Source organism: Chiloscyllium plagiosum, unplaced genomic scaffold (assembly GCF_037043375.1).
Source record: "Chiloscyllium plagiosum isolate Xiang-an unplaced genomic scaffold, Cpla_swu_hap1 HiC_scaffold_4, whole genome shotgun sequence".
Lineage (NCBI taxonomy): Eukaryota > Metazoa > Chordata > Chondrichthyes > Orectolobiformes > Hemiscylliidae > Chiloscyllium > Chiloscyllium plagiosum.
The window spans coordinates 56,207,021-56,495,378 of NW_028270142.1; the positions used below are offsets into that span (position 1 = coordinate 56,207,021).

General features: G+C 43.2%; 1 protein-coding gene and 2 long non-coding RNA genes across 9 annotated transcripts; 2 read left to right on the plus strand and 1 right to left on the minus strand.

The window, feature by feature from the left end:
* The first annotated feature begins 1,054 nt into the window (after positions 1-1,054).
* Positions 1,055-4,566, plus strand: LOC122549176 (myc proto-oncogene protein-like). Of its 2 annotated transcripts, XM_043688543.2 has the most exons (3): positions 1,055-1,386; positions 1,925-2,704; positions 3,437-4,566. In XM_043688543.2, the coding sequence occupies exons 2-3, from the start codon at positions 1,948-1,950 to the stop codon at positions 4,036-4,038; spliced, it is 1,359 nt and encodes a 452-aa protein (XP_043544478.2). In that variant the 5' UTR covers positions 1,055-1,386; positions 1,925-1,947; the 3' UTR covers positions 4,039-4,566. The 2 variants fall into 2 exon arrangements, with proteins under 2 accessions (XP_043544478.2, XP_087842390.1); XM_087986264.1 differs by having other exon boundaries at positions 1,055-2,704.
* Positions 4,567-6,588: 2,022 nt separating this feature from the next.
* On the plus strand, positions 6,589-239,054 carry LOC122549174 (uncharacterized). 6 transcript variants are annotated; one of them, XR_015756971.1, is made up of 8 exons: positions 6,591-6,712; positions 88,646-88,728; positions 127,956-128,100; positions 172,310-172,448; positions 172,950-173,022; positions 192,635-192,699; positions 219,432-219,858; positions 236,980-239,054. It is a non-coding gene; the product is annotated as an uncharacterized LOC122549174 (long non-coding RNA). The 6 variants fall into 6 exon arrangements; XR_015756967.1 differs by lacking the exons at positions 219,432-219,858; positions 236,980-239,054 and adding an exon at positions 21,710-22,201 and having other exon boundaries at positions 6,589-6,712; positions 192,635-194,866; XR_015756970.1 differs by lacking the exons at positions 219,432-219,858; positions 236,980-239,054 and adding an exon at positions 179,279-179,423 and having other exon boundaries at positions 192,635-194,866.
* LOC148150152 (uncharacterized) lies at positions 147,507-155,444 on the minus strand. The gene is made up of 3 exons (XR_015756838.1): positions 155,393-155,444; positions 153,210-153,751; positions 147,507-147,986 (listed from the first exon to the last, which is right to left on the minus strand). It is a non-coding gene; the product is annotated as an uncharacterized LOC148150152 (long non-coding RNA).
* Positions 239,055-288,358: the final 49,304 nt, after the last annotated feature.

Sequence of the window (288,358 nt, forward strand, 5' to 3'; positions counted from 1 at the left end):
TGGCTCTTACTTCTATTATTACATAACAGTTATTTAACAAAACAATTATCGTGTTAGAACCAAAGTCCTGCACTTCGAAATGTTAACTCTGTTCTCTCTCCACAGACGCTGCCAGACCTGTTGAATTTTTTCCAGTACTTTCAGATTTTATTTCAGATTTTCAGCGTCTGCAGTATTTTAGCTTTATTTTATAATTAACCGTTCCACCCCCCCAAAAAAGAAAAAAAGTCACCTGTGAAGAGAGTCATCAATTCGGGCTTTATTTTTTGAAATAGTTTGTATTCATTACATCACTTAATAGTTACATCATATTTAATAAATGTATCACCGTGCACTGGATTAGCAGTGGGATATCTGTGTCCTGACACTACAGCAATATTAACAACCGCATGGGTTAGAATAAACACTATCTAGGATGTTTGGACAACCTCGTTAAAAATAAACCCTCAAACTTTTTAAAAATTTAAAGGAAAAGACAATGGACAATGGACAGAAAGACATCGATGAAGTCCCAATGTGATTCCTTGAGTGAATAAATTAGTCCAGCCTTTAAGTAATTATCTTGCCTTAAGCAATTCAAAAAAAATGCGATTAGTAAGAAAAAAGTCAAGAAAACAGCCAAATTGGATAGGTGAAAAAATAAAAGGAACGTTCAATATTGATCGAATTAATTGTTAATTTGGCAACGAAAAAGTCAATCACTTGACTACAGCAGCGCCCTCCCTATTTCTTACTCAAAAGATTAAAATCCCACAGAGAAAATAGTCAATGCTCTCTACAGTATATTTATATCCAGACCGAAAAAAATCCTACACTGTTCTCCTCCCATTCCCTGAATAAAGAGTTTGGGAGTGCGGGTAATGTGGAAGGGTTGGTGGTGGGGGAGAGGGGAAAGAAAGGGAGTTGCTGTTTCGCATGTTGTGAAATGTATGTTGGATAAGAAATTGTTACAAGGGATGCGTAATTTTTTTGGCGCCAAAAGTAGGTGTATGGCGCGGTGGGGGTGGGGAAAGGGGGGGGGCGGGACTCTATCAAAGCATTAAACCGGTTACACGCACTCTAGATAGGTTAAAGCACTTTAGTGTAAGCAGGGCAGTGAGGCTCTGATAATACAGAGGAGACAGAGAAAGACAACCAGTGCAGACAGAAACCAGCAAACTCACTTAAGGCCATCATTGTGTCTTGTCTCCTACAGACTGCAACACTAGGAGCCTCACTAGAAGAAGAAAAAGGCTGCTGCGTTGGGTGTTATTGTTGAAGGGGGAAGGGGATTTTACTCCGTTGCTGCTTGCGGGTGTTTTGAGTTGGTGTCGGAGAGGAGAGGAGAGGGGAGGGGGCTGTGCCAGTTCCTGGAGTCCGTGTCCCAAACGCTGCTATATTTCTCCGGTAAGTGTTGCTGTTCTCGCTTCTCCTGATAAATAAATATACAGAGGGGAAAAAAAAACTGAACAAAGCGCCCAGCCCCACGAAAGCCAGCGTTTCAGCTGCCGGAGACCGGCCGGCGTTGATCCTTTCTGCAACCAGTGTTGCAGTTTTAATTTGTATAATTCCAGAGAGCTATCTTAGATAACGCAGACAAAAAGGCTGTTGTAACACAGTGCTCTTTTTAAAAAAAAAAGACATGAAATGTGTACTTTCACCACACAGAACGAGTGGGGGTGTTTTCCCTTTGGTTCATTAGAACTTATTCAGACTTTGCAGTGAGCGGTGTCTCAGGATTTTTTTTACAGAGCTGCGTCAACGCTAGATATTTAAAGCCCAGCGTTTGAGCTGGCAATTATAAAGGGGCTTGTATGTGTGTGTCAGAGAATTAAAACCCAATGCACAATTTTTCATTTATTGCATTTGTTCGAAGGGTTGTGTCTTTTCGATTTAACCTCTTTCGAGCGGGGCAAGTGACAAGTCTTTTCTGTTTCTTATCCAGACCCCCCCACCCCAGATACCAAGATGCCCCTAACGGCTTCTGCCACTTTTTTGGGCAAGAGCTATAACTACGATTACGACTACGACTCCTTCCAGCCGGTTTTCTACGATGAAGAGGAGAATTTCTACCAGCAGCAGCTGCCGGCTCCGAGCGAGGACATCTGGAAGAAATTCGAGTTGCTGCCGACCCCGCCGCTGTCGCCGAGCCGCAGACCCAGCTTCAGCCTCTTCCCTTCCAATGCCGACCAGTTGGAGATGGTCACCGAGTTCCTGGGCGACGACCTGGTCAACCAGAGCTTCATCTGCGACGCGGACAGCGAGACGGTGCTCAAGTCCATCGTCCTCCAGGACTGTATGTGGAGCGGCTTCTCGGCGGCGGCCAAACTGGAGAAGGTGGTGAGCGAGCGGCTCGCCTCGCTGCAAGCGGCCAGGAAGGAACCGGGAGCCCTCTGCATCTCCTCCAGCCTTTCCTCCTCTTCTTCCCCGACTCCCCTGCGGAGCCCGTCTTGCAACGCCCCCGCATCGGCCGGGGCTGCCGCCTTGACCTCTCCCGCTGCCCCCAGCTCTTCCGCCGCCTCGGCTGCTGGAGCAGCCCCCGGGCACCTCGGCATGGGGCTGGGCGCTGCTTCCAGCACCTACCTGCACGACCTCAACACTTCGGCCACCGACTGCATCGACCCCTCCGTGGTGTTCCCTTACCCGTTCGCCGAGCACAAAGTGTCCCTGCCCCTCCCTCCGGGAGCCGGCAGCCCCCCCGCCACAGATACGCCGAGTGACTCCGGTAAGTAAGGAAAATCGCCTCTTAGCCCATCTACAGGGGCGCTGCTTGTGTTAAATACTTCGAACCTTTACTTTGGGGGGAGGAGAGGGAAGATTGGGGTGCATTGCAACTCCCACCAATTTTATTTTAACACTTCGGCTTGCATTCCTCAATGCTATTAAAGCAAATATTTCATTTTCTAAAAAAATGCAACTTCTTCTGGTGCCTTTTAAGGGTTTGCGGTGACTTTTTATTAAAGTGTGTGTTGAATTTAACATTTTTTAGAGGTTGCGTCGGCCACAATGCACAGAGAGAAGGGATTTTGCGCAGATTTTTTTCTCTCTCTCGATCGGTCATTCCGGGACAAACTGGGTGAAAGTGTAATTAGGGGGCTGGGCATTCCGGGCCGACGAGTTTGAAGTGAGGGCGTCAGCCTTTATGAAAGAGGCTTTTCACCACCCCCTCCAACCAAACAGGGCGGGATTTCATCAACTCCCTGAGGCACTCCAGCAAGAGGCTGGCTTGGCAGGGAGAGGAAAGGGCCAGGGAGGGAACTGGATGAGGATATATAAGACGTCCTTACGCAATATCCTTGACTGAAGAGGCTTAGGTTGAATTTAGTAATGCAAATATCAGCTGACTGGGGCCCCATTACATAGAAAATGCTTGGTTCAGGCTGCTTTTAAGCTTGTCATGACCTCGTTCTTGAGTTGTATGTCATTTCTCATCTCTTTTTTTCATCACCTTTTATAGAAGAAGAGCAGGAGGATGAGGAGGACGAGGATGATTATGAGGAGGAAGAAGAGGATGAAGAAGAAATTGACGTGGTCACTGTGGAGAAGAGGCAGCCCTCTACCAGGAAAGCTGAGTTAAACACAAACACCGTCCGGGTCTCCCGGCCTCAGCACAGCCCCCTGGTTCTCAAGAGGTGCCATGTCTCCACTCATCAGCACAATTATGCTGCTCCCTCCCCCCAGCCTCCCACCAAGCGTCTCAAGGTGGAGAGCAGTCGAGTGCTCAAGCAGATCAGCACCAACAGCAAGGGGAAATGCCCAAGCCCGAGGACGTCGGACTCTGAGGAGAACGACAAGAGGAGGACGCACAACGTCCTGGAGCGCCAGCGGAGGAATGAGCTGAAACTGAGCTTTTTTGCATTAAGGGATCAAATCCCAGAGGTGGCAATGAATGACAAAGCAGCCAAAGTCGTCATCCTCAAAAAGGCAACGGAACACATATTGTCAATCCAGTCAAATGAACAGAGACTGATATTGGAGAAAGAACAGTTGAGGAGGAAGCAGGAACAACTGAAACACAGGCTTGAGCAGCTGAGGAACTCTAGCAGACAGAAATATTAATCATTGGGCATTTTTCTTGTTTTTCTGAACTGCCTGAAGGCATTTCTGCTTTCTAATTCTGTACAAGAAAATTCCAGGACATATTCATGCAAATTTGCCGAACTTTCTTCCTGCATGCTAATGCATCATAGACTGAAACTACACAACCATGGCCAGGCTATTCTTTGTGGTGACACTTTGATTTTGGCCAGAAATATGTGATACTGCCTCATTATACGTTAAGACTCTTTACCACATTTTTTCTGGCGGGGTGGATTTACCATGTATTAGTCTCGCCAAGTTTTAATTTACAGATATATTTGTATTTAATGCATTTATTTTTCTTAAAAAAAAAGAAAATCTTATTGACCATTTTCAAGTCTTTGTTTTATTAATTGTCATTTTGTAAAATATTTGTATAGTTATTAAAATTCTTGTAGAAAATTAGCAGTTTATGTAAAGTCACTTGCTAAGCAGTTTTGTGATGAGCTGATATTTTGTTGCAAAGTTTCTCAGCATGTGAATTGTGCCATAAAAAATTTCATTTAATCCTTGGCTGTAATTTCTTTTACTGCATCTGTTTCGTTCAACATACTGCAATTGATGTGATATACTATCCTTTCACTTCATGTAAGTGTGTGAGTTGAAGGGGAGAATTGACAGACTAATATTATTTGCACCAAGAAATGTTGGGCAGAAGATGGGGGGGTGGGGTGGGGTGGGGAGTAGAGGGAGGGGTGTTATGTTCTCTAATGGAAAGTATATATTTGATCTCAATTGTTGTTGATTTCAGGAAAATGATTAAAAGATGCAAAATGCTCCTCAATTGTACCAATGTGGGAAATGTGCCAATTAATTAGGCAAGTCTGATTACTTTCTTTGAATATTAAGTTCTCCCATTTTATGAAATTAACTTCTTCATTCTTCAAACCAACGAAGTGCTGGTCCACACAAAGCCTACAGAAAGGGGGTGTGGGTGAGGTTGATAAGAAGTCTCAGCCAACCAATGGACTGAAGTCTTCAAGACGGTTTCAATGATAAGTGCACCTTTGTCAGTTAACCCATTATAATTCTGAACATTAGCATCTCTTTTTCAAGGAAAACAGTTTAATTAGATAGTTGGTCCATTTGTGGATATAGAAATCATTGGGTGTGACTACATACTTACACCCTCATGATTGGAGTACTTGCCTCAGTGGACCTTAACACCAGCGATTATTATAAATTGCACATTTGCCTCATCTCAGTCCCATTTATTGTTGGAAAAAGCAATGTCACTTCATTTTTCTGTGATTCATTATATAGCCACTCTCATGTATAGACAATTGGAGCCAGAAATGACCTCTACATTTAAATGACACAAATCAATGAATTTCTGAATGATATAGCAATTGAATAGGTTATAATTAAAACACTTGTATAAAAATGAAATGATCATAATGAATGTGCAGATATTACAGCTTTAGTTATTTGTATTGGTTCTTCAGTCATAAATTACTAACATTCTCAACTAAAATTCTCAAACTCCTAGTGCCATTCGCATTTCATATACATTGCTCTACATTTCGTAAAGTGCTTTAACACTATGGTTATTTTCATTTCAATGTAGCTGTATTCATTTGGAATATGTTGGCAGATTCTGTGCAGAAGTTGACTTCAGATTGACTACATGTCTGTGGGTTCGTGTCCCATCTGGGGTGTGTTCATTTGAGATTTCTGGGCAGCACAGTGGCCAGGGTCCCGGTTCAATTCCAGCTGCAGGCGACTGTCTGTGTGGAGTTTGCATGTTCTTCCTGTGTCTCTGTGGGTTTCCTCTGGGTGCTCTGGTTTCCTCCCACAGTCCAAACATGTGCAGGTCAGGTGAATTGGCCATGCTAAATTGCCCACAGTGTTAAGATGCATTAGTCAGAGGAAAATGGGACTGGTGTGGGTTATTCTTCGGAGGGTCGGTGTGGACTTGTTGGGCCAAAGGGCCTGTTTCCACACTGTAGAGAATCTAATGTCTATTAGAGACAAACATGTCTACATTTATGCACTTAAGGAGCTCATTGCCACTTCAGGGACTATAAGGAGTGGGCAATAAATGCTGCTGAGACAGCAATGCTGACATCCCATGAAAGGATATTGAAGAAGCATAAAGTGCGCAAAAATGTTCTACGGTTGCACTGTATTCACTCATTTACAAAGTGGGGGCAGGGGTGTCAGCACGAACAAGTATAAATTCTTGGCCACAGTAGATTGGACAAACGTTAAAAAATAGTGGGGATCCATAAGTATAGCTTTATGCTCTGGGCAAATTGTATGAATCTTTTGGGAGCGGAGGGGGCAGAAAGTGCACTATGCACTACATGCAGAGAGGTAAGAGAATCTGCACGTCCCTGCCTTCACTTCATATACCTTGACCACTCATCCACAGTATGTTATAAGACTTAATGCTAAGGACCAGACACTATCTTCCAGGTCTTCGGGCGGGATTCCGTCGCGAGGGTGGGTGTTCCCCGTCGGGTGCCATGACGTCAGTCGCTGGCGGCGCCGGGCAACGTTCCATTGACGTCGCGAAAGCGTGCGAGCACATGGAATAGTGATGGAGGAGCAGCAGCAAGAACCAAAGCAACCTGCACTTAAATGGATTACTTTACACCAGCACCGTGCAATGGAAAGAACTCGCAGAGCAGCAGAAAACTTCTCAATACCTGTAAGCTATCTCTTTGTTCTTTCTGCTTTGTGTCCATTTGCGTTGGAAAGGGGAGGTATGAGATTGTTCGTAGAGAGGATCCTATTCGCAAACATCTCTGTTTGCATATTGCTTTTATGTATGTGTGTATGTATATAAATTGCAACACGGCCATGCACTGTATGCACCGGAAAATGTGGATCTTGGATGGGGTGTTGTGAATGTTTATCAATTTATTGCCTTGGATGGGAATCGCATGGGTGCTGCGTCCTTTTGTTTCAACAAAAAAATTGCAGTGATTTACAGTAATTTGCTTAAGAGACGGGAAAGCTGCGTTAAATTCATAGGAAGGTGACTATGGGTCATGTTTAAAACGTTCCACCTCTTGTCGATGATAGCTTAGGATTGATTTTATTTAGCTTTTATCTAGGAATCTTTGTAAATCGTAACTCCCAGCACCATCCAAGTTACAGTTTCCATCACTCAGGGCTCTGTACAGATTTCAAATTTTAAGTTGAATGCGATTTGTACTTTAATGGATTGTTGTTTTCAAACGCACATGCTGAACTTTTGAGGGCCAGATTTGTTTTTAACCACGGGAAATTTCTTTCGAACCAAATGCAAAGCAGAAAATGAACGTTTTATCTTCACCCATTAAATGGTGAAAGTTAGCAAGCTTGGAATACTTTATGCATCGCCTGGGAGCTATTTATTGAAGTAGCGGGCTCCAATCAAAGTCTGCACAACGAAGTAAGATTTCACCGTGCTACCGCCGTTTGAAGATGGAAGTTATATTGCAGGATTTAACCATCAAGTTGAATTGTCTAATGCAAAAAAAAAACCAATTCTGCGCAAGGCACTGTGCAATTGATGATCTTGGAGTTTATTTTTCTTCCCCCCTGCTCGGGGCAGAGAAAAGCACAGGAGATGATCTATGCAGGAGGCGGTGATTCGGAATCGGTATTTCCTGCATTACCTAATCCGTTATCCTGTCCCTGTCTGAGATTGGCAGCGCAGTCTGAGAGAACCTCCCACTGTTGTACTTTGCAGGAGAAAGATTTGACTTGCGATGCGGTTGCACCAAACCCCCGGGAAAGAATACGACCCTTCAAAATATGTTGCATTTTCTACAGCAAGTGACATTAAAGCAGCGTTTCAGATTTGTGAAATAGACTTCGATGAAATTCTGTTTGTAGTCGAACAAAACCAAAACCCATTGTCCTTAGCACGGAGGCAGATGCTTATACAGCCCTGGCGTTTACCTGTTTGAAAAGGTAACCGGGGAAACGGGGTTATTATTCACTTGCTTGAAGATGCTCTCAGCTGTTCACTTCGTTTTAATATAATTTATGTCACAGTTGTACATTGTGCAACCAAGAGTGTTTTGGCTATTTGTTTGGTTTTTGGTTTTTTTTGGAAGAGGGTTTGAATTTATGTTGAAGGTCCCTGATCTCTTGCAACCCTGCACTCTTCTGTAATTATTTAATTGCTTTTATTGCTGAGACACAAAATACTAGAACAAAGCAGTTATTCTGGAACTGGTTAAGCCACAACTGGTGTACTACATGTAGTTCTGGGTACCATACTATAGGAAGGATGTGATTATAATGGAGAGGAGATTTACCAGGATGCTGCCTGAGCTGGAGGGTATGCGCCATCAGGAAAGTTTGAATATGTTGGAGCTGTTTTTCCATGTACCAGCGAAGATTGAGGTCCACAACTTTTGAGAGCCATAGATAAGATGGATAGGAAGACACTGTTCCATTACTAGTGGGATCAATACCAGTGAGTTTAGATTTAAAATAAGATGAGAAGACCAAGGGGAGAGTTGAGAATAGACTTACTACAAGCCAAGGGGATCTGAAACTCACTGCCTGAGAGAATTGTTAAGTCAGAAGCACGCATAACATTTTAAGCAGCATTTAGATTTTCACTTGCATTGCCATAGCCTCCAGGACTATAGGCCAAAAGCTGGAAAATGGGATTGGTGTAGTCAGATCTGTTCTGACGTTGTGGGCAGAAGGCCTCTTTCTGTGCTGTAAATATGCATGAGTTTAATTCTGGCCTCATGTGTGCATTTTTCCTTCCTACCGCCCCGTTGGCCCTGCCTTCAGCTGTCTAGGCCTGAGTCTCTTTAACCGTCTGTCCTTCCCTACTCCCTACTTCAAGCTGATCCTTGAAACGTATCACTTTGTCCAAGCTTTGGTCACTTTCAAATATTTCCTTTCAAATATTTCCATGTGGGGGAGAAAACACATCTGTAAAACATCCTTGGGTTTTATTTTGTTGCTGCATTTCACAGCAGTTAAATGTGAGAAGTAATCTCTGTGTCTTTTGATAAAACTGAAAATTAAGACACAAGGAAACCTTTAAGTTTCAGCATCACACAGCTGCAGGAAGAAGCTTGAAGGAAGTAGAGAATTGTGAAGCTGGGTCCAGACTGGGATTTTGATTTGTCCTCGCATTTTATTCGACAAAATTGGCTTCTCTTCTCATCCTTAGGCATATTTAAATGAATATGCTAAGAACTCTCATGTTTAAATGTGTTTTTCTGGAATAATAATCACAGAATTTTACAAAGGGGGACAGAAGGCACACTGTTTGCAGCTTCTTGGTGTAATGTTCATTTTCTGAATCCCATGAGATTCATTGCTTCCACCAGTGAAAATTTGCATTCCATCAATGTAAAATAGTAGTTTTTAAAGGTAGAATAAACATAGGTTTGTGTCACCCCTTCATGATCGTTCTAAGTCTTGAAACACTTTATGGTGCATAAAGGATTGTGAAAGAGAAGTCACTGTTGTACAGTAAGGAAAGCAACAGCAAATGTTGGAAACATATGAAATAAGAGCACAAGTATACCATTAAGCCAGCTCAAGACTCCTCTGCCATTCAGTAAAATCATAGTTAAGTTCCGAATTCCACATTCCCCAGTCTTCTGAGAGCCCTTGATTCCGCTGTCTAACAAGAATCTGTCCACCTTTTGTCAAACCTATTCAGTGCCCCAGCCTCCTAAAGTATAGAGTTCCAACGCCCAATTTGCAGACAGCAAATTCCAAAATAACAATGTGAAAATGAATACAGAGGAACTTAAATTATTCGGCGTTCGATTATCCAAACAAGATCGCAAGGTCCCAATGCTTGGCTAAAATCTGTTTTCCTGTGTTCGATTATCCAAACATTTGATTATCTGAACGAACAAACAAACTCCCTACCCATGTCATTCGGATAATCGAGGTTCCTCTGTAGACATCTGTCATGTTTTTGTGTGATGCTGCAATGAATGCTGGCTGTTACACCAGTGACAACCCACCTACTTTTCAAAGGCCGAGCTGGGGGTCTGTCACTTTGTCTGTGAAGATAGATTTGGTTTGGGACTAATCTCTGTCTGATAACCAACTTCTCAAACAGTTCAACGCTCTTGTACTGCTGTGCTGGAGTTCCAGTCTAGATCGTCACACTTTGGCTTGCAGTATTGCTTGAACCAAGCGTCTTTGCTTTGGAGGCGAATGCTGCCAACTGTGTCACAGTTGCTTTTGAGAATACAGAAATTGTCTGTCTTGAAGTCCAATTTTCACCTCCACCTCCACCTGCCTTTTGTTAATGAAGGTGGTGGTTGATTCAGTGTAATTCATAAGACTTAAATCAGTCTGCAAGATGACTTGTGTACATTTTTGACTACAAGTTATCTGGCTGAGGCCATCACAGTGAAGACATTGAGTTATACAGCACTGAAACAGACCCTTCAGTCTAACTCCTCCACGCTGACCAGACATCCCAAGTTAATCCAGTCCCATTTGCCAACATTTGGCCATTTCCCTCTTAAACCCTTCCTATTTATGTACCCGTCCAGATGGCTGTTAAATGTTGTAATTGTACCAGCATCTACCACTTCCTCTGGCAGTTTATTCCATACACATACCACTGTCTGTGTGAAAGAGTTGCCCCTTTATTCCCTTTTAAATCTTTCTCCTCTCATCTTAAACATATGCACAAAGACCTTATCTATTTACCCTATCCATGCCCCTCGTGATTTTATAAACCCTTTCAGGTCACAACTCAGCCTCTGCTCCAGGTAAAACGGCCCCAGTCTATTCAGCCTCTCCCTAGAGTTCAAACTCTGCAAACCTGGCAACATCCTTGTATATCTTTTCTGAACCCTTTTCAAGTTTCAAAACATCATTCCTAAATCAGGGAGACCAGAATTGCATGCAGTATTCCAATAGTAGCCTAACCAATATCCTACACGGCTGCAACCTGATCTCCCAACTCCTATACTCAATGTTCACATTGAATGAACTTGCCATTCTGTGTGTACTTGTTGGAAGGAATTGCTCTGTTCTATTCAAGAGCAACATCTGAAGTTATACATTCCTGCCAGACTAGGGTCCTATGATGTATCACACTCCACCTGACTGCAGCTAATTCCAAAGAGGTCAGACAATGAACCTGGGTCTGTACTTACCAGTTGGGACAAGTAATCTCTGAACCCAACAGGCTTGGAGATTGACCACTTATTAAAAATGGAAGTTGCTCATTTTACACTGCCAATAAACATAACCACACAAATCTAGCTCCCTTGCTCTAATCGCTGAAATCTATTATAAATATGGTATATATTTATGATCCTTGCATGTAAAATGTATATTTATGACCATTGCATGTAAAATGTACCCTTTGCACCTGCTCCCTGTGGCAGTTACAAATGTTAATTTTGATTTTATATATCCAGTCAGCGGCAATGTTTCATATGGAAAGTGTTGCGCTACAATCATGTTCTCCAAAAGGAATTACTTTTAAGGCAGATATTAGGACTCTTTTATGCACAAAAATCTCTGAAATTATGAGGTAAATCTAGGTTTACTTTGAGGGACAGGGCAGTTAGAATCCCCCTAAATAGACAGATGGGGTGGGACACAAAAGCCTGTTCAGGTCTCCTTAAAAGGCAAACTTTTTATTTATGCTGTGGCTAGGTGGTTTGAAAATGGGCAGAGTGATCTGGACAGGGAATTCCAGAGATTTCTTTACCCAGGAAGGTATAACATTTTGTTCTTCGATTTTAATCGATCAATGCTGTGCTTCATTGCCTTGGGATGGTAATGATAATTTTGCTTCTGTAAATGAGGGAGAGTTAATGCTGAGACATTACTACTTATACATTCCAATGTCTTTAAAATCAACTAATTGTAATTCTAAAGCTCCCTTCATGGAAACAGATATACAAGGGTACTTAACAGGAGCTAAACGGTACGCCTATTGAAATGGCTTATGTCAAGCTTGGTTAATGTTTAGGAGGATATTAAAGCACGAAGGGGTGAGTGAGGTCAAGGGAACCAATGTTCAGCTTTAGGGTTTTCTTGGATTGTTTGGGTAGTGGGATTGGGGAATGCATGAGAGGCCAGAATTAAAGAGGAGTGGAGTTCTCAGTGGAAATTTGTTGCGGAGATGGAGGGATAAAGGAAAAGTGATGGTGCGTACCAGGGCGTTTGGTCACTGGGATTTGCTGCTGCCAGCAGGGCTGTGGGTCAGTTAGTACAAGTTGAAAGTTGGAATTTCTGGTTAGGAGAGGTTGCAGACATTTGAGTTTGGATGCAATATCAGCATGAGTGAAGGTTTCAGCAGCAGACAAGCTGAGACGAGCAAAGTATTACAGAAATAGAAATTGATGATCTTTTCAGATGGAGGGTAGGGAATCTAATGCTTAAGGATGAAATTCAGCACTGCACAATCTGGTTCAACCTCCGTCTTCTCAATGTTTAATTGATGGAAATTGGTTCATTCAGAACTGAAAGTTGAACACCATCAGTTTGACAATGTAGAGGCAATGGAGAGGCCAAGAAGCAATGGTGAGCTGGAGCCAGCTGTGATTAGTGTACGTGTGGTGGGAGGGCATTATGGTACGTGTCGACTCACTTAGGGTTCCTGTGTCTTACGTTTCATGAGGGGCCTGACTTTTATAATTAGCGCTGTTCATACCAGCCGTGCCACTTGAATCAGCTGTTGTGTACTGGAGTCCACATAGCTGGGAATGCGACCTGCACCCTTGGAGATCTGGAAGGAAGGACATTTTGTTTTTTGATTTGATGCAGGTTTAAAGCGATCCACTTGGAACGATGATCATAGAGGAGATTGATGTAGACTGTTACTTCAACTGGATAACTGTCTAGTACCCTTGTCCTTGTTACTGTGAGAAGCTGCAGTGTTACATAGTGTTCTCCCTGCCTCTGCAGATCTTGGCAGATGACCAGGACTGACTCACCATGTTTCCTTTTTCTGAGATGGATCACACACTGTGGATTCCTAGAACTGCTTGAGTTGCACCCTTACTTTCTCCCCTCTTTTGCTCATCGTTGTCTCTGTAAATTAGTAGTTAGAAGCTTTTGTGAGTCAATTTTCCTTCTTCCACTTGAGTACTTGAAGTGTTAGGTGTGCACATTGCTTTTCACCAATTCAAATACTTTGTGTGTGACTGGGTTAAGCCAACTCACTTTTCTATTGCCATTAAGGGAAATGTTGATAATTTTGTGGTAGCCTGCAGTCATATATGGGTGGTGAAATATCTCAGCAGCCTCAGGAATTTCAAATGCTGTGTGCGGGCTCATTATTTACAAAGAGTGTGGTGAGAAAGTGCGCTCTTGTGACTTATACTTTGTACTGCTGGTTCCTATCTATGGATTTCAAAATCTCACATGATCATTTGAAGGAAGGGTCCATATTTAACTGTTGCACTGAAGAAATTGCACTTGTTTTGTTGTCTTTGAAATATGTTAAAAGGTCAGTGGTTTGTTATATTAATGAAAACAATTTGCTGTCTTCTTGGACCCATTCCAGACGTCCTTGGTGCACTCTGTAGAATTACTTTAATGTGTTATTTTGATTATTCCATCCTTTTTTTTAAATGTCCCTATTCGTCTCTTTGCTGTTTTTCTTTATTTACAACAAAGAATAAAATAAAGTGGAAGGATTTTCTTCAGATCAGTTCTGCTATGATTAAATTTAGAGAATTGCTTAATTGAATGTTTAAGATGGTAGGCTGCTGTATCCCCTGACATGAGTGTTTCTCAATTAGTAAACACAGGATCCAACAAAAACAGAATGCATTTAGCTCTTTATTGCATTGTCCTTCAGCAAGGAATGGAGAGCCACTGAGCCTGCTCTATCGTAATAGATTCTGGATGAACATTTTAAGCAATTCCACTTTCTCACTGTATCCAGTCATCACTGTCAGGATTCTGTGTATTGATTGTAAGTTGATGGACAGGCAGCACATCCATCAAGGAGGCAGTATCCTCAAATGGTGAATGTTTACTAATGGGTAAAGAGTCGGTGAGAAGCAAGTTCTGCCAGATGTCCTGTGTGCGAGATGGCAGTGAGTTAGAGTGTAGGCTGTGGTTTTCAGTCAAGGGGATTGTTGCCAGGCTGCTGTTTGCCATGGCACTGCAGCCTGGCCTACTAGCGATGTTGCCGTCTTCCTCCACATTCCAAATATGAAAATGGATGTTCAAAACTATCATCTCCCATCACCTCAGAGTGGAATTTTGAGTGTTCTACTAGTCATCTGGTCCTGGCTTCCTTGTTATACAAGAATTCCTCAGTTGCGTGTCCATTTTCCAACCTGCACATGAGCTTGTGCCAGTGAAGTCAATTCTGCTTGACAAGTGTTGAGTAAATGTGAGAGAGTTGCCTTTGACAGAGCTGTCACTTCTCTGAATTTGTCCAACTATAACACGCCCAGAATGAACTGTGGACAGTGAAGATGGAAATTGTTGAGTTTCCTTTCTTGACCGCTTTAATTCAACAAATATTCACAAACACCATGACCTGGTGCTGAGAACACCAGGCTTCAAAAGTTTGAGTCAACCTGTTGTTACTCAGTCCACATTTCACAAAACAAAATCAGAAATTGCTGGAAAAGCTCAGCAGGTCTGGCAGCCTTGTGGAGTGGAAACAGAGCTAACGGTTTGGGTCCAGTGACCCTCCTTCAGACGATTTTGTGACTTCGTGGTCACCTGAATTGGTAGCTGGGTTTCCTGTGTGTGTATTGCACTAAATCAAGCAATCTATGGTCTGTCAACATGGGCCAAGGTATCCGAAGGCTAACCACTTCCACATGGAAATTAGTGTGATCAAACAAAATGTGACACTTTGTTCCAGAATTACGGCTTTTTCCAATCGTAAACTCCGTTAGTTGTGGAGACGTATAGCATGGAAGCAGACTGTTCAGTCCAACCTTTCCATGCTGACCAGATATCCTAAATTTATGTAGTCCCATTTGCCAGCATTTGGCCCATATCCCTCTAAAACCTTCTTATTCACATACCCATCCAGGTGCCTTTTAAATGCTAATTGTACCAGCCTCCACCGCTTCCTCTGGCAGCTCATTTCCATATACACACACATACCACCCGCTGTGTGAAAAGGTTGCTCTTCAGGTCGTTTTTTTAATCCTTCCCCTCTTACCTTGAACCTATGGCCTCTAGTTTTGGACTCCCCTTTTGGTTTGCCTTTTGGAGTTGCCTTTTGGTTTATGTTCACTTAAGGTTGTGTGTTGTTTGCTTGTAGTAGTGTGCAAACCAGTACGACCATCTGTCAGCAACTGGCATTGAACTGATGGCCTTTCGTACAAATGCAACCTGCTCGAACACACGAGCATCACAAAATAGTGGGGTTGTTTCAGCAATGTCTTGGTATTGACGTGGTACTTACCGATCATCTCTATGTCTGGTCTTGCCATCATCTCTGTCTTTGACATCCATTGTCCCTTCAGTTTCTTGAATTTATTACCTTGTTTGTATTTCTAGATCTTGTATCTTTCAGTTCATTTTGTATCAGAATTTTTGTCAGGAGAAAGATGTAACAGACTGACAAATGAAGACTGAGCAATACTTAGTCCTTTTTTAGCTAATGCCAAGTGTTTCTTTGATCATTTGTGCCAAAGGTACAATGTCACTGTTGTAGAGATTGACCTCGTCATCTTATAGGGCTTTATTAACTGGTGTTTATGACTTGTGAAATAATTTCAAAATATATTTTCACTTTGGTAGTGCAAAGGCCATCCCACGCCTTCCCAATACTTTTCAACACTACATGTCTAAATTAATTATCTAAGAGGACTACCTTATTCATACATTGTATACCATACGTACTGTGTCTGTTTGTGCTGGACCAGCCATACTTCAATATACGTGACGTTAGATTTAATACACAGTTGGCTGTCCGAATGGAGAGAAATAGAACCTATTTGCTAGCTGTTCCGGTGAAGGTTTTTAAATGGATTTGCATGTTTTCTATTTTGGGAAAGGTTGCCTTTTGCTCGTGCTACTGTTTCCAAAGAGAATTCCACTATCAGTGGAATTTCATAAAGATTGTGAAAGGCGTTTAACAGAATCTGGGTCTGTAGAATTTTAGCTATCCCTGTGTGTACTTTTGAGTCCAGTTGCAGATGCTGTCTTTTCTAAGTATCTTACTCTTCCAGTAAGATAGTCTTTTGAGTTCTTTTAACAAATAGGAATAGAATGACAGAGACTAATTCATAATTTTAGAGCATGTTGGGCTTATTATTCCCTTATAACATCTAACAACAAATCTAGCAGATAACTGATTATAGGTTAGAGGGTTGTCAAAAGACCTCAAAGTGAAATCATTGTCTCTGCCTTATTCTAAGGTATCCTATAGAGACTGAATTGGATTACTGTTGTCCTATAGTATGCAAGGGATACAGTGCTTTAAAATATCTCTGTCTATTTTCAACTGCAGGCTAGTGAAGTATAATGTAAGCCACATTGGTTGTACATCTTGCAGAAGATCTCCACTCTTGCTTTGAGGTCAGACGACCGTGGACTAATTGGAAGGCACAATGCACATGACTGGGTGTTTAATAGAGTACAGCACTTATGTGAATTTAACACATTGCTAGTTATGTCATGCTCCTTACACAAAGACCTTTAAATCTGGAAGTAAAACATTAGGTGGACAGGTCAAGTCAAAGAATAGGAAAAAGAGTTTGCATTTAACACTTCTATTATAAAAGTGAATAAAAGTCTTCCTGCCCAGAGGTAAGTTGTGCTTTCATAGCCACCTTGAATGCTTGATGTTTAAGTTGTACCACAGAAAGTTAAAAGCGCTTCAGGAATATTGTAAATGATTACTGGGTTTGTGGAGTGCACAGGGTCCTTGTTTCGGGTAGTTGTGTATGGCGATGGTCATATGGCGTGTTTTACCATATTAGAAGGTCCCTGTTTCATTTGGCAAAGCTGGCAGTATCTCTCAAAAATAAATGCTCATTCTGTTATGGGTGTTCAGTGGTTGATTTCCAATCAAGTACAGGTGTCCCCCACTATCCGAAAGTGGAGCGTTCCTATGAAACCATTCGTAAGCCAAAATGGCGTAAAGCGAAGAAGCAATTACCATTAATTTATATGGAAGAAAATTTTGAGCGTTCCCAGACCCAAAAAATAATCGACCAAATAACACACAAAACCTAAACGAACTAACAAATAGTTAAGGCCGTCAGACATTGGGATGGTGAGAGGTACAGGAGACTGGGGTGTAGAAGAGAGAGATACCTTAAGACACATCGTGCTAATGGGTGCACAAAATAAATCGAGATAAAGCACATGCTCACAGGCGCAGTTCAAAGTTATGGCGGCTTAATGCTGAGTGTAGTTCCCTGGGAAGGCGTTTGGCGGCGCCACTTTCGCTGCGTGCACTTTTTCGTAAAAGCAAAAGTCCTCTTTCGGTTAGCGAAAACAGATACTAACGTTGGTGTTTCGTAAAAGCAAATTGGTGTAACATGAAGGTTTGAAAAGCGGGGGTATCTGTATTGAATGTTAGCATCGAGTGCTCCTTGGTCAACTTAGGTCCGGCAAGCTTAGTGATTTCGGTCTTTGGGCTTAACAACATTAGATTAACACCTAGAAATGGGCAGGTGTCTTATGAAAAAGTGGGCTTTAGACCACTGGAGTTTGGAAGAGCAAGTGGTGGGGTGATTGAAGCATACAACATCCTGAAGGGTCATGACACAATGCATGTGAAAAGGTTGTTTCTTCTTGCGGGTTAAACCAGAAGGACGGATCACTGTTCGAACATAAAGGGTTGCCAATTCATAACAGAAACTAGGAGAATTTTATTTCCTCTTGGATTGTTGAGGGTCTTAGGAATGGTTTTGAAGCAGAAACCTTGAATATTTTAAGATAAAGGTAGATAAGTACTTGAAAGGTTATTGAGGGTAGGTGCAGCTGTAGAGTAATTTGATCAACCATTATCTTACTGAATGGCAGAACAGACTCAACGGGCTGAATGGCCTACTCCTATTTCGTGTGTTTGTATGTAACCTTCGGTGTTCCCTGATCACACTCTCCTGCTCTGTTAGTATGATGGTATCCCATTTCCCATAAGAGCCTTTCTGACATTGAATTGTTCAAAAGTGGCCATTTCAAAAGTGGCAAACATCTGATCCACTGCCCAGCAAAAAATTTGAGGAAATGACCATAATGTGTTTCAACACTAACTTGACTAGAGTGGATTGAAAGTAAGCCATAACTCATTGAACAGCTCATTTGAGTTATTGTTGACCATGTCTTTTAGTGCAGCTGTGCATATTGTTCAAGTCTTGGTTTAGTAGTCATAGCCACCACTTCATAATGGTCAGATGTGATTGAAATGTGTAATGTATTTTATCCACAGGCTGCTTGAAATAGTTTTGAGTGAAGTAGGGTGGGAGGAGTGATGAAAGCACTAGCAAGCTCCTTGAGTGCGGTGTCAAGCCGGCGTAAGTGCTGAAGGCAATTGTTTTCTTTTCCATTGGATTAGTTGCATTTTCCCTGTTGCTGGCCCATTGCTAAATGCCATATCTGACTCAACAGCAGCACCGCTGTCACTGACAACAACAACTTCTTTTGCTACTTTAAAGACATTACATAAATATAAGAGGTGCTCTACAAGTGCATTACAAAACAATGTTATCACACCAAGCTACTTAACAATCCCCTGAGCTCCTCATTGTCCAAGTTTCTGTCTTTTTCTGCGTGCCACTTTAGCCTGTATCGAGCCTGTATAGTCGAGTGAATGTCAGTGCACCATTATCAGTTTTACAGCAATGCCCAGATGAATCACTGTGTGGCTGTCTTGGTAAGAAACCTGAGGGGACAACTAGTGCCAGAGCACACTCTTCACCTTGTCCTGCAAGGTCTTGTACACCTCCAAGGCCGTCTCTGGATCTGCCTGCTCCAGTTGGCAAGGGCACATCAAATTGCAAAATGGCTGTCATTTGCCTTGACCTCCAGAGGAATGAGAGAGTTATGAATAAAGCTGGTAGGGAATTTAGGGGAAGCATATTCACCCAGACCAGTTAAAATGTGGAACTTGGTGCAACATGAATTGTTGGGGAGATTAGCCAAGATGCATTTAAGGGGAAGAGAGGTAAGCACGTGAGGGAGAAAGGAATCAAAACATAGGTTTAGATGAAGCTAGATAAGAGACTAGTGTGAGCATAAACTGTGCTGACCTGTTGGGATGACTGTAATACAGTATAAAGAAAGCACAATGTTTTTAAAACACAAACCTGAAATGCTCTTGCCATGAATGCTGCCTTTGAAATGCAGTAGTCTTATTTTGACCTGGCTAGTAGCTGGATGTTGCGCACGCTACAGAACTGGGTGGCCAAAATCTCTGCATAACAGCAAATGAAAAGCCATGTGTTGTTCCTCACTGACCCTCTGCCAGTCAGTTATTTCTCCCCCCTTAGTTTTGAAGTTCATTAAACATGACATTGTTTATAACAGGTCATTCGAACCAGACCGTTTTTTTTTAAATTCAAATGTACTCTGCAGTGAGACATATTATGGTTCAAGTAGGGGTCTGAATCTTCCGCGACATTTATGAGTTTAAAATGTTAGGCTTTGAATGTAAAAGTGTCATGTGTTATGGCTCAGGCTTTGACATTGAGACTTTGAAGCTAGTAACTTAAAAGGTAAGCAGTTCCACAGTTAAAGATGATTCTTCTGACATAGCTAGAAAGACATTGCACTGCAGAGGTAGATGACTTGTACCAAATGTTTTGTGTAGTTCGCCACCCTCTGTTGCCAATAGCCCTTTGGCACATTTGTTCCCCACTCTCCCACTTTTGTCGCAGTTTGTTCATCCACCTCCTATTGACCTCTTTTCCCTGTGGTTCTGAGGATGAATACAGTGGAGATGGCTTGGCTGAATGTCCCCTCGCTGTAGATCTTTTGTAAATTTTATGATTTGGCCAGCCCCGACAGAGCACCTAATAAAGCCCTTCATTGACAGTTTTGGGCGAGGCATCCTCAAAAGTGGCTGGCGTGCAGCAGGGAAACCATCTAGAAATATGAGTATTTGAGGGAAAGAAGCCTTTCTCCACAACAGACCTTCTGTACATGGCCAGGGCTTGATTCAAATCCAAGTTTGGCATCAGAGAAGAAAAATGCAGTCTTGCCTATCTCCATGACAGGCATAAATAGTGATTTTTTGGACTGGATCTAAATAATCAGTGAGGTTTCGCAGGGGTCAGGACTGGGCCACTTTTCCTAATGCATGAATTAATGCCCCAGACCTGGGTGTACAAGATTTCAATATCTGAATGTAAACTTTAGTATTGTGAACTGAGAAAGGGGGAATGATAGTTTCAAGAGGCTATTTAGTTGGATGGTGATGTTGCATACAGAATTTCATGCAGATAAGTGTGAAGTGATTCATTTTGATAGGATGAACAAGGAGAGATAAATTAAAGGATAGAAAGCTAAAACAGTTGCGAAGACAAAGAGCAGAAAAGCAAGGAGACTATTATCAGCTTTTATACAACTTTTGAATTGGTCTTAACAGACATGCTTAATTCTGAGCCCCACACTTTGGGATGGTGGTGAATATATTAGAGAACACAGAAAATATTTACGAGAATGATTTCAGAATGAGAGAGTTTGGTTGCATGGGTAGGTTGGAGAGGCTGGGACTGTTCTGTTTTGAGCACAGCAGAGAAGGTTGAGAGATTTGCTAGAGGTGTCAGTACTGATATCGGCATCATTGGGTTCTGGATAATTGGGGGAAATTGTTCCCTTTGAAAGGAAAATCAAGACCAAGAGGGCACAGATTTAGATTGATTGATTGGAAAAAGAAGCAAAGGCAACTTGAAAAATGTTTCACGCAGTGAGTGGATTGCACTGCCTGAGTATGTGGTGTAGGTAAACTCATCCGTGGCTTTCCGAAAGGAATTTGATGTGCACGCGAAGAGAACAAATCTGCAAGACTGGCAAAACAAAGTCGCTGGGAAATGAGCTCAATTAGGTTGCTGTTTCAGAGAATGGATATGAACTTGTTTGCACTCCTGTGGCTGGCTGTTCCTTTAATTTGAGCATGGTGTCTCCTTAAAGTGATGAGGCCCTCACAAGGTACTGCATGGGATTTGGAGCACAGCTTCTTAAGATTTTAGATTCTATTGTCACGAGTACTCAGTAAAGGAATACAGGAATGTGGTGAAAAGTGTGCAAAATTGCCATTCTCTGCCTTGGTTACACTGCCTCATAATTAAGATGTTGTGGCTCAAAGCGTGATGTACATTGAGATGTGAGAGTTGTCTCCATTTTGAATGAATGGAACCAAGTTCCTCCTCATGACATTAATGTCACTCCTGCTGCATTTCAAGGACAGCTTTAATGTGGCATTTGAAATGCACTCTGGTATATTGCTCATTGCATTGGAGATCAGTTGTTACCTGACAACAACAAGGTTGTCAGTCAGTATAAGCATAGGTTGAATAATTAATAGTTATAGAGTCATACAGCACGGATACAGACCCTTCAGTCCAACTTGTCCATGCCAACCAAGTTTCCCAAACTGAACCAGCCACATTTTTTTAAGTTCCCTACATCCTTTGATGCAATTTGTACTTTTTCAGAAGGGCAGTCGACTTTATGGTGAAGCTTCATGGATAACAACTTAAACTCCCAATGACAGTCAGAAATGTAAACTTAAATCAGCAACATATTTTTCTTATTTACTTAGTGCTGTGAGCCATGAGGTTACGATTGGCCTATCCTGTCTAGAAGTTCAGAAGTCCAACACCCAAGAAGTTTGCCAGCATCGAGGACAACGCAGCCTGCATGCTTGCAGATCTGGTGCCAAGTTGTTTAATCTCTCCATGCTCAGTAGCAGCAGGATGTGCTATATACTAGATGCACCACCACCCTCTCAAACCACAAACGGTACCATCTCTAAGGATAAGGGCAACAGAGACGGGGGGACACCACCAGCTGCAAGTTTCCCACCATACCACCATCACCATCCTGACTTGGAAATATATTGTCATTCCTTCAGTGCCGCTGGGTCAGAATCCTGGAACTCCCGAATGGCATTGTGAAGCACATATAATGAGGTGGTTCAAGAAGGCACCTCATCACCAATTTCTTGAGGGAAACTAGGGGTGCGCAATAAATACTGGCCCAGTCATCAATGCCCACATCCCAGGAATGGATTTTTTAGAAGGCTACGAGAAAGGTAAGCTAATATTTTTTTTCATGAATGGAAAGCTCTTGCTTTTGGCTCAAATGTAATGTTTTGGGCTTTTACCTGGTACATGATGTGACAACCCCAATGAGGTCAGCTTGTAAATTTCTCCCCCAGCCTGGTACCTGGGACAGAGTGAAGTAGATCAAAGTTTCCATCTTGTTTTCAGCTTCCATTGGAGTCCACCTTCTGTTCACAAGATATATTTATACAGCACGATAGCTGCACAATATATTGCTTTTGTGATCTTTAATCTTGTCATCTGAAATCTAAAATCCCCATCCTGTAAATGATTTAATGTGAGTAATTCATACCATTTTGGTGGTGAGTGAAAATTAGAATTAGATTACTTAGGCTGAAGTGATAAGTTGGTGTGACCGTCCAATGAGCAGTTTGTGAATTATAGAGAAGGCTGCATCTTTTAGTCAGGGCTCTTATTATGGTAACCATCTTAATCCAGCTCTTAGCTGCTACATTCAGTGTGTTTTTTGTTTGATTGTGGGATGTGAACCTCATTTGGCAGGTCTTTGCTTTCCATTCTTTATTGTTTTTATTGTGTTGATGGAATCACAATAGTCCGTGTGGTGTGAGTGCGCACACAGGGCTGTTGAGGACGGAGCTCCAGGATGTTGACCCAGCCAAAGTGAAGGGACAGTAATGTAGTTACAAATTGGGATGGTGTAGTGGCTTGGAGGAGAACCAGCAGCTGGTGGTGCTCCCTTGATTGAAGTGGTGGAGGTTGTATGTTTACAAGGTACATTGCAAGGAGCTTGTCAAGTTGCTGCAGTCAATCTGGTCGAAGGTATACACTGTGAGCAGTGGTGGTGGACGGAATGACAGAGCAGAAACAGTTTTTGAGTCATGATGAGAAGAATGCTTGTTTTTAACAACAACATGTGGTGTATTGCATATGTACAAGTTACATTGACTAATTAGTCTTTGTAAATTAGCATATTAGGAGCCTGAGGTACCACGTTGTCTCCGTTGGGACCTTGTGTTAGGTTATTTGTTCTCCATCCAGGATTGTGTGATATTCTTAGATTGAGTAGAATCTAATGCAGTTTCACACTAAGTCTTAACCTCCCTCTTTTGTTGTATTGAGGTATCGAGGAGTATATTAAAGGAGGAGGTATATGGTGAAGGTATTTAGGGAGAGAATTCCAGAGCCTTGGCAACTGAGGGTGAAACTACCAATGGAAGTGCAATTAGAATCAGAGATGCAGGCTGTAATATTGGAAATCCTGACTTAAAAAGGAATGCTGTATGTAACTACGTGTCTGGACTAACCAAGGCTCCTTAATTTAGAGCATAAGATAATAAGAGCAGAATTAGGCCATTTGGCCCATCAAGTCTGCTCTGCCATTTGATCATGGCTGATCTTTCTCGACCCTGTTCTCTTACTTTCTCTCTGTATCCCTTGATCCCCTTGCCTATCTATCTCTGTCTGAATGATACTCAATGGCTTGGTCTCCACAGACACTCCAACGTTTTGCTGAAGAAATTCCTCCTCTGTCAGTTCTAAAGGGTCATCCCTTCAACTCTGAGACTGTGCCCTTGGGTCCTAGTCTTTCCGACTAGCAGAAACATCATCTCCACACTCAATCTATCCAGGCCTCTCTGTATTCTACAAGTTTCAATAAGGTGTTCCTCATCCTTCTAAACTCTACCCTCCTTATATGGCGAGCCCTTTATCCCCAGGATCATTTTTGTGAACCTCTTTTGGATCCCCTCCACCGCTAATGCATCCATATTTAGAAACGAGGCTCTAAACTGCTCCCAATATTCCAAATGCAGTCTGTCCAGAGCCTGTAGAACCTCTGCTCTTCCAATCTAGCCCTTTCGAAATGAACATGAAAATGAAAGTAACCTCTATCCCTTGCTTATATAGCTGTTCTCCCATGCCGTTTCTCTGTGTGGTCTGAGGGAGAGTGACTTGAATTTGACTAGAATGGTAGCTCTGACAACCAAGTGCTAAAGTGAATCTTTTAATTTAACCTCTGATATCACTGTTCCTGCAGCAGGCGGCTCAACATGCGAGGAGGAAATGGATGGTTATGATGGAGCTGTGTGCCTACTGTTTAGTCTTGGTGTTGTTTCACCTCTTATGGTGCACTTTCTGTTGGGAGCAATTTGTTTGAACATAAAGATGTTGCACAACATGAAAGCAAGGCTTAAGTATGATTAATGCTGTAGTAGTTTAGTACCAAAACAATAGATGTGAATAAGTCATTTGATAGCATTGTAATTATCTCGCATCTCAATGAAGTGATATGATTTCATCATATAGGACTGTCAGTATGGTTATTGTTACAGTATCCATCGGACTCTGACAAACCCATAATTATACTATTTCTCCAAGCAACAGCAACTAACACAGCAGCCCATTAATCAGTAATGGGATGTGGTAATGTTAACTTCAGAAGCTTTTCTGTTCACTCTGCAATGTCAGTCCAAGGTGCACGATATAATTTTATTAGTTTTGACAAAGAATTTTGAGCTGATGGAATTCATGAAAAGCTAACAAGAGTTACAGATCCATCCATAACACAAGATAGAACATAGAACATAGAACATAGAACAATACAGCACAGAACAGGCCCTTCGGCCCACGATGTTGTGCCGAACTTCTAACCTAGATTAAGTACCCATCCATGTACCTATCCAAATGCCGCTTAAAGGTCGCCAATGATTCCGACTCTACCACTCCCACGGGCAGCGCATTCCATGCCCCCACCACTCTCTGGGTAAAGAACCCACCCCTGACATCTCCCCTATACCTTCCACCCTTCACCTTAAATTTATGTCCCCTTGTAACACTCTGTTGTACCCGGGGAAAAAGTTTCTGACTGTCTACTCTATCTATTCCTCTGATCATCTTATAAACCTCTATCAAGTCACCCCTCATCCTTCGCCGTTCCAACGAGAAAAGGCCGAGAACTCTCAACCTATCCTCGTACGACTTCCTCTCCATTCCAGGCAACATCCTGGTAAATCTTCTCTGCACCCTCTCCAAAGCTTCCACATCTTTCCTAAAGTGAGGCGACCAGAACTGCACACAGTAATGGCTTTATGTTCAGATGTTCATTATGGCTTTCTTACTGGCACTCTCACCTGTGTGACGGACATTTCTAGTTTGAAATCCCAGTCCAGGCCCTGAATATGGAATCTACTGAGACGATCCAGTGCCATCGTTCAAAGCTGGTGTTAAAATTGAGGCCTAATCTGCATCCTCAGAAAGATCCCATGACTCAGTTTGAGGAAGAGCAGGAGGAAGGTGTCATGAGCAATATCTATCCCTTCACCAGCATCATGAAAGACAGATTGTAACCCATTACCTTAGTGCTGTTTGTGGGAATTTGCTGTGAGGGTGTTGACTGCCATGTATCTGACATTGTAACAACGACTAGGCTAAAAAAGCAATTCCTCTGCTGGGAAGTGTACTAGAGCGCTGCTTGTCCCTTTAGAATGTCTCCTTTCTCCAATATGCACCAGCTGCTATTCCGGTCAACCCCTTGCCCATGTGGCCAGCTCCATATGGAGGACGTGGTCTTTGTTGTACTGCTAGTGCAGAGCTCTTATTCTTTGGGAGTGTGTAGTTACAGAATTGCTCTACAGCGTGAAAGGACCTATTTGGGGCTTTGCTGTCATTAAGTAGGGTGCTGTGCACAGAATGCCATTGCTATATTTACCACTGTGTGTAAGTCTAGCCGAGTGCTTTGAAGACTGGTTTGATCATGCCACTTGTCAGTGGTTTTTAATGCATTCGTGGGTTGAGGTTGGTGCTGGCGCAGCCCCAACTCTTATCCATTGCTGGTCACACACTGCTGCTGTTGAAAGTAACCAAAGTTAATGGAATGCTGCCGTTTATCTCTAGGATTGGAGCACGAGAATGCAGAGTTTATGCTCAAACTGAACAAAACTCTGGTTAGACCTGACTTAGAGTACTTAACGAACAAACCTAGGCACCACCCCTTAGGAAGAAAATACTGGCCTTGGAGGAGTACAATGTAGGGTTACAAGAATGATACTTGGACTTCAGGGCTTAAGTATGAGGAGAGATTATACAAACTAGGCAGCAGGGAGTGAAGAAACAAACAAGAATAGAGAAAAAGCCTGCTTTACATCATCCTCATCAATCGATCTGTCGCAGATGTATCTGTCCATAACAGGAGCAGTGAGAGTGACCACCGCTCAGTTCTGTGGAGACCAAGTCACATCTTCAAATTGAATTCCTAGTGTTTAGAGGGTTAAGAGGTGATCTGCTTGAAGTCTTCAAGACATTAGCAAGAAATGACAGCGTAAATAAATCCAGACGATTTCCACTGCTTGGGCATTCAGGAACTAGGGGGCATAGCCTGAGAATTGGGGCCAGACCGTTCAAGGGAGATTTTAGGAAGCATTTCTACACACACACACACATACGTACAATGACAGTGGATACAGTTGTTAATTTTAAATCTGAGATAGATAAACATTTTGTTAAATAAAGATATTAAGGGATATTGGCCACAGACCGGTGTATGGAGTTTGGCCACAGATGAGCCATGATCTCATTGAATGACAGAACAGCCTGAGGGGTTAGAGGGCCTACTCCTATTGTTATGAGTTGAATTGATTGAAGACTGATACCTGTGTTGCTGGACCACAGGAAGAGGTAGAGTTTGGTTATCCACTTGGCACTTCTAGTTGCTGATGGATGCAAATGCATCAGCCTTTCCTGTTTTGCACAGCTCCTTTACCACTGAGAGTCGGGATATATGGAGAGCTACTTTCTGTAGTGAGTTGTTTAATTGCCCATCACCTTTCACAACAGATGTGACAGGGTTACAGCACTTAAATCTGATCCATTGTTTGTGGAATTTCTTAACTCCATCCTATCACTTGCTGCTTCCACTGTTTGGCATGCTAGTGTTGTAGCTTCACCACATTGACATTTTTTTAATATATGACTGGTGTTGCTCCTCGTACACCCTCCTGCACTCTTCACTGAACCAGGGTTGATCCCTTGGCTTGATTGTAATGATGGAGTGGGGGCCATGAGATTGCAGTTTGAGTTTGAGTCAATTCTGCTGCTGTTGGTGGCCCATAATACCTCATGGATCCTTAGTCTTGAGTTGCTAGCTTTGTTCAAAATCTATCTAATTTAGCACCATGCTAGTGCTGCACAGTGTGGTGGTGGTGGGGGGGGGGGTGTCTTCAATTTGAAGATGTGACTTCGTCTCCACATAACTGAGCGGTGGTCACTCTCACTGCTCCTGTTATGGACAGAACGATTGATGAGGATGATGTAAAGCAGGCCTTTTCTCTATTCTTGTTTGTTCCCTCACTCCCTGCTGCAGGTCCAGTTTAGCAGCTTCATCCTGTGGCACCCTCAGTATTGGTTCTGCCAAGCCCTTCTAGCTAACAGATGTTGAAGTCCCCCAACCAGAGTACACACTGTGCTCTGAATGCTTCCTCCAACATGGACAAAAGTATAACCCCGTTACCTGAGGATGCCACCAACACTGCTTTTGTGAACGACACACAGAATGTCACTTCCACTCCTGCTGATGCCACTGAATGCTGCTTCTGCCTCCCAGACTGCTGCGGTTTATGTCACTTCTTCTGGTGATGTCACCCATGATGTAATGGATGATACCATGACCACACCCACTCCAGAGACAGTTTCCGCCCCCTATCCCAACTCTAACTCTACACCAGGTCCGAGCCCGCAACCTGTCGAGTTTTTACCATCCTCCACCCCCCAGACCTTCCCCTCACTGAGGATAAACCATCAGTCCTCAGTAAACGTCTCACCTTCATCCCGTTATGCTCCTGGGTCAATGAATTACACATGCGTTGCGACACCAAGCTTTTCTTCTTCCGTCTCTGTGCTTGCTTTTTCCACTGGGACTCTCACCCACCCTCCGAGGACCCTTTCTTCCCCCCTCCATACTCCATCCACTTGGACACCCCATCCTGGTCTGTTACCTGTCCTTGACATCTTTATCTGCAACTGCTGCCAAGACATTTACTGCCTCAACCTGTCCACTCCTCTCATCCACTCAAACCACTTACTCTCACAAAGCTCAGACCTCCACTCCCTCTGCTCCAACCCTAACCTCACCGTTAAACCAGTGGTAGTTTGGTGCAGGATCTCTTCACTGCTGAAGCCCGGTGCCAACTCACAGACACTTCCTCCCACTGTCACTTGACCAAGACCATACCTCCCATCACCAAACCATCATCTCCCAAACCAAGCACAACCTCATCATCTTCGAGGATCTACAGGCTCCAACCTCATAGTCCCGGAACCCAGCACCACTTGGTTCTACCTCTTAACCAAAATTCACAAACCCTGACTGCCCTGGTCAACCTATTGTCTCCGCCTGTTCCTGTTGCATAGAACCTATCTCCTCATATTTCAACACTGTCCTGTCCCCCTTGGTCCAGGAACTCCCCACATATGTTCGGGACACCACCCACACCCTCAAACACCTCCATGACCTTTTTTTCCCCAGCCCCCAATGCCTCATCTTTACCATAGACATCCAGTCCCTATATATGTCCATCCACCATGGTGAAGGCCTCCAAGCCCTTCCTCTCCCACCAACCCAAGCACTATCCTTCCACCGACACACACATTCAATTGGTGGAACTGATCCTCACTCTCCACAATTTCTCCTTTGAATCCTCCCACTTCTTTCAGACCAAAGGGGTAGCCATGAGAACCAGTGTGGACCCTAGCTATGCCTGACTTTTAGGTGGGATACGTGGAACAGGCCATCTGTCACAGCTACACTGGCCCCATTCCCCACCTTTTCCTCTGCTACATTTGATGACTGTATCGGTGCCACCTCGTGGTCCCACGAGGAGGTTGAACATCATCAGTTTTACTAACACCTTCCAACCTGACCTCAAGTTCACCTGGACCATAATGGATACCTCCCTCCCCTTCCAGGACTTCTCCGTCTCAATCTCAGACAACCGACTCAACACTGACATCTACTTCAAACTCATGAATTCTCACAGCCATCTGGACTACACCACCTCCTACTCCCCTTTCTGTAAAAATGCTATCCCTTACTCCTAATTCCTCCATCCCTACCATATCCAGGAGGAGCAGTTTCATTCCAGGATATCTCAGATGGCCTCCTATTTCAAGGACCGCAATTTCCCCTCCCACGTGCTCACTAATGCCCTCCAGCATGTCTGCTCCACATCCTGCACCTCTGCCCATGAACACACCCCTCCAACTGCAACAAGGATAGAACCCCACAATGATCCTCACTTTCCACCCCATTAATCTCCGGATACTGTGCATTGTCCTACGTTATTTCTGCCACTGCCACAGACGCCACCACCAGAGACATTTCCCTTCCCACCCCATCAGCATTCCGCAGAGACCATTCCCTCTGCGACACCCTCGTTCAGTCCATGCCCCTCAGCAACCCACCCTCCACACCCGGCCCCTTCCCTTGCTGCCGCAAAAGGTGTAAACCTGCGCCCACACCTCCCCCATCACCTCAGTCCAAGGCCCCAAAGGAGATTTCCACATTTGGCAGAGATTTTCCTGCACATCTAAACAACTCTTCTACTGTGTCTGTTGCTCTCCATGTGGTTTCCTCTACATTGGTGAGACAGGACGCCAGTTTGTGGAATGTTTCAGGGAACATCTCTGGGACACAGACATTAAACAACCCCACCACCCTGTGGTTGACCACTTTAATTCACCTTCCCACTCCCCAAAGACAGGCAAGTCCAGGGCCGCCTCCACCAGCAAATCCAAGCCACCCCATACCTGAAGGAAGGCCAATTCAGCTTCTGCATTGGGACCCTCCACCCACAGGCATCAACACTGACTTCACCCAGTTTCCTTCTGGCCTCCCCTCCCCACCCTGACCTTATCTCAGATCCAACCCTCCAACTCGGCTCTGCCCTCTTGAACTGTCTTCCCTGTCCATCTTCCCACCTATCTGCCCCACTCTCCGCTCAATCCAACTTATCACTCACTATCATCCTCCACCTGCATCTACCTATCACCTTCCCAGCTACTTTCTCCCACCTCCAACCTCCTGTTTATCTCTCTGGGGCAGCACCATGACTCAGTGGTTAGCACTGCTGCCTTACCGAGTCAGGGCCTCAGTCTGTGTGGAGTTTGCACTTTCCCCGTGCCTGCATGGGTTTCTATCAGGTGTGCCTGTTTTCTCCCACAGTTCAAAGATGTGCAGGTTAGGTGAATTGGCCATGCTAAATTGCCCATAGTGTTCAAGGATGTACAGGTTAGGTGCATTAGTTAGGGATAAATGTAGAGTACTAGGGTAGGGCTATGGGTTTGGGTAGTTTACTCTTTGTTGGTTGAATGGCCTGTTTCCACACTGTCAGGATTCGATGAACCCCTACCCTATCAATTCACCTGCTCCTTGGATGCTGCCTGACCTGTGCTTTTCCAGCGCCACATTTTTTGTCTTTGATCTCCAGCATCTGCAGTCCTCACTTTCTCCTTGACCCCATTGACTGAGGAGGGGTGGTTACATGGCACTCATCAGGATGTTTCCATGCCCCATGTTTGACCTGCTGCCCTGAAGTTTCTGGAGTCAGTGTTGAGGATTTCCAGGAAAACACCCTTCCCTGTCTACCGGACTGCTGGGTCTGTCTTGCCCAAGGATGAGGGCATACCCCCCCGGGCTGGTGAGGCTAGTGCCTGGCACTTTGTACAGCGTGCTTCCATAAATGTGATTATGTGAAGCTGTTGCTCAGCTAGATTGTGGGGCTTCTCTCCCAATTTTGGCATGTGTTCCCAGATGTTAGTCAGGAGAGCTTTGCAGGGGTGAGGGGGACAGTTCCAGTTTTATTGTTTTTGTCCATTTCTGGAGACCGCACCCAAAGCCTTGTCCTTTTCCTGCCAGCCCCAGGCTATTTTGAGAGTCCACATCAGAGATATTGCACAAATGGTACCAAACAAGTGAAAGCAGGATTCTGACCACACCACTCAAGCACAGTCAGCAGGAGTGTGTCATGATTATATCCTATTATTAACTCCTCAAGGGCAAGACAAAGCTTTCTCCACTTCACAATTGCAAGCAGAAATGTAAACAGTAAAAAACTCTATTCTGAATGTTTCACAAAGGCAGTAATCTCACTTACACTGCTCCCAGTAAAATAAAATCGCATAATTAAAACAATTTTGTTTTTTATTGTAGATTTGAAAGATTTTGTTGGGTGTTTAACTTTTTGAATCCATGCATGTTGGAAACCTGAAATAAAAACAAAAAATACTGGGAAAAAACTCTCAAAAGAAAGAGAGAGTCGCAATTGAGACTTCAACTTGAATGATACTTCTTTGGTATTGATATGTTCTTTTGGTGGTCTGAAAGTGCAGCAAGTCAGACAACATCCAGGGAGCAGGAATTTCGGGCTGAAAAACTTTGTTTCTTTTTTATTTTTATTTTTTTAACTGAGTGGCCAGTGATAAGCAGTGCCCTTCACAAAAGGCAATGCTGTGTGAAATTTCCAGTTTATTTTTTTTCCTCTCACACGACCACCTAACTGCGGTAGTGCTTATTTTTTCCCCAGCACCCATGGTGTGTGTGTGTGCAGGTGTGAGACACAGTGAGAGACACAAAGTGCACGAATCTTTATTCAATTTCCACCACCAGGAAAATAGGAAAACACCCGAGTGGCCAGTGACAAGCACTACCCTTCACATCAAAGGGCAATGCTGTGTGATCAAACAGTGAAGGGGAGGGTAGGGATTAAATCAAAATAGAGTTGGAGGGGGAAATAATGCACTCCACTCCCTGCGGCGCCCACCTCTCCCTGAACAACTCCAGGGTGTTGATGGACACCGCGTGCTCCTTCTCCAAGGACACCCGGGCTCTAACGTAACCGCGGAAGAGGGGCAGGCAGTCGGCCCTAATGACCCCCTCCACGGCCCGCTGCCTCAACCTGTTGATGGCCAGTTTGGCCAGGCCCAGGAGCAGACCCACAAGGAGGTCTTCATACCTGTCCTCCCTCCTCTATACTGGGTGCCCGAAGATCAGGAGCGTGGGACTGAAGTGCAACCAAAAGCAGAGGAGGAGGTTTTTCAGAAAATCAAAAAGGGAGTGCAAATGCTCACACCCAATATACACATGGTCCACGGACTTCACAGCGCCACAGAACAAGCAGTTGGGCTGGGAGTCCGTGAACCACCGCAATCTGCGGTTGCAGGGGACCGCTGCATACAGCACCCTCCAACCCAGATCCCCGAGAGAAAGGGGGAGGACTCTCGCTATGAAATCCTTTGTAAGGACTGGCAGGGGGTGGGGCATGGGGATGGTGTTAGGTCGGTGCAGGGAGGGGATAATAGTGATTGGTCAGTGGGAATAGGAGGTGAATAGGAAGATAGACGAGTTAGGTCAGGAGGGTGGGGCTCGGGGATAAGGCTGGGGGAGGTGTGATTTTGAAGCTGAAGAAGTCAATGTGAGGCCATTGGGCTGTAAGCTTCCCAAGTGAAATATCAGGTGTTGATCCTTCAGTTTTCAACTGGCCTCATTCTGACAGTGGAGGAGGCCATGGATGGACATGTCACTGGGGGAGTGGGAGGGGGAATTAAAATGGATGGCCACCAGAAGGTCAGGTTAGTCGATGCATACAGAACGCAGGTACTCCACAAACCAGTCTCCGAGTCTGTATTTGAACTGCCTGATACAGAGGAGACAACATTGGGAGCAACGGATGCAATAGATGAGGTTGGGAGAATCTCTCAGATCTGGAAGGGTTGTTGAGCACCTTGGATAGAGGTGAGAGGGGAGCTGTGGGGGCTAGTGTTGCACCTCTTGCGGTTGTAGGGAAAAATATCTGGAGCAAGTGGTGGGTTGTGTAGAGTTAACAAGGGAGTCATGATACAGTGCAAACTTACATCTTCTTGACACAGACAAAACCATCACAATGATTTGCATAAGAAGCATCACTTTTAAAAAAAGTTTAATGTTCCTGGCATCTCCCAGATGGAAGATTTTTTTAATTGAAAAAAAATAAAACCGAGCAATTGTATATTCAAATAATATCTGTTACCTTGGGATATTGCATCGTTGTACCCAACTCTGGGACTTCAGGCATCTGGCTTGGTTTGAATGCCCAGCTCATTCAGCTGTACAATGAAATTTCAGCGTTTCTCCATTTCAGTCTTTTGATAGCTGCTGCATCTTTTTTTTGAATCCTGACTTTGACAAGTAAGAGTGGAGCAAACATTTTCCAAATATGATTACTGATGCAAAATGACTCTTGATCTATTTTGCCTGGTATCCAATTCAGTAAATTTCAATGCTGTACAATTATTATTTTCCAATCTTTGCCAAAGCCTTGCCCAGTCCTTTCCATTCTTTAAACTTCTTTCTTTTAGATAATAAACTATATTTGTCAGACTGAAACTAGTTTCTCTTGGTCTTGCCTTAATTATCTTGAATCAGCTTATTCAGGCATGTTATGATACATACTTCAGTAAGGCGTTCGACAAGGTTCCCCATGGGAGACTGGTTAGCAAGATTAGATCTCACGGAATACAGAGAGAACTAGCCATTTGGATACAGAACTGGCTCAAAGGTAGAAGACAGAGGGTGGTGGTGGAGGGTTATTTTTCAGACTGGAGTGCCACAAGGGTCGGTGCTTGGTCCACTATTTTTCATTTTTTTTATATAAATGATTTGGATCTGAACATAGGAGGTATAGTCAGTAAGTTTGCAGATGACACCAAAATTGGAGGTGTCGTGGACAGTGAAGAAGGTTATCTCAGATTGCAACAGGATCTTGATCAGATGGGCCAATGGGCTGAGGGGTGGCAGATGTAGTTTAATTCAGATAAATGTGAGGTGTTGCATTTTGGGAAAGCAAATCTTAGCAGGACTTATACACTTAATGGTAAGGTCCAAGGGAGTGTTGCTGAACAAAGAGACCTTGGAGTGCAGGTTCATAGCTCCTTGAAAGTGGAGTCACAGGTAGATAGGATAGTGAAGAAGGTGTTTGGTATGCTTTCTTTTATTGGTCAGAGTATTGAGTACAGGAGTTGGGAGGTCATGTTGCGGCTGTACAGGACATTGGTTAGGCCACTGTCGGAATATTGCGTGCAATTCTGGTCTCTTTCCTATTGGAAGGATGTTGTGAAACTTGAAAGGGTTCAGAAAAGATTTACAAGGATAATGCCAGATTTGGAGGATTGAGCTATAGAGAGAGGTTGGAAGAGCTGTTTTCCCTGGAGCTTCGGAGACTGAGGGGTGACAGTATAGAGGTTTATACAATCATGAAGGGCATGGATAGGATAAATAGATAAAATCTTTTCCCTGGGTCGAAGAGTCCAGAACTAGAGGGTATAGGTTTAGGGTGAGAGGGGAAAGATATAAAAGAGACCTAAGGGGCAACTTTTCACACAGAGGGCGGTGCTTGTATGGAATGAGCTGTCAGAGGAAGTGCTGGAGGCTGATACAATTGCAACAATTAAAAGTTGTCTGGATGGGGATATGAATAGGAAGGGTTTGGAGGGATAGGGGCCGGGTGCTGGCAGGTGGGACTAGATTGGTTTAGGATATCTGGTAGGCATGGACAAGTTGGACCGAAGGTCTGTTTCCGTGCTGTACATCACTGTGACTCTGACTCGGTGTTAATTAGGTCCCTGTGTTGGCAGTTACTTCCAGACTTGTGGAGTTTTTCCCATTGCTTCCTGTTCACCTCTTGGATTTTAAACATGAGGCAAGCTGGTGTGGGCACAGAGAATTGAATTGAATTGAATAGAATTTGTTGTCTTGCAAGCAATACAGGCAGATCACAGAGTTAAGTAGCATAGATAGTAAATAATAGGTAAATAGTGGCAAAAACAAAAACACAGATACAGGTGAATGTTAATTTGTGAGTCCATTCAGTATTCTAACAGTAGGGTAGAAACTGTTGCGAAACCGGCTGTGCATGTGTTCAGGTTTTTGTACCTTCTCCCCATTTGTAGAGGTTATAGAAAAACATTGCCAGGGTGGGAAAGATCTTTAAGAATGCTGGCGGCCTTTCCTTGACAGTGGGCCTGGTAGATGGATTCTGCAGATTGGAGGTTGGCCTTTGTGATTGTCCAGGCAGAGTTCACCACTCCCTGTAACCATCTCCAATCTTGAATGGTACAGTTGCCATACCATACATCGAGACAGAATGCTCTTGGTGGTGCACCTATAAAAGTTGGCAACGGTATTCACCATCATGCCAAATTTCCTCAGTTGCCTCAGGAAGAAGAGACATTGTTGGGCCTTTGTAACCAGTGTGCCCACGTGAGGAGTCCAAGAAAGCTTGTTGTTGATGACCACTCCTAGGAGCTTGACACTTTCCACTCATTCCACCTCTGTCCTTGATTTTGCTGGCATTAAGAGCTAGGTTGTTCTCAGTGCACCATTTTTCTAGGCCTCTCACCTCCCATCTGTAGTCTGTTTCATCGCCATCTGAGATTCAAACAACTATGGTGGTGTCATCAGCGAACTTATAAATGGCATTAGTCTGGTATTTGGCGAGGCATTCATGAGCATACAGTGAGTACAGTAGGGGGCTGAGTATGCACCACTTGGGGGGCTTCAGTGTTAGTGAGGATGAAATATTGTCCCCAATCTTCATTGATTGTGGCCTGTGGGTCAGAAAACTGAGGATCCAGTAGCAGAGAGTGGGGCTTAGTCCAGGATCATTAAGTTTAGTAATCAGTCTTGAGGGGGGTGGGGGATAACAATGTTGGAGTGTTGCTGAATGTAATTTTTTTTTGAATTTGGTTTCCTGCTATGGAAGTTGTGAAGTAGCCCTATTCACAGTAGCAGTGGTGAGTCTGAATGAAACTACACCCCTTTTAAGAGAAAGGTTTTGCTTGCTTCCCGAAGAGTTTTTCTGGCTCCCTTTATCTCAGGAAAGATTTACTGGAATTGGAGGCAATCCAGATAAGACTTACTAGATGATGCTGAGTAGGGAGGGATTGTCTAATGAGGAGAGGTTGAATAGATTGGGCCAGTAACTCATTGGAATTTTGAAAAATGAGCGGCGCCATGTTGAGACATAGGGGTCTTGACTGGGTAGGTGTGAAAAGATTGTTTTACTTTGTGGGAGACTCTAGAACCAGAGAACATAATCTCACAATATGGTGGGGGGGGGGGGGGGGGGGGGTTGTGGCTTCTCATTTAAGACAGAGAAGCAGAGATTGCTTCACTGTTGGTAGTGAATCCATAGTATTATTTACTGCAGAGAGCTGTTGAGTCTGGGTCGTTAAGTGTGTTCAAAGCTGAGAGATTTTTAACCCAGTAAGGGTTATGAGGAAACGACACGGAAGTGGATTTGAGGATTACCAGATCAGCAGCGATCCCATTGAATGGTGGAGCAGACTCAATGGGCTGAATAGTCTAATTCCACTCCTGTATCTAACGGTGTTATGACCTGGTGGTCAGCAGGGCCAGTTTCACCCTTCCACGTGTCCACTCACTAAACAGAGGAAAGTGAAAATTGCGGCTTGACAGAAAGTGGGGGAGAACCTGAGCTTGAATTGGTTTGCCTTTCCGCTCAAGGACTGGAGGAGTGGATTCATAGGCAATGTTAAACTTAATAAACAACTATACATTTTATTTACACCGTTCTCAGGTAGTTGGAGGCCTCCATTAACTTTCCTAAAACTTTTGCTTTTCAGGTGATTGCTCAACTCTTGGTTCGTCTGCCATTCGTGGAACTTTTTGATTATTCTCAGTTCACGTTAAGGTAGCCTGATAGGGCTGTGTAGTTTCAGCAGGTCTACCTCCTGTGCAAGTGGTGAGTGAGAGAACCCTCTTAAAATAGTTTATGTCGATGAAACTAGCCAAGGTGGTTTCCCCTGTACAACCTGGCACTGATAATAATGTGGAGAAAGTGAGGTCTGCAGATGCTGGAGATCAGAGCTGGAAATGTGTTGCTGGAAAAGGGCTTATAGAAGAAGGGCTTATGCCCGAAACGTCGATTCTCCTGTTCCCTGGATGCTGCCTGACCACACTGACAATAATGTGTCACATGTGTGATGTTATTATTTAGTTCAGCAGCTGAGTGTGTCCTTTGCACCTGAGCTTCAATGTTGAATTATTGAGCTGATGACCTATTCGACCATGGCTTCACTGTATACCTTTTGGACTGGGTTGTGACAACTCGCTGGATAGCAGGTTGGCACGTGAGGAGGGTCTTGTGAATTGCTGGAATACCTGCAATGAGTGGTCCCATGGGAAAGCTGTGATGAGGGAATTCCTGAAATCATCCGGCCACTGGTGTCTCTTCCTAGGACCAGCTCAGCCGCTGTTCTGCGGACTGGAGACATGTAGCGATTCACTCCATTTTTCTGGGTTGCTGGCATTTTCCTGGTGCCTTCTATCTTGTGAGGGTGTACCAACTGCATGGAGGTGGCTACTTGGTTGGCTGGTGGAGGAAGTGGTATGTCTTTGAGAGGCTCCATGGCCAATGGAGATGCTCTATACACTCACCTGGATTTTTTTGGGCATGGTCTTCATCAAAATGATTGGTTTTTGGCAAAGAAATAGGTTTAATATTTCACTGCATGTTTCAGAGGGCACATTTTTTTTCATCATCTTCAGCCACTGCCATTATATTGTAGTTCTTTCTCCTGCCATGCTATTTACTGATCAACGACCTCCAGTCATGAGCAGCCATTTTGGAAACATGCTCCACCCATCACTGATGAAGTGGTGGCACCGTATTCTTGTCTTCTGGCACTTCTGCAGCCACCTCTGACAATCCAGAGGTAGCAGTATGATTTAACGAACAACACTATGAAATGGTCGTTGTCAAAGAAGGCATGTTATTTTAACCACAAACAAGAACAGGAATTGTTGGGAAAACTCAGCAGGTCTGGCAGCATCTCTGGAGAGACAGCAGAGTTAATGTTTCAGGTCCAGTGACCCTTTTTCAGAACTGAAGTGTTAACACTGCTTTATTTCCACAGGTGCTGCTAGACCTGCAGAGTTTTTCTAGCAATTTGTGTTTTAATTCTGACTTCAGCATTTACAGTTTTTTACAATATATTTTAACCAGGAAAGTATCTGTCTGCTATGTTGAGTGTAGGTAACTCATGGGTTTTGCAGATTGTTGTTTACATCAGAGTCCTTGGTGAGGCCAAGTTGTTTTCCGTGTTGCTACTCTTGACAACACAGAGCAGTTTGGCTTTGGTTGGTTACCTAGTGTTGATCCATGCAAGTCCTCCCTTCAAAGCATTTACACGGTTGACTTCTGCAGGAAGAAGCAAACAAACAGACTGTCCAAGTTTTAACATGTGAAAAATTATCTTACCTTCTAGTGAAAATCAAAAGTCATTAATAAAAATAGGAGGAGAATGGGGATCATTTGACAGGCTAACTTTGCCCTGACATAGTACATTTGTTGGGCAGTAATCGGATTGCAAATTGCTTTTCTGATGAAGAAATGGTAACAGTGCTTGCTCTCCTTCCATGTACAGAAAGCTGTTCTCAGGATCAGGTTCATCAGCTACACAAGGATCCACAGGCCGGTAACCAGTGACATGGAATTTTCTAGTCAGATAGTCATACCCTCCTCACTCATTGTGAGTGATTGCTGACCGTACTTAGGAAAATTATTATTCCAGCGATTATGGCAATTATAAACTAGAAAGTCATAATTTGTGCCTATATATTAGCACTTATTGGATTTTCAAATCGACTGTTTCTCTATAATTGCAGGTTTTAAAGGATCTTAAGCCTTTGACTGCTTTTTACTGATCAAAGTGACCGTTTATTTTTAAATGTTAAAGTATACGTATTCACCTTAATACTTAACAAAAGCTCTATGGTTAAATCTAAGGTGAGTGCTCAAAAAGCACTGCTTAAGTAAATGTCATTCTCTCTACGTTCGAGGTGCTCCATAGCTGTATTCATTTGATCTTCTTGTGTAGCTTTGTTTTCAAAGCTAAGGCTGGAGTCAAAATGAGCTGCCTTGCTGCTTTTACAGACATCTATACTGCTAGGGGGTTTTAAACTGCTGCTTCATACTGCTTAATCTTGGAGAACAGCATTCCAGAAGCTAAGTTCTCATGGTAAATCCTCTTCAAGACACTTACAGTGGCACAGGTGAGATCAGAATCCTTCAGCTTGCAATCAGCTCTTGGGTTTCCACAATCTGTCTCAGAAGCAGGCCAGTAGAAGAGTCACTGCAAGTCCCCAACTGTGTTATAACCGGAAGGTAAATGCTGCAGATTCTTGTACTCAACCCAGAGTGGGGACTGAGGCTAGAGTCCTGTGGGTTCCCTATGGCTTATTAAGCTACCCTCACTTAAACAACCATTTTACTTTTAGAATATACAAACAAAGGCATTTATTTATGTAGCATTTTTTCACAAACTCTAGATGTCTTGAAGCGTTTTACTATCAATGACTGGTCAATTTTGAGGTGTAGTTGCTGAAAGGTCAGCCATCATTTTTGGGCTGAAGTCCCAGCACAGGATTTGAACTTGTCTTTTGATTCAGAGGCAAGAATATTATCAAGTGAGCCACAGTGGATGCCAGAAATAAGTGGTGAAGCTTTAGAATTTAATAATTAGGGAAAGGTTTAAAGGAAAAAAATGGTAGCTCTGTATATTGTCTTCCTTTTCACACCAGGTAGTGTATGAGGAAAGAACATGCTAATAATAACTGGGGTTTTCCTGGAACTCTTTAATAGCTTGAGGTGTACATCAAGCATGACTGACCAGGAGACTGTCCTGTTCTTATCACCTCCCATCAAAGTTTTACAAAGGTTTATGTGTCCTTGCCCATAAAGTCCTAGAGTGGGGCTTGAACCCACTTGTAGCTCACTGTCAAGAATGCTACTTACTCCATTACAAGCCCTCCTTGAAATTTGTGACTTAGTTGGGTTTTTATTGTGAACTAAATTATTTGAACAGAGTATGTTTGCCTTTTTTCTGGGGATGCATTTTGTTTGTTGCAGTAATATTTTGACCTCATCTGACACATGTCCACATTGTGAAATCCCAGAAGCAGGATTCTTTACCGAAATTATTAGTGTTTTGAAAGTCATGAGTAAGTGAAATATTTTACATTTTGACCTTGTTATCGTGGCAATTTGGCACAAAGCAGTTTGGTGCTGCGCAACGTTAGAATGCCCAGCGCATCACGTAATACACACCCTAAGCAACCAAGTGCATTATGAGAGGGTGAGAATGCAGTGACAGGATTATTTGTGGTGCCATCTCTGCAGAAGCTGGGATTGTGGTTCTACAGGCAGTGTCAGAGGTCTGCTCAGTGCTGAGTGGCCCTTCCACACGTCCATCAGGCGAATTGGTTAAAGAGTTCAGAATAAGGCTAGCTTTTTCCATCTTGCTGATATCTACTCAATATGGATTAATGTGTGAGTCACCCTTTGCTGAATTTGCTGCAATTGTTCCATTGGAAGGATTTGTAATTTACAAACAAGCCTTTTCTTTCCTTTAGGTGTGGTTCCCAACATTAGTCTCTTAAATTAATGTTTCCTGGGGGGTTGGAATGATGAGTCAATGAGTCAAGCTATCCATGTTTGCGATTAACTATGAATGCTCCCTGGGGAGCTAAATGAGCACATTTCAAATGCCTTGCACAACAAGGAAATGAGCAGTAAATTTATACTTACAGAGCTGTATTTGTTTGAGGGATTTAGTCTCCACTGTTTACTATTGCAGAGTACAATGAGAATAGGTGAGGATAATCTGGGTGTAAGGAATAGAAAATCCCAAGGAAAGTCTGAAATAAATTGTGGCTATTTTCATTAGAATGTCCAAACTGTGGGCAGAGTATGGTGGAATTGTTTAAAGTTTGTGAGATGGTGTAGTTAGAACAGACAGTTCCCATCAGTTGGGAAGTCAATAATGAGGGGACCATGGATACAAGATTAAATGTAAGAGATTTAGGACAAAGAGCAAGGTAAATCTCTTCACTCAGGCAGTTGTGAAGCTGCAGAATTGATTTCCAAGATTAGTAACTGAAGTAGCAGCCATGTCAATTTTTGAGATTAACCTGGATAAATGGATGATGGGATAAGGGATGTTAAATTCGATAGATAGGCGCAACTGGGACTGTTTGCTCTTGTGTGTGGGGGGCCTGCGAATTAGCTCGGCTGAATGGCCAGATTGTGTTTTTGTAATTTCTGTGCACTGTTCTGATGTGCTGAGAGAGTATATGTTGATACCTCTGAAGCTGTAAAATATGACCAAAGTTGATTAGCTGTAAGAACTTTTCTCCTGTGAAATGATGTGAGTAGTTTGTCAAGCATTAACTTGACTGAACATGCAAATTAATAATCCAGAGATAGGAGATCAAATCCCACCACAGCCGGAGGAAGTGGTGGAGGCTACTACAATTGCAACATTTAAAAGGCATCTGGATGGGTATATGAATAGGAAGGGTTTGGAGGGATATGGGCCAGGTGTTGGCAGGTGGGACTAGATTGGGTTGGGATATCTGGTCGGCATGGGCGATCTGCCAATTTATATGGAGATTCAGAGATGGACCGGGTCCGAAGGGACTCGATGTATAAAGATCTGGGCATCGTGGGAAAAAACACCCTCACCCTGATGGCCACCTTTGTGTGTGGCTGCATCAAGCCGTGCCTTGGCGGCAGCTGCCCCAAGCTTCAGCACGTCCCTCAACACGTAGTCCTGGACCTTGGAATGTGCCAATCTGCAACACTCAGTTGGGATCAACTCCTTCAGCTGGAAGATCAACAGATTTCGGACCGCCAAGAGAGCGTCCATCACCGGGTTGATGATCCTCCAGGCACAGTTGATGTTCGTCTCGATATGCAAACATCAAGTGTCACTACGTACTGAGGTTCTACCTGTCCCCGGTGTTGTGAAGGATGGGCCTGGCCTCGCTGCCGCGGAACGCTCCGAGTGGTTGGACCGTTCCGTATCACCTGTCCTTCGTGGAAAAATTTATGAAGAAAAACACCTTTGACCACATGTCCATCAGGGTGTGGTTAGCACGTAGTGTCCTTGAGACCCTTCGGGAAAAGGAGAGGGCGGATCCTATTGAGTGGTTCCCTGAGCAGACTGTCAAAGCCATTTGGCAGAATGCCTCATTGCCAGAACTTTCCAACAAGCACCAAGACATGGCTTGGCTGGTGGTGAGAAGGGCTCTGCCTCTGAGGGGGGGGGATGAGACTGTCACACACCTCCTTCTGGAATGTGCCTATGCAGAAGAAGTCTGAAGAGGAATGCAGTGGTGTTTGTCGAGGTTCGTCCTGAGCAGCGCCGTAACGCGGGACTCCATGCTCTACAGCCTGTTCCCCGGGACGCACACTGAGACGAACATCAACTATGCCTGGAGGATCATCAACTCGGTGAAAGATGCTCTCTGGGCGGTCCGAAACCTGTTGATCTTCCAGCTGAAGGAGTTGACCCCGACTGAGTGTTGCAGACTGGCACATTCCAAGGTCCAGGACTACGTGTTGAGGGATGCGCTGAAGCTTGGGGCAGCTGCCGCCAAGGCGCGGTGGGGAAAGACCACCGTGTAACATCTGCCTGCCTAAGAAGAACAGGGGGCCCATACAGTCATTTGGCCTCAGCTAAATATATGGACATAGGATTGATAAACGTACAGACCTGTATATACAAATGATAAATTCTGATCTCGGCATGCAAATGTTTACTTATGTATGGCATGACCAACTGTACAGACCATCAAATTATTTTATGAATAAAGTATATTTTGGAAATAAAAAAATCTGGTCGGCATGGATGAATTAGACTGACTGTTTCTGTGCTGTGCATCTCTATGACTCTATGATTTACATAGGAAATTAACATGGTCACTCTAACAGATGAGAGACTTAACAAACAATCAAGGTATTTTTCAAAGTATAATTTCAGTTACATCACATTGTAAACTTTTGCTATAAATTCAGTCTTACAATTGTGTACTCCACAACCACCTGATGAAGGAGCAGTGCTCTGAAAGCTAATGTTTCCAATTAAACCTGCTGGATTATAACCTGGTGTTTTGTGATTTTTAACTTTGTTCTACTTTGACACAATGTCATGAGATCCTTTTATGTCCCCAGAGGCTGAACGAGGCCTTGATTTAAAGAGAACATCTCCACTTCCTCTATTGCTCTAAAGCTACGATTTATATGGTCACATCTTTGGAGTGGGATTTCTTAGCCGTATCCATCTGACCCTGAGGGGCACAGGCATGCCTATTGAGTCTAACTTGCACACACAGACACATGCACAACTCATTGGGAAAGAATGTGCAGCTGCTGCAAAGTGAAGTCCAATGTGCTATTCCTGACTGTCGGACTTTCCCTAGTGGCTGGGATGGTTTGTATAAGCTGGCGATCAGGCTGTTACTGCAGCACTCCCTACTGTGGTTATGCCATGAGTATCCATGGCAGCTGCTGCTGGAGTTGCAGGAGAAAGATGGACATGATGGTCTTTCTACTTCTACCTCATATCCAGGCACAACTGGCACCAGTGTTTACTCTCGCTCTTGTGTTCGAGGGCTTCGCAGAGCTCACAGGGTATCTTTTCCTTGAACCAGGCCTGTAGTTGGATGAAGGCCATCTGTTTTATTGTCTGGATAGACTTATAGCCCACGAGGCAGCACTGAGTAATACACAATATTGTGCCTGTGCTGGTACAAACGGGTTTGTTTGTAGATTTCAAGCTTCTGTCTGTGCACTTCTGTGAAATCAGGAGGATGCGTAGTGTTACAGTCTGCCTTGATGGCATGTCTGGGTGGACTCAAAACTGTGAAAAACAATCTGGCAGCTTTCTGATGTTTACATTGGTCTCTGGAAGTCCACCTTGTGTTGTGACTTGCTGCCTCTAAGTGTTTACAGACAGTGCTGCCTTTATAGACTTGGCATCAATGCAGCTTAAAACTCTTGGCTCAGTGGGTTAGATGACTGCAATGTAGTGGGAAATGGTGCCAACAGCATACACACTCAATCCTTGTACTGCGTTGTGTTAGTTCATAGAGGCCTCCCTCCTTACCTTGCACCTTCCATGATGCTGAGTTCGATGGCTTTCTCCAATAGATGCCTATAGTCCTTTTAGGATTAAATTGCCAGACAGAATATTGTTCTGTTGCCTTCTCCCTCATGTCTAGCATTTTGTTAAATGCACCCATGAAGGCAGGTTCCATTCTTGCATGATTGCTGTTGGTACTACATATACCCTGCAGGTTAATAACTGTCAGTGATCACAGTATCCTGTTGTCGAGAGGATGAAAATCTGCCATGGCTGGAAAATTAGAGAGAGAGCTAAATGAACCCAATGCCCTGTTTCCTGTGTCTTAATTCTGGGGAAGCTATCTGTGTGGTACGAAACAATGTGAACTACATTCTGATATGAATAAATATTTAAACAACAGAATGTGCATTGGAGTTGATATATTACAGTTGGTGGTGTTAATATCTGTTGCTCTGAAGTTAAATATGCACTGCTGAAAAAACAGTTCAGAATTCAAATGTTGCTGAGGGAATTTCAGCTATTTAAGTGTCATTTGCAAAAGGCACTGATGAGTGACGTTAATAACATTAAGGATTAATAGGATACTTGAGAGGGTGTGAAAGCAACATTGCAGTTGAACAGTGTGGCAAATGAGTGTTAATGGTGAAATAATTAGCACACAATGTCATTGGAGAGGGGATTAATCCTGAAATAAGGAGCTAATGGGAGACATTGAGCATTGTTTAATTGTTCCATGCCAGTGATTTCAGAAAGCTTGTTTTAATATGAATGAGGAATTGATAGAAAATTTAAAGGGCTTGACATCTTTTTACCACAGTTCTTCACTTGTTGAAATTTTGCTGCTTTTGGGAAAATGTGACTCATGTTGCAAGTGTAGTTAAACCCAGCACAGTCATTGTTGAGGAATACAATATAACTCTTGAGTTGGATCTGCAATATTGTTAATGCAAAAGGGGAAAACTCCATTTGATAAATACAGAAGATATCTGGAAAACTCAGCAGCTCTGGCAGCATCTGTGAAGAGTCATAGAGATTAGATTACTTACAGTGTGGAAACAGGCTCTTTGGCCCAACAAGTCCACACCGACCCGCAACCCACCCATTCCCGTACATTTACCCCTTTACCTAACACTACGGGCAATTTAGCATGGCCAATTCACCTGACTTGCACATCTTTGGACTGTGGGAAGAAACCAGAGCACCCGGAAGAAACCCACACAGACACGGGGAGAATGTGCAAACTCCACACAGTCAGTCGTCTGAGTTGGGAATTGAACCCGGGTCTCTGGCGCTGTGAGGCAGCAGTGCTAACCACTGTGCCACCGTGCTGCCCACTAACAGCATGGAAATAGTTTCAAGTCCAGTGCTCCTTACTGGAGCAGTTTTCTAGCACTTTGCATTTATTTCACATTTCCAGTATCTGTAGAATTTGCTTTTATTGAAACTTTTTTATAAACAAATTACAGGTACAGTTCTGTGAAAGGGTCTCCATCTCCTGTATGACTGGCTGGGTAAATGTATCCCCAGCTTTTGGTTATACACTCAAGAGTTTCAATATTTAAAATATTTTTGCACTTTAGTCATTGTGATTTGGGTTTTAAATAGACCCCTCATCTAAAGTCAGCCCTAGACTTCGGCCCACATTGTTACAAGTTGCATCTTTGGGGATTAAACTGTACTTCAGTGTTGCATTGTAGTGTCTGTGTGGGTGTGTTGCAAACACTCAATGAATATACTTAGTTTTATTTATTCTTTCTTGCAAATATGCCTCGTTTGTTATTCTTCATCAGCCACCCTTTGTTTTTGAAAACGGGGGATGCCTGGTGATCCTGATGTCCAATCCATTCTTCTCACAGGTCGATATGGTGAGCATTTGTTATCTATTCAGTAATGACTTGGTGAGCAGGCGTGTTGGGAACCTGGCTCAGACTATGTAGCTCTTCTTCCTCTCCCTAACTGTTGCTGTGATTGTGAATTCACTTATTGCTGAAGTGAGGTGTGCTTTTGTATTGCTGTTTTTGGGGGTGCTCTTACAATATCATTGTGTTCACATACACTGGCTGTGGTGGTTGGATTACATCACTGGTTTTAATGCTACTGGGTCTTTCTAATACAGGCACAAGAGATGGGAAATTCCTCCTTTAGTCTGTCCTGCTTTTGACTGTACCACTGTGCTTCAGCAATACTGTCAGCTGGTTACCAGTTAAAAAGACATGTCCAACAGTGGGATTAGCTGGAGTCTCTTCACCCTACGTTTTCCATATTTCTGTTCTGAAGATGTTCGAAATGTGCTTTGACAGTGAATTTGCTGAAAGAAGCCGGACAAAAGAGGATGAACTTCGTGTTACGTCCTGGTTTAGGTGCCTGGTTTATTCTAACCTTGTCTGAATACAATACCTGGCTCACTCCCTTCGTCCTGCTCGCTTCGACTACCCACAGAAAGTTAAAACTTTCCCTCTCGCCACAGCCCTAGTGTGTCTGTTATTTCTTTGGCATCTTGGTCAATTTTCCCAATGCCATGTTTTGGGGTAACATTGTACAAGCATACAGTGAGCAAACGTGAGTGGCGGGTTCACTGTCAGTGCTTTGGAGTCTTTTCACACCACTGACTGAACTGACAGCAGGAGATTTACTGGGTGTTGACAATGCAACTTGCTGGAGAGACCCATCATTCTTTGCCAAAGTCTAAACTGGTACATGGGAGGGATTGAGGTTTGTTTCTTCTTTGCTTTCTACTTGTTTACTCTTTTGGGCACATGAATTCCCAAACGTAACCCTAACACTGCCGCATGAGGATCAGCATTAGTATTTGTATGGTATGAGTTTGGAGAGGGACTGTCCCAACCTTCTGGCCTTGGTTTCTGTTAGAAACAGCTCAGTTTAAAAGCTTTTGATTGACCTGAGTTGTGTCCTGTCTTTCAGACAGTCAGTGGTATCTATAAGAGACTCGCTCAGGATATCATCACTGTGTCATAGCATGTGACCGGAGGGATAAAGATCTCGTACTCCATGTTACCTTGGATCACTTGGCATTCTTACTGGGCTTCTGTGCCTGAGAAATGTCATGTTTGGACATAATTGCTTGTAATCTGTGTCTGTTGGATTCTTCAATACAGTGACATCTAGTTAATTTCGTGTACTACAGGAGATTACAAAAGCATTACCGGGAGAGGTGAACCACCAAGTTTGACACAAACTTGTGCACAACAAACTTGTAGTTGAGAGTGTGATGCTGGAAAAGCACAGCCAGTCAGGCAGCACCCGGGGAGCAGGAGAATCGATGTTTCGGGCATAAACCCTTCATCAGGAAGGGCTTGTGCCTGAAATGTCATTCTCCTGTCCTCGGAAGCTGCCTGACCTGCTGTGCTTTCCCAGCACCACAGTCTCGAGTCTGATCTCCAGCATTTCAGTCCCTACTTTCTCCACAACAAGTTTGTAGTCAGTGCAACAAGGTTGAAGACCCCTACTGTAGGGACAATCTGGTCCAGTGTTTGTCAGTGTCTTTGCTTGAAGGATTAATTATTAAATGGTTTTGTGTACCCTCACATGCACACCCCCCCTCCAAATTTTACAACACTTTGATAATTTAAAAGAGTTGCAAGCCAAAACTGTTTTAATAATGATTTGAAGATAAATGAGATTTCTGCACAGAGATCAGTGGGGTGAGTATGCATCACACTGCAGTTTCTGTCCTGAACAAGAAGCCAAGGAGAAGAGAACATAGAGAGAGCTGAGCACAGAGTGAATGGGAGTTAGAGGTGAGCAGTCGGGAGAGAACACTGTACTAATGGAGCCTAAGTGCACATATGTGAAGGACTTTGATTAGACTTGTGATTTGGAGATGCCGGTGTTGGTGTACAAAATTAAAGATCACCCAACACCAGGTTATAGGTAAAAACAATGACTGCAGATGCTGGAAACCAGATTCTGGAGCAGAGTGGTGCTGGAAAAGCACAGCAGTTCAGGCAGCATTCGAAGAGCAGGAAAATTGACGTTTCGGTTAAAAGTCCTTCATCAGGAATACAGGCAGAGCGCCTGAAGGGTGGAGAGATAAATGAGAGGAGGGTGGGGGTGGGGAGAAAGTAGCATAGAGTACAATAGGTGAGTGGGGGTGGGGATGGAGGTGATAGGTCAGGGAGGAGGGTGGGGGAAGGTAGCAAAGAGTACAGTGGGTTGATGGGGTGGGATGAAGGTGATAGTCAGAGAGGTGGGAGGGTGGAGTGGATAGGTGGAAAAGAAGATAGGTAGGTAGGACAGGTCATGGGGACAGTGCTGAGCTGGAAGTTTGGAACTGGGATGAGGTGGGGGCAGGGGAAATGAAGAAACTGTTGAAGTCCACATTGATGCCCTGAGGTTGAAGTGTTCCGAGGTGCAAGATGAGGCGTTCTTCCTCCAGGCATTGGGTGGTGAGGGAGTGGCGGTGAAGGAGGCCCAGGACCTCCATGTCCACGGCAGAGTGGGAAGGGTAGGAGAAATGTTGGGCCACAGGGCAGTAGGGCTGATTGGTGTGGGTGTCCCAGAGATGTTTCCTAAAGCGCTCTGCTAGGAGGCGTCCAGTCTCCCCAATGTAGAGGAGACCGCATCGGGAGCAATGGATACAATAAATGATATTGGTGGATGTGCAGGTAAAACTTTGGATGTGGAAGGCTTCTTTGGGGCCTTGTATGGAGGTGAGGGAGGAGGTGTGGGCACAAGTTTTGCAATTGCTGCGGTGGCAGGGGAGTGTGCCAGGAAGGGAGGGTGAGTTGTTGGGGGGCATGGACCTGACCAGGTAGTCACAGAGGGAACTGTCTTTGCAGAAAGCGGAAAGGGGTGGGGAGGGAAATATATCTCTAGTAGTGGGGTCCGTTTGAAGGTGGCAGAAATGTTGGCGGATGATTTGGTTTATTTTGATTATTAGTTTTGACAGAACCCCCCTGGTGCTACCCTGACCATAAATTTACCTTGTCCATCTCTGACACCTCCCTCCCCTTCCTGGACCTCTCCATCTCCATTAATGACGACTGACTTGACACCGACATTTTTTACAAACCCACCGACTCCCACAGCTACCTGGATTGCACCTCTTCTCACCCTACCTCCTGCAAAAATGCCATCCCATATTCCCAATTCCTCCACCTCTGCCGTATCTGCTCCCAGGAGGACCAGTTCCACCACAGAACACACCAGATGGTCTCCTTCTTTAGAGACCGCAATTTCCCTTCCCACGTGGTTAAAGATGCCCTCCAACGCATCTCATCCACATCCCGCACCTCCGCCATCACACCCCACCCTCCAACCCTAACAAGGACAGAACGCCCCTGGTGCTCACCTTCCACCCTGCCAACTTCGCATAAACCAAATCATCTGCCGACATTTCCGCCACCTCCAAACGGACCCCACCACCAGGGATATATTTCCCTCCCCACTCCTTTCCGCCTTCCACAAAGACTGTTCCCTCCATGACTACCTGGTCAGGTCCATGCCCCCCAACAACCCACCCTCCCTTCCTGGCACCTTCCCCTGCCACCACAGAAATTGCAAAACCTGCGCCCACACCTCCTCCCTCACCTCCATCCAAGGTCCCAAAGGAGCCTTCCACATCCGTCAGAGTTTTACCTGCACATCCACCAATATCATTTATTGTATCCGTTGCTCCCGATGCGGTCTCCTCTACATTGGGGAGACTGGAACCCACCGAGCAGAGCACTTTAGGGAACATCTCTGGGACACCCGCACCAATCAACCACACCGCCCTGTGGCCCAACATTTCTCCTACCTTTCCCACTCTGCCGAGGACATGGAGGACCTGGGCCTCCTTCACCGCCACTCCCTCACCACTTGGCGCCTGGAGGAAGAACGCCTCATCTTCCGCCTCGGAACACTTCAACCCCAGGGCATCAATGTGGACTTCAACAGTTTCCTCATTTCCCCTTCCCCCGCTTCACCCCAGTTCCAAACTTCCAGCTCAGCAGTGTCCACCTTGACTTGTCCTACCTGCCTATCTTCTTTTCCACCTGTCCACTCCTCCCACCTCTCTGACCTATCACCTTCATCCCACCCCATCCACCCTTTGTACTCTTTGTTACCTTTCCCCACCTTCCTCCCTGACCTATCACCTTCATCCCCACCCCCACTCACCTATTGTACTCTATGATACTTTCTCCCCACCCCCACCTTCCTCTCATTTATCTTTCCACCCTTCAGGCACTCTGCCTGTATTCCTGATGAAAGGCTTTTGCCCGAAACATCGATTTTCCTGCTTCTTGGATGCTGCCTGAACTGCTGTGATTTTCCAGCATCACTAATCCAGAACACCAGGTTATAGTCCAACAGGTTTAATTGGAAGCACTAGCTTTCAGAGCTCTGCTCCTTCATCAGGTGGTATGTTGACAGTCACCTGATGAAGGAGCAGCGCTCCGAAAGCTAGTGCTTCCACTTAAACCTATTGGACTATAACCTGGTGTTGTGTGATTTTTAACTTTGATTAGATTATTGCTTGAGCATGTATAAAGAGAGAATAGTTGACATTTAAAGTCCAATATGATTCCTCTTCAGACTCTTCAGCAATTGTAAAATAGAGTCATGACAAGCGCAAACATTAATTCTTTTCTCACTTCACAGATGCTGATAGACCTGCTAAGTTTTGTTTTGCTTTTATTTCCGATTTCCAGCATCCGTATCATTTTGATTTTATACATAAAAGAGACGCATAGATATATGTTGATTGGAGCCAGGAGGCACAAACATAATGCAAGGTCTCACTCTGCAATCAAATCTACTTCAAAACTAGTCTGGCTCCGTTTTCCTTTCTTTCTCAAACTGACTATAAAGAGCGCAGCAGGCTTCAGGAGCAGGATAACAAAATGAGCCGAGCTACTTGCACCAGAGCTCACTCACGTATTCTCAATTGCCGTTCTCTGGGCTGACTGCTTGCTGAGCTGCAGAGCACCTAAAAGAGTTACTGTTTGATTTTCATTCTTTACTGGGCCATAGGCATCTTTGGTTGGGCCAGCATTTGTCAACCGTACCTAGTTATCCTTGAGAAGGTAATAGTGAGTGCCAGTTTGAGAGGCACTGCAGGGATTATAATAGACTGCTTTGGGGGGCAAGCTTCACATACAGGTTTTCATGGAAGTATGCCCATGTACTTAGTTTGAAGATATGTAGCCACATGTTCAATTATTTCCTTGGAAGCATGAGATGGCTGCACCAGGAATAATTTTGTCCAGATTATCAAAGTACGGATTCTTTATAGTAAATGCAGTATTTCATATTGCTAGAGGTGTGGAATTGTACAGTGAAGAAATGGGTCATGTAGCCTGTCAGGTCTTGCCTGTTAATTTTGATTATACAGACTCTTTAATCTAATTCCACTTTGCTGATTGCTTCCAAAAGCTTTTTGTTATTTTATTTTTAGTCAAATAACCATAAACTTTTTATTAAGGAATTTGTAATGTTTTCTTTAATGCCCTCTGTGTGAGGAATTTAAAGCCTCTTTTTCTTTAAAGTCCTTTTGTGATTAGTTTTACATTTAATCACAAGTGGAAACAACATTCTTTACACTCAAGTTGCAACTATTCTTATCCATTATGTTGAAAATCATAGTAATTCGCAAGTGCTTTAGAAATAATGTGTTTAACCGAGGCTGAACACCCCTTCATTCCTTTGCATCTCTTTTGTTTAATAGGTTGCTCAAGGCAATGTTCCAACTGCAGCCTAACAAAGATCTTGTAGAAATTCATTATTACTTGGCTTTTGCATTCTCTAGGTTCAAGCCCAAGGATGTTACTGACTTGTGCAAATGCTTTAGACATCTGCGCACCAAATTCCCCCAATCCTTGTACTGGCATTTAAAATACTTGAGGTCTACCTGGTCCCCACTGAATTGTATTGATTCTGTGCTGCCTGCCCTGTGTCAGAATCAATGCTTTCTGCCTGATGTCAGGTATCAGAAACAAGTCAGCTATTCTGCTGCCTGAAGGTTTTGGGTCTCACCTTGTCCAACTCAGTGTTAAATAATTGTTAACATTTTGTTTGGTTGTTGAGGAGAAATTTGATCTTCAAAGGAAGCGATGCCTTATAGCCCACAGATGTTTCTCAGTTCCCTATTTGTCTTGCTATAATGTGTGTCAGTAGGCACTCCATGAGGAATTTACCACCAGTCATTGCATTTTCAGGATCTTGTTGCAAAGAACTGCAAAAACAAAGTCAAGTTCCTCAAAATGAATGATTCGCATTATATATTTTTATTACCATACTTTTTTTTAACTTCAGCAAATTAATCTAACCCAGTGGTCCTCACCATTTTAGGCTCGAGTCTGGCAGGGTTATTTTCGTGTTTGGCATTGGGAGGAGAATATGGCAAATGTCTTGCCATAACGGGATTTTAGTCAGTAAACTTGGCTAATCTGCAAATGGCATGGATTTATGAGAGGCTTCTGGAACTGAGTGCACTTAGAATTGTGTGAATAGTTCCTGAAGCCAATCTGCAACACTTTAACGGGCAGGTGGAACATTGACTTGGGAATTGTGTTGCACTTCAGTTTGCTACTGGAGCTGAAAACGCTGGTGGGTGGAGAAGGTGTTGAACATCCAGTGTAGCCGGGAACATTTGAAGGACAGAATGGAAAATGCTGGAGCAACTCAGCAGGTTTGGCAGAAGCTTCGGAAAGGGAAACAGTTAACATTTTGAGTGCAATGACTCTCTCTCCTTGGGAGTTTTGCTTATTATCCAAGAACTAGTTACATGCTTTGGAAAGCCCTCTTTTTGTTCTCAATTAGAAATATACCTCATTCATCCCTTCCATCTGCACCAGTCCGAGCACAAGTGAAGAGTCTCCTGTGAAGAGGAGATGAGCGAAAATGAAAGGGAGACAGCATGAATATTTTGTTTCACAGCTCGTGTGTTGTATATCTTTAAGCGATATGTGCATGATGTCATCATTATTAAAACATGTGACCCGAGGGCATAAAAGTCTCAAACTCTAGCCTGAAGCATTACACACGGATTTGATTTATTATTGTCACCTACGTTGATAGGCTAGGTTTTGCATGCATTATGGTAGATCATACCTTAGGGAGTGCATTAGGGTATCAGAACAGAGAGAAGCATGCAAGGTTACAGTTGCAGAGATGGTGCACAGAGTGAGATCACCACTAAATTTAAAATTTGGGAGATCCATCTCGAAGTCTAATTCCGGCAGGAAAGAAGCTGTTCTTGAATCTATTTGTATGTACAAAGAAACTTTTATATCTTCTGCCCAGTGGAAGAGAATGAAAGAGAGTATAAGTGGAATGAGAGGGATGTTTGATTACTTTAGTTGCTTTCCTGAGGCAGTGGAAAGTATAGATGGAGTTAATGGATGGAACGCTGGTTCGCATGATGGACCTGGCCGTGTTCACAACTGTCTGCAGTCACTGATGGAATCATGCTGCTGTTTGGAGCCAAGCAGTTTAATATTCGTCCAGACACTGAAGTGCCTGTGATCATTTTAAATGTTTATGTCAGCATCTATAACAAAGGTCTGTTGAATCTTTCAATACCATGTTACCTGTGCCTGGTTCTTATTGTCATTGGAGCTAACTTGAGCATTGCAACATCAAGTACACATACCCAGCTGGAAGCAAAGCCCACAGTATAGCAGATCAAAGACTGATAAATATATAGCTCTTGTCATGACCGCTGACATCTCAGAAGTGCTATTATTTTGAGGTGTAGTTGCTGATATAATGTTGGCAACATGACAATCGACAAGCACTCTGCAAATCCATCAAATAGCAATAAAATACTGACCAGGAGAATCTGTTTTTGTGATATTGACTGAGGGATAAGTATCGGCCAAAAACAGGAGCTCGCTCGCTTGCGCTTATTCAATAAAGTGTCATGTTGTTCACTAACATCTGCCCGAGCGTCCAGGTGAAGCCTTAGTTTAAGGTCTCATCCAAATTAATGCACCTGTGACAGCTCAGCACTTCCTCTGTAGTGAAGTGGAGGGTCAGCCTTGAAATGTGTGACCAATCCCTCGGTGGGGACTTGTTTCTGAGCCCCACAAGGGTCAAGGTTCAAGTGTGCTGCCAACTGAGCCAAGGCTGATTCCGTTAAATTATGAGAAGGAAGGTCAAAATATAACTGTGGGCAGACACAATATGCCTGGCTTTATAGTTTCATCTTGGTTCAGATCGACACAACTTTAATTTTTGCAGCAAGTGTTGGCTGGGAACCAAGAGAAAAGCACCTCTGAAGTGTGCAGAGCACTCCTGCTGGTAGAATGAAGAGAACACCAATTATAGGTAGGTCCATAATCTGGGAATGTTGTGAATGCCAGTGAGGAGTGAGTGCACGTTGTGAAACCTACATGACAACCTCTCAAAAGCTTTCTCCACCTTTAAGATGTGCCAGTACTACTTACAGACTTTTCTCAGTGTCAAAATCCAATTTAATCATTAAACATAATCCACATAGGGAAACGGGGCTCTTGTGATGCAGTGATAGTGTCCATACCTCTGAGCCAGGAGACCTGGACTCAAGTTCCACATGCTCCACAGATGTATAATGTCACCTCTGAACAGGTTGGTTAGAAAATATCTATATGTGGAGAAACTGGTGCTGGACTGGGGTGGACAAAGTTAGAAATCTCACAACACCTGTTGGACTGTAACCTGATGTGTGATTTCTAATTAAGAAAATATCTCGCTCAAATAGGACCATGTCCTTAGTGCGGTTAAAACTGAAAACCAGACCAAGGAGGAAATCAGTATAATTGTAAAATGGTTTGAAGTTGTTCGGGATTTGCAGGCTGAAATGAGTCATGGGTTATAGAGGAAAGTTGTGTTTAGGCTACAGTTGGAATCAGCCACATTGTATCAAATCATAGTGCAGTCTCAAGGGCCTGAATGGCCTGCTGTTTCTAATTTGTATGATTGCCTCAGTGCCAGGGCACATGCCAACTTTTGTTTGGGATTATCTTTAGGTTTAGCGTTACCGTTCCTCGAGAGCTGTGGAAGTCTTTCCTGTGACCGAGCGACGGTCTATTTATAGACGAGTGCTGCTTAGCTAATCAAGTAAACCCCACTGATCAATAACAGCCCGAGTCAAAGGCCCGATGGTAATAATTACCCTCAAGGGCATAAGTTTGGTGCAAACTGGTCATGACCAGCTGAATGATGCACCTGGGGAGAGGACAATATAGAGCCAATATAGGTTGAAAGGCCAACCTGTTAAAAGCTTTACATACAATATTAATTCCAGTGAAGATCATCATTGGTACATTTCTGGCTGGTACATTTCAAATTTCTTTTCAGTATATATTTAAAAAGGCATAACTTAAAATAATAGATCACATAGTTATAGTCCCATGGAATATAACTTAATGTCCTTCATTGCAGCAGAGAGTTGGAGTGCATAACTAACATTTAAAGGGAGAAAGTTGAAAGTTCAGGTCTCACTCATGTGCAGAGTGCAAAGTCCAGTCCAATCTGGAGTTTCCAATCAAACATTTAAAGTCAGGCATGAAGGCTTTGTCTACCCTCTTAAAGTTGACTTTCGAGACCCCATAGGCGGAAGTGGGTACTGCAGATGCTGGAGATTAGAGTCAAGATTAGAGTGGTGCTGGAAAAGCACAGCAGGTCAGGCAGCATCTGATGTTTCAGGCAAAAGCCCTTCATCAGGAATGAGGCTGGAAGCCTACGGGATGGAGAGATAAAATATCAACCTGGGCATTACCAAATGACAGGACAGTACTTACCCAATACTGAAATAAAAACATAAAATGGTTAATACTCAGCAGGTCAAGAAATGTCTGTGAATGGAATAGAATAAAATCTCTCCACCCCTTGGGCTCCCAGCCTCATTCCTGATAATGGGCTTTTGCCCGAAACGTTGATTTTCTTGCACCTCGGATGCTGCCTGACCTGCTGTGCTTTTCCAGCACCACTCTAATCTTGACTTTAAAGACCTCATTGGTTCAGAGATAAATACTGGCCATATTACTAAAGCTAACTGGTCATGACCTAGTTTCTGTTTGTGAGAGCTTGCTGTCCATAAATTGACTGCTGTACTTGCAGTGTAACGGTACCTCAGCAGCACTTTGTGTTTTGAGTGCTGAGGTGCAAAAGGCATTGCATTTTGTATGAAGGTGTTTGTTTTTGGAGAGTAGTGTGGAGGAGGATTTATATGTCTTACTGGTTAAGCAGTTCATCAGACGACATTAGTGCTCCAAGGCTACAGCCAGTTTTTGATATCAACCTGGGCATTATCAAATGACAGGAGGATTTAATACCAAGGTTAAGGACTGTACTTACTCAATACTGAAATTAAAGCATAAAATGCTTAATACTCAGCAGGTCAAAAAATGTCTGTGAATGGAATAGAGTAGAATAAAATAGAATCACTACAGTGTGGAAGCAGGCCATTCAGCCCATGAAGTCCACAACAACCCTCACCGCACCACCATCACCTCCCTGTAAACCTGTATTTTCCATGGCTAATCCACCTCGACTGCACATCTTTGGACGCTACGGGCTATTTAGCACAGCCAATTCACCTAATCAAAGAAGGAAATCAAGTTACGGTTTCTGATTGCTAATCTTTAGAACTTCTCTCTTACATTAAAGTTGCTGCCTGACCTGTGTATGGAGACATTTTCTCTTCAAAACTTCCCTCCAGTTTTTCTCTCGTTCTCTTTCCTGCTTTTTTGAAGACACTGACTAACTCCTGCTGACACATAGCCCGTCTGTTGCCTTCCCCAGATTTGCGTACAGTAAAGTACCCAGTTCAGCCTGAGTCCACTCTTACGGCTATTCTCTCTCTCTTTCTTTTTTTACACCTGGATGAAGTAGATATTGACCAGGAACCTGATCCTGTTTCAGATTTCAGTGCATTAGGGCACCTACTTGTGTAGTTTTCAACAGAATGGCCTCTCTGTTGGGACAGGCTTTTTATTCATTTAAATGTTGGGAAAATGAATAGTAGCCCTTCCCCATTTTGAGGAACTGCTGTCTGGACATGCCATTTTGTTTAAACTTAAAATGCTTAGTTTAACAAAGTCTTGGGCCTTCCCTTGTAGGAATGAGGGACCCTAACCTTGAATGGTGGGATCCTGGGGCCTTTCCTCACCACAAAGGGAACCTTAGGTTTGAATTTATACATTTTGAAAATTCAGGATTGTCAGTTTTGCACTAGCTCATACAGCATAGCACTTTAAGCTGTTCTGCACTGTCATACTCGTGTTGTTCTATGTTAACATAGTTTGAACTGATTTTATAATATATTTTATTATTTGAACACTTTCAAATTGAAAAGAAAAGGCAGAGCATGTGCAGCTGACAAACTTGTCTATTACCTAATAAATTTATTTGATACTATACCGTATCAGTTGGTAGATGATTGATAAATAAGATCTAAGAACACTTGTCTGTGTTTTAGTTACTCTGAGAACAATAAAGCAATTGTGTAAGCATTTCATTTGCCTTTATATCCTCCCTTATCTTTGAATTAGGTATATATTTTAATATGATCAGTAAATAGTGAACTTGTACAAGGGAACCCTGATTTGCAAACATCTCACTACGAACATTTACACTTAGAAGCACAATCCCTTGAAGTATAGTTTTAAAGATCTGACATATGAATATTTCCTGTGCTTATTATTTTATATTGTTCTGCGTTGTGTTCTGACTTCTGCATAAAGTGACTTGCAAATGGATTCAAGAACTGAACCTGTTCGTAACCTGGGAACCACCTGTGGAGTGCACATTTCAATCTACATCATTGTGTGGTTTTCTGAGATGGAAGTTTAGTGACTGTACTAGTGCAGCCCATATTGAATTTTACTTGACTGTCTGGCTAACTGAGGCTCCAAAATAGTCATAGAGTCATAGAGATGTACAGCATGGAAGACCCTTCGGTCCAACCCGTCCATGCCGACCAGATATCCCAACCCAATCTAGTCCCACCTGCCAGCACCCGGCCCATATCCCTCCAAACCCTTCCCATCCAAATGCCTCTTAAGTGTTGCAATTGAACCAGCCTCCACCACATCCTCTGGCAGCTCATTCCATACATGTACCACCACCTGCGTGAAAAAGTTGCCCCTTCGGTCTCTTCTATATCATTCCCCTCTCACCCCAAACCTATGCCCTCTAGTTCTGGACTCCCCGACCCCAGGGAAAAGACTTTGTCTATTTATCCTATCCATGCCCCTTATAATTCTGCAAACCTCAACAAGGTCACCCCTCAGCCTAGTAGATCTGATCGGTATGGACTTCAGTAAGGCGTTCGACAAGGTTCCTCATGGGAGACTGATTAGCAAGGTTAGATCTCATGGAATATAGGGAGAACTAGCCATTTGGATTCAGAACTGGCTCAAAGGTAGAAGACAGAGGGTGGTGGTGGAGGGTTGTTTTTCATACTGGAGGCCTGTAACCAGTGGAGTGCCACAAGGATCAGTGCTGGGTCCTCTACTTTTTGTCATTTACATAAGAGGTACAGTTAGTAAGTTTGCGGATGACACCAAAATTGGAGGTGTAGTTGTCAGCGAAGAGGGTTACCTCAGATTACAACAGGATCTGGACCAGATGGGCCAATGGGCTGAGAAGTGGCAGATGGAGTTTAATTCAGATAAATGCGAGGTGCTGCATTTTGGGAAAGCAAATCTTAGCAAGACTTATACACTTAATGGTAAGGTCCTAGGGAGCGTTGCTGAACAGAGACCTTGGAGTGCAGGTTCATAGCTCCTTGAAAGTGGAGTCACAGGTAGATAGGATAGTGAAGGCAGCATTTGGTATGCTTTCCTTTATTAGTCAGAGTATTGAGTACAGGGGTTGGGAAGTCATGTTGCGGCTGTACAGGACATTGGTTAGGCTACTGCTAGAATATTGCGTGCAATTCTGTTCTTCCTATCGGAAAGACGTTGTGAAATTTGAAAGGGTTCAGAAAAGATTTACAAGGATGTTGCCAGGGTTGGAGGATTTGGGCTGCAGGGAGAGGCTGAACAGGCTGGGGCTGTTTTCCCTGGATAGTTTGCTTAAGGTTATTTTTCTTTTCATCTGTTGTAGAAAGAACTTGCATTTAAGTAGCACATTTTCTCATCGTCTGAGCCATTACTAAATATTTCTTAGCAAACAGAAATGGCCATTGTGTGTGTTGTAGTTCAGATAACCGACCATTTAATCTATAATAACTTCACTCTAATGAGGAAACGCAAAAATAAATTCAATAATTTCATGCGCCCGATGAGATTTAGCTCTTTGAGATCGCAGGTTCTTGTGTGGCATGTGGACATTGCTGGCAAGACCTATATTTGCCTATCCCTAACTATATGCCCATCACATCTGCACCAACCCGCCGAAGAGCATCCTATCCAGACCCACTCTATCCCCTTGAGCTGTATGTTTGCTCGACAAACTAGGGCACCGAAGAGTCAACCACATTGAGGTGGGTCTGAAGTCACATTTGGAGGAGAGATGACCGATTTCCCTCCCTAATGGGTAGAACCAGTCAGTTTTGTGTACAGCCATCTACAGTTGACAAGTTGAAAGTTTTAATTTAGAGTTTATTTTAAATTGAATTCAAATGTCACCACCTCTGAAGGTAGGATTTGAACCTTTGTCCCCAGGACAGTAGCTTAAGGTTTTTGATTACTAGTTCATTGATATTACCACATCCCTCTGTAGGTTGGAGATGGGGTTGGAAAAAACTAAAGCTTTGATTGACAAGCCTACATTGTCTTTTGACCCAGATTGTTAGAATGATGCCTCAGAATGTAATATCGGGAAAAACTGGATCTTGTTGGTTCGTTCAAATGAAGACTTTTATAGGTTTAAGATTAGGAAACTGCCCCATGTTCAGTTGGAATCTGAGATCAGAACTATTCCAGTTTGCAACTGAACTTCCCAAGCTATGACCTCACTGCACCCCATTGATATTTGTTCCTTGGCAAAGTCTCTTGCATTGAATGTGTAAACCTTGAGATTAAAACTATATCCATGCTCTGAGATGAAATTGTTTTCAGACTGTCTGTGTTTCTAGTTGCCTGGAATTGAGAGCAAAAATGAAGTATTTTAATAGTTATTAAACTGAAAAGGTTGCAAGAAAGATTGAAAAGGATGATACCAAGGGTTTGAGTTATAAGGAGAGGCTGGATCGGCTAGTTATTTCTTTCCTCTGAAGAGTCAGAGGCTGAGGGGTGATCTTATAGAGGTTTATGCAATCATGAGAGGCATAGATAAGGTGAATAGCCAAGATTTTTCTTCAGGGTAGGTTTAAGGTGAGAGGGGAAAGATTTAAAAGAGACCTAAAGGACAACTTTTTCACACACACGGTGGTGCATGTGTGGAATGAGTTGCTAGAGGAAGTGGTAGAGTTGGGACAATTACAATATCTAAAAGCCATTTTGATAGGTAACTGACAGGAAACGGCCAAACACAGGCAAATGGGACTAGCTCAATTTGGGAAACCTGGTCGGCATGGACTTGTGGGCCCGGGAGGCCTGTTTCTGTACTATATGACTCTAAGAGCAGCTTGCAGAGTGGCGGGACAACCCATTGGTGAGCACTGCTCTCTCTCGCAGTGCCGGGGGCCCTTGAGCGACTGTATGTGTGGGTTTTCTCTGGGTGCCCTGATGTCCTCCCACAGTTCAAAGGTTAGATGTGCAGGTTAGATGCGTTGGCCATGCTAAATTATCTAGAGATATGTCGGCGAGGTGGGTTAGCCATGGGAGGTTGCGGGGATAGAGTGGGTCTGGATAGGATGCTCTTCGGACAGTTGGTGCAGATGTGATGGGCCTAAATGACCCCCTATGTGCATTGTAAGGATTCTATGATTCATTCGGAGAGCAAGAAACATGCATTCAGGTTCAGTCTCTGTTGCAAATTTCCCTTGCAGTACTTGGAGTCACTGATGTTGATGGTGAATGTGCTGCTTCATATGTTAGGCTCTGCCGTGTTAGCTGTGTGCATGAGTGACGAGGAAATTACAAACAACCTCCAATTACATTACATTGGGGAACTGCACGGGGAGGAGAGTGAGCAGAAATTGGGCGTTGCTCTCCAGCTTATGGAAGAGTTGGGCCAGGAATACACTGCTTTATACTAAGTCAGTTGTGAGAGATAGTGAACCTCTGTAGAAACTGGCACCTCACTGAAATGTCTTTTAAATGTTTGTCTGTTGTTTGACCTTTCATTGAAGGAAGTAGGCTGGAGTATTTACCCCCAACTGGAAATGTGCAATATACAAATGCAGTGTGATTTATTTTCCACCTGTTGTTATTCTCCTCCTCATTGTTTTCTATGAAGCGAGTAAGTGTAACAGTTTTCATTATTGTTTCTGTCTCGTCCCTCCTGAGATAGAGAGATGTTGAGGGGGTAATCCCATCACAATTGCAGCATAAATTAAATGGCTTTGTATGTTGCTTGTTGGTACTCTTCCACCTGCGTGCTGCAAATCCATTAGAGATAGGGACGATCCATTTGGAAGTTTTGCTGATAGCCATAACTGCTGACCATGAAGGGGTCATCAAGTGTTATTATGATGCCTGTTGTCAAACTACTAATTGTCATGTTGACACGCCACTGGTCCCTAGGAGAAGTGAACTTAAGAGCAGCAGTAGGACATTCAGCCCTTCAACATGCCAGAAGACCATGTGTAATCTGAATGTGGCCTTAAATCCACAGTCCTGTTTCGCCTCCTAACCCTTTAACCCCCAGTCAAGCAAAACTCTTATCTAACTTAGCCTTGAATCTATTCAATGACCCAGCTTTCACTGCTCTCTGAGGGTGAGAATTCCATGGACTTATAGTAAAAAGAGTTCTCTTTGTCTCCATTTAAGACCATTTTATTATTTACCTCCATTGTAGGCTTGTGTCTCTTTGATGTGAAAATCAATATTTAGGGTCATGATGCTGCACATGTAAGCATCATTGAAACTGACTTTGGGTATTCAATTGGCCTTGCTTATGCCTGATCATGCAGAAATTCCTTGGGTACGTATAACTCTGAAGCTATTCTGTTCTGTGAATGTGTTTGTGGAGTCACCTCTGTTTGACAAGTGCCAGTATCCTTAGGTGATTTGCTTTTGAGAGAGCTGCCCCATATCTGATTTTTGTCCTTCCAAGAGACTCCCAGAATGAACAGCAAATAGTGAGAGCAAAAGTTGCTGTTCTTCCTTTCCTCAGAAGTTCATTCATATTTCACAACCACACAACAAGGTGCTGGGTGTGTAGGGAAGCAACTTAGTCCTAAGAGGCCCAGGGTCGTGCATTGATCCAGCAGAAGCCGCATCAAACTCCAAACAGAGAAACAGAGCTGCAGAGGTTTACACTCAGTGCTGAAGAGAACTAAGAAAAGGATTTGCTCATCCCTTCCAGCTATTTAGTGTGATCACAGGCGGATGGCAAGACCTGTTTCACAACCCAAGTTTTCTTTGTGCTTCTGCTAAAGAACAGCAAAGTACAAGTATGGAAGAGACAGTCCTATGTTTCTGTGAACGATATACTGAACTTCAACAGTGCCAACAAATTCTTTAATCCAGATGTGCTGTATTTTTGTTTGTCTTCACTTTTAGCCTGCACAGATTGCTATTGGACCCTGTAGCCAGGTAAGCTCTTCTGTGCATATTGTATTTGCATGTTCAAAGTATAATATAGATTAGTTGGTTGGAATACCTAATGCTTGCTGGCCTCTCTCCCTGTCTCTGTTAATATTCTAGTAAGTGCCAACGTCATGTGTAACATGTCAACAGCCCCCAGTATTAAAGCTAGGATGGTTCATTTTTTTTTTAGAGAATAACATTCTGATGGGCATTTAGTGTATTGTGGTTAAACAGAGATCTGTGAAACACAGCTGCAGAAACAAAGGAAGCAAGTCGTGTTCAGTTTGGTCTTTTGTATGTTTGTCGTGAGCAGTGTCAAGGTGATCCAGTTGGGGATTGCTGCAGTGTTGTCGTTACTGTGTTTTTTTGTTGCTGTTTACTTGAAGACAAATGGGATTTCGAGCTGGTGACTACTGCTGTTATAATGTCTTCAGGGAAGTTTGTTCATACCAAATAAAGGCCAGTGCACAGAACACAAATAACACAAAAACAAAGACTAGGTGCAAATATGCCCAACTATTTCCAAAGATGTTTGTGAAAAGGATGTGCTGTATTTATGCACACCTTTAGGATATTTGGATCTATCCATTAATTAACTCAACCTAAAGCTGAACATTTCAAACACTCCAATTGGAGTAGATTGCTAAAACCTACTGTTCACACTTCAGTTCCTTACTGTTCACATGTCTGCTATTTTGTTAAGCCTTTTTTTGTTCTCTTTGGCATATGGTATAAATCTTTGTAGCTCTGTTTTCACCTTGGAGTTTGAATTTTCAATTCCCTTCCCAATCTTCCTGTGGGGCTTCTGAGATTGTTCTTATGCTGATGGACCTACTGCCAACTGTGTAATGTTTTGTAGTACCCTTGTCATCAAAGCATCAGTGGAGAGAATCCCTGTTGGTCCAGTGATCAGGGACTGACCTTTCCCAAGTGCAACCAGCTAGCAGACTGGTTGTCATATGAGCCTAATGGAGAGGAAAGGGAGAGTGATGTTTGTAGATTGAGAGTTTCCGCTCAAGTGTTGTTCTTCCTACATCCTAGCCTCAATATAATGACTTTTGGACTGCTGCCTTAGTGTCAATCATTTTTGCATCATGAATAACAATGCTGTAGCCTCTCATCTGGTTCCCACAGTATAGAGAGGTGCAGATTTTCATTACAGACTAGGTTCGAAGCCAAAAATCGGTGTCTTAACCCAAACCAGAACGTATGCTTCATGTGCCCCTGGAAACTAGTTCATAACATCGGGTGTCTTGACGAAGGTTATCCCATCTAAGATTTCATGGTCAGAAGAAAGTGACTGTTCTAGCATGTGGCTGAGAGACATATGCATTGTCAGGGTCAAAGTGGCAATTGGGCGCAGAGCCAGGCTTTGTTAGCTGGCAAATGCCATGTCTCGTTATAGGCCAGCTAAAGGCAAATGGCCCCCACTGTCATCTGAAGCTTCTTGTTTCGATTGTCTTCATTCGTTTTTCTAGCCAGTGGCAAGTCCCAAAGACCAATGACTTGCCCTTTTTACACTGCTGTAGAAATGGCCAGTCTTTGTTCCCGTGCTATTTCAACTCTTTAAAATGGTGGAATGTGGTCCTTCTGACGGCTGTGTGATAAATCAGTCATCAGCCTCAGTTTACAGCCCTGTGTCAGTTTTTAAATGTTTTTACCAGCGTAATTTGATCTATTCGAGGAAGAATCTTGAGAATTCATCCCATAAACCTTGTTTGTTGGTGGGTGGCTGTCATCAATCCTTTGTTTGGAATTGCCTCAATAATAGTATATGTTGTACTGACATTCCAAAGGATTTCCAAAAGCACATTGAAGTTAATGCACTGAACCTGCTAACTATTTACACTTAGAAGTGATATTTGTGGCTCTTTTAAGTTGCTTTTTTAAAAAAAAGTTATCTTTATGCTACCTGATCTCCGATTTATCTAAGTCATTGAAGATCTTTTTTTGTTTAGTTCACTTTCCTCTTCACTCCCCAGTGTATTTTGCTTTCTTATGCAAACCTTGTACTTTGGTTGTAAATTGAAAAGGAATTATATAGAACTACAGCTTAGAAATGGACCATTCTGTTCAATACTATGCACATATCTGCTGTTCCCCCATGCTTCACCTACTCCTTTTGGCATTTCCTGCTGTCCCTTTCTCCCTTGTCTAGCTATATCTAGTCATTTATCTAGCTTCCCCTTAGAACCACCCATGATACTTGCCTCAACTACTGAGAAGTAATGAGATCCATAAAGTGGAAATTTTAATGTGTCTCCTTGTAATATATCATTGCTCAGTTGTCCAAGCTTTAAGAGATATGGGGGTAGTGTGAGAAAGTGTAACTGAGGTAACAGATCAGTTATGATTTTATTGAATGATAAAACAGGTTTGAGGGGCCAATGGCCTTTTCCATCTCCATTCTTTATAAGGTCTCTTGAACCGTGATGGTCAATGAAAGATCCTGTGCCAAACAGGTGGCCAGCTATGGCCAGGAGCAAAGGCCTTCCAGTGACATCCCCTAGAGGAATCTTTAGAATGTGAGAAACCTAACCTCGCCTACAAGGATGGGTCAGGATGTAAATAAGTGAAATTCCTCCGTCTGGAAGGTGCTGGTCTTGTTCTGAGCTTTGCTGCTGCAGGAAACGATTCCTACGCTGTGCCACTTGTAACAGACCGCTCCCAACATCAGTTCCATAAATGACTTGTTATGGTTTTGCTGTGAATTAGCGCGGCACTTTTTAGCACGATGTGAGCCACTTGGATGCTCCAGTCAGAGTAGATATCACAGCCTTGACACTTTGTGGCAAAACTTCATTTTAATCTCTCTGAGATGGATGTCCTGTGGATCAGTAATCGTAATCTGGATTCGACACAGTAATGAAAATTTCATTGCATTGTCTGAGAGCCTGCCTCTTGTCCTACCACGTGTGTCCTTAACGTTCTGCACTCTTGTATTGGTGTAAGTGTGGGTTGGCTCCAAATATGAGAGAGAATTAGAATTTCCACATCTAGAGCAACCTGACTGTGGCAGTGGTACAGCTGTGCTCACCGAGTGATGCTGGATCAATTGTTAATTTGAGAATCATGATTGTTAACCGAACGTATTAAGGGATATGGAGTACAGGCAAGTATTTGGAGTTAGGGTCACAGATAAGCTATGATCTCAAAAAATGGCAGAACAGACCCTATGGTCTATCCCTGTTTCTGTGCGTGTTAGATTTTTTCTCAGGGCTTTGATTCTGATGTGCTTGTACTTGGCAAGGTAAAAGATGTCTATTTCCAAATGACACCCATCTGTCTGCATCCTCTTCTATTTGATGCTTAACAGTGTAGTTTGCCCCTGCGGGGAACCTCTGCATCATATTCTTTTCACTTGCACTAAATGATACATCCGTTTTAATACTTGTGATCTTGTCACTTAGCAGCTATTCAGAAACCGCCGCTGCCCGTTCCTAAACCACTTGCAGTTTCAGGCATTCTTTGTGCTATGACTGTTTTGAAAATTGGCTGGTGAGACCTGGTTTTTTTTTCCCCTTTGTGTCTCTTTTAATGGCAGTATTGCACGTTCTGTGGTTTTTGTGATGATTTTTTTTTCATCCATTAATAGCCACTGCTGAACTATGTTGTACATGCAACCTCCTGAAACTGCAGCGGTGTGTCCTCAGGATGACCTTTTTCGATTCTGTAAGGATGTGCCATGAAAAACAAAGGGAGATATTGGTTGTACAGAAACTGTCAGAGTACCATTAGTTCACTGTTGGCTCCAGAAAGTTTTTTTTGCCATTTCCAAAACAGTCCTTTAATGCTTCGAGCTGTGGCCTAGGGCGACTTGGATTTGATGATTTTGGCTTGTGATCTAGATGCAACTTTTCCAATTTAAACTTGAATAGTCAATGTTCAGGTCCATATTTTTGGACATATATTTGTCATGATTCAGTGCTGTCAAAGACTCTGAAGTTTTGGTGTGAAATCCTGCATTTTTCCATGCCACACTTGAAGCGAACAAGCCTAAGGAATAGTAACTGCTTCACATGATTTTTGTCAGCAATCCAGTAACATAATCTCACAGTTGCGATTAACTGATGATAAAAATGTTGACAAATTTCTCCAGGCATGCTGATTTCAAATTGCTAATAAACGTTTGTCCCAGCCGCCAAACAATTAGCCACCGGAACAAGTAGCCCATTGAGTAGCAAGCTTTCCTGTCCTCAGTGACCTCCTGTAAGCAGATTTGGTGTGTTTGCAATATCATGTAAAATACTCAAAAAGTATTCCCTGGTGTCTGCGGAAGCTAACATAAACTTTCCGGGCTGTTTCTCTCCATAAATGCAATCAAGAATTTTGGCCGGGGGTGAGGCATTGGATGGCCTCCAGTTGGTACAATGGAAGCTGTGACCACAGCGCGATAATGAGACATTGAGGCACGTTTCAGCAATGCTGCAGCAACAATGAGCAAAGACCCCTCCGATCAGTGTGTGACAGGCTTCCTTTCATTTTGTTTTAATTTACATTTCCTTTCCTTCCGAAACCAATAGCTGACGCCAAATTACACTCTTGCTGAAAGATAAATCCTTTCTTTAGTGCCACAGATACAGCCACTGCACAAAAAACCAATTGTAACCATTTGCGAGATCAGTATTCTAACCATCGGTCATTGCAGTGAGTTAACCACCTGGACCGTTATAAATCCTAGTGATGTGCGCAGACACGTGCATGAGTAAGATTGTTTTGAGAAAGACGCTGTAAACGTCCGCTTTGTAAAAAAGGAATAAACTTGAATTGAACAGGAAATGCTTGCCTTTTTATACCTCGCTGTACCATACGCTATTCAATAGCAGAATGAGCATTTAGTTTAGGGCAGAACATGCCTATGTCTGAGGCAGCAACTGGCCTGATTGTGGAAACTGTGAATGTGGCTCTGAATCCTGGATACTTTCTCCTTTCCATCCAACTAGCTCCCCCACACCACAAAACCCCCCTCCACCGCCTACCTCCTGACTACGCCCTCCCCCTCTCCCCTATATGTCTATCCACCTTAATGGCCATGGAAGATGAGTTCATATCACCACTGGTTGGCCTGTAAATCCATCCACTTTGTCACACTCTGAAAAAAGAGAATTTAGATTTATGTCACACCTTTCACGACTTCCCAAAGTGTTTGCAGCACTTCTTTAAGTATGTGCACTATCAAAACTAGGAAAAAGGACAGCTACTCTCACACAGTTAGACATTAGTGAAGGACAGAAAGGAGGACTTGCATTTGTATGGTATTTTTCATGACCATTGGTGGGCTCAAGGTGCTTCAAGCCTTTTGAAGTATAGTCAGTGTGTTATTTTGGAGAAAACTGGGATGTTGATTTGAACTCAACTCCCATAAGACCCATTCAGCCACCCTATAACTCTACATTTAACCTTGATTAATGCACCCAGCCTACACATCCCTGAACACTATGGGCAATTTAGCATGGCCCATTCAGCTAAATGCACATCATTGAATTGTGGGAGGAAACCCATGCAGACATAGGGAGAATGTGCAACCTCCACACGAGGCTGGAATCGAACTCTGGTCCCTGGCACTGAGGTAGCACTGCTAATCACTGAGCCACCATGCCGCCCAATAGAGGGATAAGACAGCTGCATTAACTTGTGGGTACCATACCTCAGGCAAGGGGAGAAATTCTGAAGGGATGCCCTTCTTTCATGGTAATTTCAGCCAGTGCAGAATTGAACCCATGTTGTTGGCATCACTCTAAATCACCCTCAATTGACGCTCCTCTGAAGCAGTTCAGAGTGCTACATGAATATAAGCTATTGTTTCATTACTTCCTGGAGCTTCAGTGCTGTTTTCACCCACCACATACACCGCAGCTCCTTAGACAGTACCATCCAAACCACCGATCACTTCCATCCAGAAGGACAGTGGCAGCAGGTACATGAAAGCATCACCACCTGCGAGTTCCCCTCCAAGCCATTCACCCTGCTGACTTGGAAATACATCACCATTCCTGGTCACTGGGGCAAAATCCTGGGAATTGCCTCTCTGAGGGCATTGTGTGTCTACTTGCAGCATATAGACTGAAGTGTTCAAGAAGGGAGCTCACTACCACCTTCTCAAGGGCAACTAGGGACAGGCCTAAGCATTGACTCCCACATTCCATGTATGTCAAAAATCCCGATATTGGAAGGCAGTCAGAATGGGCTGCTTGGCTGGTTTCTGAAGAGCTCAAGGTCCAGAGGATCATCCATGTTGACAGAATCTGGTACAAATAAAGAGAAATGGTTCAGCCCTTTCTGAAAATAAGCACGTATTAGAAACAGAGCGAGAAACAAACACAAGGAGAGGAAATTTGTGGCCAGCAAATTGCCCAAAACCCAATTCTCTGTGGCGTTCTTCCTCATTTGCAGCCCTCTGGGGTTCAGATCAGTCTCCGTAGTCTCTCACACGTAGCTACCAGAACCCTGTCAAACACTGCAAATGATGAACATAGTCTCTTAGGGTAAATAAGAACTTACCGGCTAAACAGCTGAGTGAGGCTAGTTGGATTTATCATCTGCTTACACTTTCTCCGCCCACCTCCAGGCGCTTGTCGAGATGAGGAATGGGGTTTGCTGGTGAGCTGCAGTGACTAACATTGACCCCCCAGCAGGGAATTGGGTTGCCTTTTGCCTCAGAACAGTCATGTGTTAGTGTGTGCCATCTGCTGCAAATGATACTGCTGCTGATTCCCAGCAAGCAGGCCCGATTGTCTCGATGCCCCAGCACAGCGTAATTGTGTACACTCTGCTTTTAAAGGGACGCTGTGCATATTGTTCCTTTTTTAAAAAAAAAAGCAAAAATGGGAAGAAAATTATGGAACACGTCTTTCACAAACCTTTTTGGAGTTCTCTCTTTTACTTTATTTCTCTCTGTCTCTCTGTCACACTCACGCACTGCCTTTCTTTTTCTCTCTTGTCTCTCTTACTCTCGTGTTTTCTCTCTCTTTGTCTGCCTGTCTGTATAGAGTTCATCTGTAGCCTTTTAGTATGACCAATTGGAGTGTCACTGGTCTGAACTATTGCATTCATGCGGCTGTCTCACTTTGAAGGAGTCTGTACACAGTTCCTGTTGCAATGCAAATCTGAGAACTATAGCGCTGAACGTGGGTGGAATGGTGCTGTTATTCAGCTCTCCAACCGGGAGGAGGTTTATTGGTTGTAGGCTGCTGTGACTTCGCCTCCACACAGACTTGTGAATGCTATAACTGTGCTTGTTAGAATGCAGACAAGTTCAAAATCAGAGCTGCTCAGTGGTCTCAAGTGGCAGCCTCGTCATTTCCTGTTAGTCAGAGCCGCACAGCAGATGGCCATTGTGTTTGGTGATGATTGCGCTTACAGCAAAGTATGTGTTTCCAACAGCTGATCAATCCCTGGAATACGTCAAAAACATTCCTAACAAGGTCCGACTCTTTTCCCAAATGTCAAATGCGATTACAACTCAGATGTCCAGGAAGTCAGTAGCTGTGTGTTTTTAGTCTGTTTACTTGATTTGTTTGTGAGTGATTCTGTTAATGTGCAGCCATTGGCAGCTGTTACTGGAGTGTTACTAGAATTATAAAGTAGCTCTGGTTCCTGATTGGCCCGGTATTGGGGTTTGAACCACTTCCGTGCGTGGGGGTGGGACTCAGGCTTGGTCCCCGACTGTTTGTGAAATTTAGCAAGGGAAAGGCTCGAAATGGCCTTCAGGTACCTGAGCTATCGATAAGTATGTAAAAGATGAGCGGACTTCACTGTTCTGTCCAGGAAACCATGCAGGAAGTTATAAACTGTGGATGAGGGCAAACGTGATTAACCCCGATTCACAAAAGCGAGCATGCAAATAGAAAAATAATGTATTCGTACAGTACGTTTCACGTCCCTAAGATGTGTCAAAGTGTCTTCTAACCAATAAGTTGCTATTAAACCTGTAATGTGAGGAACTGTGGCAGCCAGTTTAACCTCCTCCTGGCAGAGGCTGTTGTGGGCAGAATGTAGTCCAACTCACCAGGGTAATATGTTCCTCTTCACATAATGCAGTATAAACACTCATCCAGGCAAACAGGGCTCCACTGTCATCTGAGAGAGGCACCGTCAATGCTTGCAGCTCTGCCCCTGCATTCTGCGAGATTTTGTACCCGCAATCTGAAGCAGGTTTGAACCAAAAGCCTTCAGATTTGGGAGGTGCTCTCATTAGCAAAGGTTGACCAATCAAAATGTCTGCTTTTCTTCGGAATTTGGCCTTTTCATCCATCTCCGCTTCGATGATTGCAGTAGCTTCAGCAGAAACTTGGGGCCAGGGACCCGGGTTCAATACCCACCTTGGGCAACTGTCTGTGTGGAATTTGCACATTCTCCTCGTGTCTGCGTGGGTTTCCTCCAACAGTCCAAAGATGTGCAGGTCAGGTGAGTTGGCCATGCTAAATTGCCCATGGTGTTAGGTGCATTAGTCATGGATAAATGTAGGGGAATGGGTCTGGGTGGGTTGTTCTTTGGACGGTCGGTGTGGAGCTGTTGGGCCGAAGGGCCTGTTTCCACACTGTAGGGAATCTGGGGAATCTTGCTCCTGTCAGTGAGGACCACAGAGCTATATGTTCCACACAACAGGGGCTTACTCGAACTGCTTCAGTGGGTTGCTGTAGCTCATATCACATCTTTTATTTTCGCCTCAACCTCTGGTGCTGTTTCCTCCCCTTTTTGACAGTCCTGTCTCTTTCCTCACTCGGTCTTTTTTTGGTGGTGTTGTCTACAGCCGTGGTCAGTATCCTGCTTTGAGTTTCTTCTCAATAGCCTCCACGCTGCTTCTGCACGAAACAAATGCTCCCTTCCTGCTCTCTAACAAAGTGATCCTGTCATTAAGAAGTTGAATCATCAGTATTACAGACAGCCTTTAACTCCTACTGACTTACACCCCAGAAAAGTCAAGAAGAGGAAATGAGAAATCTATAAGAACTGCTGTGGGTGGGGATAGGAAGTAAAACTTTGCTTTGTTGTTATATGCAGCAAAATTGTAAACACATATTGAATGCCCTTAAAGTGTTAGTACACACAAGTATTTGAATATTTATTAATTGTGTTTAATTGTAAGGTTTGGATTAGATTAGATTCCCTGCAGTATGGAAACATGTCCTTCGGCCCAACAAGTCCACACCAACCCTCCGAAGAGTAATCCACCAGACCCATTCCCCTACCCTATACTTACTAACGCACCTAACACTATGGGCAATTTAGCATAGCCAATTCATCAGGGTGTAAAGGCAGTATTTTCTATTCTGTATTTTTATTGCGGACTGAAACGAGAAATGGGCAGTTTTAAAACAGCAGGGATTATGAAAAAAGTTGCTGCACCTTTTAAAAGCAGCTTCCTGACACTCATTGGAGACGATGTTTACACTGCTGTTTGTTCAAGCAGTGAAGAAGGTCTAGTTACAGACTAGAACCAAGGATGTGTGTACGAATGGAAATTTGGCCAGCAATAAGTAGCTGATTGGTTCATGGAATGGTGATGTGTTGTTGGTGACAAAGGCTTCTACCTGCCAACAGCAATGTGATTGGCTCCCAGGTAATAGCTTGTCAGTGTGAATGTTTGGATCAGAAATCTTTGAACATCAGGAAAGGAAAGAGTTGTCCTTCTCTCTGCAGTTTTAAAAAAACAATCCTGAAGCCTGAAGAAAACTGGTTTATTTTTTCTCATCAGTAATAGTAAACTGCAACTCCGACCCAAATATGTCAGATACTTTGTCGGTGTGAGCCAGTTGTTGTGAGGTTCAGCAATCAATTGAGAATACCTGGAGAAAGATGATTAAGGAGTAGCAAGTCCCAACAGGCCAAAAGAAAAAAGGATCACCTCAGCAATCCCTGTCCATAGAGGCTACTGGACTGCCCTCCCGTACTGTGTGTAGGTGTGCGCGTGCGAGTGTGTGTGATTCTTGTTAAGTACAGAAACCTCATCCGTGCTTTCTGTCAACTTGGGTCTAAAAGAATAGGTAACTTTTGCCTTTGTAGCATGTTTAACTTCAGTGATGGCTTCAGGAATAGCGGGACATGATTTGTAGTGCACTACCGAGTGAGGAGTTATGGTGGAAAAAGTTCACTTGTGTATGTGAGGTTGAAGTGGAGTTCAATACAACATTATTGGTTAAAAATAGAGCCAGACCAGCTCTTAGGAATATACTTTGGTTCACTTGGAAGGTTGAACATAAATCCCCAGTGCTAAGTGAATTGCTAAGTTTATCTCGGACTCTGTGCCTTCTCGAAAATGGCAGAAATAATTGGGCTGCAGTGATGGGAAACTTACTTTCCAGTCACTGTTAAACGCAACAAATAAAATGTTTGCCAAAGATTGTCACAGAGTCATAGAGATGTTCAGCACAGAAATAGAGCCTTCAGTCCAACTCGTCAATGCGGACCAGATATCCTAACCTAATCTAGTCCCATTTGCCAGAACTGGGCCCATATCCCTCTAAGCCCTCCCTATTCATATACATATCCAGAATCGTTTTAAATGCTGCAACTGTACCAGCCTCCTCCACTTCCTCTGGCAGCTCGTTCCATACACACACCACTCTCTGCATGAAAACATTGCCTCTTAGGTCCCTTTTATATCTTTCCACTCTCACCCTAAACCTATGCCCTCTAGTTCTGGACTCCCCCCATCCCCGGGGAAAGACTTTATCTATTTATCCCATCCATGCCCCTCATGATTTTATGAACCTCTATAAGGTCACCCCTCAGCCTCAGCCACTCCAGGGAAAAAGCCCTAGCCTACTCAGCCTCTCCCTATAGCTCAGATCCTACAACCCTGGCAACATCCTTGTAAATCTTTTCTGAACCCATTCAAGTTTCACACCATCTTTCCGATAGGGAGGAGACCAGAATTGCACGCAATATTCCAAAAGTGGCCGTACCAATGTCCCTCACTGTTGGAGATAAAAAGAATGTTAAACTGTGGAATGATTGAAGCGATGAAAGCTGATTGTAAAAATAGGTTCTCCTCAAGTGTTTTGTAAGCAGTCAGGTACTTCTGAGTTGTAGAAAATGTGGCGGCCAGTCATGCACAGCAAACTCTCTCAAACTGCAATGGAAATAACCAGGTACTGTGTTTTAGTGATGCTGGTTGAAAGATAGATATTCACTATAGCGCTGGGGAACTTCCCAGTTCTTTGAATAATAACACAAAATTGTTCACATCTACCTGAGAGGACAGATGGAAACTCGGTTTAATGTTTTGTCTTTAAAAATGCACTTAGTAGTGCTCTAATGTGCAAAATTAGATTATATTTGCTCTAGGCCCAATACAGGCCTGGAGTGGATCCATGCTACGTAAATGAAGCTGACCCAGCCAGCTGAAGCACAGTCAGTTTATTAACTCTCGTATGGATTCTGTTAAGGCATTCGCCAGTCTAGCTCAGGATTTGAAAGTGTTTTTCAAAAAATTGATCTATAAAATGCACATTAGAGTTAAAATTGGGCAGTGCATAAGGTACACAGCAGATTGGTGTTATTCAATAAACTCTGGTATTCTGAGGTACCTTGCTACATTTGCAGTTACAGGTTATATTTGCAATATTCATTTTGTGTTAAAACATTCAACATGAAGGGTTTTAGTTTGGTTCCTGCCCCTCTGTATTATGGAATTTAAAGTACAGCTTCATCCTCATTGAGTGTTTGCAGCAGCTACCCGAAATCTTGATTTTTTTTTTGTATTCATTCATGGGATGAGGTCTTCGCTGGCTAGGCCAGCATTATATCCCTAATTTGCCCAGATGCAACTGGTCTGGAATCACCATTTAGGCCAGGCCAGGTAAGGATGGCAGTTTCCTGATGGGGTTTTTTGCAATGATCGACAATGGGTTCCAGATTTATTTATTTCATTGCATTCAAATTCCACCATCTCCTGTGGTGGGATTCGAAATCAGGATCCCAGAACATTACTTGGGTCTCTGGATTAACAGTCCAGCGATTGATACCTGTAGACCATCCCCATCTCTTGGTGTCTTCTCCTGAGCTTTGTCTGCAACAAGAACTCCTGCAATGGAATACCAGCAAGTTTTTTCATCCTGATCCTATCGGAAGAACACCTGTATTAACTGTGATGTGGAGGTGCTGGTGTTGGACTGGGGTGGACGAAGTTAAAAATCACACAACAGGTTATAGTCCAACCTGGTGTGTGTTTTTTTTAACCGAATTAACAACTTTTCTTAGAGAATGCATCTCTACCCCAATCTGGTTTATTGACACTGCAGAAATGATTCATTTTCCGGGGCTGTTTATTGTGCTGTTTGACTTGGTACGGCTCTTGTCAGTATATGTCCCTATCACTCTAGAGAATCTGTGTTTGCAAATGTCCCTCCTTCCTGATTACAGGCTGCGAGAAAACAAACAATGCCCTTTTTAAATCTCAAAATGTAGTTTAGACTAATCTAATTAAAAGAAATGTGTTTATTTCCTCTCTCTCTCTCTCTCTCTCTCTCTTTCTCTTTCTCTGTCTTTCTGTGTTCCTTAATACAGCCGAGGTTGAAATTTAAAAGTCATTACTCAGAGGATGTGAGGTTAGGGCTATAAACACATGACACATCTCAGTTCCTGCTGACTGAGATCCTTCGAGATCATTTCTTTGACTGTTCCTTTGTTGCTTGTGCCAGTCTCCGCTTCTGATTAGATTACAGTGCCAGGCTATTGTGAGTCTGTGTGTGAATCAGTCCACTTTGTGTTATCATCAGTCTACCTTGGCGTAGTGCCCAGTCTAAATTTGTTTGTGTGTGTGTGTGTGTATAATGCAAACAAATGATTGAGAATTACTGGGACGACTAGACAAATTGCCTTATCAGTCTTGAGTGTGAAATTCTGTTGAACAACAAGGCTGATCTTTCCTTGCAGAATTTTTGAGTTGACAGCTTGCTGTCTAGACAGAGAAACTCCAGGTTTAAAGATAGGAGTCAGGTCGTGATGTTTCGCCTCGTCTTTTCAGGTTGCATCCAACCCAAGCACAGGAAGTAGCTTAAGAAATGAAATTTATTCTCATGGATAACTGGATGATCAGATTTAACTTGCTTGTGAAGGATGAAATTTGGATGAAATATTAGTTATTGTAAATCAATTTGGGTTTATCACTGTTTTATTTGCAGTGCAAGTATTTATTGAGTCGATATATCAATTTTAATAAAAGTGTTTAAGCACGAATAGTCAGACAGCTTGGCTGTTGGGTTCTAATTCACAGGGATTTGACTTGCATTGGAAAATAGACTCAAGTCTGGGTGCTTGGTTTTCCTTGGTAAATGTGGGCTGTCCCTTGGTCACTGTAGATTCCTGTGAAATCCATTGACATCCCAAGGCCGATTGAGAAAAGAACATCAATTGCTTCCTTGTATTCCATGTGGGACTCCTGTTAAAGATGCCTTTAGCCATTTTCAGCAAATGCAAGTTAACAATGGGAGGATATTGTGAAGATAATGCTATAGTCCCACAAAAGGCCGCATTGTGTAATATCTTGGAACTGCGGTCTCTCAATCTAATCAAAACACTGTATTTTATTCCTGCACATTAACAAATCAGGCTCAGTTATTCCGGTTGGGTAAACCTTTTTGATTACTTTTTGTTCATCTGTTTATCCTGCAGCTCAAGGTGTCACACATTTGCTGCTTCCTATGAGACTTGGATTTTCAGCTTTTACTGTCTGGCTCCTGCTTCTCTTCCCTATATTCCAGCACTACCCATCCTCCTCACAAAATAAACTCTCTCAGCTTATCTCATCGTCCATGAGGCCCACCTCCTTCTCCCTGAAGACAATTCCCACAACATTCCCAGCAGCTGGACTTGTTCCTGGCTCCCACACTAGCTGCCATTTGTAAATGCTACTCTCTTCCCAGTTAGTGTCCTCTTTTTCATCACACTCCACTCAAACCCATCCAACTTCATTCTGTCTCCCATCGGTCTTCAGTCTGGCTCGCTAACCCCACCCCCCATGACCCACCCTTGCCCTTTCCTCCTCTCATGCTCTCTCTCTCTCACTCTCTCACACACACAAACACACATACATGCACCTCTCTCACACACACACCTCTCTCTCTCTCACCTCTCCTTTCTCTTTCTACCCCCTTCTCCCGACCCCTCACTCCCACATTCCCTCCCTGCTCTCCTGTTGCCCCTCTTCCCCCTTCTCTTCCCCATTCCCTCCCTCTCTCTTTCTCCCCCCCCCCACTCTCTTCTTCCTCTCCTTTCTCTCTTTTCTTCCTCGCTCTCTCTTCTGCTTTCTCTCTCATCTCTTGCACTCCTTCCTCGTGCACCCTCCCCCACCAAACACCTCCCCCCTTGCAACCCCCATCGCACACCCCCATCATCCCCCATGTCTCGTCTTTCCCCCCGCCTCACCTCTTCTTCCCCACCACTCCTTCTCTCTCTCTCTCTCTCTCTCCTCTCTGTTCCCAATTCCCCCCATAACCATTATGATTATGGGAGATTATGACCCTTAAGTACCTGTACTTCAATTTCCTACCTAGTGCTTGATAATCCCCACGCAAATCCTCCTTCCTAGCCTTGCCTATGTTGTTAGTCCCAACGTGGACCACAACAACTGGATTCTCCCCCTTCCGCTCCAATATCCTTTCAAGCTGGTTGGAGATGTCCTTCACCCTGGCATCAGGCAGGCAACACATCATGCGGGACACCCAGTCCGGCTTGCAAACTATACTATCTGTCCCCCTAGTTATAGAATTGCCTATAACAACTACTTGTCTTTTTGCTCCCTCTCTTGAATGGCCTACTGCATCATGGTGCTGTGGTCAGCTGGCTCATCCTGTCTACAGCCCTTTCCCTCATCTGTACAGGGAGCAAGAATCTCATATCTGTTGGACAAGGCCAAGGGCTAAGGCTCCTCCCCACCTGAACTCAAAATCCCCCTACCTGCCTCACTTACAGTCACACCCTGTTTCCCTGATCACTAACTGAATTTGAATTACCTAATCTACCAGGTGTGACTGCCTCCTGAAACAAAGTGTCCAGGTAACTCTTCCCCCCCCCCCTCTCCAGGATGTGTCACAGAGTTTGAAGCTCAGAACGCACCTACTTAAATAGCAATCACTTGCCTCCTTGCTCTGACCTCACTTCTGCCCAGCTCCCATGCTGCCTCTGGACGCCATTGATAGGAGTTAACCTCCCTGTGCATGATGCCTTGCTGCATCCCTGCACCACCTGGTTGGATCTCTGCCTCCTGCCCCCGCTGATATACAATCTTGGATGTGCCAGAACTTCCTCCAGCTAAAATACACGGAAAACCAGAGTCATCTTCTTTGGCCCCGTGACAAGTATCTGTCTTCCGTTTACAATTTCTGCACAGCTCTTCAGTTGAACCAGGCTGTTCTTCACCTCAGTGTCCCTGAATGATGCTCCCGATCCCAATTTCCTTCCACTTCAAAGCCTGTTTACTTGCACCTATGTAACATCAGATGATCATTTCCTCTACTGCTCACCATTTGGCCTTAAAGATCTATTTCTATCAAAAAAAAACTACATTCGCTCCAACCTTCCCCACATTCAGCTTGCTTATAACCCTGTTAGTGCTGACCTGCATTAGCCGCCATTTTTTCCAAGGCCCTCATTGCAGTTTTCATCCCTCCGAAGTTTCATGTGCCCCACTGTTATAATTTCCTTCAGCTCTCCTCTCCCAAATGTTCCCCTTCTGCAGACTCTTAACACCCTAAGACATAAAGGTAATTGTTTGACTGACCCACACACACCGTCACCACCCTCTGGAATTTCCCTGTTTGTTCTCATATGACCCTGTGAAATACTTTGGGTGTTCTAAAACTGAAAATTATTGGGGGTCGCATAACCATAAGTAGTGAGCAGGCCAAGTACTTATTTAAGTGACCTCTCCAGGTGGGTTTTAACAACAAGTAATAAGTCTGTTTTACCTTGGAGTATCGCAGTTGAAGTCTGAAATGACAAAGTCCGCTTCCACTTTGCAACTTCTAAGAGATTTTGATTGGAACATTTTCTGTTTTTCTTAAGAAAGGAGAACATTATACAATCTCTGCATCCTAACATTCGATCCCATCCCTCTCGGACTTGCATGCCGGTGTGTGTGTTAAATTGCATGAGTGAACTTGGAGTGCAGTACAGTAATCTAACAGTATTCCTGAAAAAAATGAATGTAGTTTCAGCTCATAGAATTGTGGATATGATCACTGGAATACATTTTTCAGGAACGTGGCCTCTCCTACATTGTACTGTTCATTTTTGTGTTAAAAATTTGGCTCCGTTTAGATTTGGTAAATAAGTACCTTGTATAAAACCGGTGCTCGCTTTTAAAGGCTGTGTCTTCCTGTTAGGAGAACTGTAATCGAAATCTGTTCGCAAAGTATTTTGGATAACAGCAGCTTGCAGTTATATAGCATTTCTGAATTAGTCTAGTATCCCAAAGAGTGTTGGTGAAGCATCGTCACTCTTTGGGATACTAGACATCGAGAGAAAATTTGACAGCAGGCCTTATTAGGAGCTGTGAGGATCATAGAATCCTGGAATCCCTACAGTGTGGGAGCAGGCCATTTGGTCTATCAAGTCAACACTGGCCCTCCAAAGAGTAGCCCACCCAGGGTTTACAGGGTCTGTTTGGTCCAGTGTGTTAGAGGACAACTACTTGGTAGTTTGATGAAAAGAGAAATGCCTTGAACAGGATATATACTGCTGCTTTCCTTCACTCATGACGAATTACATCAATGTGATAATGATGATGCAGAAACTGCATGAGAGATAAGTAATTCTCCTCCAAGATCATGAGCAGTGTCCACCCGTCCCTGTACTCCCACTGAGAAGACTGAATCATGATGGGTCATACCTGAGGCACTCCTTGCCATTGACCTTTTCAGACCCATGCACAACATTTCAAGGCAGCTAAGAGAAATTTGTTTCTTTTGGGGTTTGGAAAGTGAATGGCTGGCCTGTTTTCTGTTGTTGAGACAGAAACCCCAGTCAGTTTTCAATGTAAGTCAATTGGCTTGCAGTTCGCTGTTAAATGAGCTGACTAAATCGCTAACCCCTGAACTTGTCACCTGTCTGAATCTATGGCCTGTGACTAATGGAGTGCCACAAGGATCGGTGCTTGGTCCACTACTTTTCATCATTTATATAAATGTTCTGGATGTGAACATAGGTATAGTTAGTAAGTTTGCAGATGATACAAAATTGGAGGTGTAGTGGACAGTGTAGAAGGGATACCTCAGATTACACCAGGATCATGATCAGATGGTTCAATGGGCTGAAGAGTGGCAGATGGAGTTTAATTTAGCTAAATGTGAGGTGTTGCATTTTGGGAAAGCAAATCTTTGCAGGACTTGTAACCTTATTGGTAAGGTCCTAGGGAGTATTGCTGAACAAAGTGTCCTTGGAGTTCCTTGAAAGTAGAGTCGCAGGTAGATAGGATAGTGAAGAAGGCGTTTGGTATGCTTTCTTTTATTGGTCAGAGCATTGAGTTCAGGAGTTGGGAAGTCATGTTGCAGCTGTACAGGATGTTGGTTAGGCCACTTTTGGAATATTGCGTGCAGTTGTGGTCTTCCTATTGGAATGATGTTGTGAAACTTGAAAAGGTTCAGAAAAGATTAACAAGGATGTTGTCGGGGTTGGAGGATTTGAGCTATAGGGAAAGGTTGAATAGGCTAGGGTTGTTTTCCCTGGAGTGTTAAAGGCTGAGGGGTGACCTCATAGAGGTTTATAAAACCATGGGGGCATGGATAGGATAAATAGACAAAGTCTTTTCCCTGGGGTGGGGGGAGTCCAGAACTAGAGGACATAAGTTGAGGGTGAGAGAGGAAAGATATAAAAGAGCCGTAAGGGGTGACGTTTTCACACAGAGGGTAGTACGTGTATGGAATGAGCTGCCAGAGGAAGTGCTGGAGGTTGGTACAATTGCAACATTTAAAAGGCATCTGGATGGGTATGTGAATAGAACGGGTTTAGAGGGATATGGGCCGGGTGCTGGCAGGTGGGACTAGATTGGGTTGGGATATCTGGTCGGCATGGACAAGTTGGACCAAAGGATCTGTTTCCGTGCTGTACATCTCTATGACTCTGTCTTGCAGCACAGTAGGGCCTATGGTAGGACTGTGCAGCTAGTAACTCATGAGCAAACTGTACAGGTTGCGTGTATCGTCATTACCTCTCACTGGCAGAATGGCTGCCATCTTTAGAAATTGACCATCCATTGGTGATAAATGGATCCTTAGCCAATGGCACAACCTTTCTGCCAGTGAGGAGGCTGCTCCTGGGAGCCCTGCACACTTAGGTGTGGGGTTTGGCAGGTAACGGAGGGCAGGGTACTGAGGCTGTAATTCCAACGTTGGAGGGTCAACAATCCTGTGCAGAGAAGGGGGCACTGACCAGGCCAAAAGGAGGAAACTGAGCATCTCGACAGTCTCTGAGATTGGACTGAGTTTAGTAATGGTGTGGGAAGAGGCTGGGAAGTGGGCTGTTTGGAGTGGAGTGGGTAGTGGAGCTCTATGAGCTGGCTTTCCTTCCCATTACCATGTCACTGGTCGTGAAGACATCCAGCTCTAATAGTCATTCAACCTGGCAGTGAGAGGATGCCTTACCTGCCCTGGCAGGTGGATTTCCAGACTGGGATTACCTTATCTCCAGCAAGATCAGCTGGGCATGTGAATGCTTGGCCCACGGACCCCAGCTTTAACTAGTTTGAGACCCCTTGTGTTCCCATCTCCAGTCTCCCCTCGTGTCCACCCAGTTTAAGCTCATGTGAAATGGTGGCTAGTTTGGAAAGGTGAAGCTCTCGAGGGAGTGATATGAACAGATACGATGTGGGAAATTTGAAGTTTCCATGGTAATAACATGACACAGTGATGAGAGACAGTGCACGTCTGAGTTGCTAATTTTTTTCCATTGCAACAGAACACTCCTACAGGATGGACAGAATTATTCTGAATTAACTGCAGCTAATTCAATGACGTGGTGTCGAATTGTGTAAACTGTTTAAATACACCAGGAGCTGAAGTCCCTTTGCCTCCCTGTGTAAATAGTGCAGATGCTTGAAAATCTGAAACGGAGCGTGCTCGGTACAAAGCAGGCTTCGGGGGTATCTCTGCAGCAAACAGGCATGTTAACCTTTGGAATAAACTGAGGCACACTGACTGCATCTGTCATAAGACCAGGCCTTTGGATCAGTGCCCACTCTCTTTGTTATTTATACATTACAACAGTTACCTGATGCAATTTGCAGCAATCAACAGAGCTGCTGCTATGACATAGCATAACTCCATGCATGGTTAACAATAAAAAGAAACAGATGAAATGTTTTATTCTTTCTGTACTATTGTTTTATGGTTGATTTTGATTTATGTTCAAATGAAATAATCCAGAATATAAAAAGGGTAATTTTCCATACCAAAACATTGACCCTTCTTGATTTAATAAGCGCTGCTCCATTTTCAAAACATGCTAGTCCCTGTGCAGTTAAGACCTGTGAGTTCAGTGAAAGCTGGGGGAAAAGATGCCATTCAACATATCTTCCTGGTGAAAGCTCTCAGTCATGCCTTTGACTGTCTGTCAATGCTTAAAATCATCCATGGTGCACCTGACTTCTCGTCCCAAGAATGCAAACCAGCACCTGCACCATTTGATCTGTCTTTGGACTCTTGCATCCAGAAGGATATTTGTACCCAGTGCGATAACACTTGTGTTAGCTCCTGTAACCGAAGAGCTTGGCATGGCTAACACAGTGCTGAAAGACTCAGCAGACTTGTTTTAAACCTCCTGGTATGTACATACACGACAGTCACAAGCATTTCAGTATCGGACTGATATTATTCGGCTACAAATAATGGCACAATTTCATCAGTGTGTTATGCTCCAAGTGGCCCCAGTTAGGATGGAGCCTGAGACCTTGTATACCATTGACGCACATTCAGTGATGCAGTGATGACATCATGAGCATGTCTCTGAAAGGTTTTTTTTTAGATTACTTACAGTGTGGAAACAGGCCCCTCGGCCCAGCAAGTCCACGCCGACCCGCCGAAGCGCAACCCACCCAGACCCATTCCCCTACATTTACCCCTTCAGCTAACACTACAGGCAATTTAGCATGGCCAATTCACCTAACCTGCACATTTTTGGATTGTGGGAGGAAACCGGAGCACCTGGAGGAAACCCACGCAGACACGGGGAGAATGTGCAAACTCCACACATACAGTCGCCTGAGGCGGGAATTGAACCCGGGTCTCTGGCGCCATGAGGCAGCAGTACTAACCACTGTGCCGCCAATTTTTTAAAAAAAAAATAACCCTCCATCACCACCCTCTGTCTTCTACCTTTGAGCCAGTTCTATATCCAAATGACTAGTTTTTTTTTGCAGCATCTGAACTGAGAGACATAATGCAATAGCCTTCAGAAGAGAATGGGAGAAAATTTGATTAAAAGCAGAGATAAATATTCTTAATGCAAGTTGTTCCTTTACTTTGCATGGTAAGGTACCAACAAAGCCGTCATGGCAATGACGTGCTTCAGCACTTCACTTTAAAGTTATTCATTTTTTACAGTGTTATGTCAGAGTCTGATATACATGTCTGTGTTTCCAGTTATCATGACCGCAAGAGATTTGCAGCTATAAATCCTGTTAGGATTTGTCACCGCATATAATAAATGCACCTGAACAAGGTGTCAGACTCTAACTCATAACCTTCAATAAACTACTTTTTGAAGTGAAATTGCTGATGTAAGTTTGACGGTGCAGCAACTAATTTACGCACAAGTTAAATCCTACAAGCTACAGTGAGCATAATGTGATCTGAAAGATCAGACCTAGCAAAGGGTAAGTTTCTACAAGTTGCATTAGCTAGTCTCATCAATTTTCTTTGGTGCCCTGGAATAAAGCAGCACTCCAATCTGAGGTTGTTTCATTGGCTGCAAGATGGGCATTCATTCTCAACAATGGATTAATTGTAACTGCTTCACTGTGTCCGGTTCATGCCCGATGAGAATCTGAGTGGACCTCCACAGAGTATCTGTAGGCACATCTGTAAATGGTACTTCATTCCAGGAGTTGGGAATGTGAACCAGACTGGCACTGCAGTACTGAGGAGGAATAGCATTGTCACTGATGCCCTTCTTTGAATGAGATTTTAAACCCAACACAATGTCGTTTGGCTGATTATTGATGAACTCAAAGAAAAGCAAGGCAGTTACTAAAGTCCTAACTGATCTATTTGTTATTTTGAGAGCTTTTGTATTCAAATTGCTGAATTTATCTGTATATTTACTAACCAATTTGAAATGAATATACTGCATGTGATGCACTTAGTACTTAATTACTCTTTTAAAAATTATTGCTGTATAAATCTAGTTCATTCTCATTTGATCTGTACTTTACATTTGCACTCTGATTTAGTAGAAACCCCAACTCATTATCTTCCTGCAACCTACTAGGCTAATTGTACCACCTCAGTTACTGCACCATCTTTAAGGTTGATTAATCTCCTTGTTAACTTTCATGTCAAGATGGACAGTAGTTAGCTCTTTCAGAAACCTTTACCCACCTGGTATTAACTGCAAAGTTGGAATTTTTCTTCAGGTACAGAGAGAGTCTGTTATAGAGAATACAATAGCAATGCATCAGATGGGATCCAACTGCTCATTAAGCACTGATGTAAGAACAACATCCGCTTGTGGAGTAACTCTTTGATCCTTTTGAGATGTGACTTTGGAATGTTATCCTTGGAACAGTCTACAGGATAGAGTTTCTCCTAACACCTCAGTCAGGAATTAAGTAAACAGTGTCTGAAACTCCATGGGCATATTTCTCATAATAATATGGATTAAACTGCCTACTTAAGTGGCTTGACTCAGGTACTGGAGCCTTTCTACAGCAGCTAATGACACAAACCAAGGCTGGGTGGGTGAGTATGAATGCTAAAGAGTGGTACTTTTTAAGAAAAACGCTTTTTAATATTATTGATATTTTTGTTTTATTTGGTGCCGGGTCGTGTTGCTGACTGGACCAGTATTTGTTGCTATCCCTAGTTCTCCTGAGAAGGTGATTCCTCGATCAAAATTGTTAAAACAGATTACCTGATCCAGCATTGTATTGCTGTCCTTGAGAGGTACCTGTGCACAGATTGTCATATCGTAGAAATCATAGCAGACACAAGTGACGTGACCTCAGAAGTGCTTTATTGCCTGCAAAGTGCTTTGGGATGGGGATCAAGGAAGGTGCCATATTAAATACACTTCTTCCTGTGGTGGCTTCAAGGCAGTAGGTTTGACTATTTGGAGGTTATGTTCAGATGAGTATTTAATCCATTTCTTAACATGGAAATCAACTCCAGTATTGAAGATATGACATTCCTAAATTGAGTACCAATGATGAGAGTTTTATGAAAAGGTTTGTAGCTCGAGTTGCGGATGAAGTTGTAAGGTTTGTTCGCCGGGCTGATGGTCTGTCCGGTCTGGTATCGATGTGTCTCTGTTTCCTGGTATTTCTGGTTCTGATCTGAGTGGGTCCAGTTCAGTGTGTCTATTGATTGAGTTCCGGTTGGAGTGCCAGACTTCAAGGAATTCTCTGGGGTGTCTCTGTTTTGCCCGTGCTAGGATTAACAGTTGATGAAGGGCTCCGGCCTGAAGCATCGATTTTCCTGCTCCTCGGATGCTGCCTGACCTGCTGTGTTTTTCCAGCAATACACTCTCAACTCCGATTTCCAGCATCTGTAGACCTCACTGTCTCCTAGGTTCTGGAAGAAAGCCTATTTGCACTACATCTGCTGGTTCTGCAGTTGTTGTCTTTGTTCAAAAGGCAAGAATTTGATCTTTGTGGCCAGTGTTCACCATCAAACTTATTTCACATTGCTGTTATTTCAGGCTGCACTTGCTGAGACTGAGGAGCATGCGTGTCAGCAGCAATTATTATAAATATAGTTGTTAAGACCATTAAGTGGCACTATTTTAATGAACCAATATATTGAGTCACAAACTACTAAACAAAGTATAACCTCTCTTTTTAATTTCTAATCATTGATTTAACATTGTATGCATGCGCAGTCAGCCTAATCAGCAGCGTGTGTTTGTTTGTCTCTGTGTAAGCAAGTACATCCCTTTTTTTTGTTATTGTATCTGAACATAGGAACATTAGTTTTGGCCATTTAGTCTGTCAAGCATGTTTTATCACTTGGTGAAGTTGCATGTTATTTGTGATTAATTCGATAGACTTGACTTTGCCTGCCATTTAGAAAATCTTATTCAATACTGATGTTTCTGAGCATGGTCAAGTCTTTAATAGGTCTGTAATGATGTTCTGTAGAACGATGGTGATTATATCATCTCAAATTTGGAGACCAATATTCAACTCAGTGCAAAAAGCAAAATGCAGCAGATACTCAAAATTTAAAATAGAAGCAGAAAACAGTAGAAAAAAAATGCAGGTCTATCTGACCTGCTGAGTATTTCCAGCATTTTCTCTCTGTATTTTAGCATAGACCATTCATATCTGGGTACATCCAATCACTGATGTGGCTGAATCTAGTGGATAGCGAACATCGTACAAGAATCAAAAGCAGATTGGTGAAAAGATGACAAGAGTTTTTTTCTGATTATTCTGAGACATTTGTGTAATGCTGTTTTTCACATAGAAGAGAGCAAATGAGATTATGTGCTAATGTTCCAGACAAACGGAAATCAGGAGTCGAATGCTTGCCAGCAATTCGATGTGTATGACCTTTTTAGTATCATTTGTTGCAGACAGTTTTCTAGTGCAGGTCTGCTGGCTGCATGAACTTGTGTGAATCCTTTAAACAGTACTTGGTGTTTGGTTTGCTGCCAGCGAAGTTAGGTCTGGAGACGTATCTTGAGATTTCTGTGAACACAACTACTACTTCCATTTGGTGAGACAAGGAATATTTTCTATGGCAGGATACCTCCTCCAGCCTCCTGTCGTATTCAGGCATGATTTTACTGAATTGAATCCTTGTGCTCAGTTTATTTTGTTCCTGTCCATCTATATATCAACACGATGTAGAGGATTATTTCCATTCTTTGGATGACTAACCACTATAACGTATAGTTGATTTTTTTGCGGCAATTTTCTACTTGCTATATTTGAAATTTATACTTTTATAAAGAACTTTTCAAAAATGAATCCATAATTTCAAAATGGCTACAGAATTATTTAAAAAAGTATTTATAACAATTAGTAACATTTATATTCATAGCGTCATAGAGTTATACAGCATGGAAACAGACTCTTCGGTCGAACTCATCCATGCCGATCAGACATCCTAAATTAATCTAGTCCCATTTGCCAGCATTTGGCTCAAATCCCTCTAAACCCATCCTATTCACATGCCTATCCAGATGCTTTTTAAATGTTATATTTGTACCACCATCAACCATTTCCTCTGGTAGATTATTCCACACGTGCTACTCTCTGCATGAAATGGTTGCCCCTCAGGTCCATTTTTATATCTTTCCCCTCTTCACCCTAAATCTATGCTATCTAATTTTGGACTCCCCCACCCTGGGAAAAAGACCTTGTTTATTTACCCTATCCATCCCCCTCATAATTTTATAAACCTCTATAAGGTCACCTCTCAGCCTCTGATGCTCCAGGGGAAAAAGGCCCCAGCCTGTTCAGCCTCTCCCCGTAGCTCAAACCCTCCAATCCTGGTAAAATCATTATAAATCTTTTCTGAACCCTTCCAAGTCTCCCTTAATTACTTAGAGAAAGTGAGGACTGCAGATGCTGGAGATCAGAGCTGAAAAATGTGTTGCTGGAAAAGTGCAGCAGATTAGGCAGCATCCAAGGAGCAGGAGAATCGACGTTTTGGGCATAAGCCCTTCTTCAGGAACGTTGATTCTCTTAATTACTTAGAGTCATACAGCACAGAAACAGACTCTTTTTGGTCCAACCAGTCCATGCCAAACATAATCCCAAGCTAAATTAGTCCTACCTGCCTTCTCCTGGCCTATATCTCTCCAAACCTTTCCTATTCATGTATCCATCCAAATGTCTTTTAAGTGTTGTAATTGTACCCACATCCACCACTTCCTCAAAGTTCATTCCACATGCAAACCATCCTCTGTGTAAAAACATTTGCCTTTTATGTCTTTTTAAAATCTCTCTCCTCTTAAAACTGTGCCATCTAGTCTTGAAATCCTCCACCCTAGAGAAAAGACACTTGCCATTTACTTTATCCATACCTGCCATGATTTTATAAACCCGTAAAGTCACTCTCAACCTCCCACCCTCCAGTGAAAAATGTCCCAGCCTATCTAGCCTCTCAAGCCCTCCATTCCTGGCAACATTCTGGCAAATCACTTCTGAACCCATTCCAGCTTAATAAAATCCTTTCTCTAACAGGGAAAGCAGAACTGGAAACAGTACTCCCGAATAGGCCTCACCAGCATCCTGCACAACCTCAACCACAAACTTGAAAGAATTATATACCTGAATCCCTTGGTCTCTCTGTTTGACTGGAATGTTCCCTAGTTGGCAGTACATAATTGTAGATTTTGTTGGATGTTGAGTATTTCTGACAGAAAGCTGCCACAAATGACATATCCAAGGCATAACAATTGACAAAGGTGGCTTTAATTCTTCAAATTCTTTAAATTCTCAATTGTCTTTTTACCCTTTTTGTTTTTGCAAACCTGTATTGACCGATAGGATGGCCCTGGTAGCCTGCCTCCAGCATTGTGCATGGTCGACCTACACATAATAGTTCAGTCAGCTTTTCTTTTTCTGTTCTTGCACCAGCCTAAGATGAGTCTTGTAGAGAATGGAACCAAAGATGGAGTGTCTAATACTGTGCCTCTGTGTGTTAATTAAAGCACTGCTGCTGTGCAGCAAGGTCAGGCATTTAATCTATCACGTCTTCTTTCTTTCGATCACTAATTGTTCTCCTTTTTTTGTTTCTTATGAAGGCATTGATTCCCAGTATTTCCATGGGCACCAGAATCACACTGATGTCTCAACAATGGCCATTCTTAGTGTATGAAACTTGACGGTGAGTATCAGCAAGCGACTTAACTGTGTTAGTGTGTGTATGTATATAGACATGTATATTGAGAAAGTTAATGGTTGATTTATAGAGGTATTTAATACTGTACATAGAAAAGAAGAATTTGTTTCCAGTGACAATAGGGGACCCAGACTTAAGTCATTGGCAAAAAACAAAAAGAGTTAAAATGGGGGGAGGGGGGTGCCACTGTGAAAGGCGCTTGAAGCAGATTCAATGCTGACATTCAAAGCGAACAGAGTAAATATTTAAAGGAAAGTTTTGCCAAGCTATGAGGAAAGGCTGCAGGAATCAGATAATTTGGATAGCCCTTTCACAGAGCCTGTATAGGCATGGTGCTTCGAATTACTTTAGTGACTGTGTATGCCATTATTGGTATGAGGAGCAGCGAGGGAAAACTGAGTTCTCACTCATAATGGAACATGTTAAGAGGAAAATTGGTCAGGATTTTCAGAATTAACGAGAGATTTTGATGTATAAAGGAAACACCCATTTCCACTGGCCAGTGAATTGGTGACTGGAGATTATAGCTTTGAAATGATCTAAAAAAAATCAAAGGGCAAGCTCAGGGACATTTTTTAAAATATTGAGCAGTCCATTACAGGCCCATGTTTTAAATAGTGTCTGTGTCACCTGGAGAGCTGGCTGAGTTATTTTCTCCTTCCCAGCCTTTTCATCAGCTGTGGTGGCCTAATAGTCTCTGGCCTTACACTATTTGAATAGGAAGGGATATGGGATAAAGTCCTGAATAGGAGGGATAAGAGCCAAATGTTGGCAAATGGGACTAGATTTATATAGAATATCTGGTTGGCATGGACGAGTTGGACTGAAGGGTCTGTTTCCTGTCTAACTCTACAACTTTGCACAGACCGAGGGTGGAAATTGTATTATAACCAATTGCTTTTGACTGGCACATCACACACTTAGAGGTGTTAATGCAGTTCTCAGATTTAAAAGCTGTTTTAAATTAAATCTTCGTTCAAAAGGATTTCTGTTCCAAAAATGCTATTATAAGCATTTCTGAAGGAAGTTGTTGGAGCAAGTGTACAAGCAATAATTAGATTTCGACTAAAATGGAGCTTTACTGTAAATCCCACAGCAACTGGAAGCTGACATGAAAGAAAAAGGCTTGTGTCTAAACAGTATCTTCATGACTTCAGGGTGCCCTAAGTATTTGACAGCTGGCAGAAGTATGTTTGAATTGTAGCTACTGGAAACATGCAACCAGTTTACACCCAGCAAGCTCCTCATACACTAACCCGGGGTGGGGAACCTGCGGCCTTCTACGCCATTGTTGTCACCTTTTGAATGAATCCAAATTTTGCAGAACAAATCTTCTATTTTTTATTAATATGTTGTTTTCGTCCTTTATTATTTTTATTTTAATCTTAAAATGAATATATTTAAAACACCAGAGAGTAAAAGAAAATTCAACAAAATAATCCTCACAGACTGAAGAATATATAATTGGAGTTTCTTTGATGCGGTCTTATTAAACTAGAACTAACATCATGCAGCCATCCAACATGAAAAGGTTCCCCACCTCTGCACTAACCTGTAAACGTCAGGAATTAATTTCTGGTGGAGAGTTAAATGTTGTTCGAAGCCCAAGAAACTCCCCTGCTGTCATTTTGAAATTGTGTCTGGGAGTAGTTTACATGCACCAAAGGGTGCAGTCAGGACCTTGGTTTCTCATCTTGGTCATCTTGAAATCCGAGGAGAGTTGCGCTGGAGCTTCCCCAACACAGTTGCAGGAGAGGGACTGAAAAAGACCAGAGATTCGATCTCTTCGACAGTTAAAACTGGTTAATGTGCTCATGTCACTTGAACAAATTGTTCAGAGTCTGTTAACGTGGTTTGTGCAGCAATTTAACATAAGTTGTGTTGGCTAATATGCTAATCTAGACCGTTCTGCAATGAGACTTGAATCCTCAGTTTCCGGGCCCAGTGGTAAAATTTCTCTCTGGTCATGGCTGATAGTGGCTAACTAAAGTTAGGTGTTCTGTTATCCAATGGCAAATCTTGCACAGAAGTTTTCCATGTTTTATATAAAGGAATTGAGTTTATTTCCCAGGCCAAAACTCCTATTCATTCTAGTGACCATATTTCTACTCCATCCTTGTTAACCATTAGTCAGGCAGTTGTAGTAGCCTGAATTCATTCCTATTAACCAGTCACCGATTTAATGACCCATTGATGCTAGCGTTTGAAGATCAGACCCCCAAAAGAAACAATCATTCATCAGGTGCCATTCAGGTTACACATTAAATCCGGGCTAGTTTTAACCAAACTCACTTATCAGAAAAGAACGTTTCGTGCCTGTGACCAAAATGTATTAATCTGATGGATGCAAGATGAAGGCTCAATGATCTTTCACTGAGTTAGCCTTTCAAACCCCAGAGACAATGGCAATAACAACTTACATTTATATAATACCTTTAATATAATAATGTGTCCTGGTTTTTTACAGAAGTATTACAAATCAAAAGAGAACACCAAGCCACATAGGGAGAGATTCTGTCAAATAACCAACCTGTCAAAGAGTATCTGAGTTGGGGGGGGGGGAAGTGGAGTGAGGTAGAGATGGAGAGCTGTCTGGAAGAAATTCTCGAGCTTTGGGCCAAGGCAGCTGAAGTCCAGGCTGCATGAGGTTTAATTCCATAAGATGTGGGAATGAGAGGAGTACAGTTTGTTTGGAGGGTTTTGGGGCTGGAGGAGATTAGAGGTCGGGCATGATGGAGGAATTTGAGAAGTGCAAAGACAAGATGTTGCTTGACCAGGAGCCAATGTAGGCATGACAGAGGAATGGGACTGGCTGTGAGTTACAGCATGGGCAACAGGGTGTTAGAAGAGCTCAAGTTTCCAAAGGACAGAATGTGGGAGACCAGCCAGGAATATGCTGGGATAGTCTTGCCGTGAGATAACAAAGGCATAAAACAGGGTTTCCAACAGCAGGTGAGTGGATGAAATTGGACATTGTTGCAATGATGGCAATATGTATCTTAATAATGGCATGACTACAAGTTTAGCTGCTTATTTCAGAATCACCGATGACACCAAGTTTGTGAATAGTGCAGCTTAATCTCTAGCTGGTTGCTAGGGAGCAGAGTTTGGAATAGAAACCAAAGGCATTGACTTCAGCCTTCGCAGTATTTAATTGGAGGAAATGTCTGCTTGTTCCAATGAGCAGTCTGATTTAGCAACAATCACTGAGAGAGAGAGAGAGAGAGAGAGGTGGTGCTGCTGTTTACAGTAAGAGTCATTTCCCTTGAACGAGATCTGGGGCTTGTGACCATTGATGTTAAATACTCAGCCTCTGCCTTTGAATGATGGAGATGAGATATAGGAGGGAGGGGAAGACAGGATAGATTCTTGGAATAAGTAGGTTGACTGATGAGCCCAGTGTGTGTGTGTGTGTGTTTTGCCTGTCTTGCTGTGCGTTTTCAGGTTTTATTACAAGGTTATGAATTCTACATTGGTGAGTTATTTAATCTCTGGCAGCTTTACAGCCGCATTTCCCAATATCCAGGCATGAAAAGCTTTCAGCACTGCAGGTCGGTGGCTAGTAGAGTCTTACAACACGTAAACAGACCCTTCAGTCCAACAGTCCACGCAGACCATAATCCCAAACTAAACTAGATCCACCTGCCTGTGTTTGACCCATATCCCCTCAAAGGAGATAGTGAGGATGGCAGATGCTGGAGATCAGAATTGAGAGGCTACACACTCTCAAACCATATCCCCTCAAACACTACTTATTCATGTACTGATCTAAATATCTTTTAGACGTTGTAACTGTAGTCCAGTTTAATGCTCTGTTACCAGAGCCTGTTTCAATTGGGCAGCTCACTATCAAAAATTGATAAGTGAAAAATGCTGGCCATTTTCTGCAGACCATATTTCTTATGTGGAAAGAGAAGCAGAGATAACCTTTTAGCTTAGTGATCTTTAGATGGAGCTGGTAGATGTTTGAGTCGGGACAGGTTTTGAACAGGTACTGGACCAAGGAAAGATGGGGGTAGGGAAAGGATAAAAGACAGTGATCTGTGATGAAGTGCATTAAACAACATAGGGACGATGATATAAAGCAAAGGAGATGGTAATCAGCTGAATGAAGAAACAAAAGTACGCACTGGAGGCTATGTGAATGGTTTCAGCAGAATAGCAGCGCTGGTCGGAAGGTTAAATGAGGAGGAGAAGGGATACAGGCAGCCCAGGCAGAAGTACTTTTAGATTCTGTCTATTTCAAGTACTATATGTCATTAAAACACAAAATCCTTCTGCAAAATGAGACCGTGCACTCTGAACTCTCACTAAATACATTTTGTGGGATGCATAGCTTGTGTTTGCGTCATGAAGAAAAATGTCGTATCTCACTATTGACATTTTCAAACAAGCTTAATTGCAGTTGATTGGGCAGGTACTCAGTGGTTGATGTCTTTGATTGGAATAACTGTATCGAAGGACATCATTTAGTCACTGTTATCTTGTTTGCAAATGAATTAACATGGATACTCATATACTCATTGACACAAATCTGGATAATTGTTTCTCATTGACTCCATTGTAAGTCGAGACTGCTGTTATATGCTGTTTGATAATGGAAAGCTTCTGGAGTTGAAGCTGCTCCATTTAGTGATTTGTAGTCAGAAATTATTTCAGTAATTATATCTTGTTGCAGTCAGGAGCACAGATATGAGGCTGATTAGTTAAGGGTGCACTCATCTTAAATAACAAGTGACAAGAAGCTAGATTTTTATACCTGTCAGTCACTCCTGGCACCTTGGTAATTTCCTGACCTTGGCCAAGTGACAGTGTTAGCTCTCTGCAGGATGGTCTGTACCTCAGGCAAATTGTAGGATGTAGGATGTGCCATCATGTAGGATGAGCTTAGTTCCAAAGTGGTAGCGGTCACCTTTTTAGTCGCCAACTTGGTAGGAAGGTTGTGTTTCTCGTCTGTCAGAACAATATTAACCATCAGGGAGACGGTAACCCCTGTGAAGCAGGCAATGTTTTATAACTTTTCAAAGAGCTGTGTAAATTTATCTTAGCTGTACCTGTTAATATTTTATAAATGTACTGTAATGAAGCCAGTTGTTCCTGTCTACTACCTCCCTGCCTAGCTTCTTTGCCATCAGATTGTTTCTCTGACGCCCGAACTGAGACAATTTGCATCTACCTCTAGCTTACCATGAGGAAGGCCAAAGCCAATTGTTAACTTCAGCTCCTGCGACACCCTCACCTAGGATTCCTTGTCCCTCGCTAGCCGCCATCTCGGGTGGGAGCATGTTGGCGAAGGGCTGAATGCTTTTTTCATTTTGGTCTACCTCCTCACAGCCACATGTCCAACTGCATCATATGGCCTGCCCTTGACCAACCCAGCTGTTTGCCACTGGAATCTTTTGTCATCTCTGCAATTACTTTGGCTGCTTTCGTTGTGGCTCTTCCTCAAAAGCACCAAGTGATGCAATCTTGAAATGATGAAGGGATGTACTGGAGAAACTCAGCAGGTCTGGCAGCATCTGTAGAAAAGGAAACTAAGTTAAATTTGCAGGTCCAGTGTGACTATTCTTCCTAACTTGGAGTCAACTCCAACTCTGTTTTTCTCTCTCCACAATTGCTGCCAGACCTGCTGAGTTTCTCCAGCACTTCCTTCTGTCTGCATTTCAGATGTCCAGTATCTGTAGTGGTTTGTTTTTATTTGAAAGCAGCTCCTAAATTCTACACTCTTATTAGCCATCCTCCCAAACGCCACGAACCTTCACTAAACTGCTTCCAAGACAAAGCTATCCCTTCTTAACTAATGTGATCAAAATTGCACACACTGTTCTAGATATTGTCTCACCAATGCCAATGGCCTGGATCCTGCTTTCTGGATTTCCCTCTAATGACTTAGTGACCTCTTTGGCCTTTCAATTGAAACTTCAAACCAATCTCTTTGCTTAAGCTTCTAGTCATTCCTCACCTATCTCCTTTATTTTTCCTGTGAAGTACCTCAAAGCATTTATTATATTAAGGATGCTTTCTAAATTTGCTGCCTGTTTTCATATGGTACCTCCTTAACAACACTTATTATTTCGTCATAACTTCCCTTTATGTTTGGAAATGGTCTTGTGGCTTTTATCAGCATTCTGTCCAACGTTTGTATTTATTCCTTTTATGGCACAATGAGTGGTCAGGCTTGCATAATTTGCTCCAAGCATGGTCAGACTGTGGCATTAAAAATCCTTGGTATAACCTCTGGAGCCTCCTAGATTACTGTTCTGACTATATATATCCTAGGATTCAATTTAGCTTCCATGTTTCCTTCACCATATTGTCCGGGCATTGAATATGATGAGTTTTATCATCACTTCCTGGTCTGTCTTCCAGCTGTTCCCCATCTTCAGAATTATCCTTTTACTGGCAAATTAGATTCACTGGATAAAGGATTGTACAGAACGGGCTCATTGGTGTATACACTCTTTTGTTAGTCCAATTGAGTGACATGCAACAAGCCTTTTGGTAGCTGTGATGAACCAAAGCAAGGTTAACGCTCCCAGGCACACCAGGCTCTCAAACATCTTTTAGCAGATGGGCTCTAGAATGGTCTGGTCTGGCCTCCTTACACTGGCCAACCAATAGAAAGTCAAAATGCAATGTGCATGACCCTACCTGGTTTACATTCATTAACTGCTTCCACTGACCCAAAAATGTCTTGAAGAGACTTTGTCATTGACCTGTGAGATGTCACTGGCGAGGCCAGCATTCCTTGCTTATCCCGAATTGCCTTGGACTTGGTTGTGGTGAGCTGCCGTCTTCAACCAATGCTGTCCATCTCTTATAAGGACACCCACATTGCTGGTAAGGAAGGAGTTCCAGGATTTTGATGGTGTGAGGCTAGGGCAGAACTTACAGGTGATGTTCCCATACAGCTATTTCCTTCCCTCGCTTGTTGATAGAGGTCACAAGCCTGAGCGGTGCTGTTGATAGATAGTATAAACTACTGATGTGGATACCAATGCAGGAGGGAGGTGGCCATTGCTCTCCACCAGTGTGCCGTAGACGTTAATTGCTGCCTACCAACACAACCAAGCCTCTATTGTTCGGATCTTGCTGAATCGGACACACATCGCTTCAATGTTTGAGGAGTTGCAAGCAGTACTCGCTACTTGAGCAATCATCAGCAAATGTCCTCACTTTATTCCTTACATGAGGGAAGGCCCTTGATGAAGCAGCAAAGGTGGTTGGGCTGAGGGCATGACCCTGAGGATCTCCAGAGATGTCCAGGAACTGAGAGGATTGGACACCAACGAGAACAATATTGTGCTAAGTAAGATTTTAACTGGTGGAGAGTTTTCCACATGTTGCCCAGTTTTGTGAGAGCTCCTCAATAAAAGTAGGCCATTCGGCCCATCGAGTCCACAGTGCCATTCAACAATGGCTAATCTAATAATCCTGATCTCCACTTTCCTGCCGTTTCCTCATGAGTCTTGATTACTTTTACTGGCATTAAAATTCAATCTCAGCCTTGGGTAGACAATGATCCAGGCGTATAGTAAAGAATTCCACAGATTTACAATCTTCTGAGAGAAGACATTCCTCCTCATCTCTGGCTTAAATGTTTGGGCCCTTTGAGATGACACCCTCCGGTCCTAGACTCTCTTACAAGGGGCAATGATCTTTCTGCATCCTCCTTGTCAAGTTCCCTAAGAATTTTGATATGTTTCAAATAAAATTGCCTCTCGCTCTTCTAGATTCCAATTAATACAGGCCCAACCTTCTCAACCTTTCCTCATGAGACAGTCTCTCCACACCCGCGATCAACCGAGTGAACCTTCTCTGGACTGCATCCAATGGCAGTCAGGCTTTCCGTGGATAAGGGACTCAAAGTCATTCACAGTATTCCAGCTCTGGTCTGACTAATGCCTTGTATAGTTTTAGCAAAACCTCCCTACTTTTACACTCCCTTCCCTTTGAAATAAATGCCAACATTCCATTTGCTTTCCTTATTACCCACTGAACTTGGCTGCTAGCTTTTTGTGATTCATGAATGAGGACTCCCAAATCCATCTGTGCTTTAACTTTCTCCAATCATTCTCCTTTTAAAGAATAATTAGCTCCTCTATCATTTCTGCCAAAGTCCATAACTTCACATTTTCCCACATTATATTCAATCAGCTGAGTTTTTGCCCACTTGCTTAACCTGTCTGTATCCCTTTGCAGACTCTGTCATTCACTCCAGTTGTCTTCCCACATGTTTTTGTCATCCACAGATTGGCAATAGTAGGTTCACTTTCCTCATTTAAGTTATTGCTGTATATATTGTAAATAATGGGGGTCCCAACACTGATTCCTATGGCACTCCACTCATAGAGAGATACAGCACAGAAATAGACCCTTCGGTCCAACTTGTCCATGTTGACCAGATATCCTAAATTAATCTAGTCCCATTTGCCAGCATTTGGCCCATATTGCATTAAACCCTTCCTATTCATATGTCCATCCAGATTCCCTGTAAATGTTGTAGTTGTACCAGCCTCCACCACTTCCCCGGCAACCCATTCCATACATGCACCATCCTTTGCATGAAATAAATTGCCCCACCAGTCCCTTTTAAATCTTTCCACTGTCACTTAAACCTATGCCCTGTAGTTTTGCGCACTTTCACCCCAGGGAAAAGACCATGTCTATTTATCCTATTCATGCCCTTCATGATTTTATAAACCTCTACGGTAATCTCTCACCCTCCAACGCTCCAGGGAAAATAACCCCAGTCTGTTCAGCCTCTCGATCTAGCTCAAACCCTCCAACCCTGACAGCATCCTTGTAAATCTTTTTTGAACCCTTTCAAGTTTACCATATCCTTCCTATAGCAGGGAGACCAGAATTGCACGTGGTATTCCAATAGTGGCCTAATCAATGTCCTGTACAGCTGCAAGAGAAACTCCACTCATTACAGATGGCCATTCCCAGTCAAATGTTGCCTGACGTGAGGGTAGTGTCCCTCCCCTCACCTCAAGAGTTCAGCTCTTTTGTCCATGCTTGGATAAAGGCTTTAATGAGGTCAGGAGTGGAGCACTTTCTTATTTTTTGGAGTACCACCACAGGTTCAAAAGTATTAGATCTCTTCACTCGGCCATTTTGAGTCCTTTCACTCCACTGGCCAGTCAACTCCATGATGGCATTTGTGATCCATGTGCATACTCAGGCAGGCATTGAAACCAGGAGCACACTGGGGCTGAGAAACCAGAAACCAACGCCAACTTCAGAGGGTGCAGCAGAAGGTGAATGATCAATGCCAGGATTTTTGGTTGTGGAGGATGAGGTTTTTATCATCTAGCCTGCAGCACACTACCAGAGGACTTCATCCCCGTATGAGCACTGTTGATGCTTTTAAATTAAACGTTATAGCATTGGCGTAATGTCCAATTTACTGCTATGGTTGCCTTGCAAGTGGTAATCTGTGGCTTGAGGGGCTCTTGGATATTTGTGTTTCAATTATAAATGTTCCCATGCAAAACAGTTACCAGTAATGGGTGATTAGCACTGCTCTGGCTTCTTATGCCTTCTGGAGTGATTGACTTGTGTATGTAAGGACAGATGCTGGCCTGAATTGCAGAAAATCACAAAGTGGAAATCTATCAGCCATTGTGTCACTTCACCTTTATAATGCTTCTCTTTAAAGGTTTGAATGCACAGGGCCTTTTAGTTAGGGGAAACGATGAATTTCTGAAGATTGCTGTGTAGCATTTGGATTGACCGCAGTGCAGGAGTGATTATTTTTAGCTCAGAACTTCCCGATCCTTACTCATGGGTCTCTCTGCCAGTGCTGGTTCATAGTTGGCTGCTGGAAGCCACATAAAAGTGGCTGAATCTGCTGCCTCCTTGTTTTGTTTCAAAACTTCTTTCAAAGCTTATTATTGGGAGGCCTGTTGGCCAGACAGTCTGACTAGGCATAGAAAATTACCACCAGGAGGAATTGCATGCTCACACATACACATATACCCGTCCTGCCTCTTACTGAGTGTGGAGGGGCAGGAAGTGTCACAGACACTACCCTTAGTGTTGCTACCTGTTCAGAGGGGATCGCAAACTCAAACACTGAGGGCTGCAGTTGAAGTACATCCTTCCTATTCATTCCGAATCACAGCTTATTATCTCTTTGCTCTAACGGAGGCCATTACGTTATGCAGCTAGTTGCTGGGCCCTCTCAGATTGATGTGGCAAGGTGCATTTGGAGTTGTGAAGTCATTGTGTAAGACCAAATCACAGACACCTTCTCTCAGGAGGTCAGGAAAGGTCTATAGATGCCAGTATTAATGGGGGTGCTTGACTGCCTGGCATTTAGACATGGCTCAAGAACCAACTGTATCCAGAACAGCAGACATCCTGCCAGACATTGCTTGGAGGAGCTGTGCATCATGATTGCCCTCCAAGCTTCATTATCAGAGAAGAAATTTGAGAAGAGCTGAGTTGTTGAATGGTGAAGGGTGTCTAAGTGCTTTATACAACAGGAGTTCCCCTGATGACTATCAGGAGGAGACCTGGTGAGAGAAACATAAGGGATTTCTGTCGCATAGAACAATAGTTGGGCGGGGAATAAGCTGGTGTGACCCTTTTCCTGTTATAGTTTGTCACTTGACCCCGACTTTGGTTGAGTAGAATTTCTTTCATAGCCGTAATAATTTGATTCTGCTTTTTGACACTCGGAGTGTCTTCAGGAAATTCCATTTCTGTTGGGAGAGTCAAGCAACTTATGATAATCCAGAAAAATATTCATTCCGAGTGTTGAAAAGGAGACACATATGCTTACAAGCTGAGGGAATGCGCAAAGCAAAATAATTGGTCACATATGTGAGGCGGAAATGGTCTTTGTTGGTGATTGCGATCCAAACGTGGCTGGGGCTACCTTCAAAGGTAAGCAACTCGAATGCAACCAAATGTTTTCTGTGTCTGCAGGGAAGAGCTGTGGGAGAGGTGAAACCAGGTAAATTGCTGCAAATTCAAGCAGCGAATATTATTGAAACCAAATGGGCAGACTTCGTTTGCAGAGTTTTGAATCTCCCATTGTAGCACTTTTCCACTTCCAATTTAAAGCAGCATACTTCCACTTTTCATTTTGTCCTCAGTAATATCCGTTGTAACTGCAGCATTTCAGGAGTATTTCTCTGAAGGATATCAGAAATCAAAGGGAGGTAAATACTGGCATTTCTATGAGCTCAATAAAAAGACTATCTCCCTTTCTCTTGCTCCTTCGGAGGGAGAGTATACCCTAATGCCTTTCTGTGTGTCCTAAATATCAAAATGTCTTTGTTTTGTCACATGGGTTCCCCACATGCTCTTATTTGTAAAGCATATTGTGATCTCATTGGTCTATATTGCTCAATTGTAAATCAGAGACAACTAAATTACAGTTGAATACTACTGTGGTGCTAACCAATTATTTCCTATGTAAGGACTTTACAATGTTTTGATATTTCAGTTACTGCATTTTTTGTATTGTTGATGAACCCTCCATCCCACCCTAACATAGGCTCAATGCTTCACCAATGTTTTGTGACTTTCTGTCTCTCGCTGTCTTTTCCAGTGGCTTCGAGCACCCTGTGGCTACACTGTTTTTCTGTGTCTTTATAGAGTCATAGAGATGTACAGCATGGAAACAGACCCTTCGGTCCAACCCGTCCATGCCGACCAGCTATCCCAACCCAATCTAGTCCCACCTGCCAGCACCCGGCCCATATCCGTTCAAACACTTTCTTGAAGGTAAACGCTACATCTGATGCAGGAGCATTGTGTTGAGCAAGTTAGAGGATATGACAGCACGTCACACTGAGATGCATACCACAACTCCCGCATGTATCTCAGTGTGTGTTGTTTTTATCCAGACTGGTGAATATTACTAGCTGCTCTCCTGGAGTATTGCATATGGTGTGTCAGACACCATGGGCACACTCCTGTTTCTGACATCTTTGTGTTACTGCTGCACTTTGCCTGTCTTCTGCTTGTGTGCTGCTTTAATCCTTTCCTGCTACTCTCCCTTGAACTTGCTTAAGGCATGGATAGGTACCTGGGACTACGATGTTGTGGCCATCACGGAAATGTGGATAGAAGAGGGACAGGAATGGTTGTTGGAGATTCCTGGTTACAGATGTTTCAGTAGGATTCGGGAGGGTGGTAAAAAAGGAGGGGGGGGTGGCGTTGCTAATTAGAAATGGTATAACAGCTGCAGAAAGGCAGTTCGAGGGGGATCTGCCTTTAGAGGTAGTATGGGCTGAAGTCAGAAATAGGAAAGGTGCAGTCACCTTGTTCGGTGTTTACTATAGGCCCCCCAATAGCAGCAGAGATGTGGAGAAACAGATTGGGAAACAGATTTTGGAAAGGTGCAGAAGCCACAGGGTAGTAGTCATGGGCGATTTCAACTTCCCAAATATTGATTGGAAGCTCTTTAGATCAAGTAGATTGGATGGGGCGGTGTTTGTGCAGTGTGTCCAGGAAGCTTTTCTAACACAGTATGTAGATTGTCCGACCAGAGGGGAGGCCATTTTGGATTTGGTACTCGGTAATGAACCGGGACAAGTGATGGGCTTGTTAGTGGGTGAACATTTTGGTGATGGTGACCACAATTCTGTGACTTTCACCTTGGTTATGGAGAGATATAGGTGCGTGCAACAGGGTAGGTTTTACAATTGGGGGAAGGGTAATTACGATGCTGTAAGACAGGATCTGAGGAGCATAAGTTGGGAGCATAGGCTGTCGGGGAAGGATGTCGTGGAAATGTGGAACTTTTTCAAGGAACAGATACGACGTGTCCTTGATATGTATGTACCGGTCAGGCAGGAAAGAAATGGTCGTGTGAGGGAACCTTGGTTGACGAGGGAGGTTGAATGTCTTGTAAAGAGGAAGAAGGAGGCTTACATAAGGTTGAGGAAACAGGGTTCAGACAGAGCAGTGGAGGGATACAGGATAGCCAGAAGGGACCTGAAGAAAGGGATTAGGAAAGCCAAGAGAGGGCATGAAAAATCTCTGGCGGATAGGATCAAGGATAACCCAAAGGCATTTTATGCGGGTGTGAGAAACATGAGAATGACGAGAACGAGGCTAGGTCCAATCAAGGACAGTAGTGGGAGACTGTGTATTGAGTCAGAAGAGATAGGAGAGGTCTTGAATGAGTACTTTTCTTCAGTATTTACGAATGACAGGAACCGTATTGTTGAAGAGGAGAGTGTGAGACGGACTGGTAAGCTAGAGGAGATACTTGTTAGGAAGGAAGATGTGTTGGACATTTAGAACAACTTGATGATAGACAAGTTCCCCGGGCCTGATGGGATATATCCTAGGATTATGTGGGAAGCAAGAGAGGAAATTGCAGGACCGTTGGCAATGATCTTTTCATCTTCACTGTCAACGGGGGTGGTACCAGGGGACTGGAGAGTGGCGAATGTTGTGCCCCTGTTCAAAAAGGGAATAGGGATGACCCCGGGAATTACAGGCCAGTTAGTCTTACTTCGGTGGTAGGTAAAGTAATGGAAAGGATACTGAGGGATAGGATTTATGAGTATCTCGAAAGGCACTGCTTGATTAGGGACAGCCAGCACGGATTTGTGAAGGGTAGGTCTTGCCTTACAAGTCTTATTGAATTCTTTGAGGACGTGACCAAGCATGTGGATGAGGGTAGAGCAGTGGATGTAGTATACATGGATTTTAGTAAGGCGTTTGATAAGGTTCCCCATGGTAGGCTTATGCGGAAAGTCAGGAGGCATGGAATAGAGGGAAATTTGGCCAATTGGATAGAAAACTGGCTAACCGGTCGAAGTCAGAGAGTGGTGGTAGATGGTAAATATTCAGCCTGGAGCCCAGTTACAAGTGGAGTTCCACAGGGATCAGTTCTGGGTCCTCTGCTGTTCGTAATTTGTATTAATGAGTTGGATGAGGGAGTCGAAGGGTGGGTCAGTAAATTTGCAGATGATACGAAGATTAGTGGAGTTGTGGATAGTGAGGAGGGCTCTTGTCGGCTGCAAAGGGACTTGGATATGATGCAAAGCTGGGCTGAGGAGTGACAGATGGAGTTCAACCCTGTCCATTTTGGAAAGACAAATAAGAATGCGGAATACAGGGTTAACGGTAGGGTTCTTAGTGAGGTGGAGGAACAAAGGGATCTTGGGGTCTATGTTCATAGGTCTTTGAAAGTTGCCACTCAGGTGGATAGAGCTTGTAAGAAGGCCTATGGTGTATTAGCATTCATTAGCAGGGGGATTGAATTCAAGAGTCGTGAAGTGATGTTGCAACTATACAGGACTTTGGTTAGGCCACATTTGGAGTACTGTGTGCAGTTCTGGTCGCCTCACTTTAGGAAAGATGTGGAAGCTTTGGTGAGGGTGCAGAGAAGATTTACCAGGATGTTGCCTGGAATGGAGAATAGGTCGTACGAGGATAGGTTGAGAGTGCTAGGCCTTTTCTCATTGGAACGGCGAAGGATGAGGGGTGACTTGATAGAGGTTTATAAGATGATCAGAGGAATAGATAGAGTAGACAGTCAGAAACTTTTTCCCCGGGTACAACAGAGTGCTACAAGGGGACATAAATTTAAGGTGAAGGGTGGAAGGTATAGGGGAGATGTCAGGGGTGGGTTCTTTACCCAGAGAGTGGTGGGGGCATGGAATGCGCTGCCTGTGGGAGTGGTAGAGTCAGAATCTTTGGTGACCTTTAAGCGGCAATTGGATAGGTACATGGATGGGTGCTTAAGCTAGGACAAATGTTCGGCACAACATCGTGAGCCGAAGGGCCTGTTCTGTGCTGTATTGTTCTATGTTCTATGTTCTCCCCCTTTTATACTGAAAGGGACCACTAAAAGATATACTTAGGGATTGTGAGGAATACCAGGCCTTCCCTGGTTTTCTCCCTGTTATGTCCTTTTAAATATGTACGCTTCCCTCAATCCTCTCACATCTATCACTCTCCCCACCCTTTTCCCTTCTCAGAAACGCTTCCCCTTTCTGCCACCTCCACAACTGACTGACATGAACAAACCTGATGATGTGTGATTTTTAACTTTGTCTACCCCAGTCCAAACCAGCATCTCCACATCATGACATTAACGTGCAGTCTGTCTGTCTGCCTGTCTTTCCTTTTTTTCCTCCTGATTTCTTCCTTTCCTAATTATCAGGTTAGTGCGCTTTTCTGATGTTCGTAGATAACGCACAGAGTATGTATAATCAAAAGAATTCCCCTCATTTCTCCAAAAAACAGTCTCACGCTTTTGTATTTGATGCACCTTGAGAGATTAGGCAGCGGGCTGTACAATCCCAGTTCAACTCTCAATCATAGTTCTTGGCAATTGGTTTGTGGCCAAACTCAGTCTATATTCAAATGAAGACAACAAAAAACTTGAAAGATAAGCTTAACGATGTTGTGTATGCTTGAATGAGTTTACTTAAAGATCTTATTTTGATGATTAGAAATTGAGTTTACTAGGACAATAAAAATTATACAAGTGGGGCTTTGGAGGGGTGCAGTGAGATAGAATCAAAGCCTTTTGAAGTGATTAAGAGGTCAAATGATGCAATCATGTACCCAGTATAAAACAGTGCCATCTGCAGGAAGAACAGGTACTGCAGGTTCAGATGATCACAAGTCAAAAGACTTAACACTGCATACTGAAACTTTAATATATGACCATAAGGCTATAAGAAATAGGAGTAGGAGTAGGCCTCTCAAGCCTGTTACACCATTCAATAGGATCATGGTCAATCAGACATTCCTCACGTCTCCTTTCCTGCATTTTCCCATGACCCTTGATTCCATTACTGACCAGGAATCTATCTCAGCCCTAAATGTACACAAGGACTCTGTATTCAAACCAATCTGTGGCAAGGAGTTCCAAAGGCACTCAACCCTCCAAGAGAAGAAATTCCTTCTCATCTCAGCCTTAAATCAATACCACTTTATTCTGCAACTCTCTCATGAGGGAAAACAATCTCTCAAGCCCCTTAAGAATCCTATATGCTTCAATGAGATCACCCCTCTAAAGTGAAATCCTTCTAAACATGGTCAGAAAAGTTTTGCCTTTGCTCCTTTTCCTTTTTAGTCATTGCCCATAAGACAATCCCTCCACACTAGGCATTATCCGAGTGAACCTTCTCTAAACTGCGTCCTCTTAAATAAGGGGACCAAAACCACTCTCAGCACTCCAAATGTGGTCTCCCCAGCACCTTGCATAGTTGCAGTAAGGCTTCACTACTGTTATACTCCAACCCTCTGGAAATAAGGGTCAACATTTTAGCCTTCCTGATTACCTGCTGCTCCTGTGTGATAGCTCTCTGTGTTTCATGCCCAAATGTCTGCAGTTCTTTTCCATTTAAATAATACTGTGTGTTTTTGTTCTCCCTTCCAAAATGAACAGCTGCACATTTTTCCACATTATACTCTATTGCCAACTTCTTGCCCACTTACTTAACCTATCAATATCTCTCTGTTTGTTTCCCTCTCATTGCCTGACTATTTTTTGTCACCTGTAGATTTGGCTACAGTACATTAGTTTCTTTCCTTCTAAATCAATAAGATATATTGTAACCAGTTACGGTCCCAGTACTGATCTCTGTGAAACCTACTGGTCATGGGTCACCAACCTGAAAAAGAAACCCTTATCTCCACTTGCTATTTCCTGCCCACTAGCCAGTTCACTATCGATGCCAATATACTACTTCCAACATTGTGTACTCTTATGACTTATCCTTTTATGAGGTACCTTGTTGAATGTCTTCTGGAAGATAAAATACAACACATCTACTTGTTCCCTTCTATCCACTCTGGGTGAGACTTCCTTGAAAATCTCTAATAAATAAGTCAGTAATTAATAAATTACTTGTCTCTACCTTCCTTGGTTAGTTGTGGTCAGTTTATCCCTTTCTTAGAACCTTTCCTCCTTACTGGGTGTATTTTCATTCAGAGTCATGAATTACCTTCTTAAATGTCTGTCACTGCTTGCTTACTGTCATTCGTGTCAATCTATCTGCCCAGTTCTCTATCCTCATTTAATTGTAATTCCCTTTACTTAAGTTAAACACAGTTGTTTTAACCCAAGATTCTCACTTTCTAACTGAATCATAGATTCCATCAGGTTCGATTCTAGCCTCGGGCAACTGTCTGTATGGAGTTTGCACATTCTCCCTGTGTCAGCGTGGGTTTCCTCCTAGTGCTCCGGTTTCCTCCCACAGTCCAAAGATGTGCAGGTCAGATGAATTAGCCATGCTAAATTGCCCATAGCTTTAGGTGCATCAGTCAGAGGGAAATGGGTCTGGGGGAGGTTGCTCTTCAGAGGGTTGGTGTGGACTGGTTGGGCCAAAGGGCCTGTTTTCACACTGTAGGGAATCTAATCTAATCTAATCATTTTATGATCACTAGTTCCTACGGCATCTTTTACTCTGCTGTTACTTGTTAAATTTGTCTCATTACCAGATCCAAGGTATTCCAAGATAGCTTGTTTCTTGATTGACTCCATGACACATTGCTCCAGGGGATGATCCCTAATGCATTCATATAAATTTGTTGTCACAGCAACCCCTTCCAATTTGATTAACCTAATCAACGTGAAGATTAAAGTTACCCATAGATATTGCTCCATTCTTTTTAGGTTTGTTGATTTACAGCTTTTCCCACAGAGTGGCTACTGTTTGGGAGTCTGTGCATCACTCCGACCAATGTCATCTTTCTCTTGCTGTTTCTTTTACACCTTCCAAATGGACTCTATGTTATCAGAGCCTAGATCATTTCTGTCAACTGTCCTAGTTTCATTTCTTATTAGCGGTGCTACCCCATCACCGTTTCCATCTCCTCATAACCATCTTTCTGCAATGGTTTTGAGATCATATTTACATCGATTGCACCATCGGTCCGAGATACCTTCTTTCAAATGCCTTGTGTATTAAGATACAAAGCCTGGAAGTGTGTTCTTTCATGGAATTTCCCTGCACTTCTGTGATTCCTTGGTACGATATGGAATTGACATATGACAGCTTTTTTTCTCATATCTGGGGAGGGAGACCTGAGCACCATGTTTGGGTTAGATAGGATTAGAGGATAGATCAGATCAACTAGTAGGGTTGGGGAATGTAGAAAGGGATAACCGAGGAGAAGAACTTAAGGAGGAAGATTGACGTGGGGGGTGGGTAGTGGTGGTGGGGGTGGTGTGTAAGAGGAGTGCAAGAAAAGCTGTCAGGCCTTCTTGCTGTTTGATGGAGGGAGATCTTCCTCTTTCTTTCACCAAGACTAGACACCATTTTAGCAAAAGGGTGAGGTTGAACGTTTTGTGATGTTGTGGTACTTGATCAAACCCTCTGCACTCTCCGTACATTCTCACTGCTGAGGAGAGCATTCTCTTTCATTGTCCCAACCGGGGTTTTCTTCAGCATGTAGGCAGAAAAGTAATGTTTCCTTATTTACTCCTTCAGGGGATATGGGCATCACTTGTAGGCCAGGCATTTCTGTCATCCCTAATTTCCCTTGAACTGACTGCTGTATTGGAACAGCTAAGTGTTGTCCACGTTGCTGTGAAGTCTGAAGTCACATGCAGGCCAGGCCAAGTAAAGGAATCCCGAAAGAACGATGGCGAACCATTTAGTGATTGATTTTTTTTAACGACAATTGATCATGGATTTACAGACTGGCTTTTAATTCTAGATTTTTATTGGTCAAATCTAAGTTCTAGCAGTTATGGGATTTGAAGCTGCGGGGCCTGGATGACAAGTCCGGTGATAATACCACTACAACTCACTGAAGTTTGGGTATGTAATAGGATACTCTGAGTGGCTTCATCCAACTGAAAGTGAGCATCTGTAAAATAAAACCCTCAGATGCTGAGAAATGATTTTTGTACCAATGTGAATAGACCTTGAGTTCCAGGTAGGAGAAAGTAATACAAACTGTTTAACAATGCTATGAGATTTTGTTTGAAAGCTTGTTCTGTGAAATAATGGGGGAGGGATCATAGAGATCTTAGAATCAAGGAATCCTTACAGTGTGGAAACAGGCCCTTCGGCCCAACAAGTCCACACCAACCCTCCGAAGAGCAACCCATCCAGACCCACTCCCCTACCCTTTTACTCTACATTTGCCGCTGACTTCTGCACCTAACCTACACATCCCTGAACGCTACGGGCAATTTAGCATGGCCAATTCACCTAACCTGCACATCTTTGGATTGTGGGAGGAAACCGGAGCACCTGAAGGTAACCCATGCAGATACGGGGAGAATGTGCAAACTCCACACAGACCGTTCCTGAGGCTGGAATTTAACCCGGGCCCCTGGCACTGTGAGGCAACAGTGCTAATCACTGAGCCACTGTGCCGCCTCTCACATGATATTTAGAGGTTCCCACTGTACCTGGTGAATTGTGGTTCTCATAGGGCCAATTTTACTGTAACATCTCAGGAATAATGCAACACATTGCTTACCTTTGTTTCAAATAACAATAAATACAGAGTCACCGGGTAGTTCTGCAAAATGTCCCCACCCTCCTGTTTTAGTGAAAACATCAAAACATGTTCCCTGCTTCCTGTTATGTGGTCACTAGCTCAGTGGAGATATTACTTCAGTAGCACTGAGTTATTCATGCTATAATGTTATTGAAAAATGCCAATAAATGCATTAGTCCCATTATTTGTCAGACCTGGTCATTTTTCTGTTGATAATGAGCAATGGTGGTTTGCATACTGGATTCCTTTCCTCCCCATCTTCTCCCTGACTTCTCCACCCTTACACCAAGGAACTCCCACTTCCGGCCTAAAGCTCTGCCCCGGCTGTTGCACCTCTATTTAATGCTGGGATTTTGAGGCCCCACAATTTCCTGCTATTCTAAGAGAGCTTTTCGATTGCTGGGGCATTTGAGAACAAATGGCAGACACGATAGAAAATTTTCATCATCTGAGGGGTGTCCTCAGCAGGAGCAAGATAAAGGGGCATTCAATGAATGGCTTGACACTAGGAAGCTCAAAGGAAAAGAGGGATCTTTGAGTACTTCTCCACAGATTCCTGTCAGTGGCAGAATAGATTAATGGGTAGTTCAAGAGTTGTAGCACAGATTTATAAGATGCAGGGAGGTTATGTTGGAGCTGTATAGTGAGGCTGCAGTTTGAGTAGTGTACGCACTTCGGAAGGACATGAGGAGGAGATCACCAGGATATTGAGGGGAATGGAGTGTTTCAGCTGTGAAGAGAGATTAGATAAGCTCTGATTGTTTTTGTCAGAGCAGAAAAGTTGAGGGGGGACACCTGATAGAGTTGTGCAAGATTGAGAGACTGCTACAGGGTGGATAGAACACAGCTGTTTCTCTTGGGTGAAGTGTCAGTAACAAGGGAGGAGGTTCAGGCGGGACTTGAGGAAAAAGTTTACCCTTTCTCTCGCACACCCCACCAACCCATTAATGAATTGTACATATCTGCTACCCTCTAAGTGAAAGTTGGGGTGGGAAATCTCACAACTTTTTAAAAGATGCTTGGATGATACCTTGAAGGGTAGTAACATAAAAGGCTCTGGGCCTTTAAGTGCTGGTAAGTGGGACAGAGTAGGTTTAGTCTGTTTTTGGCAGTACAGACTCAATGGGCCAAAGGGCCTCTTCTGTGTGTTTCTGAGACATGCTGAGGATCATTTGTCTTCTCTCTGGTATTTCACTAACATGTTTATAACACTGCCCACTGATGTCTTCAGCACGGTTTAAGCAGGCTCCATCATGGCTGACACTTGCCTTTGCCTTGCATGTCCCGCAGACAACTCCTGCCTGTTTGAGTTGCCAGCTTGCTTCTGTCCAGTTAGGGCATCCTACATCTTGAATAAGTGTCCAGATCCACTGTTCAGGTGTAAGGTCAGATACACACAACACACACACACGCACACACAACACATGCACACACAACACACGCACACACAACACATGCACACACAAAACACACACACACACAAAACACGCACACAAAACACACACACACAGCACACAGACACACACACAAAACACACACACAAAACACACACACACACAACAGACACACACACAGAACACACACACACACAACACACAGACACACACACAAAACACACACACAAAACACACACACACACACAAAACACACACACACACAACACACACACACACAACACACACATACACACACAACACACACATACACACACACACACCACTCACCCACGACCTGTTGCCTCAAGCTTCTTCCCACATTGATCTGGCCCCTTGTTACATTCTACCTGGCTGTTCAGCAATCTGCAGATGAAATTGTTCAAACAGAACAGAGACAAATGGGAGATAAACTTTCAAATTTGCAGGAAATTCTGAGGGGTGAATGTCTAAAAATGTTTAAAAAGTTTGAATTAGCACCACTCTAATCTAGACTATTGTACCCCAACCCCACCTCCCCTTCCAAAGTTTTCCTCTGCTGGGGAGTGACACAAATCTGAACGTTTATAAATAAATTAATTAAAATTTTGAAGGTTGAGATGGTCTAACCTTTTTAGTTTTGAATTGTTTTACAAACTCTGAGATAACTGTCCCTTTCCATTAAAGTTGGAGCAAATTGTAGCCCTGTGTTTATTGTCTTTGGCTCCTTTCGACTTGGCACAAACATTCCCACAGTCATTAAATCCTTAACGGCTGAAGGCAAGTTGGGTGTCCTCACATCCATTCACGCCTCTCTTCTCCTATTGAAAGAGAAGCTCTTTGTGATGAGGATCACTGATAAACAATTACAGTCAGCTGGTATAGCAATTTAGGGCTTTTCATCAGTGTGTTTATCTAACAGTTAAATGTTAAAGGGTCATGCCATCTTTCCCCTCTGGAATCTGCACTACCCACAGGTTTGACAATGACTGTGAAATGTTTCTCAATGTTTTTCTCATTAGTGCAGTCATTGGGAAATGGAGCAGAGGAAAATCTCTTCCTTGTTTTCATTTTGCAATCCTGTCCAGCAGTAACTGGAAGAAACAGTGGAGTTGTGGTGCCCATTGTTTTAATGCGTGAAATGTGATAGCTCACAGTCAAGAGTGCAGCGGCATTCAAAGGATTTCTGTCTCTTGCCCCATGTTTAGATCCATCAGTGGCCTTTCTTCTCCTTTAACTGCAACCAGTCCTGCCGTCCTCTGTCAGTTCCCCTCATTCTAGGCTATTGTACCCCAAGGTAAAAACAATGACTGCAGATGCTGGAAAACAGAGTCTAGATTAGAGAGGTGCTGGAAAAGCACAGCAGTTCAGACAGCATCCGAGGAGCAGTAAAATCGACGTTTCGGGCAAAAGCCCTTCATCAGAATGAAGGGCTTTTGCCCGAAACGTCGATGTTACTGCTCCTCGGATGCTGTCTGAACTGCTGTGCCTTTCCAGCACCTCTCTAATCTAGACTATTATACCCCAACCCCACCTCCCCTTCCAAAGTTTTCCTCTGCTGGGGAGTGACACAAATCTGAATGTTTATAAATAAATTAATTAAAATTTTGAAGGTTGAGATGGTCTAACCTTTTTAGTTTGCGTAAGGATACAGTGTTTGGCCAAGCCGAATTAATGACAGAGTGGGCTTAAGCGACCACCTCCCCTCTAACAAGGGAAAACCTAATCATTTCCCCTTGAAGGCATTAATATCGCTGAAATTCCCCACTTTCAACATCGTGAGAGTTGCCATAAACCAGAAACTGAACTGGACTGGCCATGTCAAAATGCTGCCCATGAAAGCAAATCAGAGTCGAGGAATTTTCCAGCCAATAGTATCCCTATACTCATCCATGAATCCCTGTCCCGCTTGAACTAGTAACTGGAGTGCAAATGGGGAGAGGTTTGCAGTGATAAAATACTGCTGCACATGCCTGTTTCCCTGTTCTTTTAACTGAAGCAATATTTTGATTTACTTTTTTTTCTGATACTTGCTTTCTCGTCCCTCCATGACCTTGTCCCTCCTCATCTCTGTAATCTCCCTCAAGTTCACAATCTCCTGGGATATCTGAACTGCTCAATCCCTTACTGACCAAGCACGCTTGGATTTTAATTGCTCCACAGAATTGTAAGAGCAGAGAGAGGCTATGTTGGAACTGAATAATGCTCTAGCTATGGCCTCATCAGCATATTGTGTGCAGTTCTAGAATCCACATCATAGGAGGGGCATGAAAACACTGGAGGAGGTACAGAGGAGGTTTACAAGGATGCTGCCTGAGCTGGAGAGTTTTAGTAATGCAGAGAGTTTAGATCACCTGGGGTTTTCCTTGGAGCACAGGAGACTGCGTGGGATGTAATTGAGATGAATAAATTTGAGGGGGCGTAGACAGTGTAAATGGCAAGAGACTTTTCCCTTTGACGAAGGATCAATGACCAGGGAGCATGGGTGTAAAGAGCAGGGGATGTGAGAAAATAGTTTTCACTCTGAGGAGGGTAGGAATATGGAATTCACTATCTGTGAGGGTGATAGAAACAGAAACCCTCATAGCATTTAATAAGTTTGTAGATGTGCACTTTCTATACCAGTGCATGCAAGGCTATAGACCAAGTGCTGGAAAATGGTTCAGAATAATTAGGTGAGGGTGGTTGGTGTTAAGCGCAGATTCAATGAGCTGAAGAGCCTTTTTTCTGTGCTGTAGATTTCTATGACTCTGTGACAAGCTTGGGAGCTGCACCTTCAGTTCCCTCCGCCCCAAACTCTGGAATTTCCTTCCTACACCTCTTGGTATTTAATGGTGTTAAATGCACCACATTAATAGCAGGTGTTGCATACAGAAAAACCTCAGTTATCCGAAGGACACGGCCAGCGAGTATTTCATTCGGTTAATCGAATGCCGGATAACATAGTTTAGCCAGGCATCGGGGGATTGCGAAGTTGCCGGATAATCCGATATGCGATCAATCAAATGCCGAATCATTGAGGTTCGTCTGTATACAATGGATGCCCTGACAGAAAGACCTCTGTCCTGCCAGGAGGATGTGGTCACAGCTCGGATTGATCATGCAAGGTCTGATATACAGAAGAACGGCTCCGCTAATTGTTTAAGGTCAATGGTGGCGAGAGTCAGTAAAGGAGTACAATGAAACAAGGAGGAACACTGATTCCTACCTGAGGTTTCAGCATGGCATAGAGAGCATTGTAGCTCCCTGATATCAAGCCACAATAATGAAGCCAGGATGGAAAGGCAGGTTATTATTTTAAAGACACATAATCTAAAAGATCTGTTCTTTCTCCATAAATGCACTCTGCTTGTCTGACAAAAGATCTTTTCTACCGAATTTCATGCAAGACTGTCAGTGAAGCATGATGAGGTTGGTCTCCCAGCTTTAATGGTTGAAATTATCTTGACTACGTCATGGATTGATGTGGTGTCGAATGTTTTTACTGATATATTTAACATGTTTAGATTAGATTCTCTACAGTGTGGAAACAGGACCACACAGACCCTCTGAAGAGCAACCTACTCAGACCCATTCCCCTCTGACTAATGCACCTAACACTATGGGCAATTTAGCATGGGCAATTCACCTGCCCTGCACATCTTTGGACTGTGGGAGGAAACCGGAGCACCCGAAGGAAACCCATGCAGACACGGGGAGAATGTGCAAACTCCACACAGACAGTCACCCGAGGCTGGAATCAAACCTGGGACTCTGGTGTTGTGAGGCAGCAGTGCTAACCACTGAGCCACCGTGCCGCCCCAGCATTGGCTTTAATGTGACCAAGCGGTTTGCTGTTTCTCTGTGAGGAGTCACTGGGGATTATGGATCCTATTTGCTATCCTACTCGCTGCCTCTGTTAACAGAACTCTTGAATATTGACCACAGTTTGAATTTGAACAGCAAATGGTTGAAATGTTTGGAGAGCAGCTCGCACCCATGGGACAGTATTGCCAGTGGTGGCCTCCACGCTATGAAGTAGGTTGGCATGAAACAAGTGGCGGGGAGATGAACGCGACCAGAAATAGGAAACACTAATTTAAAACTAAGGGGTTTCTCATTAAAGCCTGGGATAAGGATCGTTTCTTTTCTCTCTGAGAGTTGAACATTCATTGAATTATTGTCTGCAAGAGTGGTGCAGGTATTCAGAATTTTTAAGGCAGAAGTAAACAGCTCCTTGATGAACAAAGATGTCAAAAAGCGTGGGGAGGGAAAGGGGGTTGGAACGCCGAAGGGTAGTCAGGCAAAAGACAAGGTTGAGACTATGATTGGATAACCATCTTCACGGTGGCTCAGCGATTAGCACTACTGCTGCATATCCTCCCTGAGCCTGCGTGGGTTTCCTGCGGGTGCTCCGGTTTCCTCCCCCAGTCCAAACTTGTGCAGAATCCCATCGGCCTATTGAGTCCACACCAATCCTTCAAAGGAAATCCTACACTGACCCACACTCCCTCCCTAACCCTGCAACCCTGCATTTCCCGTGACTAATCCTGGCCTACACATCCCTGGATACAATGGACAATTTAACACAGCTATTCCAATCAACCTGTAAATCTTTGGACTATGGGAGGAAACCAGAGCACCTGGAGGAAACCCACAGTCGCCTAAGGCTGGAATCGAATCAGGGTCCCTGGCACTATGAGTCTGCAGTGCTAACCATTGAGCCACTGTGCTGCCCCTGCGTCAACTGAATTACAGTTCTGTAATAGCACAGAATATACTACACTGTAGCACCAGGCCATTGCAAATACAACTTTTATTTCTCCCCATCATGTGCACTGAATGGTATTGTGGGTGCTGAGGATAGAAACAGCAAAGACTGGAGATATTCAGCAGATCAGGTATTATATGTTGAAAGAAAAAAAAGTTAATATTTCAGGCCTGTGTTCTTTTATCATAATCCCAATGGATCGGGTCTGGTTTGCTTAAGCCCAAGGGACAGGAGCACAGTCCTTTCCAAGCTTGCTTCCCACTCTTCCCCTGTCTGGAACTGGATGTGTATCACTGGACATGCATTGATTCTGGATTTTATGTTATCGGGTGCACACAAACCTGTGGTTTAAAGCAAAGGCCCACAAACGCCACCATCTTGGTCTCTGGGCACTGAATAAAATGTGGCACTCCCACCATGTTTATCCTGGATATCCACCTTTCATGCTGCCGATTCTGGTGGAACAGGCAGACCATCAAAGCTCAGTCTATGTGGAATTCTGGCTCACAGCAAAATACTGCAGATGTTAGAAATCTCGAGGAACCTAACAGGTCGGGCAGCATCTGTGGAGAGAGAAAAAGATATGACTCATCCCAACGCAAAATGTTAACTCTGCTCCTCTCTCCATAGATGCTGCTTACTCCAGCATTCGCCGTGTAGGCCTTGGGGAACTCCTGATGATAATAGGTTGAGTTGAAACACCATCTCTCTTGTGACATGTGACCCAAATGACTGCAACCCCTGTCACTCCTATAAAGATCCATTAGAGACCCCAGGAGGCAGCGAGCAAACTGGAGCAGCACCACGGCAACCTTCAGCCACTGAGGATGAGGCTAATAAGGCATGATGGGCAAAATGCCTGAGGGAACCTCCTGAGACTCCCAAGATTGTGAAGCAAGTGCAAGATTGCTCCCCTCTCCCAACCTTGCCAAAACAAACAGAAAATCCCCTGCTGGAGTTTTGTCCACTTTTATTTTGCTTGGCAGCAACTCTGTACCCAGAGGTGGAGCTGCCGGTGTATTTGTACAGATGGATCAAAACTTGAGTTTGTCGGCCGAGAGATAAAAGTGCCTTTGCAAGTTTTCTGTTCCTTTGTTTGACTAATCTGAGTAATTGATGCAACTTAAATCATTTATAAATGTCCAGACTCCACAATAATGTTTATTGTCGTAAAGCACAACAGATTACCGGATAAGCATTTGTAAGCTGCTGCTATGACTAAGACTTTTGTTTGGCAGAAGTGATGCTTCTGTGTTACTTTTCTTACAATATGGAATTATCCCTTCAGATTTTTAGTGATTTATTTTCTAAAAATAATGTGATTTGACTGTTCATTCTGATCCTTTTGGGGGAAACTCCAGTCTCTACTGTGACCAAGAGTTTTGGTAAGCAGTTTGTTTCCTGGCCTGCAAATTGGAACACTAACCTTTGATCATCCATTGAGGTCAATTGAGTCGAGGATTTTTGCAACGGCTAACTCGTGTCAGTATGTGCGCGTGCGCGCACCCCCTCTCTGTTCCCCACGGCAGTCAAGGTGAAGAAGTCCAGATGAACATCAATCAGTGATGAGTGACATCATATCACTTCCATGAAGCCAACAGTTGTACCATGTTTTGTCACACGTATTTACGTGATTTGGTTAGACCAACCAGGCAGCTACTTCCAACAGAGCCAGCCTGTATCACATTAACAAGGAATTTCATGGTATCACTTATCAAACAACTGGTCCCTGTTGTTTTCAGTGGCAGCAATTACAACCGTAGCATGTTTCTCAGCTTATCACTGAGGCGAAGTCAAGGCTGAGTCGTAGCAGATGGCTGCTTTCCAAACTGCACGATGTTCTATTGTCTTTTCTGCAAGGGATTACTTTGATTTTTTGGGGGGGTGAGAATTTGGGTTGGGGGCAGTTATGTGAAGCATCTGTGTATGTTGAAAGAGAGCCTTTCAGTAATTTGTGAGTACAGGTTCTGAACTTCCAACCTCTCTGCAACCCTATTGCCAAAAGCAGGATTTCACAAACTTTTGCTCTTTTTCAGAAACAGCGTAACCATGACATTCTTTAAATCACTATTTATAGTCCGATTTTTTTTCTTGTAGTGGGAAAGCATATTGCTGGGCTAAGTTAGTAGGAAATCGCAGCAGTTGGGCTTCCTCATTGTCTGTCTGTCTGTCTCTCGGTCATTGCACAGAAAATTGATACCATGTTCCCTTTGTATGGCTTCAAGTATGGAATGGGTCCTCAGTTCTCCTTCAGTCTCATTTTTTTTTCAAATCCCTCCATTGTCTTGCACTTATGTCGATGTAATCTCTTCCAATTCCTTAACCCTCTGAGATCTCTGCACCCCTGTCATTCTGGCCTTCTGTGCATTCCTAATCAAGATTTTGGTCATCTGATTTAATTTCCTTACATGGCTCTGTATCAGATTTTGTTCGATAATTCTCTTATGAGCCACTTTGAGACATTTTACGATGTTAAAAGCACTATATCAATGTATGCTGTTGTTGCCAATATCTGTTAGCCGAATTTCCTGAAGTGCGTGCCTGACCCAGCCAGTGTTACACCAGGCAGCTGTCAGCTCTGGTTGACAGTGCAATCATAAAGCTACAGACCTCTGCCTGTGCAGACTGCTCTGTCACTGGTAAAGGATAAGCTCATGTCAACTGAGACGTAGTTCCCAGCTGTGTTGTCTCTCCTGATGGAATAAAATTAAGCAAAGTATTAGGTTGATAGAAACGAAACAGTGAAGCTCAGACTTCAGAGCATTTTGACTTTGCATAGTCAAAACAGGGCTGAAAGTGTGTTGCTGGAAAAGCGCAGCAGGTCAGGCAGCATCCAAGGAGCAGGAGAATTGACGTTTCAGGCATGAGCCCTTCTTAATGCCCGAAACATCGATTCTCCTGTTCCTTGGATGCTGCCTGACCTGCTGCGCTTTTCCAGCAACACATTTTCAGCTCTGATCTCCAGCATCTGCAGTCCTCACTTTCTTATAGTCAAAACAGGGCTTGTCAAAGGTCTGAGATTGGTTATGTCCAGCCTGTTATGAGCTCATTAATACACCAAAAGGATTTGCAGCAGTTAGTTATTCCGCCAAGGCCCAGCCTTGGTGTAAACTGTTTGCAGGTTGTTGTCTTTGTTGATTTTCTCTCTCTCTCTCTCTCTCTCTCTCTCTCTCTCTCTCTCTCTCTCATATAGCAGTGCTCTGTCACTAGTACTGTGAAGTCTGCTCTTGTGAGTGAACAGCAAACTGGACTTCCCATGAACATTAAGGGATGGTAAGATGATGCATTGTTCTTGGAGCGACAAAAACCCAGGCTCCAGTTCTGCATGATCTGCTGTTACAATGACAGCTCCTTTCACAGGAGCTGTGCATTTATATTGGGAATAAAGATTCCCTTTACACCACTGACCCATCAGCGAGCCCTACAGCAGACCTCCTCAGAGGATTTTCTTATATCCACGAGGAGGCATGGATCAGGAAAGCAAACATTCCTGGCTAATATTTTGTCTTCTGAACTTAGCAGTGCTGAGGCCAGTATAAATCACTGAAAGTTGAGTTGACTAAGTCCACAACAGATCAGGATTGCACTTTTGATCCATTTGGTCTGTACCACCACAGCCATTTGACCTGTCCACGAAGGCATGGACTGAAAACTACATTCACTTCTTTGTTTTTCTTTCTAGCTGTTATCTTTCCTTCTGTCTTTCCTATTCTTCCTTGGGTCCAAATGCCATCATCTGTGTGTCGGTGTCATGTTTTTGTTTGGCACTGCAGTATATTAAAAGTGCCTTTTAAAAACATGGTCTTTTTAAAATTTGTTTATTCTGTAATAGCCAGAATACTAGAAAGGACCCAGAGAGATTTGAACATTTGTCCTTTGTTCCCACCTCCACTGTTCTCCATACTCTTGAGGCACTGACAGTCTTGTCTACAAATAATGGGAAGCTTTCAGGAAACTATGCCATTGTTCATGTTACCACAGTTGCCTTTACTTTTCAAGCTCTTCCTTCCTGTGTGATGATCTGTACAGCGAAGGGTGAATTTGAAGTGAGCCTTCATGACTGGCCGGAAGCTTGCAAGCAACCATGACACTTCAGAAAATCAGAGGTATACGGGCCACACTTTGCAGATGTTCACTGGCTGTGTACAAGGCTGGGGTTCAGTATTATGGAATTGTGCTCACAGTGAATTTGTCATATCTGACCTGGTTGTCTTACCTTGACACATTTGCCTATGTGTGCACACAAGCAGACGTGTGCACCACTTGCAGACAGAAAGAATGATGTTGATACTTAAATTCCACCCCCCCCGCCCCCTCCAAACTCTGTTACCTCAGTGCAGACGGCAAATAAAATTTACAACCTCTCTCTTGTTCGATACCCTCCGATCTTTGGGCCTGAAGGTCCATCTTCTGACATATCCCTCTGATTTTAATCTGTCCATTGCCTGTTCCCAATCTTGAGCTCCTGAGCCCCAAACTCTGGAAACCCTCCTTAAAGCTCTCCATTTCTCTAGTTCATTCACTCTCCCTCAACATGCTCCTTAAAGCGCAGCACAGACTAACTCCATTCGGCCCTGCTGTGTTTGTGCTGTGCACATAAAGGGCTGTCCAGTTATCGTATTCTCTTGCCCTTTCCTCACAAAGTTTTCAAAACGTTTGTTCAAATCTTTACACAAGATTTGAAAAACGAGCATTGAATCTGCTTTGACCAGCTTTCGCACAGTGCCTTCCAGATCACAGTAACTCACTAACTGTCAATTACTAGAGTCTCTGTTCTCTGGTTAGTCACCCTACTAACATCAAAAACAGCTGTTCCATATTTAGTCACCAAAACCATTCACAATTTAAACATTAGTAATCCAGAAGCCCAGGTTAATGCTCTGGGGATATGGGTTCAAATCCTACCATGGCAGCTGGGGGAATTGAAATTCATTTGATGAATATCTGCACTCAAAAGCTGGATTCAGTAATGGTTTCCCTGAAATTATCATCGAATGTCATGAAAGCCTATCTAGTTCACAAGTGCTTCCAGGGACAAATCTGCCATGCTCACGTGATCAGGTCTATGTGTGACCAACGTTTCTTCTTATAATACAAGCAATGATATTGGCACTGAGAGAGATTGTAGGGCAGATGTACAGGACCAGGGACAGTTCCTGTGGGCTGACTCAATCTGACAATAAGAAGCCTAGTGAAATCCAGCATAGATTTCACCATCTGGGCAAATTTGTATGCCTCCACTTTCAACCGGAGGGGAGTTTGACATTTGCTGGGGTGGTGAATATGCAGAAGAATAACTCTTATTGCCAACAAAACCAATTACTTGGTTCAGAGCTGAAAACTTCCCCACTGCTTTCTGCTCAAATGGTTGATGCAAACCTGTGGGTTTTTCTCAGGCCTCTATGTGTGTGGGAGAAGAACATGGTGGCTATGGACATGGCCGTTTGGGTTTGACTTCATCAATCTGGTCAGTGGAGCTTGATGGAAGATCAAAGCTGCCTCAGGGCTGAGAGAATGGTGGTGTCTGGGTGCTCTGATCAGTCTGTACAGGTTGTTTGAGCAGGCTCTTCCAAGCATTGAGTGTAATATCATGCTTGGAAGTGTCTCACTTTGTAGACAAGGGGTAAGCCTTACAGATAGAGAAGGAAAGTCTGTCACATCACGCTGGGTGCTGTGATCTGGTGTGTGGAAAACAGTAGCAGCTGCAACTCAATTTTTCCTCCTTAACCCACTCATGCACAGGGAAGCATGGCTCTAAAGGGATCAATCAAACAGTATACATTGTGGGACTCATAGAGATGTACAGCACGGAAACAGACCCTTCGGTCCAACCCGTCCATACCGACCAGATATCCCAACCCAATCTAGTCCCACCTGCCAGCAGCCGGCCCATATCCCTCCAAACCCTTCCTATTCATATACCCATCCAAATGCCTCTTAAATATTGCAATTGTACCAGCCTCCACCACATCCTCTGGCAACTCATTCCATACACATACCACCCTCTGCGTGAAAAAGTTGCCCCGTAGGTCTCTTTTATATCTTTCCCCTCTCACCCTAAACCTATGCCGTCTAGTTCTGGACTCCTCGATCCCAGGGAAAATACTTTGTCTATTTATCCTATCCATGCCCCTTATAATTTTGTAAACCTCTATAAGGTCACCCCTCAGCCTCCGATGCTCCAGGGAAAACAGCCCCAGCCTGTTCAGCCTCTCCCTGTAGCTCAGATCCTCCAACCCTGGTAACATCCTTGTAAATCTTTTCTGAACCCTTTCAAGTTTCACGACATCTTTCCGATAGGAAGGAGACCAGAATTGCACGCAATATTCCAATAGTGGCCTAACCAATGTCCTATACAGCTGCAACATGACCTCCCAACTCCTGTACTCAATACTCTAACCAATAAAGGAAAGCATACCAAATGCTTTCTTCACTATCCTATCTACCTGCGACTCCACTTTCAAGGAGCTATGAACCTGCACTCCAACGTCTCTTTGTTCAGCAACACTCCCTTGGACCTTACCATTAAGTGTATAAGTCCTGCTAAGATTTGCTTTCCCAAAATGCAGCACCTCGCATTTACCTGAATTAAACTCCATCTGCCACTTCTCAGCCCATTGGCCCATCTGGTCCAGATCCTGTTGTAATCTGAGGTAACCCTCTTCGCTGTCCACTACACCTCCAATTTTGGTGTTATCCGCAAACTTACTAATTGTACCTCTTATGCTAGCATCCAAATCATTTATGTAAATGACAAAAAGTAGAGGGCCCAGCACTGATCCTTGTGGCACTCCACTGGTCACAGGCCTCTAGTCTGAAAAACAGCCCTCCACCACCACCCTCTGTCTTCTACCTTTGAGCCAGTTCTGTATCCAAATGGCTAGTTCTCCCTGTACTCCATGAGATCTAACCTTGCTAATCAGTCTCCCATGGGGAACCTTGTCAAACACCTTACTGAAGTCCCTTAATATCAAATCTACTGCTCTGCCCTCATCAATCTTCTTTGTTACTTCTTCAAAAAATTCAATCAAGTTTGTGAGACATGATTCCCCATGAGCAAAGGCATGTTGAGTATGCCAAATCAGTCCTTGCCTTTCCAAATACATGTACATCCGGTCCCTCAGGATTCCCTCCAACCACTTGCCCACCACTGAGGTCAGGCTCACTGGTCTATAGTTCCCTGGCTTGTCTTTACTGCCCTTCTTAAACAATGGCACCACGTTTGCCAACCTCCAGTCTTCCGGCACCTCACCTGTGATTATCGATGATACAAACATCTCAGCAAGAGGCCCAGCAATCACTTCTTCAGCTTCCCACAGAGTTCTCGGGTACTCCTGATCAGGTCCTGGGGATTTATCCACTTTTAACCGTTTCAAGACATCCAGCACTTCCTCCTCTGTAATCTGGACATTTTGCAAGATGTCACTATCTATTTCCCTACAGTCTAAATCTTCCATATCCTTTTCCACAGTAAATACTAATGCAAAATATTCATTTAGTATCTCCCCTATTTTCTGTGGCTCCACACAAAGGGACTTGTAGATCATAATCATACATCATAATCATAATCTCATCTATACCCTTCTCGCCATCTCCTAACTCTCAACAATTCTGCATCCACCCAACACTCCTTTGCTCACTGACCTCCATGGATTCCTGTCCAATTACAGGTTGCATCGTTGTTTTCGATTCCTTCCATGTCCTTACCCTTCCCCATGACCCTACAAGATATTGGCATTCCTCTCTTCCTAACCTCAAGAGCATTCCTGATTTTGATTGGTTACTATTGATGAGAACTTCCAGTTTCCTAGGCCCTAGGCTCTGGGATACTGTGTGAAACGGCTCTGTCACTCCCCTCCTTTATGTCGCTTGTTACAACCATCTCCTATAACCGTAGGATGCAAGCTGACTAGGCATTTCTCCTCAGTGGAGTCAACCAGTGCGATGCTTTACCACAGAGGGATTTGGAGATGGGTCGTTACGTATATTCAAGATTGAGAGAGACTGATTTATAATCAGTAAGGGAATGAGAGGGTTATGAGGAAAGGGCAGGAAAGTGAGGGTAATCAGATCAGCCACATTTCCTTCAATGGCAGAGGAGACTTAGTAAGCCAAAATGGCCTGCTCCTCCTTGACTGTCTTACATTCTAAACTTATGTGACCTGACTGAATTTATGCATAGCTCAGTATGCGAGCTTATGTGACCTGACTGAATTTCTGCATAGCTCAGTATGCGAGCTATTGTGAAGTCAGCATCTGGGAGTGCTTTGCTATGTTGAGGATACAATGTAAAGGCAAGTTGCTCAGGGCCCAGGTTCCACTTGAGAAGTGCATGGATGGTGTGCCAGTAGAATTGAAAACAACCAAAGTGTCTTTGTGTGACATAGTTTGGAACTAATATTCCTCCTTCCACTATTACTATGGTATCCATCTCCAAACCAAGACCACCATCTGAGCCAGGGTGGGAAGGTGTGGCTGGCTGGGGGCTTTGATTTTTATTTCCCTCACTCCCTCCCACAGTGTGCAGCCTGAAATGTTGATAAACTCCAATCCGGACCTCTGTCAGGAGCAGTCATTTGAGCTGAGGTGGAATGGCAGCCAGTCCTGTGGAACTGTATCTTAGCTCAGGCTAGCACCTACCAGGGAGGGCTAAGGAATGGGATGCAGTTTTGAAAAAGGGTCTGCATTGTGCCAGTAAATTTTGGAAATCAGCCCAAAAAAATCAACTTGAATTTTTGTGCCATTATGTATATAAGCAGCTAAACAGAGTCGGATTATGTGTTCGCTTGGCTCCTGTTTGCTTCCCTGAGTGATGTATAAATCCGACGTGTTGAATAGACAAGGGCGTTAGCAGTGGAGCTGTGCCACTTCTGTTTATACTCTTAATGCTGGCGTCAACATAGTAATCCACTGCTTAGAAATACGTGCAGATGGATACAAGTGCTTGAAAGGTTGCTACCGGAGAGCCATTAGCAAGAGCTTCCTACCAACACTTAGCAACAGACGTCACAGTGAAGTAATTGGTATCGTAAAATGCCATCTGCCATGCCTGGTGAATGGATCTAAGACGCAGTACTGGAGTGCTTTCTAATGTGCACGTCCCTTCCTCTGTGTTGCATTGTGGCAGAATTATCCTTGAAAATGTGAAAAGGCCTAGGTCCATGCTTCTGATTTCACTTAAGCCCTCATGCATGTCGCAATATGCTTGTTTCCAATCCATTAGAGCCTCCGTTTCAAAATTTTCATTCTTTTAAAACTCATAAACATGGTTTTATATCCGTAATCTGCTCCAGCACCATGGCTCTTGTGTAAGGTTTCTGTTCCACCAGTTCTGGACTTTGGTGCATCTGCGTTTTCACCACGACACCACTGGTGACTTGTGCCTACGCCCAGAGCACCGGAATTGCTTCCTTGAATTTCTCCACTCCTACTGCTTCCTTTTTAATTGCTAGTTTAAATCTGCCTGTCATCTGACCTGATGTCATGTTATGTGACACAGTGCTTGATAACTGTAAAAAGTGGCAACATCCTATTCTAAAGCTTCCAATGATTACTCAGAGGAGACTGTAAACTCCCTATGATCGCTTCTGCTGTAACTTGCGTTTCTTCAATTCGAATTGGCTATAACACGATTGAAGAATTTAGACCATCATTTATAGAAAACACACTCTCCTTACCTGTATTGGCAATCACGCGGTTCTCGTCCCATTGGTTTCAATGGTGCTGCGACCACTTTATTTTCTTATAACGCGGGATCGCCTGGGAATGGAACAATTGCATTACATCCGAACAGACTGTACTTGCCTTTGATTTTGTTCAGTCAGCCTTCCAGATACTAAGGGGAGTGAACATGACTGTGATAACCAGTTTCGGAGCCCTCATGTATTTAACATTCCTTAGGATTTGAGCTATAGGGAGAGGCTGAATATACTGGGGATATTTTCTCTGGAGCCTCTGAGGCTGAGAGATGACTGTAGAGGTTTATAAAATCATGAGGGTCAACAGAGTCCAAAACTAGAGGGCATAGGTTTAAGGTGAGAGGAAGAAAATTTAAAAAGGATCTGAGGGGTACCTTTTTCACGCAGAGGGTGGTGTGTGTATGGAATGAGCTGCCAGAGGAAGTGGTGGAGGCTGGTACAATTACAACTTTATAAAAGGCATCCGGATGGGTATATGAATGGGAGGGGTTTAGAGGGATGTGGGCCAAGTGCTGACAAATAAGATGAGGTCAGATTGGGATGTTTGGTTGGTGCGGGCAATTTGGACTGAAGGGCCGATTTCTATGTCATATAACTTGATGACTATGATCCCTGGTTTTCATCTGTCAGCTTTGACAACACCCAATGAATTCCAGAAATTTGATTTGCATCCGCGTCATAGGAAAATTGCATTTGCTTTTGACTTGGGGCAAATTTACAAATTTCGGAATTTTGAAGTAAAAACAGAAAAAGTCGGAAACGTGCATTAAGTTTCATCGTTTCGTATCACAGTGCAGGCCTGCCGAAAATATTAACATGTGGGCAGTTTTACAGCTCTCTCTGCTGGTGATTGCTTTCTCAACACCCCTCTTGCCTGCCTCAACCAGTCTGCAGTTTTACCTTGGAAAGGGCGAGTTCTGATTCTGAAAGAGTTAATGCATTCAGCTTCTTCCAGCCTCTTGATGATGGTCAGGCAAAGAGGAATCTAGCTTGTGATACTGGTGGAGACGTGTGTCATTAGCATCTTCTGATAATCGTAATTATTATGTCTAACTAGCCAGTGTAACTTAGATACCAGTTTCTATCTTGTGATAAAACTGCATCTTGTTAAGACAAGAGTCTCTTGTTAATACTCACTGGTGGTTCATCCTTTACGAATGGAAACTAAACAGTTGTTAAATCCAATATAAAATGGATACTTCGGAGGATGCATTATCACAGTGGAAATGATATTTTGGTTTAATTTTAATATTTTTTGGGTAAAAAGAAATAAATTTATTCAAGGGTCTGAAGGCGCAGAGTGGGGTGTGTGGAAAGAGAAATTAATTGTGATCGTTCTGTTGAGGCTTTGAATTGAAAGAATAAACTGATTTTTTTATGTGGTAACCTCACGTTCTATCTTCCATTGAGCAAGATAAAGACACTGGAACTGAGGACAGAAATGGAAATGACCAGAATTAAATTGAAGAAAATCCTCTTCCACGTTCCAGATTGTTAAATGTTGAAAATAACTTAAGTTTTTCAAAAACAGAAGGACTTTTTTTGTGACTGAAAAAACAAAAATGATAGAGCCAGTAGTGGGCAGTGCTGGAAATACCCAGTAGGTGAGGCAGAATCTGTGGAAAGAGAAGCCTCAGATCATTGACTTTTCAAAACTACCTGAGCTGAGGGGTATTCTCAGCGTTACAGAAACTCACATCCCAGTTCAGCAAGTAGAATATTGGCTTTCATTTCAAATAGAATGGAGTATAGAAGTAGGGTGTGTTGCTAAAATTGTACAAGGCACTTGTCAGATCACAGATGGAATACTGTGGGTAGTTTGCTCCCCTAATGTAAGGAAAGATATACTGGCATTGGAGGCAGTCCAGAGAAGGTTCATTCGATTGATACCAGTATGGATTCATGGAGGGATTACCTCAAGAGGAGAGGTTGAGTAGATTGGTCTTGTATTCACTGGAACGTGGAAGAATGAGAGATGGCTTTATTGAAAAATACAAAGTTCTTGGGGAAACTTGAGAAGTTAGGTGTGGAAAAGTTGCTTCCCCTTGTGGGAGAATCTGGGACCCAGGGGCGTAATCTCATATTAAGGGTTTTCCCAGTTTGGACAAAGTTGAGGAGGAATTTCTTCTGAGGGTAGTGGATGTGTGGAATGCTTTGCTGCAAAGAGCTGATGAGGCTGGCTTGTTCTGTATATTCAAGGCTGAGACACTGATTTGCGATCAGTAAGGGAATCAAGGGCCATGGGGGAAAAAGCAGGAAAGTGGAGTTGAGGATTATTGGATTAGCCATGATCTCACTGCTTGGAGCAGATTTGATGGGCTGAATGGCCAGCTTCTGCTCTGATGTCTTATGGTCACAGTCTGCAGGGTGTTACCTCGGCTGTGGCCTGAGAGTCATTATGGTGCCAGCCCACATGAGTTGCGGACTATTTGTGTGAACATGTCTTTACCACTTCTTTTCCTTGTTTGAATGTTGTGGCTTTGGAAAGGCATGTTAATGCTACTTCCTTTTTGGCTAAACCAGAATACAGAGGTATTTTAGTATGATCAGCTTGGTGTACTATTAATGGATGGTGAAGGAGAATTAAACATTTCTACACCTGCATCCTAAGAATCCATTACACACACCTAAATGGCTTAAAGTGAGAAAACAGGTGTGTCCTATGCAAGAGGGTCTTTAGATTAGATTAGATTCTCTCCAGTGTGGAAACAGGCCCTTCAGCCCAACAAGTCCACACTGACCCTCCGAAGATTCCCCCGTCCCCTGCCCAGACCCATCTCCCTTTGACTAATGCACCTAACACTATGGGCAGTTTAGCGTGGCCAATTTCACCTAACCTGCACATCTTTGGACTATGGGAGGAAACCCACACAGGCACGGGGAGAATGTGCAAACTCCTCACAGACAATCGCTCGAGGCTGGAATCGAATCTGGTCAGCAGTGCTGACCACCGAGCCACCAAGCTGCCAAAACTAGGGACAGTGGGTCCATTTGTCCTCCTCCTCTCTGTGTTTACTTGCATTCTCCTGATACTGCGATATTGGACTGTAGTTTATTGCACAACCAGCCACCCACCAGGAGATCCAGCAGTTTTCACACCTCAGTAGGTTGTATGTGTCCCCTCCTCCTCCTCCTGGTCTGTCTTGTTCATCTGTAAAAGCAAAGTTATTGTTCAAGGTAGACAATTTGCGCAGATTATGCAATAGAGTAATGGACAGATGTGTTTCTCTGTTGTTTTGAGGGTTACCATTTAAATTCAGTTAAGTGAGTAGATGTGATCTTGGTTTAATATTTTCTCACTCAGTACTGCAATAGAAATGTTAGCCCTCACGTTGTCTTTCCTGAAGAAGGGCTTATGCCCGAAACGTCGATTCTCCTGTTCCCTGGATGCTGCCTGACCTGCTGCGCTTTTCCAGCAACACATTTCCAGCTCTGATCTCCAGCATCTGCAGACCTCACTTTCTCCTCACGTTGTGTGTAACCACTTGCATTTGGATATGTGCCCCACAGCCTTCCTGCAAAAAGGCTGCAGCATGGACTGAAGGATTTTAAGCTTTCAGGCATTTAGTTCACCTGCCGTACATGGTCCCTGACCATTCCGACTTTGCACTTCTTTGAAAAGATATAAATTACCATGCTGGTCCTCATTTTCAGTCAATTACCATATAGCAAGTGAAGGACTGCTTCCCCAGTAGTGCAACATTCATTTAATTTTTTTAGTGACCACTTCCAACGTTGAAATGAGAGAAGCGTGTTAAAGCTTCCCCAGTGTCTTTTGTGGATTTTGTAAATCTGTGTGATCAGCCACTTTTGGCCTAATGAGGAAATCTGTAGACTTCTCAAGATATTTTTAATTGTTGTGTGATTTGGGGTTGCACTCTGCATCCTCTTTTGTTCTAACAGGAATCTGATGTGGATGGTGGATTCGAGTGCAGGCGCTGTCCTCCCCAGCCCCAAGAGACCACGTTGGGACAGTTCCACCATGACTCAATTCGAGAGGAAACACGAGGAGTTCCCCTTTGTCAAACCAGACAGTGAAGATCACAAGGTAAAATGTGGTTCTCTTAAAATAATTTTTTTCTGTTTTTTCTAAAAGATCTGTAATGTGTTTCCTGTAGCCTTATTTCATTGTGGGCACTCTGGCTGTTACTACCGGTGAGCTACTGAGCTGAAATTACACTTCGATGTGACAGCAACAGGAAATCCTATCTAGTTAGTATCTAAGGAAGGGCAGTTGACTCATGACAGCGTTCACCATTGGGATTACTGTTACAGGTTTCGGAACATTTGCTCTACGTTTTCCAGCTCTTAAGAGAATGGAGTTCTTGGGCTGTGTCCCATTTGTATTTCCCATCTTTTCTCCCTTGTGACATTTGTGTTCTTTTAGACTTCACAGATCAAGCTCCTGTGTTTCCAAAATATCTGATGCGCCCTCGAAAGCTTATTTGAAAGCAGCATGTCGTCTGTGTGTTCACATCCACTTGATTCTTTAAAGAGCACCTCACTGTTCCTCGTGTTTGCTCTTGATGCATTTTCCCGACCAGTTCTGCGTTCCTTTTTCAGTAGTTTATAAAAGGAAGCGAATATGACCATTTTCCCCACTGCAAATTGACATGCACTGAGTATTCAGTCAGGCTGATAGACTGGTTGGTTGTGAATGGAGAGTATTTTCGTCCATCAAATAGTTTAGCCAAAGGGAAGGAATAATGAAGTTGCAGGTAGTTAATTACTATTCAAAGTATTTAATTCCAATGTATGTACTTCTTTAAAGTATTAGCCACAGGATGTACTATGCTAAATATCTGGGCTTCCTCTTTCATTCACAGGGTGAAACATATGAATGGCTCTGTTAGTTGAAGGGTGGTGACTGTCTGATTTGTAAATAGATAGTAAAGTGGGCTACAGGACTGCTGTACATACCGTTTGCTGCTGCTAATCTCTAGTTTGTGTGAATGGCTGGAGCCGGTGTCTGTCTCCTTTACAATTAGCATGTTAACAGGCTGGATATTGATATTAGTGGAGCATTGTTCTGCTAGCCAGAGGATAAATCCCGTTAGCAACAACAAGTGCATGCTGTTTAGAGCTGTGGGAGAAATAGCTATGGAATTCTTGCCATCGTGTGTAGCCTAACCTACTGGAACCACAGCTCAGGCATATTTGTAGATATCGTTCAAGCAGCCTCACTGTTGATCGAGAAGATGGTGTGAATATAGAGAGAAGGAAGATCAGTGAGCAAGAGTATTAACTTTCTTTTTAAAAAGCTTCAGTTCAGTTGTTGGAAAAAATGAATTGTCCACTGTTAAACCAAGGCACTGTTTAATAGCACTTACCAGGAGTTTATTGTGGTAGCCTCTGTGTGGGATCTTCATAGTCAGTAGTGCTGTCAGTTAGCTGCTTTATGGCTATCTTTTAGCCAGTGGCAATAAAGAGTTATATACTATGATCTTTGAACCAGCAATTTGTGTTCTGTGTTTGGAATTGAACTGAGTGGGCTCAGTCTCTCTGTGTGAAGTATATTTTGACATTTGGGCTATGGTACAAACATGCACCCAAACAGGGGGCACGGTTGGACAGGTTTGGAGGGTGGGGGGGGAGTGGGGTCAGGGTTGTGGAGGAGGGAGGCAAATGGTGGGTGGGGTTGAAAGGGTTTGTGGGGGGTTGGGTGGGTGCATACAGGGGCAGGGTGGATTTAGGGAGGTACAGACTGGGAGGGGAGTGGTTTTGGGGGCTCGCGCACAGTGTGCTGCTGCCTAGTCTCCTGAACTGGGAGTGGACTGAGCAAGTACTTCCTGTGTCAATCCCATTGAACTGAACAGGGGGGCGGGGGGAGCTTGAGCACTGCTGCAGGTCCCTTACACACAAGTGTGTCTCGGCTCAGAAACAAACCCTGAGACAGAGAGGGGGAGCAAGACAGACAGAGCAAGGACAAAGGAAACTTTAGAAAACTCTGAGCCCCAGAGGAGAGGCATTAGATCAATTGGTCGAATAATCAATTATCCGAACGAAATAGTGTCCACCCATCTTGTTCGGATAATCGAGGTTCCGCTGTATTGATGTGTAGATATATATCAATGGAGACAAAGAGAAATTAAAAGAAATGTGAGAGAACTTTTTCACCAGGTTCCTCTGACAACTAATTTGCTGTCTTTTTAGTTTTTTAAAATTGGGGTATAATCTACATTCTGTATTCGATTGTGCATCAATTTCTTTGTAGTTGCTGAAAACTAGTGGCTGGCTGTAAGTTGAGTGCAATGAAAAGGTGGATTGAAGACGGTGATACCTCACCCCACCCCACACGCTGCAATGTTTCACCAACTGCAATGACATTGGAAGATGACACACTGGAATTGTGGGTAAATAACTCCCGACTATAAATCCTGTGCATCACTCAATGGATTCTGGAAGAGTGAGAGAAAGTGTGTGTGTGTGTGTGTGCGCGCGCGCCCACGCGTGCGCACGGGCAGCCAATCCCACCCCAAAAAAAACCTCAACTGAAAATTTGAGTGAATGTTGACTGAGAGCAGAGTGAGTGTTGATAGTGATGCTTTTTGCAGTTGAGTAGCCTACATCCGTTCACAGGTTGAGGCTCGTGCACGAATGACTGTCACACGGATCAGAGGATCATGTTTCAGCAGCGGAATGCGCGTCTCTTTCCGGAAGGGACAAAATATTGGCCCGGATAAGTGACCGATGCTTGAAGCTGATGACCCATCTTCTCAGCTGGGAGATTCTGTCTGCCAGAAAAAGACCTTGAGAGATGGCAAACATTTGAAAGTTATGTCTGGGCTCTGAGCCAATTCACTAGCATGGATAATTATAGAGTACTGCTATTCTGTTCCCCCATAGGCTCTATAGTATTGTTTCATATTCACTTTAAACACTTGCTGTTTACTCAAACTACACTGGGAACTGGCCATAAACCAACAAGAAAAGAGCGGTGTTACACTGCATGCACCAAAGGTCTACCGTGAAGGCTGAAACCCTTGCTAATGATGAGCCTGACTTTTTATTTGAAAGGTTTTAGAGCAGCCAAAACTGTAGTTTTGTTCACAAGGACTATTTTGGAATCTTTCATGAGAACAGAGTAAGCTGCCAAGTACAAATTGTAACTTCTCTCATCGCGCCTTGTCCAAGCTTGCTAGGTGCTGAGTTTGACAAAGGAACACACAGACAACAATTACTGCTGCAGTGACTGGATTCAGTGGAGTGATATAAAAATACAATCATATTCTATTTGTATGGCATCTTCTCAAATAAAACCTACTCATAACCTGACATTTGTAGAACTAACAAGCAAATTACAGTGTTTGCTGCAGAGGTAAGTTTTGTTTATGTGTATATATCTTTATTCGTTTATGGGATGTGGGTATCCTAGCTAGGCGAGCCTTTCTTGTCAGAGGGCAATTAAGAATCAGATGTATTACTGTAAGTATGGAGTCACATGTAGGCCAGACCAGGTAAGGATGGCAGATTTCCATCGCTAAAGGCCCTTCCTTAGTGAACAAGATGAGTTTTGAGAACAATTGGTGTAGGGTACACAATCGCTTTTAGGCTATTTTATTTACAATAGCGTCTCCTGAAGTCTGAAAACTGCAGGTTTTGTTTTGGCAATACAAAGCCGACTTTTAAAAACAAATTTTAAAAACCTATTTTATTTAACACTTTTCACTGATATACACGTTTATTAGTTTTTTTCGAGTTTTGTGTGTTAGGTTTTAAATATGGAGAGATAAAAACTGATCTGAAATATTTCACTGCTGCTGTATATGCGTCTGGATGTCAGCAAGTGCAGCCTTTTTAAAAATTCTGATTTTAATTGAATTCAGATTTCACCATCTGCCATGGTGGGATTTGAACCCATGTCAGCAGAACATTAGCCTTGGTTCTGGATCACTTATTCACATACAGATTCTGTATAAAGGTAAAATCACCAGAAGGCTGCTATCTCTCATTAGAAAGAGATGATTTAACCTGAGGGTCACATCACCTCAGGCGAGGGGAGAGGATGAGATAGAGAGTCCCTGGGCTAGTACAGGAATTGAACCCACACTGTTGGAATCACAAACTGGCTGTCCAGCCAACTGAGCAATCTGACACCCCCGATTGTATTCTTATTATTACTATTCTTATGTTATTATTACAGTGTAGATGAAGGCCATTAGACCCATTGAGTCTGTTGCACCCTAATCATAGGAATCCACTCAATCCCGTTCCCATTCCATGGTTGGTCTTCGAATCAGACCAAGTCAGCAACAACTACTTTGTCACTCAGATATCCTAGACTGCTAGAAGGAAAAGAGTTGACTAACTGACCTATTCCAGACTAGGTGTTCCCTGTACCTGTTTCCTGATTTTTGAAAGCAAGTAATAGCCGCATGAATAATTTCAAGAGCACTTTACCTTTGTTGAATTGCCAGACACTGCGACCAGGTTTCCATACCTGTTCAAGGAGCTCCTCATTGTAACTTCTTAGACCTCTGTCAAACTGATAGCGTGCAGCAACAATATTCTGTTCCTTTGTTGCCTGCCTCTTACAGGTGGTTCACTAAGAAACCTGAGCTGACTCATTGCCTCACATTGTGATTTGCAGAGAGATGGCGAGCTCTTACTCTTTTCAACTTGAATCAGTTGGTCAGTTTGGAGACAATCTTACGGCCGCTGAAGCATAACATGTCCACAACAGAATCGGGAGCACACCATGTGGTTATGCATTTCTGTTCGGCCGTTTGTGTATGCCGCTTAGAGGTTTTTTCAGCAGCCACCAAGTTAACCCCCACCAGGCTCAATGGGGGAAGGAAGTCCGCCCGAGTGCAAAAACGTGGTGGGAGCATTGGACGGTTTCTATTGAACGTGCCGTCCCAGGATGCAACACGCTCCTTCCAGTCATGACACCCACTATATCGCAATCACTCGGACATGGTTTATTTTGATCATAGTAAAAAAATTCATTTTAAACAGCAATAGAATTAGCAGCAGCTGTTCAATTAATAAAAATCACCAAAAGGATTTGTTTCGATTTTGGTATTTCCCCACAATTGCTGTGCAACTGGAAAAATGTAACTTTGTTTATCATGGTTCTGTACGGAACCTAAATCTTTTTCATATGTATTATTTTTCACAGGAGAGGGGGACTTCCATCAGATTGGTGCAGTATTACTAATCTGAACCTGAAATAGCTTTCTGGATTCTAAGTTAAGATAGCTCATTGATGAACAGATACCTCAAACTGTCTGACTATGAGAGATTTTCTATCTCAGTTGCATGTCATTCATGCAGTAGCTGTGTTGTGAACGTTGATCTGTTTTTCATGTCTCTGCAGCTTTGTTTTCTAGCTTTCCGAACGGTTTTTAAAAAAAACTTTTGTTATTTGCTCATCTTTCTCACCACAATAGATGTCTGCCCAATCACTTTTTTAAAACCAAAAAAAACCTGCAGTAAATCGATGGGACCTTGAAAGTTGTTCATGTATCCTACAACATACTGCAATCTATAATTACCAATTTTTTTAAGAGACTGTACATTAATAGTAAATCGAAGTGTTAACAAATATCCATGTAGAGTGTCCAATTTTCAAATTGTACAGCTTTTCTCTTTTCTTTCACACAAGATTAAAATCAATCTAGATCAGTGCTAGATCCTCCCCGCAAAAACCAAAGACCCACCCCCAGCCCCTTCAAGGATCGAAGGCAAATTGATCAGATCTGAGTAGCGCATGTACAAGACAGTGACAGCGCACACTTAACCAAGACTGTTCCTCCCTGCCCTCATTGCCCTGCCTGCGGTCAGATTGTCACAGATCAGTGGAAGAAATAGCAGCTCACTGAAAGGAAAGCACGCATCTCTCGGAGGTAAATAGAAACAATAATCCAGAGAGCAGCAGTAATTAAATATCAGTGAGTGGTGTGTATGTGTGGTTGCCGGAGTTGGGGCAGGGAATGAAGAGAAAAGGTGAGTGCAGATGCGAGAATATGCACAAAAGGGTAAATCTGGAGCCTGGGAGATGGTGGGAGTGGTGTTGGAGCGAGGAAGCCAAAGGGGAAGCAGTGGGGTCAAAAGTGAGCACGACAGGCCGACGTCAGTGAAGATGGCAGAGGTCGGGAGCAGAAAAGCCACAGGCCAATTCTTTGGGCAGCCAGTCTAAATGTTTCTGTCTGGTCCTGGATTTTGAATACCTACATCCAGGAGAGATACATAAGCTGGAAGCGACAGGGAATTCTCCCTCAGCTCCCAGTGGATCAGAGCCAGGGAAAATGACTTGCTGAGCAGGTTTGTTCGACAAGTGAAATACCAGTATAACTTGATGCTGAAGTAACCGATCAGAAAGTGTTATGACCTTTCAATACTGAAGCTGTTATTTTGGAACGAGAACTTAATCTGCAGATAATTTGGCACTTAGGGGATGGGGCCAGTGCTTTGTTTGTGTATCTGGAATCCTTCTTTGGCAAGGCAATGAATTGTGCTGCAGGCAAGGAGTGAGATGCCGTTTTGGACTGAGATAGTTTCACTCAAAACTGATTAAAGTGGAGAGTTCCTTTGCCTTTGTCCAAGCTGCACTTTTAACCCAGGTCAGTTGAATCAGTGTTCGGACAAGTTTGGAAATATGTGTAACCACCTGCATTAACTACTGACACCACACCCTCATAAGTTGCACAGTCACTCAGCATGAGCAGATATACCATTACAGGGGACAGGCATCACCTATCTGTAATTAGAGTCTTAGAGGTGTGCAGCACGGAACCAGGTTCTTCGGCCCGACTCATCCATGCCGACCAAGTTTCCTGAGCTGAACTAGATCTATTTGCCTGCGTTTGGCCCATATTCTTCTAAACCTTTCCTATCCACATACCTGTCCAAATGTTTTTTTTTAAATGTTGTGATTGTACTCACCTCCACCACTACTTCTGGCAGCTTGTTCCATAAACGTACCACCCTCTGTCGTCCCTTTAAGAGGTGCTTGTGACCAACATAGCGGTAATATTAAAGGAATCGTGCACGTCAACAAACTGACTGCAAACAGCAAAGAGACAATGGGGAGATCACTGGTTATTGGCCCTCTGCCTTTGTCCTGTTTCTGTTGCTGAGATTTTACGGTCAGGGAATGGGACACCTTCCACACTCTTTGCAGCTGAGAAACTTTACAAATTTTCACTCCTCCTTAATTTCATCTGGAAATTCCAGATATTCTCTGCAGAGATTCAGTTTTGGAAAAAACACGGGACAGAGATTTGCAGGGTGTGCTTGTCTGTATTTCTGATCAACCCTACCGGCAGGCATTACTCTATGTAAGGGCAAGTGTTTGTACAATTATTCCTCAGGCATCAACAACAAATAGAAACACCACCCCACCACCTGAGTTCAGTTATGCACCAGTTGGGTGGATAATAATGTTCCTTCTTCCATTTCTAACAGTGTGCCATCATCCTCGCAGTCCCATCCTCGCGTCTCTGACTGAGTTGGAGAGTTTTTGAGAAGGGTGGACTGGTGTGTTTGCTTTGCTTATTTTCACTAGGATTTGAGTCAAAACGTCCCATCTTATCCTATTGAGGTGATATGAAACAATGAACTGCGGATGATGGAAACCTGACAGAAACAAATTGCTGGAGAAAGCCAGCAGGTCTGGCAACACCTGTGGAGAGAAAGCAGAGTTAACATTTCCTGCCTGGTGACCCTTCCACAGAACCATGTGGAATCTCCAGCGTAAGAGGAGATCAGGGATCCATGAGTTACATATGTAGACAGTGGGATAAACACACTGGAGACAAAATGAATCCCTGTTGGTCCCTCATCCATCGGATTGCCATGCTTATTATGACCCTTTAGACTCTGAATGAGAAACTTTCAATTTGAGTAATAAATTCAATGCCAAACCATTGAGAGAGAGAACTGAAGAATCATCCTATTTTGAGGGACAGAAATAGAATCATGGAAATTTTAAAAATTTAATTATTAAAATCTGAAGGAACATATTTTAAGTTCATTTTGAGTGCCAGAGGTTGTTTGATTATAATTAGCATCTGTTAGACCATTCAAGGGGACAGTGATGCTGAAATGACTCAGCCCTCACTTTCTGTGTTGAGTTTAGCCCATACCTAGAATACAGATATAGGGACTTCATGCTGACTATTGTATTTGTGTGGAGAACTGGTTGTGGCCATGATTATTTTCATACAGTTTATGGAGAAGTCTGTGTGTCTGACATGAACTAATCGCAGACTATCACTCATCCAAAGATGCTTGCCAAGTAGTGCCTAAATCCTGTGAGTGTCAGTAACCTCAGCAATTTTGACAAACATTATGGCTTATTCCACTGGCCTTTATTTGAAGGGAGGAAGCCATTTTGCACTGCATTTGCTTTTTCTTTTGCCAGTTTATTTTTCCTCATCCTTTCTTGAAATGTTAACTCAGAGAACAGTCTAATTTTGCAACTCGCCTTGTCCACTTGACCTTGGCAGTAGTGTTGCTGCTGCATTTAATTGTGCAGAGGCAAGTCAAGTAAAAGCTGGTCATGGCCTTGCCTGGCACTTGCGTGCATGTGCTTTTATGGTGGGGGCTGGTAGAGAAGAATAGAGGGGACCTGCAGTCTGGTCAAGCCAATGTCAGTACAGATCATCGCTCAAATCTGGGGACTTCGTGGTTTAATATACCTCTGCTGTGCACTGCCTTAAGCAGCCAAGCGAGGTGGGAGAACCCCAATAAATGTTCTATAAAAGGACATGGGTGCAATGTTTTTGAAGTTACGACATGAGAATTAGTTTTCAATCTGACAGGTGCTAATGTGCCTCTTTTATTTCCTTCAGTCTTCCATTCTTGCTGTGCCCAGCTCTGTGACACTTAGACTTCCATTTTACTGTTATTGCTGTGCAGCAGCATCACCGATTACCAGGTGCGTGAGATCGATTTAGTCGTAGCCAGAACTGCCCCTTTGAGCTGGTTATCCCCTTTATCTGCAGGAATGTAGTGTCATTCCTGTCTCCAGAAATATGATGGAATGTGATTAACCAGTAGAGATGCCGATGGGTGGGTGTCATTTGCTCAAAAGGATGGGAAGAGGGGTTCGACTGAGGGTGGGTCGTGCAGGAATTAATCCTTGAATCGGCTCCACTCTTCTTTAGCTAAATGATAAGTCGTAATGAAGTGATGGATCTCAGCTGACATTATTTAAAAAAAACCATCTTAGCTCATCACCCTGCATGCTGCTAGAAGACTGACAGTAATAATTAGAAGGGCTTAGAGGCAGTCTATGGTGAGGCAATTGACAGATAAAACTACATGGATGTCTCTGAGTCATTGGAAGAAGAGTGGGCGGGAATGTGGAGTTGAGCCAAACGTCAGACATGATCTTATCGAACGGCCAAGAAGGCTGAGTTTGCTGAGCTGTCGGGCCAAATGGAATGGGGCCCTTGCTATTCACAGCATCTCTGCTCCTCAAACAATGCCTGAGCCTTGAGCAACAGCAGCACGAAAGCAGAATACTGCAGATGCTGGAAATCAGAAATAAAAGCAGACAATACCTATCAGGTTGGACAGTGTCTGCAGAGAGAGAGAAGCAGAGCTAACTTTTCTGGTCGACGACCTTTCATTGCAGCTGAGGAATCCTGTCGGTCTTGTGACTCCCTCTCCCCAAACACAGTCATGACATATGAAATCGACAAACAGCAGGCTGGAATGACACAGCAAGCCAGGCAGAATCAGGAGGTGGGGAAGCCATCCCTTCAGTCCTGAGGAAGGGTTAATACCGAGACTGTATTCTTCCATCCTCCTGTTTGTCCACTTTTGGATTCCAGCATCTGCAGTTTTTTTGACTTACGATATATGAACATTGAAAGAAGAAAGAGGAATAGATCATTCAGGCCCTTACTCAGATCTCATTTGATCTGATTGGGACTTCAAATCCACCTTCCCCACCACCCGATAATCCCGCAACCCCTTTGCTTAATAAGAATCTCTCCATCTCTGCCTTGAAGGTATTCTAGGATGCTGCTTCCAGCACCTCTCAGGAAGACAGTTCCAAAGACTTAGGGCCCTCTGAGAAAAATAATTAATTTGCCTAATCACTATTTTAAATGGGTGACCTCGTATTTTTAAGCAATGATCTCTAGTTATGACTTGTCCCACAAGAGAAACCATCAACTCCACTTTGACCCTTTCAAGACTCCTTAGGATCTTGTATGTTTCAATCAAGTCTTCTCTTACTCTGATGAACTCCACACTAGCCTGTCCAAACTTACCTCATAAGACAGCCTACCCATTCCAGGGTATTAATCTGCTAAACCTTCCCTGAACTGCTTCCAAATGCATTTCCACCCTTCCTTAAATAATGTGATCAAACTGGCACAATGTATTTCACATGTGGTCTCGGTTGTTTCTTGTATAAACAAAGCATAATTTCCTACTTTTGTATTCAGTTCTCCTGGTGATAAACAATATGCTTCGATGAGCGCTACCATTCACTTTCTGTACTCGCATATTAACTTTGAATCACTTAGAGATACCCAGATCTTTCTGTATCTCGGAGCTCCACAACCTCACTATTTGCAAATATTGTTTAATCTTTGCTGTGAAAAATGGACAAATTCACATTCTGTTCCATTGGTCAGATCTTTGCTCACTCGGCCTATCTATGTCCCCCTGCATCATCCTTTTGCCCTCTTCACTACTTACTATACTAATCTTTGTGTCATCAGCATGATTTTTGTCCCTCTTTCAAGCTATATATATAACCATTGAGATCCCAGCACTTGGCAAAATGTAATGAGCAGTGTGCAAACCTGAAAAAGACCCATTCACTCAAGTTAGCCTGCCAGTCATCTATCCATGTCAAAATGTTATCCCTGATGTTAACTTTTACTTTCCACAGTAACCATTAATATTTCTGGAAATCTCAACACTGGTTTCCTTTATTCACAGCATGTTACTTCCTCAAAGAAAACCAATAAATTAGTGAAACATGATTTCCCTTTCCCAAAGTCATGTTGGCTCTTGACTAATTATCCAAGTGCCCTGCTTTAATTTATTCAGTTACAGTTTCTAGCATTCTTCCTATGCCAGAGGAGGAACTGACCTGTAGATTTCCGCTGTCTGTCTCTTTCCTTTGCTGAATAATGGAGTAGCTAATGGAATTTCCCTGAAAGCAAGGAACTTTTGGAAAATCAAATCAATACATAAACTGTGTCACCAGCCATTTCATTAAGACCCAGCATGAAGTCCATCAGGACTTGTCAGCTCCAGTAATTTTCTCGGCGCCACTTCTCTGGTGATTGTAATTTACCTGAGTTCCTTCCTCCCTTCCACTTCCTGATTTATAGTTGATTCTATGATGTTACTTATGTCATCTCTAGTGAAGGCTGATGCAACATTCCTATTCAATTCATCTGCCATTTTCTTACAGTTGTTAATTCTCCAGATTCGCTGTCTACAAAATTGGATTCACTTTGTGAAATATTTATTGAAACTTGTACTATCTGATTTTGTACATTTGGCTAGCCTTCTTTCATAGTCTAACTTTTCCCTCTTTATTCATTTTGATTGACCTGTCACCTTTAAAGTACTTTAAGTTAGATATTATGTTGAACATTTTTAGTTAATTATGGATAGCGGGTGGCCCTCAGATTTTCTTTCCTGTTTAGAATGCATCTATTCTTTATTCTGAAATATCCCCATAAACGTCTGCCACAGCATCTCTGTTGATGTATCCCTTAACCTAATTTTACAACTTGCTTTCACCAATTCTTTTCATGCTCTAATAGTCGCCCTTATTTAAATTTTATGTGCTAGTCTGGGAACCCAGTCCCCCCCCCTCTCTAAAACTGAATGCAAAATTTAGTTATTTTATGGTCACTGATGTCTAGGGCTTCATTCTGAGACCATTAATTCTATCGGATTGCACAATACCAGGACGAGTATAAACTACTCTCTGGCCAACTTTTAAGGAACTATGTCACAAGTTTTCTATGAACTCTTCATCTAGACTCTCTGTCCATTTGGGATTTTGAGCTTTCCTGTCAAAATGTAGATTCAAATATTTGCTAATTTATTTCTGTGCCTTTCTGAGAAGCTTTCCTTCGTTCTTCCTTTATTTTCCACTTTACCATGTGGTTACAGTTAAGGAGTCTGTATGACACTCCCACAAGTGACTTGTCTTTATCACTTCTCATCTTTCCCGAAACTGTATCCACATCATCACAGTAGCTTGCCACGTTTAACTTAGTCCTGTGAGGACTCGGAGCTAAACAATTCATCTCCACTGTGTTGAATGCTCCAGGGTCCATTCCCTGTGGGGAATCTGTTGGTATATTGCTTCAGATGAGGGAGCAATACCCATCTGCGGCAAACTTTGTTTTAACTGGCTTCTTATGAAGCAGCAATCTTGGTAAACTGGCAAATATTACACACCTCAAATACTGTAAGTTTGCTATATTAATGCAATGTCTGCAATATCTGAGTAGTCAGTTGAGGGTGCGAGTCAGAAGGCTCTCAGCCGGTATGTTCTACTTATGTTATTATTTAAGTGATTTAATGCTGTAAATAAAGTATAACGGTAGTGCGTATGGCCCCGCATTATGCTTTTATCACTCATTGTGTTATTATGTAAACCTCTTGATCAATCATTACACTCCTCATCCCATAAGTGCCAGGTAATAAAGACTTTGCTGTATCTTCAACAACTTGACAGGAAAGCGAGACATGAGAAAATTTAGTATAGCACTTTTGTTAAGAATCCTGGAACATATTTGACTGCATGCAATGGCCACTGTTTTATTATAACCTGGAGGAGAGGCTTTTACACGTTTAAATAGAGCTAGGTGCGGAGGGGCAAACTGGAAGTTTTGGCAAATTATAAGACTGGATTAATACATTGTATCCCCACCCCCAGTCTGACAGCTTAGAATTTTCTGCACGTGCATCCCTGACTCTTTCACCAGGCAAGAAGTTTACAGCCACATTTTTCGTATATCGTGGCTTGTATTGTTTACATTTTACTTTATGTGCCAGGGCGTTTTGGTGACAGTATGGAAATGCTTATTTTTTTTTCCCTTAGAAGGAGAGAGTCTGGAAATATGAAATAGGAATGCATCTGACCTAAATCTCCTAAAACTAACAAGAATGCATAGTTTTATGCAGGAGAATTGACTAAAATATGAATCTGCTGTATACAAGGGTGACTCTGTCACTGCATCTGAGAAAAAAGTCTTTTCCCTTGGGCTTGTTTTGTGCACTTTTTTTCTTTTGCGTTGTAGATGGACTGAGGGCATTCGAGATATGTAATTGAGCGTATCCTTCACTCGTTTGGGTTGTTGTAAAAGTTGGAAGGTATGGATTCAATCTGAAGTAAGAGATTGAGCAACAAGAGATTAAGTGGAGTGAGGAATCCAACAGAGTGGAGGTTGGCCTCAGCAGCAGATTAACCTTGAGTGACGTGACCCTAAAAATGTACTCAAAGTGCAAAGTAGCTGTTGTCAGACTTTATATATCTAGGCGGACAGTGCAATGGTGAGGGGAACACAGCACTGTCAGTGGTGTTGGCCCGCTCTTTTAGATGTGACAATGATTCATAATTAATGTAATGCCTGCTGGGTAAAAGCTATATTGAAGTGGCTGCTAATGGATATTTGAGATGAGTGAGGAAGTGATGGCCCGGGCAGTGGTGAATAAAGCTGAAATGCTGGAAAGGGCATTTGAGAGATTTACAGAATGCTTTTGGAACAGCACATCGATGCCAGTAGCTTCAAGCTAACCCTTAGTGTCACTTATTAGTGTAAACAGAATAGGAAGAGGCAAGAAAATGTGTGGCTGGGGAGTTGGTGCAGGAGAGGGAGAGGTTAAATTTCTGGGGCGTTGCAAGCAGTTCTGGGGCAGGAGTACTCTGTACAGGGGGACATCATCAGTGACTTTGCTATGAGAGTAGTTAGTGATTTCATGGCATTATTTCTTTCATAGCAGGATGCTGAATAACAGCAGGAAGCAAGGAGTGGAAGGCAGATGAGAGCAAAACAGGAAAGTAGTTAAGAACAGATTAGCAAGAGAAGATATTAAAAAGAGTAATTTTGCCAAACAGGCATGGACAGATTTGAGTTAACGTACATGCAAGGGCATTCAGTATACAATGGATTTAAGCAGATTAGCTATTTTAACATGTAGTCTCTTGGTAGTACAATATTGGTGAAAAAAAGATTCATGCTGTCAAAGGTTTTTCATCCTTCACTAAGCACCCTTTTCATGTCTGGTGTAAATTGTTGTGCCCTTTAGATTTGGCATTCTTGTGACTTTGATCCTGATGTGTGCAAACTGAATAGCTTCAATAGTATGCACTTTTGTCTAACAGTGTTCAACTTGACAGTTGTTATGAGGAGTTGGACAGTATAGTGTACTTACTTCTCAAGGACAGAAATTTAATATAAGCATTTTGGAGTATAAAATAACCAGCACTATGTAGGATGGTCTCTTGTTAGTCAGTGATTCCATTGCAACCAAAGAATGATGAGTAAAACAAAGAACAACTTTGTTTCTGTGTTGACTTTCTCAGGGCATTTCTTACAATCGCAGAGTTAATTTTGTGGTTGTTGCTGCTATGTCGACCAACATGGCAGCCAGTTTATCCCTCAGTAACAGGATAAAGCCTGGTTAATCTGGTGATTGTGGTGCAGGTTGAAGAATAAATATAGCTAAGGGCATGCGCAACACTCCTATTGCTGACATTCGACATGGTACAAAAACAGAGCCCATTTGGGTGACGTTGATGGAAGAGAAGGGAAGTTTATGGATTGCCAAAATAAATGAAATGAGACAGCGAAAGAAGTGTAGATATGGCAAAATGGAATGCGGGAAGTAATAATATTTTAAGAATGAATGACTTGCTGTTGTTCCAGAAATCAAGTGGGGGTGTACAGACTGCTGCTGTCCCAGATATTTAGCCTCTCTCTCTCTTTTTTTCTCTCTCTCCTGCAACAACTGTCTAGCCACACATTTCCTTGCCTTTTGTTATTCTTCGTATACTAATAAGTGACCCCAAAGATTATCTTGAAGCTACCGGCACTGATGTCCTTTTCCTACAGCCCTCTCAATTTAACATGAGACTTACGAAAGAGGCATATGACATATTGTCAGGTGTCTCCTATGCAATAGGGACAACATGAAACAAAGAGAATCAGAAAAGCTAAAAGGTCTTGTGTGAAGAAGTAACTGGTGAGGAAGATTGGTGCTAGGTCCACTTTTGTTCCGTCATTTATATAAATGATTTAGATGAGAATACAGGAGGGATAGTTGGTAAGTTTGCGATGACCCCAAAATTGGTGATAGAGTAGGCAGTGAAGGTGGTTTCTAAGATTACAAAGTGATCTGATCAGTTGGGTCAATGGGCTGAGGAGTGGCCGGTGGAGTTTAATTTGGATAAATGCGAAGTGTTGCATTTTGGTTTTAAAATAAATTAGCAGGACTTCTACAATTAAAGGTAGAGCCTTGGATAGTGTTGTAGAACAGAGAGACCTAGGGGTTCAGGTACATAATTCTTTGAAGTTTGCATCATGTGTAGACAGAGTGACTAAAAGGGTGTTTAGCACGCTTACCTCCACTGTTTGGAGCTTGGATTGTAGGAGTTGGGACTTCATGTTGAAATTTACAAGACATTGATGAGCTCTGTTCTAGAGTATTATGTCCAGTTCTGGCCATCCTGTTATAGGAAGGATATTATGAAGCTGGAGAAGGTTCAGAAAAGATTTACCACGATGTTCCTGGGAATGGCGAGGCTGGATAAAGATGTTTTTCCTCCAGAGCATAGGAAATTGATGGACGAACTTGGCAGTTTATAATATCATGAGGGGTATAGATAAGGTGAACAGCAGGTGGCTTTTCCCTGGGGTGAGTTATTTCAAGATTAGGGCGCATTTTGTTTAAGGTGAGAAGAGAAAGATTTAAAACATCGGGCCAGTTTTCTTTTACAGAGACTGGTTCATGTGTGGCACGAGTTTCCAGAGGAAGTGGTGATGTGGGCACATTTATAACATTTAAAAGGCATAAAGTTCATGAATAGGAAAGGTTTGGAGGGCTATCGACCAAGTACAGGCAGGTGGGACAAGTTTAGTTTGGGTTTTGGATCGGCATGGACGAGTTGGAATGAAGGGTCTGTTTCTGAACTGTATGACATTTTTTTAAAAAAACCCGAATTCTACAAAAAGAAACACAAAAGAATATTGTCAACAAAGTAAAAGAATACTTGAGAGGTACAGCTGGTGAGCGACAAAAGGAGAAATCTCCTCGTTGAGGATGAAGGAATGAGTATCAAATGCATTTTTTCTTTTTGGGGTAAGTTAGTAAAGGAATGGAACAAAGGATTTACAGTCAGCCAGTGATCTAATAGAATGGTGGAACAGGCTGTCGGGACAAAATGGCCTCCCGTTGTTCCATAATGGTCAGGGCTTGGGACAAGCCTTCAAGAGGAAAGTCCTTACTAATGATTTGCTGAGTACTTCTGATAAGTGAAGAAAATGTAGAAAGTAAATTGTTGTATCTATATATAATAGATGATCGCAGCTTCCAGGAATTCAGTGTTCTCTTGGATTGCTGGAAGTTTGTACATCCCTGAATTATATATGCATGAGTAATGCCCGATTGAATCACAGGAAGTTTTTAAAGGCAAGCAACCACTGAGGCCAAAAGCCAATATAAACATGAACTGGAATCACAACTGATAGTGTGGGTTATATTTTTTTGGAGACAATGGGGGCCCAGATTGGAGGTGGGCAGAGAAAGCAGTTTCCAGTGAGTCTCCCAGCCCTGTTCCTAACTCTAGCCATTGTACCTGAGGTAGGTTCACAGCTCAGCAGGACTGCCCACCACCAGGGGACATCGAAACAAGTGGGCATCCTCAGGGCCATGGCGAGGGTGTCTAAAGGAGACCAACTGTGATTTTCCAATCGGCTTCCCAACAGGCTCTCTCTCACTGTCTTTCTTTCGTTTCCCTCCTTCACCCAAAGTCTCCATGTAGCGTGACTTTGTGAATCCTCTAGCTCTGAGGACCCATCAGTCTTGGAGATAGATCCTGTCTTCATGCCATTTAAAGAGTCATCTCTGTGAAAACGTAAAAGACTGGTGACTTCGCCTTTCTCCCCACTGCTCAAGAAAATATCTGTGGGTTCAGGATCCAGACACAGTTGATAATTGTTATTCGTTTGCGCTTAAATTTTCTCATCCATTGTGTTAGATAATAATTGGAAATATTTGTTTCTGTTTTGTTTATTGAAGATTGTTGCTCAATGCTGACCTCTAAATGACAGTGGCTTTTTGTTTCCTTGCAGTATTCCATTGATCCAGTGAGATTGTGTCTTACACACTTAGATTAGATTACTTACAGTGTGGAAACAGGCCCTTCGGCCCAACAAGTCCACACCGAACCGCCAAAGCGCAACCCCCCAGACCCATTCCCCTATATTTACCCCTTCACCTAACACTACGGGCAATTTAGCATGGCCAATTCACCTAACCGGCACATTTTTGGATTGTGGGAGGAAACGAGAGCACCCGGAGGAAACCCATGCAGATACGGGGAGAATGTGCAAACTCCATACAGAGAGTCACCTGAGGCGGGAATTGAACCCAGGTCTCTAGCGCTATGAGGCAGCAGTGCTAACCACTGTGCCGCCCCTGTGTTTTGCAGTCCAGCTTTAGTAAATTTGGGTACTTTTTGGAAGAATGACATTCATTTTCCTTGTATCATGAAGTATAGTGATAATCAAATAATCGGGCATATGCTGCTGTTGTCAAGGTGCTAGAACAAGTTGGGTTCAACATTCTGTTGACTGTTTTTAATATTTGAGGACCCAGCGTGTTTCAACGGAGGTTGCTGCTTTGAACGCTGACTGGACATGCACGTCTCTGGAAATCTCTACTGTGGCTAGATTAGATTAGGTTCCCTACAGTGTGGAAACAGGCCCTTCGGCCCAACCAGTCCACACCGACCCTCCAAAGAGTAACCCACCCAGACCCATTTCCCTCTGACTAATGCACCTAACACTATGGGCAATTTAGCATGGCCAATTCACCTGACCTGCACACCTTTGGACTGTGGGAGGAAACCGGAGCACCCGAAGGAAACCCACGCAGACACAGGGAGAATGTGCAAACTCCACACAGTCACCCGAGGCTGGAATTGAACCTCGGACCCTGTGAGGCAGCAGTGCTAACCACTGAGCCACTGTGCCGCCCCATCATATTGTGTATGTGTACATCTCAGTTATTACAGTTTGAAGTAGATCCATCTTCCCTTGCCTTTTCCTTGGTTGACAGTGCTCTGAGCGCCACTGCATCTGAAGAAGGAGCTATGCTCCAAAATAAACCTGTTGGATGATAACCTGCTGTCATGTGACTTCTGACCTTGTCCACCCCAGTCCAACACCTCCATACAATGGTTTTGAGAATGAGGCTGGAAGTATAGACTTGAACCTCGAGCTAGAATATAAAATGGACAATACTGGATTCACAGTCTCTCAGTTTCTATTTCCAAAGCAGGAAAAGGAAGGCTCAAACAGATCGCTGGTGTATTGTCATGCAAGATTGACCCCAATGTTTTAGGAGGCTGAGTGGGTGAAATCTGGTTTAACATGTCTACATCTCCAGAAAGAAAATACTGTAAACCTCATTTTGTAAAAAATCTTTCTTTGAAAAGCTAACCAAAATTTGAAATGATGCAATTCAGAGGAGTGTTGAACACTGGGAGACAATCCGTCTGGTGACATGAAACCGAAGGTGTGGGTTTGGTCATCATCTTAGAATTGGCATTTTGAATCCATGGGTCAAAGACGTTTGAGAATTATCTTTCTTCTGCCACACTCTTTCCCCTTCAGCAATGGAAAGAATACTCTGTGTACACACACACATACACAAACCCCCTACAATCGATGGATTGCGGAACTGACGGAGTAGAGCATCTTGAAAATACTGTTAAGTTGGATTTCAATCCTAAAATGAGCTGTAAATTGTTGGTCAAGCTAATCCCTTGGTATTGTAGCTTTTGCTACCGTTCCATCTTTCAACATGGATGTTTTCTCAGTTGTGGTTTCTCGGTTTCAGCCTTCTGTTTATTAGAATACTGCAGTCATTTTGGATGGGGCTTTCTGTCACTGGTTTATTAAACCTGCCTGGTGTTTTATTCTGGGAAGAATTGTATCATCTGCCATCAAACTGGAGCTGTTAAAGTGAAACATAACGCCACTGGCTAGTTGCGTTTCTTTATCCTGCACTTGTACGAGTGAAGCAGCTGCAACATCAAGGGAAGGGTTCACAAGGGAGGCTTGTTACTTGGATATTTTTCACCCTGCATCACAGGACTCCTGCTCCATCCTGTGCTGTTTTTAACAGCACTCTGTACTCGTGCCTCTTTCGCTGTGCTGAGTTCTGGAGGGAGAAGTTCTTTCTCCCCAGATGGAGCCACAGCAGTCATAGCCTGGCATTGCAAATTGTTTACAGTGCATTGGTGACCTGACTCAGCCATCGTTCCTTTTAAAAGAAGCAAAACCGTCCAGTGGCACTGCAAGGGAGGGCTACCAGTCTCCTAGAAGCTTTCAAACCAGGCTAGACGTTACCAAATGGTGACCACAACACTGCACCGAGATGCATTGCCACATTGCTGCGTGGGTTTCGTCTGGGTGCTCCAGTTTCCTCCTACAGTCCAAAGAGGTTAGGTGGATTGGCACTGCCAACATGTCCACAGTGTCCAGGGATGTACAGGCTAGGTGGATTAGCCATGGGAAATGCAGTTTTACAGGGATAGGGTAGGGGTTGAATCTGGGTGCGACACTCTTCGGAGAGTCAGTGTAGATTTGATGGACCAAATGGACTGCTTCCACACTGTAGGAAAATTCTATGGCAGTTAGCAAAGGAGATTACCTGACGCCATCTTGTCCCACGCTGTCTTTCATTGGAGAGTCTTACAGATGTTCGCAACTGGAAAAGAATTTGTAAAATGAGAAATAAAAATCAAATGGCCAAATACTGTGGATGTTAGAAATCTGAAACAAACACAGAATGCTGGAGAAACTCAGCAGGTCTGACAGCTTCTGTGAAGAGAGAAACCATTAATGTTTCAAGTCTGTTATACCTCCTCTTCAGAACTGAAAGGGGATTTGTAAATGTGTTCGAAGCAGCTGTTGACAAGCTTACTATAAATAGCAGCCGGGAATATGCTCCCCCTACAATTCATGCATGACTGAGCTGAAATAAGTCAATAAAAAAAATCCCCGGAGTCACAACAGATAAATAGGCAACATGGTGAATTCTGTGCAGCTCATATGATTGTGGCTGTTGCAATGGGACTATTGTAATTGATCTGAGTATTTCCAGCATTCCAGAAAGGGATGCATCAGGCAGGGCTCATGAACTGTCTGAGGACCTGCTGTTGGAAGCTGTAGGGATGGTATCTGCTTCACTGTCACTTGATGATATCTTAGCAGCAGATTTGAAATCAGTGGGTTTATCCAAGTCCAAATATTGGGTGGAAAATGTGGAGCACAGTTCTGCATTCAGTGTCAAATACTGAAGACCTGTGGCCATCATAGTTAGTGGGTGGCACAGTGGTTAGCACTGCTGCTTCACAGCGCCAGAGACCTGGGTTCAATTCCCGCCTCAGGCAACTGACTGTGTGGAGTTTGCACGTTCTCACCGTGTCTGCGTGGGTTTCCTCCGGGTGCTCCGGTTTCCTCCCACAGTCCAAAGATGTGCAGGTCAGGTGAATTGGCCATGCTAAATTGCCGTAGTGTTAGGTAAGGGGTAAATGTAGGGGTATGGGTGGGTTGCGCTTCGGCGGGTCGGTGTGGACTTGTTGGGCCGAAGGGCCTGTTTCCACACTGTAATGTAATCTGTAATCTGTAAAACCATGAGTTGCACCCTACCAGAGGAAATGCATGTCACTTGCATTTACTCCAGGTTTCCATCTCTCTGCTTGTTCATAGAGAACTCTGCCTGTAATTCTCTTCAGCAATTGGTCTTGCTCAACCATCATTCTTTTCACATGCACACTGGTTCCCGACTCCTGCATCCTGTCAGGTTGTGACAATAGGCACAATATGTGGCATGCCCCACATGGAGCGTTTGTGGTGAGTCGCATCCATGGGAATTGGATAAGACTCATGTTCGAAAGTGGGGATCATGGATGTTATGTGCTTATAAATACTGGAACGGACCGAGTGATCCAATTGACCTGTTTTTGTGAAGCAAACTTGATGTAATGTCGTTAAAAATTCTGATAGTTTAAATCCTTTGGCCTAGCCCTTCTTTATTACTGTAACCTCTTTTTGTCCTGCAAAGTCTCTCTCCAGCACCTGCATTCCGCTTTCTTCTCCCATCTTCCCTTGCCTTTACCACAGCAGTAACATCAATAGCTTCACCTCTTGTTTGGGACCTCCAGCCTTGTACCATTCCACCCAATTCTCTTCCTCCAGAAGCCTTTTTAACTGTATCTATCACAAATCTATTTGGTCACCACCTAATCGTCCTTTTTGACATTCCACACATTTCTTCCTTTAGAATGTGGGAATGTTATGACCTTGACACTAATCTTGAGCAGCTACATCATTAAACGACAACTAAAACATTAGGTTCCTGCTCGGGGTTACGTATTCCACAACAAAAGGTTCAGAGGGTTCTTCTGGACATTGTCACTTCCAGTGAAGAATGATAACTTGCAATCCAGCAGTAAATACAAGCACAACCCATCAACATCCCATTTCAATCATGGTTTGAGCACTATCCAGTCAAAGCAGTCATCACCTGTGCCCTAAGTTTAACATCACACCCTGTGACCACAGTGACCATAGGACATATAGGCCATTCAGCCCATCGTGTCTGCTCTACCATTCAATATGATGATGATGGCTGATCTGATAATCCACAACTTGTATACCTTTTCCCCATAACCCTCGATCGTCTTACTGATATAAAAATCCATCTCAAAAATAGTTATTTACTGCAGTGCACTTCCCAGTACTGAGAGCTCTGCTAACTAGTGAACTAGCATATCAGACCTTATGAAAACATCATTAGTCTCCATTGTGTCTTGGCCATCTCCTCATTGTGATGGAATTCAGTTCCTGGATTGCCTAGCAAACAGCTTCTTTGAGAATGCAGCCAACACAAGGACTCAGGAAGGCACACCACTGTTTCCTCACAGGGCTGAGGATGAACCTTAAATTCAACTGTTGACTGCATCCAAGAAATGACATTCTACATCACACATTGAAATGAAAGAAGGGTTGAGATGTTTTTACATTTATGAAGGCCACATTCCTCACCTCTCATTTTCAGAAAGTGATCTTTTTACCTTATCAAACTGTTAAAAACTGTTTCTAGAAATTGTGCCACTTAAAGGGAACCAAGAATCTACCCTGAGTATGAGATTTGAATGCCATGTAGGCCGCACAAGGTAAAGATGGCAGCTTTTCCTCTTCTGGAGAACTGTAGAGATCTCAACAATCTAACAGCATTCATTGACAAAGTGTCAAACACAATGGTTTCAGATTCCCTTTTCACACCTTGGAAGGGGATACAGATTGAAAATTTTAAGACAGTTAGCTCCAGTAACTGACTACAATAGATGGCTCCAGTTGAACAGCTGACATGGGCACAACAGGCTGAATGGCTTTCTGTGCTGAATATTCTGTCGTCTCCAATCCAGTTTCAAAACCTTCATCCACATCCGAGTGAGGACTACAGATGCTGGAGTTCAGAGTTGAGAGTGTGCTGCTGAAAAAGCACAACAGGTCAGGCAGCATCCGAGGAGCAAGCGAATCAAAGTTTCGGGCATAAGCCTTTCATTGTCTTGGTGAAGGGCTTATGCCTGAAAAGTTAATGTTCTCCTGCTCCTCGGATGCTGCCTGACCTGCTGTGCTTTCCCAGCGCCATACTTTCGACCCACATCTGAATGACCTGACTGCCATGGCCCTTTTGTTGTTTTTGTGAGAACGGTGACTTTGCAGAATGCAGGCTCTCCTCCAAACTCGTGACAGGGAGGTAGAGAAAACTTGTGGTCAGAATCTGGGTGAAAGTGCTGAGTCACCTTGTCTCAAAACCCACAGTTGAATCACACACTGACTCCTGCTTTTGCAACATCAAGCAAAGAGTAGATGGTTTAGTTTGGAGCATAAATGAAAACACATTGGCTTCAAATTGTCTCAGCATTGCGATCACCTTTAACATAGAAAGGAGGCATTGGGCAAAAGTACAAATCCCATTTTGAATAAACTTAAGCTTCTATTGCTTCTTAGCTGGGTGGATCGCCTTCCGGGCGGGGAGCTGTTTGACCTGCCTCTTGTGCTTTCCTGTTGTTTAAAGATGTCTCAGTGAGCTTGCACCTTCTAATCTGCTCCAGTTCGACCACTTTCTGAGGCCTCCATGCTCCTCCAATTCTGATCTCAAGTATTTTTGTTCACTCTACCAGTGGTGGTTATGTCTTCAACTAGCAAGTTCCTAAGATCTGCAATTGTTTCCCTAAATCTCTGTGTCACTACCTCTCCCCTTCATTATAGTCCCTAAAAACGACCTCGTTAACAATAGTTAGATCAACTGTTCTCTATCATCTCCATGTGGGAATTACTATCACATTGTCCAATAGCTGACCGTTTAGATGTGTTAATAGATTAAAGGGGGTTTATACATACATACAGCAACTCCTCAGGCACCTAACAAGATACTTACTGTTGATGATGGAAATGTTTATTTTACAAGCCATGACCTGTGACTTTTTTTAAACTCATAACTTGGTGAAAAATGTTTGCAGTTGACAGTCGTTATTTTACAAAATCCCTTCCCGTTTCTGATTGTGGATTTTAATTTTTCCGATTGCGTTCCATACATAGGGGGCTAAGAAATTAGTGACCTTCTTTCCCAGAATGTCCTCTCTGCAAAAATCACTTTGTGCCCGCCCACCCCCCATCCTCTGGAGAAATAAAGTCTATATAATGTGTGATGAAAGAGTTGGAAAAGTGATGATCCAGTTAATGATGCTTCCAAGAAGGAAATGAGTTGCAGGGAGCTTAGTTAAACCACAGATTCATCTTGGCCCCCTGCCTGTGCATGGGGTGTGACAGGGAACTGTGAATGCATTTACAAAATTGACAGCTTTTGCAGGGAGCGCTGCTTCAATGCAGTCTTAGTAAGGACCAGTCTTCTGACCCTCTCTACCCCATTTTCAGTTTTATGGTTTAAGAGCCTTTAAATGACACACAGCAGCACAGAAAGCATACGTGGGAACTGAGCCAGTGATGGTTCCTAGTTCAACTCTTGCGAAATGAGCACAGTAGAGATGTATGAAACGCCCTGTACTCCCACTGCCACCCTCCGCCCATTCTGCGGCTCATTAATTGCGTGCCTTCGGTCTGAAACCTTCCACAATTGCATCCTTCAAACCACACGGTTCCCCATTTCTGTTGTGCGCGTTCACCTTGATTTGGTCACACTGCTGAAATGTGAAACCCTGCCGTCAACACAGTGGCTGCTGCCAGAACCTCGACTGTCTCAAGTGGACGATTGTTCCCTTACGTCAACTGAGCAATCAGCCTGCCTTCATTGTTCAATGTCAAGACTAGTTTTAATCACAGGCACAAGGATAAGATACGAAAGAACAATCAACACTCATGAACCTCTGTCTACTATATGAGGGGAACGATGAGGGAAAATGATTGGGTGAAGCCATCCAAAATCAATATAATCCAGAAATTTATTTTTCTGAAAGAAGTTAGGAACCCGACTGATTGTTCTTGGACACTTCTCCATAGTAAATGAAAGTTGCTAATAATAGCACCTTCATACTAGTTTTGCAAGAAGCAAGCTAACTGAACACACTCGTCTGATTTCATCCCTGACTTGTGCTATGTTTTAGCTGCGTTAACAAGACACCAGGCACAGGGTGTGTGTGCTGGCTTTGTCGGGAGTAGCGACATCAAAATAGCCTCCGCTCCGTATCTACAGGGGAATCACACAAGGGTGTGAGAAATTGTCACTTCTGTTGGAGGCACAATTCTAAAATAATATGGTTTTGATCAAGTGAATGCAGAGGGGAAATGCTCTCCTTTGTGGGGAAGCGAATAGTTAGAGGCAGTCTGCATAAGGTAGTCACCAAGAGGGAATTCAGAAGAAACTTCTTTATACAAAGGGTGCTGAGAAAATGGAACTCACTATCACAGAGAGGGCTGAAGCGAATAGTATCGATACATTTAAGCGGAAGCTGAGCAAGTGTTTGGGAAAGAAAGGAGTAGAGGTTACGGTGGTAGATTCCCTTGAGGCAAGATCGGAGGAGGCTCAAGTGAAACATGGCTGAGGCTAGTTGGGCCGAATAGCCCGTTTGTGTGTCTTTTATTCTTTATATAATTGAAGGCAACTTCTCAACAGTGCAACACAGAAGGTCAAAAGATGCAGTTGTCTTCTTTTTCTGAAAAGAAATGCAATCCTCATGGAATGGCTGCATGTGTTGGGGTTATCCATCATTTCCAGGATATGGTTGGATATTTCCAGTCTATTGTATGCATAAGATTGTAGTCAGAGTGCAGCCTGGCTTGCCCCAGCCAATTCTGCTGTTTCAGCTGCTGCTGTGTTGAATTTTGCCAAGTCCGAGCATTTTGCTGAAGCACTTCAACTTGGCACTCGCGTTGCTTGAGCCCTGTTCAATTATTTTGACGTAGTGCATTGTGGTCCCATCATTCCCAGGATCCGGATTGCCCCTGTGACAGTAAGGGAGCTGGATCAACACTTCCAGGAATTATAACAAATCATACAGAATCAAAATGACATTTATCACCCACAGGATTAAGAACATTTTGTTTATGACGAGGAAGGAAATGTGAAATAAAATGAAATGAGACAACTTCAAAATATTTTTCTCAGTCTTGCTCATTTGTGTTTAGTGGGTTTATTGGATCATTCTGTTGTTTCGCATCAGGTTTTTGTTTAGATTGAATTCAGCAGTGTCACAGCCGGTGGATGTCGCAGCCGGTGGGCAATTCTCTGTTTGAATAGAGGCCATGTCTTTACCAATTGGCAATATTTTGATCTTGGAGCTTATCTGGCATAGATTGACAAGTCTTGATTCTGTGTCTTAATATCATTCTAAAACTCAGATTGAGCAAAGAAAGGTGATTTTGATCCAACTTAGAGTCATAGAGCTGTACACCATGGAAACAGACCCTTCAGTCCAATTTATCCAGTCCAACCAGATATTCTAAATTAATCTAGTCCCATTTGCTAGCACTTGTCCCATAACCCTCGAAACCCTTCCCAGTCATGTATCCATACAGCTACCTTTTAAATGATGTAATTGTACCGGCCTCCACCACTTCCTCTGGCTGCTCATTTCATAGATGCACCACCCTCTGCGTGAAAAAGTTGCCCCTTTGGTCCCTTTTATATCATTTCCCTCTCACCTTAAACCTATGCCCTTGAGTTCTGGACTCCCCTACCCTGGGGAGATCATCTTGGCTATTCACCCTATCCAGGTCCCTCATGATTTTATAAACTTCGTTTAGGTCATCTCTCAATCTCTGACGCTACAGGGAAAATAACCCCAGCCCCTATTCAGCCTCTCCCAAAAGCTCAAACTCTGGCAACATCCTTGTAAATCTTTTCTGCACCCTTTCAAGTTGCATAACATCCTTCCTACAAAGGGAGACCGGAACTGAATGCAGTATTCCAAAATTGGCCTAACCCAAGCCTTACACAGCCACAACATGGCCTCCCAACTATTCCAGTCAAGAGTGTGTTGCTGAAAAAGCACAGCCGGTGAGGCAGCATCTGAGGAGCAGGAGAATCAACCTCTCAAGTCTGATCTCCAGCATCTGCAGTCCCCACTTTCTCCCAACTATCCTATCCTATCTACGTGGGACTCCACTTTCAAGGAACCGTGAACCTGCACTCCAAGGTCTCTTTGTTCAGCAACACTCCACAGGACCTTACCATTAAGTGTATCAGTCTTGCCCTGATTTGCCTTTCCAAAATGCAGCACCTCACATTCATCTAAATTAAACTGCCATCTGCCACTCATCGGTCCATCTGATCAAGATCCCTTTGTTTCCTGAGGTAGCCACCTTCACTGTCCAGTACGCCTCCAATTTTGGTGTCGTCTGCAAACTCACTACCAGACCTGAATATAACTGTTGCACTGCATGTAAGTTATCCACTTTAGAACCATTGTTTTAGAAGGCTTTGGCCTTCATTTCATCTAAATCATTCCATTCTATAAAATCCAGCAATCAAATGCCATTGTTCACTGTCCTTAATTGAGAAATTCAGATTGCATATCTATTTTAATTTTGGTCTCAGCCATAGTTACGTTTCAAGTTTTCTACCTTCTCTGCTGAATCACTGACCTGTTTTTTTGATGATGATGTCAAATGCGGTCAATTCTCATGCAACTTCAAGCCATCTTTCTTCATTGGTGAGTCTTGTATTGTGTCTCACGGTTATTATGTCAGTATACCTTTAAGGGAAATGCTCGTGATATCAGCATTACTACAGCATGTCACCTGACTATATAAAAATTGCAGAGTCCAACCTGCCTCTGATCTCTTGAAGCATGACTCACTCATGAGCGCATACTACAGTCTGCTGTATTCTATTAACTTAATATTAGCCAGACACAAGAGGTCTGAGAAATGTTCAACAGATTGTGTAAGCAGTGCCACATCAGATACAATACCCTTTTACAGGCCAAAAGCACATCAGATTTAGACCATACACTCTGCCCTTTGTGCTCCTCCTACCCTGAGAGGTCAGTGTCATTCTGGCCCACTTGAGAGAACTTACAGTTGCAGCTTCCCCCACACCTCCCCTTCCCCAGAAGATCCCATAACCCCGAGGTTCCTGAAAACGTTTGTCTGTGGCTCACTTCCAGTTCCTAACCATCCTGCATTTGATTGTGAGAGCGAACACTTATGAGAATTTATGGGAAGAATGATGCAACATTGAATAAGACTTGAATGGTGTCTGGATCCAAACTGGAGAGGGGTTTGGTCCCATGTTAGGAGCTCCGTTGAACTGGTCCCACCTCTTTGTTTTCACCCGCTTGAGTGTTGAAAATTCAAACACCCTGTTGTGTGTTGTAGCAACATTGCATCAATCTTACTTTTAAAACTTGCACTTCTATGTGTACGACACCTCGTAGCTCACATGTGTTGTGTAGCATCACCCCAGTGGTGATGGTGAGCATTCTGGCCTGTTCTCTTATATATTGGAGAGCTGCATGTTTTGAACCAACCTCCGAACCACGCAAAAGCTCTCTCTGTCTGTAGATGCGCTTTCAGCATCACTGCTGCAGACCATCCTTACTTCGCTTTGTTGGTGTGCTTATTATTTAGGCCCTTAAACTGGATGCAGTTTTAAGTGAATTCCTTATCTTCATGTGTAGATGAGTGTTAAAGATTCTATCAGGCTAGCCCCTTGGCTTGCAACACCAGCAAATGAACCTCTTTGCCGTTTATAGGATCTTAAGTCAAAAATGGCTGCTGTGTGTTTGACTGCACTGTCAACATTTATTTCATTTTGGCATGATTTGTTTAACAGAACCCTTTTCTGTGAGGGTGGAGGGGGGATCTTTGTGGACAACAGCACAAGTATAATCCCTCCTCTAGGTACTGGCCGTGAGAGGTCCCTACGAACCAAGGTAACGTTACGTATGGAAGTCTGCCCGCATAGCTGAGAAGAGATGACATACGATAGCACTGGTTCCCATTTGGAGAACAGCACAAGTATAATCCGTCCTCTAGGTACTGGCTGTGAGAGGTCCCTACGAACCAAGGTAACATTACGTATGGAAGTCTGCCCGCATAGTTGAGAAGAGATGACAGCTCTGTAGTCTCTGGAGAAACAGGACGGCGGCACGGTGGCTCAGTGGCTAGCACTTTTGCTTCACAGTGCCAGGGACCTGCATTCAATTCCTGCCTCTGGTAGCTGTCTGTGTGGAGTTTGTACGTTCTCCCCGTGTCTGCATGGGTTTTCTCCCACAGTCCAAAGATGTTCAGCTTAGGTGAATTGGCCATGCTAAATGGCCCGTAGTGTTAGGTGCATTAGTCAGGGGTAAATGTAAAGGAATGGGTCTGGGTGGGTTACTCTTCGGAGGGTTTGTGTGGACTTGTTGGGCCAAAGGGCCTGTTTCCACACTGTAGGGGACCTAATCTAGGTACACATTGGCTGAAGCTGTTTTCAGTTCCCTAAAAGTTCACTTCTGCTGCCTTCTGGAGCTAAGTGTTAGAATGTATATGCTGTGAACAACTTGGATCACTGCATTTGAGCCCTATAATAAGAATAGGTAGTACAGGAGCAGGGACAGACCATATTGGTCTCTCTAGCCTTCTCTGTGCAATCACCACGATTGCTGCCGATTTATTGTTTTAACTCAATTTTCCTGCCCTTCCCTTGTATTCTCTAGTGTCCAGAGATTAATCAGACTTATTTGTGAATACAGTCAGAAGCTGAGAATTCCAAAGATATGCCCTTGAAGTAAGAAGATGGCCGACTGCTTGTCCTGTGTCCATGATCCCTGGTTCTGGATTCTCCAGCCAAGAGAAACAGCTACTCAGGACCTAGCCTGTCACGCCCTCGAAGAATGGTACAGGTTTCAATGAGACCACCTTCCTGCCATCGAAACTCCAGAGTGGAGAACTATCCCACTCCATTGTTCTTTGTAGGTCAACGGCATCTGCACAGGAATTGATCTGGTTGAACCGATCCTACTGCCATCTCGAAAACCAGTATATGTTACCCCTTTGGTAAACTGTACTTAAAGGGTCATACCAAATCCCTATGTAATTGCTGCAAGATTTCCTTACTCTGCACTCTGGTAACTCCCACAGTGAGAGAGATTTGGCAAAATGATGGACTATCAAACAAAAAGAAAATAAAGACTTGCATATGTGTTGCACTTTTTATGCTTTTGGGATGTGTTAAAGCTGTTTACAGCCAATGAAGTGGTTTTGAAATGAAGTGTTGTGATAGAGAAGGCCAATTTCTGCCAAATAAGTTCCCATTCAGATCAATGAAATAAATCTGACAGCTTATCAAGGAACAGAAAGTGGGCGGCCAAGAATAACCGTCAAAGATCTTCCAGGGTGACCGTACAGAGAGAGGAAGGAGTAGTTTGCCTTACATATTCCATCTGCATTCCTATATATACCAAACAGCCTCAAGGAGCTGAAGCAAGGCGATGAAAGCAAAGTGATCTCGTAGATAACAGTCATTATGGCAGTGAAGGAGGTCACTCTGCCCATTGAACCCATGACAGTTCTCTATAGACCAGTCCAGTCAGTGCTCTTTCCCCACATTTAGAATACAGACATGAGGCCAATTGCATTCATGTCATGGTAGCTTTTGCAATTCCTGGTGTATCAGATGATGTTCAAAGGTTTGTCAGCCCAGAGATTCCAGTCTGCAGTAGTTAATGGGTGAACAAATTCAGTAATTAAATTACTAGCAAGTGCAGAGTCATTAAATGATAGCTTCTTTCCAGTATTAACTACCCGTTTACCCTTGTATGTGTGGAATGTGTGCCGTGATTTTTCTTTTGACCTGAAGTTGTTTATAAATTACTGCCCAAAGCAATGTAATGCATATGTGTTGAAATGCCTTTGATAGTTTGATGCAAACTCAATGACCTGCAGTCTTGATGGCTATAGTAGGCACACAAAGGGAACACAAATATTTCTACCCACTTGAAGTCTAATAATTCAACCCGTGTGAAGTGCTCTGGAAGCATTTGCATTCAACACAGATCATAAAGAGTGCTTTAATGACGCAGTTTATTGCCACAAAATCTTTTCAGACCTTTTTGTCTCCAGCCACTCTCATCGCCAGAATAGTGATTGAGGGAAAGGATTTAGCAGGGAAAGGATTTAGAGGGAAATGGAACTGTTCCAACAAACACATTGGTGAACGTAAAAGTGAACTGTCCAAGGTATGACAGGAGCTTTGTGAAGAGCTGGGCAAGCTGGAGTTGGAAATGTATTGAGAAATCCGAAGTGAGTTTACGACTGTTCACAGAATTCCATACCGTGCAGAAGAAGCCACTCAGCCCATAGAATTTGCACCGATTGTCCAAAAAGCATCTCACCATAGAGTCATGCAGCATGGCAACAGACCTTTCAGTCCAACCTGTTCATGCAGAACATAATCCCAAACTAAACAAATCCCACCAACCTGCACTTGGCCCAAATCCCTCCAAACCTTTCCTATTCATGTATTTATCCAAGTGTCTTTAAATGTTGTAATTGCACCTACATTCACCACTTGCTCAGAAGTTCATTTCACGTGTGAGCCACACTGCGTTTAAAAAAAAAGCCTCTTATCCACCTAACCCAGCATCAACTATGGCCATGCCACCTAACCTGCACACGACAGGGCTATTCAGGATGGCAGGGCACCTAGCCTGCACAAGACAGGGCTATTCAGGATGGCAGGGCACCTAGCCTGCACAAGACAGGGCTATTCAGGATGGCAGGGCACCTAGCCTGCACAAGACAGGGCTATTCAGGATGGCCAGGCCACCTAGCCTGCACAAGACAGGGCTATTCAGGATGGCCAGGCCACCTAGCCTGCACAAGACAGGCTGTTCAGGATGGCCAGGCCACCTAGCCTGCACACGACAGGGCTATTCAGGATGGCCAGGCCACCTAGCCTGCACACGACAGGGCTATTCAGGATGGCCAGGCCGCCTAGCCTGCACACGACAGGGCTATTCAGGATGGCCAGGCCACCTAGCCTGCACAAGACAGGGCTATTCAGGATGGCCAGGCCGCCTAGCCTGCACACGACAGGGCTATTCAGGATGGCCAGGCCACCTAGCCTGCACACGACAGGGCTATTCAGGATGGCCAGGCCACCTAGCCTGCACACGACAGGGCTATTCAGGATGGCCAGGCCACCTAGCCTGCACACGACAGGGCTGTTCAGGATGGCCAGGCCGCCTAGCCTGCACCGGACAGGGATGTTCAGGATGGCCAGGCCACCTAGTCTGCACATCTTTGGAATTTTTTTCCTGAGCTAGGCCATGAGTTTCAGGAATGAAATTGGTTGTTTGTCACTTAGAATATCACTTAGAAGATCTGGTGGAGCCTCAGTTTAACACCTCATCTGAAGGATAGGATTTCTGACACAGCACAATAGGTGAAAGTGTTTAAGATGCAAATGACGAGGGTTTGTCAGTGAATTGCATTAGCCTTAAGAAATGCCAGGTCTGGGGTGTGGCTGTAACAAGTGGTCAGAATAGGAGAGCCGGAAACAAGTGGCCCCGAGAGTTGTTACAACCACTAAGAATGTGGGTTTGCTCAGTGCAGTGAATAAGGGAAGTGTTGATGCCATGATAGATTGGGACACAAGGCAACCCACTTGATTGGTATCACTTCCACAAACAATCATCCCCTCCATCAAAGATGCCCAGAAGCAGTGTGTAACGTCTACAAGACTTACTGCAGCAACTCACTAAGGTTTCTTCAGTAGCATCTTCTAAACCCACAACCACTACAATCTCGAAGAACAAGGATAACAGATATAGAAACACCACAAACTGTGAATTCCCCTCTAACTGCACACCATTCTGACACCAGTCCTTCATTGCCTTTGGATCAAAATCCTGGAACTGTTCATATTGTGCGTCTACCTAGAGCACAAGTGGTGGTTCCAGAATGCAACTCACCAGTTTCTCAGGGGAAACTAGGTACGGGCAATAAATGCTGGCTCAACAAGAGATGCTGACATCTCATGAATAAATAATTGAATAATTTTAAGTTTTGGGTTGCAAGGATAGAGCAGCGGGAATGAGAGAGGAATAGTGAGCAAAGTTGAGGTGGGACTTGGTGACTAGAACAACAGCATAGCTACAAGGGTCTTAAGAGCAAATGTGTGGACATACGAGAGGGATGTGGTTTTCTTCATGGCATAGCTTCCAGGCAGGCATTTGTTTTATTCCCTTCAGGATGGAGAAAAGAGGGAAGGATTCCTAGGTTGGATGCCACCCCCATTGGAACCATATTACACCCCTTTGTCCATGCCCAGCAAATCTGGTCACAGGTCTTAAACACCACAGTACTGGCCCAGAGGTGCAGGCACTATGACTGGGCCCCAAGGCCTGCTTAGGGCTATGGTAAGAAGGGAGGATTCCACATCTGGAGATCACATTTCTATCACCAGCAGGGTTTTGGTGTATTCGCAACAGGATGGTGGACTGTCCGAAGTCACACGACACCAGGTTTTGGTCCAATAGATTTATTTGAAATCACAAGCTTTCGGAGTGCTGCTCCTTTGTCAGGTGAAATCCAGTACCTCCACATCATGGTGGACTGTGATGGGGTCATCATGGAAGAAAAGCTGAAATTGGCACACTGCCATACGACCATGCAGCTGAAATGCGTGGAAATCTAGGTTTAGTGTTAGAGCCTGATGGCACAGCGCATCAGTCTCTGCTGTACTAAAGGGACAACATGTGAACCGTGCCAGTGGATTTTCACAGAGTGATATAATTTCTCAGCCAGCCAATTGATAGGCAGAAGCTCCAAAACTAGGCAGACCAACTTCTTTCTAGAGGGGAGGCAAGATGACTGGAAAACATCAATGTGGAAATGGGCCATGCTTGGAAACTGTCTCTTGGAAACACAGCAGTGATGTTTTTGGAGTCAAAGAAAAAGCTCCCCAATACTTAGTCAGAGACGAGGTGATAGCATGTGCTTTTAAAGGAACTGAAGCAAAAGTTCTGTTGGAAATCTCCGTCAAACGTTAGTTCCACAAAGTGCTGTATCTGCCGTGTGTACAATGCTCTCTCTTTAGAACTTTGGTTAAAGTGATTATAGGGTGAACAGAATGACTCGGTGCCATTGCCGACAGGTAATGAGATCTCACAGTTGGCATGCGATGTTTGTTGGGGATTCTTCATCATGCACGTGGGTTGCATGTCAGCCCGCCTGTTGGTGGCAGAGCAGGCTTCAGGAAATGTGAATAGGCTGCTATTCCATTGCTGGTATATCCACCACCTCCCCCCTGATCCCCACTCCATTGTGATTGCGGGGGGAGTTTGGTAAGCCTGCCACCTGGAGCTGAATTTAAGGCCCTCGAGCAGGCACTTATAGCCCATGTAAGGGCCCCATTCCATTGCTGCTTGGGGTTAGCAGGCAACTAGAAAGACATGTGCCCACTGTGTAATCGGACACGTTCAACTCTGAAGGGCAACAGTTGGTCAGAGCAAAGAGGAGATTCCTCCTTTTACGAGGCAGTGGCCCAAATTAGAGTGGAGCTGGGCCCTGGAGGAGGGGGTTTGCCCTCACATTTAATCTTTTTCCTTAAACAACGAGGTAAGAAGCAACAACAGTGGTAGATATGTCCATTTCTCGGCAGCATTGCGTGTTTCCATAGGTCCTGCCATTCTCGTTGGTTCTATAAATTCTTAAGTGACTAAATAACCTCTTTGTTTGGATGATCAAATCTGGTGTTGCTGGGTCAGGCTGCACGTCTCCTCAAAGTCTACAGTGCTGTATATGCATGTAATGCTGCCGTCTAAATTCCAGTTTCTCATGATATTGGTCAAGCATCTGACAAATGGGGAATGGACCATTATTTTTTGGCCTCTTGCCTTTTCTTCCAAGCCTGTGAACATAGTAACCTGTCAAAGGCACCAGGCAGAGAGTTTTAACTGTTATCTGCCACCAACGATGTATAAGCCAGGAATCTCCTTAGACCTGTGCTCGGTCTGCCCCAGCAACATGAGTCGAATTGTGGAGCAGAGTTTCCGCCACGATCCAGCAGAGCGCTAAGGGAAATTCCCAGCTGTTAACCCATGGTGAAACTCAATGTTAATGACCCTGGCTCTCCTGACCTCCCACCTTGGTGGAGGGGGAAGACTTTACAATAACTGACTATAATAGAAGATGTGCATTTGTACCAGCTGCCTTTTTCCATTGTTGTCCTGTGCACCGTTTCAATAGAAAAGAGGGTGGGTACTTTCCCCAAATGAACCTACCAGTTACCAACACCTGTCCTAGCGCAGCTGGCACTCCTCCCCAAGCTGGAGGTGTTTCCTTTTGAATTGTGATCAAGAGTAAATAAGCTCAGCCTTTCAGCGTCAGTAAATCAGCCCAGGTTTCAGGGTACATGCCAGTTTCCAGTGGTAACACAGCTGGGCTTCAGTTGTCACACTGCCTTTGTTACATGACTGAAGGGAGTTAAGTTCTTGTGCCAGTCCCAATGATTGTGACTCTTAACTGTCTGGATGAATTGGAACATCTCCCTAACCGAACTGTCTAATCTCAATAACATTTTGTTCACTTTTTTTTAGTATGTTTCTGAAAAGAGTATTGCACACACTGCATCATAATCACCAGCTTTGCGAATCTTCAGACCTGATAATAAGTGGAACCTCTGTGGGTTATTTGAGCGTATCTGATTAAACAGCATACAAGCTGATTGAAGGTTTAGTTGCTTTGGTAAAGCCAAGATCTCCTGAGGAAGGGTTTTATTGAAATCTGCAAAGAAAGATCAGTAATATATTACTTATTTGATTTAATAAAGTAGGTCATGCAAAACAGCAATCCTACTGCACTTGGGATCATACTGCTAACAAATAGCTGCCTGTTACATACATTTTCCATTGGATATAGTGAACCTTTACCACAAGACTGCAGAATGAGTAAAGTGTTTTGGGTAAATTCAAAACGACAACTGCCTTTGCTATGACTTAGAAGTGAACTTTGCATGCAAGATATAATGCTTGGCTTCAACTGTGTGTAATTCAGCGATTTATGGAAAATCTGTTGACAGGGGCTTAGGAACAAAACAATGCAACAAAACAAGTTTATAGTAAGTACTGATTAGACTGAAACTATTTATAAGAGCAAAATCCCTTAGTGGTTCAACCCACCTGTTAGAGAAAATTACAACCATCCTTTATAGTGAAGATCATTAACCCACTGTTTAGCCCATAAGCAGCATTGAAGCATTCATCAATGGAAAACTGTGCCTCTAGGTGTGAAACACCTACATGAACTAATTTATGACCATCTGAAGAAAATGTTAATTCGTAGTTCAGCGACTGGAACCAGACTGCTGGACCTTGGGGGTTAGCATCCTGCTGAAGATAAATGAACTCAGGTCAAGCACAGAGTGGAGATTGTAGAAAATGCTTTGAATCCAAATCTTTAAACACCTGTGAATATTACTCCCGATGTAGACAGCTTAGAATGACCCGAATTAACATTGTGCTTCTCTCTTTCATTGAGATCTGCACCCATAGCTTTGTCCTGCTTTACTTAAATGGATTTGAAGTCTTCAGTGGTTTGTAGGTAAATGCAGTCCGAAGATGAGGAATTGAGCTGTGTAGACCAGAAAGTCCCATGCTTGACTATTGGGTTTAGGATGTTGAAGTTGGCATTAGTATCCTGGCTTTAGGAGCACACATTCGCTAGTCTTCCCAGAGACAACTGTGCTTTGATGGGACAGAGAGCCATTATTTGGACCTTTGCAATGGAATCATTGGACTGACTAAGAGAGGAACACTAGTGGCTTATTGTCATAGTCACTGCAGAGTGATTGAGGAGGACAAGCAGCGAGAGTGCATCATCGCTACAGATATTAGTAACCTGGCCAAAGTGGCCTTGCTACTGGAAGATGTGGAAAATCCAGCAATGAGTGTAGGTATGAAAGTTTAAGAGGGGTGGCTTTCCAATTGGGGAGGGGTTATGGTGTGAAGCTGAGGAGAGGTCCAAGAGTTACCATAACTGGTGAGTACCGGCACGCTACTTCAGGTTCTTTAAGTTAAAGATGGTAACAAGCAGTTTTAATCGAAAAAGCTTGGGTGCTGAAAGGGATTGCTGAGCATTCAGAGATAGAGAAAGAAGCAGGAAGTTTGTTTCTGGAGCAGACACACTTTAAAAATGTGGGGAAGGACAGATGCGAATAAGATTTCATGGTGACTTGGGAACTTGGTTTGAAATCATTGGGGAATAGGAGGGATTATTGAAGTTGGAGTAATTGACAGGAAATATGAAAGTCGACAAAGCGTTTGGTTTCAGCGGTGACAGTGAGGGTGAGACATTTGGAGGAGGAAGGACATGTGGATTGAGATGGTAATGAGGGAGTAGTGAGACATGTTTGTGTTAGTAATTGAAATCTTGGGACTAATAGCATCATGTGAGATGGGCAATTCTGAGGACACATCAGTGAGTTAGGAGCAGGTGAGTTCTGACATTAACAGATTGAATGAAGATGGAAACACAGGGAGCAGTATATGTTAGGAGGCTCAACATCTAGGTGCAGAAATTAGCTTAGGGCTTGGGTAATAACAGGTTTCAAAGTTTTAGGAAGGCTGGAGAAGATGAGTTGTTCATGGGTGTAAAGAAAGGCCTCAGTGTAACTCAGCAATGCTGGGTTAGCTGCCTTGCGAGTTCTCAGGTGAAGGACCAATTCACTTGTTTCTACAGTGTGTTAGGAATTGGCGAAGGCAGGAAAGAAGACAGCAATAACCATGTCCTATGTTTTGAGCAGGATCCTCGCTCAAATATTGTGACCAGTTTTGAAGGTTTAAATAATGGTTAGAAAACCAGCCTGCCCATGTAGGACACCCCATGTGTGTACAGATTAAAATTCACCAGTCCTTACATCTGTAACTGTCCCCAGCCCTGCAATCCTTTGGGGTGTCCTACATGGGCAGGCTGGTTTTCTAACCATTATTTAAACCTTCAAAACTGGTCACAATATTTGAGCGAGGATCCTGCTCAAAACATAGGACATGGTTATTGCTGTCTTCTTTCCTGCCTTCGCCAATTCCTAACACACTGTAGAAACAAGTGAATTGGTCAGCAAAAAGGTTTCTTTTAAGGTTTTATCTTTCTATTTTCAGCTGTTTTACTTTCAAGAGAAAGAAATCTTGTAACAGCAAAGCAACTGTATTTCATTTTCATTCCAGGTTTTCACTTGCTTCCAATTTTTCTCTCAAATTTCTTGCTATGTATAAGATGAGAAATTTTTGTTTGTAGGTGGTGATGGTAGAAGGCCCACAGCTCCCAGGAACAGGATGGGCTGAAGGGACTTGCACCCTTAGGCAGGGATGTGACTGACTTCTATCTCCTCTCAGCTTGCTGTCAAGTAAAATGCAAGGCTGGCTTCAATTGCATCTTGACAGCAATATCAATGTTGGGGATGGGTTCTGAACTTACTTTTAACAGTAGCACAAGATCCATTCAGCTAGCAGAAAGCACCACTGCCTTGTAGATAGGTCCGAGCCTTGCTGCCAACAGTGTAACTTTCTCACACACCTCTTTCTAAGTGATGCAACTTCATTGCAAGTTTGTCGTTATTCATTTTGAACTAATTTAACAACTTCGAGTGGTAGCATGTGTCTCTTACTTTCACACATTTACTCCCAGTGATGATTCTGTTGAACATGCAGCAGTCTGCAGCAGATTTCTTTGTTTCACACTTGGCTTGCAGACTATAGATAATAAAGATCTAGTTGAAGGGTAGAGAGATAAATAGATGTTCCTTACAGCAGTGAGAGTGCTTATGCATCCAATTCTGGCACTTGCATTAAAGCTTAGCTTCTATACTCCCCACTGTCGAGATGGAATACTCAGCCCACCTATAGTCCACAAGACCAACAGGCTACAGAGCTGCTGGTGATTTATACCAGTCATAAATTTGCACAGCTGTCCAGGAGAAACATGCAAGCTTCACCTTTGTGTAGGTCTCCCGCAGAGACAGTGGTTTCTCTCAATTGAATCACTGCACAGAGGTTCTATAATAGATTTGGTGCTGGTGTCGGACTAGGGCGTGGAACAGCACAGCAGGTCAGGCAGCATCCAGGGAACAGGAGATTCGACGTTTCGGGCACAGGCCCTTCTTCAGGAATCTCCGGAATTTAAGGGCCTGTGCCCGAAACGTCGAATCTCCTGTTCCCTGGATGCTGCCTGACCTGCTGTGCTGTTCCAACAATAAAGTTTCAACTTTGATCTCCAGCATCTGCAGACCTCACTTTCTCCGTCGGACTAGGGCGGACAAGTTGGAAGTCACACGACACCAGATTATAATTCAACAGATTTATTTGAAATTACAAGCTTCCGGAGCGCTGCTCCTTCCTCCGATGAAGTCACCTGATGAAGGAGCAGTGCTCCGAAAGCGTGTGATTTCAAATAAACCAATTGACTACAACCTGCTGTCATGTGACTTCTGACTAGAATAGATTGTACTTGAACACAAAGGGGCCGCACTCTCTGGTGAAGTGTGTTGCTGAGGGAAAGTGGCTCGGCAAAGTGCCCAATCACTGTCCAGTGACCTCTGTAGGGTTTTTGGGTGAGAACAGGATTTGGCCACTTGGAAAGAGTATTGGAAGCAGATACCATAATAGCCTACAAAAGAGCATTGTGTTGAATTGAATAGTCACTTGACCCAGCTGGCCTGTGCTGGTGTCTCTATTCGCCATTAATCTCCTTTAACCCAATTTAATCTCTCCCCATCAACGTAACTTTCTGCCTCATCCAGTGATCCAGGCTTCCCCCTTAAATGCGTCTGCAGTATTGGTCGCAGCTATCCCAACTTCCTAATGTTGATCCCAATCTGAATGAAGAGTCGGGTATATATTTGCCAGTTCCACTCCATGGTATCAGCACAAAAGTTCAGATAAGCATAGTCCAATTCAGTACTGATGGAGCACCATGATGCTGGCAGATTGCCTTCTGGATGAGGGGTAAAACCAAGGCCCCATCTACCTGCTTGGGGGGGGATCTTAAAGATCCCATGGCACTATTTCAGAGAAGAGCAAATGAGCTATCCCTGGGGTCCTAAGCAGTATGTATTGCTCAATTACCAAAAAAAGATAGTCTGCTTATTAAAGCGTTGCAGTTTGTGGAAGCTTACTGTGCGCAAATTGGCAGCCACATTTCTCATGTTACCAGAGTGACTGCATTTGAAAAAGTGCTTCATTGACTGTAAAACACTTTAAGACTCTTCATGGCTGTAGAAAGAGCCATATAAATGCAACATCATTTGACAAACCTCACAACTCACATACACAAGGAACCTGAAAGTTGCCAACACTCAGTCATTCTCCTAAATCCACTGTATTTTGGATGGTCCAGTATTCCACCCAACAACACCTTTTTCTTCACTAAATGGATCATATGCCCATTACCACATTGCTGTTTGTAGGAGCTTGCTGTGGGCAAACTGGCTGTTGGATTCTTACGTCACTATAGTATCCAGCATTTCCTAAATAAAGCACTTCAGGGATAGCTAGTGGTCATGAGAAGTGTTGGATTGTTATAACTAGTCCCCCAATGAGCTTGCTCGATTCATCATGATTCCATATGGGATACCCCAAATTATTTTCATCTGAGTGAACTGGTTCCCCTCCTTCTTAGCTGGTCGTAACAAAGTTCATTTCAAAAATAATCCTTTCTCCAAGGCAAATTTGTGCTTTAAAAGGCGCTAATTTCACTAGGTTTTCTTGAGTGAATAAAAGAATCGGGTTAATCAGACAGAGCTTAGTGTCAATAACAGTACACTTCGAAATCACAGCTAGCCTTAAACCTTGAATGTGTAAAGTCACAGTGTCAATGGTACCAACACAAATAGGTCAGGTAAGCTTAAAAAAGCATTCAGAAATATTAGACAGGAGCAGGTGGAGCACTCAGACACAAAACACTAAGTTGTTGGTCATCGATAGTTAGAACTAACCCAATACAATTCAACTAATCACAAAGAATTTAATCCATTAATGTAATGGCAGTTATACCCAACCTCACCATAGAAACGCTATCAATTTATTTGTGTTAATACCAGCCAGTCAGAAATATCAAAGCATCTGAGTAGCCCTGGTTTTGTTGCAAATTGTAGATGAGCATGACTCAATCTTAGCAAGTTTAAATGTTTTTATTGAAAGTGGGTTATGCATGTACCTTGTGGGACAATGTGCTAAACTATCAGCTCTGATTTGCATCAATTTTCTCATATTTTCTTGGTGACTTCTCAAAGTAGACACCCAAAATCTGCCACCGCTCTACAAATATTGCTTGTAATCATTTTTCATGGAACATATTCAAACGTCTGGCCCCATGAGTCACTGGAATTTTAAGTGTTTGCTGTGGGGATATGGCTTTGCACTTCAGCTCTGTTTGAGAGACATTACAGATGCTGATAAAGGGGGACCATGTGCTCAAAGTGCACCCAGTAACCAGTACTACCTACTTGGCTGTCCCATTTTATCTCGACCCAGCTTTCCCAAAGAGTGTAACTTACTCATGGTGTCAGCATATAAGCCTTGAAACATCATTCCAAAGGTAGAAGTCAATGTATATGGCAAGTGTAGACATGAACCTCTGGTTGCCATTTTGAAATGTATTTGGAATCCAATCCAATGTTTGGCTGTGTTTTAAACTCCCGTGCACCTTCTAACGCTGTTCATATCGCCTGGCGGTTCATGCTGTAAGATATCATTAAATAGACCATACAGTTTTGCAGCAGAAACTGGAAGCTGACTACTAATGCAAGAGTAGCACATCATGGCAGTAAAGCGGGAATGACTTGCTGAGTATGTAGAGATCAAGACCATCCTATGACAGGCAGAATGGGTCAACTTATACGCCGGTTTAGGAGAATGACACCTTTCAGGTTCCTTGTGTACGTGAGCTGTGAGGTTAGTCAATGCTGGCCATAACACTGCTCGACTAAGTGGCAGAACAACACCTTAATCCTGTGGCGAAATCTCACAGCACAGAAGGTTGCCAGTCAGCCCCAGAAACCACTGAATTAGCCCCACTCACCTGCTCTTCTCCAAAAGAATATTTCCTTTTGAACAGCATGCAACAGGCCTCAAGTTATAAATGAAAGAAATATTTACTTCCACCAGTAGCTGACTAGAGCTTGGCTCTTTGGACTCAGCAGAGTTGCCGTTTTTTGCCAATAGAGCTATCGAGAGTGCCTGGCTGCCAACTGTAGCTGTGTTGTAAACTGAAAGGGCCCTAACTGCAACCTCCATTGTCATTTGATCATACTGGCTGTCTTTGGAGAAGTTACCAATTCTCAGTGTGACCATTGTTTGGACATAAAGGTGCTTTATTTTTGAGGACTGCCAAAAAGATACCAACTGGTGCGGTGCTGAACAAAACAGTTGTTGGTGCCCCATGGCAAATTAACAGATGTGGCAGCCGCCAAGCTTGTGGCAAGGAGTAGAGGCTAAAGCAGATCTAAAAGGGCACAGAGAGAGAGAGAGCGCACCGAATAACCTTAGCAGGGCTCACTGATTGGAGATACACGTTAGAGTTGAGATGTGACGTAACCCCAGCTTAGCTGTTGTATTGTTATCTCCGAGTCAAAGGCTCAAGGCTCACTGCAGAGTTTCGGAGCTGACACCTCAGAAGTGCTGAGTGGGTGGAATGCTACACTGTCAGAAGTGCCATCTTTCCGACAAAGCACCCAGCCATGTTCCTGTTTGCCTGCTCAGACTGAGCCCAAATGAGATGTGAGGCTGAGTGAATTGGGTCTGTACTGCCTGGAGTTTAGTGGGGTCAGAGGTGATCCTGTTGAAGCTTGTAAGATTCAGAAGGGGGCTTGGCAGGGTCAATGCCAAAATGCTCTACCCCAAAATGCTTCAAAAATCTTGTAGACATTTCATAAGTTCCCCTCCTTGATCTGCTACCAACCTGATTTTCCTTGTCCACGTACATATGGATGTTCCCTATGATTATTGTAATAGTGCCTTTTTTATGCCTTTTCTATCTTTTGATTATCTTCTGTTCCACAGCTTGAGCACTGCAAGGAGACTTGTCCACAATGCCCACCAGGGTCTTTTTTTTTTCATAGAATTCCCTCCCACACAACCTGGTGATCCTCACATTATAAGAAATGATGAGATAATTTCCCTAGTATCACTCAAAATCAAAATTATTGAACAGTATTATGAATCCAATGTTTGAGCAGTTCTGGAAATGAAGTAGTTTTTGACCTTTTTGTATGAGGTAGCAATTGTTTCTTTCAATCTTTAATGCTCCTTTTGCTTCATTTCCAAAGAAGAGTATGTTGAATTTGGAACATGTAACTCTTTCTTCACCGATGCTACCAGACCAGCTGAATTTCACCAGCACTTTCTGTTTTTTATTTCTGAGGACCGGAATCCACAATATTTTGCCCTTCGTTTGTTGCATGATCCTTCATTTGTCTGAGATTTCAGTGGGTTTGAACCTTAGGAACTCGATCTGAAAGGATAGTGGACTAAGATTTTAGTTCTGAACCAGTGTGGAAACATTTGAGTGAACATCAGAAATTCAGCTATATATTTCAAATTCTTAATGTTCTCATTCTATAAAGCTCAGCAAAAAGAGCTTTCTATCTCTAATTCAAGGATCTTAATTAAGCCCAATTTAATATAAATTACATAGAAACTCAAACTCTAGTTAATACAGGTTCCCAATATATTATCTTCAGACTTGGCCTCTGAAAGTGAGTCTGGGGAGGTGATTACAGTTGTGTTTGGGCAAGTTGGGAATTGAGATCTGTTTTTGATACAGAATGGGAGATTTGCATCCTACAGCTAGGGAGTATATGATGTTAATACAAATCTTAACTGTCCAAGGGTTTCAAATCCTTTTCAGTGGCATGACCATTGGACAAATATTGTCCTCTGCCTCTCTTTGTTTTCAAAAAGTTTGCCATGCCTTACTCCATCAAAAGAAATAACTCCCCATATAAATGTCTTTGAGTCCTCCAAATGTCCTAAGTACGCTATTGCCAGTCAAAATGTTCAAAATATAGTCATTGTTGTTCGGAACAAAGGAAAAGGAGTCGGCCCTTTAGCTTGTAAAGTCTACCACACCATTCCGTACAATCAAGTCTGACCGATCACATTAATGTCTGTTACCAACCCCATTCTTTAACCCTGGAAACCACTGGTAATCAGAAATTTATCAGTCTCTACCCTTAAACGTACAGATTGAGATTTCACAGTCCTCTGAGCTAGAGAATTCTGAAGGCTCACAGCCCTCCTGAGTATTCGAAATCAGTAGCCATTTGCACACGAGTGAGATAAATGATTTGTTTATATGGTGTTGGTTGAGGGAGAAATGTTGGATAGGGCACCAGATGGTGATCCTACAAATCAGACTCTGTTCTGATTGGGCTCTTGACTGGAGAAACAGGACTACAGTGGTTTTGTAGAATCTGAACTACTTCAGTCCTTCAACTGAGATTTAGGTCAGGTAAAGTCCTAAGCTGAAAACATTGAACCTCTACCTCAATTTTAATAATGTTTCCCAATTATATTCCAGTGGTATCGCTGAAGAGGACTGATCAAGCTCCAGCTGAAAGGAATAATTTCATTGACCAACTAAACACACAGTGTCACTGTCATCGGGGGTAAAGACCCACTACTGAGAGGACTTAGGTATGGGGTCCACTAGTTTCCAGGTAAGTTGAGGCAACACCAAGTTGCTTTCATAGCCAGAAAGACAATATGTAAGCTGAGTTCTTCCAAATAGTGCAGGCAGGGTGAAGAAATTTGTATCATGATTAATAGGATATTATTGCTGGGTAAGTAGATTATCCGATTTAAACAATTACACAGAATCAATCCAAGTGACTGTGGTCTTGTGCTCCAAATAATTAAGCTGTCAGTTTGACTTCGAATACAATAGTGCATTCACCGAGAGAAGTCAGGTCTCATTTAAATTTGGAAAATGTGGAATGTAATCCAAACCTTCAGAGCTATTTGTCTTCGGAAATGTAGTGCATGCCTTTGAGGAAAAAGAAGTCTTACTATTTGCGGAAAAAATAGCAAATAAAGTGCTTCCAAAATGTGTCGATATTTTCCAGCATTCAACAAGTTTTGTAAATAGTGAGTGCTGGATTATGAGCTGTTTTGGACGACATGTAGTTTCTGCTTCTGACTGTTTCTGTCTTCTGTTCCAGCTGTGTACTTGTGACCCATGCTGCCCTGGCTAAGGGAAACGTGAAAGTGTAGACCGCTCCTCAGCTTTCATTGGTGAGCATTAGTCCCTGTTAGTGATTAACTAAAGTTTATTAAAGGGAGTAAACCAGAGAGAGGCTTAACACCTTGTTGTAATTTGCTGTTTTTTATATGAAAAATATTTTTTCCTTGATGAGCCTTCGAGCGTTAATGCTCCAATTCCTTGATGTTTATTCTGGTTAATGCCTTCTTCAATTACTTCATTTCTGTCTGATTTTCTGCCACTCTATACATCAGCTATTCAAAGGAAAATCACCTTTGTCGATGTAGTATCAGACTGTGTGAGCTACCTTGAAGAATAATCAATAGTGTTTTGCTGCCACATACAGCCATGAGATATATAACTAGGAAATCTGGCTTTGCTGTCACATTTGACAAAGGTTTATCAGATGGCATGCCAGTTTTTCTTTGAACAGTATCAGAAGGTGTTCAGTCTTCACTGTAACAGGAGTCTTAATCAATGCTGAGGGTCAGTGCTGAGGCAGTGTTGCATTGTTAGAGAGTCAGTGCTGAGAGAGTGTGGGAATTGTTAGAGGATCAGTGCTGAGAGAGTGTTGCATTTTCAGAGGGTCAGTGCTGAGGGAGTGTTGCATTGTCAGAGAGTCAGTGCTGAGAGAGTGTGGGAATTGTTAGAGGATTAGTGCTGAGGGAGTGTGGCACTGTCAGAGGGTCAGTGCTGAGGGAGTGTTGCATTGTCAGAAGGTCAGTGCTGAGGGAGTGTTGCATTGTCAGAGAGTCAGTGCTGAGGCAGTGTTGCATTGTCAGAAGGTCAGTGCTGAGAGAGTGTGGCACTGTCAGAAGGTCAGTGCTGAGGGAGTGTGGCATTGTCAGAGGGTCAGTGCTGAGGCAGTGTTGCATTGTCAGAAGGTCAGTGCTGAGAGAGTGTGGCACTGTCAGAAGGTCAGTGCTGAGGGAGTGTGGCATTGTCAGAGGGTCAGTGCTGAGGGAGTGTTGCATTGTCGGAGGGTCAATGCCGAGGGAGTGTTACATTGTCGGAGGGTCAGTGCTGAGGGGGTGTTGCATTGTCAGAGGGTCAGTGCTGAGGGGGTGTTGCATTGTCAGAAGGTCAATGCTGAGGGGGTGTTGCATTGTCAGAAGGTCAGTGCTGAGGGGGTGTTGCATTGTCAAGAGGGTCAGTGCTGAGGGTGTGTTGCATTGTTGGAGGGTCAGTGCTGAGGGAGTGTTACATTGTCAGAAGGTCAGTGCTGAGGGGGTGTTGCATTGTCAGAAGGTCAGTGCTGAGGGAGTGTGGCATTGTCAGAGGGTCAATGCCGAGGGAGTGTTACATTGTCGGAGGGTCAGTGCTGAGGGGGTGTTGCATTGTCAGAAGGTCAATGCTGAGGGAGTGTTGCATTGTCAGAAGATCAGTGCTGAGAGAATGTGGCATTGTCAGAGGATCACTGCTGAGGGAGTGTGGCACTGTCAGTGGGTCAGTGCTGAGGAAGTGTTGCACTGTCAGAGGGTCAGTGCTGAGGGAGTGTTGCACTGTCAGAGGGTCAGTGCTGAGGGAGTGTGGCATTGTCAGAAGGCCAGTGCTGAGGGAGTGTGGCATTGTCAGAAGGCCAGTGCTGAGGGAGTGTGGCATTGTCAGAAGGTCAGTGCTGAGGGAGTGTTGCATTGTCAGAGGGTCAGTGCTGAGGAGGTGTTGCATTGTCAAGAGGGTCAGTGCTGAGGGTGTGTTGCATTGTTGGAGGGTCAGTGCTGAGGGAGTGTTGCTTGTCAGAGGGTCAGTGCTGAGGGAGTGTTACATTGTCAGAAGGTAAGTGCTGAGGGAGTGTTACATTGTCAGAAGGTCAGTGCTGAGGGAGTGTGGCATTGTCAGAGGATCACTGCTGAGGGAGTGTGGCATTGTCAGAGGATCACTGCTGAGATAGTGTGGCACTGTCAGTGGGTCAGTGCTGAGGAAGGGTTGCATTGTCAGAAGATCAGTGCTGAGAGAGTGTGGCACTGTCAGAAGATCATTGCTGAGAGAGTGTGGCATTGTCAGAGGTTCAGTGCTGAGGGAGTGTGGCATTGTCAGAAGGCCAGTGCTGAGAGAGTGTGGCACTGTAAGAGGGTCAGTGCTGAGGGAGTGTTGCATTGTCAGAGGATCAGTGCTGAGGGAGTGTGGCACTGTCAGAGGATCATTGCTGAGAGAGTGTGGCATTGTCAGAGGGTCAGTGCTGAGGGAGTGTGGCATTGTCAGAGGGTCAATGCCGAGGGAGTGTTACATTGTCGGAGGGTCAGTGCTGAGAGAGTGTGGCATTGTCAGAGGGTCAGTACTGAGGGAGTGTTGCATTGTCAGAGGATCAGTGCTGAGGGAGTGTGGCACTGTCAGAGGGTCAGTGCTGAGGAAGTGTTGCATTGTCAGAGGATCACTGCTGAGAGAGTGTGGCATTGTCAGTGGGTCAGTGCTGAGGGTGTGTTGCATTGTTGGAGGGTCAGTGCTGAGGGAGTGTTGCTTGTCAGAGGGTCAGTGCTGAGGGAGTGTTACATTGTCAGAAGGTAAGTGCCGAGGGAGTGTTACATTGTCAGAAGGTAAGTGCTGAGGGAGTGTTACATTGTCAGAAGGTCAGTGCTGAGGGAGTGTGGCATTGTCAGAGGATCACTGCTGAGATAGTGTGGCACTGTCAGTGGGTCAGTGCTGAGGAAGGGTTGCATTGTCAGAAGATCAGTGCTGAGAGAGTGTGGCACTGTCAGAAGATCATTGCTGAGAGAGTGTGGCATTGTCAGAGGGTCAGTGCTGAGGGAGTGTGGCATTGTCAGAAGGCCAGTGCTGAGAGAGTGTGGCACTGTAAGAGGGTCAGTGCTGAGGGAGTGTTGCATTGTCAGAGGATCAGTGCTGAGGGAGTGCGGCACTGTCAGAGGATCATTGCTGAGAGAGTGTGGCATTGTCAGAGGGTCAGTGCTGAGGGAGTGTGGCATTGTCAGAGGGTCAATGCCGAGGGAGTGTTACATTGTCGGAGGGTCAGTGCTGAGAGAGTGTGGCATTGTCAGAGGGTCAGTACTGAGGGAGTGTTGCATTGTCAGAGGATCAGTGCTGAGGGAGTGTGGCACTGTCAGAGGGTCAGTGCTGAGGAAGTGTTGCATTGTCAGAAGGTCAGTGCTGAGGGAGTGTGGCATTGTCTGAGGGTCAGTGCTGGGGGGGTGTTGCATTGTCAGAAGGTCAGTGCTGAGGGAGTGATGCATTGTCAGAGGGTCAGTGCTGAGGGGGTGTTGCATTGTCAAGAGGGTCAGTGCTGAGGTGGTGTTGCATTGTCAAGAGGGTCAGTGCTGAGGGGGTGTTGCATTGTCAAGAGGGTCAGTGCTGAGGTGGTGTTGCATTGTCAAGAGGGTCAGTGCTGAGGGAGTGATGCATTGTCAGAGGGTCAGTGCTGAGGGGGTGTTGCATTGTCAAGAGGGTCAGTGCTGAGGTGGTGTTGCATTGTCAAGAGGGTCAGTGCTGAGGGGGTGTTGCATTGTCAAGAGGGTCAGTGCTGAGGGGGTGTTGCATTGTCAAGAGGGTCAGTGCTGAGGGGGTGTTGCATTGTCAAGAGGGTCAGTGCTGAGGGGGTGTTGCATTGTCAAGAGGGTCAGTGCTGATGGGGTGTGGCATTGTCGGAAGATCAGCGCTGATGGAGCGAGCACTGGTGGCAATGCAGCATTACCTCAGTGCTTCACTGGATTATGAAGTATTACTGGAAGGTTAGCTTGAATTGTACCCTTTTACCTTGAGCTGAGGCTGACATGCATTATCTTCTAATTCAAAGATGAGAATTCAACCAACTAATCCACACTATAGTTTGCTCTTGAGTGAAACAATGAGTAATAGGCTATTCGACTTTGAGTGCATCGCCAATGAAGCCAATTCATTTGCCACCGGATGCCATGTGCATGCTTCTAACAGGGTTGCTCAATTTGATCTCCCCAGTAATCCATACTACTACAGCCTGCCAGGTGAGATTGGCTAACGTGGGACAAAAACAGACTGAACGTGGTGTAGCTATTCACTGGCTGAACTTGCTAAACAGTCAGGGGAGCCTTGGTATCTTTCTCACAATGTTTGTTCCAAGGAAACCAACAATGACATGATAGTTCAACTGCCGATGTACTTGCCATTATCAGTGGTGTGCATGTGTCATCAAACACACCCTCCACCCGTCATTGTCATTGAATAATGGTTATGGTTCAGGTGGTTCTCTCCTAGCTGCCTGTTGGACTGGCTTGTATACCTCACTGAGTACAGCTTTCCCCTCGGTTTGACACACAGGGGAAGAATGCAAATGATTCTGCAACACTGCAAGTCCTAATATACAGCAAAAAAAACTTCTCCAAATCATGAGCCATCCTCCCATATTTCCATTCTTTCTCAACACTTTTCTGGTTCCCTCTCCTCTCTTTCCCCATCTCTTTTCTCTTCTTTCTTTCCTATTGTTTTTTATTTCCTCCTTGTCCCTATCTTGGTTTCTTGTTCTTTCTTTCTCTCTGTATCGTTCTCCCCTTCTTTCTCCTCAGCTGCAATGCTCTTTGTTAGTCTTCCCCATTTTCTGCACTGCTGTTTCTCACTCCATTTTACGTGATATTTCCTTTCAGGGTTAGGAGAGCTGGGATGGGGGTGATAAGTAAAAGAGGGAGCAAGAGGCAGTGGTTGAACTCTTGTATACTTAGTTCTGGATGTCCCATTGCAGCTGCTGTCCGTTCAATCAGAATCCAGAGCATTCAAGTCCACTTTGGACTTGAGCATAAAGAAAGTGAGCTACAGGGAGAGGTTGAATAGGCTGGGGCTGTTTTCCCTGGAGTGGCCGAGGCTGAGGGGTGACCTCATAAAATCATGAGGGCATGGATGGGGTAAATAAACAAAGTCTTTTCCCTGTGGTGGGGGAGAACTAGAGGGCATATGTTCAAGGTGAGAGGGGAAAGATTTGAAAGGGATCTAAGGGACAACCTTTTCACACAGAGGGTGGCGCGTGTATGGAATGAAATGCCAGAGGAAGTGGTGGAGGCTGGTACAATTACAACATTTAAAAGGCATCTGGATAGGCATATGAATAGGAAGGGTTTAGAGGGATATGGACCAAGTTCTGGTAAAAATGACTACATTAGGTTGGGATATCTGGTTGGCATGGACAAGTTGGACCGAAGGGTCTGTTTCCATGCTGTACATCTCTATGACTCTGTGACTGTATAAAGTGGGAACCAGTGGGGCTTCTGTCAGTTACTGAATCTTGGAAATCAGAGTTACTATAGCAACCAGGTGCAGTGCTAACATTAAGATGTAGATTTTACAAAGGATCCAATTAGAATAGGATATCAACTTCACAAGCATCTACGTTGAGTTTGGAGCTTCAGACGAGACTCCCTACAATTTTACCCACATCCCCATCCCAACCTCGGGTGCTGATGCCCGCCTGGCTCTGATTCTATCCCTGTGTTGAGAGCATTCCGGCACAGTGTCTCAGTGGTTAGCACTGCTGCCTCACAGCGCCAAAGACCCGGGTTCAATTTTCGGGTAACTGTCTGTATGGAGTTTCCACATTCTTCCCGTATCTGCGTGGGTTTCCTCTGGGTGCTCCAGTTTCCTCCCACAGTCCAAAGATGTGCAGGTTAGGTGAATTGGCCATGTTAAATTGCCGATACTGTTAAGTGCATTAGTCAAGTGGTGAATGTAGGGAAATGGGTCTGGGTGGGTTGCTCTTCGGAGGGTCGGTGTGGACTTGTTGGGCCGAAGGGCCTGTTTCCACACTGTAGGGAATCTAATCTAATCCATCCAAGTCACCCACGCTTGACGTTGAAGATTGTCAGGCAGTTTGGTCAAAGACGGCATCACAGCCGTCGATGTGCTGCTTGAGTTAGTTTTGATTAGTTGGAAGGAAGCTCGGGACATGGGGAACTGTTTGGTTGAGTGGCCTGGATGCTGTAAAACTCTCCCTCAGGACATTCCATTCTGCAGATATGTCCACAGCGAACCTGCCACCATCTGTTGACGTTGAGTGCACAGCGCTAAGAGTCTGTTTTCACTTTAGCCCAGGCTCAGTAAGGCTGACCAAAGTGCCAAGACCACTACTCCCACACTTGAGGACACCTTCCTGATGTGTGGAACTTTAATAGCACACCAGATGATGCTGTTAAGCATTTGCAGCTAAAAGTAGTTTCCTCTTAGCACATTCTGTTCAAACAGGGTGTATAAACAAGCCTGCTTTATACCTGTGGAAGCCAGACTAATCTCATTGTCAGGCATTAGTTTATAATAGATCGAGTAAACTGCAAAATAACACCGGCAAGGCTGCATTCTTGTCTTGTTTATGTTAACAAGTTAGTGCGAGAGAGTGTGATGACAGTGCTGCCTGATGTGAACATCGAGCCATTAAACCCAGGAGTGAGGATTATTTTAACTTCACACAGCCGTGAAATCTTCCCTGAGGAGTGTGAAAGCTTCCCTGCAGCTTGTCATATTACAGGTAACTTTTAATTGATTGAATAGGGGTCATTTTATCTTGAGGTGATAATGCAAAACTTGTGATAGCAGTTCAGCTCCTAATAAACTCTTCTCCCCAGTTTCTCTTAACTCACTGAAGAAAGGTGTTTAATGGGAAGCTGCCTGATGTCATCTATTTTTCATGATCATTCAAGATCAAGGTTACTCTTGATCAGAGTTTGTTTCACACTTAAAAAGTCACCCTCTACAGGCTTGTTTCTTGTTGGGTGATGGTCAGTGAAGAAACATTGATGGTCCTGTTGCATTGTTCTTAGAAAATCTTTCAGCTAGTGAAGATCTGACAGTGCTCTAGAAATAATGTTAGAATGAATAGCTGTTATTCCTTTTCTTATTGACAACATCATCACCAACAGTGACAACTCACGTTTATATAGCAACTTTAATGTTATAAAACATCCCAAAGGACTTTAGGGGAAAGTTGTCAAACCGTGGTGAAAGATATGATTTATACAAATATACTTTTTTTTAATAAAACATTTGGATTTAAAACTAGTGGCGCACGGATGTTGTAGTATTTTGAGAAGGTATTTAAAAATTAACCATGTCTGTGAGACTATAAGAAATAGGTAGAAGCTATTCAGCCCCCCAAGCCTGCTCACTATTCAGTACAACACAGATGATCCGACACACCTCATATCCACTTGCCTGTCCTTTCCCTATAACCTTAGATTCTTCATGAGTAGGGGAATCAAACCTTAAATATGCACATGGACTCTGTCCCCCACAGCTCTCTTGGCATGGAGTTCCAAAGACTGTCATTCCTGTGGTAGAGGAAATGCCTCCTCACCTCATTTTAAATTGGCACCCCTTAATTCTGCAACTGAGCCTTCTCGCCCTGGACTCTCGCATGAGGGGAAACATTCCCTCATTATTTACCCTGTGAAGCCCTTGAAGAATCCAAGAAGCTTCAGTGAGATCACCCCTCATTGTTCTACATTTCAGTGAGTAGAGTTCCATCTGTTCAGCCTTTGCTCAGGAAACAATCCCTCCCTTCATCCTTGTGAACCTTCTGTGCTCAGCTCCCAATGAAATCATATCTTTTCTTAAATAAGGGGACCAAAGCAGCTCACAGTCCTTTAAATGTGATCTCACCAGCACTTTGTGCAGTTGTTGTAAGATTTCCCTACTCTTATACTTCAACCCCCTTGAAATAAGGGCCAACATTGCATTCCTGACTACCTGCTGTACCTGTGTGCTTTGTGCACACGTATCCCCAAGTTCGTGTTGCAGCTTTCTACAGTTTCTGTCCAGCGTCTTAAAACCAGTGTGTTACTTGCTGGAGTATTAATGAGAGTTTGTGTATACTGTGAGAGATCATGACCAGAGAGAAATTGTTCAGCCATTAGCTTAGCAGAAGCTTGGATAAGCAAGTGATTTTTTTTAAATTAGCTCAAATTCTTTTGGCTAGTTTGAAAGATGCCTGACAGGAGTCAGATGCAAATATAGTTTTCCGAGAAAAAAACGAGATTGTTCAAGTAGTTAGGGAAACACATTAGCTCAATCAAAGATTTTAGTTTGTGAACCAGGAATGTCTGGGTAGAACTCTGCAGATTATTGAAAGATCTGAGAAAGTCTAAGCTCGCGGGTCTGAGAGAGATGAAGGAAAGAGGCCTTACAGGACCGGAACTGAGAAACGCTTTTAAATCAACCAGACAGATTGGACAGGGAAGGATTATTTGGATTTTGATTAACTATAAAGTGATGGTGTTAGGGAATAGATGGGATTTTGATTTTTTGTGTATTTTGAAATCTTTGGAACTGTTATATTTAAATAGCTTATTTTACTTTTATTTCATGAGTGAGCAAAAGATGTGTTTTATTATTAAAACCAAATCTGCAACCTTGCATGCTGATGTTCCATTGAAAAACAGAATATGATCTTTATGGGGAAATTTCATTGATGGAAGGGGGAGCAAGAGAGTTAGAGAACCTAAAGTTTAGGGTCACATTTGCAAAGTCTAGGCATCTGAAAGTACAGCTCCCAATGTTGCACTGATTTAACAGCAGGGAATCCCAAGATACCAGAATTATACCAATGTGGATAACTTGAAGGACTGTCTAGTGAGAGGAGCTTAGACATGGGTGCAGGAATGAAGAAGCCTGAAAACAAAGCTGAAGGGTTGAAATTTTCTAGCAATGACAGAGTCCACCCCCTAGGAGTGAAAAGTAGTCTCACCCCAGTGCAGTGAACTATGGGATCCAACGGTCCAGTTGTTCCAGGGACTTCCAGTTAAGAGACCAATCCTGGTTCTTCCCCCCTCTGCCCACGTGAGCTCTGACTGGGTTGACAGCAATCAGTGAGGCTGCTGCATAAACAGAAAACAATTGCCCAATAGTTGTCCCACCACAAAGCACACTCTCCCAGCTGCCAGCCTGTCGCCATTGAGCTGGGAAAATTCAGCCTGAGAATTGTACTGACGTGGCATTCTCAGATGGGACCTATTCACGTGTGCACAAGGGCGTGACAGCTGAATGGATGCACAACAATTTGTTTCTCGCAAGGAAAGCATTCTAATGCGACTAATGAGGTCACGTGTGGGTTTAGAAGTGTAGGGAATTCGCTCACCCATTCCTCTGTGCAAGTTAACCAAGTAAAACAGAAATAATTTAGTTGCTTTCTAAGCTCGCTCATAAGGCGTGGCTGGTTCATTTTGGAGCCATGACTTGGGTAGGTCGAGCTGAGATAGCATCGAGCTTCGAGGCAATCTGACCTCTTCCACCTCCTGTAGCAAGGCCCTAACTTCAGCAAGATATATGGGCCCTGTCTACGAGATCTTATCAAGTGGGAACTAAATTGTGTCACTGGATTCAGAGCCAGGTGTGGCGAGGTCAGGGTGATCCTTCAGCCCTGGCGTCCACCGTTTTTGTTTTATTTGTGAGGTCCAGTCCCTAGTGTGCTGATGGGAACTGCATGTAAAGCCTGCTGTGGCCTGAGTGTTTGCTCCTGTTGAGCAAGCTCACGTCAGGCTGTGACTGAGTTGTGCGTATTCCCCATTTTAACTTTGCCTGCCTCCGGAAGGATCAATAGATTGTGATCCGAAGCTGTGCCTGATTTCTTGCCCAGCCCCCTTTGCACCATCGAGCTGCAATTCAGAGCCAAATACAGAGGAACTTCAAATATCTGAATTTTAGATTATCCAGCAAGATCGTAAGGTTTCGATGCTTGGCTGAACTATGTTGTCCAGCATTCAGTTATCTGGAATTCGATTAACCGACCAAAATACTCCCCTGCCGTCTCCTTCAGATAATTGAGGTTCCTCTGTAATTGAAAGAAAAGATAATGCAGTTATTTTGCACTTCCTATGACCAGCAGATGTTCCACTGGACTAAGTTTAAAGCACAGTCACTATTGAAATGTAGAAAACACAACATCTACTTTCTACCCTGCCAGTTCTTGCAAACAGTAATGTGATGGTGACCAGTTTACTTTGGATGATTGAGGGATAAATATTGGCATGGACACTGGGGATAGTTCATAGAATCCCTACAGTGACAAAGCAAGCATTTCAGCCCATCCAATCCACATGAAACTGCTAAACCCCTCCCCCCCCCCCCCCCACCGACCCTGTCCCTGTAACCCGGCATCTCTTATGGCTAATTCACAACGGGCAATTTAGCATGGCCAGTCCACATAACCTGCATATCTTTGGACTGGGGGAGGAAATCCACGCAGACACTGGAAGAACATGCAAACTGCACACAGACAGCCACCCAAAGCTGGAATCGAACCCGGGTTCTGGGCACGGTGAAGTAGCAATGCTAACCACTGAGACATCATAATCCTGCTCTTCTTCAAAATAGTGCCATGAGATTTTTTTCTTAAAGATATGAGACCTCAGTTTAATGTCTCTGCCACTCAGCACTGTGCAGGAATGTCAGTCTTGATTTAAGTTTTTTTTAATCAACCTGATCAGGGATATTATTACACAGCCATGCAGCAGGTGGGAATTGAACCCAGGCTTCCTGGCTCTAAGGTTAGGGACACTACCCCGAGCTTCAGGAGCTCTCCACGCCTTAATTTTATGCTTAAGTCCTAGACTTTGGGTTTGAACCCAGAACTGTGTGACTCACAGTATCTGGATTTGGTCTCCAGCAGGGTATCTTACCCTGATGCAACAATGTCTATATCAGCCCTCATAACATAAGAAATCAAGTGCAATAATAGGGTGGTCCTGAATGACCCAACAAACGTGTGTTAAAGCTCACTGATAAATGCAGATACTACGTTCAGAGGCACATTGCGACCAAGCTAATGTGAAGTTATTCGATTTCAGCGGAAGGGTGTGATTTCATTAATGTGCCATGCTTGAAGTGATGGAGTGTGAAACTTTCATAGCCTCTGATCACATGCCTGATAATGATGATATCGTGAGCACGTCTGAGAGAGATTTTTAAAAAAGACATATGGGGCAACTTTTTTATACAGAGTGGTTTGTGTGTGGAATGAACTTCGAGAGGAAGTGGTGGATGTGGGCACAGTTGCAACGTCTAAAAGGTACTGAGTTAAATACAGGAATAGGAAAGGTTTGGATGGATATGTGCCAGGAGCAGGTAGGTGGGACTATTTTAGTTTGCGATTATGTTCGGTATGGACTAGTTGGTCTGAAAGGGTCCATTTCCATGCTGTATGCCTGTGAGACGTAAGCTAACATCCAATTGAGCCATAGCTGAGAGAGTTGAATGCTCCCATACTTAGCTTAACTGAGATGTACAGCTGGTTTAATTCCTCTGCACCATATTCCTCATTCTAATTTTATTCCATAAATATTATCGTCTCATTTGTTTCTCAGTTGATCATGGTTAAAGTGAGCGTTTTATTCTCCTGATGCTGCACTCTTCCACTCATTTCCCAAGACCAGTGATTTGTCATGATTTTTCTTCCTGGTTCAGCTTTCCCCTGGTCTCGCCAGATGATTTCGGACTTGTGTGGTTAAAGGGAGGTATGGTGACGCTGAGATAGTTTGGGTCAAGAATCCAACCTAAGGGGATTTTTAGTTGTGTGGTTGTTCTGTCAGTTTCAAACTGTTTCCCAGTGGCTGTCTCTTCATTTGGTAACGGTGGGAGGGCTGTTGGCTTTTTCTGTCATCTTCGTGGTCAAGTGGGTTGGATTTTCACCTCTGAGTCAGGAGGCTGAGAATTCAAAACCCATTCCAAAGACTTGAGCACATAACCTCGGTTGACATTCCAGTTCAGTGCAGAGCTCATGCTGCACAGGCAGTAGGAAGAGCTGTCCCCGGCCAGCTCCTGGCTAATATCTGTCCTTTATCCAGCATCGCAAAAACAGGTGATCTGGTCATTACTGACATTGCTGTGTGGGACCTTGCTGTGGGCTCATTGGCTGCTATCCTTCCTGTATGACGACAGTGACTATAGTGCTCAAAAATGCTTATTTCACTGTAATGCACTTGGGGATGTCCTGAGGTTATGAAAGGTGCTTTTAAAATGTAGGTCAATTTGTTAATAAGAGTCATAGAGATGTACATCTTGGAAACAAAGCCTTCATTCCAACTCATCCATGCCAACCAGATATCCGAAGTTAATCCAGACCCATTTGCCAGCATTTGGCTCATATCCCTCTAAACCTTTCCTGTTCATCCAGAGACCTTTTAAATGTTGTAAATGTACCAGCCTCCACAACTTTCTCTGGCAGCCAATGCGTGAAGAAGTTGTCCCCCCAGGTCTCCTTTTAAATCATTCTCCTCTCATCTTAAACATTTGCCTTCTAGTTTTGGATCCCCCATCTTCGAAAAAAGAGGGGCATGCATACCCTATGCATGCCCCTCATGATTTTATAAACCTCTGTAAGGTTACCCCTCAGCCTCTGAATCCCCAGAGAAAATAACCTCAGTGTGTTCAGCATCTCCCTATAGTTCAAACCCTCCAACTCTGGCGACATCATTGTGAATCGTTTCTGCACCTTCTCAAGTGTAACAACACGTTTCCTATAGCAGGGAGACGAGAATTGAACACACAAATGGATGATGAATATTCATTATAATGTGAATGAAGTCTCTGCATCATAAATCAACACAAGGGTTTGTAGCTGCACGCCTGGGGCTCTGTCTCCACAGAGACTAAAAGATCCTTTATTGACTCCACTCCCTGATTCTGTTAGTATTACAGGGTCACTGCCCAGGATATTGTTGCAAATCCCAGATAGGACCATAACTACTGCATGAATATACACCTTCCCCCTTCCTGAAAGCTTTCATCCCTCTCTGACCATATCACCCTCATGGGCAAGTCCTAGATTTCTAATGGGGCACACATTAGTGCTGTCTCTAATGGTTTCCCATTGGAGTTCAAGCAACAGCAGTGGTTGAGTCAAAGGTGGACCCCTCCAAAGTACCCGCTGTTGTTTTGTTCAGTAAATTGAGTGTGCTGAACAATTGTCAGTGAGGGTCTTTCTAGCACCTTCCATGAGCTGCTAAACATCCAAAGCTGCTCTTACTGACTGTCAATATCTGCCAATGAGAAGGACAGAAACTAATTCTTCATCTCCCAGTGTGCAAAATGATAGTGGGGTAATGAGCCCTGCGTTTCACACTGGGATGCTAAGTGCAATACAGATAGAGATCTTCTGTAAACTTTTAGCAGAAGCCCTGACATTTGATTAATCGTCTGCTGGCAAGTTGCTAAATAAGGAGAACATCCTTTTTTTTGGATTTTGTTCTCTCATTCGGAAAGAAAGGCTTATTTCATGCAGGTTGCCCCCTGGCTGCTATTGTAACCCAGGAAAGTTGTCTGTCATTTGACAATTGGAAACAACTAAAGTCCCCAGTTGCTTCCAGCTTGCCTTCCAAACCTCCTCCCCCTTCCATTCCAGTTCCACACAGGAAAATCTGAACAGAGACATCGTCCTTCAAGAAATATGCAAACTTTCTACTGAACAACTGGTAACCTTTATATCTTCCTGAATCACAATAAGTGCTGAATGTCACAAATATTACATTTCTCATTCTAATTTTTAAATGGTTAAAAAGCATTCTAATTGACAGGTTTCAGGGAGATGCATAAAACAGTTGCGTGTTTAATGTAAAATCCCAGTGCTGCTCCAGAGAGGGTCCTCTGGTTCATTGCAAAACCAAACAGCTGCAGCTGTTCAACCAGTAGATTATCTGGTAATTATCAAATTGCTGCCTTTGGAAGCTTGCTGGTTAACAAATTGACTGTTGAACTTCCTACATTATAACAGTGGCTGCACTTTACTTAATTGGCTGTGAAACTCTTCAGGATGGTTTCAGGTCGAAGAAAGATGCTATATAAATGCAAGTTCTTTCTTCTGGGTTCTTTTAATGCTGTGTAATTGGCGGCTGGGATGGAGTCAGAATCAGATCAGAAGCAGCTCCACACTTCGGTGCACAAGTCAGTTCTTTACAAGGAGCTTGAAAACTTTAACCAGTCCATTTATTAGTAAATTGTTTCAAGAATTTTCTGCGTGTGTTGATACAAGGTTTAGTTGAAGGCTGTCGACAGTAAAAAAAAGAAATCTGACCTTGAGCTAGCCGGCTTTTAAAACCATAGTAAAATTGTACAGAATTTGAATACTGTTTCCATGCAGGTATGTTATTATATATCCACATTCTTGGGCCACAATTTTACAGGAGGAATTGGATGGAACAAAGGGCCTGTTTAAAAAGTTGCACTTTCACATTACAAAGTCCAGAGTGTGATACTGTTGAGGGTGGGTCGTGAGAGTCGGGCAGTGCTATAACCACTGACAGGCAATAACCTTCAAAGTAACTTGGCAGTGAGAAAACACTACTGGCCATTGTTCAAGTAGGTAAATATAGTGGAACCTTGAATGTCCAAATGAGATGGGCAGGCGCTGTTTTGTTCGGATAATTAATTATTTGATTAATTGATCCAATGCCTCTCCTCTGGGGCTTAGAGTTTTCTGAAGTTTGCTTTTTGCTCGCTCTGCCTGCCTTGCTCCCTCTCTCTGTCTCAGGGTTTGTTTCTGAGCAGAGACACATACTTGTGTATAAGGGACCTGCAGTATTGCTGAAACCCCCCCCACCCATCAGTTCAATGGCATTGACACAGCGAGCACTTGCTCAGTCTGCCCCCCATTCAGGAGACGAGGCAGCAGCACACTGCACGCGAGCGCCCACCCACTGTCTGTCCCCCCCAACCCCACCCCCACCAAACTCAGCCCCTGCCCCCGTCAGACCACTGGAAGCTGGACTGCACACCAACAGTACGACTGCTGCTGCTTTCAGAGGGTGAATCTCAAAATAACGCTCGCGCGTACACACACACACAACATAGCCGTGCACACACACAACGTAGCCACACACACAACCTTTAACTGTAACGTTTTGACAAGTTCCACCTTTGCCCTCTACAGGACAATGTTGGAGAGATTATCTTGGCAAGGGGGATTTAGGGTACACCTCCATGTCGAACTCCAGGGAAAGAATGGGGAGAGAGAGAGGCCAGGCAGCCAGTCATTTTGAGACGGTGCCTGGGCTCCCATCGATGTCCAGGACTGTTCTCGGCAGCATTTCAGGAAGCCAAGTTCATTTTTAATCATTGTAAACAAAAGACGCGATCAGTGTTGGCATCACCTCTTTGATGTAATGTTTCTATCGGGACCTTGAGATCTCCTTTGAATAATCTGAAATTCGGATAATTGATGTTCGGATAATTGAGGTTCCTCTGTAATGGCCAAAGGGAATGCAGAGGGGCCAGAGGTTTTAGCTACAGACCAGGGACGTGGAAGTAAGATGTTCACCTGCATTATCTGGCACAAAGGTGTATTGCAGGAACTGTTGGTAAATTCTTCAGTAAGACCAGTCTAGTATTGCTCAGATGACAGCAATAGTTTTGTGAAGGAAAGTGGAGGGCATTCATTGAGGGTTAGATTTGATAAAGGCCTCTGAGACAATTGCATGGAGTAGCCAGCAGCCTGCTCTATTGCACCTGAACTTGGGGATGTTTGAGATTGACACTGTGAGACAGACAAGACGTTGTCATTTACAGTGAACACTTCCTTTGACCAGTGATCAACAGATCCACCCTGTCAACTGACTGACAATTGTTCATTGCATTATTATTGACACCATTTTATTCGTCCGAGAGTTGGAGGCAGGGCAGGATTGTGGTTTTAATTTGCAGGAGCTCCAATCTCATTGGGAAAAGTAGGGCAGACAGTCTCCAGATTATAGCAGGATTATGTCTGCAGATTAATACAGTGAGTGCAAGACCGTTACGTAATGGAAATGGTGAGGCCAATCTCGATCATTTAAGAGAAGTGATTGACAAGGGAAGCACCCAGTCATTGTCATTCTGTCTGGGCTTTATGTTGTCGCTATACATAGCATTGTCCTTAGCTTTGCTCCTCCTATTTGTCTGGTAGCTCTGACCCGGAAGAACAGAAGGGTCAATTCGGAGGCAGAGCAGTGTTCATTCTCGGTTATTTGACCAGCCAGTGAAAACTGAGCAGCGGACAGAATGGGCCCGAATGCTTTTGGCCAGGTACCACAGTTCAAGCTGCTAACTTTATTGTGGCTGACCTCTTTCATAAGAGCATATCAGTAAACTGATTAGTGATGTATGCCTGGTTTAAGCAGCCTTCAATTGAATGAGATGCTTTGCTGTTCAGAGGTTTTGCAAAATCCTTCTGTTCCACTGGATTAGTGCAAGCCTCACAATTATGAGAGAAGTTTTCAATCTCCATCTGGGAACACTGCTGCTTTGTGTTGTGTGACGAAATAAAGTCATAAACACTAAGGTTTAATGATGTAGAACTGTTTTAAAAAAAATCTTAGGAAGTGCTCCAGCAGGAAGAGAATAGTAGTAGGACTACTCCTGAGCTATCCAGAGTGGCTAGATCCCTGGTTCAGTCCCTTCGCCACAAGGAGTGAGCTAAGCACTTCTAGCTGACTGCCAAATTCTCTCTCTGCTTCCGATTGGGAGACCGGCCTCGTTTCTCACTCTTGAGTCTTGTCAAGTGCTTCCTGCTGTTTCTTCATTTGGCTATACTGGCTGTGATTTCCAAACGTGTGTTCAGTGGCTGTGCCAGCTCATTATCGATGTTCATTTACAGTGAACATGGGCAAGGCACCATGACAGATATGGTTCAACCAGCCACAGTACGAGGAGAGGTTGGAAGGGATGGGAGAAACCAGATATTGTATGATTAGATATTAGAGCTTCCACCCACTACTGGATTGTGATGGAGTATTGTTCTGTTGCAATCCTTCATGGACTGACATATAATTGATAAATGCATTTCCTGGTATTTTGCTGAAATACACAAGCCCTGGTCCAGTCCTCAGTCTGTGCCGAACCTGTCGATCTCACCCAAGGAGGAACTTGAAGATTGGGGAGGGGGCCAGTGACCTCTGATAAATGAGTGGAGCTGGGGGGGGGGTAAGGGGGGAGCAATAAGGATTGGTGCTGCTAATGGTCATTCAGTGACCCCTGCTGGAAGAGAGAGAAAGCATATCTAGAGGCCCTCCTTATAAAATAGTCACCCCAGAAATCCAAAAGTGAATTCAAAAGAAACATTTTCACCTAGAGATAAATGAACTCGCTATCACAGGGAGTGAGTGAAGTAAATAGCACAGCCACAATTAAGTTGAAGCTGGGCAAATATAAGGGAGAAGGGAGTAGAGGATTACAAAGGTAGACTTAAATGGGCAAAGGTGGCAGGAGCCTTGAACTTTGCATCAATGTCAGTATGAACTGGTTGAGCTACTTCCAATGCCGTATATCAATTTTTAGAAAGAATTGCCTGCTGGCTGTTTTGGTGCCAAAGGCTGCTGTTGAGCTCTGGGATCATTTTTGCGCCTTGTTTCCTATTGGCAGTGAAAGTGGAGGGAAGCAAGACTGGGTCTCCCTGGTGAAGCCAGGATATGTGGCCTCCAGACGTATTTTCCACTCCACCCACCCTAATAATAAAAGTTTTTGAATAAAATAACCCAGCTGTTTAGGCCTCTTCTGGCCCTTCCTGCCTTTCTCGGGAAAGCTACTGGGCTTTTTCCTGCGCAAAGGCCTCAGGCTCCAGAGTGTTTGCACAGCTCATTGCTCGTCCAAGCAAAGTCCACTTGCCCCCTGCGTTAAGCTCAGCTATCAGCAACAAATGCCTGAGGAAACTAGCCTCTAATTGGAAGCGTATATCATTACAGCATCCTTTAGTTTTCTGCCCTGTAAATGGAGCTTGGGTGACTGCGCAGATAAGACCTCGCTGTGGCCTGTGAACCATCTGTTAGACAAGCCTGCGTTAAACAGAGTCTGCCTGCTCAGGCAGCTGTAAAAGATCAGTAGATCGAAGAAGAGCAAGGCACTCAGCCAATGTTTATTTCTGATTTTCACATCACAGAAGGCAGACAATCTAGTTATTATCCCAGTGTTGTTTGAGAAAACTTGCTGCCCACAAATTGGTTCATAGCGTTTGCCTGCAGTGATTATGCTTCAAAAGTACTCCACTAGCAGTGATGCATTAAGAGATATCTGGTAGCGGTGCAGTCCTCTCTAAGTCTTTCTGATTAGAGCTGGGTGAAAGCCAAACAAACTAAGGCGTTCTTGCAGGCTTGTTCCACAGAAACTGGCCCTTATCCCCAGCTACCGCACGTGAGGATGAATGTACGTGATCTACAGGAGCAAGAATGCTCTCCAAAGTCCTGCAAGCATCAAAAGGAGAGTCTGCCTGACCCCTTTAATAGCAGCATTCTTTGTGCAGTGAGGCTTAGAGACCCAACATCCAGATGTGGTGCTTCACAAAGAATAGAAAATCAATATGTGCAATGTGTGGACTGCAGTGGTTCAAGGAGGCAAATCACCACCACCTTCTCAAGGGCAACTAGTGACAGACAATAAATGCTGGTCAGCTAGCAACCCCTGCATCCTATGAGTGAATAAATCAAAAAAGGAATTTCTTACTTGCTCAATGACTCCATAGGTGTGATGTTTACTTTGTAATAAAAATAACATAATTGTATTTGTGGCTGAAGAACTGAATTTTTTTTCTGAATTCAAAACATTAAGTTCAAACTTCTGTTAAATTAAGTCAAACATTTAAGTACCACCATTATAATATGTACATTATGCTGAGCAGAGTACTGCTGGAACATTAACTCTATGCAGAGCTCTATAGAGGATGCGGCAGTATCACGTTATAGTCATACAGATATAGTATGCAGGACTGATTGCATTTCAACATGGTTGACTCCACAAACTAGGAAGCTCAGTGATATTTTCATGAATGAGCAGCAAAGATCTTCCTCATCAGTGATGTAAAATTAGAACTCCCAGTTCCTCACTGACATTGTGTTTTTCAGTTCCTTATAAAGCCTAGTCTTTCTGTAAAACCAGAAATGGTCAAATGATTGTAGTAGCATTTTGGTGGTCAGGACATGTAGTTCACGGAGTCAAATGACCTTCCCATAGCAGTACAGCTTTAACCTTTATCTCACACCCCTGTACATTTGATGCTAATGGGGATTTCATGATGACCAGTTTAGAATTTTACAGTACAGTAGGAGCCTATTGTGCCTGTACCATCTCCTGGTGAGCTACCCAGCTAGACCGATTCTCCAGTCCTGTCAAAGGCATCAGTGTTCAATTTAGTGGCATGTGTGGTGACAGTACTGGCCATGGCTTGAACCCATGACTTTGGTACCATTAATACCATGCCTTAGCCACCTGAGCTAACCAGCCACCACACCAGGAGAGTGCTCCTTTTTGTCTCGACCACACTGGTTGGCATCTTTTTTGATTAGTACAGAGAAACAATGATTTTACATAGAGAATCTCCCAGTACTTTCTAGTCGATGTGGTCTATTACCATTAAACTGTTGCATTACATTCCTCCCACCATGCCACGCCCGATCCAAGTCTCATACATTATTCATATAATCCTAAATTTTCAACCATTGAAATATTCTCATCTTTTAGTAAAAGGTACCTGAACAGAACCAACGAAAGTGATATTAGTTCTTGGGAAATGCTTTGTCTCTTAGTCTGAGCCTTGATGGTTAAGACTATTGGTAAATGTCACAATGACCTTTTAAAACCAGGGGTCATCAATAAAATGGAGATGTTGATAAAAGCTTTCAGAGAGACTAGACTGCACTGCTCATAACGCTTCTCTAATTTGGACTGATTGAAGAAAAAAAAACTTTGCACTCGATTCCATATTAAGTGGATATCATCTCTCATTTGTAGGTTAAAACACTTGGCGACGATTAAAGGCTGTGAAGAGGAGAGCATGGACATGGTCTTCCATTGAGGTGTGCTTCGTTGTGAAGGACTGCACAGACATTTCTATGTATTTTCCTCTGGATTTGGTGTCGATTTAAAAACAAAAATGGTTACCACTTTTCAGAATCTGTTGCCAGCAGGCAAAAGATGGTTGGTCCAAAGGTGACACGTGTTGATGTAAATTGTTAATTGGATTAGACTCCTACACATTAACCATCCCCACATGTAGAACAGAGTGAGGGTAACTTCATGGTAGCTAGATCCAAACAGAGTGAAAGTATCTGATCTATGAACAGGGACAGTACTCGGTCTTGGAGCTGTCCACTGATGAATGCACAGTGATCACAATTCCGTTGGAACTGAAGTTTGCTACAAGACATGGACAAAATGCAGGCTGGGCCTTAGAAATACCAAAGATAACCCAAGCTGTGACTCACCAAGAAGATTCAATCTGATCAACCCCATTGAAATGGTATTACCATCCACCATCATGGCTTTACAGTCTAGGGTTCTCCATTGACTGCCTCCTTTATTGAAATGACCACTTGAATGGCTGCAGGGACAGGTTTGGAGCTGAGTATTGTGCAGTGAGTAGCTGACTTCCTGAGTGCACACTGCCTTTCTAGCACCGGAGGAAATATGCCAGGAGTCGATAGTCTGCACAGGTCAGGATGTGTGCAGCTGTCACAGGGCTCAAGTAAGGACGCAGGCATCTCCTCGATCAGTGCATCGTCCATCCCCTTTGAAGTCAAATGCCTTATCCAGACTTGAGCATATGATCTCTGTTTTTTTTCTCATCTAGAACTCACTGCCTGAAGCATCACCAGTTGGACTGCTGTGGTTCAACAGGAAGGCCTCAGGATAGGAAAACAAAATGGTCAGCCCTGCCAGTGATATCCACATCCCAAACAATCTAACTGGACCTGTACAAATTGACACACTCTGCACTATAATTGGAGCCAAAGACTTTTTTTTTATTGACTATGTGTTAATGTGTTTTATTTCCTGAAACATTTTCTAAAGAATTAGAGACCTACAGAACAGAAAGTACTTCTAATTTCAGTGGTATATAAAGCTCTATTCCAGTAACCTTAGGTCACACAAATGCAACAGGCCTGAAACCCTCTCTTTGTGTTCGCTTTTGTCTTTAATCTGGGGTTTTCTGTGCAGCTTCTAACTTCTTGTGATGATGACTGTCATCTGCAACAATAGTTTCCATATTTTTATCCCATGTTGCAGTGTATTTACTGAATTGTCTTGAGAACAATTCAGTGGGCGGCACGATGGCACAGTGGTTAGCACTGCTGCCTCACAGCGCCTGAGACCCGGGTTCAATTCCCGCCTCAGGCGACTGACTGTGTGGAGTTTGCACGTTCTCCCCGTGTCTGTGTTGGTTTCCTCCGGGTGCTCCGGTTTCCTCCCACAGTCCAAAGATGTGCAGGGTCAGGTGAATTGGCCATGCTAAATTGCCCGTAGTGTTAGGTAAGGGGTAAATGTAGAGGTATGCGTGGGTTCGCTTCGGCGGGTCGGTGTGGACTTGTTGGGCCGAAGGGCCTGTTTCCACACTGTAATCTAATCTAATCTAATCTAATCTAACAATGACTGTGACATCAGATAATTTGACAGAGTGCAGCAAAATTTGTGAATTCATGTTGAACATGCTGAAGGGAACATATTAGAAAAGACCTGAATATTATCCTCAATAAAATGCCTAAATATATTTAAGTGATTTTATTTTTTTAATATTTATCGTGGATGTTTTCCAGTTGTATCGGAACTAATTAGCTAACGTGATTTTAATTTTAATTAGAATGAGTGCATTTCACTGTAATTGTGACAGGGCCTGTTAAAGCTCACTAAAGTTTTGCCAAATATTACAATCCCAATGATGACTTCCTTTTAAATTATTCCCAGGAATAGTCAACATATTTTCCTGATGAGTAATAGGATGTGCCAACACATCCACTTTTCATTTTACTCATATCAAGGATTTGTGTAATTGCGGAAAACAGCCAGCTTCTTTATGTAAAGTAGGAAACCAAAATTACAGGACCAATAATTTCACTAATAAAGCAACTAAATCCCAAATTTTTACTGGAAACTTCTAATTTCATTTATGATGTTAGCAAAGGCATGCTTTAAAAGTAGCCTTCTAGGAAGACACGAGTTGAAAAGTGTGGTGCTGGGAAAGCGCAGCAGGCTCAATACAATGTTGAACTTTTGAACTGTCCATGCATGCGAGAAGCACAATCCTTTTGCACCCCAGTTGTTTGACTATAATATTCTTTTGCTCATCTCCTTGCATGTCTGCACACAACTGAAAGTTTCATCTAGTATGTCATTAGGTGAAAGTGAGTGCTGCAGATGCTGGAGATTAGAGTCGAGAGTGGGGTGCTGAAAAAGCACAGCAGGTCAGGCAGCATCCGAGGAGCAGGAAAATTGATGTTTCGGGCAAAAGCCCTTCATCAGGAATGAAGCTGTGAGCCTTTGGGGTGGAGAGATAAATGGGAAGTGGGGTGGGGATGTGGAAAAGGAGCTGAGAGTGCAGTTGGTGGATAGAGGTGGGGTAAAGGTGATAGGTCAGAGGGGAGGGTGGAGTGGATAGGTGGAAAGGAAGATGGACAGATGGGTCAGGTCATGAGGACAGTGCTGAGCTGGAAGGTTGGAACTGGGATAGGGTGGGGGGAGGGGAAATGAAATTGGTGAAATCCACATTGATGCCATGGGGTTAGACGGTCCCGAAGCAGAAGATGAGTCGTTCTTCCTCCAGGTGTCGGGTGATAAGGGAGTGGCGATGGAGGAGGCCCAGGGCCTGCATGTCCTCAGCAGAGTGGGAGGAGGAAGTTAAAGTGTTCAGCCATGACGTGGTGGAATTGATTGGTGTGGGTGTCCCGGAGATGTTTTCTGAAGCACTCTGCGAGTAGACATCCTGTCTCCCCAATGTGGGGGGGACCACATCAGGAGCAACGGATACAATAAATGACGTGTGGATGTGCAGGTGAAACTTTGATGGAAGTGGCCCAAAGGCTCCTTTGGGGCCTTGGACAGATGTGAGGGGGGAGGTGTGGGCGCAGGTTTTGCAATTCCTGCGGTGGCAGGGGAAGGTTCCGGGAGGGGAAAGTGGGTTGCTGAGGGGTGTGGACCTGACTGGGTAGTTGCGGAGGGAATGGGTCTTTACGGAAAGTGGATAGGGGCAGGGAGGGAAATATATCTCTGGTGGTGGGGTCCGTTTGTTGGTGGCGGACATGGCGGAGGATGATGTGATGTATACGAAGGTTGGTGGGGTGGAAGGTGAGGACCAGGGAACTTCTGCCCTTGTTGCAGTTGGAGGGGTGGGGTTCGAGGGCGGAGGTGCGGGAAGTGGATGAGATGAGATGAAGGCCATTTGGTGTGTTCTGTGGTGGAACTGATCCTTCTGGGAGCAGATGCGGCAAAGGCAGAGGAATTGGGAATAAGGAATAGCGTTTTTTGCAAGAGGCGGGGTGGCAGGAGGTGTAATCCAGGTAGCTGTGGTTGTTGGTGTGATTGTAGGAAATGACCGTGTTGAGTTGGTCACCATTGATGGAGATGGAAAGGTCCAGGAAAGGGAGAGAGGTGTCAGAGATGGTCCAGGGGAATTTAAGTCCGGGGTAGAATGTGTTGGTGAAGTTGAACTGTTCAGCCCTCTCGTGGGAGCACGAAGTGGCGCCAACGCAGTCATCAGTGTAGCGGAGGAAAAGGTGGGGAGTGGTGCCAGTCTAACTGTGCAAGATAGACTGTTCCACGTAGCTGACAAAAAGAGATTAGCATCATTACCTGGCTCCTGCAGACTGATGTGTAGAGTTAACTGCATTATTGCATCTGGCAAGCTCATTTTCAATTATCTTCGAGAAGAGACACAGTGGCTGTAGAGGGAGGTTTAATACAGATGATCAACTCTCAATTGTCAATGCTTTTGCCCCCCCCCCCCCCCCCCCCCAACTACCATAAAAGTATTTTGTGATCTCCAGAGGAGGCTGGAGACAGAGATAGGAAGATAAGTGACTCAGGTCAGGGGATTGAATCATGAAAGAACATAGAACATTACAGCATAGTACAGGCCCTTCGGCCTTCGATGTTGTGCCGACCTGTGGAACCGATCTGAAGCCCATCTAACCTACACTATTCCATTTTCAGCCATATGCATATCCAATGACCATTTAAGTGCCCTTAAAGTTGGTGAGTCTATTGCTGTTGTGGTTCTGTTCGCCGAGCTGGGAATTTGTGTTGCAGACGTTTCGTTCCCTGTCTAGGTGACATCCTCAGTGCTTGGGAGCTTCCTGTGAAGCGCTTCTGTGATCTATCCTCCGGCATTTGTAGTGGTTTGAATCTGCCGCTTCCGGTTGTCAGTTCCAGCTGTCCGTTGCAGTGGTCGGTACATATAATAGTAATGTTGTCCCAGTCAAATTCATGTTGCTTGTCATCTGCATGTGTGGCTACTAAGGAGCCTTAGTATTTTGTAATCTCCAGAGGAGGTTGGAGACAGAGATAGGAAGATAAGTGACTCAGAGATAGGACTCAGGATAAGACTCAGGAGCCTTAGTAGCCACACACGCAGATGACAAGCAACATGAATTTGACTGGACAACACTACTATTATAGGACAAGCCAAACAGAGAACAGCCAGGGAATTCCTAGAGGAATGGCACTCATCCACAGATTCAATCAATAAGCACGTCAATCTGGACCCAATATTCCGGCCACTGCAACAGACAGCTGGAACTGACAACCGGAAGCGACAGATTCAAACCACTACAAATGCCAGAGGAAAGATCACAGAAGCGCTTCACAGGAGGCTCCCAAGCACTGAGGATGTCACCTAGACAGGGGATGAAACGTCTGCAACACAAATTCCCAGTTCGGCGAACAGAACCACAACAATGAGCACCCGAGCTACAAATCTTCTCCCAAACTTTGAGTCTATTACTGTTGCAGGCAGGGTATTCCATGTCCCTGCTACTCTCTGAGTAAAGAACCTACCTCTGACATCTGTCGTATGTCTATCACTGGCTTCATACTGCTACTGCTGAAAATAATACACCATCTCAGTTCCTTAGCAATCGATGGCACCCCTCTCTCAGTTCAGGAATACCGTGTTAGCGCTTCAGAACAAAAGCCAGTGTTTAATTTCTGATCTGACTGCAGCCTAAAAGACATCCAGATCTGAGGAAGTAGAGAATGACAAAGAGTGCCGAATACACACCCAGCACAAGTGAGTAGTGTCATTTATGAGTTGGAAGATGAGGAGGAAGCCCATCCCTACCTGCTGCACCTCCTTGCTGTGGCAACTGTGAACCAAGCCAGGATTTTTGCAGACTTGGTGTAATGTTTGAGATGCAAGTGAGCGTTTGACAATGTGCTGTATAAACAAAGACTGCCTCATAGATATCTCTGAACAGATTGATTGGAAGATGGTATTACACACCTCTGGAGTAGGTGGGACTTGAATCCAGGCCTGTTGGCTCAGTGGTACACTCACTACCACTGTGCCACAACAGCCCTCAATTCCATTCTCATGACCGTGCCTGATTCCACCTCTGTCACAGTTCATCTGGTAAGGCCCTCAACCATGCCCTTTTTGCTTCCAGTACTATTCCTGTACTGCCCTGGCATGACCTCCGTTCAGCTGATTATCTTTGTGTTTTGCTGCTAATACTCCCATCTTGGACTGTTTCACTGTTAAATGCAAGTTGTTGTTGGAGATATTGGTGACTGAAAGGTTGAGCCACTGGTGAAAGAACCTGGGTGGGTCCTGTGCATCAATGGTAGACTCTGCTAACCATAAAATCTGCTTGTATTTGAGAATATGCTGGATGTCACAACAGTGAATGGATGCATTATGTACCTATGATACTCATTGTAGATTGTTTTGCAGTGCTGCCCTCGAGACCGGCTCTTCAGCATATTTTAGTTTATTCAGATTACTGTCATTAACTGCAGCATTAGACTGGGCGTAAGAAATACAAGCAGGAGTAAACTAAACAGTTCCTAGAATCTGCTCCTGTGTTTAATGTCTATCAATGTCCATCCACTTGACCGTTCTAGTTCCATATTCCTCGATTCTACTGATGCATCAAAAGATTTCAATTTCAGTCTTGAATGTAGCCACCAATTGTGCCTCTGCTGCTGTCCAAGCTGGAGAATTCTAAAGATGTGAGAAGACCCTCTGGTCTGGCAACTGATTGTATCCCAGCTGCAATTAATTCACCAGTCTTCGTTACTATCATTACCTACACTAGCTCTGCACAGGAAGTGACCTGTACTGCTGGCTTGGCAGAAGTTGGTTTGAGTGAAGCAGCACTTTCTTAGGATTGCAACCAATGGATAATTTTTGTTTTCTAGTTGCTTCCTTATTCATGGCCATTCGAAAGCTGCTTTTTTTCCCCCCATTTTTGTTTGGCAGCAAGCAGTTACAATTTTGCAGATAATGAAAGTGAAATCTGATTGAAGTGCTCTCTTACGTTTTGCCAGTTGACAAAATATAAGAAAGCCTCGCATTTTCCAGTGTCCGCAAAATATTGTTCCACTCCTCCCAGACAAAAATAGATGACTGCTTGTTAAATTGCAAGAAATGAGATATTTTGAGAGATGCGTGGTGTCTGAACCATTGCCCCAGTGCAATCATTTTTCTAAAGCCAATGCTCATTCAGGAGGTGTGACTGTCTGATGGAATCGAGTATTGTTTGGAAAGTATTCTTGAGTGTGATAATGCTGCCCTTCCATCAACCTTTAGGACAGAGAAATGAAAGATGACTAATTTGGGAGTAGTTTGGCTTTCAAAATGTAAGTGTGATTCTAATTTCCTTATTTTGGATGCCCTGTAAAGACACATAGTTCCTCCAGTGGAGAAATTAGTTCAACAGAGCCTCACTGGGTATGCAACTTACCTATCATGGTTCCCAGCCATTACAATAGTGACCATGTTTTGGGGAATGCATCGTTGGCTTTATGGTGTTTTCGAGTGTTGGTGAGCGGTGCCACGGAAATGCAAGACTTCCCTCCTCCTTGAGGTTGTGACCGAGTTGCAATTCTCAGGTTGCAGCTATGCCACTAGTGGCGCTGCTGTGAAACCACACTGACCCGATGCATTGAGAAACGGCACACCTTTTGGTTTCGCGATTGTCGATGATGTAACCAGACTGAAGGTTGCAGGCAGTTTACCATTGCCCAGGTGCGACGTCCGTGGATGGACTGCATTTCATCACCGAGACAAAAGTCTGTTTAGGGGTAATCTCGCCTGAGAAACAGAGAGCTCTGATTTGTCTGTATTTGTCATTTGCGGTTTTGAACTTGGCCTGGAAGTTTGGAAATGGCTGTTCGTTGTGCTGTTGCATCATCAATGATTAAATTACAAGTCAGGACACAAGCATCTGTCCCTTGGTGTCTGCAACTTTAATATATGCAAATGAAGGGGAACATTGATTTACACTTTATGGTTAGCTGCAGTATAGCTCATGTAGACCAGATGATTGGATATTCCTTGTCTCCAAATGTTCAAGTGGTTGTACTAAAACAAAATGTATGGTCTACTGGATACAATGAAATAATATCTGAAGCGGTCACATCGTTGAAAGAACTTTGCCTGCATTTTGGGAGTAAAGGTCTGATTAATTTGTGTAGTATCAAGTTGAATGTGGTTTAACCGCCCCGGAAAACAGTGGTTTGAAGTGGCTAGAAAGATCCATTCTTCTTTCTGGTAATAATATCTTCTTTTATTTTTGCCCTTTTAGAATGAGTACGGTGTGATTTTGAACGTCTGTGACTTTGCAACTCAACGTCTTGTGCATTTTGAAACCAGGCACAAGAGCTACCCTGTGCTCACAGCCTTTCTGTAGTTCCAAGAATTGATGCAGTATACCATGCAGCAGCGCATTTGTGACCAGCCTCATTTGGAAACCAATGTATTATAACAGAAATTCTCTTCTCTCCACTCTGTGCAGTGTGAAATTTCACTGGTGAAATGTTTGCAATGCTGGCTGACAGTTTAAGAAAAATGATTGACTTGCATTTCGGGCATTCTAAAACTTTCCAGCAATGACATATGTTTTTTAAGTGCAGTTTTGTAGAAAACACAACAGCCAATTTGCAGACAGCCTACTCCCGCAAACAACGTCAAAATGACCTGATAAGTACGTTTTTGTCGTGTTGGTTGAGGGATAAATATTGACCAGCTGACCAGGGAGAACTCCCTTTCTCATTTATGAGTTAGATCTTTTGCATCCAACTCTGGGAATAGACAACACTTCATTTTAACACCTCGTGAAAGGCAGCATCTCTGACAGTGCAGCACTGCATCAGTATTGTACAGGGACCGTCAGCGTGGATATTTCAGCTCAGGCCTATACGGTAGGACTGGAACTCTCAATCCATTTGTTGGGAAGCGGGCGTGCTTCCCACTGAGCCAAAGGCTTTGTCCAGTTCTTAACTGCTGAACCCCTCTTGTGAAGTTTGCTGAACTGACAGTATGTTATAGCATCTATAGCTATATGTGCTGCTTGAACCAATGGAGGCATTGTTCTTTTAGGAGAAGCATACCAGAATTGCTGTTGTCACCCATGAGATCCTGATCTCGGTGAAATAAGGCACAAAGAAGCCAGGCTGAAATCTGAAGGCATTTGCGCCAGTACCAAATCTGTTTGTAACCACTGTTTCATTGTCAGTGGATTGCTTTTAATTGTTTTTGACAGTAGTGGCATGGAAGAGGGCATGAGATATGACCAGAAACGCACCATCTAAACTTGCTACAGTGCACCCATTATCTCTATGATGGTGAGCATAGCTATCCAGCAGTGACTGAGGTGTGCTGCATTTACTGACTCTAGATTCGGGCGTTGCTAGCTGCTTCAAGGAGACCAGTGGTAAATCTTTTCGTTTAAAAAAAATCTGTTTGCCTGTAGTTGCCCTGAGAAGGTGAGTTTCCTTCTTAAACACCTGCAGTGCATGTAGTAAAGGTCCTCCAGTATTACGGTAAGGTAGGGAGTGGCACAGTAACAACTGAATGTCTTAGCAAGGGCACTGTCCAGTTGAACGTTACCCTACATCCGAAACTTACAAAGTAAGTAGCGAAGGTTGGGATCTTTTCACAAACAACAGACAAATGGCAAAACTCACAAGACATCCAAAATTTTGAAGAAGAGTCACATTGGGCTCAAGGAGCTAACTCTTATTTCTTTCTTCACAGTTCTGCCAGAGCAGAGTTTCTTTACATTGATTAAGTGGACCTCTTGATTATCCAGAATAATTGATCTATCTGCCGCACTCCTGGTCCACTGCCTGTTAATGAAAGGGTTGCTGTGCTATTAAATATGAGTCAGCTTCCTGTCATCTTCACAGCATGGGAGATGCTGTGTCAGTGTCCTATCGAGATGTGTATATGTTTTGTACGTCTATAGTTACCCATACTCCAAGCAGTTGGAGCAGCCCACAACGTTTGAGAAACAAGGGCTGGATAGCCTGGATCTCCTAATTTATATGTTTATATGACTCCCATCTCTGATTTGTCCATCCCAATCAAAGCCTCAAGTCACAGCTTGGGGCCAGTCTGTCTCACTATTAATGCATCAGTGGAGATACTGCTGTAGGGCTCGAGGGCAATTCCCTCTGTTACCATCAGGTAAGCAGCATCTATCATCACCCATAGAAGCTATGTCTCAGATTTTCTGTTTTCCAGATTGATACCCCCAAAGATGTGCATCTGAATCTTTCGCAAGTTCCAGTGCAGGGATTGGCTGGAAATTTAAACTTCCGATGGGCAATTTACCCTTTGTCTGGATGCTTCTGAAAACATCTCCAACACTGACTTCAGGTTAGAGTTCATTTATGCAAGAAATGTTTGACATGGGTAACTGTCACCCCACCGACCTTCCAACCTTCCCTCCACTATTCACTTGAATCACCCTCCTAACCACCCAGCTATCTCCCCAACCTCAAATACTACCTCACCAATGCACTTACTACTCAAACACCCCTCAAGCACTTCCTGCCCTACTTCCTCAACCAGCATACCCACTTATACTGTGACCTTCTCTTTGACCCCTTACAAAGTGGCTTTGGGACGCTTACTGCATTACAGCAGCTAGTGCCAGAAACAGGACGGGGCTTAGAATCCTTGGATGATCTTGCACACCAGTGATAGATTCTGCTTTAAGACACAATCTACATTTTTGAGAAGTCACTGTTCAGTGGCTTGCGCCAGAAATGCAGAGCTCCCTCTGAAATTTATTTTTTTTAAATTGGAATGGAGTGGGGATCAGTGACGATTGCTCCACTTCAGATGTTTTGGGTCAATATCTTACACAAATTTTAGAATGAAAAGAAGCAGCACAGTATAGAGAGGTATCTCGAGCTGAGCTGGATTTGAATGAGAAGGCTGAGCACACAACAACAGGTGCATCACAATTTGCATGTGACTGAAGCCTCAACTACTGAAAACTATTGGCAAGTTCTAAAATCAATACAGACTCTGGGTCCACATCTGCCGCTTTTGAGCTCTGACCTTTTATTAGAAGCCATGAGGATCGCACAGGTAACGCAAGCCCTGTTATTTCTGGAGTCATATCAAATATTAAAGTTTTTTTTTTAAAAGTATGCACAGTCCCCTAATTTATTTGACGTTCAGACCAAGACTGATAGAAAGCACATATCAGATTTCTGTTGTAAGCAAGAATTACTGTTTATTACAAGTAATTTGACCATTGCTACAAGTAAACAGATATAAACCATTAGCATATAACACCACTAATGAAAACTCTAATCCCTTTTGTAAACTCCCGTTTACATACATGCACAGACAAACAGGGACATTAGATTAATGACAAAGGTAGAAAAATGGGAAGTCAGTTCAGTGGTCTTTGCTTCCCAGTTCCAATGTTGAGATGATCCTTCAGTTGGCCAGACCCTTTGTCGTTTAATAACCTTTATCTAGCTGCTTCCGCTGCTTTGTAAGAAGTATACAGTGGCTGACTCACTTGGAAAACGATTCTGATTTGTCAATGTCAACTCAGCAACTACTGCAGAAAAGGTAATTGGTTTTCTTCAAACTTAAATTGAGGTTTTGACTGCAAAGAACATGTAGCTTCTGGCCTAAGAGAAGGTCTGTACACTTTTATCTCTTTGTCTCTATCTCTGTAACTTTACAGCTCCAAGCTACTCATCTACCTGAGAATCAACTACGCAGCTATTTTGGCAAGCAAGAGGTCTCCATCATCGAAACTGTCACTAGTTCACAAACCAATCAACTTCTTGTTGCCAACAGGAGCTGCATCAGGGCACATCTTTGGCCCTATATCATCTCTAACCTGAATGTCAATTACTGCTTATTTAAACATTGTTTTACATTGCCTGTCATGGATACCCAGTTACCTACTTTCAAAACTGCAGCCACTATTTGAAACACTGATTGTTTTTAAAACCATTCTTTCTCATTGCAGTCCCCAGATTTTTAAAACACAAAAATTGCCAGAGTAAGTGGCGGAGGCTGGTACAATTGCAACATTTAAGAGGCATTTAGATGGGTATATGAATAGCAAGGGTTTGGAGAGATATGGGTCGATTGCTGGCAGGTGGGACTAGATTGGGTTGGGATACCTGTTTCCATGCTATACATCTCTATGACTCTAAAAATAAAAAAGACTTGGTCCTTAACACTTATTATTAAATCTACTTCTATTACCATATCAGATGATCCTTTTCAGATCATTATAATTATAATTCGCTGTTTTAAAAACCTCCAAATGTTATCTCAGGTTATTTTGCAAATTACCTCTTAGCTATGTCTCCTGATTATTATTTCTTAGCCAAAGGAGACCATTTCTCTTTATTTCCTTCCTTGCTTTTGAATGCCTCTGTTAAATGTTCTCTGGATCTTCCCCTGTTTTTCTGTACTCCAAAGTTTCACCTCGATACCATTTCAGTAAATTTCTTCTGTACAAACTCAAGTCTTGACATCCTTCCTGATGTATGATGCCCAGAATTGGAAAGTGGCCCAACAGGGAGTACTATCTCATGATTGATCTCGGTTTAGCATTATTTGCTTGCTTTTGTACTCTGTGCCTCTATTTATGAAGCCAAAGATCCTGTATTTTTTTTTTCTAAACTTGCCACCTTCAAAGGTTTCCATGTAAACTGCCAGGTCTCTCTGTTCCTTCACCCCTTTCAAAGTGGTTTCAGTTCATTTACATTGCTTTTCCGCATCCTTCCTAGAAGATGCAGCAAATACACCTTCCTGTCTTAAATGTCATCAGTCACTTCACCAGTCTGTCTCTCTCTCTCCTGTAATCTGCTGCCATCTCCTCACCCCTTAAACTTCTCAAAAGTTTTTGTGTCTTTTGTAAACTTTGAAATAATGCCCGGTGGATCCAAGTCCAGATTGTTAATATAAATCAAAATATCTACATGCCAGAACTCTCATGTTTGGCAAGCATCCACATCACTGATTTCTCACGGTTATTACGAACTACTTTATGCTGAGAACTTGGAGGATGTATTTGTTAGAGTGATGTACAGCAATACCCAAATGTCACCATATAGCCCAGAGCGGATTTGAGGAGAACATGTGCATGCATCAGCCAGGCAAATTAAATGAGCTTTCCTTTGTGCTAATTATTTATAAACCTGGGATTGAAAACAAGGTACAAGGAGCACATGCTTTGTAAACTTTATTAATGAAAATTCATAGCAAGATTTTTCTACTTTGCTGCTAAGGCCGATGAATTATTTTCTTAAACCATTCCCACATGATTGAGGTAGGAACTCCATCCCACTCTCCCTGTATTGGGAATCCTCCAGCAAGTTGCGGCTGTACAGGACATTGGTTAGGACACTTTGGTAATATTGCGTGCAATTCTGGTCTCCTTATTGGAAGGATGTTGTGAAAGTTGAAAAGGTTCAGAAAAGATTTACAAGCATGTTGCCAAGGTTGGATGGTTTGAGCTATAGGGAGAGGCTAGGGCTGTTTTCCCTGGAGCGTCGGAGGCTGAGGGGTGACCTTATAGAGGTCTATAAAATCATGAGGGGCATGGATAGGGTAAATAGACAAAGTCTCTTCCCTAGGGTGGGGGAGTCCAGAACTAGATGGCATAGGTTTAGGGTGCGAGGGGAAAGATATAAAAGAGACCTAAGGGGCAACATTTCACACAGAGAGTGGTACATGTATGGAATGAGCTGCCAGAGGAAGTGGTGGAGGCTGGAACAATTGCAACATTTAAAAGGCATCGGGATGGGTATATGAATAGGAAGGGTTTGGAGGAATATGGGCTGGGTATACTGGCAGGTGGGACTAGATTGGGTTGGGATATCTGGTCAGCATGGATGAGTTGGACCGAAGGGTCTGTTTCCGTGTTGTACATCTCTATGACTCTTATGACCTGAGGCAGAAGGTGCTTCTGACTTCCTTAAGGAAATTCTCAGTGGCAAGAAATGGAAGACCAAGTCATTGCATCCTCTATGTCACTCATCGCTTTTCAGATTACAGCAACCTCGATCCCAGTGATGTGCAGGGAGGTTTTTTCTGCTTGCCTGCAATATGATCTTTCGTTCATAAGATAGTTGCTGGCATAATTAGGCTGGTAATGCGGGAATGGTTCACTGTAAAGTGATGCCCATACCATTTGATTTGTCAGCCAAGATTTTGCCTAATTCAGAATTGTATCTTGAGTTTTAATTTCAACAAAGTGGATGCAGGATGGATGAGTCCATATGTGTGTGGCTTTGCAGAAAGAATGGAGTACAGAAGTAAGTTTTTTCAATCTGTGAAGAGCATTGAAATGTAAAGAGACTGTTGCAATATCAAAGTGATGTTAAATTCAGTGATTTCTGCAATGATGGAGTTAAATGGGTCTGAATGAACACTCAAGCATTGCAATGGACGGAAGTGAAACTGTCCTCTTTAATTGGTGGCTTTTGGGATTTTCAAGCTATGATATGTCAGTATGCACATGAAAGAGAAAACTTCTTTCACAAGGGAGCATTAGCAATCATGTTAAGGAACTGATTATTTTTTGCTGTTTGTTTTTGGCAATTAGTTGTAATTGTATGGAATTGTAGAGATTTGTGTTCAAACTGTGCCAGTTATCCTTAAACCAGGTCACCTCAGGCTATTGCGCTTAAAATCTCCCAGGAATTTGTTTATGGAACACCGTGGTCTCCCACTTACTGGAAAATAAAAAGTATAAAGAAGTTCTATACCATGGCTGACAGTAGCTCTGAGAGGGGACTGAGCTTGTCAGTCTGTATAACCGTAGGAACCTCTATCATTGTCCTACGTCATTCACTGAAGTTGCGAAGCTGCTAGACCTTTCTTAGATGGATAAATAATGCTTTTGACAGGGCATTAGGGCAACCATATGTGAAAAATGGCAACCCTGTAGAGATGTGCATGTTTAATTTTAATACAAAAATGTTTCCCAAAACAATGTTCGAGACGCTCTTTAGGTTGAATGTCATTTCTATTAAACAGAATTATTAATAAAAGTAATATCCAAAACAAATAGGTTTCTTAGATATGTATACCAAATACTTAGCACTGCAACAAAACCAATTATACCTTAGGCTCCATTTCTTTATCCAATTTTTGGAGTACTGAAGTTATCCATAGGATCTTTTACAGTGAGGGATATCAATAAAACTGAAGGAATCCAAAGGTGTAATCTGCGATTCATATGAGCGCACAAATTAGGGGTAGGCCATTCAAGCGGCACGGTGGCACAGTGTGGGCGGCACGGTGGCACAGTGGTTAGCACTGCTGCCTCACAGCGCCAGAGACCCGGGTTCATTTCCTGCCTCAGGCGACTGACTGTGTGGAGTTTGCACATTCTCCCCGTGTCTGCGCGGGTTTCCTCCGGGTGCTCCGGTTTCCTCCCACAGTCCAAAGATGTGCAGGTTAGGTGAATTGGCCATGCTAAATTGTCCGTAGTGTTAGGTGAAGGGGTAAATGTAGGGGTATGGGTGGGTTGGTGTGGACTTGTTGGGCCGAAGGGCCTGTTTCCACACTGTAAAGTAATCTAATCTAATCTAAAGCCCTTGAGTCTGGCACATCTTTCAATTAAATTACAACTGATGTGATTATGGCTTCAAATCTATATTCCTGCCCACCACTGATCCTCTTTGACTCCCACTTCCTTTGCCTCCACTGCTCTCTGGGGAAGTGAATTTCTAAACCTCTCAACCTCATGAAAGTCAAATAAAATTCTTCTTATCCCTATCAGAAAGACCTTATATTTATATTGTTGCTGTTAGTTCTAGACTGCTCCACAAGGGGAGACATCCTTTCAGCAAGTAATCTGTCAATGTCTCAATAAGGTTGCTTCTGCCTACTAAAATAGCATGGGACAAATACCAGTATCACATCTATGACTAAAGATTTTTCTTATTCATTTTCTATTCATTCATGTGATGTGTGTGTCTGTGGTTAATTTGCCGATCTCTAATTACCCTGGAGAAGATGTTGGTGAGATACTCCCCTAAAACACTGCATTCCTTGGTGTGTAGTGGTCCCAACAGTGCTGTTATAAAGGGAGTTCCATGATTTTGACTCAATGACAATAAAAGAACAACAATATAATTCCAAATCGGGATGGTGAATGGCTTGGAGGGGGAGCTTCCAGGTGCTGGTGTTCCCGTGTATCCTTGTTATTCTAGTTAGTAGAGGTTTCAGGTTTGGAAGGTACTGTCAAAGGAATCTTGTTGAGTTTGGAACGTGAAACACTGCAGCAAAGAATGGTGAGAAAAAGACCGCCCATGTTGTATAAAATGTGGAATGGACTGATGGGGAACAAGAGCCCCATGCCCTCTGGCAATGAAAAAAGGACAAAAGTCATCCACACACACTGCAAATATTATCTCTGTCCGAGGCAGTGTATCAGTACACTCACTTCCTACAATGGGACAAGCTGCCAAAACAAATAGTCACAGCCCCATCTTTTAGACTCAACTTTAGATCATTGCCATTTAGAAGTTTTTATTATCAAGACGACCATCTCAGCAAGTCATATCTGGTTTATCTAGCATCATCCATACCAAAATTTGGGGAGTACAGACAGTAATATGCAGCTGAAGCAACTATTTTCAAATATTTACCCAATTGCCTGTCCAAAGCTGTCACAGTATTCAATCTCACCCTCTCAGATTCCTTGCCTTAACAGTCTTTTATGTTTTGGTTTAGAAAAGAACCTCTAGCCTTCTGTTTTACTGACCACGTTAAATTCATGACTCCCAGATTACTGCTGGCCAGTTGCAGTACTATATTGCCAATTCACATCATCAAAAGCTGGGTGTCTTCAGGACCTCTCTGCTTAACCTTCTCTATTCTCATGAACGTGATCATCTCGCCTTTAATTTTCTGCTTTGTCAACATTTCCCTGATTACCCAGGTAATGTTCTGGTGACCTGGATTCAAATCCCAACATGGCAGATGGTGCAATCAGAATTCAGTAAATATCTGGAATTACGAGTCTAATGACCTTGAATCCAGTGACAATTGTCGGAAAAACTCATCTGGCCTACTAACAGTGAGATATAGGCTCCTGGATTAGATGGGATTGAGGTTCACAGGGAGAAAGTGTGAAAATAGATAAATCCCCTGGGTCGGATGGGATTTATCCTAGGATTCTCTGCGAAGCCAGGGAGGAGATTACAGAGCCTTTGGCTTTGATCTTTATGTTGCCCTTGCCTACAGGAATAGTGCCAGAAGACTGGAGAATAGCAACTGTCCCCTTATTCAAGAAGGGGAGTAGAGACAACCCTAGTAATAATAGATCAGTGAGCCTTACTTCTGTTGTGGGTAAAGTGTTGGAAAAGGTTATAAGAGATTGGATTTATAATAATCTAGAAAGGAATAAGTTGATTAGGGATAGTCAACAGTTTTGTGAAGTGTAGGTCATGCCTCAGAAACCTTATTGAGTTCTTTCAGATGGTGACCAAACAGGTGGATGAAGGTAAAGTGGTAGATGTGGAGTATATAGATTTCAGTAAGGCGTTTGATAGGTTCCCCACCGTCGGCTATTGCACAAAATATAGAGGCATGGGATTGATTTAGTGGTTTGGATCTAAAATTGGCTAGCCGAAAGAAGACAGAGGGTGGTGTTTGGTGGAAAATGTTCATCCTGGGTTTCAGTTACTAGTGGTGTACTGCAAGGATTTGTTTTGGGGCCATTGCTGTTTGTCATTTTTATAAATGACCTGGATGAGGGCATAGAAGGATGGGTTGGTAAATTTGCGGATGACGCTAAGGTCAGTGGAGTTATGAATAGTGTCGAAGGATGTTGCAGGATATAGAGGGACATGGATAAGCTGCAGAAAGGTGGCAAATGGAGTTTAATGCAGAAAAGTGAGGTGATTCACTTTGGAAGGAGCAACAGGAATAGAGTTACCATGGGCTAATGGTAAGATTGTTGGTAGTGCAGAGAGATATCAGTGTTCATGTAAATAGATTCCTGAAAGTTGCCACCCAGGTTGATAGGGTTAAGAAGGTATATAGTTTGTTAGCTTTTATTGGTAGAGCGATTCAGTTGCAGAGCCTTGAGATCATGTTGCAGCTGTACAAAACTCTGGTGCGGCTGCGGTTGAAGTATTGTGTACAGTTCCGGCCTCCACATTATAGGAAAGATGTGGAAGCTTTGGAGATGGTTCAGAGGAGATTTATTTGGATGTTGCCTGTTATGGAGGGAAGGTCTTATGAGGAAAGGCTGAGGAATTTGAGGCTGTTTTCGTTAGAAGAAAGTTGAGAGGTGACTTAATTGAGACATATAAGATAATCAGAGAGTTCGTTAGGGTGGATAGTGAGACCCATTTGCTTAGATGGTGATGGCTAGCATGAGGGGACATAGCTTTAAACTGAGGTATGATCGATATAGGAGAGATGTCAGAGGTAGTTTCTCCACTCAGAGTAGTAGGGGTATGGAACGCACTGCCTGCAACGATAGTAGACTCGCCAACTTTAAGTGAATTTAAATGGTCATTGGATAAACATATGGATGAAAATGGAATAGTGTCGGATAGATGGGCTTCAGATTGTTGCACCGACCTGTGGAGCCATCGAGGGCCGAAGGGCCAGTACTGCGCCGTAACATTCTATGTTCTATGTAATGGCCGTCAAAGAGGGAAACTGCCATCCTTACCTGGTCTCATCTACATGTGACTTCAGACCCACAGCAATGTGGTTGACTCTTAGCTGCCCTCTGAGCAATTAGGCATGGGCAATAAATGCTGGCCTATCCGGTGACATCCTCATCCTGTGAATGATTAAACAATAGTCTCACTGAGGCCAGTAAAAGTCTTTCGTGCAATGTTCTGCCATTTGAGGAATCCCTGTCACTTGGACGCAAGGTTGATTTATGCATTGATTTATGGTGTAGTGATTCCACCGAAGTGAAGAGGCTGCATTGACTGCGCTATGATAGAAATGCGACAATCGGGCTACCCTTCCAGAGTAGGACGTTTACTCACTTATGTTTATTTAATGCATGACTGGATCAATCTGAATGAGATTAGTCGACAGACAATTCAAAATAATGGCGAGTACAAATTGGGTCAGCAGTGACATGCCTTTTGTGTTTTTCTCAAATTTCACTGTTTGAAAATTCGGCAAACAAACATTGACGTGAGTGAACTGCCTGCTCAGTATTGGAGGTTTCTAAAATTTTAGTTTGGGCTAGTCCTGAATATTTCTAAAAGCAAAAAAGCAGTACATAAGCCAGTCTTGTAGCGAAATTTTAATGTTTGCAAATGTTTGTCCTTTTAATTTAAAACAGCTTCATTTCAATTTTGGAATTCTCTGAATGAAAGTAACAGAAGCATTAAAGAAGGGGAAATTAATGCAATGTAGTGTACTGTCTACAACATGGAAAATAACAGTTTTGTTGACCAGTAACAGAGAAGGGCTTCCTACAGTTAGAGTTGTATATAACAGCGTATGCCTTATTTCTTAATTTTTTGACAGGTTGCCACACTGTATGCTGTTACTTTGAAGAACAATATAGAATGTTTAAGTCCTTTATAATTTATTGTTGACAGTGTGCATCAATGTTTGTGTTTGCACACCATACTTCTGGTTTTAATAGAAACAGTGAACAGGAAAGAATCTGCTGTCACTGGCTGCTGTCTATAGTTGTGTCCACAAATAGTCTATCTGATTCACCAATTCCACTCTTTTCCTTGGCTGCGTCTGAACTTGACCTTTGCTTGCATCTTTAATTGGCTGTTTGACCCTGAGCTAAGGTTCCATATCCCCCCTAAACCTACTTCCACTTGCATAAAATGAATCATAGCTACTCCTTCCTCATCTCGTCTGCTGCTACTATTGTCATCAACCCTTGTTGCATTTAGATTTTAGTGCTGTACAACCACCTTGCCCTCTCTAAACACTTGAGGTCATCCAAACAGTTGCTGCAATGAAGCTCTTTGAGATATAAAGTCGCAAGTTGTTCTTGTTGATTCTTTGGTCACTCCCCAGAATATTCCTAATGGGAGAAGAGGCGGAGAAATGAGAAGTTTTCTCCTGTAATAACAAGAATCTTACTTGTCTTGTTCCAGAAGCATCGTCTTTCGAAAAAGCTTGAGTAAATTAGAAACTAGAGGTGATCAGTATATGGTGCCATCTGTAACCCCAGCTGCCACTGAAGGGTATTTAGCTCCAGTTCAGAGATGTGTTTGACCATATTTGCAGTCCTTGGAGGAGGGAGACTGAATTTGGCTGAGAATGTGTTTGACACTGGTTTGGTGGTTTGTGGCAGTTTGATGAATGGCAGAGGCAGCATCTAAGGGGGCACACCGTTTTGATCCGACTGAGTTAGCTAACTTGAACTACGTTAAGGATAGGGATACGTTTCTTGACGATGGTGTCTAGGCCAGGTAGGGTGATCGTGGATCAGCTATCCGGTTGCCACTTATTGTACAATTTTCAACAAGAATCCAGCTCTACGCCAAGTGTCTCCAGATATTTTTAAGCACATGTTCCCCTTCTCACTCGTGCTCTTTGTGATTGCTGTCCTTTGACCTTTGTTACTTTACCACATTAATCAGGACCCCACAGCTTATTTGTCATTGCACACTTAGCATTCCGCTCAAGCCTGAGAAAGTGTATAAGCACAGTAAGATTCAAGCAAACTTTTTGAACTGTTACTTGTGTTTTAGCTTGAGTAAAGGTTTCAATTTAATGAGTCATTTAACTGTTGAATATTTTTTTCATTAGAAAATAAAATAAAGTGAAAAGCAAGGGTGGGGAAAGGCCATAAGCATGTGTCTTTCCAAGCCACCTGTGAGAACGATAAATGAAATGAAGTTTTTGAAATGATTCATCATGGTGCGCAGTCAGGTTTCACTGCAGTAAAGCATGCTGACAGGAAGCATTTGCAAATGAAGCTTCCCAAACAGTTGATAAAACATTTCTGTTGATCTGGAAAGTACAGATACCCAAGTCTTATGGACAGTCACTTTCATTCCGCAGAACTGTTAATCATCCCCTACCATGGTTAAACTTTCTCAGAAAGCAAGTTAGTGGAAACAAAATCACCCATAAATCATGAGGCATCAAAATGGAGCAGCAAAGTAGTTGAGCCTGCTCTGCCACCTAAAACGGATTAAAACATTCTTTTAACAAAGACATGTAATGGTCTGTCCAGCTTTCAATATGCACATATACTCGTCTTGCATCTTTGTGTAAATTCTGGACAATTTTCCAGAAGAGCTTGCCAGGGATTTACAAAATAATTTTTGACTTGACAGCAGCATTCAAATCAGTTTGCAAGTAGATTTCTACTTTAAAACTTTTTTGGAGCAAATAGCAGTTTCTTTTTTGTAGTTTGGTGCATACCAAATAGCCCACCACAATACCTGTCCCTTACCAGAGCATGTGCCTCTGCCAAGCCTTCCCCCCCCCCCCCCCAATGGGTCAGCCAACTTGCAAGCAGCCACTGTAAAGTTAATTTTCATACAATGGGCCTTCCAATTCACAGACACAACTGTGGCAGGAGCCATCAGGTAGCTGCAGGGAGTGATACCTGTGACATGGCACCCACCATGGGCATAAAATTCAATTTGAGTTTCTCAAAAACAACACAACACCCAGCCAAAAGAAATGTCCTTTCTTACAGCTTTACTGCTGAGGCAATTAAATGTGTCTTGTACAGAGACTACACTCACGTTAATTGCAAATGTGCTTTAGCAATTACAGACATTAACAGATCTCGAACCACAGTCACAGTGTTCACTCGTAATTCTATTGCGTGTAATGATCACTAATGTTATTTTGATCAGACAATTGTAAATATTTGATTCTGTTTTAAATGTGATGATGTGTAGAATAGTCTTCCGCTTGGACACCATGCTAGTTACAGCTAAAAGACATTAGGTTCCCAGGCCAATTAGTCTAACCCTCGACTTGTCCAAAACATGGTTGCATTAAACCCTTCCTTCGTAAGGAGAGACTGAGGTCTGCAGATGCTGGAGACCAGAGTCAAGAGTGTGTTCCAGCAACACACTCTCGACTCTTTCCCTCATAAGAAGTTAGGTTTGCCTATTACCCAAGTCAGTGTTGAAATAAACCAGCATCTCATTCTCCATAGCACTGACTGCAGTATTTCTCCTAATTTCTTCAAGAGAATGCTCTTCTTCTGACTTCAAGCTCCTGTGCGTCCCTTATCCCCGATCTCACCATTTGTAGTAAAGTATTCAAGTGTTCTTTAGCCTAATTTGTGGAACTATAACTCAACATCTCCACATCTCTCCCTCCAGTTCCTTTAAAACAAATCTCCTCAAAAACCTTGTCTTCAATTCAGATTTCAGTCATCTTTCTTAATTTCTTTGTTCCTGTTGCATTTGTTTTCTTTAAACTTATCCACGAAGTAATTTAGGGCATTTATTTACGATGAAAAGATCAATGCAAGTTTTGTTATAATGTTATTGGTGCCCACATTACTGATGACGAATGGACAAAAACAAAAATGTACAGTTCACTCATTGAAATCCATTAAGATTGCATCTTTTTGCAATAAGGTCTGTGACGCCACATCATTGCAAAGTTGAATTATTGCAAGTCCATATAAAGCATTTAATCGATAATAATGCAATCTGCAGTGCAGCACTTCTGAGGGTGCAGCCCCCCCCCCCGACAACCTTCTCAAGACTGCAAACGATGTCAAATAATGAGCAGATTTGCCACCACCGGCCACATCCTGAGATGAAAATCAAAACATCTATCAGCAACTTTCCTCATTCACCTTGTGAAACTTCAACTGACCATCCCATCAAGCTAGAACTTGACAGTTGCAATCCAAATTGATGCTGTAGGGCCACTCAGTTCTGGCTTGGTTGACTGAACAAAATATTTGCTTTCTAGAAGTTTCTGTGACTCTTCCCTTGTTCCTCAAATCTTTACTGCAGCAGTGCTCGGATTTTGTCGTTTTTTCTAAAACAATGTTTGTTCACTGATGGGATGTGAGTGTCACTGGCTAGGCCAGTGTTTACTGCATGTCCTTAGTTGCCCTTGACAAGTTGCTGGTGAGCTGCCTTCCTGTACCACTGAAGTCCATGTGCTGTAGGTAAACTGTTAAGGACATTTTATTATGGGGCATACTGGGCCTTAAGATAGCTGTGTTCTCATTAGGTGGTGATGCACTGCAGAAATTCACCAAGGCTTTCTAGACAGCATCTTTCAAAATCAAGACCACTTCCATCTCGAAAAACAAAGGCAGCAGATACATGGATACGTACGGCAGATACAGCACCATCTGCAAAAGCCCCTCCAAGCCACTCGTCATCAAGACTTGGAAATGTATCACTGTTCCTTCAGTGTTGCTGGGTTTTCCTTCCTAACTGCATTGTGAATCCACCTACAACATGTGCACTGCAGCGGTTCAAAAAGGCAGCTCACCACCGCCTTCGGAAAGGCAACAAGGGACGCTCAGTAAATACTGCCCAGCCAACAACGCCCACATTCCTTGAATGAATTTTTTTAAAATGCCCCAGTGTCTTTTATTGTAAATTGATGAATTGGACAGCAGTCATGAAATTTGGAAAAAAATGTTATGAATTTGCATAATTTAAATTTCAGTTGCTCACTTCCTTCAGTTGGGGACTTTTCGACATTTTTTTAAATTCCTTTGCACTTCATTTTTCAGAAGAGTATCTTAATTCACAGTAATATAAAGGTTGCTACGCGATGGATTTCCTTAATACTCATGGTTTCTCATTTCTCTTCTCTGTTGACTGCCATCCCGTCTTGTGAAGGTTAACTTGTTTGTGTTCACCCTGACAGCGTGTGGTAGTTATAGGCATCATCATCCATACTTCTCCAGCTTATTCTTGACACTCTCATACACATTTCACTGGGTAGCACTCCAGAACAGGATGAAAGCAGGGCATTGAGGGCCTATTTCCACTGATTGTCATCATGTCCTCCATTCCCCAAAGGCGAAAAGTATAGTCAGGCTTTTTATGAATGAAATTAGGAAATGTTTCCACGTGCCCTTGTTAGAAGCAGTTTGGAATTGTTAACTTCATATCAGAAATTGATAGACTTTGTGCAGTTCTGGTCATCCTGCCATAAGAAGGATATTTTTAAACTGGAAGGGGTTCAGAAAGATTTACCAGGATGTTGCCAGGGATGGAGGGTTTGAGACACAAAAATAGACTGGAAAGACTGGAATTTTTTTCACTACAATGTAGAAGGTTGAGGGATGACCTTATTGAGGTTTATAAAATCATGAGGGATATAGATAAGGTTAATGACAAGGATCTTTTCCCTCGGGTGAGGGAGTTCAAAACTAGATGGCATATTTTTAAGGTGAGAGGAGAAAGATTTAAAACGGACATGAGGGGGAGTTTTTTTTGTGGTTCGTGTGTAGGCTGAACTGCTAGAGAAAATGGTGGATGTGGGTACAGTTACAACATTTAAAAGACATTTGGATAAGTTCATGAATGGGAAAGGTTTAGAGGAACAGGCAGATGGGGTTAGTTTAGTTTGAAGGGTTGGTCTGAAGGGTCTGTTCTTACACAGGTCAAGAGGTGTGACAAAGGTTGTATGGAGTGGAGCTGACCTGATCTCATTAGTGGTAGACATTTGAGGCGTAAAGGCGTCTACTTCTGCTGCTGTGCTGATACAATTGAAGTGGCCCCAATATTACTACATCTCCGATCAATTCATTATGTCTATAAGTAAGTCCAGATCTCATTGGCTAAAGCTACCTGCAGTAAAGACTTCATCCTCAAGGGAAACATCTAGTCTCTGTTCACGTAAAAGCCTCTTTACATTTTTGTCTTTGCTTTGACAGTTTCTTAATGCTTGCACTTTGCCTCTAGTGTATTTTTGCAGTTATTATGTATAGCCTGTGGAGTTTTTGGTGACCTGTTAATGTTTGTGATTCATCACACTATTGGACTTCTTACACTGAGACGGGGAGTAACGCAATGACTGTTCAGTTGTGGGAAAATGGATAGCTCAGTGTGCTCACTTACAGAGTAGCATTGGCGGTTGGGAGCAGGTTACCCAAATGGGATCGTTGCAGGGAGACGTCAGAGTAAGTCAACATAAATTAATGTACAAGATAAAAGTGACAATGAGAGGAAGCATTTGACTGCCAAAATTCATTTTCTGGATTAGTGGTGCTGGGAGAGCACAGCAGTTCAGGCAGCATCCGAGGAGCAGTAAAATCGACCTTTCGGGCAAAAGCCCTTCCAGCATCTGCAGTCATTGTTTTTACCCTGCCAAAATTCATTACCTTGAATAATAAAGCATTGGTTATCCCTTGCTTATTATTATATATTCAATGGGGTTTATTTTGTCATTTTATCACTGATTAGGGAATAGGTGTTACTGGAAAGTGGGCGGCTGGCACACAGGCATCTCCCTCCTACCGCAGGAAGGAAACCACCACATCTCGAGCCCTGCTAAAAACTGACAAGCCCAGGTACGGCTATCTGATCAAAGAGTCTTGTCTTCCTCCCCCTACTATTTACAACAGTTGAGGTGTGAAGGGAGCGTTCACAACTGTTTAGTAGATGCTGTGTTAAGAGGTTGCTCGCATCTATTCACAAACCATTATTAGTGATTTCGAGAGTATTAGCTGAAAGTTCAGTCACTCCTGTAAATGGGTTCAGGGGTCACATGCTTAATTCCGTTCAGGTAGACAGTGAGCAAGATTTGTGCTGGCCTCTTATTGCAGTGTTCTAGGAGAAAGTGAGGACTGCAGATGCTGGAGATAAGAGCTGAAAATGTGTTGCAGGATAAACGCAGCAGGTCAGGCAGCATCCAAGGAGCAGGAGAATCGACGTTTCGGGCATGAGGAGAGTGTGCCAAGCAGGCTAAGATAAAAGGTAGGGAGGAGGGACTTGGGGGAGAGGGGTTGGAAATGCGATAGGTGGAAGGAGCTTAAGGTGAGGGTGATAGGCCAGAGTGGGGGTGGGGGCGGAGAGGTCAGGAAAAAGATTGCAGGTTAGGAAGGTGGTGCTGAGTTCGTAGGGAGACAAGGTGAGGGGAGGGGGAATGAGGAAACTGGAGAAATCTGAGTTCATCCCTTGTAAAATCATGGGGGATATAGATAAGGTTAATGACAAGGATCTTGTCTTGACAAGGGTTAGGGAGTTCAAAACTAGATGGCATATTTTTAAGGTGAGAGGAGAAAGATTTAAAACCCTCCTTGTGGTTGGAGGGTTCCTAGGTGGAAGATGAGGCGCTCTTCCTCCAGCCGTCGTGTTGCTATGGTTTGGCGGTGGAGGAGGCCAAGGACCTGCATGTCCTTGGTGGAATGGGAGGGGGAGTTGAAGTGTTGAGCCACGGGGTGGTTGGGTTGGTTGGTCCGGGTGTCCCAGAGGTGTTCTCTGAAACGTTCCGCAAGTAGGCGGCCTGTCTCCCTAATATAGTGGAGCCCACATCGGGTGCAGCAGATGCAGTAAATGACGTGTGTGGAGGTGCAGGTGAATTTGTGGCGGATATGGAAGGATCCCTTGGGGCCTTGGAGGGAAGTAAGGGGGTGAGGTGTGGGTGCAAGTTTTGCATTTCTTGTGGTTGCAGGGGAAGGTGCCGGAAGTAGAGGTTGGGTTGGTGGGGGGTGTGGACCTGACAAGGGAGTCACGGAGGGAGTGGTCTTTTCGGAATGCTCATCTTCCGCCTAGGAACCCTCCAACCACAAGGGATGAACTCAGATTTCTCCAGTTTCCTCAATTTCCCCTCCCCCCACCTTGTCTCAGTCCCAACCCTCGAACTCAGCACCACCTTCCTAACCTGCAATCTTCTTCCTGACCTCTCCGCCCCCACCCCCAGTCCTGCCTATCACCCTCACCTTAACCTCCTTCCACCTATCGCATTTCCAATGCCCCTCCTCCAAGTCCCTCCTCCCTTCCTTTTATCTTAGCCTGCTTGGCACGTTCTCCTCATTCCTGAAGAAGGGCTCGTGCCCGAAACATCGATTCTCCTGCTCCTTGGATGCTGCCTGACCTGCTGCGCTTTTCCAGCAACACATTTTCAGCTCTTATTGCAGTGTTCAGCCGAGTGCGACCTGTGAGCCGTGCTGCAAAGCGTTCAATGAACTCCACACGGACAGTCGCCCGTGGATGGAATTGAACCTGGGTCCCTGATACTGTGAGGCAGCAGTGCTAACCACTAAGCCAGCATTCCGCCCATAAAGGTGCCATAACGCCTGTGTTGTCTAAGGTTGAGCTCAGCACGATCTGGAAGCTCAGCCCGGCATGGTCAGCTTGAAGAACTGTAATGCTGAACTTTTTAACTTCTTTATGTTTCTGATTTATTCCTAAGATCCTATACCTTTGTCCCCAAGATGGCACTGTAAGTGGCAACTTTGTAAACTTCTCACTAGACATACAAGAGCACATGTGACAATAAACCTAATCCTGCTACCTGGCACGAAGTCTACACTCAGATGGTGTGATCATGGACCTTTTGCTTTCCACCCCACCCCACGTCCTGTCAGTTTCCTGCCACATCGATCTCTCAGTGTCTATCAGCAGCTTCCCTTTTTTGCCTTAATTCAGACACCAAGGAACTGCAGCCTGCACAGCCGCAGCAGCCTCGGAAGGAAACTCGAGCACGACAGCACGATCCCGAAGAAGATACACAGTCACCCGTTCGCACGCACAGCTGCCAACTGAGATAACTGACGGGAAAACTTCACTAGGCGGTACAGATCCTGAGGTGTGCATGTGGTAAATCACCAAAACTGAAGGTGGGCTGCAGCCAGATCAAGAGAAAGGGCAGTTCATGTGCCAGCTGACGGGTGTGTGAGGTCAGACACGACATCATCAACAGAGCCTCGCGTGAGGATGTCAATGGGACAGATCCAGCCTTCTGTCACTTCTGGGTGGCACGGTGGCACACTGGTTAGCACTGCTGCCTCATAGCGCCAGAGACCCGGGGGTTCAATTCCCGCCTCAGGTAATTGACTGTGGGGAGTTTGCACATTCTCCCCGTGTCTGCGTGGGTTTCCTCCGGGTGCTCCAGTTTCCTCCCACAGTCCAAAAATGTGCAAGTTAGGTGAATTAGCCATACTAAATTGCCCGTAGGGTTAGGTGAAGGGGTAAATGTAGAGGAATGGGTCTGGGTGGGTTGCGCTTCGGTGGGTCGGTGTGGACTTGTTGGGCTGAAAGGCCTGTTTCCACACTGTAAGTAATTTAAGTGTCTAAGTGAAGATGAGGTTCCAGTGTGGTCTGGAGGCAAGGGGAGTGCGCTGGACATAAAGCCCCACTACTAAACTTTTCACAAATAACTCAAATAACAACTTAACTCAAACCACCAAATTTTACCGAATTGTCTCAGTCAGGTTAAAAATGTACACAGTTTGATTTCAGTAACAATAACTACATATTGTAAACAAACTGTTTTTAATCATGGCAAGAAAGAAATCTGAATCACTAACATATAATGCTATAAGATAAGCTGTAGCCCCTTTTTTGAAGAATTCCCACATACACGCTTTCATAAAATCGTAGAATCCCTCTAGTGCCGAAATAGGCTATTGGGCCCATCAGGGCTGCACCAATCCTGTGAAGAGACTCCCACCAAGTCCCACCCCATCTCTATAATCTGGCAAGGGGTTTTTAATAATGGCTCACTAGCTACCTGACAAAGGAGCACTGCTTGGAAAGCTACTGCTTCCAATTAAACCTGTTGAACTATAACCTGGTGTTGTGTGATTTTTAACTTTGTCCACCCCAGTCCAACACCGACACCTCCACATCACACCTAACCTGGACATCCCTGGATACTACAGGGTAATGTTTAGTTCAGCCAATCCACCAAACTTGCACTTTGACCGAAAGAGGGAAACTGGAGCACCCAGAGGAAATCTATGCAGCCAAGGGCACATTGTGCAAACTCCAAAAAGACAGTCACCCAAGGCTGGAATCAAACCTGGGTTCCTGGCACCGTGAGGCACCTGTGTCACTATGCAGCATGATGTCAACTCCATTACAGAGCTGCAGATGCACCATTAGTGCCACATCTAATAGACAATGTCTCAGTTTGCAGTGCAGCATAAGCACTTGCCCCTCAACACTGGAGTGCTGCAGCACAAACTGAGGTCCAAAGCTTCATGTTTGCTGCTGGGCCATTCCAACTGCTGCCCTCATGGGTGTGGTTCTCATTGCTGAAACAGGGCACCCTAGTACCCACAGCAGTCCAGCAATTTACCCTCTGACAGGGTATTATTAGAAGCTGCCCCATGGGATAGGCAGAGGCTCTGTGTGGGGACAAACTGCCACCTTCTCTCACACTGTCCATGCTCCCACCACTGTGCCCACCTTGGCCAAGGCCTACCGCTCTGCTCCCCCCACCCCCAATCCTGCACCTCAGGGATCCAAGCAGTGGGCAGAATGCTTGAGAATGTCAGTAGTCTGAACCACTATGTTCCTGGTGGTAGAATGTCTCCATTTGTCCACCTCTGGTCCTTGGCGATGGTGGAGTCAGTGGGGGGGGGTGTTAGTCATGTTTTCAGGTAGTGTATCCCAATCAGCACAGCCCTCTCCAGCCTGGTTTAAAGGACAGACCATCTAGCTTGTAGGTGAGGCATCTTTCACCCCCTTAAGTTATTGCAAGGTCTGTGCAAGTGTTGAGTTATTTCTGGAGGTGTTATGGTGAGTGAATATGGAACAGTACAGTACAGGCCCTTCGGCCCTTGATGTTGTGCCAGCCTTTAATCCTACTCTAAGGTCAGACTAGCCTTCATTGTACTAATTTGCAAGTGCCTATCCGGGAGTCGCTGAAATGTCCTTAATACATCTGACTCTATCTGAGTGGTTGGTTTTGATAGGAGTGGGTTCTTGCTGCCCTCATACAGCAAAGATGGAGATGTACTCTGGCTTTCTACAGAGAGGCTCCTGGGGAACTGTAGTCACAGAGCCTCTGGGTCTCGGAGCCACCAGCTTCTGGTACTTCTTGGTGGGCCATAGATGGCAGGAGTAACAGGCTGTCATGGCAGCTGCCAGGGTAGCAGCTATTCACCAAGATGGCACCCTGTGCACTGTCACACACCAACTGCAGGTTTCTTGGAGCCCTTTGTGCTTTTGGGGCGCCTCCCTATTGAGAGGTAAGGAACTTTGTGGCCGTGTGCTGCAGTAGATTGCTTCCCACAGCATTGTACATCCCATACCCCAGGCTACTCCATATGCCCACTCATCCTACCTCCCTCTCTCATTAGATAGAAGACAGGGAGCTCTTCTCTCATGCTGCATATAGTCTCTGTCACCTCCAGATGGACAATGCAATTGGAAATGCTTGCGAGCCAACCATCTCCCACCTGGAAAATTGGGTTTGCTGGAAGCTTGAGAGAATACCGACCTTGACAGTATTTGGCTGTATTGATTTTGCCCTCTTATGAGGCTACCCATGCTGATGTAAAGGTGGCATGGGTCTGTGTCCACCTTCCCAGTAGGCCATCTCATTGCGAGCCAGCAGTATGAAGCCTTACTCCCTGAAAACCAGTGTTGGATAGGGAAAGACCCTCCTCCTTCCCTCTTCATACAGTCTCACCTTTCTCTCTGCTTCATTTTCCTCTTCATGATTACAGCTCCTCATAACTGTGGACAGATCAGAGACTGCCTCCACCCTCCCTGTATGAGACCCCCTTCCCTCATCATATTGAACTATTCACCACGATGCCTCTAGAAATAACTCCTCATCACTCCACAAACTTTACAGAGTAGAAGTGGGTGAAGAGTACCTCATTTGCAGGTTAGATGAAAGCTGGAGAGGGAGGAGCCCTTGTTTAGCTGGGATGAATGAAGACAGGGACAAGCCAGCCTAACAAATCAGCTTGGCTAACACAATGATCAACATCTGCCACCCATACACACAGTGTCCCCCATTTGGACACCTTCCCAACAGGACCATCACCCTGGCCAGAAGGACATTCTCCTACTTTGCCGTTTCTGGAGAGCTGCTACCGGCCTCAGTTTTGCAACACCCCTTGCCTTCTGAGAAACGATACACCAAATGCATGCATTCATTCTCCTGTCAATACGGGACAGACTGTAGCTGGATTGGCAAAGTCTCCCATTTTCAGAGAAACAGATGGTATTGTTCTTTTCTCCCCTATCCCCAGTTTCATCTGCTCACTCCAACACCGCATCTGCACAGTAGTTTTGTGAGAGCCTGGAATTGCCCCATCCCTTGCTCGATCCGGCAAAGATTATAAACAAATCCCTATCCCCATCCGACCACCCTCACATAATCCAGGATTGGAACATGTGACACCATTGGAAAGTTGCACCAGTTCAGGTGAGAAATTCAATATCCATGAATCCTGGCTTGACCTAACACTTTCAGGGGCCTGGGATATCCCCTGAAGTTTTGAACAAATTACTGAGAAGCTTGACTTCTTGTTCACAGAAAGCTTCTCTTTGTGGGAGATACAGTATCGCCTTTTCCTGTTGGGTTTGTAATTCCTGTAAAACTGATATCTGAACAACCACTTTTTTAAAATTCCGCCATTGTAAATACAGTTGTTCCTGGCTGGAACCTCCGTTTATCTTTCAGGAACATAATCCTGTTTCAATGCCGATAGCATTCTGCTGTGAGGGGCTGAAGGGGTCTTTTATCTTTGAACTGCAGCCTGAGGTGTACTCGAACCCTTTCTCACAGTGACGCTGCACAAAGGACAGAACAACAGATCAGCTGAGCCTCTGCGTTCCCATTTTCTGAGATCTCAAGGGGCCTGCAGTCAGACTGTGTTTTTGGGAAGGAATGCGAGAGGCTGGGGAGTTGAGACAGTTTGTGTGCCAGTTCACTGCAGGGTAAGGTCATTCATTGGTCCTGCTGTGAGGGACTCCAGTGATGACTTTGCCGGACGGAAACTAATGGGCACAGCTCTCCTGACACTGCCAAGGGAGCACAGAGCAGGAGGCCAGCTCCAACATGACCCATCAACCACCTTTCCACAAGGAGTAATAGATAGGTGGAAGCTCATGGACAGCACACTCCGAAATCTTCAGTATGTGCTCCTATTGGGGGAGAGGACCCAGTGGAGGAACATGAACTGGAGAAATTAGACCTTTAATATGTTATACTCTGACCATTTCACTTAGCTTTTGCCTGTTTTTAATGTTTAAAAACTGTTAAACTGCAGCCCTGCAGCAACTAACAGTCTCATATAAAGCAGAAGGTGACTCCAAGCAATTCTGCACCTCAAAGGATATCTCAAAGCCATTGAGTCATGCAGCACAGAAACAGACCCTTTGGTCCAATCAATCCAGGTGAACTGCATTCCCAAACTAAACCAGTCCCACCTTCCTGTACCTGGCACATGTCCCTCCAAGCCTTTCCTGTTCATGTACTTATACAAATATCTTTTAAACATTGTAACTGTCCCTGCGTCCACCATTTCCTCTGGCAGTCCATTTCACACACGTACCAATTTCTGCATAAAAAAAAGTTGCCCCTCATCTCCGTTTTAAATCTTTACCCTCTTACCTCAAAAATATGCCCCCTACTTTTTAACTTTGCCACCCTAGGGAAAAGATCCCTGCCATTCACCTTATCTATACTCTGAATGATTTTATAAACCTCGATAAGGTCACCCCTCAATCTCCTACACTCCATTAAAAAGAAGTCCCAGCCTTTCCAGTCTATTGTTATATGTCAAACCCTCCAGTGAGGGGTAATGTGAAAAATCCCGCACAGAGTGACAATAAACTAGAAAAATGATTTCATACACCTGGAAAGCCAGAGGGAACTTTGTGTTTCCTAAGTTATGAGCAGAGTGCTAATTTTTTTTGTTAAGGCAAGATTTAAAAAATGAATTTCTGTCGTGCAAATTCCGAGCTTCAATTTTATTACATTGGGGCAGAAAAAAGTGTCATTTACAGTAAATTAAAGGAGATCCTCATGCAACAGAAGTTGGGTAGGAAATTGTAATGGTTAGCGCAGGCACTGAAAATTCAAACAGGCAAGAATGGGGCACAGGGCAAGAGGCTTTGTGACAACAATTCAGACTGTCTGCAAAACTGTGAATTTACTGTGACAGCTACAGCCAGGAAACAACATAAAAGTAATACATCCAATTGCACATATTATTCATTTGAAAATCAGTCTGCACACTGTGCTTCTTTTCTACAAAACATTTGCACACTCCGCTCCATTACTCTCAGATTTTTCATTCACCATTCCTCGCTATTTCCATATCAAAGAATTTCAGCTTTTGATACAGACTGTGCTTTGCAAGTTCTGTGGGCATGATTAAAGGAGTATGTGAAAGCTATTTTTTTTATTATATTTTATTTATGATTTAAGTCCTTAAAAAAACAATTTTATTTCAATCAAGATGGCTCACTTATCTGTTTATTTACCCATTGAGACCATTAAGTTTATTGCTGGGCCTCTACTTCTTCAACATCAAAGAACTCCACAATTGGCCTCAAGCATTCTCGGTTAGGAAGCAAAGAATTGGACTGCTGAATATACTGTTGGAAAGTTTATACATCTTGAGGTGGATATCATTGGGAAGACCTGCAGCTTGTTTTTAATTGGGTGCCCTGCAATTTTGATGTTCTCGTGTTGATTGGCAAGGGAATTGAGGGTTATGGATGGGACAGGCAGGAAAGCAAGCTCAAAGGGCTGAAAGGCCTACATTGTTTTCTATTTTGAATGATCTGATGCTCAATGTTTGTTGTCTGGGCTCTACCTGTGAAGAGTAGGAAAAAGGAGGAAACAGTGAGGATTGAACATGTATGGAATGAGCTGCCAGAGGAAGTGGTGGAGGCTGGTGCAATTGCAACATTTAAAAGGCATTTGGATGGGTATATGAATAGGAAGGGTTTAGAGGGATATGGGCCGGGTGCTGGCAGGTGGGACTAGATTGGGTTGGGATATCTGGTCGGCATGGACGGGTTGGACCGAAGGGTCTGTTTCCATGCTGTACATCTCTATGACTCTATAACTCTATGAAGATGCTGGAGGTCAGAATCAGAGTGTGGCGCTGGAAAAGGCAGCATCCGAGGAGCAGGAGAGTTGATGTTTCCAACATAAGCTCTTCAAGAAGGATGTGGGGTGGTGTGGTCCAAGGGAGCTGAGAGATAAATGGGGCTGGAGTGGGGGGAGCTAGTTGGGAATGCGATTTGTAGATGGAGGTGGTGGGTGGTGGTGAAAGGTCTGAGTGGAGGGTGGAGCGGGTAGGTGGGAAAGAAGATGGACAGATAGGCCAGGTCATGAGGGCGATTCCGAGTTGGAGGGTTGGATCTTGGATAAGCTGGGAGGACGGAAGATGAGGAAACTGGTGAAATCAACATTGATCCTTTGTAGTTGGAGCATTCCAAAGTGGAAAATGAGGCGTTCTTCCTCCAGATGTCGGGTGGTTAGAATCTGATGATGGAGGAGGCCCAGGACCTGCATGTCCTTGGTGGAGTGGGAGTGGGGGTTGAAATTTTTGGCCACAGGGCAGTGGGGTTGGTTAGTGCGCGTGTCCCAGAGATGTTCTCTGAAATGTTCCACAAGTTGGTGACCTGCCTCCCCACTGTAGAGAAGACCACATCAGGAGCAATGAGCACAGTTGATGTGTGTGGAGGTGGAGGAAAATCTCTGCCGGATGCGGAAGGATCCTTTGGGCCCTCGGACAGAGGTGAGGGGAGAGGTATGGGCCCAGGTTTTACAGTTTCTGCAGTGGCAAGGGAAGGTGCCGGGAATGGAGAGTGGTTTGATGGGAGGCATGGACCTGACAAGGGAGTCGCAGAGGGAATGGGGTCTCCGGAATACAGATAGGGGCAGGGAGGGAAATATACCTCTGTGGCTGGATCTGTTTGTAAGTGGCAGAAATGGTGGAGGATGATGTGTTGTATCTGGAGGTTGGTGGGGTGGAAGGTGAGGATCAGGAGGGGTTCTGTCCTTGTTGCGACTGGAGGGGTGGGGTTCAAGGGCGGAGATGCGGGAAGTAGAGGAGATGCTCTGGAATGTATTGTTGACCACGTGGGAGGGGAACTTGCGGTCCTTGAAGAAGGAGGCCATTTGGGACATTCAGTGGTGGAATTGAGTCCAGATGCAGCAGAGGTGGACGAACTGGGAATAAGGGATAGTATTTTTGCAGGGGGTAGGGTGGGAGGAGGTGTACAAACTGCAGTGACAACCAAGCTTCAGGATAGAAGGTGATAAGGAAGAACTGGCTAAGTATGAAGCACCTTTAATCTATTATTCGGAGGGTTATGAATATCCCTAATGCACGTTTACCATATCTGTTAAGTATTCTACTCTATTTCAGTGCAGTTATAATTAGTGTATTTGTGGACAAAATGAAGATGCTGCACTTTGTGGGGGCAGTGGACTACTCACACTCATACAGTTTTAGCACTGAAACACCACACAGCACCAGAACAGGCCCTTTGGCTCATTATGTCTATGCTGACTAACAAGCACCAAGTTACCCTAATCCCATTTACATTCACTTGGTCAATAGCCTATTATGCCCTGCCATTTTAAATCCTTTTCCAGCTACTTCTTTAATGTTATGAGAGTACCTACCTCTGCTACCCTCTCAGGCACTACATTCCATATTGCTACCATCCTCTGGGTGATTTTTTTTCTTTGATCTCCTGTAAACTACTTACACCTCACCTTAAGCTTATTCTGTCTGCCTTGGGGAAGATATTCTCACGATCTACTCGGTCTATGCTTCTCATAAGCCTCAATCAGGTCCCCCACCAGCTTTCTCTGGAAATTAAACCCAGCCAATCCAGTCTCTTCCCATAACTGAGACCTTTCATCCCAGAAGACATCCTGGTAACTCTCCTCTACACCCTCTCCAGTGTAATCATATCCTTCCAGTAGTATGATGACCAGGGCTGTACTCAATATTCTATCTCGTGGCCTAACCAATGTTTTCTAAAGTTGTAACAAGACTATCTTGCTCCGACGTTCTGCAGTCCTGAAGAAAATGGAGACAAGTGCCTTGTTCACTACCCTGTCTACCCTGACACCTTCAAGGATCTATGGACTTGCACTCCAAGGTTCCTTTGTTCCTCAGTACTCCCTAGGGACCTACCATTTATTGTATATATTCTTCCCTTATCAGACCTCTCAAATGCATCACCTCACACTTACCAGGATTAAATTCCATCTGCCATTGGTCTACCCAATTTATCAGTTGATCAATATCAGATTGGAGCCTGAGATCATCCTCACTATCAAAAACCACCATCAATTTTCATGTCATCTGCAAACTTACTAATTAAACTTGCTACATTCATATCCAGTTCAGTAATGTGCGTAGCAAATAGCAAGGGTCCCAGCACCAAACCCATGGTACACCATTGGATACAGGCTTCTAATTATAAAAACAAGCCTCCTTCATCATCCTTTTGCCTCCTATTTGTAAGCCAATTTTCCCAACTTGCCTTGGATTCCATGGGCTCTTATCCCTATAGGACCTTGTCAAAAGCCTTACTGAAGCCCATGTAAACCACATCAACTGCACTACCTTCATCAATGTATTTAGTAACCTTTTAAATTAGTCAGACAGGCTCTTTCTCAAACAAATCCATGCTGACTTTCCCTGATCAGTCCTTGCCTTTCCAAGTGTTGAATAACCCTATTCTTCAGAATTGTTTGCAATAATGTCCCTGCCACTGACATCAGACTAACTGGTCTGTAATCACTTGGCCTATTCCTGCTGCTGTTTTTGAAGAAATGAACTACGTTAGTTATCCTCTAGGAAGGACCGCCGGCTAGAAGCCATGTTGCTCAGTGCAAGCCTGCCTTGTTCCACAAAACCCAACTCCATCACTCCCCACAGCACCAGAGCACATGAGTGAAGACTGCCAGAACCGCAAGAGGCCCAAGAACAATCGTGGCTGCTCCAGAAAGATATAAGTGGTGTGGGAAGGGACCCTAGAGAGGGGAGTGGGAGATAGGAAGAAGTGGCTGCATTCTGTTGGGTAGGTGGTGTAGAAGGAAGGGTTGTTGCTTGTAGGGCAATGCCCATGCCCAAAAAAATGCCCCCATGTCCTTCCTGCCTCTTCTGATGTAGGGCACAAATGTAAGCCATTCCCAACTGATCATCCCCTCAACCAAAGTTCTTTCATGGGCAGCACATATCATGCAGGTTAGAAAGCTTGGTAGCAAGCCGAAAGACCCTTTATGGCTCATTTGAATGTGGCGGGTGGGCTGCCAAAGAATGGCCTCTTCAAAGAGATAGCAGAGAGCTGCTAAACTAATGAGAACCATCACCTAATATTAGTCACTTCCTATGTGAGGAGTGGTATAAGGAGGGAATATTGGATAGGAACTGATGGACTCACATTGATTTTTTTAAAAAATCTGACAATAATGAAGTTGTAATAATCATTCTGCAAAACATCTACAAGAATCTGAACAGAGAGCACTGAAACTAGGCTCATTATAAACTTGCTATCGGCCTCTTTTGCCATGACAACTTGCAGATTAATTTACTTTGATTCGTAATGGGGATGATCTGATCACTTGACATTTTTGCACTAAGCAGTCACACCTTGCTGTGGTGGGGTTTCCATTGCCTGGGGGAGATAGTCTTATGAAAGTCGCCCAGGCTTGGCATGTGAGTTGAGATATGAAATGTTTATTTGTGATTGATGTTTCACAACTGAAAAGCAAGGGAATTCTCAATTTGCCAATGATGGCGGAAATATGATATTTCTGGGAAAGGTTCTAATATTTATGCGAGTCTTTATAAAATTTTGAGAGGCCTGGATTTTTTCAGCCTTCTGAATTAAGTTACAAGGAGTTGGTGGGGGTAGGGGGTGGGAAAAGAAAAGGAGCAGGATGGGCCACCACCAGGTCTCACCATCCATTGCCCTCACCTCCACCCTGCTTCAAACACCCCATCCTTGCTGGGGCCACCCTGATTGGCCTGTCACCCCCAGATTCTACTTTTACTGGTTGTGAGCAGAGCATCCTTCCATGACATCCTGTTCATCCAGGCGCTGTCCCAGATACGGCCACTGTGTCTTGTGGCGCTACTGTGCAAACAGCCTTCCAAATGTCTTTAAAGTGATGGCAGCCAGTCATTTACCTGGGAATTGTAAAATGTGGTCAAGTGTCCCACAAACAGCTGAGTTGACATTACCTCAACGCGATCTGGCAACTGCTGGGTCTCCCCGAAATGAGCATGAACTCAGCCTGTAATTACTACAAAATGCAAGAAAAACGAATGTGTTTTTGTCGACTGGGTCTGTAAACTGAGTATCCCTTTCTGTGTTAGTGTTTGCCGAATACTCTTGGAGAACCTGTTTCCCAAGTGTTTATGTATTCAGTAAATTATCTCATGAAACAGCATTATACAAAACAGAAGACCTAGGAAGGGGATCATGTCTCATACATGAGGCACACATTTGAACGATCCTTTATGTTTTGTGACTTTTTGAAGTACAGGTCGTTCTGCTATAAAACAAGTTACATAGAACATCGAATGTTACAGCACAGTACAGGCCCTTCGGCCCTCGATGTTGCACCGACCTGCAAAATTAGTCTGATGCCCATCTAACCTACACTGTTCCATTATTATCCATATGTATGTCCAATGCCTGTTTAAATGCGCTTAACGTCGGCGAGTCTACTACTGTTGCAGGCAGGCCGTTCCATGCCCCTACTAATCTCTGAGTAAAGAAACTACCCCTGATATCTGTCTTAAATCTATCACCCCTCAATTTAAAGCTATGTCCTTCACCATCTGAGGAAAAAGGCTGTCACTGTCCACCCTGTCTAACCCTCTGATTATCTTATACATCTCGATTAAGTCACCTCTCAACCATCTTCTCTCCAACGAAAACAGCCTCAGTCCCCTCAGCCTTTCCTCATAAGACCTTCCTTCCAAATCAGGCAACATCCTAGTAAATCTCCTCTGAACCCTTTCCACAGCTTCCACATCCTTCCTACAATACAGTGGCCAGAACTGCATTCAATACTCCAGGTGCAGTGTCTAGTGCAGCTGAAGCATGACCTCATGGCTCTGAAACTCAATTCCCCTACCAATAAACACCAACACACCATATGCCTTCTTAACAACCCTATCAACCTGGGTGGCAGCTTTCAGGGATTAATACACCTGGACACCGAGTTCATCTACACTGCCAAGAATTTTACCATTAGACCCGTATTCTGCATTCCTGTTACTTCTTCCGAAGTGAACTACCTCACACTTATCCACATTAAACTCCATTTGCAGCTTCTCAGCCCAGCTCTGCATCTTATCTATGTCCCTCTGTAACCCACAATGTCCTTCAGCACTATCCACAACTCTGCCGACCTTAGTGTCATCTGCAAATTTACTAACCCATCCTTCTGCGCCCACCTCCAGATCATTTATAAAAATGACAAACAGCAATGGACCCAAAACAGATCCTTGCTGCACACCACTGATAACTGAGCTCCAGGATGAACATTTCCCATCAACCACCACCCTCTGGCTTGTTTCAGCTAGCCAATTTCTGATCCAAACTGTTAAGTCACCTTCAATCCTGAAACTCATTATTTTGTGCAATAGCCTACCGTGTGGAACCTTATCAAACACCTTATTGAAATGTCATCAGCGCGAATTTGCTAAAACGCGTTTGACGAATTGTGGACATTGTTTGGATAATGCGAACTTCCTACTGAACAGGTATAGCGATTTTCTATTAGTGATCCTGCCTAGCGTGATTTTCTATAGCATGAGGTTGCAGTGTAACACAGTTGTCATGTTAGAGCAGAATGACCTATCGGAGTGATTGTATAATTCCTTGTGACTGTCTGGGCATGTCCATTTGTAAGTCACATTTTACATCCTTGTTCCCTGGCCCCCTGACATTCTCCGCTGGTTAGTGAAAAACAAAGAGATACAATCGGAAAATTCTAGGCAGGACTTGTTTCTTAAAACCATGAGTCAAATTATTTTCTTTTAAAAAATCCATAGCGTCATGTGAATCCAGTGGCAGTGGTAGAGATGGTGACGGAGTCAATACTGAGATGTTATTTCCATCCCACACTGGTTGGAGAGTATAGAACTAAGGGTTAAGATCTCAGTATAAAAGGCTGATTATTTAAGACTGAGATAAGTAGAAAGATCTTCACTCAAAAAGGTGGCAGATCCTTGGAATTCATCCCCCAGAGGGATTGTGGATGCTCGGGTGTTATTTTCAAGACAGAGAACATCAAGAGCAGCAGAATTGCCTCAAACACGATCTTCAACCACAAAGAGGATTGATGGGGGCAGAGCAGTAGACATGATCTATTTGGACTTAATGGGAAACTTTCCCCATGGGAAACTGATTAGCAAGGTTAGATCTCACGAAGTACAAGGAGAACTAGCCATTTGGATACAAAACTGGCTCAAAGATAGAAGACAGAGGGTGGTGGTGGAGGGTGCTTTTCAGACTGGAGGCCTGTGAATAGTGAAGTGTCACCAGGATCGGTGCTGGGCCCTCTACTTTTCATCATTTATATAAATGATTTGGATGTGAGCATAAGAAGTACAGTTAGTAAGTTTGCAGATGACACCAAAATTGGAGGTGTAGTGGACAGCAAAGAAGATTACCTCAGATTACAATAGGATCTTGACCAGATGGGCCAATGGGTTGAGGAGTGGCAGATGGAGTTTAATTTAAATTTAAAAAGGGGACATGAGATAGCTTTGGCAAATAGAATTAAGGAGAATCCAAAGGGTTTTTACAAATACATTAAGAACAAAAGGGTAACTAGGGAGAGAATAGGGCCCCTCAAAGATCAGCAAGGCGGCCTTTGTGTGGAGCCGCAGAAATTGGGGAGATACTAAATGAGCATTTTGCATCAGTATTTATTGTGAAAAAGGATATGGAAGATATAGACTAGGGAAACAGATGGTGACATCTTGCAAAATGTCCAGATTACAGAGGAGGAAGTGCTGGATGTCTTGAAATGGGTAAAGGTGGATAAATCCCCAGGACCTGATCAGGTGTACCTGAGAACTCTGTGGGAAGCTAGTGAAGTGATTGCTGGGCCTCTTGCTGAGATATTTGTATCATCAATAGTCACAGGTGACGTGCTGGAAGATTGGAGGTTGGCAAATGTGGTGCTACTGTTTAAGAAGGGCGGTAAAGACAAGCCAGGGAACTATAGACCAGTGAGCCTGACCTCGGTGGTGGGCAAGTTGTTGGAGAGAATCCTGAGGGACAGGATGTACATGTATTTGGAAAGGCAAGGACTGATTCGGGATAGTCAACATGGCTTTGTGCGTGGGAAATCATGTCTCGCAAACTTGATTCAGTTTTTTGAAGAAGTAACAAAGAAGATTGATGAGGGTAGAGCGGTAGATTTGATCTATATGGATTTCAGTAAGGCATTCGACAAGGCTCTCCATGGGAGACTGATTAGAAGGTTAGATCTCATGGAATACAGGGAGAACTAGCCATTTGGATACAGAACTGGCTCAAAGGTAGTAGACAGAGGGTGGTGGTGGAGGGTCGTTTTTCAGACTGGAGGCCTGTGACCAGTGGAGTGCCACAAGGATCAGTGTTGGGTCCTCTACTTTTTGTCATTTATATAAATGATTTGGATGCAAGCATAAGAGGTACAGTTAGTAAGTTTGCAGATGACACCAAAGTTGGAGGTGTAGTGGACAGCGAAGAGAGTTACCTCAGATTACAACAGGATCTGGACCAGATGGGTAAATGGGCTGAAAAGTGGCAAATGGAGTTTAATTCAGATAAATGCGTGGTGCTGCATTTTGGGAAAGCAAATCTTAGCTGGACTTATACACTTAATGGTAAGGTCATAGGGAGTGTTGCTGAACAAAGAAATCTTGGAATGCAGGTTCATAGCTCCTTGAAAGTGGAGTCGCAGGTAGATAGGATAGTGAAGAAGGCGTTTGGTATGTTTTCCTTTATTGGTCAGAGCATTGAGTACAGGAGTTGGGAGGTCATGTTGTGGCTGTAGAGGACGTTGGTTAGGCCACTGTTGGAATATTGCATGCAATTCTGGTCTTGAAAGGATTCAGAAATGATTTACAAGGATGTTGCCAGGGTTGGAGGATCTGAGCTATAGAGAGAGGCTGAACACGCTGGGGCTGTTTGCTCTGGAGCGTCAGCCGCTGAGGGGTGACCTTATAGAGGTTTACAAAATTATGAGGGGCTTGGATAAGATAAATAGACAAAGTATTTTCGCTGGGGTGGGGGAGTCCAGAACTAGAGGGCAGAGGTTTAGGGTGAGAGGGGAAAGTTATGAAAGGGACCTAAGGGGTAACTTTTTCCACACAGGTGGTGGTACATGCATGGAGTGAGCTGCCAGAGGAAGTGGTGGAGTGTCGTAGAATTGCAACATTTAAAAGACATCTGGATGGGTATATGAATAGGAAGGGTTTGGAGGGATGTGGGCCAGGTGCTGGCAGGTGGGACTATATTAGGTTGGGATATCTGGTCAGCATGGATGAGTTGGACTGAAGGATGCATTCTGTACATCTCTGACTATAACTCTATGACAGAGACCAACAGATTTTTGGACATTAAGTTGAGAGAGCTGGGAACAAAGAACTGAGGCAGGAGATTGACCACAACCGTATCGAATGGCAGAGCAGACAGGAGTGGCCATTGCTTTTCCAATTTACATTTTCATTCAGGGGCTCAAACACTCAGCTGTTTTCCTACGGAAACTTCTAATCTGGAACTGCAGCATGGGAAGCCAGACTGAGATGGGGTTTCACAGGCACCACAGGAGACTCAACACTCCAGCAGAGTGGAATAGCACTTTTTCTTTGCTAAATTGAATTCATAGGCCTGATCTTTGGCCTGGAGTAAAGGACCTTGCCAGCCAGCCTGGAGTGTAACTGCGCAGTTGGTTTTGTTGCCTTGAGGTTGCGCAAAGCAATTACTTGCAATTTTTCTCAGATGACCTTGGACATTGTGTACTGCAAATGGAGATCTGATGACATGCTTTTTATAGAATGTAGTTTCGATCGAATAGTTTATTTATTCTCTAGATGATATATAAATGTAGGGGAATTATGTACTCCTATGATTGTTTAAATGAGTTTCTTATTGAATTACATTAATAATTTTAAAGTTGCTTTTATATCCATGTAATTACATTCAGCCATTTCTATCTTGTTTATCACATATCATTTACAATTGTGTTAAATGCATATGATTCAATCCTGAGTGACTGAAATGACCAAATCAAAGTATATGCACCAATTAAAAGAGTGTATCATCATTTATTCTACTGGTCCCATGAATTTGCATCTGTAATTTTCAAAGTGCTGCATCGAAGTGTAGGGCTAATTGATGACAAAGACATTTACACAGCATCTTTCATGATCTTAAAGCTTCAAAAAGTGTTTTCCAGCCCATTAACTACTTTTAAAGTGTGATTGATGTGAGATTATAATGTGAGATTGGCAGCACCCAACCTGCACTCAGCAAGCTCTCACGAACATCATTGTAATAATAACCAAAGAATTGTTTTCATTAAATTGGTTGAGCAATTAAATTTTGGCTCAGACACTGGGGAGGACCTCCATTGCTATTCATCAAGTGTCAACGGGTCTTTTGTATTCATTTAGAAGGACATGGGCAGCAAATACATTGGAACACCACACCTACAGGTTCTGCTCCAAGCCACTCACCATCCTGACTTATATCACCGTTCCTTCAGTGTTGCTGTGTCAAAATCCTGGACCTTGTCCCCTAACAGTATTGTGGCAATTTCTAAAGCCCAAGGACAGCAAGAGTTCAAGGAGGCAGCTCACCATCACCTCTCGCTGTGGTGATATAGTGATTAGCACTACAGCCTCACAGCACCAGGGAGCCAGGTTTGTCTCCACATTTGTGGGACTGTGCAGAGTATGCTCGCTCGCCCTGCGTCTTTGCAGGAAACTTCTAATCTGGAACTGCAGCATGGGAAGCCAGACTGAGATGGGGTTTCACAGGCACCACAGGAGACTCAACACTCCGGCAGAGTGGAATAGCACTTTTTCTTTCCTAAATTGAATTCATAGGCCTGATCTTTGGCCTGGAGTAAAGGACCTTGCCAGCCAGCCTGGAGTGTAACTGCGCAGTTGGTTTTGTTGCCTTGAGATTGCGCAAAGCAATTACTTGCAATTTTTCTCAGATGGCCTTGGACAGCTGCTTCAGTTTCCTCCCACAGTCCAAAGATATGCAGATTAGGTGGATTGGTCATGCTAAATTGTCCATAGTGTCCAGGGATGTGCATTAACCATGGTTAATGTGGGTTTAGGGTAGCTCTGGGTCAGATGGTCTTTGGTGAGTCAGTGCCAACTCAATAGGCCAAATGGCCTCTATATGCACTGGAGAGATTCTATAATTCTAAGATTCTCCAGGACAATTAAAGATCACCCAGGCCAGCATTTTACAACCTATGACACACACATCACATGAACAACTAACTTTCAGTGTAACTTACTAACTTCAGTGACAGTCAGCAAACTTTTACTGTAACTTACTAAACTCAATGCAATTCGACTAACTTTCAGTGTAACTCTACCAACCGCAGTGACAATCAACTAACCTGAGAGGGCAGATGAACATCTCATGCGAAAGACTGTGCATCTGGCAGTGCTGCACTCCCTCAGGCACTGCATTGCAGCTTCAGTCTGGATTGAGTGCAATAAGACTGCCTGATTTGGTTATGGGCAGTGCATTCTGATAGCTTTGGAAATGGGAGAAATCAGGCCAGTTTCAGCATCATTCATTCCTCAGTATGGTTTACCTTATGTTCTGTCAGTACAAATCTTTTTAACTTGCTGCTAAAAGCCCAAATGCCAATGCTTGGTAATGCTTAGAAACAGAGCCACAAAATGGTAAAGTACATTTCCAGACTTTCTACAATGTACATCACTGCTTGTAGTAAATGTCTCTTTTTTTTTAAGGTTATTCCTGTCTGTATTGATGCACTTGATCTAAAGAGAAGACTTGTGGAATGCTACTATCACATCGGAAAGCTACTGCTGCTGCAGTTTCACAATCTTCATCTCGATGAAAATGCAAGGTCCACAGTTTTCCAACCTAGCTGGGATCGTTTTGAAACTGTATTGTTCTATATCCTTTCCCCATCTATTCTGCACAGCAAACTGCTCAGGAAGATGGAAGAGACAAAGCAATTGCAAAACTTTTGCTGTTCTTCATCCGCTGCTCTAGGTCATCTGAAATAAAGCCTGGTTCTCTTAGCCATAAATTACCTTTCCATCTTCCCTGTGAATGAGTGTCCGACCTGACATGTAGAGAGTCCTTGACACTGATCCAGCTCCCTTAAAGCCAGCTCTCGGAGTGAACAGAACGTCTGACATTCCTGTTTATATCTGTCAGCCAGGTCTCCCTGATTGGACCCGATTAACAGCCCCAGTCAGAGAACTCATATTATGTGGCATCCACCTGGTTGACCTTGTTACAATCACTACAATAAATAACAACCTAACTGTGCTTTATACAATGCGTAAACATGTTCTTATTTAGGAAGAAATACAATCATCTCTGAGTACTGTTTACTTCTGTAAACATAGGTCTTCAGAAAATCAACAACATAGAATTTTGCAACTTGTGTTTTCAATCTACTGAGACAATGATGAATTGATATAACATTAGAATGTTTTTGGCAGATCGCATGTTGTGAAATGCAAAGTGATAGCAGAGGGACCACCTTTCTTTCCATCATGTGTTTGACCAGTTCTTACTTTCTGCCACAGAGATGTGTGAGAGGGACTTGCAGGTTGATATACAACCATGTTTTGTACACACCTTCGTTGGCCATCAAGTCCTGAATTGGGACCTGTACATGGAACTTCTGATTCAGAAACAGAATGCTGCCCTCCGTGCCACAAAACATCCTATGGACTTCAGTATAACTCCGTCAGTCATTGACAGTTTATAAATCCCACTGACAGTACACTTTCAGTGTAGCTTATTAACCTCAATGACAATCAGCTAACTTTCAGTGAAATTTACTAATCTCATTGATAAGAAAGTGAGGTCTGCAGATGCTGGAGATCAGAGCTGAAAATGTGTTGCTGGAAAAGCTTTTCCAGCAACACATTTTCAGCTCTAATCTCATTGATAGTCAATTAACTTTCAGTGTAACCTATTAACCTCAATGACAACCTCAATGACTAACTTTCAGTGAAACTTACCAACCTCAGTGGCATTCAATTAACTTTCAGTGTAACTTACTAACTTCAGTGACAATTCATTAACTTTGAGTGTAACTTACTAACCTCAATGACAACTGACTAACTTTCAGTGAAACTTACTGACCTCAGTGACAGTCGGCAAACTTTTACTGTAACTTACTAAATTCAATGCGGTTCGACTAACTTTCAGTGTAACTCTACCAACCTCAGTGACAATCAACTAACTTAGGTAGAGCCTAGGTGGTCTTCAGCTGCAGTCCGATGTTAGGTACAGCAATCTTATTACCAGACTATCAATCTCAGTAATCACCACCAACTTCAGCAGAAACTGACCCACCAGCAATAGTTTACTAGTTGCAAAAAGACTTTACCAACGCCATTGTAAAACTTGAGCGAGATAAATGACAAAGAGGAAAAGTCATTGAAAACATACATGAAACAGCTATGTTTTTAATACAACGCTTATGTCTTGGCAGCACAGTTGTTCAGCATCAGCAAAAGATTTTACATTAACTAAGTGAATCCAAATTAATAAAAGTTTGTTTTTAGCTATTTTTTTAACGCTGGATAAATGCATTTGTTGCAGGAGAGGGATGAACTCTGAAGCATAAAATTTGAGAACTATTCTATGTATGGCAACATGAGTTTGTTTCAATCCTGTAAAACATTGTAACAAGATTGGTTGAATTTCCTGCAGGTTGGAACCCCTTCCTCTAAAGCCAGCCCACTGCTTCCTGAAGGTGCTCACACTTATGAATGTACAGTCAAATGGGTACCAGCAGTTGGTGACATGCTATGAATAAATTTGACTTAAATGGTTATTGGGGATTTGCATGTTTTTCTCTCTTCAATGAGTTACAAATCATTAAACTACGATACCTTGTTCTAATTTGACATACTTATATGCATACACATAACTGAATGAGTGAGTTTGTTTGAAAGGGGAGGTTGTGCTTATCCCTCATTATACAAAAATGAAGTGAAGATGCAGCTAACACTGAGCTGTTCAGGTTATGCTTTACAGAGAAATCAGCAGAGAGTTTGATTCATCGTCATTTCATTCCATTTTGGCCTATGCTGACTGAAATGCTGATCGACTCTCTTGGAAGTATGCGCCATTGGCACTTGTGTTCGGCTTTTTAAAAGCATTACTGTGGCAATACTGTCACAGAAGTGTAGACATTCCACTGGGTACTTCTGACACAATTAGCAAACTTCCCTCCTTTGAAGATACTGACGGTTCATTCCATTGCAAATCCAAAGGATTGAACAGCTCCTCGACACCATTTATGACTGACTCGTTTCTTAAGTTTGCATCCACAAATGCTTCTCAGTTAGCTGTCTGGGGCATGCTTAATCCTCTCTGTACCTGATATGTATTTAGATGTTATGACAGCAGGGAACACTGGACAGAGGTCAGCATTGGAAACTAGGGTTGATTTTATTTTTCACTCAAATGTAACACTTTCAGCAACATTTACACTAAAATTACCTAACACAGACAAGGGATCAAAACCAAGCCACTCTGGTTGTACAGCTCAGAGCTGTAATAGATAGCAGAGATGCCCATTCTGTTTTTAAAAACATATATTCTCCTGCCAAGGGTATCTCATTCTGAATTTTGCTTTGCACCAACTGGATTGGGCTTTAGTTTTCGTTATAGACCTGTCTCCACTCATAATACAGTCCAATGGTTGTACATTTAATTGAGACACAGCTGGATATTCCAAGCCATTGCATTCTCCAGTTTTCCCACCACCGTATCGACAAAGCGAAAGCCTATGCTGTAGTAGCAGCTAATTCTCAAGGGGCAGGTAGACGAGCAGCATTCTCAATTCTGTTTTGGACACCAAGCGAGTTGAGCATTGCTTTAATTACAGTACACAATACGAGGCTCTTTTCCTCAAGCAAGGTTTACAAATGGCAAAGTTATCCATGCAATGATCTAGACGGTACGATTGCATTGGTTAACACTGCTGGCTCACAGCACCAGGGACCTGGGTTCAATTCCATGCTTCGGTGACTGTCTGGAGTTTGCACATTCTCCCCGTGTTTGCGTGGCTTTCCTCTGAGTGCTTAGGTTTCCTCCCACAGTCCAAAGATGTGCAGGTTAGGTTGTCTGGTCATGTTAAATTACCCATAGTGTCCAGGGTTGAGAGGATTAGCAATGGAAGCAATGCAGGATTACAGGGAATAGGCAGGGATGGGTCTGGTAGGGAAGCACTTCAGAGGATCGGTATGGACTCGATGGCCACGAGGCCTGCTTCTGCACTGCCAGTGCACTGTGAACTGCCAATCCAAAGGATCTACATGAAGGGCATTAACACCATTTTAAAATAAAATGTTTTTTGTTTCCTTTTGCTATTGGTTAGCTGCTGGTGATTCAGTGGATCTGATACGCACTTGCCAATCTACCTAAATCACCACATCAAAAGTGACTTATCGTTTACAAAAATTCATAATGTCAAGCTTGGAAAATTGCTCACGTTCTTGTGGAACAGGTTTCGGGGCAGGTGTTAACACTGTGACCATATAGTGTGGGTGACACTGAGTCGCAGCCCAGTATACACCCCTTGCCTTCCGTATTTCCATTGAAGCCCAAGATTGACTTTCATTTTCTCACAGCACAGCCATGTAAGGCATCAAGCCAGAGTGTGTTCTCATAGCTAACATCAAATAAAACACACAAGCGGCACTGTTATTGAGTTTTAAAAAATAAACGCCAGACTCTCAATTTTCTCCAAAACTGCTTTTTATAGATATTGAGTGGTCACTCAAGTATTTAGGTTAAGTTACAGTTTGAAGTGGGTTTGGGTGGAGAGTGCACTCCCACTTTCGAGACCTTGTTTGTGCAAGCTGGGCCATCTTATCAGCAGTTTTATGGATTGGAGATCATTCTTGATCTGAATACCTGTCACTTCTGTGGAGTCAGTTGTCAAACCGGGTCATTATCAGTTTTGCTGCAGCTAGAAACCAGTGTTGAGTCAGAGTGAGATGAAAAAAAATTTTTGAAAGATCTATCTTAGTCACAATGGTTACATTGGAAACTGTATGCTAATTATGACCACAGTCAGTTGTAAGGTGAAACATTGAGATGGTTTAAAGGATTCTCAACCATCCCACTAAAAGCACAAATCATTATTTTCAGTCCCCTCTCCAACTTCAGTTCTGTAAGTCCTGACTCCATCTCTCTCCACAGCAACAGTCTGAAATTAATAGAGTCTTCGCAATCTTGGTGTCACATTTGATCTCAAGACTACCTTCTGAATTTAACCTTACCTATTTCTACCTCTGGAGCATTTCCCCACTCAGCCAATGTCTCAGCTCATTGGCTGCTGAAACTATCAATCAAATCTGTATGACCATGACTATTGCAAACTTCTCACATTTTGCCCTCTGTAAGTTTAAGTTCATCCAAAGCTCTGTTGCTAGTACCCAAACTTGCACACATCATGCCTATACTCGCTGACCTACATTAGCTCCCTGTCAAGCAATGTTTTATTTTTAAAATTCCCCTGCTTGTTTTCAAATCCCATCATGGCCTCACCCCACCTCTCTGTGTAATGTCCTCCAAACCTACAGATATCTACATTCCTCTGAACTCAGGTCTCCTGTATATCCCCAATTTTAATTGCTCTGTAATTGCTTATCTGGAATGGGCAGGATGTCTTATAAAGTAAGGTTGGGCAAACAGGACTTGTGTTCAGTGAAGTTTAGAAGAGTAAGGGGTGACTTGCTCTTGAAGTATATAAGATCCTGAACAGTCTTAACTAGATGGACATGGAAATGATATAACTTCTTGTGGGTGAGATGGGGTACTGTTTTAAAATTAGGAGCTACATTTGAGGACAAAGAGGAGCACAATACTTTTGTCCGAGGATTGTATTACTTTGGAACGCTCTGCCTCAGAAAGCAGTGGAGGTGAGCCATTGAATATTTTAAAGGCGGAAATAGATGGATTCTTGTTAAACAAAGGAATCAAATGTTATTAGGAACAGCTGGGAATGTGAAAGTCAAATCCCGAACAGACCAGCTATGATCTTATTGAATAGTGGAGGAGGCCGATGGGACTGAATGGCCTATTTCTGTTGCTAACTTATATATTTGTACACGCCTCAGTCTCTCCACATCAATTCTTCCTCAAAGACACTTCTTTAAATCTAACTTTTTTAGGAGGCTTTGGGTCATCTGACCTAATGGGCAGAATATTGCCAGGTCCTATGCAGTTTGGGCTATGATGAGAAATTTACGAGAATCTGATGAGAAGTTGAACATGACTCTTCTCAACAGCCAAAGTAATAAGGCGCATTTTTCAACTAAGATGTCAAGATGAGACTCCTACTAACAAGTGACAGGAAGCCTATAATCAGGGGATTACTGCTCATTATCTCTCACCTTTATACTTACTCTTGCCTTATTAATATGTGCCCATCTAATCTATCACCTGCTGGATAGAAACTAGACCCTGACAATTCCAAGTATGAAAATCTGAATGGATATCTGGCAACTTTGGCTTCCTCCTCTGGCCCTCCATCTCGCACAGTGGGCACTAATGTCTAAGGGCGCACTGCATGTGGACAATGGTTTCATGTACATCCCTTGCACTGGTATTGGCAACCAACACCTACCAACATCTCTGTGCATTATGGTACATCTCCAATCCACTTGCATGATGCCTGTGCACTTTAATGCTGAACTTTAGGGCACACCAGTAACTACCATTGCAATGTTACTGCAAGAATACCTTGCACACAGGTTCTGGCACCCATCTCATGGATTAGACCAGGGTGCTCACTTGTTTTCTTAGCACACACTCAGTGTTTACCAGGATGTTCACAGCATCTGTGCCTTTCAATGCATTGTTGCCTCAGCCAAAGCTACGATGATCATAGTACTTCTGTCTTGACTTGCTTTTTTAGCACAGAAACAAAGTCAAACAGCCTGCCATGGTTATCAGCAGTGATCAGTCAAGAAGAGAGAGACATGTTGCTGTATGACACAGTGCTATGTGACAGCAATGTATGTGACAAACTCACTGCATGGGCTTCAACCAAATGGCCATGTCTCAAACTCTAAGGAGAGCCCTCAGTCAGGTCCATGCAAAAACCTTCAGTCCAGGGGTTCTTTGCACAGTCAGTCAAAGGTAACTCAGTCCAGGGGCTTGGCCACAGTTATTCAGAACTCCTGGCTTTCAGAGTCAGAATCCCCTCCTTGAAGGGAGTGAAGAGCCAAATATCAGGCAACCCACCACCCATTTTGTCTCTCTCTGCCCTACTTTGATTGGTTTTCTCCTGGTATGGCAGAAAGGGAGGGATTGAGTGAGGTGGAAGTGGATGTTCAGCTGTTTTGTACCCGTGCAAGTGAGAGAAAAGTGAGGAAGTGTCCTGCAGGACAAACCGACTGATGGCTGACCCATATGGAACAATACTTAACCTTCACAATTCAAGATGCCATGATGAGGAAGTGGGGATGTGGTGGTAATGTCAATGGTTTTGATAATGCAGAACTCCATGTCTTGGCAAAATGGGTTTGAATCCCACTAAAGCAGACAGTGAAATATGACTTCCAATAAAGTTCTATAATTAAAAAAATTAGCCGAACAATGACTGCATAAACTCTGTTAAGTTATTATAGAAATTTAATCATTACTGGGAAAGGATGGGCCTGGGTGGAATGCTCTTCGGAGGATCAGTGTGGACTTGTTGGGCCGAATGGCCTGTTCCCATTCTGTAGGGATTCTATTCTATTCTATTCCATTCTATAACCTATCTGCTTCACTAATGTTCTTTAGCGTAGGACATCTGTCACCCTCACCTAGGCTGGTGACTCCAGAACCCATCTCTGGAGCAATTGACTCTTAACTGTCTTCTGGGCAATTAAGGATGGGCAATAAATGTTGAATGTCAGCAAAGCATTTCTTCTGTAGATGCATGAATAAAAAAAAGTATAGCAACAGCCAGAAGCACAGTGCAGTAAGAAACATGTTTAAAGAAAGATCTGCATTCACATAGTGCCTTTCACAACCTCAATGTACATCAACCCACAATGTACTTTGAAGTGTAATCACATTTGTGGTCAGCTAAACTCCCACAAGCAACAATGGTATCATGACCAGATAAGCAGTTTTTCATCCCCTCTCCACTCGGTTAAAAATTAGCTCCCGGTCAGAACACCAAGGAAAATACCTGCTCAAAATACTGCCGGTTTCCAAATAGCGTTATGGGATCTTTAGGGTGGGTTTGGCCTCGGTTTAATACTTCATCTAAAAGATAGTATGTCCAGAAGCACTGCACTCTCTCAGTCATGCATTGGGGTGTCAGTCTCGAATTTGTGCAGAGGTTCCTGGAGTGATGTGAAATGCCCCCTACTGGAGCAACTCCCACTTAACCACAGTTGACACCCTGGTGAGATAACTTCAACCACAATTGGAGTCTGTTTCCTCCAAGTTATTGTCTATGCGCTGATCTATCCAAAGCAGTGAGATTAGCAGCTTCTGAAGCCCGGCCAACCAAGGGGGAATTTTTGTGCAATACAGCCTCAGACTTTATTGCCTTTTGAACTACTGCACAAGAGATATATTCCTAAATGCATGGGGTAGTACTACAACAGCCTTTTTTGGGGAAGAATGCAGAAAACATAAATTTTACAAGTCAAAGAACAATAGCATAAGTGTAAACATTAAGAATATAAAAAGGATATTATTAAGCTAGAGAAGGTTCAGAAAAGATTTACCAGGATGTTGCCCAGAATAGAGGGTTTGAGTTCTAAGGAGAGGCTGGACAGGCTGGGATTTTCTTCACTAGAGCATAGGAGGTTGAGGGGTGACCTTATAGAAGTTCATAGATTTATGAGGGGCATTGATAAGGTGAATGGCAGGTGTCTTTTCCCTAGAATGGTGGGCTTATTTTTAAGGTGAAAGGAGAAAGATTTAAAAACTACATGAGGGGCAACTTTTTAACACAGAGAGTAGTTCGTGTGTTGAATGAATTTCCAGAGGAAGTGATGGATGTGGGTCCAGTTACAATGTTTAAAACATTTTGATAAGTACATGAATAAGAAATGTTTGGAGGGATATGGGCCAAGTGCAGACAGGTGGGGCTAGTTTAGTTTGGGATTATGGTCGGCAGAGACTGGTTCGACCAAAGGATCTGTTTTGTTGTTGTATGACTCGATAAAATGAACAACTATTTCCTTTGCTGTACATCAAAATTGAGGCATGGGCTGGTCTTATACTGAAACTCTGCATTTCATGGTGCCAAATAGAAGCATCATTTAGAAACTGAGCACAGTTGAAGGTTTGGGTGTAGGGCCCATTTGATAGCCATGACAGTGCAGGATATGTCCTTGCCAAATGGTTGAGAGTTTGCAAGTTCTCAAAGGCATGACTTTCACCGAGCCATGGTGGAAAGTTTGAGTCGGCAGACAAATCTCCATAGAAATGACCTCAATGTGACCAGCACTAATACCCACTTCCTAGCCAAGCAAACAATTTGGCACCAGAGAGTTGGGGTAGGGTCCAGTTGGGCCCACCTGCCCTAGAAGGACATCAGAGGTAAGTGAGTTCCAAGGCAGTCTGGTGAGAAGAGCATCGTAGGCTCTTTGGGACATTATCGCAGTTATATTACATGCCTTCAGGCGTCCTCAATCTCCACCCTGCCCCACCTCCATCCCATGTCTCCTCAGTGCCATTCATTCTCCTTCCATGCCCTTTCCATTCCCCTCATGTACCCTCCATGTCCAGCTATCCATGTGTAGGAGCAACATAACCAGACAATGACAGAAGCAACTCTTGAAATATTCCTGATTAAAAAAAAACGCCTATTCAGAAATGCTTCTTTAAAAAAATTGCTGCTTTTTATGACTTTATACAAGTGTCAATCAGACAGTGATGCAATATTGCTAACAGAAACCTTGCATCACTTTACACATCTAAATTTTGCCCAATTAGACAGACAGGTGATGAAAGAAACAGATCAAAGACTAACTTACTGTAACCACAAAAAGTGGTCAGTCAAACAACATAGACACACCATTCCACTTGTCTAAACAGACCTCTAAAGAATTAATCCATCAGTGAGTTTTGGAACTTAGCCAAGCATTTATAATGAGATCATCTGGGAACTGGATGGCACAGTGACTTAGTGGTTAGCATTGCTGCCTCACAGTGCCCGGGACTCAGGTTTGATTCCAGTTTGGGTAACTGTCTGTGTGGGTGGTCTGGTTTCCTCCCACAGTCCAAAGATGTGCACGTGAGGTGAATTGGCTATGCTAAATTGCCCATTGTGTCCAGGAATGTGAAGGCTAGGAGGGTTAGCCATGGGAAGTACAGGGTCTGTGTGGGATGCTGTTCACTGTGGATCCATTGGGCCAAATGGCCTGTGTCCATACAGTAGGGATTCTATGAAATGGCCTGACATTTGTTTCTCCAGGCTGTTGAGGAAGAGATAGTGGTATTTACGGGTAGCAGGGTCAATTTTAGCTGTACTCACTGGATGCCACAAGATCCAATGGAATATCAGTTTTACATTTCACCTGGCATTGCTATCCATTGCTTCAGGAAAGATCAGAGTAGTATGGGATGTAAAAGCAGCGTTGTCCCCAGTCTTAGCAATTTTCTAAAGGGCAGTTGAAGTTAAAATCTCCTCCTGGGGTTTTAACTGTTGCAAATTATATTAGACCTTGACCAATTGGCTACTGTCACAGTGAGGAGGCATACGCGCAATAATGTATCCATACTGCCCAGTGGGTATGTCCATGTTTAGGATAGAGGGGCATGCAGCTTCCTTTCTACCACATATCTCTGTGTCAGTTTTTACAGTTATAGGCTGTCATTCTGAAACTGCTGTGCTCTGATAGTTAAACTGTATATGACCAAATCCTAAAAACTTGAAACACCATTTGATTTGCAGACACTACATCAGCAACATTTAAGGCCATTCTATTGCACAAGTCACTTTGGTCAACATCTTACTGAGAAAGGTTTGGTCCCTTATTGCTTGTGAAATCCAGAATTTGCTTCTTCAAACTCCAATTTGCATTGGACTTCTTACCCAACAGAATTATGAATGAATCGGTGAGTAAAAGGAGCTGCAAACTCTTGTCAGTTGTGGTAACGGATGAGGATATGGTTGTTTTTTTTTTAATTGCAGCAAAGCAGAAGTAAAACATGCAGACACTGTCTTTTCCTTTTTTTAAATCTCTTGCTAAATCTCATGGTTAGTCTGGGGTAATATCTGAATCACCTTCTATCTGAATAGCCACTGCACAGATGAACCAATCCCCTGACAGGCACTCAAAGAGTTTTAGTGCTTATAAGTTAAATCAAACATTAAATACTTAAATGAGGGGTTACTAATATAGATTGTGAAAAATGCAAGACATTGATCTTTCACCTAATCGGCTGCATTCGCAAATAGACTGTGCATGTTCACGAATAAGTTAGAACCTGTCATTAATTTTTACAGGAGTTCAATCTGTCATATGGAAATTCAAGCTCACTCACAGCCTGCTCTGTGCCCTTCAGATTGTGCCCCCACTTTTTCTAAAGGTCTTGGTGCAGTTTCCAGGGTTTTTCTTAAAGTGCTGCACCAGGGATGGTAGAGGGAAAGTATGAACATAAGGTTTACCAACAAAAGCTTACATTTATTTTGCATTTTTAATTTAAAACCATCACGACATGCTTCATCATGCCACGTGAAGAGGCATCAGGTGGTTAAACAAAAACTCAGCCAAAGACATAGGTTTTAAGGTGCACTTGAAATGAGGAAAGAGATGTTGAATATGAGTGATATTTAGGAGGAAACTCCTAAGCTGAAGACCTTGGCAAAGATGGAGGAATCAAAATCACAGGTGGTCAAGAGGTTGGAATTAAATAAGTGCAGGTATCTTGGAGGGTGATGGAGCTAAAATAGGGAATGGTGAAGCCAGGAAGGATTTAAAAACGAGGATGAGAATTTTAAAACTAAGACAATGGTGAACTAACAGATCAGCGAGCACTGAGTTTTGGATGATCCCAAATTGACAACGGGTAGGATGTGAAGTTCTAGCCTGGAGTGCATTGAAATACTCAGGTTTAGAAGCGTGGACAAGGGTTTCAACAGCCACCTGATTGGAGCTCGATCCAGCAAGCCTTCTTATTGGTGGGCGCAGACAATGAACCATCACCCAACACTTCTACCATTTCTGTTCATCCAGGGCTGGATGTCAGACGAACCGTGTAATTTATTAACAATGGAAGAATCCAAAGAGACAGAACTGGAGATTGTCCGTGGATGTAGCTGATGTCACAGAAGGTAAGCATTCAGATTAGGAATGAGGGAAACCAAGGATAGGTTCGTAGCTCCTTGAAAGTAGAGTCACAGGTAGATGGGATAGTGAAGAAGGTGTTTGTTTTGCTTCCCTTTATTGGTCAGAGCATTGAGTGTAGGAGTTGGGAGGTCATGTTGCAGCTGTGAAGGACATTGGTTAGGCCACTTTTGGAAAATTGCAAGTAACTCTGGTCTCCCTCCTATCAGAAGGATGTTGTGAAACTTGAAAGGGCTCAGAAAAGATTTACAAGGATGTTGCCAGGATTGAAGGGTTTGAGCTATAGGGAGAGGCTGAATAGGCTGGGACTGTTTTCCCAGGAGCGTCAGAGGCTGAGGGAACACCTTATAAAGGTTTATAAAATCGTGAGGGGCATAAGTAGGATAAATAGACTCCTCCTGGGTGGGGGAGTCCAGAACTAGAGGGCATAGGTTTAGGGTGAGAGGGGAAAGATACAAAAAGGACCTAAGGTGAAACTTTTTCATACAGAAGGTGGTACGTGTATAGAATAAGCTGCCAGAGGATGTGACAAGGTGGCAGTGAGTTGCATTCTTGAACTGCTGCAGTCTAATTGATGTGGGCAGACCCTCAATGTCATTAGGATGCTGTAATTAATCATGTCAAAGGCTGCAGATAGTTCACGAAGGATAAGAAAAGATCACTTGCATCTGACACAGCCACATGGGCTGCCATTTGTGACTGGTAAGAGCTGTTTCTATTTTGTAACATGGGAGGAAACCTGATTGGAGGGATTCAAACATTGAGCTCTGGGAAAGGTGGGACAGCAGTTTGCAAGGACCAAGGTGTCCAGAGTTGTATTTTTGGGGGGAGAAGGATGATAACAGCAGATTTGTAAGAAAAGGGAGCAGTACCTGAAGTGAAAATACCAGAGTTAACTAACAACGCAAGCACTGTTTATAAGAAAGATTTACAGACATATAACATTTTTCATGACCACTGGCCATCTCAAGTATTTTTCAGTGAAGTACTTTTTAACATATAGTCAGTTTTATAATGTACAAGCCTGGAAGCCAATTTGCAAACAGCAAACTCCCACAGACAATAATATGATAATAACCAGGTCATCTGTTCATTCATATTGGACAGGAAACTAGAGATAACTCCACTGCTCTACTTTGAAACAACACAGTGGGACTTTTTTCCATCCGTTGATGCAGGCAGCTGAGGTCTCACTTCGGTGCCTGTTCTCTTAGCACTTCCAACAGTGCAGCATCCCGTTCAGATCTGTCAAGGAATGTTAACCTTGATTTCTGTTCTCATGATCTGGAGTGTGGCTTGATCTGAACTTTTGTGATTCCAAGTGCGACTGAGCAAAAGCATGGCTACGACATTGTAATGAAAGGCCTTGCATGTGAGGTATCATTCATAACCTCAGGCCACTCAAAGTACATTACAGCAATGAAATACTTTCAAATCTTAGTCAGAATTGTAATCTAAGAAGCACGGCAACCATGAGTTAATGACCAGATAATCTCATAGCTGAAACAGCAGCTTACAAGTCAAAGGAAGCTATGATTAAACTCTATGGTCAAACTGTAACTTCAGTACTGTGTCCTATTCTGACTATCGGGAGAGTAAGTACATACTCAGCCATGCAGTACATAAACTGCAGAAATGAATCATACAGCTGATCTTTAATCTTAATGGCTTCGACTGATAGGCGAAGATCAGACAAATCAGAGTTTGTCAGCCTCAAAAAGAGGTTTCTGAGTAATACATTGATAGAGGAATAGAGGATTCTAAATGGTAAGTGGAATGAAAAGTTAACTCAGAAATTAATTCAAATCAAATTCAAGAAGTAGTGCACAGGTGCCATAACTTTAAACTAGAAAAAGGTTACTTGAGCACCAATATCAAGAAATCTTTCAAAAAAGATTAACATATTGAATTGACTCCCAAGCAATGAAGCAAACATCCTGGAATCAATTTCAAACCAATATGGTAAGTGAAAAACTTAGTTGAAACAAATAGTCTTTCTTGTTGTAGTGATTGTTACGAGGTCAGCCAATGACCTCATAGAATATGAGTTCCTTGATTGGGACTGTTAATCTGGTCCAATCAGGGAGCCCTGGCTGACAGATAAAGACAGGCGAACAGATTAGGAAAGCTTTTAAAACAGTATGCAGGATTGTAAATTTTATTGAGACTGAGTACAGAACTAAGGATGCCATAATACACTTTTATAAACATTGGCTTGGTTTCACCTGCAGGTATGTGTCCAATCCTGGGCACTAGACATTAGGAAATATGTAAAAGCATTAAAGAGGGTGGGGAAAGAGAGGCTTCAATTACAGGATGAATGGGAAAAAAAATACATGGTGTTCACTCTGACAGCAGGCTCTGAGGGAGCTGCATCAGTGTCAAAAACTTTCCACGTGTAAATAAAGGGTGACTTTGGTGACAGGATATTGGCCTCTGTAGAGTATTTTCACTTGTCTGTATTCATTTTGGGGATTAATATATTTATCTTATTTATTTATGTTTGCAATAGGGTAGGTTTTTCATTGCCAGAAGAGGATTTTTTAGCCAAGAGTTCTATTTTGAATTTTCACTCACTCTAAGGAGAAACAGATACTTCTGCTGCTTAATATAATGACTTGGAGGTGCCGATGTTGGGCTGGGGTGGACAAAGTTAAAGATTCACACATCACCAGGTTATAATCCAACAGACTTAATATAATGGTATCCACAGTGAAGAGTGAGTCCAGTCCATCGAGCTGTGCCTTCTAACTGATCTGAATATAGATGACTGAAGGTATTAATTTATTTAGCACCTCAGGATACCCCAAAGCATTGTCTTCCAGTGAATTACATTTTAAATGAATTCAATTATTATTGATGCTTAATTACAGCAACTAATTTGTCAATGTTAGAATTCTATAAGGTTAACTGAGATGAAAGAATAGTTCATTTTTCATTAAGATGATGATTGAGACAGAAATATTGGCTCAGATACTGGGAGAATTTGTTGCTGTCTGACTAACGCAGTGGAGTCTGAACAGACAGACCTATTGCGTCTTGGTCTAAAGTTTCCTCCAAAGTTCAACATCTGTGGCAATTCATGAACAGGGCACTAAAATATTTTACAGAAACATAGAATCTGGTGTGGTTACAACACAGAAGGAGGCCATTCTGTTTGTTGAGCTTGTGCTAGCTCTCTGCAAAGATAGCTCAGCTACTCGCACAGTCTGGCCCATGCCCTATGCAAGAAATTTTCTTTTTAGCTGCTCATCCATACCCCTTTAGCAAGCCGCAACTGAATCTGCCTCCACCACATCCTCAGGCAGTGCATTCCAGACCTGAACCACTCACTGCAATAAAAATGTTTTTCCTTGTGTTGATTTTGGGTTTTTTGCCAACCAGTTTAAATCAGGGCACTCTGGTTCTTGCACCTTCTACCAATAGGATGAGTTTTTCTTTTTCCACTCTAGACCCCTGATGATTTGAACATCTTTATCAAATCTCCCTCAAATCTTCTTCAAGGAGAACAGATCAACCTTTGCCAAAGTGTTCTGTCACTGAAGCCCCTCCTCCAGGTAAATGTTTTCTGCACCCTCTTTAAAGCCTCCACATATTTCCTGAAATCTGCTGCCCAGAATTGGACACATAACCTGCAGTTGAGGCCAAACCAGTGTTTTATAAAAGTACATTATGACATGCTTAGTTTTCTATCTGTCTCTATAATGTCTACAATCCTATACTGTTTTAAAGATTTTCTTAAACTGCCCTCCTAATGTCCAATTCTAGAAATGAATCTTATTGGGAGGTAATTTGGTGCATCCAGGTTTAAATCCAGCTTTACTTTTTGAAGTGATGACTGTGTGAGGTTTACATGTGAAATGTGTTTCAGTAATAAAATCCCACAGTGAGGGATTGAGGACATGGTTCCATTAAACAAGGCGTTCTAAGTAAATAGTCCCGCTCGCAGTCAACTACTTAATATATGGGTTTTAAAGTTTTATTTCAGTAGTTATGAAGCCATTTAATACTCATATCCAGTCAATTTTAATACAATTATTGTTTTGTAGATGCCTTTCAAAGTAACCAGTCAGACCATTCAAGTAAAAGGAAAGCCCATCAATTTAAAATACAAGCTGGGCCCACATTTTCTCTCCAATTTCCAAAAGAACTGCAAACTACTGGATTATATAAATAAAAATATGCGCACATGAATGAAGATGAAAGTTCAGGACAGTGATTTGACACTGCTCCAGATGAAAGTTCACAGGCTACTTGCCTGTGCGTGTGTGGTTTACAGGATCTTTTACATTATTGGCGTGCTTCTCCCTCTCAGCTGTGCTCTTGGCTTGTGCCGACCACACATTTCCTAGCACTCTCAGCATCTTCTGTCCTGCAGCAACTGATTTCACCACAGACACATTATGAAATTACAGTGCTTGCAATGAAAAGGGAAAAGCCATCAGTATTTGCAGCTGAATCTCTGCTGTGTATCCAAAGTGATTGCAAACTGTCTTCCATCATCTCTTTATAAATACAAAGACAAATCATATCCATATGCATTACGTGTGATATATCGTGCTTCTTCAGATGCAGGTGATATCACATGACCAAACAGTCATATCAGATTTGAAATATTAACTCTGTTTCTCTCTCCACAGATGCTGCCGGACCTGCTGAGTTTCTTCAGCACTTTGTTTTTATTTCAGATTTTCACCATCCGCATTATTTTATTTTGATCAGAGATACAAACTTGTGTGATACCCAAAACTGAAGACACGTGTGTTCTCATAGGACAGTTGCAAATGAGTTTTGCATTAGAACTCAAAGGTTACATGGAACTAAGAGATTAATTTTATTTCAAGTTCTGTTTGAATAATTTTTAAAAAATAAAAGTACTACATATACTTCTACTTTTTGTAGCATATGAGCATGGTCCAATAAGCTTCAACAAACTAGGTGAAAATTAAATCATGTGGTAGGGTTAATGGACTAGGTTACTTTCCCACTCTTTAATCCTACTTCTTAAACTACCTGAGTTTGTGTGTTATTGAGATTCTCAGCTGTGAAGTTACTCACCCTGTGGATTACAGCAAAAGTTAATAAAGGCCATCCGAATTGACATTTAATTTGATGGTGCTTTGGCGGTGGTGGATTTACTTTTCCACTGCAGTATTTGCACAGTGTCTTATTCTTGGCAGGCTGTAATGGAATATCGAGCCCTCCAAACAGAATGAGCTGTTCCTGGAATATGCCTGGAATGGGGCTGTATCTTGGGGCCACATTTTTGTGTACACGTCCAGTAAACGAATGTTGTGTCTTCCGAACGTTTGGAAAATTCAGAAGACAAGTGCAGTGCTGTCGAGAGGACGTCATCACTCATCCATGCTACTTATACATTTAAAAATTTATTGCAGTCATTTCACGCAATGCAACCAGCGTATGTTATATCACAACTTGCAAATCTTGACAGCTTTGGATTAATGTTGACTTCAGGCTACAGCAAGCATATTTAGTCAGTAAAAGACTATAACTGTACAGCAATCTTGGGAGATGCACATCTTTGATGATGTTCCTTAATGCTGCATGTTCCACACTCCCTTAACCCCCACACTAATTTAACTTTCTGGCTTCTGCTCTGACTCAATGACCCCCTGTGTCCCTCCTGACCTTTTCAAGTGGCAGATGATGGAATAATATTTAACTGAGCCCCATGCAGTTAGAATGGCTTCAGGAGGATCATATCAGTTGGCCTTATGGTCTTCTTTAACAGCAAGCATTTATATAGCACCTTGTATGATACATCCCAGGGAATGCTCAAACAAAAGTTGACACCCACTCACTTACCGAAGAAGGTATCCAAGCAGTAGGTTCATAACAGGCAGTGAACTGGAGGTCTGCATGTGTATGCTGTTGTTAGATGTTATTCCAAGATTATTCTGCAAATGTTGCACAACCTGAAGTGATAGCTATATGAACAACCAATTTAAGATCATCAGCCAAGCTTGTACCTTGGCTCATTTACAATTGCTGAAAATGTATTCACACACAAGCACCTCTTCTCGTGCAAGAAAATGAAATATGTTCAGACTTGGCACCTTTTTTAAATTACTGGAAGCATGGGGAGCCTATAGATCAGTGTTGCATTCTCCATGGCAATACTTTGGCCCGTCAGAGTTGACTTGCCAACGATTAGCATCCATTTCTGCATTGGTCTAAGTTGTTGTGATCCTTTGAAGTTTGGCCTTGACCCTGATGAGTGCAAAACAAAAAGCTTCAGCAAGATGTCTCTCTTTTCACAATATTCCAACTGGCCCATATTATTATACTCAGTGCCCTCATTGAATTCATTGAAATAACTCTTAAATAAGTGAGACCTAAGCACTGATCCTTGCAGTGCACCACTACTTACAGCCTGTCAGCTAGAAAATGGCTCATTTATACTTTTTTTTTTCATCCATTACCCAATCCTGAATTCATATATTACATTCAACACCATAAATTCTTATCTTCTGCAATATCTCTTGAATGGCACATCATGAAATGTCTTTTGAAGATTGAAGTATTCTGCATCCACTGTCTCTTGATCATCTACTCTGCTAGTTACACTTGCATGAAATAAAATTCTGATAAGCCAAACATGTTTTTCTTTTCACAAAACCATGTTGTAATTTTCCAAGTCTGAATAGGGTCCAGCATTTTCCCTACTATTGATAACTCTAGCTCCCTGCTTTCTCTCTCCATTCACTCATGAACAGCAGCATACTGTTAACTAGCTTCTAAACTGAAAGAGTAATTCTAGAATCTAGGCAACTCTAGCATATCAATGCATCCACTACCTCAGCAGCCACCTCTTAAAATTCAAGGATGTAAGCCATCAAGTCTAGGGGAGTTCTCAGTATTGAGTTCTTTTAATTTCCTCAGTACTTTATCTTTAACTTTATCAATGTTAATTACTTTACGTTCCTCACTCTCATTCAACCTCTGGTTCACAAAGAAAGAGAAAGATTGTCCATCACCAAAATGCATGCTATTCAAAAACACAGGACTAATAACACTTTATTTTTCACAAACAAACTGAGTACATGCAGTGCGTTCCCCTTTGAAACCTGCAACAACAATTTATTGTGTGAACTCTGATCAACATCTTTCCTGGGAATTCAACAATTGGGTAGCAAGAGGCTGCATTTTGTGTTCCAGTTAATTTAGTCTTGTGATGTTGAATTTGTGAGATTAGTGGCATTCACTTTTAATTGGTAAGCAAATTGGTTGCTAGGGAAACCATTGCTGTTTTGTTCCTTTTTTAGTTATTATATATCTTATTCTGGGGGTTGAATAACTGCTTGCTTCATCAGACACAGGTAGCAGGTCAGAATGTGGTTCAGTTATAAAATCGCCCACACACTTATATTCTGTATTTCATCAACATGTACTGCACCATAGGTGAGCATAGCTAAGGTGTACATGGACAAGCAGTAATTTATCTCACAGTGTGCTTTATATTTTGTGCCTTTCACCCTGCACTATATCTCTGCACCTTTGTTATAACACTGAAGTATCAATGCTTTGAATGCAATTCGTTTTGGAAATTGCAATTCAAATATACAGGATACCCAATACTTTTGATATGTTCTGCTACGAAGGCTGTTAAAATCATAGAGTGGTTACAGACAGAAGGAAGCCATTCACCCCATTGTGTCTGTACCAGACCAATGCAAGAACAATTCAGTTTGTCATGTTTTCAAGACATAGCTCATTATATTTTTTTCTCTTCAGGAGCTTACATAAGTCCTTTCTGCGAGCTAAGCGATGTATTACCGCCTTCACTACACTTTCAAGCTGCATGTTCCAAATTCTGACCACTTGCTGTATAAAATCACTTTTATTCATGCCACCAATGGCCCTCTTCCCTGCTTTTGGTGTCCTCTAGAGCTGACCTTTATATCGATTGGAACATCTGTCTACTGTGCCTGGGCTCCCCATCAGTTTGAACTCCTATTGGCCATCTTATTTAAGGAGAACATCTCCAGCTTCTCAAATCAAACCAGATGACATCAGAGGAGAAATTCAACTAATACAACTTGTGATTTGAATAACAAGTGCTGGAAGACATTGATGACCAATGCTCACTTGATACCATGTTCAGCTAAACCAGTAAATGAGGAAGTGATTTAGTTACCTGAGGCATGTGACTTTGCTAGGTCTCATAAAAATGGAGAGCAAGGGTTTCTACAGGTTTCTATAAAAAGGAAAAGAGTACATACAGTGAATGTGAGCCCTCTAAGACTAAGAATGTAGAGTTCCAAGGAAATGGTAGCTGAGATGAACATATATCTTGTTTTCAATACAAAGGACCACAAAACATTCCAGTAATAACTATAAATCAGGAGGTGGAATGGAGAGGGGAACTTAGTGAAATTACAAAAATCAGACAATTCGAACTCAGCAAAATGATAGAGCCGTGGGCTGACAAATCTTTGGGTCCAGATGGACTTCACTTTTAGGCATTAAAAGAGAATTCAGATGAAGCAGTTGGGCCACACTTCTTCTAATTCCCTCCATTTGGAAAGGTTCCATCAGACTGAAAAGTAAGAAATGTGTCCCCTCTATTCAAGAAGGGAAGGTGACAGGGAACAATAGAAAATGATTGATATTTGTCATGGGAGAGGTGTCAGAATTGATAATTAAAGGAAATAGAGCTGAACACCTCGAAAAACCAAGGTAATTGGGAAGAATCAACATTGTCTTGTCAAAAGGAAAGCACGTTTAACTAATTTATTGACGTTCTTTGAAGGAGCAACACACATTGTCAGTAAAAAGGACCCCTGTAGACATGCCATACCTGGATTTCCAGAAGGCATTTGATAGGTTACCTTATTGAAAGCTATTGTGAAAAGTAAAAACTCATGGTGTAGGTGAAAAGACATGAGGAAACTACAGACAGATGTAGATAATTTCAGTTAGGACCAAAAATCTGTTATTCTAATGTGGGAAAATGTGAAGAGTTTAACTTTGGCAAGGCAAATAGAAAAGCATAGTGTCAGAGAATGACTGCAGAATTCCAAGATACAGAGGGATTTAGGTGCTTTGGTGCATGAGATACAAAAGGTTAATATGCAGATACAGCAGATAATCAAGAAGACTAGTGGATGCTGTACCTTAATGCAAGAGGAATTGAGAGTAAAAGTAAAGACATATTGTTTCAGTTATACAGGACAATGGTGAGGACCACATCTTGAATATTGTGTGCAGTTTGATCTCTTTATTTAGGGTAGAATGTAAGTACTTTGAAGGTTGTTCAGAGAAGGTTTACAAGATTGATGCCTGGAATGAATGTTGTCTTATGGGGATAGATTAGACAGACTGGCTAGTTCAACTAGAATATAGAAAAATTGAGAAATAACTTAATTGACGTGTATAAGTTTCTGAATGGCCTTCATAAGGTGGATATGGAAATGATATTTCCTGTTGTTGCAGGTCAGTCCAGAACTAGAGACACTATTGCCCTAGGACAGAGACAAAAGAATTATTTCCTCTGAGGGTGTGCAACTTTGGAACTCTGTCTCAGAAAATGATGGAGTCAGGATGATTAAATATTCATGTTAGGTAGGAGAATTAAGGGTTATCAGGGATTGATGAGAATGTGGAATTTGGAACCCAAACAGATCAGCCAAGATCTTCATGAATGACAAAGCAGGATTGAGTGGCCAAATAGTAATCTATTCTATTTCAGATGTTCATATCGCAAGCGCGTATACACACACACAGACACACAGACAAACTCACGCACACACACAGACAAACACATACACACACACAGACAAACACACGCACACACACAGACAAACACACACGTAAAACCTGATGCAAAACTCAGGCACTAAAAAGGTGGAGTTTTCATGGTGCAAGCTCAACTAGTTGTATCTGACCTTCAGCAGCCTAACCAGCAGTTATTAAAGAGGGGGCTACGTAGAAAGCAGCCATAAAGTTTTGCTCGAAGTGAATATTTTTATGAGCCAGGACTAAAATGTGAGTGTCCCTGCCCCCACAGTAAATCTGCAGATCCACTGCTGGCCTGAGCTCTCTCGTTCGGTGCTTACAGATCATCCTTCCATTTAAATAAAGCCTGCTGCTGAATCAGGTCCAGGCGAGTCACTCGCTCCATTTGTCTTAGTGGCAAGTCAATTTTCCTCCTGTTCACAACTGGACACAGTTGAGTAAGACACAAAGAATCTGTCAGTATGCAGGAACGTTGAAGTGAGGTTATCACATCTGTTCTGTATTTGGTGTGTAATTCTGCATTTTCCGCTTTAGTTTCTATGCTTCATTAATATTTTCCTCACTGGAGCTATCAGAAGAAAGTATCCAGGTGCTGACAGGACTTTGCTGAGTTTGTATCCTGGCCCCGGATTACTCATTTGTTGCAGAAACAGGTAATCCTTTTATTCTGTAATGTGGAGGTGCTGGTGTTGGATGAGGTTGGACAAATTTAAAAATCACACAACACCAGGTTATAGTCCAACAGGTTTATTTGGAAGCACTAGCTAATAATTGTAAGGCTTTCCCTGGCTGACTTTGCCTGAAGGAATTTCCTTTGGTGCTGTTTCTGAACTTCTGAAGCTGGAGAATTTTAAAACAGGGCTGGTATGTTACAGCATTAAATTTAAACACTTCAAGATTCTGTCCTCATGCAACCTCCACACAAACAAACAGCCACAAGTTCCTGCAAGGATTACTGCATTGTGGTCAGGAACAATGATGTTTTCTGCTTCCTTTGCCTGAGAAGTAACTCCTCACATTAAGAAGATGAGCCACATTTACCATCTGCAAAATCTGGGCAGCACTTGGTAGACTTGGCACTCATTGGCATTTGCTACAGGGAGCTAGACATTCTCAATTCTTCTCTATGTTTAATAGTTACTTGGAATGCAATTTTTAGCAAGCTTTAGAATGGGCAATCACAACATTCTCCAATGTCTGGAATGTAGGACTACTTTGACCAGCATGGAATGTGCAAGAGCAGGTCAGTATAATGAAGAATTCACTAATGTACTTTGATAAATGGTGAATCGCTATAGATCATCCATATGTGTTGAGAATTCCTCATTTGGACATTTGGAGGAGGGATCTATATGTCAACATCAATCAAGGGATTAATAATACGAACATGCTAGAGATCACTGTTGACCACAAGCTGAAATGGACCAGCTTTATACATACCATGGCTACAAGAGCAGGTCAGATGCTAGGAATCTGGCAGGCACTAATTCACCTCCTGACTCCCCAAAGCCTGCCCACCGTCTACAAGGCACAAATAAGGCATCTGAATGAATGCTCTTCACTTGTCTGGATGAGCACAGCTCCAACAATACTCTAGAAGCTTGACACCATGCCTTTATCAGCATCCCATATAATATCTTAAAAATTTATTCATTCCCCCAACAAGTGTGTATCATCTACCATATACAACTCACCAAGGCTCCTTTGACAGTACCTTCCAAACCCATCACTATTATTAAAAGGACAAGGGATCTGATCCATAGGAACAGCACCAAGTTCACCTCCAAGTCGCACTCTGTTCTGAATTGGAAATACTTCACTGTCTTAAGGTCAAAATCCTGGAACTCCCTTCCCTTCAGCACTGTCAGACTCCTTTAACCGCATGGACAACAACATTTCAAGTTCTTTTTCAATTTGGATTGGGAAATAAATGTTGACTTTGTCAGTGATGCTCACATCCCATGGCTGAATTTTAAACAAATCAAGGAGGGCAGTATGTGACATTGTAGTCATGGGATGTTCAAGCTTGGAATGCCTCAATCTTATCCATGCCTCATGAAGCGGGAAATCCGAAAGAGATTCATCATCAAGATTGCGCATGCACATATTCAACCATTCAATTTATCCCTATCAAAAAACTGGGATCAATTTTGTTCTTAACTCTCATTGACCCCGAACAACTAGGAAAAGGCCAAGAGTTGGTGAGGGTAGTTGAGACATAAATGTAAGGAATAGTTTTTACAAACTGAATGTTGACCCAGCTATTTCATTTTCCGTGACTTTGAATGTTTTGACATATGAAATGTTTGGAAGATATGTTTGTGATACAGTATTCAATTGTAAACTGTAGCTTGAATGCGAGGTAAAGGTACACATAAGATGTTAAAAGAGCTGTGTGTGAGCTGTGTGTGTGAGGGAATAAATGGGATGTCGTTTGTAGTCTTGAGCCCAACGCTTTTTGAGTCTCAGTGACATTGGACATCCCAGGAGGCAATCCCTCCATCCTGCATTGTGAAATACAACTATGATTTAAGATAACTTGGCTTCAAAATGATAGCAGATCTTGATCTTGTTTTAATTGAATTTTGTGTATTTTTTTAAAAATGCATTTACTGGACGAGGGCCAACATTTATTGCCCTTCCCCGAGGGTAGTTAAGATTCAACCACATTTCTATGTGTGTAGAGTCTCTTGTAGTCCAGAGCAGTTAAGGATGACAATTTTATTTCCTAAAGGACATTAGTGAACCAGATGGGTCTTTCCAACAATTGACAATGATTTCATGGTCCTCATTAGACTCTTAATTCTAGATTTTTATTGTATGCAAATTCCATCATCTGCCATAGTGGGATTTGAACCCAGGTCCCCAGAACATTGCCTGGGTCTCTAGATTAACAGTCCAGCAATAAAACCACTCGGTCATAGTCTCCGCTTTTCCAGACGTCTCCACATTCTTTGTTAACCTCTCATTTGGTGTACAGATAACAATTCATTGTGATGAAGACTATCCAAATTGATAAGCTGGTTTATTTTACAGATATATACAATACTTAACTTCAAACTGCTTCTGTTGAATTAGAAAAATAATAAACTGCTCTATTTAAACCTGAGTTAGTAGGCTAATAGCCACCTTTGGTCATTCCATCATTACATAACAGCTACGAGCAGGAATAAGCAATTCAGCCCCTCGAGCCTGTTCTGCCATTTAATATGATGTCATCTCGGCCTCAGTTCCATTTTCCTGCCCACTCTCCATAAGCCTTCAATACATTACTAATTTAAAATCTGTCTACTGCCTCCTTAAATTTACTCAATGTTCCAGCATCCACACTCTGGTGTAACGAATTCCACAGATTTACAGCCCTTTGAGAGAAGTAATTTCTCCTGGTCTCTGTTCTGAATATGCTACTCCTTACCCTAAAACTATGACGTCTCATTCCACATTGCCCAACACAAGGAAACATCCTTTCTACATCTATTTTGTCAATCTGCTTGAGCATATTATGTACCTCAATTAGATCTCCTCACATTTTTCTAAACTCCAGAGTGTATAAGCCTAAACTGCTCAATCTTTCTTCGTAAGACAAACCCTTCCTCTCTGGAATCAATTTGGTCAACCCCCTCTGAACTACCTCCAATACAACTACATCCCTCCTCAGGTAAGGAGACCAGAATTATACACAATCGTGCGATCTCACGAATGCCTTGTACTTCCCTTCTTTTATGCTCTATTCCTATGGCAATAAAAGCGAAAATTCTATTTATCTTCCTTATTACCTGTATACAAGTTTTCCGTGGTTCATACATGAGGATATCGAGGTATACTGAAACACTTTGTGAAGTTTATCTCCACTTAGATCATAGAATCCCTACAGCATTGAAACAGGCCATTTGGCCCATTGAGTCAGCACCAAGCTAACTGGTGCATTTAATGCAGAAATTAAGTTTTGGGAGATTTGACTTTCATTTCCAGTGTCTAGAGGATTTTGGGAGTTCCGGTTCAAGGTGGTGGTTTCCTTTCAGGCCTTCTCTCATGTGGGAGTGTTTGCAAGGAAATGAAGACATGAACATCAGATAACTGATCAATTCAGCTCATGGTTTACATGGAAGCATTCTTACCATTGTGTCACAAAGTTCTGGGTTCAGGTTTCACTCGAGGGGTTGAGCACAACTGATTGAAGTTGACATTCCAGTGCAGTACAGCAGGAGTCCCGTATTGGCAGAGGGGCTAGCTTTCTGATGAAACATTGAAGTAAAGCCCCTTTGGCAGACTTGTGTCAATGTAACAGTTCCCTTGTGACTACTTTGAAAAAGAGCAAGGGACGTCTGTCTGGTTCCCTGACCACTACTTATCGCCCAACTAGGATCGAAAAAAACAGGTGATTTGCTCAATATCACTTGGCTACTTCCAAAGTATGCAGAGTTGGCTGCTGGGTGCTTTATACTGTAACAGTAACTGTACCTCAAAAGTACTTCATGAAATGGAAAGCATCATATAAAAACAAGCCTTTCTTTTTCATTTAAACAGTTGATTATTTGACCTCAAGCTTGCAGTTCTCTGGTTCAGACAAAAAGGCTCAGGCTGACACCTTTGGTTATCAGATGAAATTGTTTCAAACTATCTGGTATGTTCAACGAGAAGATTTACATCGAGATTTAATGATAGAAATCAGCTCTTATCTGTTAGTCAGAAGGACTATATATAGAGCACCATTCACAGTCTGGGAGGTAAAGGCCCAAAGGTCCTGACAGCTGACTTTGAAGTGTACAGTGTTCTAATGCAGGAAATGCAGCACAGGAGTTGCACACAAGCAAGCTCCCACAAGCCAGTAATGAGATGAGCAAACAATGTTTTCTAGGGCTGTGAGTGATTTGGACCCAGACACTAGACATAATTCCTCAATCTTCTTTGAAACCGCCATTGGACCTTTTAAATCAATTTGAGGCAGCAGATGATTTCAGCACTTTCTTTAAAAGACAGGGTGTCCATCCCTGCTGCACTAGAGTGAGTTTTAATGCACCTTTATGCAAACCTAAATGGTGGCTCACCGCGGGGAGCCAGGGTTGGACTTTTGGCACCGATCAGGGCCAGATCAGAGGGACCCCTGAGCATCCAGTTCTAAGCCATTTTCTTTTGCCAAATTTGAACCAGAGGGCAGACAGGGTTATCTCCTCAGCAGCAGGGGCTGACTAATCCGGCACAGTAAGAGCCAAATTGAGAGTAAATCAAGGAGGCAGATTGGCACCTTCCTGGTGTCAGGGCCCTGTGATCTGGGGAGGTATAGATACTATCTGGAACAAGCACAGTCTCCTCCCCACCGTTCCTCAACATATCCCTCACAACAGTCATCTAGCTACAAGGACCATTTTTTAACATAAAATTTAGAAAACTTGGAAAGAAGGTAGCTCTCTCTTGGTCACTCTCAATTACACAGGGTGAAATTGAGGACTGCAGATGCTGGAGATTAGAGTCAAGATTAGAGTGGTGCTGGAAATGCACAGCATGTTGGACAGCATCCGAGGAACAGGAAAATCGATGTTTCAGGCAGGAGCCCTACTCTCAATTATAGCTTGCTTTCTGAACCCTGACTGGCCTTCCAGCTTCAAGCCCTGTCCCACTATCCTTAAATGAAAATCTAGCCTGTCCCGAGGCCAACTGAGGGACAATCCTAACAAGTAGCTATTTCTCCCCTTCATGGATGGGATGTTTCTGTGAGTTCAAAACCCAGAATTAAGCCCAACCTTTGTTTCCCACTCCATGAGGGAAAGTCTAGTCCTCCCGGTGTCCCATCTGATGGTTGCACTCCCTATTTATCATGGGAAAAGGAAGCAATTATAAACCCATGAAAATATTGATCCATGAAAATATTGATTTGTTATCAATTAAAGCTGCTAATTGTGTAAAGTAAATGCAGTGAGCTGGTCCCCTGTGCCTACAATAGGCTGAATCTTAAATCGAAGAATTTTATAGCACAGAATGAGATCATTTGGCCAATAATACCTGTGACAGTTTCTTGAAAGAACCACTCCAAATTAATCCCACTCCTCTTCTCTTTGCCCACAGCCTGACAAATCTTTCAATCAATTCTGTTTCGAGAATTATTGGTCAGAGTATTGAGTACAGGAGTTGGGAGGTCATGTTGCGGCTGTACAGGACATTGGTTAGGCCACTGTTGGAATATTGCGTGCAATTCTGGTTTTCTTCCTATCTGAAAGATGTTGTGAAACTTGAAAGGATTCAGAAAAGATTTACAAGGATGTTGCCAGGGTTGGACAATTTGAACTATAGGAAGAGACTGAACAGGCTGGGGCTGTTTTCCCTGGAGCGTCGGAGGCTGAGGGGTGACCTTATAGAGGTTTACAAAATTATGAGGGGCGTGGATAGGATAAATAGATAAAGTCTTTTCCCTGGGGTGGGGGAGTCCAGAACTAGAGGGCATAGGTTTAGGGTGAGAGGGGAAAGATATAAAAGAGACCTACAGGACAACTTTTTCACGCAGAGGGTGGTACGTGTATGGAATGAACTGCCAGAGGATGTGGTGGAGGCTGATACAATTGCAACATTTAAGAGACATTTGGATGGATATATGAATAGGAAGGGTTTGGAGGGATATGGGCCGGGTGTTGGCAGGTGGGACTAGATTGGGTTGGGATATCTGGTTGGCATGGACGGATTGGACTGAAGGGTCTGTTTCCATGCTGAACATCTCTTTGACTCTATGACTCCAATTACTGTTGGACCTGGTTCCTGCTCCCTTTCAAACATTTTTTCACACACTCACTGCCATATTCAGTCCCTCTCTTTTGACGACCCACCCTCCCACACACACACCACCCACCCCCACCATAAAATGATGGGTGACAAGCCGAGCAGAAGGACTTCCAGATATTTTCCAGTTAATGGCCATTTTGCCAATTTTGGGAATGGCAACAGTTCAGCTGACCTCAGTGGGGCCTTTTAATTGGCCAAGCAACATCCATGGAGAGACAGCAAACTAATGTTTCGAGTCTAGATGGCTCTTCATCAGAGCTGGAGTAAAGTGTGGAGGGGACAGCCTTTATGCTATAGTTTGGACGGGGGGGAAGGTGGTGGGCACTGGGGTTGTGGGTGTCGGGTGCCACTGAAGATGTTGATAGTTCAGCAAGTTTTGGCAAACACCAACAGTGAAATGGACATCAATGAAAATGTACATAGTGACAGAGACATTCCTACATTTTGTTTAATCGACTAACACTTCTCTTCGAGGAATGCCTACCCTGGAGAAGTTTTGCCCTTCCCTCCGACAGGAATTCAGGTTGTCTCTTTCAGCGTGTACATCTTTGTTGCTCTCCATTTCACTGCTGGTGTTCGACAAGGTGTTTGCTGAAATCTGCTGAACTACTGACATCTTCTCTTCACCTGCACCCTACATCCAATAGCCTTAGCATCCCCAAACCCCCAAACTATGGCATAAGTGCCATCTCCTCCACACTTTATTTCAGCTCTGATGAAGAGTCATCTAGAATCAAAATGTTAGCTTGCTCTCTCTCCATAGATGCTGTCTGATCCACTGTGATCTCCAGCATTTGTTGTCTTTAGTACAGATCCAAACATCTGCAGTACATTGTTGCTGCTGTGACCCCATGGGCAGCTTATAAGGACTCAGGCCCAGCCTGTTATCCTGGCTCACTCTCTGCAGTGAATATCTGAGCCCAGTCCTCACTGCTTGATTTGGGATTTACCTGAGACTCTTGCTAGCCAATTTTAAGACACTTTATTTCTTTGTTAACGCTTTAAATAAATTAATCTCTTCTCTTGGCCCAAAGTCTTGAAGTATTGCATGTAAAATACACTTGGCAACATTAAAAAAAAAGGAACAACCATGGGCCATTCAGCCCTTCAAGCCTGATTTGCCATTCAATATGATCACAGCTGATCATCCAACTCAGTATCCTGTTTTCCACTTTCTCCTCAGAACTGGGGCTCTTCTTTTGGACCCAAATTGAATGGAATTGTCAACTATAATTTCAAAAGAAAGATTTGTGTTTATATCGTGCTTTCTATGATCTCTGAGTATCTTGTTGAAGTGGATCTGAACTGCAGCAGCTGTTATGATTTGGAAAATGCAACAACCAACTCTGTTCTGCTGGTTGTCATGAAACCAAGAGAAAAGTGACCAAGTGATGCAATGCGTCTTCAAGGTGGACAATGTTCCCTAGACCAAGACTCAGCCAGGAGAAGAAGAACATCAAATTAGGAGTGACCCTTTTAGGACAGAGATGAGGGGATTTTTTTTCACTCGGAGGGTTATGTGACCTAGGAACTCTCTGCCTTTAGCAGGAAGAGGAGGCAGGGAGTCATTGACTACTTTTAAGGCAGAGATTAATAGATTATTATTAGTTGAGGAATCAAGTGTTGTTGGGGTGGACAGGAATGTGGAATTCCAAAGATAAACAGATTAGCAAACATGATCATATTAAGGTCGAAGGTTGCTCACTTGAGACTGGGACTAATGCTTTATGAGGTTAAAGTGCCCTTTGATGGTTGAAGTTCATAATTCATAGAATCCCTACAGTGTGGAAGCAAGCCATTCAGCCCACACTAACTCTCCCAAGAGCAACCCACACAGACCCACCCCTGTAACTCTGCATTTCCCATGGTTAACTCACCTAACCTGCACATTCTTAGACACTATGTGCAAGTTAGCATGGCCAATCCATCTAACCTGCACATCTTTGGACTGTGGGAGGAAACTGGAGCACCCGGAGGAAACCCATGCAGACACGGGGAGAATGTGCAAACTCCACGCAGACAGAGAGTGGAATTGAACCCGGGTCCGAGGCACTGTGAGGCAGCAGTGCTAACCACTGTGTTTGCAAACTAGGTGTTGCTATCTATGGCCCCAGTAATGAATGCACTGCCCTCATGTGGTGCCAACCATATAGGTTAGTTTGATCTCTGATCTATGGTGAATTGGCAGATGCTGGGTAGATCGGATTGATGGTATCAATGGGTAACATGTGTGAGAAAGGGCCTTCAGTGTGGGTATCAGCTGTATAAAACAGCAATCTGCTGACAATCGCAGTTTAGATGCAAGTGGCAAGAGCAGCCATATATTTTGAAACTCAGAAAACCTAGCAGAGACTGTGGTGATGCAACACCACAAGGAACAGAAGAGGACGTGCACTACACACCATGGATTATGTACAAATGGACTTTGTACCATTCAGACAAAAAACATCACTGTATTACATCCAAGTGATGGTTAAAATAGGCTCAAGAGTCAAAAATGCTTGCAAGTCCACATTACAGGAAATGTTGTATTCTAAAGGAAATGGAGCATTCCCAGTTCATGACCAAAATATTCCCAATGCTCAGTTAATTTCTCTATGTGGTATCCTGCTGGAGGTTGACGAGCATTAATGGAATCTGTTCACCAATATGAATTGCAGGCAGCAGGAGGGGATGGGAACTAAGAGGGCAAGTAAATAATTGCAAATTTCTAATTCATCTCTCGTCTCTAGATTATAAGCCAACAAAATGGGATGTCTTAAATGGCCTCCTTTCAAGGAGGGAGGCAAAGTAAAATTGAAAGTGACTAGAAAGATGCAAAATGATTCGGGTCACACAAGTAACAGTATGACTGCAACCACTTTCTGCAGGGTACTGTTTGAAGGATATGGCTACCTAGCAGTACTAATCTCATTCGCTGGGCTATAGATCAACTTGCAGCGATCTCTGAAATCTAACTTCACCACAGGGAAATTGAATAACTTCAAATTTTGCTTTTAGTGCAGCTTCAGAACTTAGCATTGTTAACCATATGCAGACCATAAATAAGCACCCGCAACTGAAACCGCAAGTTGCATAATCTTATCAGCACCACTGATGCAAGGCAGTGCTCTAGATTCAATGTCTGTATTCAGAATACTCACCAGTTAGATGCAATTACACTGTACACCACTTTATTATCAAACACTATTTACGTTTGCCATTTTCTCTGAACCTGAAGAGAGATGTCCTTTCCTGAAAACAGGTAAAGTAACATTTCTATCCTTCCCTTGATTGACATGCAGGCCAGTCCATACACAGTGCTACATCTTACTATTAATCCACCATGAATGTCCTTTGCACAATTCCAACTCTGTTTTTTGCTATTTCCTTTTAAATCTTTTTAGTTGTGTTCCTTTATTTATATTCATCCTGACTTTCATCTTCATATTTGCCTTGCACAGATTTTATCCAATTTCTCTGATTATCCATGGAACTTATGCTTTTGATATACCTTATGTTTTTCCTCAGTGGAATCCTTTCCACCTCCTGTTCAAACAGTTCTTGTTGCTGAACTACAGGTCTATTTGCTGTTTCTTTCCCCATCCATTTAATCTGAGCAAGGTCTGTTTCATTGATCTTGCTGTAATTTGCTGGAAGTTTTCCCAGTCAAATTACCTTGAGTTTGAATTTTTGGTTACCTTTTCTAGTCCCACATTATATCTAATTATATTGTAACCACTGTGTTCCAAATGTCAGAAGCCAGGGGTTGGGTGGTAGGGAATACATTGATTCAAACTACTTATGGATAAGGAGCAGGAGTAGGTCATTCAGTGCTTCAAGCCTGTTCTGCCCTTTAATAAGTTCATGGCTGTTCTGATTGTAACCTTGACTCTGTATCTCAGCTTGCCGCTGATAAATTTTCACTTCTTCACCCTTCTCACAACTCTGCTTCACAAAAATCTATCAATCTCTCCTTTGAAAGTATTCAAAAGCTCTGTTCTGCTGCCTTTTCAAGAAGTGAGTTCCAAAGACTCACAATTGTCTTTGGGAAAAAGAAACTTTGCCTCATCTCTGATTTAACTGATTTAACTTATCTTTAAACAGTGACCCTAGGTACGAAATTTGCTCACAAGAGGAAACATCTGCTCTGCACCCACCCTTCGACCCATCAATTGAAAACACGAATATATTGAAATCAAATCACCTCTTGCTGTTTTAAACTATAGTAGATACAAACCTTCTTTTCATAAGATGATCCACCCATTTCAGATATTAGTCAAATAAACCTTCTTTTAAAGCATTTACATCCTTTCTCAACTAAGAGACAAATCCTGTACAAAGTGCTCCAGATGTGATCTCACCAATATACTGTCTGACTGAAGTATAACCTCTCTACTTTTACACTCATTTTCTTTTGTAACATATGTTAATATTCTATTAGCTTTCTAAGCATTCTACTCTTTTGCAATTCACGCACTGGAACGCCCATATCTCTTTGCATCTCAGAACTCTGCAATCTCTCACTATTTATAACATTTCTTTTAGATTCTTCCTGCCAAGATACACAATTTTATATTATGCTCCATTTGCCAGATCTTAGCTCACTCACTTGACTGATCTATATCCATTTGTAGCTTTCACATATCCCATTCACAGATTACATTTCTTTGTTTCATCAGAAAATCTGGCAAAATAACCACCTGCCTCTTCATCAAAATAATTTGTATGAATTGTGAGCAGCACCCATCCCTGTGGCACACCATGCATTGTATGATGCCCACATGAAAAAGATCATTGTGTTCTTAATCTCGGATTCCTGTTTGCGCACCACCCCCAAATCTTCTATACATGGCAATGGCCTACGCCCTACACTATGAGCTCTATGTTGTCTATAAACTTTAACATGTGTTATGTTATTTCTGGAAAAATCAGATTACAGAATGAAATCTGGCTTGATAATCATATTTTTTAAAAAACGAACAAGGTCGTCTTCCACTGAAACACAACACTTAATGCTGTAGATTTAGTTTAAGAATTAAACTAAGTTTTTAGGTAGACAAGTAAATACAAAATAGAATAAATGAAACCGCTTACATAAAGCACAACTCAAAGGATTTCAAAACAAATCCAAAAAAAATCCCATCTCTCCCATTACCACCATTTTAGTCGTGGGTTCCTTCCTCTAACACATCTATAGATCTGACTTGATTGTTCCTTTCAATTCCCAGTCTTTAAAGCTTGATAACCTTTTCCTTGATCATTCATACAACTATGCTTAGATTTTCTCAGCTCCAAACGTTCCTTTCAGTACTCTAATCAAACATTTCTGGACTGGAAATTCACACTGAGGCCCTTACTCCAAAGTAATCTATTTCTTAACGTTCTGAACTAATTACTTTCTCCAGGAGAAACTGATCCTACATATAACTTCACCCAGGACTTATGTGAACTTCCACCAAAAGATTCCCCTATTCAAAACTGAATACAATCTAATGTTTTTTAATGTTTGCTTTCTTCCAATTGCAAAACTCTCATAACCATAGAAAACCCAGAGAATGGAAATGGGCCATTTGGTCCAACAAGTCCACACCAACCCTCTGAAGAGCGTCCCATCTGGACCCATCCTCTTCCCTGGGACCCTGCATTTCCCATGGTTAACACATTTAACCCACACATCTCTGAACACTATGGGCAATTTAGCAAGGCCAGTCCACCTAACCTGCACATCTTTGGACTGTGGGAGGAAAGCAAATCTCCTTGCAGAAACCCATGCAGACACAGAGAGAATGTGCAAATGCCACATAGACAGTTGCCCGATGTTAGAATCTAACCCAGGTCCCTGGTGGTGTGAGGCAGCAGTGTTAACCATTGAGCCTCTGTGCCATCCTTTTTATTTCACAATGAGCATACAAATTCCCATTATCACTCCAGCAGTTCTCTCTCCCTCTCTTATACACACACACACACATAATGGCGCCTGTAAGACTGCCAAGTTAACCATCAAGAGCCCTCAAATACAGACCAAAACCAACATGCTATTAGTTTAAAATTGAAACTTCAAAATAAATAATAATATTTTCTCAAAAACCTTACGACACATTTGGCACTTTCTCAAATGCCTTCTGGAGATTGAAATATAGTGTACCCACAGGTTCTACTCTTTCCACAGCATGTGATACTTCCTCAAACAACCCCATTAGATTGGTTAAGCATGATCTCCCTTTCACACAACTATTTTGACTCTGCCTGTTTACTTAAAAATCAGTGTCCTGCTATAACTTATTTAATAATAATTTCTAATAATTTTCCCTATGGTGGATGTTGAGTTAACTGGTGTGCAATCTTCTGCTTTCTGTTTCCCTCCCCTTTGAATAAAGGAGGTACTTTTGCTATTTTCAAACTATTTGGACCTTTCCCAAATATAGGAAGTTTTGAAAAATTAAAACCCAATGCATCAACTATCTCACTAGACATCAATGTTCCCTTAAAGTGAGTTGAATGCACAGCCACAGGGAAGCTCTGCACTTACCAATCACCAAGTTGGTTCATAGTTTCTCCATTCAGAAGCTACTATCTCGCACGGACATTGGATCTCTGCACAACAGCAAGAAAGCTGAAGGGAATGTTGCTAGCCTTTTTTTTAGGACACTACAGTGAGGTCTTTCAGGACCCAAGCAATTGTCAGTCCATAACTGCAACAATTTACTCAGTACTCCACCTCTGTGGACCATCGATTTCCTAGGTTTCTCCCTCCTCTCCACTTCCTGATTTATCACTGATTCTGTGATGTTACTTGCTCTCTATTAAATAATTAGTAAAAACTGATATAAATTACCTGTTTATTTTTCTGCCATCTCTTTATTTTCCATTTTAAATTCTCCAGATTATTTTTTTTCTCAGACTAACACTTACTTTGGTAACTTTTTTTTGGGTATTTATAGAAAATTTTACTCTTTTATATTTCCGGTTGGTCTTCTCTAGTATGGTTTTTTTCTCTCTCTTTATTTACTTTTCAGTCATTCTTTACTTTTTAAAAACATTACATTAAATTCTTCTGACTTGGTACCTACCTTTGCACGGTTATAAGCATTTATTTTTAGTTTGATACTATATTTAACCCTTCTAGTTAATCACTGTGTACCTTTTGGAATTTTTTTTTACATGTTGGAATGTATCCATTTTGAGTATTTGGCAATATTCCCTTCAATGTCTGCCAATGCATCTCTATTGACCTGTCCTTTAACCTAAATTGCCATTCACTTTAGCCAAGTAACAGATGCGAACCATTAGATTCCAACCCAATATTTTCCCTGTGGTTGTTCATTTCCCACCTGTTCAAATTGACCAAGTTGTTTTTGTGTTTATTTTCTGGATTTTGCCAATAAATGTAATTCAGTAACTTCCTCATTCTTCCCTCCAAAGGCAACATAACTACTTAGCATACCAAAAGAGAATGAAAACAGCTTGAAGTTATTTGCTGCCTATGACCTGCCTAACCCAGCTAAGTTGCTGTGCAAGAATCAGGAAAAATCGGTTGGGCTTGCAAGTGGTATGTTGATGGAATAAGGACTGTACTGGACTATAACATAGTGTCATGTGATTTCTGACCTTAAAAGCCTTCATTTTCTGGTGTTGAGAGTAAAACAGTTGGACATGAGCTGGGCACTTTAAAATGGTCACCCCAGTCATCTGACCTGAAAGTAGCCAAACTGCCAGAAATATACCAAAAAATGTCTAATGTCTGGGATTGATTACTTCACCTTGAAAAGGCAATCCAACAGGTAATCTCTTGTATGTTAAAATTAAACATTTGGAATGCATATCTTACAGTGAGACTTGGTTGAGACTCCTTGTCATCACATATTATTGGAACAAAAACTTGAATCTCATTATGTATACTACAGCCCTACTTGCATCATTGAAGCGTGAAAATGTTCCTGTAAGTGAACCGGAGATGTGTCATGAGGATGGTTAGAGGTTGGCACCTGTCAGATACCAATGTCTGGGAAAATGGGGTGCATGTAGCTGGTACCCAAGGAATATGCCCTGAGATGTTGGTACCCGTGATCCAACATAGAGATTGTTGAAGCAAAGAATAAACTAAATTTGCCAAGTGCCCAGATCGGTTTCCATATCGTGTTTTCCCAACATCTCGTTTATTGGGTGAGGTCGATAAGACTGCGACCGGAATATTAACGCAGCAAGAACGCCCATCAATAAGAACATGAATAAACATTAATTGCTGTCAATTAGTAAATTGCTATCGTGAGTGAGGATCTCCAACGCTACTTGTGAAAAGAGTAGAAGATGGGATGAGATGATCTCTTTCTCAAGATGCACCTCACCAGACACCTCAGCTGATTCTGCCCTGATTGTTAGCTGGGTTTAAGACACTGTTAAATATCCAGAACAAATGAAGCAATCATTTTTGAGATGGGATGAGATAGGCTTTCTCATTCATTAACTGGCTATTTGTTTTGGCATGGCTTTCACCCTCAATTCCTTCACTTTACAAGAGCAATTCCCTGATAGTCTGTTTGGAAAGTGAGTCAATGCTTTGCGTCATCAGTTATACCTGTATTCCTATGCCTGCTGGCATATGATTGGCAAAATCGGATGCAAATTTTACCATATGCAGTGCAATTACAGTCCAACCTGTGATGCAAAACCTTGCTAAACATTACCAATCTATCAAGTTAATTGAATTGGATTGGATTTATTGTCATGTGTACCGAGGCACAATGAGGCTTTGTCTTGTGAGCAATACAGGCAGATCACAGAGTTAAATAGCATAGGTAAGTAAATAATACCAGTACAGGTGAATGTTAAGAGTTTGTGAGCCCATTCAGTACTCAAAGACTTAACAGTTTTGGTTTTTTATTCATTCATTGGATGCAGGCATTATGTTGCACATTCTTAATTGCTCTTGTTAAGGTGATTGTGAGCTGCCTTCTTGAACCACCGCAGTCCCTAGGGGTGTAGATGCACCCACAAGGCTGTTGGGAAAGGATTTCGAGGAATTTGAACCAGCAACAGTGAAGGAATGGCGATTCGCTCCAAGTCAGGATGTTGAGTGGTTTAAACGGGAACTAGTGGAAGTATATTCTTTCCTTGTCCTTCTAGAGGGTAGAAGTCATAGGTTTGAAATGTGCTGTCATCGGAGCTTTGGTGTGCTGCTGCAGTGCAGCTTGTGGATGGTGCACACTTCTGCCACAGAGGAGCAATGCTGGAGGATTGAATGTTGAAGGTGGTGGAATAGGCGCCATCCAAAGGCAGGTTTGTCCCTAGGGTATGAAACCTTTTCAGTGTTGTTAGAGCTGCACTGATTCAAGCAATTGGAGAATATTTCATCACATTCCTGACTTTGCACGTTGTGGACCATGTTCAAGAAATGGGGAGTCAGGAGATGGATGTTTTGCGACAGAATTCCTAGCCCCTGACCTGCTGTTGTAGACAGAGTATTTATATGGCTGGTCTCATTCAGTTTTTGGTCAATGGTAACCAGTCAGTGATAGAAGAATCAGTGATTGTATGCTGTTGAATGTTAGAAGAAGATGGTTAGGATTGCTCTTTTATTTTATATGGTCATTGTCGCTCATGGCCTTCTCACCCAGAGTCAGAGCTGGAAATGTGTTGCTGGAAAAGCGCAGCAGGTCAGGCAGCATCCAGGGAACAGGAGAATCGACGTTTCGGGCATAAGCCCTCCTGAAGAAGGGCTTATGCCCGAAACGTCGATTCTCCTGTTCCCTGGATGCTGCCTGACCTGCTGCGCTTCTCCAGCAACACATTTCCAGCTCTGATCTCCAGCATCTGCAGACCTCATTTTCTCCACCCAGAGTCAGAAACAACTTTACTGTAATTAATGTGCTAAATGACTCACTCTCCATAAATTGTAATCTATAACTCAGACTGACTTGACAGATCTTTTTGGCAATGTCTGGAATGGGTAATTTGACAAACTCAATTAATCCCAACTGTGAGATCCATACAAAATATAATGTTAAAACTCCGTGACCAGCAGAATAAATGCTTCAGTAGTACCTATTCCAGACTTTGAAACATTTTACCAAACTGGTGCAGAAAATGAAATTATCGAAACATTGCTTTTTTAAAAAAAAATCATTTTGTGTTATCAGTTTGATTCATGTTATCTGGTATGTGTGACACACTCGTTTTGGTATTACATGCAACAGCGTGAAGCTGTAGAGCTCACATTGTTGAGTGAAGTTCTCTTAAATTTACATTCCAGAGGAGTTTAAAGAATTTCAGAGGAAGGGTTGGGCAAAAATAATATCAGTAAACTCAAACACTCAGAACTTTGAGGGGGATGTTTCAGATCAGATGGGTGAAAGGATGAGCAGCTAGGGAAGGGGGCGGGACATGGATTGGAGCAGGGCAAGAACTTTATGTTGTATGAAATCTGGAAAATGTTATTTCAGTGAATGGGTGCTAGAGGAACAGGCTGTGCTGGGAGTCAGCTGGAAACTGGGTTGTCAGGTTCACATTTGTGGTGGTGCACATTTCGAGCTCTGTGTTTTAAAGGCAGGGAAACACTATGCTTTGCTTCAAATGTTCAATTCCCAGTGTAAGCTGCTCAAATTCTGAAGGTGCTGAAATTTTATGCAACCAGTTAGTCTATCTGGCATTGCCTGGGTTCATCAAGTAAAGAATAGAGACACTAATATTTGCAGTTCTTAAAAATACTGGGTTTTCAACCAGCACAATGCAATGTTTTGAAGGTCATATGTTGTAATGGATCTAGGCAATCCTGATGAAATAGCAAAATAAATGTGAGAACATCAAAAAGTCAACTTGGTGTAGATGGTGAAGGGGCTGCACCAGCTTTTTCTTAAAATAATAAACCAGTGCAAGACTTTATAATGTTTTATTAAATAACTGGATAGTTCCATGTCGTGCTGGAACATGAATGATCCAGTATCAATCCCTGCTCCATGCAGAGTAATCAGATCTCTGACGTTAATTCACTGAAATATTGCATCAGTTTCCCTACTTTAGAGGGAGGAGGTCAAAATATCTGTGCATGATTCCTATTCGCTGACCACTGCTGTGACACTGGCGATATTCTGCCGATGTTCATTCACTAGTGGGGCATGAGATAGCAGTTCAATGAATAGCCGCATTGTGTGAGACAACACATTAAGGAGAGATGTGAAAGTGTGTATGACTTAGACAAAAGCAAGAAAGAAGAATTACACATACTTGAAAAATTGTAACAGGCTGTGGCAGAACAGACTGACATTGAGTACCAGCTGAAGGGAAGTCAGCACCAGAGTACACTGAATATATGAGCCTGAAAGTGATTTGTGAAATTGCATTTCATCCTTATGGTTAGTTGAGAACAACAATTCCAAGTGTAGAACCTAGGCCTTGCTAGGTCACCTTATAGTTACGTAATTCCTCAACCTTTAAATGGACCACAGTCAGAGTAAGCAACTGATCTTTTTATTGTTGCTTAGAGAGAGGAGCACACAGAATGAAATAATTGCTTTTTTTTCATTCTTCTGCCACCAACCTCTCACACAAATCATGCCTTTAGACATTATTTAAAACACATTTTGGCTAGTTATGGTAAAAAAAAGTTTGGCAAAAGCTTTTTGTCGGATGACAACAATGCTCCTGGAGAGTCATGTGACTTTCATTTCCTCTGTCTTCAGAGGAGTTTGTCATCTTCTCAGAAAATCTTCTCAGCAAGGTTACATCTAATTTGATATCCCACTACTGTATTTAATTGAATGTGTAACTCACTTTACATTGCACTTTTCACAGTCACTGCATGTCTCAAAGCACTTTTGAACCAGTTAAGTACCTCTGAACTGTAGTCATTGTTGTAATGTAGGGAGTGTAGCAGCAAACTAGTGAAAACCAGCCCCAACAAACACCAATGTGGTAAAGACTCGATCATTTGTTTTGATGATTTTGATTATTGGATAAACATTGGCCAGGTTAATCAAGGGTGATTCCCCTGCTCATTGTTGAAATTGTGACATGAGACCATCCAAACAGAGAGAAACCCCTCATGAAACTCACCAAAATTGACAAGCAGTCGATTTCCAGTAAAGTTCAGTCCAATGGCTTGCCTGGCTATTTTATCTACTCACATGCACTTTTTTTAACTGATTTTGACATTTCTGAATGACCTCCATGATCCCAAAGCCTGTCGAGCCATACATGAAAAAATGAGAAGGAAGACAATGGGAGAAAACTCCACAAGGAAAGGAAAGCCATTTTCAAGATAATTTGATTACTCAGCAAGCTTCCTCTTTTGCCAAGTCTCTGGGTCTGCTGTGAAAATAGCTGTTGCTGAGTTATTGCCCATTCTTGCTAGAATCGACCCAGCTCTGCTGCTCCCTGGGTGTCTTAGTCCATCACATTATCATTATCGCCAACAAGGGAGAGTCTTCCCATCACCTCTTAACATTCAATGGTATTACCATCACTGAATCCCCATCTGTCATGATCTTGGGCCAAGACAGAGTCTCAGGAGTGCAGTTTGGCTATCAAATGGCCTCACCGGCATTAGGTAAAAGGGAGGACTATAGGTGATAGAGATCAGAGTCAAAGAGTGTGGTGCTGGAAAAGCACAGTCAGTCAGGCAGCATCCGCGGAGCAGGAGAATCGACGTTTTGAGCATAAGCCCTTCATCAGGAGTGAGGCTTGTGGGCCAGGGACTGAGAAATAAATGGGAGGGGGGTGGGGCTGGGGGGGAGGTTACATGGCTCAAGTACGTGAAACAGTCCACCTTCCTCAGCTACACTGGCACCATTCCCCACCTTTTCCTCTGCTGCATTGATGACTGTATCGACGTCACCTCATGCTCACATGAGGAGGTTGAGCAGTTCATCAATTTCATAATCACCTTCCACCCTGACCTTAAGTTCATCTGGACCATCTCAGAAAACCTCCCTCCTCTTCCTGGATGTCTCCATCTCCATTTTCAGGGACCAACTCAACACGAACATCTACAACAAACTCACAAACTCCCACCACTACCTGGACTACACCTCCTCCCACCCTGCCTCCTGTAAAAATGTTATCCCTTATTCCCAGTTCCTCCGCCTCTGCCACATCTGTTCCCAGGATGACCAATTCAATCATAGAACATCCCAGATAGCCTCCTGCTTCAAAGACCGTGATTTCCCCTCCCACGTAGTCAACAATGCCCTCCAGTGCATCTCCCCCACTTCCTGCACCTCTGCTCTTGACCCCACCCCTCCAATCACAACAACAACAGAACTCTCCTGGTCCTCACCTTACACCCCACCAACCTCATATACATTGCATCACTGTTCATCATTTCTGCTACCTACAAACAGACCCCACCACCAGATATATATTTCCCTTTCCACTCCTATCTGTGTTTCAGCGAGACCATTCCCTCCGCACTCCCTCGTCAGGTCCATGCCCACCACCAACCTACCCTCCCCTCCAGGCACCTTCCCCTGCCACCTGAAGAAGTGTAAAACCTAAGCCCACACCTCCCCCCTCACGTCTATCCAAGGCCCTAAAGGATCCTTCCACATCCATCAGAGTTTTACCTGTACTTCCACACATGTCATTTCCTGTATCCGCTGCACCTGATGTGGTTTCCTCTAAACTGGGGAGACAGGATGCCAACTTGCGTTTCAGAGAACATCCCTGGGACACCCGCACTAACCAACCCCATCGCCCTATAGCTGAACACTTTAACTCCACCCCCCCCCCCTCCTCCACCCCCACTCCACCATGGACATGCAGGTCCTGGGACTCCTCCATCGCCACACCCTAACCACCCAACACCTGGAGGAAGAACGCCTCATCTTCTGCCTTGGGACCCTCCAACCACATGGGATCGATGTGGATTTCACCAGTTTCCCCATTTCTCCTCCCTCCACTTTATCCCAGTCCCAACTTCCCAATTTGGCACTGCCATCTTGAATGGTTCTCCCTGTCTATCTACCTTCCCACCTATCTGTTCCACCCTCCTCTCCAACCTATCACTTTTACCCCCACCTTCCCCACCTTCATCTACCTATTGCTTTCCCAGCTATCTGTGCCCCCCAGTCCCACCCACCTCCTATTTATCTCTCAGCCCCCTGGGCCCATAAGCCTCATTCCTGATGAAGGGCTTATGCCTGAAATGTGGATTCTCCAGCTCCTCGGATTCTGCCTGACCTACTGTGCTTTTCCCTCACCAGCATTAGCCCTACAGGTGGATGTTGTTTCTTTTTTCCTGCTCCCATTATTCTTCTTGGCACTTTGACCAAACAGTCAGCTTCCATATATAACTACAAGTACACTTTATGGAGACTAGAGACATTTTTGGAGAGGTGAATAATGAAGGAGTGTACGCCTATAGAAGTGCATCTAGACTAAATAGTATTAGTGGAATGCACAAGAGAGAAAGCATTGTGTCTAGGTTCTGTCAATATAGTTAAAGTAAAGCTAGTGAAAGGCCTGGATTGGGTAGTGGAATGTTAGCTGGAATAAATGCCAACTCCTCAGAATGTCAACTTTGTTTCGGAGATAGTATTATTGACAAAAGAATGGGACAAATATGGTATATGTGTGGTGACAGCAGTGGGTGGGATGTGGAGGTCGAGGCTGATGAATGGTATTAAGAAAAGTGAGTGGGAGATGAGAGCCAGAAGAAAATCACCTTGAGATGATTCTCTGGTGGGTGAAAATGGCGGTGGGGTCATGGTGAGACAAGATCCCCTGTCCAATATTCCCCTTCCGCAGAGAATGTTGGCTGGTTTGGGAAGATCCAGTGGAGAAAATCAAAACTTAAAGCTACCTTTGCAAATTTATTTTCAAATGCAGCAAGTTCATTTTATTTCAACTTAGATTTTCGCCACTCAGCAGAACAATCACCAATCACTTTCGAGATGCATAGGCTGAATGGACAATGGCTTTATGATTTCACCAATCAACAGGCTGATTCCATTGGACACCATCAAGGCAGGGCAATGACAAGAGCCGCTGGCTGCCTATATGCTCCATGAGACTCAACAATCTTGGAGAATGTTTCGCTCAGCTGCTTCGAAGGTGCTCTGAAGCCGTATTATCCAAGAAAACGTTTCAAAAATTGCAATATTTCCAAACAATGTTGGGAGGGCTAACAATAAATTCAAAACCAAACACAACCATTCTGTTCCTGGATTAGGTTTGTAGAGTTAGGCTTTAATAAATATGGAGAGGAGTATCTGAGATAAGCAACAGTGTAACTGTGACCCTAGTAGTCATGTGATAATACATCACTAGGAGGTTGGAATTTGTACAGCCCAAAACATGCTAATCTGCAGCTTATTATCATGGACAGTTTGTTAATGAATATTGCTGGAGAAAGTGAGGTCTGCAGATGCTGGAGATCAAAGTTGAAACTTTATTGCTGGAACAGCACAGCAGGTCAGGCAGCATCCAGGGAACAGGAGATTCGACGTTTCGGGCACAGGCCCTTCTTCAGGAATGAGCAGAGAGTGTTCAGCAGGAGAAGATAAAAGGTAGGGAGGAGGGACTTGGAGGAGGGGCGTTGGAAATGTGATAGGTGGAAAGAGGTCAAGGTGAGAGTGATAGGTCGGAGTAGGATGGAGGCGGAGAGGTCAAGAAGAAGACTGCAGGTCAGGAAGAGGAGGGTCTTATCTTCCGACTGGGAACCCTCCAACCGCAGGGGATGAACTTGGACTTCACCAGTTTCTTCATCCCCCCTCCCCCCACCTTGTCTCAGCCAGATCCCTCCAGCCCGGCACCGCCTTCCTGACCTGCAGTCTTCTTCTTGACCTCTCCGCCTCCATCCTACTCCGACCTATCACCCTCACCTTGACCTCTTTCCACCTATCACATTTCCAACGCCCCTCCTCCAAGTCCCTCCTCCCTACCTTTTATGTTCTGCTGAACACTCTCTGCTCATTCCTGAAGAAGGGCCTGTGCCCGAAACGTCGAATCTCCTGTTCCCTGGATGCTGCCTGACCTGCTGTGCTGTTCCAGCAATAAAGTTTCATCAATAATGAATATTGCTGAAAAGTAACCCGAAGGTTAGCCCGAGCTAGAAACTAACCGAAACAGCATTGGAACAAAATTAATTCTCCTCATCTTACAATGTGCACTAATTAATTCTGGGTGTGGGTGGCGGGGGGTAGTGGGGAAGGTCTCAGAATTATAAACATACTTAATTTATTAGTAGCAAATCAACTAAATTTTTTAACGTCCATAGCAAAAAGTTTAATGATCTGCAAAGGAAATGTATGAAGCCTCGAACTAATTGGGCTTTGATACTGAGGTGTGATAAAATAGATAGTTAGCGCATGTCAGCAATCTTGTTGGTAGATGTACCACTTTTCTGTGGTTAATCAGAGAGTAACAGGTGTAGCATCTACTGGTCCACTCAATCTAAATACAGGTTTCTATTTAAGTAGCGTGAATTAATCTATAAATAAATGGAAAGGATGTGGGTAGTATCTGATAGTATTTATTTATTCACTGTTCAAGTGCTGGTCCAGTTACATTGCAGGAAGTATATGAGCTGGCAGCAAATTTCCACTATCCTGTTCATCCATACTCTTTAGCAGCATCCTATTGTGTCTATACTCCCATTCCTTGGAGTTGGATGGACTACTTGTTGGGAACAGGCAAGACTTCAATTGAAACCAATTATAGTTACTGAAAGGATGTATTAAGGCTGGAGTCAAGACCTGGAGACCCCATATCTGGTTCCTGATTTTTATTAAAATCCAGTCCATTGTTTCTTCTTTCAAAATGTATCCATATTAAATTGTTCAATCGGCTATTTATGTCCTCCTGTTTACAGCTGCCTTGGATGTTTGCCAATATTAATGTTAGTGTCATCAGATAATTTCAATATTCTGTTTTCTATTTATAAATAATTGATACTCTAGGCAACCAGCCCAGAATTGACCTCTCAATGTTCACACCTTCTATTTCTATCACCATTTACTTATTGTAACTCTTTGTTCAGAGTTACATCAGTCGGCTTTCAATCTACACTTCTGCTTTTATACCATTAGCCAAGATTTTGTAAAAAGAGCCCTCATCCAAAGCCTTCAAGATTAATAAATACTTCACATATGTTGCTGAAACTGTTCTTCCTAAAACTGTTAAAATGGTCAAGCATCATATGTTTGGATCAAATCCCTATCGGTTACCCTTGATTATTCTAAATGCTCACTGATTTTGGCTTATACTCTGGAATTTAATAATATGGTGCAATGCCCCAAAAGATGAGCAATATGTAAGCTAAAATGATTTAATTGGAACAATTTCTAAATCATACTGTCTTTTAGAAATAGTTTGCATATTTAAGGCATACCACACGTTAAAGCAAAATGCACTAGTCTCCTGTTCCGTCACCTGTGACATTTGTTCAAAATAAAAAAAAACCCATGTGTTTGTAACATTTGTTTCAGCCAACTTTCAACAGCAGGCTGGTATCATCTTTAAATGAAAGACTGATGCTGCAGTTGCTGTGGAGTGTCTAGCCTTTGATTTTACATTAGCATTTCCATTGAGTGCTCTCGTGTGAGCACTTCTAATGTATGTCATTGGAAGTGAGTAAACATTGATTTTGTGAGGTAGAAGCAGTGAGTAATCCCCATTCTACCGTGCTCACTGCTGGCCTTACTGCTCAGTCAGCTGTCTCCCAGCATTTAGTCGATAATCTGATGCATTTTAATATTTCATTCAACATTAAGTTACTGTAAAACTGATGCTGAAATATGAAGGCATTTGCAGGACATTGCAGACAGAATGTATAAACGTAGTTTTTAGCAACATTTAAAAGGACGAATGCATTTTCTGCCTTTCTGATTCATCAGAAAAGCAACTTGCTTTGATAACCAAAGAAAATTTAGAAAATTGTTAATTTTGCTGTGAAAGGTGAAGAATTATCCTGAGGGATGTACAATGCCATTTATAATTGAATATTTGTCAAAGACTTTATGCAAATAGAGTATCTGTCAAATTAATAACAGAAACCTTTTATTCAAGCACCATCGTTAAAAATGACTAATTAAATCACTATCAAACACTATGCACTAAGTAACTTGTATCTAGTTACTGTGTTTTGATCATAATTCTTTAATCAGTGAGCCAGAAATAGAATCTATGAGAATAGAGTTAACAGTTAATAAATGATAGATGACACTAATAGAGGTAGCTTACACACTATCTTTTCTGTGGAAGAGAGAAGAAACAAATATACAAACAAATTTGAGAAATGAATAACAAGTATAGAATAATAATCATAATGGCTTTCAACTACCTTGACATCAGTTGGCCAGAAGAGGTAAATAAAGGGGAAAGGGGAATGTAGTGTCTACAAATGAGAGAATTTTGTGGAGGTATTAGAGTCTGATTGGCTGGCTGGAGAGACTATGAGAAACCTACACTGCTCCTTTTAAGGAAAGGCCCTCATGCCTTTTTCCAATCAAACTGTTCTGAAACCCTAGCAGGCCTTCCTCTGGGAGTTACTGGGAGAGGGATCGCGTTGGGCAGGGAATCACAGACTAAGGCAGAGAAACCCTTTGCCTCGGCCTCCAAGGCCTCCGTTTTGTCCACTCCCGACGTCCCCACTAGTTCCCTTCCACTGACACTCTAATTCATTTGGCTGAACTGGTTCTCACCCTCAACAATTTCTCCTTTGAATCCTCCCACTTCCTCCAGATGAAAGGGGTAGCCATGGACATCCGCATGGGTCCCGTCTACACCTGTATCTTTGTCAGCCACGTAGAACAATCTACCTTCCACAGTTAGACTGGCACCACTCCCCACCTTTTCCTCCGCTACATTGATGACTGCATCGGCGCCATCTCGTGCTCCCATAAGAAGGTTGAACAGTTTATTAACTTCACCAACACATTCCACCCCGACCTTAAATTAACCTGGACCATTTCAGACACCGTCCTCCCCTTCCTGGACCTCTCCATTTCCACCAACTGTGATCAGCTCAACACTGACATTTTCTACAATCCCACCGACAACCACAGCTATCTGGATTATACCTCCTTCCACCCCACCTCCTGCAAAAATGCTATCTCTTATTCCCAATTCCTTTGTCTCCGTTGCAACTGCTCCCAGGAGGACCAGTTCCACCACAGAACATACCAGATGGCTTCCTTCTTTAATGACTGCAATTACCCCTCCCAAGTGGTTGATGATGCCAGCCATCACATCTCATCCACTTCCCACACCTCACCCTTCAAACCTCACCCCTCCAACCGCAAAAGGGATAGAAACCCTGGTCTTCACTTTCCACACCACCAACCTCCGGATACATTGCATCATTCTCCACCATTTCCGCCACCTACAAATGGACTTCACTGTCAGGAGATATATTTCCCTCCCCACTCCATCTGCTTTCTGTAAAAGACCGTTCCCTCCACGACTACCCTCATCAGGTCTACACCCCCCAGCAGCACACCCTCCCATCCTGGCACCTCCCCCGCCACTGCAGAAATTGCAAAACCTGTGCCCAGACCTTCCCCCTCACCTCTATCCAAGGCCACAAAGGAACCTTCCATATCCATTAAAGTTTCACCTGCGCATCCACACATGTCAGTTACTGTATCCATTGCTCCTCTACACTGGGGAGATGGGAAGCCTACTCGCAGACGCTTCAGAGAATATCCCTGGGACACCTCCACCAACCAACCCCAGCGCCCGGTGGCTGAACATGTCAATACACCTCCCACTCTGCCAGAGACACGCAGGTCCTGGGCCTCCTCCATCGCCACTCCCTTACCGCCCAATGCCTGGAGGAAGAACGTCTCATCTTCCACCTTGGGACCCTCTAACCCCATGGCATCAATGTGGACTTCACCAGTTCCTCATTTCCCCACCCCACCTTACCCCAGTTCCAACCTTCCAGCTCTGCACCGACCTCATGACCTGTCCTACCTGTCCATCTTCCTTCCCACCTATCCGCTCCACACTCCCCTCTGACCTATCACCATTACCCCCACCTCCATCCACCTATTGCACTCTCAGCTACCTTCCCCACAGCCCCACCCCACTCCCATTTATCTCTCCACCCTCAACTTTCCCAGTCTCATTCCTGATGAAGGGCTTGTGCCTGAAATGTCAGTTCTCCTGTTCCTCGGATGCTGCCTGACCTGCTGTGTTTTTCCAGTACCATACTCTTGACTCTAATCTCCAGCATCTGCAGTCCTCACTTACCCTTGTCTGACATCCAGTCCCTGGACTGGACACTGAGTAACTTTGATCGGGCCTTCCCTCAGCCATCTGCTGAAAAAACAGCCCACACGTTTTTTTCCCTCTCTGGGATCAGAGTATATCTGCATGTTGGGTTAATACTTGTAAGTATCAATCAGCAGTCAGCCATCCTGACCTGCTGTGCTTTTCCAGCACCACTCTAATCTTGACTCTGATCTCCAGCATCTGCAGTCCTCACTTTCGTCTAATCAGCCAGGGATATCAAGCATGGCCCTGTCACCTTGTACTGAATTCCAATGGAGATAAGAAAGTGACAAGGATTGCACAATGATCTCATTTAAATAAATGTCCTTCTCATCTCTAGCTTCACCACTTCTGGGAGCACCCAGAAGATTCCACCCATACTTTCTAAATTTGCAGCTCCCTTTGGAATTCAATACATAAAAAGATAGCATGGAAAGTATGTATCTAAATGAGGCAGATATTGGAGTGCAAACCATGAGTTAATTGGGTTATAAAAACAGCAAACAAAGCACTGTGGCTTATTTATAGAGAGATAGAATTCGGAAGCAGACAAATATGATAAATTTGTCTCAAACCCTGATTAGGCCACACTTTAAGCTGGAGATTGAGCAATACAATTGATAAAGAGCAAAATTGTGCAGATATATCCTTCATAAAAGGCATGATCTAATAGGACTCTTTCAAAGTCAGGAAAGGTTTTGATAGAAAAGTCATAGAGAGAATGAGTATGATTTTATTTCATTCCAAACCTACTTAGTTGTTCAAAAATGGGCCCAGTGTCTCCTCTCCTGAGGAAGAGCAAAACAAGGGATTGTCTCTGTAAGTTAGTCATCAAGAATTAAATTAGAGAATTCAGGAGAAACCTTTTTGCCCATTGACTAGTCAAAATCGCTTTGTAGGTAGCCGTTGAGACAAATAGATATTTAAGGGGAAGTTAAGTGAACCTGTGAAGGAGAAAGTAATAGAGGGTTATACTGATGGAACCAGAAATCTTGAGGGGGGCTCCTCAGGTTTGATTGGGCTGAATAGCTTGTTTTTGTGACTTATTTCTGTGAAAACTAGAGTTGAGTAAAACATGTATTGGTACTGAGTGAAAAATAACAGGGGGTTTCCATATAAATCGACTCAGACTACACAATTGATGTTCCCACCCTGGGAAACAAAGAAAAGGTTTTAGATCACGTAGATTGAAAGCCAGTGAAATTGTTTGAAAAGTATTAGTGGTGAGCTATCAAACCCGAAGTGGGTTGGGTGCTTCACTAGTGTGAAAGTATCAGTAGAATGTGAAGCTTGAGCTGTTCACCCATATCATAGATCAATGAGAAGAAGAATGCCAGTGGGACAATATCACATGGAAGTTTCTGTTAGGAGAAGGATTCCTGGTATGTGAAACATGAGGTGTGCAAAGTAACTGAGAACTCTGTTGAAACGTGAGAAACTAGGACATTCTCTTAAGGTATTTAAGAAGTAAATGATGAACAATGAGAGAGGCAGCCAGTGGAGACAGGGCTCTAAGAGGCTAGCTTATATCATGCTGAGCTGGAAGGTGTTTTTTTGTCCCCCCTTTTCAGAATAGATTGTAGAAACTGCTGATTACAAATGAGAAAGAGTTTAAATTAGCCTGTGATGTCTGAATCCTGAAAATATGTGCAAATTGGTTTTAAGATCTTGTTCAACACCCATATCAAATTCCAGATTTGGCATAATTGACTCAGGGCTTAGCCTGTTAAAATTTAGGATGTCATTGTAACCATGTGCAAACAGAGATTTTCTGTTAAACAATCCTTTTATTTATATTTGTGACCATGAATGAAAAAGTGGAGGATTTCAGAGAAGGGACATTCTCTGTACCCTGAGCTCTTGAAGACTGAGCAGTTGAATTGTTCCATTGCATTTTGAATCTGGGCTTGTGCAAACAAAACCCATTCCAGGTTGTTTACTATTTAGATGGTTATCAATGTCCTCTCTATAGTCATGCTTACCTAATATCAGGGCAGACATATTTCTCAAACCTTCCACTGTGAAGACAGTCATGTTCTGAGAATTCATTATGAAGCAGCATCTCAATTTATTTAGTATAATAATTGTTCATAATTTCCTTCTTAAACACCTTAGACACCTTAAGAATAGCATGGGGCTAGTGCCCATAGTTAGGAACTTTAATGCTTGATAGTTAACATGGCCCAATTTCAGGGCACAGGATGAAGTTAAAAATAAAGTTGGAGATAAAATTCCAAAAGGTTTCTTACTGTGCATTAATGATTCTCTGATTCTGTGACTCTTGTGTGCTCCACTGAATCTGATTTCAGAATTGTGAACCATTTGACCATAAAACACTTTTTTCTTGGTTTTCCTTATCATCCCCACTGTTCACCCACTTGGCATTTTCCTCATGATTCCAACACTGAAGTTAAATAATCCCTGGTACAGAAATCATACCAATAGTCATTGATAGTCATTCATGAGTAGACTTGCCAGTTTGTGCTAAATAATACCCCTGCCTCTTCCAAATGTAGACTGCACACTATGATGTGTTTGAAGTTAAAACTAATAAGTTTCTTCTCAACTTCTGTGTTTAGCACAAATGTTTCATGCGAAAATATGGATAGGTCACTAATACTCAGTTTTAGGTAGTTCCTTAAATTATATTAACATATCAAACCAAAAGTAATTGCTGAGGAGACTCATTCAATGTGCTATCAATATGGCACATCTTCACTAAATTTGGACATTAATATTTAAGTTGTCAGGCAGTAGTATTTCTGCTTTTAATTTATTTCATATGGTGTAAAAGTGATGTACTCTGTCATGACTGTAAATTACTTATAATCTGTGTTTAGGTTTAATTGTATTTGTGTCAATTTGTAATTTGACTAGCTCCACAGTGACAATGGAAGTTAAAAGTGTTCCGACTGGATTTAACCATCTCCATGAGCAGTGTTAAGGTGGGCTGATTTGCTAATTTGTTGCATGCCTGACTCTGGAAAATGTAGGAGAAAGTGAGGACTGCAGATGCTGGAGATCAGAGCTGAAAATGTGTTGCTGGAAAGGTGCAGCAGATCAGGCAGCATCAAAGGAACAGGAGAATCGACGTTTTGGG

Bases quoted from the DNA above. Each gene is read 5' to 3' on its own strand.
- LOC122549176 (XM_087986264.1), top strand. From the start codon at position 1,948: ATGCCCCTAACGGCTTCTGCCACTTTTTTGGGCAAGAGCTATAACTAC. The intron at 2,705-3,436 runs GTAAGTAAGGAA...CACCTTTTATAG, and splicing joins AGATACGCCGAGTGACTCCG to AAGAAGAGCAGGAGGATGAG.